At 40.5% G+C, this 274,768-nt stretch overlaps 5 protein-coding genes across 18 annotated transcripts; 2 read left to right on the forward strand and 3 right to left on the reverse strand.

The window, feature by feature from the left end:
* The first annotated feature begins 1,336 nt into the window (after positions 1–1,336).
* On the forward strand, positions 1,337–32,993 carry ETFA (electron transfer flavoprotein subunit alpha). 2 transcript variants are annotated; one of them, XM_080351421.1, is made up of 13 exons: positions 1,337–1,389; positions 8,541–8,690; positions 10,563–10,644; positions 10,745–10,827; positions 12,282–12,381; positions 13,609–13,719; positions 15,589–15,690; positions 16,466–16,534; positions 17,536–17,618; positions 27,953–28,018; positions 31,493–31,573; positions 32,472–32,549; positions 32,939–32,993. In XM_080351421.1, exons 1-12 carry the CDS (start codon positions 1,351–1,353, stop codon positions 32,508–32,510), a joined length of 1,005 nt encoding a protein of 334 aa, XP_080207547.1. In that variant the 5' UTR covers positions 1,337–1,350; the 3' UTR covers positions 32,511–32,549; positions 32,939–32,993. The 2 variants fall into 2 exon arrangements, with proteins under 2 accessions (XP_080207547.1, XP_080207546.1); XM_080351420.1 differs by lacking the exon at positions 32,939–32,993 and having other exon boundaries at positions 32,472–32,696.
* Positions 32,994–33,043: 50 nt separating this feature from the next.
* Positions 33,044–128,971, reverse strand: TMEM266 (transmembrane protein 266). Its single transcript, XM_080351339.1, has 14 exons — positions 128,865–128,971; positions 120,115–120,243; positions 96,017–96,224; positions 94,784–94,883; positions 93,631–93,736; positions 91,256–91,444; positions 79,855–80,009; positions 74,406–74,479; positions 66,447–66,503; positions 64,539–64,677; positions 62,882–62,997; positions 54,389–54,575; positions 43,642–43,692; positions 33,044–33,807 (listed from the first exon to the last, which is right to left on the reverse strand). Exons 5-14 carry the CDS (start codon positions 93,642–93,644, stop codon positions 33,215–33,217), a joined length of 1,575 nt encoding a protein of 524 aa, XP_080207465.1. The 5' UTR covers positions 93,645–93,736; positions 94,784–94,883; positions 96,017–96,224; positions 120,115–120,243; positions 128,865–128,971; the 3' UTR covers positions 33,044–33,214.
* NRG4 (neuregulin 4) lies at positions 118,292–142,111 on the forward strand. 3 transcript variants are annotated; one of them, XM_080351344.1, is made up of 8 exons: positions 118,292–118,359; positions 118,654–118,797; positions 120,153–120,247; positions 124,048–124,113; positions 128,280–128,373; positions 136,956–137,105; positions 141,796–141,875; positions 141,971–142,111. In XM_080351344.1, the coding sequence occupies exons 4-8, from the start codon at positions 124,104–124,106 to the stop codon at positions 141,985–141,987; spliced, it is 351 nt and encodes a 116-aa protein (XP_080207470.1). In that variant the 5' UTR covers positions 118,292–118,359; positions 118,654–118,797; positions 120,153–120,247; positions 124,048–124,103; the 3' UTR covers positions 141,988–142,111. The 3 variants fall into 3 exon arrangements, with proteins under 3 accessions (XP_080207470.1, XP_080207469.1, XP_080207471.1); XM_080351343.1 differs by lacking the exon at positions 118,292–118,359 and adding an exon at positions 118,361–118,499; XM_080351345.1 differs by lacking the exon at positions 118,292–118,359 and having other exon boundaries at positions 118,538–118,797.
* Positions 141,320–154,660, reverse strand: FBXO22 (F-box protein 22). 9 transcript variants are annotated; one of them, XR_013922626.1, is made up of 11 exons: positions 154,510–154,660; positions 154,248–154,380; positions 153,950–154,037; positions 153,473–153,568; positions 152,302–152,466; positions 151,165–151,330; positions 149,865–150,383; positions 148,038–148,213; positions 147,392–147,536; positions 146,101–146,222; positions 141,320–141,375 (listed from the first exon to the last, which is right to left on the reverse strand). XR_013922626.1 is itself a non-coding variant. In XM_080351340.1 (7 exons), exons 1-7 carry the CDS (start codon positions 154,611–154,613, stop codon positions 149,954–149,956), a joined length of 1,182 nt encoding a protein of 393 aa, XP_080207466.1. In that variant the 5' UTR covers positions 154,614–154,660; the 3' UTR covers positions 147,611–149,953. The 9 variants fall into 9 exon arrangements, 1 of the variants encoding a protein (XP_080207466.1); XR_013922627.1 differs by having other exon boundaries at positions 148,038–148,216; XR_013922628.1 differs by having other exon boundaries at positions 148,038–149,758.
* A 798-nt stretch (positions 154,661–155,458) lies between these two features.
* On the reverse strand, positions 155,459–201,316 carry UBE2Q2 (ubiquitin conjugating enzyme E2 Q2). Of its 3 annotated transcripts, XM_080350988.1 has the most exons (14): positions 200,836–201,303; positions 184,669–184,773; positions 178,167–178,271; positions 176,447–176,503; positions 176,156–176,242; positions 174,235–174,375; positions 169,399–169,483; positions 164,464–164,524; positions 162,294–162,384; positions 161,927–161,985; positions 160,380–160,428; positions 159,387–159,482; positions 158,326–158,392; positions 155,459–156,519 (listed from the first exon to the last, which is right to left on the reverse strand). In XM_080350988.1, the coding sequence occupies exons 1-14, from the start codon at positions 201,019–201,021 to the stop codon at positions 156,488–156,490; spliced, it is 1,221 nt and encodes a 406-aa protein (XP_080207114.1). In that variant the 5' UTR covers positions 201,022–201,303; the 3' UTR covers positions 155,459–156,487. The 3 variants fall into 3 exon arrangements, with proteins under 3 accessions (XP_080207114.1, XP_080207113.1, XP_080207112.1); XM_080350987.1 differs by lacking the exon at positions 184,669–184,773 and having other exon boundaries at positions 200,836–201,316; XM_080350986.1 differs by lacking the exon at positions 176,156–176,242 and having other exon boundaries at positions 200,836–201,309.
* Positions 201,317–274,768: the final 73,452 nt, after the last annotated feature.

Genomic DNA, 274,768 nt, shown 5'->3' on the forward strand with positions numbered 1-274,768 from the left:
GTTTGTTTTTTTTCTTTTTCCTAAACTACTTCAGGATGGGAAGGAGGAAATTGCATTAGTGGCTTGCTATCCAGCAATTGCTGGGATGGAAAGTTGGTCAGGAATGTCCCAGATCCATGTTACTCAGGGCTCCTGAGCTGGAGGACTGATCACTCCAGCATGGCAACTCCTGCCAGCTTCTCCAGGACACCAGGTTTTCAGAAAGCCACAGCACATACTTTATCAGTGAATTTGGCCTGAAACATTTAGCTTCATTGATTTATTTTTAAATCCTTCTCCTTGCCACCTGGAAAAAAAATCCAGAGGTATGGAAAAAACAGTGAGCACTAATAATTTAAAAAGATCAATAAATTATTCAGAGCACATGAGCTATTCTCCAATGCTGTTGAGGGGCCGAGCACAGGGATGCTGGTGAGACAGCTGTAAATCTGTCCTGGTGAGGGGATGCTGTCCTGGGCTGCTCTTTGAAGCTGTCAGACCTCCTGGACAACTGGTGGCTTGGGATGTTTGGCACATGCTGTGACGGCTGGCTTCTCCAGCGTGCCACACGCTGCGTCACCACGTTATCTCCTTTGCTTTTGCTGTGCATTCAGTGCTGTGGGGAGTGTGGCTGGGGAGACCTGGCAGTGCCTGGCCGTGCCCCCAGGGTCGGGGCTGGAAGCCTGCCCACGGCCTCCCAGGCTTCTGCTGGCTCCACACCCACAAATGAAGACTTTTCACTTCTTTTTCTTCACAAACCACGTTTTTATTGGCTTGGGATAGGATCTGGTGTGGAGCATAGGCATTTGCACGCATAACTCTGCTTCCCGTTGTTTTCCTCTCTTTAAAGGGCTTTAACTCTTTGCAGAAACAGCGCAGGGGCAAACGGTAAAAGGCAGCTGAGGACGGCTGGTGTTGGTAACAAATCAGTTTAGGCAGGAAGGTGCACATGCTGCGAGATGGACTGGTGCCCGCTTCCTTCCGAGGTGCTCTGCGGGCGCTGTACATGCACCTTGACACCTGCAGCAACTTTGCTCAGCCTTGTGGCACCGCCCGAGCGCCGAGGGGAGGCGCCGGCTATGGGCCAGCCGGGTGTGCGCGGGGGTGCATTGAGGGGGAGTTGCAGCGGCGGGTTTTGTTGTTGCTGCGGCTCCGTTCTCTGCTGCTTGCAATAAAGAACCGGCCCGCGCACCCCCGCCACACTCCCGCACGAGCCGCTCCAACCGCCGCGGCGCGCGGCCCCCGGGCAGGGGGGGCACTCTCTACCGCCGCTCATTGGCCAGCCTCTCATTGGCCCGCCTTTCCGGCCAATGAGGCGGAGGGGTGGTGCGCGCTTCTCGCGAGAGCGGCGCCGGGCCGGGCGGTGGAACCATGTTGCGGGCGGTCGCGGCGCAGCGCCTGCGGCGGGCGGTGAGTGAGGGCGGGGGGCGGCAGGGGGCGGCGGGGGGGAGAGCGGGAAAAGCGAGCGTCCTTTCGGCCGCGGGGCGGCCCGCTCCGCCGCGGCGCCCGGTGCGGGGTGTCGAGGGGCCGGTCGCCATCCCTCCGCCCCGGCCGTGTGGACGCGTGCCCAGTGGGGCAGAGGTGCTGAGGGGCGGCGCGCGGGGCCGAGCTCCGCCGCCCGCGGTGGCTGAGGGTGGCTTGGCTGCGCGAACAACAGGCGCCGCCGGGGCCGGGCGGCTGCGCTTCTCTTCCGCACTGTGGCTGTGAAAAATAAAGTTTCTGAGCGGACGGCGGGTGTTTAAGAGGCTTTTGTGGTGCTCACTGCAGGCAAGAGTTGAGGATGGTTGTCCTATGTGAAGAGCTAATGAAGTCGTAAGGGAAGTCTTAAATGTCTCAGTGCTCGCTCTCATCCACCTTCGTACGGGACTAGCTCAGGAGCAGGAGTACTTCAATTACAGCTGGAAAAGACTCTTCGAGTTTGTTATTGCAAACTCTTAGTAAATAAATTTGTGTCTTGAGCAGTTTTCTGGGCTTTTGAGATGTTAATAGAGTGTTTCTCAGTCCCATGAACTCAGCTGTGTAGAAATGTTATTGCTTAACCATCACCATCTGTGAATGAAGCTAATGTGAAACACTTGTTGCTTTTCCATATTGACCTTCATACTGGTCAGCTGTGAGGAGTGCTGGGCTTTTGGAGGCCATTTGCTACTTAATGTGTCACAGTGGCTGTTGCCAAATTTAACGAGTAGGTGAACTCAAGGTTAGTTGGAGTAGATGATTCATGAAATGTCCCTGAATATCTATCTGGTCAGTCTCATAGCACTACTACACACTTCCTCCACTAGAACAGCGTGTAAATAGCCCTTCTAAAAGAGCTTTAAGTCTCACAGATTTCTTTTTGAGCTTCCCAAAGCTTTTACAGGTATTACAGTTCTGTACGGCTCTAAAATAGGAATTATGGATATACTGATCATTTTCAGGTACCAAGAATGGCTCAAGAGTAAAGGTAGACCAAGACATACATGACTTAGTTAATAAAAAAAAAAATTATAGCTGTTGTAAACATGGACGTCTTTCAGTTATTGTTAGGCTGTAGACTTTCCAGAGCCAAAGGTCTTGTGATCTCTGGAGCTCCTGGAACATATGGTACTGCTGTGTAAATACTACTTTACTCTTATGATTACTGCACAATTCAGTTTCATGTCCTGGAAACATGAGGGCAGCTTCCATGTTCAGCCATATTAATTTAAAATAATAAATATGTTAAAATAAAGCAAATAAAACATCGTGTGCGTCTTCAGCATGTGGGTGACAATGTAGTCTGCAAGAGAAATGAAACAAAGTCCAGTTAAGCACTGCTAATGCTCATGCAGTTCAAGAGTGAATAGAGTCTAGAGAAAAACAGAATGTCAGAGACTTGTAAAGTATGAGAAACTGGGAAAAGTTGGAGTTGCATGACTTAAAGATGGGAGGACTGAGGAGGAATATGAGGCAGCAAGTAAAAAAATTGGTGACGAGGTTGGAATAAGACATTTCACTGGTCCATGGATAATAAAATTATACACTTGGCTTAAATTGCAAGAAAGCTATTTAAGATAGTTACGAAGAGTTAAGATAGGCATTAAGAAATCTTTTCTAGTTGAAGCAATTGTAAGTTTCTGGAATAGGTTGCCTGGGAGTCTTCATTATTGGAACACACAATAAACTCTGTGTTGGAAATAACATAGATATGGTTGCTTAGCATCTGATGGAGAATAGCTTTATATGAGCTTTTGAGGTGCCTTCCAAACCTGTAATGATGACGTTGTGATCATCAGGATTATCTTGCAGACTTTTAGTTAAGGAGTGTTTTGATGTCACACATTCCTACCTTTATAAAACAAACGGATAATATATTCCCTTAACATTCTCTGTCGTTTTTATCAAACAAGCGTCTGCCTTTTTGCCTGTTCACAGTACTGGTGTTTTTTTCTTCTTATATGGCATTACACAGCTGTTTGGGACCAAGTTGATTGTAGGTGGATATAATACCAATGCCTTTAATTCTGTATCCAGTTGTTATTCAACCGGTGTTGAAGTTAGAATTTATCCTAAGGATATTCATGAAGGGCAAGCAGTGCTAGTCTTAACTGTTCCAAGTCAAAATGAATGTCTTGGTCACCCTCACTTCTACCTCCATGCTCCTTCAAAAACCCCCAGCAATAGAGAATAGAGCTGTTTTGCTTTGTGTAATATTTCAGGATTCTGCTGTTGTTTTAAAGGTCCAGACAGAATAAAAGTTGCATTTGTTTCTGCAATATGTTTTTTGAGGGGACAGGAGTTGCTTTAGAGTTGGCTTGAACAAAATATAGACATGATCTTGTGAAGCTGTTGGCGATCTTTGGGTGGTGGTGGTCCTAACTGTTGGATTTAGTTTCTCACTTTTTAGTATAGTATTTTACCATATGATAGCTTTGGAATAAAGTGAAATGTCACTGCTTAATTTTTAGTGATATTGAGCAGGTATTCTTATTTTGTCTTTACAGTGTTAAGGTGGGCAGTTTTCACAGCTGTTGAGTCTTCAAGTTCCTGTTGATTCATTCAGAGCTTTTAATTTCCTGGTGTTTTGGGAAATAGAGGATTATTATTTCGGTCATGTGTGCATCTCATGTTGCACGTGTGGGTTTCTTTTTTTAGACCAAGATAATTCAGATAAATAGATTTAATAGCCTGAAATACATCTTACCGAGAAAGTACTGGGCTACATTTGTAGTCTTAGGGAATACTTTTAATATATCCTTCAGTTGTCATTGATAAGCTCAGACTATTAACTTTTGAATGTATTCACTTATCTTGAATTCACTCTCAGTTATTTTGTCTGTATTTCAGAACAGTTTCTTTTGCTTTGATTTTTATTAATGGTTTGTGTGGATTATATCTGGAAAAGTTTCTTCTTTATTACATCTTTTATTGCTGTTTCAATTCCTTGTAATTTTAAGTCTTTGTTGTATTAACTAAATCCTTTTCGTAAGTATTTTGTGTATTTCTTTGGTTGTTCTTTGCAGCAGTTAACAGCTCCTTTGTAGTTCAGGTGCCTTTAGTGTTGTCTTTCTAGTTAGTGTTTCCTGGAGTTAAATAGCTGTTGCTTGCACCTCTTCTGCAGCCAGATATGTATAATTTTTTTTTTTTTTTTTTTTTTAAAAGCTTTGCAGCTACAAGACTACCTATTAATAGAATTAGGCATTGTTTTGTTGTAAGGAAGGTAGCCGTTATCTTTAGTAATACCCCAATTCCTAGTTCCTGGAGTTAGTTGAGAATTTTGCCCGGTGGTAATAGGTCTCTATAAGAGACATGATTAATATTAAGCAGTTTTAAAATTTTAATTTATGGCCAGTTTGCTTTTACAGCTAAGCAGTGCGGCTCTAGACCTTTGTGGGTACAGCTGTTGGGTGCTTTTGCCTTGTGAATTTCTATTTTGGCTTAGTTCCTAAAACTTCTAGCGGTTCCTCTGAAGACACTGGGAGGCAAAATTCAGTTTCTTGGGTGAAGTTTCTAACAACCTATTTTATATTTATGCATATTTGGAATGTGCATCCATGTAGAATACCCCTGCTGAAGCTCTCACAGTCTTTCTGGGAAGACTTTTTGGCTGTCCTGTCTTTTGTTCCTTTGGTTGTCACGTGTTACTTGCAGAGCTGATTTCATGATTCATGTGTTACAAGGAGCATCCTGGAGCAGGCTGCAGGCAGTTAGCTCTTGATTTGTGACTGTAAAGGCCATTGATACCTACCTGTCTGCTCACCAAGCAAAGATATATAACACTTTTGTCTGGGATTTTCCAGCTGTTAATACATATGTTTTGTAGCATATACGTGGCAAATCTGTATTTAAGAAGTGCTGGGCCTGCTTCTTGCTGTTCAGGTGACTGAAAGTGCAACGTAAGTTCAGTTTGCCTTGGCATTGCTGTGAAGAGCAGATCACCAGCACAAATTGAATGAGTACTTTGGATGTCTGGGATGCTGGCCTCGTGTGTGGGTTTATCTGTGCACGTGTACTGGGCATATCCAGATTTCTAACAATTGGCAGGGACAGTGGCAGTGAGTAGTCTAAGTTATTTTGTCCGAAGTCTAGAAATGTGGATATTGTGCTTAAATTTTTCACATTCTGCTCAGAAAACATTGCTGAGTTTCTCACACGGGGAGCAAAAAGAGGCTCTGGGGAAGCTTGAGAAGATAGATTAAATTCATCAAATCCTTTGGTACTTTGTGAGTGACTTAATTGGTGTATACTGCACATTTGAGTTAATCTTACCAACTTTTAGACATCTGGAAGTCAGAGGCCAGGTTTGCTCTACAGTAAATGCTGGGGAGGGGAGGACAGGGAGTTGGAAACTCCAGATGATTTTCTTTCATAAATGTTTATTTTAGTATAAATTGAATCACTGTCTGGAGTTTCCACCAGAGAGGAAATGTAGATGTTTCTGCTGTAGAGGGAACATAGGTGTCTAGCTTTGATTTGTATCTAAACCTAGGTGAAATAAATTTCCAGTTGTACTGCCTGTTGGCAGATGTGTTCATAATCTACTGACATACTTGAGAAGCCACTCAATTGTCCAGATTTGTAGGATGTTTAACTGTAATTGATTTCTTTGGATGACCTGATTTTTCCAGAGCCTAGTTTTCACCAGGAGCCTTCTGTGGCACAAGCACCAAGTGCTGTTCCCTCTCAAGGCTTTGTTTTCAATAGTTCATTTGGCCTGTGTGTCTTATTTCTTGTATTTTTTTCCCCTCCTGCCAGCTATTTAGGTTTATACTCAACCTTCCGAATTTATCTGGGTTTGAAACTAGACATCCTGACCAAGTACAGGTGGAGAAATGATGTCAGTGAAATAATGAGCTATTCTTGCACATGTGCAACTGGATAAGTTACTTAATTGAAATAACTACCTGCAAAATATTTTAACAAAGAAAAGTCAGTTTGGTGTTGGTTTGGTTTTATTAAAAGACTTTACCTGTGTTAGTGTATTAGAATTCAGACTCATGTAGGAATCTTACTTGTCATCCAGGATTTTTACTCAAGATCTAGAATGTGACTTCTAGTTTATTTTAAATCTAGTCTTTTCTTTGTGTTCAGAAATGTCACACATGTAGGCATAAGGTGACCTTCCGGTGTGCAGTTCCCACAAATATAAAGTGTGGGTTTGTCAGTTAAAAAATAATACCCAGGTAATGCTGTAATATCTGTTCTCCTCAAGCAACAGCCATTGCTCTTACTTTTTCTGGCTAAAGAAAATATTTCTCAGTTTATTCTAGAATTGTCTGACAGAATGATAAAGAGCTTTTCTGGTGGTGCAGTACTTTTCTGGTACTTATTTAGGGAAAAAACTATAATATAGTCAGAATTAAGTGTGTGTTTGATATGCATGCTTCTTAGAGCCAAGCTAGGCTCTTGTTAAAGAAATCTTTAAAGAGTCTGTGGCTCCCTCTGGAAATTTAAAAATTTCAGAAACTTTCAGGAGCATGGTCCATATTACCCTGCAACACAAATATAAATCATTGGAGAAGTGGGATTTTTGCCACAAAAGCATGGATTTATTCTTCAAATGGAGACTAAAATCTTGTAACTTTTATTGCAAATGATGTATGAAACATAATCAAAAATATGGTGTCTGATCTGTATTAGCAATAAATATTTTGTTACTGGCAATAGGCTTCAAATGACCTTAGAATCTTTAATCATAACAAGTAACCTTAAGCATAAAAGATGAAATGCAGAGCACTTTTACAATAATCTGTATTGTTTTAATCAAAATGACAAATTACAGTCCTGATTCTGCAAAAACTTATCTTTGTATTTATATTTTTACACTGTGATTAGCTTCAGGGAAGTCCTTGGGATTTGCTTTCTCTGTGTGAAGTTGAGCATGTTGGTAGGCTTTGTGTGGTTGAAGTCCAAATCAAAATTTTAACCTCTCAGATTTCCAGAGGCTTTTTTAAATTTTAATTTAAGTGCCAATTTGGTGTGAGGGGAGATGGGGGCAGAATATATGTTTAAAAAAGTAGTACTTGGCTGTGCAGTCTTAGCAATGTGTTAGTGTTTGTGCCTTGGTCACAATAGTGGGTATGTTTTGCATTACATTGATGATAACTCAAGTCTTGATTTAAGCTTGATGTAGGATGAACTTGAAGGATAATATTCCCTTTCCCATCCTGAAACCTTTCACTACCCTACTGTTGGTCTTGGAGGAATAATGCTTTTTGCAGGTTCACCTGAAAATTAGAGAGCAGAGTCTCAGACCTTAGACTGGTTTGGTTTGGTTTCATGGCAAATCCCTTTTTTTCCTTTGCCTTTTTTTTTCCTTTGCCTTTCTTTTCTTTGCTTTTTTTTTTTTCCTTTGCTTTTTCTTTGCCTTTTTTTTCTTTCATTTTTGCTTTAGAGGTTGAAGTCTATGTCAACAGTAAATTGGTCAAAATTATTATCCAAGGATCATTAAATTGTGGTTGTAAACTAAGTGGTCATGTCAAATGTTTTAAAGGAAAATAGAAAAAAAAAAGAACCTGATGGTATTTAACAGTTTTATTAGTGTGTTTTCAGGCTGTAGAAGCTTTCTGCTTAATTGTCATCCTGCCACTGCATACAGTTTTGACTTTATACGTAACCACTTGAAAAAGTGAGTTCTGTTGCTAGATTTCGTGGGAAAGAAAAAAAAAAAAGCAACCAAAACCACCAGAAACCAAAGAACAAAAAACCCAAACCAATCAAAAGTAAATATTTATTTGCTGCCCTTGATTTATTTGTATTGTATTTGTATTTGTCTTACTGGTCTAATCTTCACCCTTTGAGGTACTTGGTCAAATTGATTGGCTGAGCTCAAATGTAATGTATTAAAATGTTTTTCTTAGTATTGTTCAGTATTTTCCTGTGGAGGTTTTAGCTTAAGCATAGCATGTTATAGATATGATGAGGTCAAATGTATTCCTACAAAATAAAAATTATCTAGATTTAGCATATTTTGTTTGACAACAGTGGTTTACAGTTTGTATAATTGATAAGTTTCTGTAAAACATTGGATGCTCTTAGGAGCAGGTTTTTTTACTTAAATGCTCTGTATCAAACTCCTCTGTCTCTCTCTTTCTTCAAAGGCATCGCTGCTCCGGAGGTTTCAGAGTACATTAGTCATAGCAGAACACAACAATGAGACTCTTACACCCATTACCCTAAACACTATCACTGCGGCAAAACGTCTTGGAGGTGAAGTTTCTTGTTTAGTAGCTGGTACCAGCTGTGACAAGGTAGGAAATGCTGTTTTCTTAAGAGTGAAATGAATGCAGTGAAGCAATACTTGGTAGCGTCTTGGTCAGCCTGAAAAACACTCTGTAGTGAAGAGGAACTGTACCAGGAATTGCTAATCTGCTGGAAATGTCCTGCACTTGAACACTACTCTTCTGAAGTTAAAATACGGGTATAGATTTGATTTCACAAGGGAGAATATCCACATCATTTGTTGTAAGCTTAAGCAAGCACATTTTTATAGGACTAAAGGCCAATTAACTTTTAAAACAATATTGCCCTGTAAAGTTTTCAAGACAAATATTGCAGTGCTAAGAACCTGGAAAGAGCCTTGCACTGTTCAGATGGAAACCAGCAGAAATGAAACAGCACAGTGACAAATAGGGCTTCCGAGCATCTTGCTGTTACTAGTCAACTACTAGTGGCATAGTGAGTGTGTTTGCAACCTAAAATTCTGAAATTAGTGCTTCTTGACTTTATAATTTAGCTCACATTTTAAAAAAGTTTATTGTCGTTAGCTGTTGTATTGTTAGTCATATTTTTATGTGCAAAATCTAGAAACAATAATAGTACATTACTGATGTTCTTATTCCAGCATGATGTGGTCTTGTGTGAACAATAAAAGTACAAATAAATATGCATAGTATTTTTCACACTTGACTATTTTTTATGAATTGTTATACTCAAAGCAATATGTGCTATTTCATTTAGGAGGCATAGTTATGGCACCGAATTCACAAAGAGTTGGAAAAACCTCACTGGCTATTTAAGACTGATTTTAACTGAGACCCAGGTGTTCAAGGTGGAGACCTAGAAGCAAATATTTATCTAGATCAAGAAAATGAAAACAAATTTTTGCCTGATATGTCTGTATTTGAGTTTCCCTATGCTTTGGCACTTGTGTAGTAGAAAAAATATTGAGAATGTTTTGTTTGTTTGTTTTTTGATACTGAGTATATGGTGTCTATTTGGCAATGTATGTCATGCTCGAGAAATGTACTTTACAGAAAATGAAGGTGTTTTTGTTTGGTTTTGTTTGCGTTTTGTTGGGTTTTTTAAGCTTCTTTCTAAGAATCTGTGTTGGTAGGACAAAAGAGTGAATTACTCAAACAGATATTCTGTAGCAGCTATTATGGAATTTTTATTTATTTCCTCTTGTTCATTTTTGAGGGTAAACTGATACTCAGTAAAACTATGCTAGTTCTGGGACAGTGCATGTGGTCTCCAGACACTGCTGTCAGTCCTCTTCTCTCTGATCTGCAGCAACCCTTTTATCATTTAAACTTCACTTCTGCAAATTTAATGGAAAAATGGCTAAATATAGGATTGAAAATATACATCACATCAGTAGGCAAAGAGTCAGCTGCAAACAAGAGATTTCTCCTAAAATTTGGACACAGATCATAACATTTCTGTACGTTTGTATTTGTGTTGTGTGCTTGTGCAGTAGATATTGACCGATTTAAAAGAAAGCAGGATTGGTTTCTTGATGATTGTATATATGTATACTGAGCAATGATCCTCAAGTATTATTGTTATGAGATCATTGTGAAATCCTGGATACAGGAGGCAATCTGTCCTATGTTTGATTTGCTTTGTGGTTTTCTTATTCATAAAATTAATTTGCATTATCATGTAAGGCACGATGGTGTGAGTCAGAAGATCTGTATTTCGTTCCATCAGGTTTGTTCTGATTTTGAAATACACATGCTTTTGTGTTCCAGTTTTAACTAATCTATAGTCTGTAAGCTCTTTTCACTAGGGACTCTCTTATTGTTTATGGTGTTTGCCATCATGGAACTCTGTCTAGGTTTAGTTGGAGCTTTCATGTGCTGTCATGATGCAAACTAATAAAAATTCATTTGTAATCATAGGTAGCAGAAGAAGTCAGCAAAGTGCAGGGTGTTGCAAAAGTGCTAGTCGCTCAGCATGATATGTACAAAGGATTTCTAGCAGGTGAGAGTTGTTCTTATACATTGACAAAAGTAACTGTATTTGAATTTGTAACTGAAAATAAAATAGTTGTAAATTTTGAGCAATATATTTTTATCCTCAGAGGAGCTGACTCCCTTGATTGTGGAAACTCATAAAAAATGTAATTATACCCACATTTGTGCTGGAGCATCTGCCTTTGGGAAGGTAAGTAAATCAAAAATTTCTTATAGAAGAGAGATGGAGACACTATTGTATGTAAGGATGTGGATCAAATGCCTGAGACAGGTCAGCCATGGACAGTTTAGAGTTCTAAAAAAGTGTTACAGTAGTTTGCTTAAGAAGTTAGAAACACTGATTTTGTGTCTGGGTTTTATTATAGGCTGACTTGGGCAAAGGAACTGTGTAGAAATATTTAGCGGTAACCAGTTAGTTCTGTGTACACAAGGCAAAATGTACAATAACACAAAATAGATTAAGTGATCTGAGAGCGTCATGAAAATTATAAGGAAAAGTAGAGTAAATTGAGATGAAAAATTTTGAAATGAGAATGTGCAGACGTGTTGGAAGCACATTGCGGGGGATGGATTGCATGTAAATTGAAATGTCTGTAAATGTATATAAATAACACAGATCCGAGTCCTAGCCAAGATGTTTTTAAAAGAAAATACATTTTTTCAGAACTTTTTTTTTAAGCAATGTGTTTTTAAGTATGCAGAGAGGCTCAGTACTAACAATCTGGTCAGTGTGGCACAGCTAAATTAGAGAAAAAGGATACTTCAGAAATCTTGCTGCTATGGGATGAATAGTGACATCAGCCTTTCAGCTGACTACTTTCACTCCCGATCAGTATCAGTTCGTATACTTGTAATTTTGCTAAGAGAAATCTTTACATACAATGCCTTAGGGGTTTTTTGTGATTTTTTTTTTTTCCTTTCCTTTTCTTATTTTGACCTGCTGTGTTTTAGTAAAGGTTGATAACTTTTACTTTAAAGCTTATGCTTCCAGATTTTAATGCTTAAAATTTCAGAACTGAGCCCTTTGCATTATACCAGATTTGGAGGGGGAACAAAAAGCAAACAAAGCTCTTGCTATCATTAATTTCTTCATGATTTATGTTACCCTTTTTATCCTCCTTCCCATTTGTAGAGGTTCTGTGTAGTTTTCTAGAGTTAGTTTCAGAGCAGGAGAATATATATTTTAATAATAATTTTTAAATAATGTTGTTTTTTTTTACTTTTGCGGGAAGAGTGCAGGGTTTTTTCCCTATTGTTTCCGGTAACTAGCTTACCAAAATGTGTTTTTTTTCCCTTGAAGTGCTAAGAACTCATCAATCCATAATTGTCACATTTCTGAGTAAATTGCATCTATATTCAGTTTTAAACTATAGAAGCAAATAAGCCTTCTTATTTAAGATATCAAATGTTTACTTACTGTAAGACTCCTAAAATTTCTAATGTTATTCCAATAATGGGATTTTATTTGGCTGCTGAAGCTACATTAGTAGCCCTAAAAGAAAAAAAAATCTTGCAGTCGTATGTGCCTTTTTACTTACAGACAGCATTATACAAAGTTAAAATTGGGACAGCAGATGTTCTTTTAGTGACCATGTAGATTTTATGTAGCATTTACTTTGCTAACTTTTCATCTTGGACTTCTAGAATCTTATCCCCAGAGTGGCTGGCAAACTTGATGTTGCCCCTGTGTCTGACATTATTGAAATTAAGTCACCAGACACTTTTGTGAGAACCATCTATGCAGGTGGGTAATCACAAAAGGTATGTGGTATTCATGCAACAAAAGACCCAATACTGATAACTTTTCTACATAATGCTCTTGTTAAAATCTTGGAATATGGTAGGAGTTTGCACTTTAACAATCTGAATTGCTGTGGTTCATGAAAATGAAACCTGGGGATGGACAATGATGTTTCGTGTGTGAGAAAGCAAGTAATCCAACAACTTTGGTACTGTCAGTTAGAAACCAGGTCTGTCACTTCAATTAATAGAATTTGGTAATCTCCTTTATACATTTCTTTCTCCTTTTATACTTTTCTTTGTTAATGTTCTTCTGATCAGATTTTGTAAAATATAAGACATTAAGGTAATTGTCCAGCTTTATTTAATATGACTAGCATTAGTTCTGATTTAGAGATACCACAGGGTTATTTTTCTTAGTTATGAAGACATTGAACTAATTATTCATAATATTTAATTGATTTAATTTACAATTATTTTCCAGTCTTGTTTCTCTGATGCTTATCTGACCTTGTGTTTTAATTTAGATATGAGCTCAGTGGCTTGGTTTTTTTTAATTTTATGGTACAAAATTGTACCACATGTACCAACTTGGTATTACGTTTCGAGTTATGTCGCCAAAATGTGGTTTTGTGTTGCACTTTTGAGTTGCTTTCCAATAATTCAGTTTCTATATGACTTCATTATGAATAGCTGCTGTTGCGGCAGTTTTCTCTTTATGTGTTCCCTGCAGTCTCCAGTGTGAAGTAAATACCTCATTATATCTTATTGAGAGAAACACAGTCCCACAAATACTTGGGCCTCTTTGTCATCTGTTCTGATGAATTCATGCAACAGTGTAAAAGATCTACTTTGAATTATAGATGTTCTTTATGTTAAAGAATGACACTTTCAAAGTTGAGGTTTTTTCCCCTCTCTTCTGAAACTTAAATGCTCATTCATAAGATATTATTTGAATGCTATGTATCCTTTAAAATCGAGGATTTGTTACCATACTTCAGAAATATCGAGCTAAAAAATAATCAATGTAGATTGCACACATTTTAATTTAAGTGCCTAGGTTTCAAATTTAGTAATCTAAAACTGCAAATTTGGGAAGTAACTGAATGTTGTCTATTCTAGAAGAACTGCTCATGTGTTTCTGATATTAATTTTCCTTGGTTTTGTTTTTTAAAGCACAGTATGTCTGATATTATGTTATTTAAAAATATAATGTGACTCTTTCTTTTAGGAAATATTCTTTGTACTGTGCAATGTGAGGAAGCGATTAAAATATTTACCGTACGAGGAACTTCTTTTGAGGCTGCACCAACAAGTGGTGGTAGTGCCAGTATAGAAAAGTGTGAGTATCTCTTCTGGTATTCTGTCATTGTATGTAATACACTTAATGTTATACTCACTGCATGGTGGTGTTTTGTGGAAGTGTTTGTCAAAGCAAACTAATAGTCTTTATGCTTTTAATATGGGTACTTGCACTTTTTAGTGATATCTGGTAAGGGAAAATTTGGATTATCTGCTCACTTGCTGCTTTCTCTTTGAACAGAAATGGAGATTATCTGTGCCTGTTTCACTTGCTGCTTAAACTTCTGCCACTGCCATTTTGAAACCTTTCCTCATTTAAAGTTACAGCTGTTTGAATAATCAGATTGGTTTTCAAAGAAAGATTGGGCAAAAATAAAAGTGGCTGGCTATTCAGAGTTTTGGTTTAAATGGTTGTAGTTCATTTGAGATAGGTCATTACAGTGTCTAGCTAAATTAGTAGCAATTTAAATTGGTTTGAGAATCACAGAATGTTAGGGATTGGAAGGGGCCTCAAAAGATCATCTAGTCCAATCCCCCTGTTCCAGTTTGAACCCATTACCCCTTGTTCTGTCATTGATTGTCACCGAGAAGAGCCTGGCCCCATCCTTGTGACGCTCACCCTTTATATCTCTGTAAACATTAGTGATGTCACCCCTCAGTCTCCTCTTCTCCAAACTAAAGAGCCCCAGCTCCCTCAGCCTTTCCTCACACGGGAGATGTTCCACTCCCTTGATCATCTTTATTGCCCTGCGCTGGACTCTCTCCAGCAGTTCCCTGTCCTTCTGGAACTGAGGGACCCAGAACTGGACACAATATTCCAGATGTGGTCTCACCAGGGCAGAGTAGAGGGGAAGGAGAACCTCTCTGACCTACTAACCAACCCTCTTCTAATCCACCCCAGGATGCCATTGACCTTCCTAGCCACAAGGTGCTGGCTCATGGTCATCCTGCTGTCCCCAGGACCCCCAGGTCCCTTTCCCCTATGCTGCTCTCTAATAGGTCATTCCCCAACTTACACTGGCACCTGGGGTTGTTCCTACCCAGATTCAAGACTCTGCACTTGCCTGTGTTGTAATTCATTAGTTTTTTCCCTGGCCAACTCTCCAGCCTGTCCAGGTCTTGCTGGAAGGTCAAACCATTGTTTTATCTCAGTTTTAACTAAATCAGTTTAAATTGCTATTTTAATGAAGCCAGTGTAGCTTTGAAAATAGAGAAATCCAGTCACAGAATCACAAAGTTGTTGCAGTTGGAAGGGACCTCTTGAGATCATCCAGTCCAGCCTTCCTGCTCAAGCAGGGTCAGCTGGAGCAGGTTGCTCAGGACTCTGTCGAGTCAGGCTTTGAGTAGCTCCAAGACGAAGGCTTAAAACCACGCTGGGCAACCTGCTCCAGTGCTTGATCACCTCCACTGCCTTTTGCTGGGGGCCTTTTTATGACAGTGCTGGAAATTCGGCAGAGGCAGGCATTAGTAACGTGCTGTGTGTGCGTGTCCCGGTCCCCATATTTTTCTGGGTGGCTTTGTACCTGCCCATGAACCATCCTGTATTTCTCAATGTCTGTGTATGTTAGGGAGCAAATGCTACATGATACTTAAGATTAGTGTATTACACTACACTGTTGGCTTGATTGCCTGCCTTAAGAAGCATACTTATCCTGGGTTAATATCAATATATTACTTACACAAGAGACCTTCACTTTAGTGCAGCTTGTACTATAGGTTATTTAAACACAGCTAATGAGAGAGGCTTGTAACTCAGAGCCGTGGAGCAATTACTGATAGGTAAAAGCTTATGGTAGAGTTGGTTATAGAATGAACTTTTGCATTATGTGTAAAGTCAGGTTTAAAAGGTTGAAAATTACATGCTTTATCCTTTCTCTTGTGGATGTTTTTCTTCATCTGATGAATACAGTAACCCCTCCACCGCCAGTTGGTCTTTCTGAATGGATTGAGCAGCAGTTGACAAAAAGCGATCGACCAGAACTTACTAGTGCGAAAGTGGTTGTATCAGGTGGTAAGTAGATAATACCAAAACAATGTCATGTTGCATTTAAGTAATGATTAATTTGTATCTGTAGCAGAACACTATAATGTGATACATTAAACAAATATGATGTAATTCTGAAATATGGCATAGGGGCCAGTGGGAGTGCACCCAACGTGTATGTTTTGTGAAGAGATAAAACACGAGTTTAACATATGCTAGTAGGCCTTTTATGAATATTGTCATATTTGGGGAATCCCGTTAAAATTGTACTAATATGAACTGTTCTTAGATCCAAATCTGTCGTATTTAACATTATTGCTAATCATTGCAGGCAGTCTAAACATTATTATATAATGGCTTTAATGATTTTTTAAAATAATTATATTTGTATTCTGCCCTTCTTATATGAAGTGATGGACTGTGATTTTACTGTGTGCCTACGGCTAAGAAATTATTCCTTAGTTATCTCACTGCAGAGTTTTGTACCTAAAGCCAGCAGAGGGAGCACAAATTAGTACAACAGTCCTCTTCATCTGATTTGAGAGAATGATCTTGATGGTGCTGTAGGCAGAAGTGGTTTATACATACATACATATGAAATAATAATATTAATCACAAAGACAAAAGCTGTATCTCCAAATATTAAATTCAGTTTAGTAATATATCGAAAAACACCCTATGCAAGTGTATATTTGTGCTTTTGCAAATGCAGATAGTCATATGGAAAGTTTATGCAGGCAATAAAAAAATCTTACAGCATATTATGTTTTTTATTCATTTTTTTTCATTCTTAACTTTTAAGGAAGAGGCTTGAAGAGTGGTGAAAATTTTAAGTTGTTATATGATCTTGCAGACCAATTGCATGCTGCAGGTAAACTTGTTTTCGTCCTTTTTTTAAGCCTGGTTATTGTATTTTAAAAGGTCATATTAAAAACTGTGTTCATCTGAAGTCTTATATTTTCATGTCTCTATCAAATAAATTCTTAAAATCCTGTTAGTCTAGCCATAGATAAAGTTTTGTCTAGTCCTTGTGGTCAGCTGTGCATTTAAATGCCTGTGTATGAAGCAAAATATGAAACTGTAGCATTCCCTATTCTTATCAAATCTCCAGAACACAAGCTCACGAACAAAAAGCGAAGTTGTATAAATTTAAAAAAATGGTCTTAGCTCACTTTGAAGAGCTGATATTTCCTTCATATGTCCTTATATACTACTCTTTTACAGAATGCCTTGCACAGTGCTTGGCGTTTGAACAGCTGTCTTTTTGCTATGTTCCTGTATTAATGAGAGAAAACTGACCATGTACAGTGTTTCAGCACAATGCATTAACATCTTAACTAGTTTAGATGTCACATGTAATAATAAATTTATAGTTTTAAATAAATGGCTTTGTTTTCAAATTGGTGGCTTCACTAACTGTCCATGTGGCGTTTTCAAATTTCCTTTGATATTTTTCTTTACTATGCCTGACTTTTGAGCTCTACAGCAATACAAGATGGCACATGTGTTCTGTTCAAACTTGGAGGAACATTATGGGAAGGCATTTATGGGAAAGTCCTGTTTTGACAAAGCAACAAGAGAAAATAATGGAAATATGCCAGACTGAAATCCTCGGTTTTAAATATATGGCCCTTTGGTGCTTGGGAGTAAGGATTTCCTGTTGCTTATGAAGTGCATTAGCACTTAGTATTTGGAAGTTTCAGCCAGTGGTATAGAGAGGGATTACTATAAGAGCTCTTAAGAGGGAAGTTTCGAAATATGTGCCCTTAGAGTGTGGGACTTCTCAGTAACATACGTGTGCTTTTATGGTGATATAAATTTGGCTTGCTAATATTTTAAAAGAAAACACTGGAAATATTTTCTTTCAACTAGTTGGAGCTTCCCGTGCAGCTGTTGATGCTGGCTTTGTTCCTAATGACTTGCAAGTTGGACAGACGGGTAAAATAGTAGCACCAGTAAGTATGGAAATATCTTTCATGAAAGAGCTGTGATGTTTTCTAGCATGCATTTTCCTTCAAAGCAAATGCTAAGAGGTGAGGTAAGTTTTAATACTGAGCCTAACAGGAAAAATCTTAGTGTGCCCAGTGTGATATTGTCATTTGACCATGCATTTATAAAACCAGAGCAGCAAGCTGTGATATAAATCTGCAGTTTTGTCAGAGGATTTGCGTGCTGGATTTTTTTCCGTATTGCCTGTGCTGCATGTGTTTTAGTTTTCTAACAGCTATCATTGATATGCTAAAAGATGTCACTCCCAACATGCACTTGAAATTATATTGATTTGTGGCTTGAACTCTAGGAAGTGTTTTCTTGATTTTGGGGATTTTTTTTTTACAGGTGGTGGGTTTTTTTTCAAGTTTTGGTAACTGTAACGGGATTATTGCATTTACATTCTAAGCAAAATTTTTGTAAGGGATGAAAGTGCAAGAAAATTCAGAGAGAAATCATGTACCGGTTGGCTGCTGTAGAGTGAAGTACCAAGAAGGTCATATTCTGATGAGTTGCTTAATGTTGGGAAACAACCTGCTGCACATCTTTTCTGCTATGTCTCTTGATATCGCAGGGGACTGATTTCTGTCCTTTTATCATTCTGGATCTAGGGGGTCCTTTCTGTCATTGTTCCTTGTGACCTGGGGAAAGTGGTAGGCGGAGAAAACATAAGTGAGCATTTGTAAATGAGAAGGTACAAATGTAGGCCATTTGAGTGTGGGGTAGAATGTGTGCTAGCACGGACTGAGATGTGATGGTCATGCATGTGAGTAGAAATTGTGATTAGGAACACAGGCAGGTATGGAAATCTGTTGGATGTGCGTATAAAGTAAACATATAGCCTTTCAGAAAGTAGTTCTTTTTGAGTGTGTATGGTAACAGAAGACATCAAAGAACAACTTTTAACTTGTTTAATGAGACCAGAAAGGAATTGTGAGCTGGAACTCAGAAACTTGTTGTATTTCAACTGCTGCAATTACCAAATCTCGGAGTTGCTGACTGGTGGAATTAATTTTTCAGTGTGCTGCATAGGTGTCTTACATATGAGGCAGTTTAAAGCTGCAAATTCTTGACTTCACCTTCCTAATTCTACTTCACTATCTTTTTGGTACTTAAGCTGGAAAATTCTGTGCAGTAGAAAATAGAGTTCACTTAAAGAAGCAATAGAGCTGAAAACTTTCTTGATCAAGTCAAGATTGTACTCACTGTTTTTAACCGTCCCTAGAAGGTGACTGCTTTCTCTGCCCATGAGGTATGCTTGGTATCACTAGTTCAGGGAGAGCTCATGATGTTGTATCTGGAAAACTACAAAGCAGATTTGTACGTGGGTCAGTATGTTAGCTGAGACCTGAGTTCTGTGTTTAGTTTTGAACTCTGATTGACACAGTGCCTGCCCTCCTGGGCGTGTGGGTTTTAAGCAGGGGAAGAATCTTGGACACAAGAAGCTGCTGGACTTTGAGACACACTTGCTCTCCTGTGCAGCTGTTAGTTTCTGATGGGAAAGAATCTTAGTGTATGCTCTTACTCTTCTATTAATAGTCTCTTCCCTGGTCTCAGTGGAGGATTGGAATGCATTGTTTTTAAGGGAAGCTGGAATTGGGTCACTTTTGAGACTACAGAGGGAGCAGAGTTAGCTACAAGCTCAGGAAGAGGGGTGGTGCTTCTGCTGCTATTTCTGTGTATGAATGGGCAGTGTTTCTGTGCTGATCATTGCGTAAGAAGGTAATAATCTAAAACATCTGCTTATTTCTTCCCTTGTGCCTTTGTGGATTTGGTGAAGGAAGGGTAATTTTGGTCATTGGTCCTTTAGTAATTCCATGGCTGGCTTCAGTTTTCAGGAGTGCAGCCCAGACAGTGCATCACAGGACATGAGAAGCTCAGAGCCACAGCAGCTCTCCTGAAATGCCAATGTATTAATACATGAAAAAACTGCCAACCAAGAAATAATTGTAGTTCGTTTTAAGTAATGAAAGAATGCAGTTAATCAGGGAGTACAAATGTCACCTTCTTTCTGTTTGAGAATTAGTTCTCTACAGTACATCTACACTTATAAAATAGCCTTGGATCTCTCAACTTCAAGATTTTGTCCATGATGGAATTTATGCATTTTGTTATTTTGATATTTGGTAATTTTTCTTTTGTATAATTGTACTGGTTTTGTTTCTCTCAGTAGCTTTTTTTAACCTGTTGATTTCAGGTGATTGCAGCTCCTGTTTGAACATTCTCTCTTATGAAAGAGAAGGCTAATTGGTACTATTTGATGAGATAGAAGGAAGGAAATTGTTAGGCATAGTTGGATATATTAAAATATAAATGTTAACCTTCCTAATTAAAAAAGTAATTTAGTATATTCAATATCTTTAATCAGTGGCAAGCATTTTAGGAGGTTTTTTTTTTGTTGTTGTTGTTTTTTAAATTTTTCTTTTTAATTAGAGGCCAGTTGTTTTCCAGGATTTCTTATATGCAGGTGTTCTGCAGAAAAACAAAATGCAGTTCTCAGATTAAGCTCTATACGTAGTTTTAAGAAAAAAGCCCTTGTAATAATACCCAAATTAGTTGGTTTTGGATAAAATTATCCTTCCCATGAGTGCCTACTGTTAAGTATTAGTTAAGTATATCCAGTTAGAAAATACTAAATTCCCTGCACAAATCAAGCCTCCCACCACCACCCAGAGTAACTGCTATTGTTAGATAAGAAATTTCAAATAGTTGGGATGTTAGTTTTCACAGTAAAAATCCTCCCAGTTCTTTCTCTCTTGTTCACAAAACAAAATAAAGAAACAAGAACAAAAGGAATGATTAGGAGAAAGAGGTAAATTATGTTTTTCAGTTACTTAAAACTTTTATAAATCAGTCATGAGTGCATCATTTATTAGTTCAGTATTAACTTTCCTTTCCCAAGGTATGGTTAGCCACTTTTCTAACGTACAAAGAAGTGTGTGATCTTCCTCATTAACTTCCATGATTTATGTAATATTTAGACAAAAAAAACTTCTGACTTGCGAGAAGAGGAAGGCAACTGCCATAAGCCTCAAGGAGCTTCTGTTAGAACCGTGACCTTTGCAGTGCAGATTTGCGAGGAAAGGACATGTAGGAGATGAGTAAATGCCTACAAATAGGTGTCTAATGCTATTTTAGCTGTCTGGGGTATAAAAAGCACATGCCCAGGGCTGGTAGTTTACTGTGGGGGACCCAGAGACTTCCTTCTGGAACAGCATCTATGATTCAGGTAGGAAATCCTACACTGTCTCCAGTGCCACCAGGCACCTATGCTTGAACACCCAAATTTTTCCCTTGGCGTCTCCCAAGTTTTCCGTTGTGTCCTATTCTAATTATATTCTCCCTTTAGCATTTTGAAGGAAGGTTGGGTTGCACTAGGATTATCTCACTCGCAATTTATTTAACTCAGAAAACAAACTAAACGTCAGTGGCAATGTGAGTTGCTTTTTTTCAGGAAGAATATGTCATTTCACGTTGTTTATTTTGTTACCCTCTGACCTTGTGAAGGATCTGCTGCTGCCTGAAATGTATCCTTCTTGTTTAATTTCTTCAGGGTTTAAATGCTGACTTGATCATCTTTTAATTTATTTTATTTTCCTCTGTTGAAGTCTGTGTTCTTTCAGAGTCCAGTTCTATAAATGCTTTAGCATTCTTTGTAGGTTTTCCTACCTGCAATAGGGAAGATGTGGCCAGACCAGTATTTCCCAACTGTGGGACTCGAGGTGTCCATCTGGGGTTAACCATCTGTGGGCCAGGGCCTCATCTTCACCATCTCGGACTTTATTGCAATGTTTTCTTCTTGAAGGGTGTACAGCACAGAGGGTGTATCCAGCAGGAAAAGCACAGCCAGAACTCCTTTTTGGTTTTTTGTTGGTTTTTTTTTTTTCAGGTGTACAATTGCTGTTGTCTTGTTACTTCTAATATTGGGCACAAAATACTGTTCTAACAGGCGACAAGAAACTCAGATGGAAAACTCAGGAAGGTGGGAGTTAGGAAATGCATGATGTAGTAATAATTGACACTGGATTAGATGATTGTGCTAGAAATGTGATATGATTGCACAGAAGGCAGATGTGTTTGGATATTGCATGTGCTGAGAAACCTCATGTGGGGAAGGCAGATGGGAATTGAGTGTAGTTCTAATATGATCGCTAGGAGTAAACTTGCTGAGCTGCTCAGCTTCAGTGCTTAAGCTTCGATTTCATACTGTAGGGTCTCCATGAGTGTAATGAATTGCAGGACCAAGAGGCATGTTGCAGAGGTGCAGCCTCAGATGAGATGCTGAAGAGTGAGATGTTGGTTCAAATAGTGGAAATGCACCAAAGCTGTGGAAGCACAGCAACAACGTGAGGTGTTACATTAGGTAGAAAATGCAGGAGTGGGATTAAATTAGAAGCCAGAAAAGGAAAGCTGAATAGCAAGGAAGCAATTCCTGGCAGAGAGATACATGAAGGTGCAGAACCGTTGTGTACAGAGCAGAGGAAGTCCTGTTGCTCTGCTTCTTTTACAAGAGGATGGGATGCTTTCTGAGCTCATGTTTTACTAAACAGTCCTTTTCACTGCAGTGAGTGGCTTTTTAGCACTTAGTAGTCATTTTCTTGCTTCAGGGCTAGCAGGAAGGGAGAAAGGCAGTATCACATTATTTACATTATTCTATTATTTCTTTGTATTTGGTGCCAAAGCAAGTCCTTAAGCTAGCCTGGTTTTGTTCCCTCTAAAATGCCTGAGTGACTCATGGTATTATTGTGTAATTAGCGGATACTAACTCTGTGTTACTCGCCATTGCTCTCTTAGGGATCATTTGCTTGCTCCGGTTAGCATAGCAGTTTTGTTTTCCTTTGCTCTTTTCTGGGGAAGTGTAAGGAAAGTGAAACAAGGTGTATTTTATTCCAGTATTTCTGTTGCTTTTTATTCTCTGGCCCTTATCTTAAAATTACAACAGAATTAACCAATTAATTCAGTTAGCTTAATGAGAAGTATCGCTTCTCTCATCTTGATTGTACTCATTTTATAAATTTTCTACTCTGTGTTTATCAATGATAAGGTCGTCTTCCTGATTAATTACAAATACAAGAGAATATTGAGACACTAAAGATTCTGTATTCAGACACACGGTATATTACTTAATTTCTCCTACATCCAGCTAGCTTCTTTGTAGGAATGTGTTATTTGTACATTACATTTGTGGGTTTTATTAACAGATGAGCAAGTGCACTTTTCATTGTATAAATGGCTGAGGCTGTTAGGTAGCTAGCAGATGGGAGTAGCGGTGGGAAAACTGACCGTGCTTGGGAAAGTGTTTTTGGAATATATCTCCTCTGATAATTCACTATTGTTGAAAAGTAGCTTTGTAGTGGCAAACTTCAGAGAGCTGTTTGTATGCAGCTGGGACTGAATTTACAGACTACCTTTCTCTGGCTTGCTAAAATGCTAAGGATTGACAACCCCTTTCATCCTGCATTATCCAGTGTAGCTTTTAACTCCAAGAAAACTATGTTCACAAATTGATGCTCTGCTCCTTTGGGGTTGGTGCAGAAACATTAAATTGTACTAAAATATTCATATGTGAGTGCATTTAGCTGAAAGCAATTGATGTGCTTTTCCCTAGAGAGAGGAAAAAAAAAATGCTGTATGGCCCTGCACTCCAGCAGACACCCTAACCACGCTTGAGAGTAATTACATAGCTTGGCTGATCAAAGGTTTTTAAAGGGAAGAAGAAACTGTAGTTGGGATATAGTTTAGTAATGTGTGCTTCTTGAATGGAACATAGTCAACTGCATCATAGCAATTGTTTGATATACAGTGTAACATATGTGAACTAGTGTCAAGCCAGAAAATATTTTATTGGGTTGATGGCTTGTAATTGGAAGGAATCTCTTGTATGAAGCAATTTCATTGCAAAGATTTCTTTCTAATTTCATTGTCCTTTCACTCTTCTGGAAAAAAATAAAACATCTGAGGTGCCTTTAAAAAGAGTACGTGTGCCAGAGGGGTTTATCAAACTAGCCTGTTTAAAAGCATGCCACTGGTAGGATGATAGATTGATGTACAGTGAAGGTTTTTAGCGTAATTCAAAAGTCAGCATAGAAATCAATAGTAGCTGACGGCATGCTTGCAAAGTAACTACCTCATCTTGTGTTGCACCTGTGGCACATGCACAGTGGTCTCTTCCAGCAGCATTCACAGTCAGTGTTGAGTTGCAGCTAAAAACTGTTCTTGTGGTTCTTTTAAGCAAATGTACCTTAACTGCGCCAAGGCAGCCTAAGGTATTTTAAAATATTCTCAGAAGTAAAAATGAAGTCATATTATATGCCACGAATTATTCTGTAAATAATTGGAAGAAACAATATGCACAGGAATATAACTGCATTGTTATATTGGCAATGATAATCATGCACATATATAGCACTCTTGTGACATTTATCCAAACAGTGTGTAACTGGCTGTGTGGATTCTGGAGCCAGTTGTGCAAACTCATGCATGTGAAGTCTGATGGACTTGCTCTAGATGCTAATGTGTAAGTTTGGTACAGTTAAAGCAGAAAATAGGAGTTTAGGGGATGGCTAAGGGGGACTTGCTCATTTTGATGATTAGCAGGCAATGACTTTCTCTACAAGACATACTGGGGTCATGTTTGTAGAAAAAACAATGTAAGGCTAGATTAACACTTTAGATAGCAAATGAGATGTTGGATTCTTGATCTGGAACCTTGCCTTTAAATAGGATAAACTCAAGACTCGGAATTTTGTTTCTTTTTAGGGTGGTTGTGATGCAAGCGTGCTTCCAGATTTTGAAGTCTCTGTCAGGGCTCTAGCTCCCACTGGAGTCTTGCGGGATATTGCGTGGCAGGAGAAATTAAAACACATTTGGCCTTTGTGCTGATTTGCTGTCAGAATCAGCTTTGGCTGCTCCTGTAGCCCTTGTGAGCAGCCTAATGGGGCTCCCACCTTTACGTGTTCCCATTACTGACATACCAAACCCTTTCTGCAATAGCACATGTTTAATGTAAATTCTCTGATCGTGCCTCCCTTCCCTCTGGTTCATCCATCTTAGGCTGTTTGGTCCATTCTGCTTCCTGTGCTGCATGTTTCCTCTGTGCTCTTTCTTACCATTAACTCTCTTCTCTGGTGTCCCTTCCCCTGTGCTAATGTCTGCTATCCGCTTCATAAATAAAAATTTGTGGCGTGGCTGTGGCATATGTACAGTAATTATTTCCTGTGTGAAATTAAGTGACTGTGAGGCAAGACAGTTGTCTAATTTGATGCCATGCCCTTACAGCACCAAAACTTTAACTTCATTTGACTTTTACTTTAATTGCTTTTAGGACTTCATCTTGTATCAGACAGTGCAGCGAGCCTCTTGGTACAGAATATGTGTGCTGTTTTGTTATGCCATTCTCATGTGGCACAGTGCTGGCAGCAGCCCTTCAGTGAAAACCTGCCTGCGCACAAGCACCAGGGAGTTGCTAAATGCCACTCTGTGTCCTGGACTTTGCCGTAAGTGCCTGTAATTGTAGGCTGTGGATCAGCCACCTGACAGCAGTAACTAGAGCAGCTTCCAGGGGTCCAGAAAGCGGGAACTTGAAGTTGCTGTAAATCCGTCTTTGTTGGCATCTGAGAGGTGAGATCCAGACCCTGATTCAGGCTGTTTTGTGCGTTTGCATGGGTCTCTTGTGTCATTGAGCTCTGAAGAACTGAGATCTGAGGTCTCCTTCCAGACATTTATGTGCTCTCTGCTGCAATGGCAGGCATGTCGCATAACACAGGGGGAAGCAACACTGTGCTGTAGTACCAAGATGCTTTTCATTTTCCATCCTCTCTTGATAGTGCTTGGGGCTACAGAGCTGGCTTGGGACTTTGAACGCTAACATGATAGAAATGTTAGGACTCAGCAAAATCCATGATAGAAGTTAATGATTGCAGGGAGAACATCAAAACAAGGGTATTACCCTGAAAATACCTTAGACATCTGAATATCTGAGTCTTTTATGACCTCTCTGGATGACCAGTTGAATTCTCTCTGTGGAGGGCACTGAACAGTCCTGAGTCTGTCATTCGGACCTTGTGGGTCCTTTGCTTCCTTCCTACTAAATTTTTGAATAGATTTAAACTGAGATTTAAGCAGTCAAGTCTGTTGTGCAGAATGGAACTATTGATAAGAAACATGCTGTCCTACGTGTTCTTTGTATGAAAACGTTACTGAGGTGAAGTCTTACAGCCTGTAGAATGGATCAGATACATGAGGCAGAAAGCCAAAAGCACAGAACCTAGAAGGGCATGGCTTAGATGGATAACAAAGGCTTTTTAGACAAGCCTGGTGATTTACAAATGTCCTTTTAATGGAACATCCTTGTCTTTCCTAGGTATTGTAATAGAATATATACATAGAAATCTGGCTTCTGGTTAGCTGGATTCTTTCCAAAGGCTGAACTTCACAGACTGAGTATCTGGTAATCTAGATGACTGGCACTTAATGAATGGCTCTAAAAAAAATCAAATTACCGTAATGTGTTTTTGAAAAGAGCTTGTGTTAAAGACTATATGATGTTAGAATAATTTCTCCTGTAACATCTGTTCTTTTATTTGGTATAATTAAAATATTGCATTCTTACCATGACTTCTCATATGCATCACGTATTATATTACATTGCAGCTGTGGTTAAAATGAATTGACCTCCAATAGTAATCTACTCAGTAAAAAGCTGTTGAGGCTAAGAGATTTCCGAGTGTCTTCAACAGCTGTGTGTTTTTATGGAAATACGTAGACTAGATTCTGTGCTTCAATTTCAAAGCAAGCCTTTTTAATAGGAAATACTTTGTTCATGCTTTGGTTTCCCTCCCTTTCAATTTTTACAGGAGATGGCTTTTGTAGAAAATCTTCATAAATTCCTATTCCTATGTAAAAACCAGTGTAATAGGTGAAATCTGTAGGTGTGGAAACATGAGAAAGCAATCATATCTTTTTCTTTTACTGATACGATGCCTATCAGGCCTGTCTGATTAGACCTGCATGGTCCCTGCATTTGAACACCGTTGATTGCCAGCCTCCTCTGTAGGTCTGCGCCTGTTCTACAGCTGTGCTTTGTTCTGTCTTGTTAAAAGCCACTTAACTGTAATGCACATCTCCCATTGCACAGGGGTAAGATTTTTTTTTTGAGCCTCTTACCCTCTCCCCCCAAATAATTTCTTGAATTAGATTTGTACGTTCTCAAATATAGACTAACCTTGGTATTTTTAAAAGAGAAATTCTGTTAGTATTTGAGGTTGTGTCTTTTCTAAGCATGTATAAATACCCCTTTTTAATTGGTTTTGACAGATGATACCCTGACTAGTTTTGTGTATTACAGTTTCCTCTTATTGAATGAGTGGTACTTTCTTATTGAATGAAAAGGACTTTCTTTTTCTTCTGTAAAATTAGGTAGCTAAACAGTATAGGTTTGACTGCTACTTGGACTCGTGGTGGTGGGAAAACTGTCACAGAACTGCAAATATTTTGGATAGATGATAGCCTGGATGACTTTCAGCCCGAGGGAAAAACCTGTTTTTCTGCTGTGAATTACAACTGTTGATATAGATCTATTTCTCTATAAACTTTCATCTGTTTTGAATGTAAGTCTCTTTGGAGATGCTAGAAAGGAAGCCATGAAGTGTAAAGATCATGTTGGCATGTACCTGGGAAGCACTTCTGTACTCATCCTGTATAGGAGTTGATAGGGAATGGGAGAAGAAAAGCTTTAGGGCATATAGATATTAAGGGGTGGGGTAAATAGGAACTATTGCTAGAAGTGTATAGTGCACTAGCCCGCTTGAGTATCTGAGATGTTTTATCCTGCCATATAGGAAGCTTTTTAAAGGTTTGAACACCTGAATGTCAGCTTTGTGCACCCTGTCTTACTTAAAGGATCCTTCAAACAAAAAAGCCTGGCTTTTCTCTTCATGTGCTGCATTACCCATCAGTAGGTTATCTTGCTTAATATTTGCATTGGGAATCTCCAGGGTCATGGGTAACACTCATTGCCCCATGCTCTAGCTGAACAGTCTCTTTATGTTTGCTGCAGATCTCTGTTTTGTATTTTTTTTCCCCTCATCTGTCTTTGCCAGATGCTCCTTTGGGACTCTCCTTTTACAGTTACATTGCAGCCCCAAGTGGGGAAAGGAACCAATTGTCAGCTGCCTTTAATGTTGAAAATGACTGTAATGTAAAAACTACTGCATGTAACCGATTTTGAGTGAGGTTTGTGAGAGCTTACTGAAATTATGTCCTGAGTACCAAAAATGTCTCCCTTTTTGTTTTCTTCTAGGAACTTTATATTGCCGTGGGAATATCGGGAGCAATCCAGCACTTGGCTGGGATGAAAGACAGCAAGGTATATAAAGATAAATGTGCTAGAAAATACTTTTGAGGAAGGAAATGAGTTGACTTGCTTGCTTTTACATCAGCCAGCTTTCCAGGGTTTATTTTAATGTTAAAATTGCCAGATTGTCTGCTTCTTTAAAACATGCTAGACCTCTAAGCCTTGCAAAAAAACCCATCTAACATAGTAGAAAAACCATGGCACTACAACCCAAAGTGGTAAGTAGAAGCAGCTAATTGACTTTGTTTATCAAAAAAACCCACACACACCACGTATGCCTGAGTTCTATACAATAGTTCCATTTGCATTTATTTCAAAGTATGACATTAATTCATGCATAACAATGTGCAGTTTGAATTATGAACTTAGTATTCCATAAAGTAAAAGATGTCTGACATTCCTGCATTTAGCCATTCAAATGGAAACCTATTATAAAATGGCAGTAAAACTTTAAAAGGTTTAACTCATTAGTTGCCAAAGCAAATAATCTGAAATTGGCCTTGCCAGTTTGATCCACAGTGCATTGTTTGGAATGAGGAGCAGAGTTATCTCCTGAATCATACTATCAAATGCCAAGCATCAGAACTGTATGTTGTCCTGCCTCCCCACAAGTCATATTAGAAGAAGGAAATAGATATCTATATTTTTTTTTTTCCGGGGAATGAATTTACGCTTCCTGGAAGAAACCAAAGCCAGAACTCTGAATAGCTTATAAAACCAGGGAAAAAGTTTGCAAAACTTTACAGGCAGATCATTGTGTTTAACCAATGACAGACTCGTAAGTTTAGGTGACTGGTAGCTGTCCTCACAATCCAGCCTGTGTGGTGGGATGATCTGTGCTTTCTTACAGTTCAGCTCTTTTTGCGTTTTGTTGTGTTTTTTGGAATAACATACAAGCTGGATTTTGAGATACATCACCGTTTTTGGGGTCTCAGTCTTCTCAAATTGGGGAGGTGGAGGATGAATGCTAGACAGGGGTGAAGGTCGCTATTGAGTGGTGTGTATAACAGTGTCGGTAGCCATGTATTTTCACTGGTTTGGGTGGAGCAACGTTGCCACAGTGTCTTCTGCTCGCAGCGCAGCAACAGCGAGAGTCAGACAGCAGGAGAGTCCCTGAGAGCAGCGCAGATGCGGAGCCGCCCTGGCTGTCCTCAGCTCTCTCTGGAGTCTGCTAGTAGCTGATGGGCCACAGTATTAAGAGTGTCTTTGTTTTGAGGCGTTTAGTCTTCAACTGTGCTTTTTGGGTGGGGGGAAGATGGGCGGCAGGGATTAGTATCAGCCATTGACTGACAACTGTGTATTCAAAGCTGTTTAAAACTTGATCTGACCCTGTTTGTATTTATTTTGTGCCTTATCTCAGTTAAGACCACCAGCAGTACTGGGAACCTATTACTTGATATAAAAATACCAAGCAGCAATATTACCCTGTGCTGTAGCAGCAAAACCTCTGTTTTTTTGATGTTTTCAATGCTGTGTTTGATATTTTGATGTTCTTTATAGGAAATAAGGGAAGATGAAATTTGTCTATATGAGATGCGTTCTTAGCAGTTTAATTTATCCCACCTATCTTAGTTTTGGTAGTGTAAATGCATGTGTGTATTGTAAAATTGAGTTTTACTTATTCGTATTTGAAATGTGTTCTGCTCTCCTTTTAGCCAAAGCATGTAGATGTTGTAGTTACTGAAGAGATCCAGTTTTTACAAACAGAAAGAATTATGCAGCCATGGGAACTCTCTGGAGTGTCCCCTGTCTTCCCTCAGCACTGTGAATTATCTGGCATTGTGAACTTGCACGCTTCAGGATACGTTTTCTGAAGTAGTAAGATGCTTTCTACCAAGTGAAATGTATAATTTATTTGTCCTTTTACAGCAAGGTAGAAAATGTAGCTTTTGAGGAGACCTGGAGAATCATCATTGCTTGTTTTCCTTATTTTTAATTCCCTCATGAGGTAGTTACAGTATCTTTTCTTTCTAAGAGATTTTAACTTGCAACGGGTCTGTTGCGAGCAAGGTGATGCTTTTGCTTCTTACAATGGAAAATCTGATTTAACGATGAGGTAGAGAACTGGATTTTATTAAAAAGTTATTCCAGCTAATGTGGAGACAAAGGAAGGACTAGGCTGCTGGACTAAAGGTTAAGACAATTTTGCAAGCAACTGGTGTTAACTATTTTTGTGATAAGGACAGAGCCAGCAGCTGTGAAGTGTCGCCAGCCTTCAGTGTTAGCCCCTGGGAATGGTTCTGGAAAACCTGATAGGGCCTCAGAGCATGAAGTTTTTGTGAAGATAGTGTCCTCAGCTATCACAGCCTGGATTTTGCTTCCTGCACTGTAGAATTACCAGTGGAGGTCTGCATTCGCAAATGAGGCAACTGAAATAAAAACAATACAGCTTGGGGAAGCACTGCTGGAATACTTGCAGGTCTCTGCTTATGAGCTGGTGAGAGGGCAGCAGCAGCGCTCTGCTGTAGGTATTTCCTTGTTGCATATACGCTGTGGTCCTTCTTTATAGTGAGTCACAGGGTACGAATGACCTGTGAAGAAAAACATGTCTGTGGGCCTAAAACCACAGGATTTGCAAACTTGTATCTGTGGGTTACTGCCACTAGGTGTATGCTACTGAGCCATTAATTTTGTTGGACAAGTACATTCAGCAGAGGGAGTAAAACAGACACATGAAGTGTGGCTACCTGGCAGTGGCAGGTGGGTGCATTGAATAACTGCTGGGTTAGAACTGTCCTGAGGACTCTGGTTGCCTCGAATCACAGTTTGCATTGGCAGCATTTAGGTGGAAAGGCAGTACGGGACTGCTGTGGTTTAGACCCTGCTTGGTGTACAGCTCATTGTATGAGCTGTCTTTTTGTTCTTTAATTCCTCGTCCTTTATGGAGTGTTCCCTACCCTCTTGTAGATTTTGATGTGGACATCCACATTCATTTTGCTGGAAGCTGTCACAGCCATTTACAGAATAATTTACATGTATGAAAGAGTTTAAACCAGGAAAAACATTTTTCTGGACCATTGTGTTGGGATTTTGATCATGTGCATTTTTCTATTGTGTGACAAAGTAAATAAGATATCCCATAGTAAGTACAGAGGCCTTTAGGCATGGCTTTGTTGTACTTTTTTAAATTTAAAAGCTATCTCTGAGTTATTTCTGTAATGGTATGGCTTAGCTCTTGCAGATAATAGTTTGTAGTAATTTTTTTCTAGACGTTTCAATGGGGAAGGATAGTCCAATGTATGCAATGAGCAGGGAAGGGAGAGTTTTTTGGAAGAAGTGTTTGGTTTGGTTTTGAGGTGGAAAGAAAAAACTTTGTTAAATGTTGCAATTTGTATCTTTGGCTTCAAGTATCTTGGAGATAATTTAGCCCGTGTTTCCTGGATAAGGCCTGTCACTGTAATCTAGGAGGAGATTATATATACGTATCTGTATACATATGTATCTATATACATATATATTCACATGGTGGTTTACTGTTGCTTGCAGACCATTGTTGCTATTAACAAGGATCCAGAAGCTCCAATTTTCCAAGTGGCAGACTACGGATTGGTGGCAGACTTATTTCAGGTATGGCTAAGTTGGCGATGCACAGGATAATGTTTTCAGGGCTCTAATGATAGCTTAGAGACAGGTAGATAAGATAATAAATGTTAAAGATGTCTGTTTGAGGCTGTTTGCTTTGGGTTGTTTTGTTAAATAATTGGCGTTATGATTTAATTATTTTCAGTCTCAAAATGTAATCCTTGCAAGTAGAAGGCAGTGTGTGTGTGTGTTGTGTTTGGGGCAGGGAATCACAGCCAATCCTGCCTCTATTCTGGTTTCCTGAACATGAACCATTTTGAGAAAAAACTGCACATATGTGCTTACATGTATTTTTAAGCTTCATAAAGTATGAAACTAGAGAGTTGGCACTGCATTTAGATTGCAGCAGGAGTCCTTATTTTTGCCTGGGCTTGCTGCCTTACTTGCAGGAACTTGCAGTTCTCGCTGGGAAAACTGAGCTGTGAGCTAGCCCATGTCCAGGCGGCTGTGGCTCGTGTGCGCATGTCCGCATGGGTGACTGGCGGGAGCTTGGAGTGGCTCTGTAGAGAGGCGTGGGCAGAAACTCTGCCAGCACTTAATGCCATTCCTGAACTGGTGCCCGCTGGCTCAGCGGTGAGCACGGGCCTTTTTGTAAGCCAGAGACAGTCACATTCTGAACAAACACCATGTAGACAATTTCCTTAATAAATTTTGTACGAATGCATTATTTCCACCTAATGGAAATGTAGCTCTCTTAAATAATTAAGAGGCTTTATTCAGCAGGAGTGAAGTGGGGAGTGCTGTGAGCTGGGGTGACCCACAGCCCCTGGAGTGGTGTGCTGAGCGGGAGGGTGGGGAGTGTAACTGGGGGTGTGGTTGCTGCACGGGGAGAGTTTGGGGGTCAGAGCGAGAGCAGGCACTACCCCAGCTCTGTTTTTTGCAGGCCGTGCCTGAGATGACAGAAATCCTGAAGAAGAAGTGAGTGATGGTGATGGACCCTGCACTGCAGTTGTAGTGTGAGGTGGGGAAAAGGGGCAAATAAAGGATTGTACTGGAAAGAGGTGGGGTCACTGTGGTCTTGGGATTGTTTTGTTTTGTTTTGTTTATGGGTTGTTTTTTTTGGGGGGGGGCAATGGGGTGTCACATAGAGTGGTAGGGAAGGAAGGGAAGGCAGGTGAGAAAGGAAGGGAAGGGTGCAAAGGAAATGAAAGAGGGATACAAGGCAGGAGGCTGCATGTGTTTGTCAGTGTTTATTCCCCTTCCCACTCCCTTTCCAGCTGCACTCGGCTTCAAGGTAGGCTCAGGCTGGGCGGAGAGAGGCCAGGCTGGACTTAGGCTGTCCAGCAGCTTCGTAGTGCTCCTGGGCACTGTTGGGCCGGCAGCAGGACAGGTTCATAGTCTGTTCCACAGGCACTGTGGGTCCATGTTGGCTGAAGACTGCTGGAAGGTCCATTTTCTGCAGAGGACACCGCAGGTCCCACCTGGCCCAGAGCTGGTGGCAAGGTCAGGTCTGTCATGCCTCATGGGCACTGGTGGCCAGAGGTGATGCTGGCTTGGTCCCAGGCTGGTGGCCATTGCAAGAGATACCACAAGGTGCTACCAGCACTGCGGGTTTGCTGGCAGCAGTCTTGTGATGCAACACAGTGAGTATTTTCCTACAGCTGTCCCTGTGGCCCCAGGCTCTCCCTATGCCTTGGGAACCCTGCCCAGACGTGGCTCTGGGGTCCCCAGCGCCCCGTAGTTCTCATCGATCACTGGGGCACCCTGTGGGCAGTCAAGGAGTGGCTTGAGCTGGAAGACATCAAGGCTCTCCTGGTTTTTGCAGTTGTAGACACTGAGCCGATGGCCCAGGTCAGGACTTGCCCCCATTGATCCCGCTGGGCTGGGCAGCTTCAGGTTGACAGGATCCAGCCCCTTCTGTGCCAGGCAGGCCTCCTCTGACAGGGAGGACAGCAGCTCCTGCACCATGGCCTGGGCCACCTGCTGCTGGGTAGGCGCAAGGTCAGCCCGTGGGCCAGCACCAGCCTCTGCAGCATCCTCACAGGCCGTGCTGCAGTCCGGGGATGAGCCCAGTGTCTGGCTGCTCTCGCTGCAGGCCTGGGTGCCTGAGCTAACGGTCGACCGTGAGGCACTGCCCGATGTGATGCTGGCGGACGTCCCGGTGCTGCCCAGCCGCATCGGCACCTCCACCGTGAAGAGGTCAGAAGAGATGTTGGGGCGATGGACATCGATGGCAGCAGTGGTGACCACACAGATGGCTGCCTCAGGGATGCCGCTATCTGCAGGAAGAAAGCAGAGAGAGGCAGCTTGAGAGACCCGCTTGGCAGCAGGGCCCAACCAGCTAGCGGTACCTGGGACAGGGGGGCAGCTGAGGTGGTGGGATCAAAATCATCATGTTACAAAATAGCTTTTATTTATATAGTTTTATTAATATACACATGTATAGATACATATTTATAGAGAGATAGAGCTTGCTCTCTAGGTAAAATAGGCATACAGCTACAGAAATAATGCAATATACCTCCAGCTGTGTGTACATGATATAAAATACATACCCCCCCCTGCTTGTGTCTAGATATACATTTTTTTGTGTGTGTGAGTGAATGTCTTTGTGTGTGCATGTGTCTGTCTGTGCCTGGCTGCATGTTTGCCTATGCATCTGTGTGTGTCTTTGTGTACATGACTGTGTCTGCACGTCTGTATGCCTCTGATCATGTGCACCTGCCTGTATGCCTGTGTATTAGTCTTTGAGTGTGTCTGGGTGTGCATGTTTGTCTGTATGCATGTCTTATATGTGTGCTTATCTGTGTGTGTAGCTGTGTGCATGCATCAGTCTGTGTCTGCATGTGCCAGTACGGGCATCTGTGTGCGTAGGTTTGTGTGTGTTTGTGCCTGCATGCAAGTCTGTGTACATACATGTGTGCACGTCTGTGGCTTTCTGTGTCTGTGTGTCTGCACATCCATGTGGCGAGTGTGTGAGTGCATTTCTATGTGTGTGCATATCTGTGTTCATGTGTTTGTGTGTATATGCGTGCCTGCACATCTCTGTCTGCATGGTTGTCTGTGTGTGTGTGTCTGCATGTGAGTCTCTGCCTGTGCATGTCTCTGCACATGTGTTTCTGTCTGCATGTTCATCTGTGTGTTTATGTATTTCTGTGCATGTCTGTACATGCATGTTTGTGTCTGTATGTATCTCTCTGTGCCTGTGGGTGTCAGTGCACATGTGTGTGCGCCTGTGTGTCTGTGTATGAATCTGTGTGCCTGTCTGCATGAGTATGTGTGTCTGTTTGCATGTGTGTGCTAGTCTGCATGTGTGTGTCTGAGTGCGTCTATGTGTGTGCACAAGTCTGCATGTGTATGTCCGAGTGCGAGTGTCTGTTGTTTCTGTCTGCGTGTGTGCACCTGTGTGTGTCTCTGTACATCTGAGTGTCTCTGCAAGTCTGCATGTGTGTGTGAATCTGCGTGTATGTGTTGGTCTGTGTGCATGCAAGTGTGTGCATAATGTGCGTTTGCGAGTCTCTGCATGTGTGTTTCTGCACATCTGTGTGTATCTGTGAGTCTGTACATGTGTGAGTTTGCATGTATGTGTCTGTGCACGCCTGAGTGTCTGTGTGTGTGCGTGCGTCCATGCATGCATGTGTGTGTGCAAGTGTGTCTGACTGTGTCTGTGTGTGCAAGTGTTGGCATGCCAGCATGTGTCTGTTTCTGTGTGTGTCTGAGTATCTGTATTTGTGTTGATGTGTGTGAGCGTGTCTGCATGTGCTTATGTGTATGTGTGTATTTCTGTCTGCAAGTGTGTGTGTTTGTGTGAGTGGTGTGCATATATGAATGCACCTGTGCAAGTGTGTCTGACTCTGCATGTGTGTGTGCATTTCTGTCAGCATCTCTGCTAATCTGTGTGTCTGAGTACGCGTCTGTGTGTGAATCTGCACGCATCTGTCTGTGCATGTACAAGTATGTCTGTGCATATGCACGTGTGTGCATCTGTATGTGTCTATACATGAGTGTCCCTGTGTGTCTGCATGTGTCTGCGTGCATATATATGCCTGTGTGTTTCTTTGCGCATCTGTGTATGTCTGAGTGTGAGTCTGTATGTGTTGGTGCATGCAAGTGTGTCTGTGTGTGTGTGTCTGCATTTATGTGTGCATGTGCCTGTGTGTGTCTCTGCATGCTGTTGTGTCTGTGTGTGCAAGTGTGTCACACTCTGCCTCTCAGTGTGTGCGTGCTCATATGTGAATGGGTGCGTTTGAGTGCTTCTATGTAAGTATGTCTGCGCATCTGAGTGTGAGTCTGTGTGTGCAGGTGTGTCTCAGTGTGTGTGTCTGCATGTGTGAGTCTGTGCATGTGTGTAAGTGTCTGAGTGTGTGTGAGACTGCACATCTGTGTGTCAGTGTGTGAGTGTATCTGCACATCTGTGTGCTTCTGTACATGTGTGTGTGTCTAGGTACCTTTGTGTGTCCAAGTGCAAGCGTATATCTGTGTGTGTCTCTTTGTGTCTGAGTGTGTGTGTTTGAGTGTGTGTGCATCTGTCTGTGGACGTGTGCAAGCGTGCCTGAGTGTGCGTGCATGTGTTTCTGCCTGCATGTCCCTGTGTGTGTGCACATCTGTGTGTCTGAGTGTATCTGAGAGTCTGTGTGTGTGTGTCAATCTGTATGTGTGTGCAAGTATGCGTGTGTCTGTGCTCATCTGTGTAAGTCTGTGTATCTGTGAGTCTGTGTTGGTGTGTGCGAGTGTGTCTGTGCAAGTATTTCTGAGTGTACAAGTGTGTCTGAGTGTTTATCTGTGAGTTGGTGCAGGTGTGTGTGTGAATCTGCGTGTATGTATTGGTGTGTGCAAGTGTGTCTATGTGTATAAGTGTTTCTTTGTGTGTGCATCTGTATGTACATGTATGTGTGTGTGTGTCTATGTATGTATGTGGTGTGTGTGTGTGCATGTGGTATGCATCTATATATGAATGCTTGTGTGCGTCTGTATGCATGTGTGTGTGTTTCTGTGCCTGCATGTCTACATGGGTATCTATGTGTGTGTCTCCATGTGCGTGGTCTGTGTGTGCACGTGTCTGAGTGTGTGTCTATGAGTGTCTGGGGAGTGCATGTGCATGTGTGTGCCTGTGCCTATGTGTTTCTGGGTGTGAATGTGCGTGCATGTCTGTGATACTTACCTGTAATTATCTAGTGTAGAAACAGAATGCAAACATGCACAAACCTGTCCTGTTTATTATATATATATATCTGTGTGTATATGTAGGGATATACAAATATAATACATCATTCCTATACATACATTAACAGACCCCCTCATTAGTTATACTGCTTTTAAATTCTACACACACACACCTTTTTGTAGATCTCCATATGTTTATAGAGGGATATACAGATATAAATAATACCTTTTGCCTACGCACACACATTATATAAAATACACATGTGTATATACACAGTCTCTCTAACCCCCCACCCCTTTTATATACATGTAATCTTTATCTATAGCTTTATCCATATAGAGATGGGGAATGTGTGTGTGTATGAGCCTCATAACAAATATACACATACATTATATAGTACATAGTCCTCTCTTTAAATACATATAATTATCTATTGGTAAACAGAATCTCCATCTTTATAAATGAATATATTTCTGTGTATGTATATATTTTTATATATAAATATTACATTATACATGAACATGACCCCCTTTATAAAGATAGACACACAATCTTCATATATGTCACCAATTGGCTAATGGGGATTAATACAGAGGGATATACATCTATAAGTAATACCCTATACATATATATATATATGTGTGTGTGTGTGTGTGCCCCTCTATTCAGTACTATATATATATATGTGTGTGTGTGTGTGTGTGTCTCTCTATACAGTCTCACACACTTGTTTTATATACACATAAAATTTACATATAGATTTATCCACATAGATATGAGTGGGAAGTTGGGGGGGGGACATGTGTGTTTGTATCCGTCCCATATATGGTACAGTATACATACATACACACAGACATTTGATACATATACTATATAATATAGTCTGCTCTTAAAATACCTATAATTATCTGTCTTCTTTACATAGAAAACATATGCTCAGTCAGTGATACACATATTGTATACATTACACCTATACACAAACACATCCATATTATATTTAATACTTATTATGAAATATATGTTATACACATGCAATTATATATGGATTTACACATACACATATTATATGTAATACTAGGGGTGTGTATATGTATATATATATATATATATACACATATATACATATATATATATATGCACACACACACAGAGTCTCTCACACATTCCCATTGCCCATTTTACATACAGATAACCTTTACAGATAGATTTATCCAGATAGATACATGGAGTGTGTGTGTGTGTGTGTGTATAAGGAGTCTCATACATAATACAGCATACATACTCATATACACATAGACATTTGATACATATACTCTGTAATACGTAGTCCCCGCTTTAAATATATAAAATTCTCTATGTTTAAATAGAGCAGATATGCACATATACTTACCTTTATATATAAACCTATATCTGTATCAGTGTATGTATATATCTGGGGAATGCATATAGGGATATACATATATAATACATTATACATATACATGAACACTCCCCCCTTCCCCTTTATTTATACAGCTTTAAAATTATATACACAAACATATAGATAAAGATACACTTTTTTTTACAGTCTCCAAATATATTATGGGGGAATGTATACAGAGGAATATACATCTATATGCAATACTATATACCTATATATATGTGTACATATTCTATAAAGAACAAGTGCATATACACATTCTCACACACACCGCTCCCATTTTATATACACAATCTTGATATAGAGATTTATCCATATAGATATGGGAAATATATTTCTGTATATGAGCACAATGTATAATATATTATAGTTATAATTGTACAAACACTTCATAAATACACACACATAGTACATAGTCCCCCCACATTAAATACATATAATTATCTTTAAATAGAATACACACGAATTCTTGCTCTCACACACAGCCGTATATTTACCTTTAACATAAATACAACTAAATAAATAAATATATATATATATCTCGCACTGTGTGTATATATCTGGGGAATGTCTAGCAGCCCCTATTTAAACAGCTCTTGCATTGTATGGACACACACAACTTTTTATAAATCTCCAAATATATTGTGGGGCTGTATATACAGGGGTTGTATATACATCTATATGTAATGCCATATACCTTTTTATATGTGCACACAGACATTGTATATAATACCTAGGTATACAGACACACAGTCTCTCACACACCCCACAGCCCCCCCTTTTTACATACACTTAATCTTTATATGAAGATTTAGCCATACAGATATGGGGAATATGTGTGTGTGTGTATCTACCTATGAAACCCATGTATTATTATAGGTATATAAAGTGTAGGTCTGTACATATATACACAAACAATAGTACATGGTCCCCCATGTATACATTATATGTATAAATGTACAGACATTATATATATATATACACACATATACACATACACCCTATAGTACATAGTCCCTCCTTCAAATACATATAATTATCTGTCAGTAAACAGAATACACACCCCTCCTATCTTTTTATATGTCTGTATATATTTGTATGTGTATACTTATTTATGGGCTATACAGTAAAAATCCGTTATATCCATACAGGATTGCCCCCCCTTTATTTACATAGCTGTATATGCACATATATAGATACACATATCTTCATACATATTGCCATGTCTATAATGGGGATGAATATAGAAATATACAGAGCTACAAATAATGCCATATACCTATACGTATATATGTGTGCATACACATATTCTATACAATATATATGTATGTGCCTATACACAGTCTCACACACATGTTTTATGTGCACATAATATTTATAGATTTAGATTTATCCATACAGATATGGGGAGAGTGTGTGTGTTAGGAGCCGCCTATATAATACAGTATACATATGTATGTACACACAGACAATACATATAGTATATAATATACAGTCCCTCTCTTAAATACATATCATTCTCTGTCTGTAAAGGGAGCACAGGTGTGCTATCTCTCACATATACGCACGTTTACCGCTAACTCCCTGCTCGCTCGCTCTCTCCTTGCGCCGCCTCCCGCGAGGTCGTGTTGGGTCGGGTCAGGTCGGGTCGGGTCAGGTCAGGTCGGTGGGAGCTGTTGGAGACGGTCCAGCCAAGGCGTCTCCTGGGAAACCCCTGCCTGGGCCCTGGCCCAACCCCAGCGCCGCTGGTATGTACGTGGGGAAGGTGGGTATAGGGACATACATATACAATACATTATACATGGAAACACACACTGATCTATCCACGTCATATGATACCTCTCAAACAATATATGCGTGTGCACGTATATATGTATGCACACAAACACACAGAGATACACTGTTTTAAACATCTCCCAAATAAACGATGAGGATGTATACAGCAGGATATACATCAACATATACATCTACGAATAATACCATATACAGACATGTGTGCGGACACAGACATATTGTATAGAATACTTAGGCATATATTTGCAGTCTCTCTCAACCCCCACCCCCTATTTTATACACAAATAATCTTTATATATAGATTTATCCATCTAGATATGGAGAATACGTGTGTGTGTATATCTGCCCCATGTATAATTCGTAATACATACAGTGCTTACCTTTATATATCTCATTGTCTGTGTATAAACATGAAGAACATATATATAGGAACATATGTAAAAAAATATACCTATACGTGAACACACACACATACAAAATTATATGTATATACAGAGACAAGGTCACCCACATCTCCCCCTCCTTTTCATCTATCTATCTAAACATACATACACATATTCATATATACGCCTATTCATACATATTTATATATAGCCATGTATATAATGGGAATGTATATAAAGGGATATACACAGTGTATACCTAAATGTGTACACACATACCTTTAAAAATAGAAATATATATAATTTATGTGTATGGATACACAGTCTTCAACACACATATATACAGATTTTATATAAACATATACATATCTTTATATAGACATTTATCCAAATTTATAGAGAATGTCTGTGTGTAAGTATCCCCATTCATAATGTATTATACCTATATATGTATACACATTTTATATATATTCTACATAATGCATATACGTCTATATATACACTCTCATGTATTTTCAAATATATAATATATATACACAAGCTCTCACATACCCAAGGTCCCTTCCAAACCAAACTATTCCATGACATCCACCCACATAGATATATCTTCGTATATATTTACACATATATAAAATACCTATGTAGCTACACACATACCTGTCTTTATATCTGTCTGCATACACACATACACATAAATAGCTTTATATGTACAGACATTAATGGGGGATGTATAGGGATATATATATATATATATATATATATATATATATATATATATATAAATACCATATACCTACGTGAGTATATATACATAAACAGTTTATCTATAAAATCTATACATTATACAGATTAAATAATACATTACACAGATAAAAGAGAGATGTATATATACAGACACAGGCTCTCTCTCACACCCACTTTGAAAATGTATACAATTATCTATTTTTAGATCAAATATATACAGACACACTCTCACATCTCCTCTTTTTTTCTCTGTGTGTATGTATATATGGGCAATTTACATATAGGAGTATAGATAGAACACATTATACTATTCCATGATACACATACATTCAGGGATATATCAAAATTATATGTAATACATATTATACATAATAAAAATATATGTATTTCCAGTCACTCACACACACACTTTATATATATATATATATTACATAATTAATACAAATATGTATATGCAGTTTCTAGGGATAGACATGTACATTATATTTATATCTGTATACATACACACACTATAAACATAGTATAGAATACATATAAAATCTGTAAGTATATAGTCACACACCTTTTAATATATATTTACTATATATTATATATCTATGTATATGTGGTTATACACATGTACACATAAGCCTTTATGTATCTTTACATAGACTTACATATGTGTACACAGACAGATGTATATTTTTATATAAATATCTATATGCATATCTACGGATATAGATAAATTATACCTTTTATCTACATATGCACACACATTCGTATTTTATACACAAACACCTTTGTAGATATTTACATATATAGAAACATACACATAGACTTATATTCATATAGAATCACTTTGGTTGGAAGAGACCCTCAGGATCACGGAGTCCACCCATAACCCAGCCCTGGCACTGCCCCATGTCCCTGAGAACCTCGTCTCTGCATCTGTTCAACCCCTCCAGGGCTGGTGACTCCAGCACTGCCCTGGGCAGCCTGTTCAATGCCCCACAGCCCTTTGGGGAAGAAATTGTTCCCCAGATCCAACCTCAACCTCCCCTGGCACAACTTGAGGCCGTTTCCTCTGCTCCTGGCGCTTGTTCCTGGGGAGCAGAGCCCGACCCCCCTGGCTCCAAGCTCCTTTCAGGCAGTTCAGAGATCAGAAGGTCTCTCCTCAGCTCCTGTTCTCCAGCTGAACCCCCCAGGTCCCTCAGCCGCTCCCAGCACACTTGTAATGTGTATACATGCACATATCCATACCTGAACATATAAATACATAACTCCATGTATTATATGGGGATATATATGGGGATATACATAAATAAGACTCTCTGTCTCTATATATATTTATATATATATATACACACATGCACATATACATAGATTCATTTTGTGTATAATACAGAATACATTAAAAATCTGTATGTATATATACAGACTGTCACACACACATCTTTATATATCTCTGTGTGTATACATATGTAAGGACATAAATATATAGCACATTATACATGTACATAGATACATTTTTAGTGTTCATAATATATACACATATATTCTGAGAGCATCTCTCCTTCTCACACAGCCCTCACCCTGCTGCATCTATCTTTATATATGTTTAGATATTTATGTATTTATATACAATTTCTATGTATATGCACAGACACAGCCTCTCACACATCTTTATATGTATAGAGACACGTTCATATATCTTTATATATATACACAGTCACACATATACCATAATATGTATATAAATCTCCTCATATATATATGGGCATGTATGTATGTTTGGGGATATATATCTGATACATTACATACATACATGCACAATCTTATGTCTATATTTTTACTTATGTCCTTTAATATATATGTGTGTATATCTGAGTTTGTGTGTGTATACGTGGGACGTACACATACATTACATGTGCACACACACATCAGTATTTTCTCTACATTATACTTATGTGCATATGCAGACGCACCCATAATTTTTTTATATATCCCTGTGTATATATGGGGAGGTGTATATAGGAATATACATATTTAATAATAATATATTATGCCTATACACACATTTTTAAAAAATATATATCTATCATATGCAACGTTATATAGATAAGGAAGGGGCGTGTGCACCCCCGCCCAGCCCTGCTGAGCACGACCCCTCCCAGGGTGCCCCCCGTCCGGTGCACAGAGCATGCCGCGGCAGCAGGACACCCGCCAGGCCCCCCTCGGCACCCAGCCTGGGGCCTCTCCTCACCACCGTGCCCCTTCCCGGCTGGTTCCCCACACAGCGCTGGGCTCGGCCACCTCCCCACTTCCATCCCCACTCTTCCTTCTCGGGCCCATTTGGCCCGCGCTGCAGCCTGGGCAGCCCAGCCAGGGGAACTAACTCCTCCCAGACTTCCAGACTATTCTGAGTGCCCTCCGCAGGGGCAAACTGGGGGCCCTGCAACCTTTAGGGAATTACTATTTGTGTACATACTTCCACAGAGCAAACCAAGAGAAGCCATGGAGGGTTTCATTTCCAGGACAGGCCGACATCATTGGTCAGTGTCACCTGGTTTACAGCACACAGCACAATGCAAAAATGCCGTTCACATTTACACTTTCAAGAAAAACTTACCACTGCTAGGCTCACTGTAGTATCGACTGATGTAATTATTCATGTCGTCCTCTGAAAAAAAAAGGCAGCCATTAGAAGCCTATTTGATTAAATTGTTGAAATTCCACCCCATGACTTTAAAAGAGAAGAAACAATATCCAGGATGCTTCCAGAAGAACAGCTAGAACTTCCCCTGTTCCACCTCGGATGACGTGGCCAATAAGAGCCACACAACAAGTTTACCAAAACAAGTAGAAATGCCCCTGCAGCTCAGCATAAGCACTGCTGTGGGAAACCAAAACCAGAGCCAGGCAAGCCAGCTCGCTAGCAGTTGTAAATCCCTGTAGTTTTAATGAGTAAATCACTACTTCTAACATAATGTGGGGTTTTTTTCATTCAAAAGGAATAAAGAGAGGGTTTTTATTGTATATTCCATATACATTCATAATATATAGCATAATATTAACATTACATTATCTGTTGGCTTATAATGTGCTATAAAGATTTTTTATAAGTCAAGGGTGTAGTATTACACTTGTAAAACATACATGAGAGCTACACCTGAACTTCAATAATGGTAAGATAGAAATGAGGAAACAAACATAAAAGGGAAAGCAGCAGCTATACTGCATATACAGATTTTAGAAGCTGCAGGTGATAGTGGGATTTCCTGTTCTCTAACAGAGAACATTTTACAGTCACTGAAAAAGAAAACAACAAACTCTTCTTGCACAATTCTGAGCAGAATGCAAGTATTGCTGCTAAGTAAATGGCATTGGCAATCCAGGAAGAATTTCAAGCTTCCAAGCAACCTGACCGGCCCAATTTGCAGCGTACGGTGCACTCTAAAAGCATTGTCTCCTTTTAAGTGCTCTTTTTGATACCATGTTCAGAAAACCACGCTCATCCCTTTGAGCCAGATTTCCTTCGGCCCCCTGGGTCTCTGTGGCTACAGTCCTGCCTTTTCACAGCACATTGCGGTTTGCAGGTGAAAGAAACAGATGTTTTCTGGGGAACACTTTCTCCACACAACAAGACCCAAACCACTAAGCACTCTGTACCTGAAATAGCTGCACTCATAAGAAGGCAATCTAACCTGACACTGAAAGGCAACATGGTTGTTTTCCTGGTTTCATTGGATCTTAAAAGCTTTTTTGGCCCTTGTTGATCTTTAAATGCCTGCAGTCAGAGGTGTGCTTTGTGCTAATGTCTGAGTTTAAAAAAGAGGCCTCAGAGTAGCTCAAGGCAATGCCGCTGAATTAGGAGTACATTGCAAGGCTTTTCAGCTATCTGCTACTAAAATACACTTCATTTCAATCATGCATAATTTATACTCTAAATGCCACCAAACCTGCCAGCCCATATAGATACAGGTTCTTGTTCAGGCATGGAACTTCAGTAACAGTCAGAAAATACCTACGTATCTGTATTTCCAGTAATGCACTTTCCTCATATTTCGCCTAGAGCCTAATTCTAAGCCGAGCAATGAGGAAACCAGAACTCCAGTTTGGCCTGGGTAAGGACATGTTCTGTGCATGGGGCTGCCCCTCCTCAGCACCTGCCAGAAGCACAGCGCCACGCTCAGTGCTCCCGTTCTCTTTGGCTCTCATTAAAGTCTGCCCCAAATGCCAACATGCTTTGCACTGAAAATAAAACAATCAGCCTTGGAAAAGTTAATCACCTGCTGTTCATGTCTTATGGCAAGGCTCAAATCAAGTCTATAGGATTGTATACGTTTTCTGCCCTGGCCACTCGTCTATCAACTAACATAACGTACCAGGGCACTATTTTCAAACTGCTTTCAAACCAATTTAGCAAAGAGACACAGACTATACAGCTGAACCCCTGAAAAGAAGATCCCGTAAAGCACCCACTGAGCTGCCTTTGAGTGGCAAGGAAGGTCACGGGCTGTGCCGGCTGGCGTGTGAGCACCCGCTCACAGCGCTGGGAGAGCTGCCTCACTGCCTACCTGCCTGCTACCGTGGGATGGCCTTATTCATCACATTGCTTTACACTGCCCAGCTATTTATCTAGAAAGAATATGTATCTATAAATATATACACACATGCATGTGTATATAAAATACACACATATATATATCTTTACCTTGAATATTTTCTTACAAATAAAAAACAATAAGAGTAATGGAATAACAACAACGAAATAAATATTTCAACATAATTACATTAAAGCAAACTGACAATTAACAAACTCATCTTAGTCATATGAGAGTCTCGGGTGCTTTGGGCATAAAAGGCTATAAACAATTCCAGTTATCTCTCATTATATTCTACACAGCTGAAAGAAGAGAGTTTAAACAAAATGCCACAAATATACAACTCAAAGCAACTATTTGTGCATATAAAATGTATACACAAATAGAAAGCACAGCACATTACCGTGGAACACCGCTCAAGTACTTCATGGTGATTTACAACGAGATGAGGTCCCCACTGTTCGGTATGTGCAGTCAAATGGCATCAGGAGTACAGATACATTTGCAGCTGGTGGCACATAGAAAGTCTGTACAACTAAGTAGGGGAGTCCAGCTTTTTCAAGAAAGCAGATGGCTTGTATTATTTAAATTCTCCCTAGTGTTATCTGCTGTCAGTGTCTTTTAGTTTCAGCTCCAGAAAGGGATTTGTCTTAAGAAATACTATATTCTTCATAGTTTCCCTGTTTATTTCAAACATATTTTTCCTTATTTCTGCCGCCTTGGAATTTTTAGGATCCAGAAGATTTCATTTTCCTCCTTTTCTAGACATAAATTCATGTCTTCAAATAGACAGCAATGCTACCTGCACTTCCTTTTCCAGAAGAGAAACTTTCCATTTAAAAGTCCTTAGCCATAAAGATGCCCAAATAGTATTTATAGAAAACTAAGGAACCAGCAGTAAGCAGAAAGGAAAAGCATTTCCCTCTTATTTCTGCTGGAAACGGCAGTCTTAAGAAATGGTCTACAGATGGTGATCGGGATCCTCTTGCTAGATACCCCAGGAAATCTGGTGACAAATCTGGTGATGCAGATTCAATAGCTGTGGGTTGAGAAAGAAAATGGGAAGAGCGAGGCAGCTCTTGCCCACGTGAAAGCCCATCCTAAATCTGTGGTGAATGAGGATGGTTCTACAACCTTCCCTGGAAAGTGGTTCTTGGTCAGGATCTGTCTGACAGCTACTGGATTTTGTCTGATGAAGGTTTTTCAAATGATCTGCCTGTTCTTTTCCTGCAAGATTCAGAATACATGCTACAATGGCTCAGGGTGTAATAAACTATTTAGAGTACAGTGCCATATAATCTCATTTGACCCAAGAGACAATGTTGTAATCTCTCTCTCCTGGCCCTATAAAAACCTAATAAATTTGGTGAAACACACAAATGACTTTCCACTCAAGGCAGATCTCTCTTTCAGTTCTATAATCCCTCAATGGTGACCTTTAATTGTTTCATCAATGACTTCAGTCAATGAGTCTGCAACATCCCTGCATAAAATAAATACCATTTGCACATCTTCTAGATTAGAGACCTCACAAAACTGATTTCTTTTGAAATATTTCATTATTAAAGGAGTTTACTTCATATTTTTATTGCCATTGATTGTACTGTCTTTTGTCTCTCAAAGATGAATTTTCTCAACTAGAACGTTATTTTTTCTGCTGTGTAGCCTCCCACTGAGGATGGGAGTCCTCAGAGTAGGTAATGTCTTACCCTGATTTCTTCCAGAAAGCACTCTTTACTAGGAGGTTTCTAAAGAAGCAGATCTTTCATCTCCATCACTGCTGACACTGGTGTCTTCTCCTTAAAGTACTACTAACACTTTGAAGCATTTGGGAAAGAAAAATAGGATAAAATACACTTTGCAATAAAAACCACTAAGATACACTGAGCAGGGAGATTTTTCAAGGCACAAATTATAAGATCAGGTTATTGCCCCCTAAACGCTTCTAGAAGTAAGAAACAGTGATGACAGCTCTGCTGCTCTGACACTAGCCAATAACACTGCCACAGCCTGACTTTGCATGGAAAGAATACAGCTTTAGTATGACACTGTAGTGCAGTAGGAAAGGAAGACAACGTACATAAACCAGGATGTCTATAGGTGTTTCTGGGAGCAGACTGACAATCCACGGGTGAAAATTCCCCAATGAAACTGTAACCTTCCCAGGGAGTTTTCCCCTGCAGATTGCCATGCAATCCCTGGCATTCCAGATCCATCTGACCATGGCCATCTGAACTTCACCATCACCAAATTCTCAGCCAGACGTAACCTCCTCTTCTCAGCAGTCCAAGTGTAGCTCACTGCTCACCTGTAAGTTCATTTATCAAGGCATATGCATGCTCCCTAGGCCGTGCTGGACTGTCTAGTTCACCTTTCTGGTCTTATGCAAGATGACCTGAGCAGAGTTTTCCCCTCTGCTTTGCTGGCCCTAGAAGGTCTCTCTTCTTTTCCCTCTAGCAACACAGAACGTTTGTACCAACAGGAAACATCAACAGCCAGCTGGCACTTTCTGGCAGAAAGGGAAAGGCAGAAGGCAGATTGCCACCTGAGTGCAAGCTGCAGTACTCACACAACTGCTCCATTCACAGGGATATCCAGACCTAGCAGACATTGCACAGATGCCTGAGCACACGAATAATCCCCACCTTGAGAGGAACTGTCAAAGTAAGAGTGCACAGAAAACAAAGCAACAGATTCAGCCTGGCTCTAATTAAGAAATCAACCTGAGATGGAAGTCATTGTGCAGAAAGAAATCCTGGGATATGGAACAGGCTCCATTATCAGCAAATACTGCTGGGACAGAAAACCAAAATCCTTAAGTGACAACAAACTGGGTGGTTTTGGCCCTCACTTCAGCAGCTCATGCAGCAAGAGCACTTTGTGCTGAGTTGAGCATGGCTGAGATGCAAGACATCTGAGGGCCAGCATGGCTGGTGGCTTTGGGTAGAGGATGGCCTGGGGGACCTTTCAGTGCTCTTTCCAGCCTTGTTCTCTGTGAATACGGATCGGCAGCTTCACATCTGAGTTGGCTTGTTACAGTCAGCCTGAAGCAAGCACAGAGGAACTTGGGTCTGTCTCTGCAAAACAGCCACATTCCTTGAGCCTAGAAAAACAAAGGCTGAGAAAGACTATGGCTACCAACAAAACAATAATTTGCTGGGTAAACATCAGGGCAGGAGAAGAAATTATTTAAACAAAAGATTAAAATAAAAAAAATTTAAGAACATATTGTTATAAACTGGCAACAAATAAATGTAGACTGGGAATTAGAAAAAGATTTCTAATAATTTAGAAAAGTGAGATACTAGAACAATGTTATAATGGCAGCAGAGGGCACAATACATCACTGCTGTCATATGGAGCACGATCTCTTTATGAAAGGGGTTATTATGAAAGCGGTTGCATGCTTGGACAGTGGAAAAGAATGCAGTTCTGTGTTCCTTTACCTCTCAGCAATGTCTTCACACCTCTGCACATTAGTGATGGGAGACAACTTCAGCCTTATATCCGTGACTGTACGCTCACCGCTTCTGGAAGTGAAAAGTTTCTACCCCACCCATTTGGTGAATATGAAATTCAAGAGCCTAACTCCACTAACTACACACACATTTATGTAAGTGTTTCTTAAGGTTTAACTGCTTTGATTGCTGCCTGGATGATCAGTGCACAGAGAACCACAAAGCCTGAAAGAGGCACCTACAGAGAAGCCAAATCCTCCCTCTTCCACAGATCCATGGAGGCTAACCAGGAAGCGGAGTGTGCTTAAGATAAAAGCATGTCCAGGAGCAGGCTTCAAAGTAGATACATTTCAACATTTGAAAATAACCATAAACTATTTTTTATCTATTGTTTTGAGTAACAGGGCCCTCTTAGAGCACTAACAGATGATTACCAAAGGAATTGGCTTAGAGTTTAGAAGTGTTCAACCAGCTCAGACTGCCTTGCAAGGAACAACTGACAAAATCCCTTCCAGTGCCCTGCTTTGCCTTCTCAGACAGCTTATGAATAACCTTAAGGGAAAAACTCTGAAGCTCCAGATTTTTTCATGTTCCCCTCCTAATATCCTACTCTCTTCACTTACAAAACAGTGAGTATCTATTGGGAGAGCAAGCTTTACTTTTCCCCAAGAACAATAATAAATTGTAGCAGTCCCCCAAAGCAAAAGACTTACTACTAACCCCATAAAAATGGAAATTTGACTCAGAATAGGTAAAATAAGCTTTCTGCAATGCGAAGTAACTGAGCTTGGATCGGGTTCTTGCTCAAAGGAATAGAAGGGTAGCATATTAAACTATGGCAGTACCGTAAAATTTCAAAACCTAAAATGATATATGCAGGAAAATATGGAATTTCCACTAGGGATTGTAATTCATATATTATGGGAGAGATTAAAGAATAATAAATTTTGGAAGGAAGTATTAATGGCTATATGGGGCACTGTGAACCTGGCATTCCCTGAAGCCTGGAACTTTGTATACCAAACACTAAAAATGATTTGTGCACGAACAGAAAACATTAGATATTACTCTGACCATGACCAGTTAAATATTCTACGAGGTAAGAACTCAGAAAGGGAAAAAATTTCATTTGTAATGAACAGATAGGATAATATTTGCCGTTATGTCAAACGGTAACCATCTCTAGGAAGAAGAAAGGAGATGACAGCACTTAGGATATTTCTCTCACTCATAGAGAAAGGCTGACCACAGTGGTCCTGAGAATCATTAGCGATGCTGCTGTGCATTCACATGCAACAGCTTTCACCCTAAGCTCTTACCAACTGAGGCACAGAAGCCAAGTAAAGTGCTCACAGTGCAGCACATGTCCCAGCTTTGCACTGGGTTTATAGCTCCTGGAGTCCTGCCCTTCCCATGAGTCCATCATCTTTCCCGTTGATGATAGCACCCTGTGACTTGCATGCTGAACCTGTGCTTCAGCCTTCACGTTTGTCCACTCTGGAGATCAATTTTTTTGGCAAGACAACTAAAACTTCTATTCCAAGTAAACTAAAGGTGAAAAATTTCCTACACCTTAGCCAAATTAATTAGAAAATACCATACAGCCATACATTTTGCACAGCGTTATTCCTGATATGTTCGGAGGTCTCTTGGTGAACTACTCTGGGGAGAAAGAAGCGTGTGAGGCAGCAATCATTTCATTATTCAGAGAATGAGCACAGGAATGACCAGCTTACAGCTGTACTGCCTCAAGAAGTGGTCCTTCAAGAAGAAGCATGGAATATTAGCTGAGGAGTTATGGGGCACTTTCAGAGCCCAACCAACATCCGAGTGGAACTTTTGCCTCTCCCAGTCTTGTACTAGCAATTAACACATTTCAGATACAAAGAGATCTGCAGAGAGAAAAACGGGGTGAAAACACGTACTGAAAGCCACCAACTCAGCCAGCACACACAGCACTCTTCAGGTGCGGGCCACACAAATTCCCTGAGGTGCTGCGTGCACCATGTGATGCTGGGGTTACCTGACTGACTTTACTGAACAGCGTAGTAAATGGTTGCACAAAATCCAGACTAAATACCAGAGTACAAGCTACAGCTGCCCCTGAGGAGCTTTAACTTATGCACTATCCCATAAAACTCCCAGGTAGAGAAATGAGTAAAAAGTCTGAATGCTTTCTTATTCCATAACCCTTTCGTGGTAAAGTATTCTGTACTCAATGTTTCCATTGTTCAATCTAGATGGGGGAAATAAGATTAGCTTGAGATGGAATATCCCATTTCTCATGCAGTATGTTCTCTAGCCAACTCAAGCTTGCTGGTTTGGCAGAACTCAGACGGTGATTTTTTGAAGGTGGACAAATTTTGGCACAAACATGTATTCTATGCCATACCCTACCCTCAGGTGACATATGCAGGGTTAATGTTCTGCCCGAGCATAAGAGAACAGCACATGAGAGCCTGTTTTGCCCAACAGTTGAATTGTGGCTTTGAACTGTAGCTTTTTTTTAAACACGAGTAGCAACCTGGTCCCTTATTTCTCCCCTTCTAACTACTCGATATAATAGGCAACTGCAGACATTTTTCAAAGCTAGCAAATGCCATGTGGCACACAGAATGATTAACTACAGTCATTGCCTTGGAATCTTCAAGGAGCAAAAACACAGCTTGGAAAAAATTGATGCAAAGCAATTCCTAACATGATCTGACACAGAGGGCAACTTGCAAAACACAACCCTTGACCCAAAAGTCCCGAGTTAAAACACTGGTGGCTTACAGTTCCAGGCACAGCAAGTGGTGTGGAAAGCCCTGAAGAAAGCACAGCCAGTGTAACCACAGCATGTGAGAAGCGGGAGGATACAGAAATGACCTGCGGGAAACATCTCAATCATCTGCTTTGCAGAGTCAGGTCTCAGGCATATTTCATGTGCCTGAGCAGGTGGGGAGATGTGAGATCCTACAGCATCTAGATATAACCCTTCCACACTGTGCAGATGGAGACACCTTCAGCTAAAGGCATGCTCTTCTTCCATCCGACATCCAACATTCAGGCTTTGCTGATATATGCATTGGACAGAATGGCTGTGGTATAGATGAAGAAAATGCTGACAGCATGCCAAAGTGATCGTGGTGAAAGGTGCTGCAGCAAGGGCCAGCATAGTGCTGGGAGTGCAAGCTGGTGCTGGGAAGAGCTGGAGAAGAAAGACACAGTTGAGGTGGGGAGGGAGAAGAACCAGGCAGGGCTGGCTCGTGGTCTTTCTTCCCCAGGGGTAACTGCCTTCTCAAACTGTTAGTTGAGGGTTTGAAAGTCCTGTAGCTTACACAGAAGCAATATCTAAGTCAACATTGTTAGTACATGATTCAAAGCCTTGGTAGCTTATTACTTCATTGCTTTGCAAAATAATCCAGAAAACTACATGCAAAATCCTCTGCCTCAACTGACTGCTACCTGGATTGTGAACTAAAGCACTCAGTGTTATGGCTGGGCTCTAGTTTCTCATGCAATGTTAAGGGTGTCCCTTGTCAGGGTACCACAGAGGGGTACTCCTTGCTATTAGACCACAAGAATTTTTTTTTCTCCAACTCCTGCCTCATTCAATATGAAGGACAATTGTTAAAATAGATTCACTTGAATTTATCTTCTGAAGACAAGCACTCAATGCATCTACAAAAGCTTTGTATGTAATATATGATACAATGCACCTGCTCAGGCACATGAAATATGCCTGAGACCAAAAAAATTTCCTCCTATATCTTTAGATGACCTCTGGAAATTAACTCTGTGTATTCAGTATGAATGTTTAAATATAGCATAACTGCATCTTAACTGATACATAAAGTAATGCATGTTTTCTTATTTGCTGAATGTCTTTTCTCAGTGAAAACATGAATCTCTCTAATAATGTAATCTATCTGAGTGTAGAAATCAATCCTGAAGATTGTGTACCTACTTCGTTGCATGTGTGGCCAGCATTTCACAGGAAGACACAAATAATGAGTTATTGTGTTAACCTGGATGTTGGAATGAATACCTTGGATAGAAGAATTTTCAGATGAATCTCCACAGCACTAAAATTTCAGCAAGCCTCCTTCTAATGTGCACAACACTCTCCAGTTCCAAATGTAACCCTCAAGGAACACATGCATAAATTATAATATATCCACTGGGAACCTCTGAAATCCTACAAAAAAGGGGGAAATGCATTTTAGGGGGCAGTCTGCTCAACTGTCTGCTTTTAAATACAATTTCAAATCAGGAATAATTAATGGTTGAATTGCGGTTAGAGCTCAGATATTATTAAAGAGGAAAAAAACAAAAACAATTTCTACATGCTTCCATTACTGTGTAGAGAATGAAAAGGATTATCATTTGAAAATGTCTGGATGAGCTTTTTTCTCTTAAACCTTTTGAATTAAGTACTTCTGTGCCTTGAATTCTAAGGAGTCTGACCAAAACATGCAAACCTCTAATTCAAATACATTTATATAGTCCTAATCTACTAAAATATTCAAGGTAAGATGCCCAAAACTAACATATCACTAAGGTTGTCTCCTCTGGAATATTATGGTAAATGTTACTGAGATCAGGACACATTCTGCACTCCATTGTAAGGGTTGGGAGTTCACAGGAAAAAACATGTCTTTTCCAAAAATACTTCTGGTCTAGCACTTGTGTGAAAAAAATACATCCAGGTAAACATAACTGTCGATATTGCCCTGAACTACACACCTGCCCAACAGGCAACTCACAGGCCACGCACAGGATTGCTCTTCATCACAGTCGGGTGACACTTAGACATGCAAGCAGAGCTGCCTATGCTGCGCATGGCTCCTTTTCTGGCACCAGAGCCGCCCTGGCCAGGCACAGCGGGCTGTCTAGCATCAGCAGCTTTAAGCAGCCTGGTGAGAGCACAGCCTCCAGGCCAGGCAGGCTTCGCAGCTGATGAATGGGTCCTCTCCAAATCACAGAAATGCAAGTGGCCAAAGACTGAAACTGTTTTTCAATATTCTTGTCACTTTCCCCCCTTCTACCTCTGAGTGATTATTGTTTTGCCATATAATCGTGGGGATACCAGTAAGTACACTATAGTAATTTTCTTCCAGAAATATTGTATTGGCTCTGTTCAGGATCTGTTTGCAAGTACAACAGCTCCTGTCACTTTGAAGCAGATGCAGCCTCTTCGCAATAATGGGAAAATGCCATCTCCAGGGAATGTCATCAATTCACCGGTAGAGTGAAAGTATTTAGTGGTTTCAATAACCCCATGTAAGGGACCAGCTGTGCCAGCGGGTAGCAGCACGCAGGCAGCACTCACCTTGTGGAGGTCGCAGCTCGGTGATGTTCTCGGTGGCTTCATCATCCGAATCTTCAGTTGCTACCACCTTGTACCTGTTGCTGTTCTGTTTGTTCAGTACATGTGGGACCTGCAACGCAGCCTCTCTCTCTGCAGCCAGATCCAAATCCTGCTGAGCAAGGTGGGCCCTCAGCTGCCTGATTTCAAACTAGAGGAAAAAACAACATCACATACTGATGTCATACAAGCATGGCCAGAAGTCTGTATTCTCTAGCTGGAGACCTATTACTCAGTTTCTCACTAAACCACTACAAACTGATGGAAGTAAATAAAATGCAGTTGAGCCAGGATACATGTTCAAGCTGCTGATGCTCTCCCCCAGAGCCCATGGGAGCTGGACCACTGTTTACATAATCTAAAAATGATAACGACCTCAAGCTGGTCTTCTGTTTTGTTGATCTCTGAATCCCGAATATATGATTTTTGACAATTTTAACAGATCTCACTACCAAATCAGACGAAATTTTTATGGAAGACCACTCTTAACAGGCATCTAGGGATTTAGGTTCATGACTAACATTGCTCATCTGCTAGAGTTTGTAATGAGGATTTCTATGGAGGAAGGTTCTCTAAGCAGTACCCGGAATGGTCCTCCCCCACTAAGTGGCAAGGGGAAGGGACACTACAGTCCTCTTCCAGCTTGAAACCTTCTGTACTCCACAGTGTGCAGAAAACCCTGCAGAAGGCAGACACTCACCTCAAATGTATGAGCCACAGCAGTTAACGACTTTCTGCAGTCCGGAGATTTGCCTAATGACTGGTGTTATAAAAAGACAGCTGACAAAAAGACAGAAGCTACCAGATACAACCTGATTGATGGACACAGAATATTTCTGTTGTGTTTGACAGCCATGGATCTTCCACAATGCAAGAAGGAGAGTATTTTTTTCTGGAAGGGCTGCAAACACCCTTTAAACCTTTATATAAGCACTACAAAATCCCCCTGTCCTTCCCCTCTGTCATCACGCACTGCTATGGGGCTGTGTGGAAGAGTTTCTCTTTTTTAAACACTTTTAAAGATCAGTAGTAGAGCAGTGACCAAGTCATGTCTAACTATAGAAAGTCTGAGAGGGAAAAGCAAATGAGGCGAGTAATAGGCTAAGGCATTTAAAATTTAGCATTGCTGGGCCTCCCATAGTTCCAGACCCGAAAAGCCATCAGGGAGCACGGTGCTACGCGAGCCACACTGCACCTGTCACTCCGCATTTACAACCCAGATTCAATTAGCACCTCAACGCTTGAAAACTGGTGTGTAACAGCATGTAGGCTAAATGAATCTGGTTCTGGCTCTTGCCTCTCAGATGCTGACTCAAATTTGCTGTCAGATTTTGGAATCTGTCAGTGGACAGTTTGTTCCACCACAGTCCACATCAGACACGGCGCAAAGCCCAGGCACACTGCAGAGCACCAGCAGCTCCTCCAAGCTGTGTGACTGGCTGGAGGGGAAACAACACAGAGTTTCTGCAGATTTTAGAAAGAAAAAAAAAAAAAAAAAGGAAAGAAAAAGGGATTCTAGTTCGCCACATCTGGAGACTATCTGCTATCCAGAGCATAATGGAAGGAACTACAATAACTGGAAAGCCCACTGCAAGATTTAAATCTGGAGAGGAAAAGGGTGGTTTAAGCTTTCCAGATGAAATTCAAATCACCTAATACAGGGATCTAACAAAGCCCATGGCTTTTTCTCTCTCTTGAAATCAGTGGACTGAGGTCTGGCAGCTGCCGACAGCTGGCTGCATGAAACGCTCACTGCTTCTAGCCAAAGGTGACAGTCAGAGGAGTCAGGTCAAATCAGCAAATGTCCAAATACAGCCCTTGTCCCTGATTCCTTCAATGAAACCTCCATGGCACATCCCAGATGGTGCGTTTTGTGTTAACTTCTCTCAGCTAAAGAAAACTACCTAAAAGTCAGCTGAACAATCGGATTTCTGCATCATAACCAATTTAACCAGCTTAAGCACTTACAAAGACTGACTGAACCTTGTAACAATCAAAATCTTGAAGGGAACCACCGCATTTTAGAGATGTGAAAAAAGGAAGCACACTAGGTGATCTGTCCTGCTACAGTGAACCTAGAGCAAAAATGGGGGAAGAGGCCAGACTTCCCAATGCCCACTCACATGTTCAAATCGATAAAGCAAGCATTTCCAAATATCCACTGATTACTGTCAATCTTTAACATTTCTATGTCCAGTCACCATCCAGTTTTTAATAGATGAGTTCATACATTTTATTGTTTAATACAGCTCTGCCAACAAGCTATGAACTACTCGGCCCAGCATGCTGGACCGAGCAGCAGTCTGCAACCACTGCTGGGATCACCAGGCTGGGCAACTACACTGTGTCCAAACAATCCTTTATGTCCCATTCATATGGGAAAAATTATTACTTTGGTTGAATCCCAACCACACAGAAACCGGAATCCGCAGAGAACATGACTACCACAGTTACTCAGGTGAACAGCTACTACTTGTGTGAATATCAAAAGCAGAAGGGGCTTTGCTGCCATCTCACGTTTGAAAGACAGAAATACATCGAAGCTTGTGCCTACAAGCAGCAGAGGAAGCACCTGCTCCCAAAGATGGCACAAACCTCACATTCTAGCAGAAACTGAAACTCAGACCTGATGTTTTGGCTCCTGCAACACTTCCTTCATGCCTGAGGATGAGAAGTGTATGCTGGACTTGCAACCTTTAAAGTGATATGTGAACCCTCTTTTATTGCTAGCTGCAAACACAATCCACATGCTTGTCTTATTTTCAGCTTGTAACACCAAACTAGTTCAGTTGGTCTAAAATCCAGAACTGAACGCAAGACTGTCAAGAACAGATAGGAGGATTGAATTCCTATGGCACAGTAAAGCAGCACAGTGCTCTGGACTTAAACATCATGAACAAGGCGAATAATAGCGCACAGAGATTTTCAGAAAGATAACAGCAGAAACTGATGTTATTGCCTACAAAACCAGGCAACTGCAGCTGGCTATCACCGGCTCTCCCTTCCGCTTTCCCATTACCTCAGATGCTCAGCTTCCAGGTCCCACTCGCATTTGCCCTGAAGTCTATCTAGTCATTAAAACAGGGGAAAGGTAGAATTAAATACTGTTGTGTGTGTAACTGTCATTTTTTTATTGACAGAGGGTATTCATTGTAATCATGGTAACATCCACTGTTACTAATGCAAAGTGATCCATATAACATGTTCCACAGAGATGCTGAACTGTAACTGTTACACAAAGCATAAGACAGAGCCAACCCCCAACTCAATATACTCCTTCCAAATGCAAATCCAAACTCTCCAAGTCTCTAGTATGTTCAAAAAGGGACTGGGTGGGATGAGAAAAATCACCATTTATCATAAGCATTAACGTAAGGAAATTAAACAAGACACAGAGGTTTTTTTTCTCACAAAAGGCATGCATCTGCTCAAGGGATCCATTCATTTATAATTGTTTCCAAATATTACTTGAAAATTGTCCCAAGATACTGTAGAAGCTGGAATACAGTTTTGGCCACCAAAGTAACCTACTAAAAACAAAGGCTAAACCTAAGAGAAGTGAGTGTTCCTCATGGGCGTAATTCAATGAGACACTGCGTGAGCAAATTATGTTGCAGGTGCTTATATCTACTCAACATTATTATTATATTGAACACAATTACATTATTATATTGAACACTGATCTCAGGCAGTTCTAATGTGTAAAAGAGTTAATGAGATTGCTCTGATTGCATGTCATGCAGTCCAGGACAGGTTAAATAAATCATTAAAAGGTATAAAATATAACAGTCATTTTAAGTAAAAAGTCTGGGCCAAGTTAAACACATGAAATTTCTATGTGCAGTAGGAGCTGATGTAGCTATCTGAATGTAGGCCTGGGCCTCTCTAACACAGAGTACCGCAGAAGGGCTGTACTGAGAAAACCAGTTCATATTCTTAGGTAGACCATCTTTCCTTCAGCCTGTAAGGAAAGATGCATATTACGCGTATAATGAGGAAATAAAGAAAAAAAAAAAGCATACAGACTTGTACAGATGCTTTGATTTGTTTAAACTAAGACTTACAGCTATCAGCTCTGTGTTAAGAACCATGTAAATCTTAGCAATATACAAATAAATTTAGCAATATTTTGGCAGGAATCAAATCCAAAAGAACTATGTGGCACACCTGTGGCCGACACTTCCTCACTCAAAGGATGCATTAAGTGATTATTTATAAGCAGGTAAAATGACAGAGACCTAGCCAGAGCTCTCAATAAGAACTCAGTTTACAGACCTGGTTTTATGAAATGTGCCACCCATTCTATCTGATATTATACACAACATGCATATAAGACTCAAGAAGGAACTTATCAGTCAATCATACAGTACTTCCGTCTAATGGTCTAGCAACAGACTATGACTGACATAGTTTCATAGAGATCAATGAACATTTTATCCAGAAGCTTACCCATGTCTAATGCAGGAGAAATAACTTTGCTCAATTCTATTAGTGCTGTCTGTACAGAATGCTCTGCCCTAAAACTCATCTGCCACTGGGATACAATCCAATGTTTATTTCCATTAGTTTAGCCATTGTTGGTAACAATAAAAATCAGGAGACAGTTGCAAACTAATGATTTATGGGCAGAATGAAACACGGGATGACCTTGGCTGCCTTCCATTTACCAAGAAATTGACTGGTAGTTAGAAATAAATTAAAATTATTGCAAAAGGATAACATAAGTTATTCCTCCGATAGGTAATTTTACCAGCTAAATAGCCCTGTCATTAAACTAGCAGCTGTTGTACAAATTATATTCCAAGATAAAAAAGAAATTATAGCTTTCATAGTTGTTGCAGCTTTGAGAATGATGAAAAACCCAGTTCTATAGGAGCTGACAGAAAAGGAGCTCTTGTAATAAGGCTGAATACATAGTCTTGGCTGGCCTGTACTCAGCTGAATGACTCTTACAAAAGTTAAGCAGAAAAGATCATGTAAGTAGATCTACTAACAGAAATGGAAATTCCTTTATGGGCGATTTTGAGGAAAAAAGTAATCTTCCCTGATTGGAATTTGCGTTGCTAATGAAACTTTGGAACTTTGCTTTGCAATTTGTTATTCTGATAAAACAATACTATCAGCAATAAACTCTGCTCATATTTTTGATAGTAATTGCAGTGAGACTTTTCTACCTTTTACTTCTACCCATTTTTAGAAATTCCTGTTACTGTGATTGCCCACGTTCCTCATGTTTTGCACAGTCCTGTACAGCTATCTCAGCCTTTTCAGTATTTTCTGCCTTGACTGCCCTCATGCTCCACTCCTTTTTAATGACTTATTTCTTGGCCAATGGAGAACAAATAAAACAGTAAACTATTCAAACAGTTTCAGTGGGGTACTATAGAGAACAAAGCGGTGGTCCGTGCAACTATAATTTATAAAATATATTCTGGTTTTCAGATGTATGGCTAGCCAAAAGCCAACATCTGGAAAAGGTTTGCATGTTTGCAAAAGTGTGTCTCCAATGTCATTCAGGAATGGAAATGTACTTTATAGACGTGATACCCTATCACTGGCCAAAAAAAAATACAACTGACAAAGGAAACAGAATTCAAAAAGTAAGATGAATGGAGGTTCCATCTTTCCTGCTTTCAGTTTTTTAAAGCAAGAACTCAATTTTTGCCTGTCAAGTATTAAGTACCAGCTTCAAAACAGAAAGGCATGGGACTTCTCAGAGAATTGGCCACCAATTATTTTTGGTTTAAATTCTGAACAAAACAGACTATTTTTTTCCCCAATTCCTCTTCAGAAATAATGGAAATTTTGTCTGAAACTTTCAAAATTTCATCTGCAGAAGATGCCAGACCTTAAGAATTTCAATCCAAATTGTATGACAAGTGGCAAAGCAGTAAGAAACTGAACATAGGATCTCAGAAAAGGAAGTGCTGGGAAATCTTGGTAATAGGAGTCTTTTCGGTCTCGCCTATAATTATTAAATCAATGCAAATCATCAGTGTGGTCATGAAGATGCAGCCACAGGATCAATCAGTATCTACATCCAGCGCTGGGATGAGACAAGCATGGTGGCTTGCCCACTCCTCCTCCTGTGTCTGGCACTGGTGTGCCCCAGCATGTCTCTGCAGCTCCCAGCCACCCCACCTCACCACACAGACAAGGCAAATTGGAATCCCTCCCTGTTGGCACTCCAGATTTGAGAACAGCCAGATTACAGCAGGCTACCCCTCACTAAAAAACACAGAGGTGCAGTCTTAAACTCCACAAACGAGTAATCCTTTAAAAAGGTCAGGAAAGATAATCAAATGAAAAAGCAAAAACCTGGCAGAATTTTAGACATTAAAAACCATTAAGAGACATTTTTCCCACCAGATACTGTACACAATGTTAATGTGAATATTATAATGCTGACAACTTGTTCTTGGCTGAATTATGAAGCTAATAATTTACAAAGGAAAGATGCAGTACTTGTGTGTTATGTTGCTAACTGTAGCAAATTAGTACATTTACCTCATATTATACAGCTGAGACATTTGTTTGGCAGGAAGTCAGGACAGTAAAATAAGGGGGATTAGCATGCTGTCATTTTTCTATAGTCCATATTTTTCCATAGCTGATGACACTTGAAAGCTAGGAGAGAACCTGCCCTGTTTGCACAGATTTACTCACCAATGCAGTATTTCTTTGTGCTTGATGGACAGCTATGCTGTAACCATCCGAGCTCAAATTAGGGCTACTATGCTCAGACATTTTGCAAGCCATGTCTGCAGATAAGGAGCACATGGACCAGAATGGGGAGTGGCAGAAGATGTTCCTGAACCCCACTTGGGATAATGAGCCCACTATTACTCAAGGAATAACACCATGAAAAATCGTTTAGAGATTGAGAGTGTTATCTGGCTGCATAATACATCTAAAAATGAATGTTTTCAAATTTACGATTGTCAAGAACTTTAGCCTAATAGCACAGTCTGACAGACAAGATACTACAATGGCACTCAAGAAATCATGGATTTGCCTAGTGCACTTGGTCAAAGGACAATCTCACCCCTGTAAAGTGGAGTACACACCATGTCCCTACTCGTTTCACAACCAGGACAGAAGCATGAATCATTTAATATCATTGTGTGAAGCTGTGATGAAGAGGACTGCAGTTTTGCCACTGAATATACTTAAATAGTTGGAAGCAACAAATTTTTAGCAAAAGTCAAGCCTAAGGTTTCAAAATTTGATATGGTTAACATGAGAGAGTCAAAAACAGTGTTATGAAATGACACACACTGTCAACAGGTCTTCCAAATTCATCACACAGACAAGGCAACCTAACACCACCAAGGGTTAAGTGCAGAATCCTAGGCTGAGATCCAGGAGAACTGGAACTAAATCTAAAAAGACATTTGGGGACCTAAGTCCTGATGGTTTCACAAATATTTTAGGTTTCACAGTAAAAGATGAGCACCTAAATCTCGGCTTCAGTTTATGCAGCTTTTGGGCAGTTGGTCTGTTCTGACACAAGTTGCCTCTCCTCCTGTCTGCTCAGGCTCTTCACCATTTTGACTGACTGAGCTGTTCAGACTTACAGGTCCCCCCATTTTGTATTTGAAAAGCACCTACCAGAAGTGGGGAGTGGGAGCTGAAGCCAGAAAATTCCAGGCTTTATTTGGACACCTCATAGTTACCCTTACAACTGAAACAAGAAGTCACCTGAGGGATCATTCTGTCATGGTTTGATGATCACATGAATACCCCACTTAGTCTGGGCCCCAACATACACCTCTGGTTTCTACTTTAAAGCAGGTTATTCAAGAACTCATTTGTATGGGACAAACTGCAGATACTGCTGGCTCATTGCCGGAACAGTGGTTTTACACCTTTTGCATGTAAATATATTAGTTTGAGATATTTTAAGCTTCACTTTCCCTTACCTCAACACTGAGTCACTGAACATTTGGGGGTCTGGGAAGAATCTCAAATCTTGACTTGCTTCCAGCAACTAGAAGCTTCTATTGCAACAATCTGAGTCTGCCAAAAGGGTCTCTGACTGACCTACAGGGAAGCCACCTTCTGCATTTAAAGCAGGGCGGTTCATTAGCTTTTCCTGGGAATACAGCTGCAGTCTCCAACAATGGCAATGACTTTTGCACGTTCTTAATATTATTTCAAGCTATCTGTACTCAGTCAATAAATTACATACTGGAAGCTTTCTTTTTCTATTACCCACATTCATATTCCTCACCTTAAAAAACACAAGCACAGCAGCAGAGGGAGACAAGCGCTGTTTGACAAAGAGCATGCTGACAATATCCCAGCTGCAGCTAATACGTCCTTAACACTGAGACCTGTCACCTTACAACAGAAGTCCTAGTGACACTTCTCAAACCTTAGCTTGCAGCAAAGTACATGAACTGTTTGATTTGCCATGACCAGCTATGCATAGATAAAGACATAACTGAACTTTACCCCTTGTTCTTGGCAGATCTGGGTTAGTCTTTCCAGCTGCTCATCTTGAATAACCTTTGCCTTCTCATATTGCTGAATCATCATCTCCATCTCCAGTTTCACGGGGAGGACATAGGCTGGAAAACACAAATAAGCACTTAGAGTAACTCAACTGTGATTTGGGTTTATTTGGGGTGTGTTGTTTTTGTTTTTTAAATCAGAGGGAAAACCTTTACAGGCCAAAGAATGCCACCCCTTTCACTTGCATATAGAGAACTAGAGTATGTCTTATAGAAATAGCACTAGAGTATTTCTTCTGGGGGAGGATTTCTAATGTGAAGTGCACACCATCAGCAGGGTCTAGATCTTGTTTGGTCAGATCTGCATTTGCCTGGCTGAGCAGAAATGCATCCTGCATGCTCTTCCTTCCTTCTCCTGCACTCATGCAGATCTTTTCCAGTGTTTACCACAGATTTCCTGAATCGCTGGGTAGGAGGATTTTTTGCTTAGAGTCAGGCCCATCCCCTCTAAACCTGAACAGCAGGACTCTCTTAGGAAAAAAACTATTACAGAGCCCTAGGCATTTAATTCCTAGACTTGTGGTAAGAAGTAAGTCCTTAATGGAAATAGCAGACTATGAAGGATATTTTAAAAAACAAAAAGGCATTTATCTTCTTTTGCTTTTCAAGCCATATCCCAGTTTTCAATAGGTCTTCTGAATGCCTTTGGATTTTGTTCCTGTCATAACTACGGCAAACTCAGACGGATCATCAAAGCTGTTCAATGCATACTGCATTTCTTAGTGTTTCCTGAGGCTACACAAGATCCTGAACTTTTCTTGTACACTACAACCTTTCCTCAAGTCCAAAAAGTTTCAAGGCTCCTGGGCATCTAAACACAAAATAAGAACTCGACTCTGATCTTTCACTTGTGAGCAAAGTGACTCTTCATTTATTCCTTTTCCACTTCTTTTCCCTGTAACCTGAAATCCCTGAAACCACTGAACACAAAGTAGCCTACACTAAAGTCTTTACTTCCAGGCACAGTCACAAGTTCTGCTCTCTGCAACCTTAACTTGCTGGGCCTTTCTTATCTCCCCCGGTGCTTCCTCACAGAGGGCTGTGCAAAACCGTACCGAGACACACTTCATTATTATGCTGCACAGCACACCAGCATTGCAGAGAGCACCTTCAGCACAGAACGCCCATGGTAAGAAAAGGCTCCTGGAATCTGACATAAAAATTGTATTACAGAGAAGAACTTGGAAAAGAAAGCTCCAAGACAGAGGTAGCTGTATGGGAATAGGAAGGATGCAGCACATATCAGAAAAGGCAATTGGAAGCAATTAGTTTGCAGAATCAAGAATTACATCTGGTGGCAAAAGACAGGAAGCAGGTCAGAGCACTTACTTTACCGGATAGGGCATGTGGAGGTGCCTAACAGAAAAACAAACCAATTAATTATAAAGGCTTATAGACAACAAAAGATGGAGCCATGAACTTGAGACCTACTCCTCCAGGGTACTCATAACCCTCTTCCGTTTGGTGCTTTTAAGATGTAAGTGGAAGGAGAAAAAATATAAGCAGTGGTGGCAAGCAATATTTTAATTTTTTTTTAAATCTCTTTTTTTCCCAGCCTGTCAGTTAATTCTTGAGTCACAAACTGAATCACCACTCACCATCAATGATCCTCTTCACTCTCCATATTCGTAGTGTGATAATAAGGCTGATAGCATCCCATGGGCTGCTGGGGCCATTAGCCACTGTTGAGGCCACCATTGGTGCCAAGGACAAGATTATGACAGCACCATCAAACACCTAGAGAGAAAGCAGTTTTTTCAAACCTTTCCGAAAGATCATAACCCTGACATTCCTGCTTGAAGTCTTGAAGGGCTCCCACTTTGCTCAAAAAAATGCTATTATGATACATATTTGAAAGGGATATGAGGTGGCCAAACCCCAGAAAGGCTGCATCCTTTTTAGCTAGTACAACAGAATTCCTTAGTGCATTTTATGAGGTGAGGGGAGATAAGCTGTGGTGAGAGGGCAGGGAGACAGAAAGGTATTTGGAAATACTGGCCAAAATCCCCAAGTAGAGTGACAGCTTAAATGCTGTTATAGCCAAAGACTTTTATTATCATTGGTATTTATTACTTCTTACTTGGCATAATGTCATTCCAAAAAAGCATACAGTCCCTGCCCATAGATCTTACTGTCTAAATGAAGAGATCAAGAAGATAAGTAGAAAAAGACGGAGGAAAGAGGCTTGATGGCTCTTGGCCACATCCTGACTACACAACCTGTGTGGCAACGTCTGAGCAGCAGGACAGAAAGACCCTCTGCTCTCACCTTTATTGCACAGCTGGGTTTTCAAGGATTTTGACAACCGGGACTCCTCAGAATGATTTGTATGACATTAGTTGCATTGGGATTAGGTTAGAAAAGGCAATTGTGCCAAGTATTAGCCAGAAATGCATGAGTAAATACATTTCAGATCAAACCGGTAATAATGTTACGCCCATCCTATACTCGCCTAGCAGGGTAGAAGAGAATACCACGTTCTCATTCCTACTGAGACCCTTCCCAGCTGCCAAAGACCACTGATTAATGGCTTGCAGAAGGAGGGAGGACATAGATTTCATAAGCAGCACACATTCAGAATTGTGCATAACAATTCAGTGTATTGAAAAGAAACACTTCTTACTGCAACCATTTGACGGACAGTGAACAATATCACTCCATTCCAAACGACCAAAATAAATTATCAGAAACTGCACCTAGCCTCAATAATAAGAGTCTCTAGAACAACAATTTAAGTTTCATTTCAGTTTTTTTAGCAAAACAAGTGAAAACGTTTCAAACTTACAAAAATGTGCAAGCATCTAGACTCATTTAAACTCTGAGAAAAGCCAGATTTTCTACTGGTACATCCTATGTAGTATTAGTTTATCAGACAGTATCAAGAAAAAGCTTTTAATATTCTTGATCTCCAGATTTCCACTTAAACTGAGAGTACGTGTTACTTATAACATATGCATTTCCTTATCTGCCTCTGCAACAGCACACACTTCCCACTTCATTTGTGATTTAAGGTACAAATTACAGCATTTATCATAATTTAACTTAATTTAAAATAATTTCACAATAAAATTGGGGGCTTTGCCAAACCAGTATTTTCTATCAGAAAACTACACACAATTTTCCAACCAGTTCTAATTTCAGCTTGATTATGGGAATGGGGTTACGCACGTCACATGACAGTTTTCACTCATATTGCTCACTATCTCAGGGTAGCAGTTTAAACAGTTAGATTAGCACAGCTCTAACGACAAAATAAATAGACACATACCCCACAATGTCTCCCTTAATAAAATATTTCCAAATATCACAGTCTTCTGAGTCTCTCCCAGAAAAAGGGACTGTTTCATACAGGTATGCATACATGCATCTAATGAGAATAATGTGCATATTTATCTAAGTTAAAAGACATTGTATTGCATCAGGTCTATAACAAACCCACCCAAAGCAGTTCTTAATATTCTTACTGTGGCTGCCTGGAAAACAGTACAGAGAGTAATAGTGCTTACCTCTATTTTGTTTTCAATGTAATCCCATATGCCCAGGACCACAATCCTCAAAATAGTCTAGTAAAACAGATTAGGGAAAAAAAGAGAAGGTGGATGTTACTGTAATTTTAGATAAATATTTAGTCCTTTATCTATTCAGGGGATCATTTTTTGTTTTATTTAAAGCATTATGCATTTCTTCTGAAATATGAGGATCTATAAATAGCTACATTTCTGTATTATGAAAGCAGGTATTACTTTCCAGCCACTATATTGACTCAGTGAAACTTCCATAAACATGTTCCTAGTTCAAATGTTCATCAGTCTTTCCATCCTTCTGAAATTTCTCTTTTAGACTTGTGAGATTTAGATTGCCAGTCCTCACCACCCCTGTGACCCAAGCCTATGTAAGATCCACCATGGGGATCTCAGTTGCAATGAGGGAAGAATCTCTTTTGTCACCATCTTTGACACGCTAGTGCTTACTATTTTCTAAGGAAAGAAGCACTGATCTCTCTTGGTGCCTAAAGATACTGACATCTCATCAATATTAAGAGCAGAGATTCTTATTCTCCGTGTCTGGAGTACAAGGGTGTTGTTTTATTATAAAATCCCAGGAAATTACAGGGTAAGGTAGAAAAATATCTTTGTGATCCTCTTCTACTAAGCAAAACGGCTATAAGTAGCATCGGTAGCTAGAAAAGAGGAATAAAGAAAGAACACAGAATGAACCAATGGTGAATTCCCATTAAAAAAAATCCAATGGTATCTTTCCTAATTGTTAACCTGGGTTTCGGAAGATGCAATTAAAAAAAAAAAAAAATCAATCAGGCAACTAATGATTAAAACTGAATTCACATAAAAGCATAACTGGTAGGGATGTTTTCTGTCAGTAGCAACATCAAAGTCAGATTTTCACAGACTACAAACATGAAGAGTCTAACTGCCGCTGTGTGACTTGCAAAGAAGGTAAAAATGCTACTTTCTCCATTAAAGAACAGCACTAATGACAGAGCTCAGCAGGCCTGTGTGTGAGGGGTGACCATGCCAAGAACTGTGCAGAAAAAAAGTGACTCTGATGAATAGATGTATCTCCTCTTCATTACAAATACAAATATATATGAAATCCCAACCAGCTCTGAATTTATGCCAAACATACCAGCACTAGTTGCAGAACAACATTGGATTTTCCAATACTGTTCCTATGCATGGTTCTGCCAAACTCCATGAGCCCAATTGCCTCACTTGGCCCAGGATGACTGTGCTGATCCCTATTTTGGCACTCCAAACCTGGATAACAGCACTTAATCCTGTTTTGCAGAGGGAGACATTGCTGTGGGAGATACGGTACTTTCAGAACCCAGCCTCAAACCATCAATGAGCAGAAATGTGAAGCAGCCAATGTCTCCTCAGAAATGGCATGTGTGAAGCACTGGTCAAGTCTGGCTGGCAAAGGGAGTTGCTAGCCAGAACACAAAAAGACACCGAGAACATCTAATGCTGCTTGTCTGCACTCCTAAAAAGAACATTTTACTTTCAAACCATTTTACAGATGCAGCACAGGAATGTGGTTATTCACAGCAATTTCCTTATTAACCTATATGCCTGAAGTTGATATGTGGAGGAAAACATGGACAACAGCAGCTCCTTACATCCCTTATCGACTCCAAATTCACCAGCATAATGTGATGTGATCTAAGTGCTAGGTGTAAGTACACACATGCTGTACAACCAAGGCACTCCTGCAGCCCCAACTCAGGCCCTGAGCAGATCCTTCCAGACAAAAGCATCCCAGCTCCTCCGCAAGCACCTCCTTCCCTCCTCATTCAGAAGCTGCAAAATGCTAAGCACAAGTTACTCACAAGCCCATAGGTTCAGCTACATAAGTTAAACTGAGGTCTACCACAGCAAGTTCCACAGCAGGCAGCCAGAGAGAAATATCTGAGGAAAAGCAAGTGCCTTCTTTAAAGCCTGGGATGCTATCCCTTCCTACAGCAACCCTGCTGACAGCAGAGAGAAACCTGCTTCATTCTCTTCTGTGCTTAGGCAGCATTCATGAAGTGCTAGGTCAATGAGCAACTAACTAAAGGACAGTTGAACACTCAACACATTTACAGTAACTGATGGTGAAAATCTTCCTTTGGACAGGTGTGTACAAGGGTATTTTTGCTGAAATAATAAGGTATATCTGCACAAAGAAAACAGAAACACTGTCTCACAACCCTAAATATAGTTTAATATGGCGTTGTTGAGGGAACATTTAAAAGGATTTTCCTTTCTGCCTTTTTAATTTCTCACTGCAGTGTTTAAATCAGAATGTGCTACTGTCACATTAATGGGTTTGAGCAGTTCCAAGGGCTGGAAGCTAGCACAAATGTTTTTATTTTCAGTCTGCTGGTGTGAATCAGCACAAGTCAGCAGTGACTGGAAGTCTACTCAGCAGACACTCAATGCAGCAATGGTTGGGGGTGCTACATCTACAGGATAGGTCTCCTCACAAAACACACATTGACGATCAGTACCTTTCTCTCAGCTAATGCAGACATACTATAAGAAGGGACAGCGTGAGGGCGGGACAAACCCAGTTCCCCATCTGAGAGACGCACTCTTCAGAACAAACTGGGCACAACTGAGGGTGAAGCTTTAAGAACATGTATTCTGTAAGGAAGATCCTACAGCTATGCACCCGCATTATCCATCACTCTTAACAAACAACCCCACATCACCACTGAAGTGACAAAGCCATGGAAGGCCGCTTCTCCTTGGTGCCCTGGGGCACCTCAAGAAAGCACCATGGGTGAGACACAGGTGCCACACACGTACTGCCTGCCGGCCAGTCTTCACTGGCGGCAACTCCAAACTCAGGTTGGCTTCCTCTGCTTTCCCTGCATTTGTACAAAGCACGAGATGACATCCACTGCTGCTGCCATAACTCTTACCCAGCCAAGTCAGAACCAAGCACATTTGGACTTCACTGGGCAAATCTCCCTGACTGTTCAATATAATAAATACTTCGACTGAAATGAAAGCATTGGTGTTACTTATAAACAACATTTTAGTACTTTTCCTAAGCAATCAAAAATATCTTTCAAACATAGAATCACAGAATAGTTTGGGTTGGAAGGGACAAATACATATTGCATTTGATTGTGTACTTTCTCTGTACAGAACTTAAAAAATGAGAATCTGTAGCAGAATCTGAAAAACAGCCAGACAAACTAATAATACAGGAAGCTTCCTATAAACTGTACATGGACCAAACTGAAAAATGCATATGAATTAAAACAGTATTTCAACTGTACAATTCATCACAGACAAAGCATAAATATTAGTCATGACTGCCACTGATAGACACAAGAATCTACAAGAAATAGGGAAAAAATGCAGCAGCACTGCTGTTTCCTACTGATGTGCAGGCATCTTTCAGCACTGTAGCAAATGCACACACACAGTTCTGCATTACACTATAGGCATTCTGCATTTTTGGACACATAGATTTGAAAGCAAACAGTAAATATCAGTGTGAGTATTTTTCTGTTAAAGGCCACTTTGTACTTGAAAAAGAATGCTTTAACATTTCTTGATTATCAATCTTTCTAATTAGAAAGTCCTTTACAACAATTTTTTTCCTAGTTATATCAGAAATACATTTTTTGTTTTCTGAGAAAAGCTAAATTATTATGTGAAAGTCTGTCTGGTGCACCAATAAAAGGTAAATGACTGAACACTTCTGTTAACTTCTGTTAACTTACTTCTGTTAATTTGGAGTAAATCCAGATAAAAGTAAAATTTTAAACCGTTTTTTCAGACAGAAATGTAATTTTGAAGTTGACAGTGTTCCTTGGTGAGACACAGTTGTTTGTACAACATTAACTGTCTGCAGTGAAGTTTATGAAGAACTGTGTGATGCAGCAGGTTTCTGTCTAATTGTGCAGGGAAACCTGGCCAAGTCCTTAGCTGAGCCAGCCCTGTGGATTCCTACAATCTGCATGAGCTAGCTACATTAGTCAGCTGGCTGCAATGGACATTACGGAATTTTAAATACTTTTTTGCTTGCACAGTTACTAGACAATTTACTACTCAGTGACTCACTGTGTCAAATTCATCTGGAGCCTAAAGAAATCAAAAGGAGGCAGCACAGGAGGTAAAACTGGTGCCACACGTTTAGCGAACAGCAAAGGAGAGCAACCCTGCATTTCAAGATGGGGTCTTTTGGATATATCTCGTAAGACTAAACAACTGTCATTTATAACCTCTCTGGTTTGAGTCACTCCACAGAGGCCTTAGCTCATTCACTGCTTACCGGAAATTTTTTTTGGCATCTTCTGGTGTGCCTGTCCTGAGATACTGCATTAGCTGTTCTAGTGCCTACTGTCCCCAGGTCACCAGACAGAGAAGGAACATGTCAGCATCTCTGAACTGAGATGTTCTACTGTTTCCAGTGCAGAGACATCTTCCTCACATGGGTTCTCATCAATCAAGGCTCTGAAAGGAAACTGCCAGACTTACTCTACTTGAGAACTCATTTCTTGGACATGGATGCAGGAGAAAGTTGCAATTCCATGACTGTCTAACTTTAAGCACACCAGAAGACTTGGTTACTCTGAGGGAAACAAGAGCTGAAAGCTAGCAGAATGCCTGAGTGTTTGGCTGACTGAAGCATATACAGCACAATCCAAATAACTAATATCAAAGAACTCTATTCTTGCACGCAGTCTCATCAATCTTGGTTGAAAAGTGGAACTGAACAGCCACAGAATCAAATGTGATAAGCCTATTAAAATAGAAGCAGACTCCAATCCACTTACCAAACCACTGTGACATTCCCCATCTTCCTTTACTCAGACAGTTATTACCAAGGCTGAATTTGCCCTCTTGACGGGGTGTAACCCCAGCCTTGCCTTGCTGTTGGTACTGGTGTTTCACCCCCAGTGTCTTTCTCTTCTGTCTTAACATCTGGGTAACACTTGGTGCACAGACAAATCACAGTTATGTTTGTAAACAGAGACAAACACACACTATCATCACCGCTAGTAAATCCTGCTCAAATACTTGGAAAAAAGCAAAAAGAGCTGATGTGCACTTGACTTGAATAAGGATATTTTAGTGTTGGAAAGTCACAGGCAGTGACAAACACTATAAAATTAACAGAGTGCAATAAATTCCTTTAAGGCTTGTGGCTATAGCATAAGCATAGAGGGAGCAAGAATATGCTGTGAGAGTCTCTATTTAATTTTGTTGGCAGCTGTTCTACTGGCATTTGCCAGCTGCTGGCATGTTTGTGCCCTTCATTTTAGCCAAGCAGAAAACCAGTGCCTGTTTAACTCCAACATGATAGGACTGTAATTACTTGCAATGCCTTTATAGCACCAGCTTTTAATCAATCATATTTTTCCAAAACACTCAGGTTTTGTGCTGAAAGTTTTCTGGTTTTTAACAAGTCTTTTACAACTTGGTATTATTTGTTCCCTAAGTCTAAGTTGAGGCCTTTCTGAAGAATTGTGTAAATTGCGTATCCACACTTACAACTAAAGGGAACCAAACTACAGAATAAACAATAAACATCCAAAGTGAGGACATGGTACCTGTTGTGGAAACAACCCTTTCTGAATACCAGAAACTCCGAATCCTTGCTTTGAGGACAAAGGCGCTGACTCAAGGACTAATCAACTCCCAGCAGTTGCCTATTATATCCAAGAAAAGTAATTAAACCTGCTCATCTCTGGAAAATCATCCTGGCATGAATAGTCACAGACAGCAAAATCTCACTGTAACATACTATCTTCTCAACAAATAATTCCAAACAAAGACAGCTGACTGGTATTGTGAATCAAAGCGCAAAAAAGTCTCCTGAAAGCACCAAAAGAATAAATAAAATTAAGATAGATGGAAAAAAATAACATGATCTGCAACTTCTTCAGTATTTCATAACCTCTGAAAAAAATCAAAGTTTTTTATTTGGATAACAAAAAATGAGACCCTCTGTTTTTCCTCTCACGAGACACATTTCAACACAAGCAGATGTGCTGTTGCTCATTAAACCAACTCGTCACGAGGACAACCTCAGCAAATCCAGTAGGAAAGGTCCTCCTGCATTCCCCTCCAGATCCGTGGTCTTTGAAGCACATCCAGTTGCTCTGTGGAACCACTTCTGTTGCTTTAATCCAGTCAAGGGGTCTGAGCTGCCAAATGAACCAAAATCCAAAAATTTACCCTCCTTGGTACACCTTACATGGGTGACTTGTGGCCTTGTTTTTCTTTGGTGCAGATTCAAACCATAATCAAATAGGTGAAGGAAGATACTTCAGAAGACAGAAACAATGTGAGTGGTAAGAGGTTTGTAATAAAAGAGAACAGCAAGGAGATAAAGAAAAGTAGTTCCAAATACCTAATACAAAGAGGAGGAAAAAAGCCAACACAGATCCAACATGAGGACAGTTGAGTCAACACAACCAGTTTTGCTTCTCTGAACTATTTCTGCTGTTGTTTTCCTGCAAAACAACAATGACTTTCCAATGACTTCTGAACCAGCTCATCTACTTACGTGGGCACTCTGTCTCCGCAGAACTGCAACAAGTAATTTCTTCCTTGAGACAGATGAGTACCAGCCTTGAGGATCTGTATGCACTGCCACAACAAACTACCCAACAACTGCCTGTGCAAGAACTGAACTTGAGACCACACCCCAGCGGAAGAGAACTAAGGACCACAGGAGAAGTTTTTTGTGAAACAAGCTCCACAAAGTGATGAAGATCAGGCGAGGGTGCAAGTGCAGCCATGTCACAGCATCAGAGTAACAAGCTGATCCTGTTGAGAAGCTCCAGGGTACTAATCCCCACTGAAGAAAGATTCTGGGGGAGAGGGGAAAGTATTTCTTTACAGGGAATGGACTCCATCTAGCAAACCCAAGTCTTCAAAAATTAGGATGTGCAATTCACAAAGGAAAGACTCTGAAAATTTTTTAATTGTTTAGAGATATTTTTCAGTCAGTTTACATGTATCCTACAACCCACAATCACCGTCAAAGGATGAGGATAGTAATCGTATCTCTTTGTGCAAGTGCAGCACCAGGAGGCTAAGATGTAAAAGCAGTCTTGAGACCCCTGCCTGTTCTCAAGGAATCCTTTCGGAAAGTAAACACTGACAGCCTGGCAACACCAGACTGCTACGCATACAAATACAAAATAGAAATACAAAGTATTATACATAAATAAGTGTATTTCATTAATAGAACCATGGAAATAAGCAGTGGTATCATATAGTAAATATGACTTCAACACAAATATAGCCTTAAAAATATTTTGGGGTATTTCAAGAGTAGCCTAGATGTCTCAATACCAATGACTTCTTTTTGGAATAAAGTTCAAAACTGTAACAGATTATCCCAATTTGGTCATTTGTTTTATCATGACTACAGCTTTTTCCAATGCATACATTCATACCAAGTTTTGCAAAGAAATTCACCATTTGTTTCATTCTCTTAGTATGTCTATATGCAGCAACTTAGAACATCTAAACTACCTACCTAAATTGTGAGATAAGGTATTCTTGAAACAGATCTTTTTGCAAAAAACCTCTGTGGACCTTTATTCCTGAATATTATATCTTATTCTTATACCCAGTGGCACTGATAAGGTTTCTGTGAAAACAAATGGACAAAACTAGTCCTGCCCTGTGCCTGTAGTGATTCAGAGATGAGTATTTCTTTTTGTAGTTTCCCAGTTATAATTTGTTAGACAGTATCTTCCATGTTTCCTTGCCAATTATAGGCAGTTGGCAAACAGCACTAATCTAAAGAAGATTTTTTGGTTTGCTGAGTAGGAATGGCAATTATTAATCTTTTTCCTTTTTACTTACTTTTTTTTTTTTTTAAAGTACACTGTCCTATATTTATTCACTGTCAAATTCTTGCTAATCCCAGTGAAAGTTTAAAAATACTTTGCAGTTCTGTATGTGGTGAGAGACTTTGATTATACATACCTCTGAAAAGAAAACAGACAGGATGACTAGGCTGATCCAGTGAATTACTCCTGCAAACTGTGAAGCACTTGAAACTGCAATTAACACAATACAATGAAACATCATTACAGTAGCAGAATGCAACTTATATTTAATATAATTAGTACTGCTACAACTTACATATGGGTAAAGCTTGCTTTCTTAAATTTTGTGATGAAACTACCAGAAAGAGGATGACTGCAATGGGAGATGGAAGCCCAAGGCCTGTGAGCTGCTCACCCTAATTCAGGCCAGCGTGTCTGCAGCCACAGCAGCTGCTCACTGGTGCTGGTACAGGTCAGGCTGCTGGGAAGCAATGACATGCACTGTTCAGGGTTTTGATGCTTCATGCTCCCACTCCACACACTGCTTTAATACAAGATGTGTGATTAAATCCTGTATACCTAAAAATCCAGAGTTAGAATTCTGTAAGGAAACGGAATGCTCTACTATGCCCACATCATTCCTTGTATTTGGTCTGTGACAATTCAGCTCAGAAGATCATAATAGTCTTGAACAGGTACTTAAAAACTAGTGCTAAAACTGGACCTCCAAATGTATTTCTATCATCTAAAGAAATAACTTATGTAGGCAGACTTTTGTATAGCTCTCTGGATGTGGCATGACTAGTCATGACTGGCTCAGGATCCCATTCCTCTCAGAGCCAAGTTTAACTCTAGGAAAACCACAGTGAGAGAAGCAACAGAAAGAACCAATGTCATTGTTAATAAGATAATATCTTAATATATTAATTTTAAGCAGTTTGTGAAATATCAACAATTCTAATCTGTACGACAAATATAATGTGACTATTTTTGTACAGTCTGTTTCAGGAAACGTGGCTGTCATATGGACAGCTTTGTCTTTAAGCAAGTTTCTATGAAAACACTCAATAAAGTTACAGTAAATGAAATAAAATTCCAGTTTAAAGTAATTGCTTAAGACACAATCTCATTTGTAAGCTCTCTTTTTCAGAAAGTGACCAATAAAATCACTAACATTCACTTCATTTCAAACTCCTCCATGAAAAGAAGTCTGTAAAGAGTAAGTTATAATGGTAATTTATCAAAATTCAGGATTCTGCACACATATAGGTATTCCTTATGCATGCGGATTGTTGAGGTAGTTATTTCATTTTCAAAGTGAACAAAAGTCCTTTCAGGAACCAACTAGCAGGAACACTCAGGAAAACCTATCTGGATTCATTAGAAGCATGATTCTCCAGAGTCCTGAAGCCTTGCACGGACACTTGCTGGCATTAAATCAGGCTTTCATTTGATTCAATTTACTTTGCTTGTAAGTAAAATGAAATAAACTCAGACAATGAGCATGCTGCAAGACTACAGACGAAGCTCTATGATATGGGTTGTCTGTATGGGCTTAAATTAATCTCTTGAAATCTGGAGGATTCTTTAATAAGTAACTTCAACTGAAATTCTGTGATCAAAGTTCCCTTCATTGCTGACAAAACAAGGCAGAAAGCTGAAAGGGTCCAGCACCTGACAACTACTCTGATGGTCACATGCTCTCAAATTTGGAATAAAGGAATGAAGAGAAAGAAATCTCTCTCTACTTCAGGGTATTTTCAAGTTAACTGTCCTCAGAGCAGACAGATTAAAATAGTCTGTGCGGTCTCGCAGTTTCAAAGAATTACTGTGTAATAACAAAGTTTAAGGCAATCAATGACTGTGTGCATAGAGATGCAAGACTGTAGTGGAATTAACTAAGTCCTAAGAACATAGATAACATGCACTAAATGAAGTATCTTATTTTAAAATTAAAACTGATTAAAATGGGAAGGGGAGAGAAGTAATGAAGTATATAAAGCAAGCTGTTAGTGTGGGTGCCACTGGAACAGTGTCTCACAGCTGAGGCTCACCTGGGGCAGAGGAACTGCTTAACGATGAAACAACTGGGCAAAATATATTCATCTTTCTCAAGATACTCTCTTTTTAGGGTCGCATAGAGCACACGGAATGGGATCTATTTGTAAGCTATTTTTCCAACAGCTGTCGATTGACACACAAGGCTCCAGCTGCCCCTTAGTGGACAAAAAAGAGATAGCAGCCACGAATCTGGGAAGAAAATCAATTTCTGACGCTGCACCAACTGCAGCAGAGTGCTGGACACGCTGCCAGACAGCATGCTATTCAATTGCCAGTAAAACAGGAAATTTGAAAAAGCCTTCCAAGCAAGAAGCTTTTGTATGAGAGCTGAATCACTAGCCTACACACTGAATCTGGGTATTTGCCTCTTCACGACACTTCCATTCAAAAATGCAGCGTAAAGCTATAAAAACAAGAGAAGGATCTTCTCCAAGACGTGCTCATCCCTGCTCTGTGGTGGTTCGGCTACATCACTGGCATTCAGTTTGAGGCAAAGCACTTAAGCTACTCAGCTTCTACTTTTAGCTGGAACAGAATTTCACATTTGTTTTACTCATAACATTTTTTTTTTCCCCAAAATTGTAGCTAAAAGCAAGAAAGTTCTGCTTTATTTCACAGTTTGCTTGTCTGGTGCTACGGGGAAGAAGTGAATGCAAATCTGGGATGCTTTTTAGTCATAAAGGTAGCTCAGTATAAAATGTAGAGTATGGCCCAACTTAGTCTACCTCCTCCCCCCTCTCCAGCCCTTTGACATCTCAAAATGTCCATCCAGGAGAGGAGGAATGAAGGATACGTCCTGATAAACCCTGAGTGGCCACTAGAGAAGCTTGTACCACCAGCGCTTGCTTTTTGTTGATGGTGTTGTTGCTGATGATTTCCTGGCAGATACAAACCAGACTGCTGCTGCAAGGAGCAGCCGCAGATGCTCACTGCGTGCTTTGGGCAAACCCCGAGCCCGTCCTTGCCCAGGCCCTGCTGCACCGCAATGGGCATTTTCTTTGCTCAGCCGTGCATGTGCTCCGGCAGGGCCCTGCTCCAGCAGCCACATGGACAGGAGTGCAGCTTCACAGCTCTCAGGAAAGCCTGAAGCCTTTTGCAGACACAACTGCTGCAGCTTTTTGCAGGAGGGCAATACTAAGAAGATTTCCTGGGTTGCTTTCCACCAAAGCTACCAAAGACATGGAAGAGACTGCATGGTCTGTATTTCTGAGGAGTGGGGGTTGGAACTTGCCATGACCCTCTTTTTTTGAAATGGCATGCAAGTGACTTAATACACATCTATTTCTGCATTTGCAAAACATCACAAGGTATTGAGATGTTATTTTGTTAATGCATGTGAAGAGCTTTGAATATAGGACTAAAAAAGCTGATTATAGGGCAGAGGCCTATAATAGAAGACCTATCATATGTCCCCTGCTTTCTGGTGTTTCTAATTCTGGCATGAATACGCTTTGTGCTAAAATACTCTAAAAGGTCTGTCCTTTTCACATGTGTGACCTACATATTTGCAAATGTGGCCTCCATTACTGACACTGACAGTTTTATGTATGGGAGGGAAAAAAAAAAGAGGCTTCCTAAGTAATTATAGTCTATAATGTGGATTAGCAGTTATTATTATGAACAAAATTGGCAGTGATGTGCTGCAACATATCCTAATGCACTGGTTGATTTCATACTGAATAAGGAATCATTGAAAACTGTAATTACATTTTTGAAAAATATAATTATAGCCTAATGGCTTTTTAAAACCTTAAGGTAAGTGACACATATTCCTCATATGATACAGCTGCAATACTTATATCAGCCCCACCGAGATAGCCCTTGTCTGATTTAAAACAAAATAGAAGGTATTCAACTTCACAAAGTCAAGAAGCCTGATGGGTTTATGCATTAGTGAAAATGCAAAGTAGCGACACAGAGCAGAATGGGTCCCTTCTCGGCTGCTGACAAAATCCATCCAGGCAGGGATGGCTTCTGAACAGTGATTACCCAGTTCAACCACACACCTATAGGTGACACACAAGGTGATAGCTGCAGAGCTTTCAAGAGTATCACATGCACTAGACATGAAGAGGAGGAATGATCCCGAAAATAAAGCTATCTTTAGAAGATTCTTCAGAAAGTAAATGTAAAGAAAGCAGGTGCTTCCAGAGGAGAGTCTCCAAAACTGCATTAAAATTCTGAGATAAATCAACAGAAACAGTTTTAAAACTCTTTGGCTCTAAAGAAAGTGACATTTCTGTACATAAACAGAAAGATGTGGCACCTCAATAAATAATGTTGAAAGCTTCTTCCTAATTCAATTTTTAAGGTCTTATAATTAGCATTCCTGACTCTTTTTGAAGGCATCAGACTTGTCCGAATTCTGAGCTTCCTTATCCAAAATGATGAATCACCAGAGACTGCAGAAAATAACAACTGTAACTGAGCGGCCACGTTCAGAACAATGTGCGAAGCACAGACAGCCAGGGGTGTAAAAGGTGAGCAACAGTGTGGAAAGACAGCAATTAGCAATAATGTTCCCTAAAGTAATCTTAATACAGTTGCAATACACTTAAATTTTTACAGCGAAAACTAACTCCACTTATACAAATTGATTAATCACAAAAATAAAAGGACTTCAACAGAATAAAAAGTTTGTTTACTCAGTTTAAAGTTGCCATAGAGGATACCAGACCATGACTCTTTTATGCTACGTATTCTTGCATTCACGGGATTGTCTGAACCCCATCACTGCCATTTCAACATATCTAAGATGCTACAGAGATGCTAGAGGCTGCTTTTCAACAGTTATCACAGGGGAGAATGCAGGGGGCACTTGTGTTCATATCAGCTTTGTTGCATAAAAGCAATAAAAGGATTTTTTAAAAAAAAAAAAAGGAATGGAGGAAAAGTTCAATAGGGGAAGAAAAAAAAAGGATTCATTAAGAAGTAAAATGACAGCATTAAAATTTCCACTGTGGAACCTGTGTAGAGTGAATTCAGATAAAACAAAACTCCATTTAACCTATTGTTTGACTCCCAGTGTATTAGCAAAGTAGAATGAAAATATCTACCATCATTACAAGATAAAAAATCATCATTCCAATTCCTACCCACTTCAGTAGAATAATAGAGACAGCATCAAATACTCTAGGAATTTCATAACTTCTATCTATTCACGTGCATGTGAAAAGTATAAAAGATTAATGATGAACAAAAGATCTTTTTTCTGTGTTTACAGAATGTATCTGTAAAGGACAAACCATTTCAAGCACTAATGGCAGTATGTGTGGATCTCTGCATGTACGCTCAGCTTTTGTCCTTTGAAAATTTGTCCTATACTGAATTTGGTCAGCAAAATACGGAAGAGACTGACTTCACTATACCAGGGTTCCACAATAACACATTTCTTAGCTAGCCTAGTAATCATTTAAATGATTGGGAAAAAAAAAAGAGCCCCACCATCCTCCCCCTTTCAAAAACCTCCCAGCAAGTTAAGCCTTTATTTCATAAAAATTAAAACAAAACAAAACAAAACAAAACAAAAAATTCCTCCTACTCACACTGGAGAAGCTTTATATCTATTAGGAGTTCCAGAGTCAGAAGAATCACCACCAATACTACACAGGCTACCAGGAAACTGTTGAGACTTGCACTGAGCAAAAATACCTGCCACACAGCTGCTCGTCTCCCACAGCACGGTTTTAGCCAGTTAGATCTAAGGAAATAAAATTAAGAGGAAAAACAAGAAAAGAAAAGAAGAAGAAGTGAAAATGAAAGAGAGCTAAAGAGCAGTGAACTCAAAATGACAAGTTCTGCTGTTAAGGACACACTCAGCAATAAAGTACAAAGCCTTTGCAAAACTCACTGTTATTGGTTTCTTTACCAAGAAAAACACTTCACAAAAAACTTCCCTGTGGGCATCTTGTGTGTGTCTCCAACCCTCTGGAGCATACTGGTGTTCAAGTGCCTTCCAATGCAATAAGAAAGGCAAACCTAGTTATCATACATACTTTCCTAATTTCTTCCTGTCTTACCATTTTTCATGTGTTTTTATTTTGACAAGCATGCTATTCACTTATCTGTGAGTACTGAGGCATATCAGGACTCTGTTATTAGGTCAGAAACTAATGATTTTTTAAAGAATTTATCTGCTATTGAATTTCACGGTCATGCACCTTTATCCCTCTTCTATTATGAGACAAATCAGACAAGAGCTGCCAATTTGGTTTGCAACAAGCAGTCCATGACATAACGGAAAAAAGCAGTAGGAATCTGGAAAACACCAACGAATAAGCTCAGTGACTGCACAGCTACATCTACACTAGCAAAGTGTCAAGCAACTGGCCCAGGCTGTCTAGCTTGTCTGTCTGACTCCCACCAATCTGTGTGTGGATCAGGCCAACATGGACTTTCCCAGAGTCTGGGGTAGCACAGATTTGGGGAGACCATACACCAGGGACCGCTCCCAAACCTAGTTGAGATGAGGTCACCTTTTCATCAATGAAAAAGAAGGTTCAGGCAAGATGAAGGAAGCTGTGCTGTGAGTAGATTACAAGAAGTCTGGAGGGAAGTTGACGAAGCAGTAAATGTTGTACTAGTACCCTGCTAATGCAGATACACATTGTCAAGTGGGTTGTTAAAAAAAAAATAAATTTGAAAATATTTGTAATAAGAATATCAGTAGCATAGATTTCAGAAGCATAAAGCCCATCCTGATACTTTTTTTCTCCTACAATCCCCCCATAATTTCACTTCGATACAGTACTGTATCATTTCTCATCATAGTGTTTTGTAATGTTCTTGCACCGGCCCACCTCTGACAGTTCTGATGCTTTGCCTGACACTTCATACTTTCAAACCACTGTAAATAAACATTAGCTAATAAAGAGCTGACATGACTTATTAAATAGGGTTTAAGAAGCTGCAAGCATACAGAAGTGTGGTGCAGTAATTGCACTGTCTGAACCAAAATATCAATAGACAAAAATCAATGGTATACAAAAAGATATGATGATACTGATCAATTCCAAATAAACGGCTCTAGACTCAGTAACGCATGTTATAATCAAATACTTGGAAAAATATAGCAAAACATTCCTTGACATATCCACATTTAAAAATGACAGAGTGCTAAGCAATGCTCTGAGACTTGACACTTTCAAGCATCTTCTCAAAATTAAGCATATCAACTAAATACTTGTACTCAGATTTCCTGATTACCTGGCTGTAAAAGATCTCCTCAATTGACTCTTAAAACTTCAAAGAAGATTGGATAAGCATTAATATCACGAACTTGCCCTTGGTTTAACTTTGTTATGGTTCTAGTCTGAGTACAGGATGCACTAGATTTTAAATCGGTATTTTTAAAACATAAGGGAAAAAAGGCATTGAGATAGGGCCTTTTTGAAAACTTGATCTTTTAATGGATTTTATTTTACATTATCTCAAAACTGGATAACTTGTCTTTACTGTGTTATTTTGTTGTGGGTTTTGGTGGTGGTGGTCGTCATAGTTGTTTCGTTTTCTTAGAGTTTTCTAAAAATAATGCTAGGGAATAGTCCTCTTTAAATAAGACAGTTCTTAGTTCCAGTCTCTCTACATTTATCTTTTCCAAGAAGACCCGTTTTGCCAGCATTTTAATACTGCAGGGCAGCGTTCACTCTTCTGCATTCCCAGAATGATCAGTAGAGGGCCTAAGAACATTGCTTTAAAAGCTCTACGTAGTCAACATTTTAAAATCTACCTAATGTACCACTAAGAATAAATCAACTGTGATACTTGGCACACATTACATACAACCACAATAATCATTGCTCAAGCTAATCATTACTTACAGAATGCTAAAGAACGCGGAGTTATTCTGTCTGTGCAATACTAATATTCCACTGATTCCAAAAAGCTTGTGAATGAAACTAACAGCTTACAATTGGAAAAGCAATCAACTTAACAGGTCAAGTGCAGATCACCAGATTCACACCTAGATATCACTCATAAAATATATAAATTGATTTCAAAGACACAAAAGTGTGTGAAATTTAAGCACTAAAAAAACCACCTCCAGCTTCACATCTTAATTGATTACACCAAGGGGCATTTGTTCAACAGGTGTCCTGTGAAAGGACAGTGGCTGGGCTCTCTGCCTCACTGTCTAGCAGACCTCTTCCTAGAGCTCCTCCAAGTCCTCCGAATCCACCAGCCTTAACGATCATGCTGTGCTCTGACAGGAGCACTGGATGTTTGCTTTCCTGGGTGCTGTTCAGCTACATCACTCATTCCCTGCTACTTCTACACTCCTGTAGAGTCCTGATCTTGCCTTTGGTTGCTGCTTTTTGGTTTGCTGGGGTTATTTTTGCTGTTGTTATTATTTTGGTCTTTTTTGTTACTGTTTTGTTTTTCACTTCTTACCTCTTGTAAAAGATAAATAATAAAAGGAACTATAATCCAACTAGAAATACATTTTAGATAAAACTGTTGACATGCTAACCATACTGATTCCTAAGACACAAATCCTTCATCTTCTTCAACCCTGTAACATGTTTTAGTAGAGTAGTATCTCTCCTTGCTGATGTGTAAGGGCTCATGCATTCAACAGATGAGAAAAACAAATCCCTACCGGAATTAGTGTGGGTTTCAATTTACCTTCCAAGTCCTGGCCATTTCCCCTGCAATACTGCAAAGCTACACTAAGTTTAAAGCTCAGATTAGAAACTCAGCTACAAAGACCTTTCAAAACAATAGAAGTTAACTTATACAGCTTGTAAACTTATGAAGAGATTACATACTAACCATATACAAGTAAAACACTTTTTCCCTCACTCCAGACAAAACGTGTCCTATTTTGTTCAGAGAACAGTACGACTTCTTTTGGTGTCCTGACCATGTTCTCTGTGGATGTCATGCACGATATAGATACAAATTACACTGAGGGTGGTGAGAGCCTGGTCCAGGTTGCCCAGAGAGGTGGTGGATGAACCATCCCTGGAGACATCCCAGGCCAGGCTGGACAGGGCTCTGGGTGAAGATGTCCCTGCTCATGGCAGGGGTTAAACTAGATGAGCTTTGAAGGTCCTTTCCAACCCAAACTGTTCTATGATTCTACGAAGTAAAGTATAACCAAGGACAACTTTACTGCGAGACTTCAGACAGACTCATTAGGTACCTCAGTTACTCTGTTGCTACAACAGGAATACTATTTACCTTTCTTACAATGCCTGGATGATGTAAATACATGTACTAGTATGGGAATTTCTTGGCTGATGGTGATACAGGGATGTAAAGTTTTGTTATGACGCATTAAAATATATTTAGTGGAATTTTACCAGGGGTAATTCTTTTTAAAGATACTTTCACACATGGCTTTGCGGAAAACCAATCTGTCATCATCACTGCTAGTTTTGTTAATAAACAGCTTGGAAAAGAGAACATAAGGCAAAACTGGGAAAGGTTTAACATTTATTTGGTAAGGAACCACTACAAACAATTTTTTTCAAGCTGTTAACAGCTGTCACTGTTTCTATTTTCTGGTCTTGCAAACAAACACCCCAAAATCTGCATCATACCTTACCCTGCCTTTTTTTTTGGCTAATAAGCAAGTGTTTGCATCTCACAAGATGGCTATGATCAGAAAACAGAAGGATGGATGAGATCCAAATCACTATCTGAAGGAGCAGGAAGGGCATGGTCAGGAAGTGCCAGGAACACTGAAAGGCCAAGTAACAGCACAAAATCTGGCTGAGACAAACCAGACAGCAGAGCCTCGCAGCAGGCGACAGGGCGCAGCTGGAGGCCTTGAGCAGCTCCAAGGAGCAGATGAGTTCCGCACCCCTTGCCTGGACTTCTCCTACAAGCTTCATTTAACTACAGAAGTTTAAATATTGAGAGAATCCCCATCCTTTTTTCCCCTAAAAGTTTCACTATTTCTAAGCCCATTACACTTGGAAGACTGCTGCAAATCTCTGGTGCTCAAATGGCAAGAAAGATTCCCTCAGTTTTCTGCCTAAACTCACACATGGCCAGTTTATAAATATTTGCTCTTGTGCCAATATTGTTCTTTAGCTTGATTAGTTCTTTTCCCTTGCTGGCATTTTGTCCATGATGCATTTATACACAGCAATGGCATCCCCTCCTTTAACTGAATTAATGTCCATGCTTTATGTAAAACAGACACTCAGTTTCTATAACTGTCCTGGTAGTCCCTTCTGCGTGTGAATTCAGACAACTGGAGCGGTACATAATATTTTGGATATTTATTTAATTGCATGAATGCTTCTGGGCTCTACTTGAAGTACCTTATGCTTTCTGGATCACTTGTGCTCTCTTTATAAGTGTATATCACACTGCTTGCTCACAGACATCCTGTGATTACCGGGTATATTACTCCTCACATTAGAAAATTGCTTATTGGGCTTTTCCTTTTTATGCTAAGGTCTTCAGCAAAATATTAATATCATGCTCCAAAGCAACCCTTAAGAAACATAAGAACAGCCACACTAGGTCAGAACAAAGGCTTAGTATCTTGTCTCCAATAGTGGCTGTAAGCAGATGTCTCAAGATGAGTAAAAACACAGCAAACATATAATACTTCGCCTTAAAACTCTCACAGCATCCGACTATTTTCAACTTGGTGACTTCCTGAGAGATGTGGTTTCTCAGATTCTACTTAGTAACCCTCAGTGAATTTGTCTTCCACAAACTTGTCCCACCTCCCTCTAAGGCTAGATAAGCTATCAGCAGCCACACATCCTTTAGGAAGTAGTTCCATGCATCTACTGTCCTCTGTGCAAAGAGCAACAACCTCTTTTTGTTTGTTTTGAACTTGATCTTAATCTCTTAATGTACCCTAGCACCTGTATTGGTGGTTGTGTGGGGGTGCCAAACCTTTTTTTAACCTCTGTCTCCCATGTTTTGTAATCTCAAAGCTCCCATCAGCCTCCTCTTCTCAGGCAGAAGGACCATACCTTACAAAGGAATCTCCAATGGAAGTTGTATCACTTCCTTAATCACTGCTTTCCTTTGAATATTTTTCAGTTCCATTATATCTGCCATATCTTTTTTGAGAGAGAGCAGAACTACACTCACGTTCAAGACATGGGAAAAGCTTGGATATATGGACAGGCACAACAATGCCTTCTCTTTTATCCTCTGCTCCTTTCCTAATGAATCCTAACATCTGATTTGCATTTAGACTGCTGCTCAGTATTTAGCTGACCTTTTCAGGGACACTCCTTCCAGACTAATATTGCCTTTTTCCAAACTTCTCCTTTGTCTTATTGCTTATCCATCTTTCAATTTTTGCACCAAGCCTTATCTTCTCCAACTTCAACAATTAATTCCAGCCTTAAGCCAGATAAATTAGACACTTCCACTCTCCAATAAAGAGCTTTGCAAACAGTGGACTGTGGGCTACATCTACTACAGTTCCACCCACAAAAAGTGCCCAGGAAAAGCAAGTTCTGTTGGAAAAATAGAGAAATATCTACAAGCCAAAGAAGTCTGAAAAATCACTGAGCTAAAAAGATTAATTTTTTTTTCTTTTTACTTATACTAGCACTCCCTCTGCCAATTGGTGCTACTGATAAAAAACATTAGAGGGACATGCTCAGAGTACTTCGGTACTAGCATAAACACAGTAATGAGCTATTCCAGAAAACAATATTTACAAAGATAAATACTTAAAAGGATCTGTACAGAAAAAAAAGTTTCTAAAGCACTGAACATCCCTGTAACATAGCCCAAAATTTCATGTATTCACCCCATAGGTTCTGTCGTGCTGAATGCTCATTTTCTGCTGCAGTGCAGTTCTTAGTTTTGGACCAGAGCACTGCGAGTAGCAGTGATACAGTACTGCACAAAGAACAAATCAGCTCCACAGTCTCATTCACTGTATTTTGCTATTAAGATTTTCACCATCTTTCTTGATTCAGACTGTGGTTGGCAGCTAAAAATAAAGTAACTTTTGTAAATACAAGGAGTTTGTTCCCTACATGAAATAGTCCTGTCCTCCAAAACCTTTGCACTTCATCTGGAGCTTGGACCTCATTATTCACCATGTATCAACATGATATGCTCCAGGATCTGCATGAGGTGCACAGAACTTTTCAGAAATGGGAGGGTTCCTTAATTATGCTGCCAGATAAAGACAAGAAAAGCAGAAAACAAGAGAAATAGAAGAACCTCATCCATTTGAGTTCTTTTAGTTAAAGCACCTTTGAGCTTTGTAGAAAACACAAGTAAAATACCTCAAAGAGATCAAAATAAAAAGTGAAAGATGAATAAAAAAAATCAGAAATAATGGCATCCACTCGATGCAATTTCAGAAGACAGACTGAAGGAACAGACATCCTTTTCTCCCAGGATGGGTGAATACATTCATCAGTGAAGGCTTGCAACCAATTTAAAATGAAAAGCTCATGGCTCTGTACCTCTCTGTTCTCTGTTCAGTTTTGGTTTTCCTCCCTTATAATTTCTCTCTATCCCTTCCTACGCTTTAATTTTTCAGATATTCCTACTGTTTAATGCACTGCCTAGCTGTGACCAAACAAATCTAAGGCTACGAACAGATGATCATAAATGATTAAATTACAACGGCATGACTATTTACAGCTAATGTCAAGTGAGTCACATTAACCGCATGAACTCCCAACCTTTACAGCTCTCGATGTAAAACACAGTATTTGAAAGCACCTTCATGTTCCATATTTAACATATGAAAATTCAAGAGCTGCAATCTAAAACAAACACAACAAACAATTTAAAGTTGCTGTATCTCTCTCCCTGTGTTCCCACCCCCATTAAACACAGATCTTTACCTAACCGCATATCCAAAAAAAGAAAAAACAATCCAACCTGTTGTGCAACTGCCTGTAAATTCTTTTATAACTCATTACAAACAATACGTCCTAACTGGAACTTAAGGTAGACACAGGAAGGAGGGCTTTTCCCTACTCCTGCTTGTCTTTAACACACATGTACCACTTCCTGCATGTTGTTAATTTTCCAACTATTCCACCTCATTTTTATTGGTCACTGATGCAAAAACAGAAGAGAAAAAGTCATTTTTGGAAAACAGAATACTTGATTAGAAAAAAAGAAGTTAAGAGTGGCTCTTAAAGCTAATATTAACATTTAAAAATCTCCTTAGCTTTCTGGGTGATTAGTCTCCTTAAAGAAATGTTTACATATTCTTTTCATGCAAACCTAGTTCAATGCAGACACAGCCTCTCCAATAAATTCACAGACATGAAGAAAATCAGCAACTTCGCGGCTGCTTTTTGTACACAAGTATTACCTAACCTGTTACAGATATGTTAGAAGTGTACACCACATCATCTCCTTTGTATCCAAGGTACATTTTTTGATTAAATTTATTTCTCATATACTGGTCTCCAGCCTATGTCTCAATCATTTCTGCAATGTTTGAGTACAGCGCACAGCAGCGATATCTAAGGGTGATTCTAACAAGCGAACTGCAAGGCAGATCAGCAGCACTAATAAGCAATGAACATCACACTCATGTCATCATCACTCACGTGATTTATGAGTGAGAATATTTGCAATGCAGATTCCATCCAACTTAACCAATTTCCATCATGTAAATCTTTGTACTTTCCCTGTTTGAGAAGTCTACAGAGGGAAGTTTTGCTCAACCAGCATTAGAAGACAACACATTTTGTGCTTTGTTTGAAGGTGTCTGGGAGAGCAGAAAGGTTTTTCTTGCCTGATTACCCTTTCACTACTCACAGGTGTACTTCAGGGACAGGCTTAATGCACCGGCTAATCTGCAGTCCTTTCTTTGTTGCTTAGCACAGCAATCAGCATTGTAAACTGAATTTCTGACAAAAAACGCTCAAACTGTCCACAAAATTCCTTCAACACTGACGGATAGGAACTGATTACCCTGAGCATTTTATATGATAGAGCAAAGACCTATCAAACACCATAAAATAATATTTATTTTCCAGTATCTTTAAAGCCATGTGAATGTCAGTTCACATATGGTTTGTCTAACAAAAGACAGACCATAATTTTCCTTTCTCTTTGCTTTTCCTTTTATTGTTTTTCATTTCTCATGGGAGAGATAGCTAGTCTGTTGCCATCTGAGAGCTTCCAGGCACAAAAAGAGGGCTGAGCTATGACCCACCTAGTGCTGGTTGCCTATTAATATCAGGTTTATTGAGAGAAACATTATCTCAGACAAAACAAAAAGCTCCCCTAGTTAGCAAACAGGTTAAATTTGTGCTTGTGCTCGGACCCTGAACATCTTCTGGCCTTAATGAAGGAAGTAAGAGGAAAGCCTGGGGGTGCACACAGCCAGGCCATTAAATCATTCATCTCTAGTCTGATGTCTTTCTTGTTGCTCTGTGCATAGAGATGGAGATGTCCTAGTGATGAAGTGTGACAACCCACATCAGGAACTAGGAACTGTGGACAATTGCATTCAAAACCAAGGTCATGGACAGATGCAGCTTTTAACAACCCAGTGTTTTCCAAGCAAAGCGCTGTGCCAGACCTTCCTGCTGCAGAGCCTTGCACTAAGAACGACTACAACTCGCCTAGATCAGCTACAGATCTGGTACAAAGCAGCCATACAGAATATATGCAGGTCATACAGGTTGGCACCTTCCTTGAAATTCTCAGGGAAAAGTATACAAACAGTAACACTTGCAGTCTGTGGCAAAGGGAGACTGCCATAGAGAGGAAAATGAGTCCCACATCTCCTTCTAGTATGCTCTGGTATCAGCAGTGTCTTCTGGTATCTCCACCTGCAACCTATATGGAAGCACTGGGTTAACAGAGCTTCACAGTTACGAACATGGATGCTGGCAGAAACTACAGGACTTTGACATTTTCTGCCACCTCCTGTGTTGCCCTTCCCACATCAATCTCTTCATACATGAGGGAGATATAACTAGCAGTTCCTGTACCAAACTGATCTGACCCATCCTATCTCCTTCACATTCTATCAAGGCCATGAGAAAGAAATTACATCACATTCATAAAACCAGACATATTCCAAAACAAGGCATGAGGTGGTATGGGGACCCCATTTCACTCTCGCTGCTGGGTTTCTTGAGCTCATCTCTGCTACTAAATATCAGCGAGCATTGGTTGAGATCATTGATTCTGAAAGGCAGAAGCTGCCATTCTCACAAGTCAGATGTAGTCCTGGGACTCAGCTGAACATCCTCAGACAGAATGCACTGAGACGTACAAACTAAAGCTCTGAATTTTCTTCAGAGAATCCACTCTAGAGCTGGGAGGTCTGGATGGCATCTGCTTATTTGTATTCAGACTGATAAAGCCACAAAAGAAGTCTGTGAAGCAACAGATCTCTGCTGAGGAAAATAATGACAAGTCTATTTCCATGTTTAAAACTGCAAAGCTGCTCAAATGGTTACAATGAGAGGTCTGTGCACTTTGGCACAGTGAAGAATTGTTTCAGATCACAAAAATCTAAAAAATGTGTATTTTAACTAAACCAGTATCTACTTGGCATCAAAATAGCCTGAGGGTTACACCTGCACACTCAAATTAATTTTCAAGTGCCTCTTTCACTATGCAGGGTGTTTTATGTTACAGTTGTACCATACTTATATAACCTACTTGAAACATGTTTCCCCTTGTTTGGAGTAAAAACTTTCTGGAGATGTCTCATAAAGTCCAATTTGGAAAGAAATTAAAGCCAAGAGCCTTCCTCACATACTGCTTCCTGACTACCATACAGAATACCTGCTGAGCAGAGATCAAGCAGGTTTCTCTGCTGATTCCTGAGCACAGGTTAATACACGTTCAGCTGTTAATATACGAAGGCTTATATAATGCTTTTTAATGTCTTCATCAATGAGAGGTCTATATGACTTACTGTGAAGTGCTTCTAGATGGATCTTACTGACAGTGGAGTATAGATGTGTTCAGTGCAACAGTAATCACAGAATCAGAGGGTCTAGGCACAAACACTCAACTAATCTCTGTTCCAAGGGATGTTAAACTACAGTGTTGCCATTCCTGACAAATGCATCTTCTTAAAGACATCTAGTGATTGCTACTCTGTTCTCCTCCCCCCCATACACACCAGAAATTCACTATCCTATCATTATTCTCTTCTTTGCTGCAATTCAAGCTTTTTACTTCCTGTCCTAACAGTCACGGAGACGGATAACAGGCTGTCCTCTTCCTTACTGAAGTCTCTTATAAGCTCCTCTGAAAGTCTCTTCCTCACGTGAAACACAAACAGTTTTTTCAATCAGTACTCCATGGCAGGTTTTGTGAGTCTCTGACCATTCTCACTGCCTTCCCTTCAGATTCTCTCCAGTTGACCCAAATCTTTCATAAAAAATTTACTACTGCTGTCCACCTACTGTCACTTCAAGCCCACCAGGCATAAGGATGACTTCTAATGTCCTGTAGGACAACAGTGCTATGTAATCTGATTCTGGCTTATGTTTGGGCAAATGTTATAAACAGATTAAGATATTCTATTCCAATAAAACTGGAACAGTTTTTCTATGAAAACAGTAGTAATATGCATACACATTACCAAAGCCAATGTTCTCACATAAGGAAACTACTCCATTCAAATTATTCTGTGAAAAGTACACTACCTGTCTAGGAATCAGCAGCACAAGTCATTATCTCTGTCAGGATATATACAACTATGTACAAGAATCACAGTAGCCATTCCTCTGTTATCCTGAAATACCTTTCACAAAGAGGTTTCAGCAGGGCTATTCTGCTTGTCTGACAGGCCAGATGCTTGGGCCAGTTATCCCTGAGTGTAAAGAGCCCCAAACCAGCACAGATTAGTTATACTAGAAAAGGTCACTTCCATCTTGTGACAATGGTTTTAACCAAGAGTCTGAGGACAACTGGCTGCACTTTTTGAACTTGGGGTTTTCTTTTTTACAGGCCATGAAATTCCTATAACCTAAAACCATAAAACAAAATTCTGCCCTTTGTACTTACCCTTCTCTTTGGTACTCCTCATCCAAATTTGACAAAAGCTGGGACCCAGCCACAGACAGATCAAGGGCAGCTAAAGGTAGATCTCGATAAGCAAAATTAACAAGCTGTACAGGAGCAATGCTTTTGGTCTCTTCTTCCACTTGTTGTGAAATTATCTCAACTTCTGAAACACCGCCCTCTATTGTAGGCCTGAAAACATAATAAGCAAAATGAAAACCCCTCTCTCTCTACACACACATGACATATAAACAAATACAAATAAGTTAAAAAGCAACAAAGTAAAAATAAGCTACAGACAAGAATTTCACAGAGTCCTAAAAAGACAGCAACTTCAAAGGCCTTTGCAAGGTCATTGAGGGAGCTGTCCTCATTCAGGGGACAGACCAAATCTCGCCAAACTTGTCTTTTGTAAATCCCACTGTAATCAACAGAAACCTCACAGACAAGGAAGAACAGCATTTCACTCTATTGAGTCTGTTTCAAAAGTACTAAATATAATGAGATGTGTTATAAACAAACAAACAACTATGGAAACAATATATGAACCCCAAAGCAAAATATTGGTGCAAACCCAAAGATGGCATGTAACTATGACAACTAAAACCTCACTGCTTTGTAAATTAGATCAGTGAGCAATCAACAGCTAAGCTTATTAATCATTATAGACAGATCAATTGTTAATTAATGGATGCAGTTTGACCTCTCTTCCACTGTGAGCCAATATTCAAACAGTCTTGATGGGTGGTGACTTTGTTTCATTCAACTAGAAAGGATTATTCTGTTACAAGTTATTTCAACATAATATTGAAAGGAGAAAAAGGATGCAGAAGAATTATGGACTCTTCTGTAAAGATTACCTTACCTATATTTTGTACAGCTTCTAAATCTGAACATGTATTCTTCTACCACCTCACTAACATTAACGGGAACTCCATGCAGGTAAAAGCAGAGGTTGTCTATGTATATGTTTTCCACATTTACAAGAAGATACTTATCTAGAAACCCAAACTTTGTCGGTTAGCATATTATCTAGTGCACGTGAAGGATGAATTCATTGTAAGAGAGAGCTTGTGTGCCAACCCCCAGCAGGGACTGATCCTTCACAGTACCCAGTTAAAGCTGCTTGCTCCATTTTGTTCAGAGTAACTGCACACATAAACTTCTTTAGCTTTTATCCAGGGGAGCTTGTTAACTTCTGAAGAAATCTCAGGCTACTTGTCAGAGGTTTTCAACAGTGGGTGTGAAGATATACTTTTTCCTCAGGGATATAGTTAAGAAGTGCTTAGCACCCAAACTTCCTCTGGTATTTGACTGTAAAAGCTGCATTGGTGATTTTGTTTTAAAGAAGCTTATTAAAATCTTCCAGCTATTCAAGCAACCTGAATAACAGTTGATTATTTTTCCAGAAAAAGAAGAATAACTTGGAAGAGTTCTTAACTCAGATAACTTGTAAGTCCAAGGATGTGGGTGAAGGAACTAAATATCTATGTGGTAGCGAAAGATTCTGTTGGTAAAAGCCTGACCGTTAGACTAATTCTTTCAGACAGAAAACATTATTCCTAAATTAAAAGAAGCTAACTGCTGCCAGTGTTACACAAGAAAGGAACTTATAAACTGGAAAATGTTATATCTCAAGTATTTAGCAGGGAAATGCAACTGTGTCATGCTATGGCAGAAAGCAGAGGTAAAAGGAAGTACTATCTGAACAACCTAAAGGATTATTTTATTCTTTGTCTAACTAATAATGGAAAGTAATGAGATTCCTTCATTTCAACAGAACTGTATTCCTCTGTAAACAATCTGAAACCAGAAGCCCAGAGGGAGGAGTTAATTTTAGCAAGAAATGTCTTTCTTTGATTTTCACCTTTAGTTGCATCCTGTGGACATTTACAAGTCCAAGCTGGCTCAGTTTTGCATGAAAGGGCATACAACGATCCAATTTCCAGTATTATAAAGGAAAAAGGATATAGGTTAGTGCAGCCTTCCCTCTCCCAAAATTATTTACCTTCTGTATTCTTAGACAGACTAAATGACAGACATTGTCTGACTTGGCTGAAAAGAAAACCAGACAAACCAACAGACTAGTGTTTGCAAAGAGCTTTGGGACAGGTTTGGTGGAAGGAAAGAAAAAAGAAAAGAAAGAGAAAAGGCAAATGTTAGTAACACATCAGATATGCTTACAGCATTCATGATTTTTCTGCTAATTCACACTCTTCAGGCAACTCACTAAATCCTACGACTTACTCTTCAAAATACCAACTTTTCCTTCCAGTAATGCTGAAAAAACCCTCTTGCTGTCACATCATTCTCCTAAAGGTCACAACCTGTTTCCTTCTATTTAAAATAAGTTACAGCTATGCTCACAAGTTACTTACTGAGAATTGGTCATGTTGGAGGATGCAACTGAATCCGCAATGGTTCCAGTATTTAACTAATTGCAGCTGCTCTGCACAGGAGTTCTAGCCTTCCAAGATTAGGTCTCTGTGAGAAACAAAACAAAGTTATCAAAAAAACAGCTGAAAGAACTTCAAAGGGCTGCACTGATGTTTGATGTTATGTTGTGAGTTTGTCTAATAATTTTATTTCTCCCCATGACTCCTTTTCAAAGTAGTTTTATTCCAGGCTAATTCCTCTGTATTATGGAAGCTGTAAAGTTACAGTGCACTTACTTATACACATGGGCACCTGCTCATATACACACTTCTATAAGAACACAGGTCTTGCTTGAAACCACTAGATTCTTGACAAAGATAACCAAGATCAGAGCAGGGAGCTCAGAGCTTCAGGAGTGCAAATTCTATTGGAAGACAACCATGGGTTTTTGTTTGTTTGTTTTACAATTTAATATACTTAATAGAGATGAATATTAGCTTTGTCAACACAGTTTTGTTCTCCATTTTCCAATGTGAATTGTGTTCCTGACTTCCTTTGCTACTTTAGAAACTTTCTTCCAAGCATTAATTCATGTTGTCAAATATTCTGCATGGGCTGTTATCAAGATGATATTTTGATCAACAAAACCCATTAACACATTTGGAAACTGTACCACATTCGTTTGTAGCAAAACACTTCATTTGTGTTGTACCCGGACCAACACATGGCAACCAGAATGGAAGAGGACAAGCTTGTGAGAATGAAACCTAGTGATACACTGGTTTTGGTAGCTGGAAAAATACAATATGAAGTGGAGAATGCCATAAAAGAAACAAAAATTCTTAGAAAAAGCTATCATGAGAGACTTTGTAAAGCCACTATCAAGATTACATGCTAAATAATTTTTTAAAGTAACATAAAAATATACTCTTATTTTAACTAAACAGAAATAGGAATTTGTAAAGCAGAATATTACTGACAATAACACACAAAAAATTCATTATAAGAAAAAATGCTTCTTATACCAGACTTTATACTAGAGTCTACAGGCTGAATTGCTACTATCAGTTAAGTATTTACAGCGGAGACATATAAATGTGGCAACAGTATGACCCTTAAGAATCACTTGATACCAAATAATAAAATTGAACTTACATCTTTTGTAGAGCCATTTCCAAGGCTTTATTTCATGTCTTGTAACCTATTATAACATAAAATGTAGTCAACGCATTCTCAGACTTTCCAGATAATGTGCCTGGGTATGCAAAAAGAAAGGGTCTACACTGTGATCAACCTCCTCAGGTAGATAAGTCAGCCAAAAGCAATTTAATTACTCATATGAAGAAAAGAAAAATTACTGACTTTAAAACAGACAAATACACATATTTCAGAATACACACTCCATTTATCTATAACCTTGCAATACTTCTCAAGTCAGAGTAAGAAGCCAACTTTTATCAGATAAACCTTCCTTTGATACAGCAGAGACTTGATTCCAACATCCATTCAATATCAATGGGAGTCTCTTCCCTGGCTTTCCTAGTCCTTGAATTATTTTATTTATTATAGCCATAAGTTATCAAAATACTGAAACATTTGCCTAAAATTTTGCATGTTTAAATCACATACTGAAGAGATTTGGTGAATCTGTACCTATGATAGCAATTGTTGCACCTATCAGCACAACAAAACTAAAATACAACTACGAGCCTCGTTAGCTCCATAACATCTTGCTTGGGGTTGACATTTTACCACATTTTGCAAAAAAAAAAAAAAAAGAAAATGAAAAATTTTACCCAAATCACTTGTGCTAAGCACTTAGTCTAAGAAAACAGTAAAAGCATGAGGCACACTGCATCTGCCTTGTGAGACTGAGGAAACGAATAATCCTGCTATACCTGCATTTGCAGGCCTAGAGAATAAAAGGTAAATGGGGATACAGCTCATTTAGGAAATGGAAGTAAAAGTGATGGAAACTGTCCTCAGAGGGCAGCCAGAGGCAGATATGGGAGTTTCTTACCATAATAAAAAAACCTCATCATTTATTTGGGAGAGAGCACAGTGTTAATACCTCCAAAGGGGGTACAGCTAGATCTCTAAAAGTTCTCATTTTTAGACTTAGATTAATCTCAAGATTTTGAGGGAACTTAAGTCATAACAGGGGGGCAAGAAACACTGCAGTTCTTCCACACAGGAAATGAACATGAAATATTTGCCCCTCCAGAATACAGACCCAGGTTGTTTTTTTGCTTTTAAGGTGGAAATATGTTCACATTCCTACAGAATTCTGTTTTACAACTCAACCAGATCTAACCAGTGGCAACACCAATAAGCCAGATCTGCTCCCTCCTACTGGAGTTGGCAGCTCTACAACCAAAGTTCGCTCACCACCAGGACTGAAGGAGCAGCTGACGGCCAGGCAGCAAGTAAGCTCTTCTGATAGCTCCTGTGGCTCCACAGGGAGCAGAGTCCAACTCGCCTTAGCTGGAGGGATTGTTACCATGACATACGGCGCTCAGGAAGGCGAGACGAGTAACGTGGAAAGAGACCTGAGCGGAGATAGAGTCAAGTCTCCAGAGGACTCAGTGGAGCCTTCCTAAGAGAAAAAGTGGCAAAAAGTGAGTAATTTCCAGTGCAGATAACTAATGTATTCGTTGATTTAATGGATTAAAAAGACAAGTAGTTAATATGTACAATAAGAGGGCAGCACAACTGAAGCCTTCAAAATTGATGTAATAGGTTGTGTATATCTATATCCTAAAGAGATTACTGTGATTCATTCATGCTTCTTTCCAGGCTTTATGAAAGCAACAGAAGTGTCTTAACATACACTGATATTTTCCAGAAACTTATGCTTTCCATCCACTCTACCCCATCGATCGTTATGTTCGAAAGTTCCTCAAAAAGAAAAAAAACTTTTATAGCAGCATAAACCACTTCCAACTTCCACAGGAAATTTCTGTGCAACTGAGCAGTGTTTAAAGGCAACAAATAACAGCAGGGAGATTCCGTTTTTGTGCAATTATCTCTCGCTTGCATTCCTATAGGATATAGTGTAGGCAAAGGGCAATGATGTGGCTCTCCTCTCTACCATCAGGGATGGGCAAGGGGCAGAGGGCAACCTCTGCCTATTCCATCCACCACCCTGAGTAGAATTTTTTCCATATAGTCCTTTCCTCATCTATCTCACTCAATGTTCACTAGACAAAAAAGCTTCATCTCTCACAGTCTTATCAGAGGGAATTAGTTAACAGATCCAAGAGTTGATTGTTTCTGGGTTTTTTCACTTCTTGGAACGGAGACCAGAGAGCACATGGTGCCTGCTGAGATGCCATGTGAGTATGAGCAATGCGCATTTTGTTACAGTTCAGCAATTCTATTTGTTCTGTGGTGTGTTTTCAAGGTGAGATGGCCACAGAAGGAGCACAATTTCCCAAGCTGAGCAGTGTTAGTTCAAAAATGAGATATGGCAGAAAGGAAAGAATTGTCCCAAAAAGTTTCTAGTGCAAGCTTTAAGTGGTGTAAAAACCAGAAACATTCACAGGACTAAATGACTGACATACTGTCTTGCATCTCTTGTATGGACAGTGTAATGTGATGGGAAGCGTATTTCTGCATGTAGTTTTCTATATAGAGTTAAGTTTGGAGACTAGTAACCCAGCTTAAAATATGCAGGATCACAATTCAAATCTCAGCAAAGCTGACTCAGCTCCTCACCCCCCTGCAGTAGGTAAAGAAGCTGCTCCCCAATCACTGAGCTCTTTCTGAGGCAAGACTATCAAAGTGCTTAAGAAGCGCTATACTTGACTTCCAAGCCCTTCAGCTTTGCTCTGTGTTTTGCACAGGTCTTACATATGCCAGTGCTCCTCAAGGCTTTTGCAAAGTACCCTTTGCTTATGATTTCTTTCACCCCCTCCTCTAGTGGAGGCACAAGCAGGCAACTGTTTCCATGGGTTCTGCTCAGAATCATACATGTTGGGAAGAGGGGTCAAGTGCTACAGTTGAGCAAAGGTTCATGCTGCTGCCCTTGCGCAGCACACATCCTGCCCAAGCTAATTTGTTAATGTTTAGATCAACCATCTATTGTCAGTCACCACAACTTGGCTGTAGCTTGCTAATAAGGAGATAAAGTCCAGCTTAAAAACCACAAAGCAAAAATACAGTTTGGAAACCATATGTTAAAGTATAGCATGTGTGAGATTGTGTTTGTTATTTGTACATACACCCTAAACTAAAAGAAGAAGAAGAAAAAAACCTGTACTCCACTTGTGCAGGAAAACCATGACTTTTAGCATCAGTTTAAGCAGCATCTTTCAAAATACATGCCACAACGTAGTGTGCCAAATTTTAGGGAGGGAGGAGGAAGATCATTTAATTTAAGCCTATAGCACCAAAGCCTCTACTAACTTGCATCCTATTTAGCTGAGCTGAAGTCAATACCACATGGTTCAGAGCCATTTGTTGTATTTGCTCACATTCTGAGGAATCTTATCATGAAGTTGTATGCTCGTGTACAAAAGACAGACGTGAACTGAAACATCAGAGTTTATGTGCCAGATTCTGGCACGTTCTTCTAACTAAAGATTCTTCCACACAGCTCCCCAGCAGCTGCTCAGACATGTGGACAGGTTCACAGTTTGCATTCAAAGCAAATGCAGCAGGCGACACTTTGAGGGGATGCTGCTGTTGGCTGCAATGCACATTTTAGGTATTCGTGCCCAGCTTCTGCTCCCTCCTCTGCCCACGCCACAGCCATACACTGCACACGGGCCATTATTGGGAGCTGGGCCAGGACACTGATTTGGCATTTCAATCAACAATGACATGATTTTACTTTTCCTGTACTTTTTTTTTTTTTTAAAGGAGGATGGCTTTCCTGATACAGGTCAGAATACAGATGCGAAAATAGTCATGTTGGCAAAACTGAGAGGGTAAGGCAGTGGACTGGGGGCACAGCCATAGAAACAGCACAGTGGAGAAATACTTTAGATCAGAAATACTCCAAACAAAGATGAGGTATTGAGCCCTTGCCATTTGCAATATTCAACTGGAGTAAACATCCCACCTGAAAATGCCTAACAAATTGGGGAAGGGGGGAAAACAAAAAGGGTTTCTGTGTTTTTCTTCTCCTTCTGTGTCATACTGGAGCTTTTCATTCTGAATCTAGTACACATCAAGAAACAGAACCTTGTTTCCTTTGTGTAGAGAAGTTATGTTCTTATTTCAGCATATAAATTAAAAATCTTATACAGTCTAAAGCTCAAATGATGCTTATTAAGGTTCTTGCTACGCAGTCCTAAGGAGGCCACAGAGCCATGCAGAAAAAACAAGAGAAAGGCAAAGTGGGAGTAAGTTGAAATAGAAGTAGGGGAAACACCTAACCAGACATTACCCCAGGAGCTTTCAAAGAGAAAGGGGAAGTGTGATTTAACAGTAGCTACATTTAGCTCTTGTGAATTAGACTAGCCAAATTGCTTTTGTGATTAACACCATTGATGTCACCCTGAGAATCAGCATGAACATGATGTGATCACTCATCTCTACTCGTGCAAGTCACATTTCTCCAGGAACTGAAACCCTGGGATCACAAACTGAGAATTCTGGCAGCTGTTTTTCTTTTAACCTCTGTGAGAATTTTAACCAGCTCCATACATCTGCATTAAGAAAGTTTTATTAGTCATATATGTCAAAACTGCTTCCTTCAGAAATCCAGCAACCCACACTTCTGAAAATCTCCCGCAGGAGAGGTCCCAGGACGTGCTTGCTTCCCTTCAGCTCGAACAAAACAGCTTTTTCCTTTTTCCCCTAGTGAGTGAACAGGTTCGTTGTGATTAAAGAAAAGTAAAATCTATTTTGATTGAATGACCCTCCCTAATCTCACTGTCATCTAAGACAAGAGTTCGATAAGTATTTGTTTATATAGCTCTGTATAGGTGGATAAGGAATACTTCCTTTATTTGTCAAAAGATTGTGAATGCAGAGATGCCACATGGAAAACAAACAGCAAATTAACTTCCTTAACAACTCAAGTACATTTGATACATACTATTTTAATGCTGCAGATTCTCAATTCCATTCATATCTTTAACATTCCCATGCAGTATCCAGCAAATTAAAGAGGTACAAGAGACAGAGTTTTTTATTTCAAAGAAGGGACATTGAATTTTGCATCTTTTTTATGGAGGGATCTACAGTAAAGTTTTTAAATACACCACATTAACAAAAAAGACAAAAACTCTCAAGGGCAGGAAAGTTATTTAGATTGGAAAAAATTAGACATTCAGAAATTAGGAAACAGCAGATTTGACCTTGCTCACGCAGCCATAATTCTATCCCCTTGTGGGATGATCCTACATGCTGAAACTAGGCAGAACGTTGTCTCGGGAAAAAAGAGCATGTAATCATGTAATAAACAGTCTCATTATTCATAAATATAGCTCATACTTCCTAGACAGAAGTTTAGATGAGCCAAAAAAGATAAAAATTATCTTGTGGAAATCATAATAATCTCTGTGCAAATGCATCATGATCATTGGTCGAATCTTGAACTTTTCAGTACTGCCAATTTGGACTACAGGACAAATAACACTATCTGAAAGAAAGCCTTTAGAGGAGGACTAGCCCAGTACAAATTCCCAGGAGAGCGCAGTCCAGCCCACCATCTTCCAAGGAGCTTGCAGATGTGCGGCATGTGGTGCTTCCAAACATTAAGAAACAGGAGGAGTTGCTCTGTTTGGGATGGCTCTAAAAAGACTTCATTCATGCTCCTTCCCTCTGCCATCTCTTCCCCTAGAAACTGGGGAGAGAGGGCAGGGGCTATGCAGCAAGTCGACAGAGTTCTGTGTCATAAATATGTTCTCAACACATACCACTGCTGCCCTGACAGCTCCTTCGGGCTCTCATTCCAGTTCACATACTGGCACTCTTGAAATTCAGTTGTTCCAATACACTACCAACATTTTCCAGAAAAGGCGCAAGTCCAGCAGGTGCTGTAGCAATCCACGATGTAGCTAATCCTGAAGAAAAGTCTGCTCTTAGCTCCTTAATAAAGAACACGCATTCATTCAGCGAGAAGATTACTCATTTGATCTCTTACTCTGGAGTAACTCTCCAAGCTTGTCATCTACCTTACTGTTTCACAAACTGCCCCCATTTAGCTGCTGGAAATTGGTGATCCCAACAGCTGTTCTCCAAGCTTCCCCATGTGGTTAAGGTGGAAGAAAAAAACCCACAGACAGTGTAGGGCTCTCAAGTCCAGAGAACAAACAAAAGAGAGCAATCGGATATTTAAAAGGTCCCTTTAAAGATTTGTCTAGTCTTTGAAGCCTGGTGTTTCACACAACCATTAGGCACAAGGCTGCCAGCTGTTTATTTTGCTGCATATCTCAACATCTCCTGCTCTACTTATAGCTCCAGCTGCTGGAGACGGGACTTCCATTTGAGAAAGAGTGAGGTCATACCTACACATACAAAGCAGCATCACTTAGAGCAGACATGGCTCTGAATGAGATGATCTCTCTTCACAGCCCAGCACAAGGATCCCAGAAGGGACCATGGGCTTGGCTAAAAACTGGGGCAAGATGCTACGCTGATAGTGCTGCTGGGCTCACGGATGGAAAGCCCAGTATTAGTTCACTCTTGTGATGTGCCACTGCACATGCTTATAGGAACAAGCAGGCATCAACAGCCCCACTGGACTGAAAACACCTGTTTGCTTCTGGTCTGGGGAACTAAATGACTCTGAGCTCAAAAGAAAAAAAAAAAAAATAGTAAGTCCAAGAAGAAAATTCTTCAGACCAATTCTGTGTCTCACATAATCAGCAGCACAAACCTAAGTAGACTGGTACTAAAGCCAGGCAAGCTATTAGGCAAGTCAAAAACAGCATCTGCAAGTAAAGATTTCATTCTAAGAACCAACTATACTGCAAATATATTTTTGAGAAATACTCTCAGACAAAATGAAATTGATTTATATGAATGTATGTTTTTCCTATGTATCTTAAAAGTAAGTATATAATAATTATCCCATTGATGTGAAATACTTTGCTCTTCTCCCAAACAGCACTATGCTTTGTAGTTTAGCTTTTGGAAACAAATAGCCGGGCTGCTTTAATTGCAAATTTACGAATAGTTGTAGTATTTAATCCTAGTGATGCCTACAGAGCAAACCTCACTCTGCAAGAGCAGACAGCTAATAAAATTCTTGAATTCTCACCCTGTCTGGTACTTCAGAGGAAGATTATCTCACACAGAGTATGCAGACAAAACAGTTGTACTGTTCGTGAATGAGAACATTTTTCCTGACTACTGGGAGTCTAAAAATGCAAGATTTAACTGCCTTATAGCATGCAGCATACTGATAGTCATTATTTTAATACAGAGCTAGTGCATTTAACTGTATAACTCTGATAGAATGCACTTGCTACATATTATAGGCCAGGTTTCTGCCACAGACACGGACCTGGCTTCAGCTTCTCCAACACCTCCAAAAGTAAACTTTTAGTAATTGTTCTGTTCAATACTTACCAAATCATAGCAAAAGTGGGAAGAAATCAGTAACATATAAAAATATCACATGCATTTTCAACTTAAAATAATGAATGTTAATTCCTAGGCTGCTCTTTAAATACAGAACTGTAGTTTATTTACAGATGAAAAAAGTTGGTGAGATGAACTGATTAAGAAAAGTTATTCCTATGTAAAATGCCTGGCACTAACTCTGGATCAGACCACAGTAGTTTTTGCCTCTGTATTAAATAATTATAGCAAACATTTATTAAAGGAGAGACAATAACTTCCTGTTGACACTTATATCACATATAACAGTGTCTGATGGAGAAATGTTGTACAACAACAAGTTTACGCAACAGATTCTGCTACCCCAGAGTTTAGCCTGTGGAAGGAGAATGTGAAGGAGATGCACATGAAAAAGCTTTGTTTGCTCACTATTTTATTTAAAATAGAAAATCATAAAGAAAACAGGACGACCCAAACACACTGGCCTACAGAAAAAAAAAAAAAAAATCATTATCCTTCAATGTTCTGTGCTATTGTTCCCAAACCAGAGCAAGTCCATGGAATTCTGCCTTTTCTGGCACCAGACAGAGAAAAGCTTTGGCCACTAGTGTGTGACCCAACACAGCAGTCATCCTGCCACCCTTCACAGCGCTATTTTAGCAGTATCTTATTTAGTACATCAAGTCCCATGACCCATATCCAATAAGGAGGTTCTGTATAATACACTGATCAGATAAAAGGATGCTTTTCAAGCAGGGGTTATGCAAGAGATCCATACTACAGTGCAAGCCCTGAAACACTAAATGAATATTAAGTTATAAATAAAATGAATTCTTGCTCTTTAACCCATAACAGATACCAGCCACCTGCTTGAAATAAAATTGTGTCTACTACATCTGCAAACAGAGACTTTTGTTAAGATTTATCAATTCACCTTCACTAAAATTAAAAAAAAAAAAAAAAAATCACCAAGATAGAGTCACTAACATTTCTAGGAAGTAGGAAACTCAGTAAAATGTGTCTTAAGACAGACGAGAGCAAGGAAGCTATATCTGCATGAGCTTCTGGATTAAAAACATGAAGACCTGTTCAACATGAAGAACCGTTCAACATTTTTCAGAAATATTTTAATATCAACATTGCATTAACCCCTACAAATCAATCACCTTCTGCTACATAATTCATCAATCTCCAGCCAAAGACTCACTAGGACTTTCAATAAAATGTAAGTAATGAGTATGTACTCTCTAACTAACCCAAAGTCCAAGACAACAAAGCAAATAGGTGCCAGAGTCCTGATTAGAACTCATGTTTCTGACTTTTGGTCTGGCACTAATCAGTGAAAAATGCCACTTCGCAGTAGGAAGAAAAGTAAGTGCAGGTTTTGGGTTTTGTTGTTTGGGATTTTTTTGGTTTTGTTTTGTTGTTTTGTTTGGGGTTTTTTTAATACACATATAAAATCTTCCAAAAAGAAAATTAATTCCGTTTTAAAGACTCGCTTGAATCAGAAAGATAAAAGAATGCAAAATCAGTACAAATTCTCCTATAAAATAAGGAGAAATTTCTGCAAGAAATTGAGATTATACTGGCCTCAGGTCAGGGATTTATTGGACTTGAGGCTGTAAAAACAAGTAGCAGAAATGAGACAGACTGCTTGCTGCAAAGACCAATAAGGGGTTTAAAGAGGCAATACCTTGTGCTCATTCAGTTATCATCTTCATAGCTCCAAAACACTGGTCCTTAAAACTGTTATTCTCAACATACTGATTTCAAAAATGAGATTGACAATTGACAGTTCCTGACCTGTTGAGTTTACAACATCTAAAAAACACAGGACAGAAAGCTTTCAGATGATATCAAGTACCTGTTCTCAGTGAGAGCTGTCAAAGGCATCCACTGCAAAATTCACTGCAAAACTGAGACAGGAAAGATACCAAGATGACAATCAGAATTCTATGATTTTTAAGGTCCTAGACATGAACAGTCTTTCAGGGCAAAAAAAGCTGGCCCACTGTTATTCACGTACTACTTAGAGACACATTAGGTACTTCAAAAGGTGTTTTTTAAAGTGACATAAACCTTGCTCCAAAGTACTTAATCTAATTTGGGACAACAGTTACTGTAATAAGATCAAACAGTTTTGAACAAGTGTATACTAAATAGCTTATAAATATAGGTTGGTTTAACAGACCTGTTATATTGAGATACTGAAGACAGGATCTTTTAGGAAAAAATTGAAGGATAGATAGCATGAGAAACAGGGAATGCTTCAGGACAGGAAAACTTCTTTCTTGAATCAAAGATGAACAAGTTTTTGAAAAAATATTCCATTAACAAGTTTTTGTTCGTTTTTTTTCTTTTTTTTTTTTTTAAAAAAATGCACATTATGCTTCTTTAACAACTGGGAATAAAGGAACACTTTCCTGCAATTCACAAAACAGACGTGTGCAAACCAAGCATAATCAACTTCAGAGAATACTCAGAGAGAAGTGTTAGGCAGCATCCAAAGGCTAGAAAAATAGCTGCCAAGTGCAGGCAGGCCAAAACACAGTGCACTCTCATCCAAGAGCAGAGCACTTCTGACTCCTACGGGACCAAGACTAGCAGTGAGTTTAGATCAGTTCAGGCAGCTATACACTTTTAACGCGTTTTACCACTAAGTTGTGCAGCGCTGCAGATGGCAGGCAGAGCACACATTTTATAGGGCAGAACTAATTTCTCCTGTTTTCAACAAGAGCATGGCCCATTTCAAAGTCCCAAGGAATACCCATGCTACAGTGTGGTACGTAAATGTAGCACACAAACTTCCACCCATGTAAGGAATCAATCTATTCATTTGCCATTAAATTACTATGCTTCTCTTGTAAAAAAATACAGTAAAACATGAGCCATAAAAATTAAAGACACAAACTTCTTTCCCTTCTCTGCTTTTCGAGGAAACGTCTTACTGAAAGAAAAGATTGTTTTTCTGTGTCCAGGCTAATAGTTTCCCTCTTCGGATTAGAGAGATGGATTATAGCAGCTCATGCTGAGCTAGCACTGGTGCAGCTGGACTTTGATACTAGTTGCCAGGCTGGCTAGTTTACAGCTAACTCAGGTATAGCTGGACAAGCGGCAGTCTGCAATGCAGCAGCAAATTAACTATTTAACTCAAACCAAAATCCTTTTTCCCTACTTACTGAGAAACAGCAGCTGACAAACTATGGATTTGGCATTCTATCACATGCAATAAGATTTGCTGCAAGTATCTAAAAATATACTTCATGGCTGACAGCCCAAGGAACTGATCAATTAAAGTTCAAGAGGTGCATTTTACAGTCCAGATGTTCTCAAACTGGGCTCCATCGACAACTTACAGAGATGGTTGTTCACATTATACTGATTTTTTTCCCCTTTGCTGTACCAGCATGTGTCCAAAAAATAAAAAGTACATCTACAATTCTTAAAAAAAAAATCTCCTTAAACATTTTCTCCTTTTGTTACAGTTAGCATAAAAATATCACAGCAAATCAATAAGGATGAGAAGCTGACCCACAGACAACTTGGTGTACAGTATGAATCAAACTTGAACCTCTGCTGTAGTATGACCTTAATAAGAGCTCTGAAAGCATGAAAATTACAGGATCCACATGTACATGCATAAACTCTAGATAATAACAAAAATTCCACAGGGCAAACACTCTTTTCCTAACATGACCCACATACTTCTTCAGTAGAACTGGTATCAAAACTTGGGCAAAGACAGGGAAGAGCAAGAGATCTTACTTGCTTATTTAAGGAAAAACCTGGTAGGATTTTGTAGGCAAGTGGATTGCAACAGTGTTACTCCATCTTAATTTATTAAATACTTGTGCCTGAAAGGTTTCCTCCAACACTCCAGTTATAAATGATCATAAAAATGCAAAACTATACCTTGGGGAAGAGATGAGAACTAATTTAAACACGCATTTATCTATGCACTGAAACAAACACAAAGCTATCTCAAAACTGACAAGAATCTAAGCTTGGATACAACACTATCATGCGTCTTGTATAGGGGATACCTGGACATGGACGTACCTGTATCTTCATCCATCTTTGCATTTGGATGTTAAATTAAAAATTGGCAGCTTGACTGCCACTAACACCAAACGCCATCACAGGCGAGAAGGGAAGCAGCTAGGTCCAGCATGTTGAATCAGTAGCTGTTGCTACATATATCTTCCCTTGCTTAAATCACAAGAATCCTTCTAGTTCAGTCCTTTGGGGGTGAGAGGAAGAAAGTGCTTAGACTGATATAAGGAAAGTAATTATAAATTAAGTACCATGTAGCTTCATTGCTTATAGCAGAGAAGTGAAAAACAGGTCATGTACAAAACCTTGATATATCATTTTTTATTTTGATCTTTTGGCTTTCAAGTCCTTCCTTTCTCCTTCCCTTGCAAAGGCACACACTTCTCATAGGAGTGCAAATCTGTAAGCATCCCAACATAGTCTCTGAGGCTGTTTTGTTGCATTTCCCGGAAAGCAGCCTTAATTTTGCCAAGTCAGAAAAATCACTGATCCATCATCTTTGCTACATGCTGTAAAGCAGAGGACTAAAGCAAAGTTCAAGTGTTCATTGTTCTTCCTTGGAAAAGTGCTCTGCTGCTTCAGCGTGTTCCATCTCTCCTTCCCTAAACTGGAGAACTTTTACCCTTGGTTTCACATCTCTGCTTCAGTCACAGCGCTGCTTGGTGGCAGCAGAACATGCATTACCTTCTGGGCTTCTTTCAACCCTTAATAATCCAGACAAACTCCTTGCTCTTATTGAAATACTGGTATGCATTTGGATTCTTTCCTTGAACACCAACAAGTCAGACTCTTGCCCACCATTTCACTTCATTCTCAAGTAACCATTTTTAACGTAAGCCACAACATTCTATCAATTTCTGCAGCGAACATGAATTTGTTTTCACCTAGAATTTCATGACTTTGTAACACGGATCAACAGCTTCATGCATTGCCCACTACACCAGCATTTCAGACAATACTCTGCTAGCAGATTCTTTTACAGACATGCTACCAAATCATCCCAACTCACAACTATTGCTGTGGCTAAAGATGGGGTTCGGTTGAGAAGTTGAGAAGCTATTTCCATGAGTTTTGATGTTGTCTGAAGGGCTATAGAGATCATGGTCACTGTCTTCTTTGTCCCTATTTTTCACGTCTTTTGGCAGCTACACAGAGCAGACAGATTCCTTTATGTATGATAAATGCTACAATCACTGCCATCTCCTTAGGGAAGGCAAAGAGTGCTGATCACAGCTAAAAGGGTATATGGCTCACACTGCAAACACAACTTCTCTACTGCAAGACAGGCTGATGTACTGCACGCTAGACAGCTGCAGATACAGAACACACATTTTGATTAACTGAGTATGCTGCACTTGCTACAATGAAACTATTACTTTGAGTGAGTTTGATCACTTTTGTTGTCCTTTAAGGACATTTTATCACCCTATTGTTTTTCTTTTTAACTTCAGCTTGGGAGACAGAAAACGAGATGCTTGTCTTAAGCAGGATGAAATCTAGAGTAAAATGGTCCTTTCATGATCACCTGTTCCCCAGCCCTTCTAAGCAGAGTACTGAAGTAATTTTACCAAGCTGATAGTTACCTTCAAGCACAAGCTTACATGAGGACCCAGAGGAACATGCAAGCTTACCTTAGACCATACTCTGACATACCTGCAAAAATTACCAGCTATTGACACTGCAGTCAATAATTTCCTATTCCACCTTGGGATCTCAAAGCATTAAAAAGCCTATGTAATTATTCATAAGGTAAAAATACTTTCTCTTCTACACATAAGTAAAATAAGGTACAGCGTGTAACAAAGACATGTCATTTCTCTCGGTAACTCTTACTTGCATGTCTTAATCACACACTTGTTCTTCTTCTCTTTTTTGTTTCTCCCTTTCTGCCCACAAGCACTTTGGGAAGCTTTTAAACGGTTTTATTCTTCAGGGCATTTTTTTGTTTGTTTTGGTTTTTAACACAGTCTATGTTTAAACAGCGTGTATGGTCCTAAGTGTTGCCACAGACAAACACCCACCCAAAATTAAATTCTATAAACAAACAAAAAAATCTCTTGAACACTTTCAGAACTGCTGGTAGCATACAGTAACTAAAAGTGTGACATGCACAGTAGAATAGGCAGTCTTTGCTGATGTAAAAGCTTTTATGGAATGCTGTTCTATTTAGTTCTCACATCAGCTGGATAACAGATGATTTAAAATACAAATATTCTATATCATATACTTCAAACCTGGGCTCTGAATGGAAACAATGCCATTATCTGCTTAACAAAGCCCAATTATTCAATGAATAATCAAGCTACTGTGCAACGTCTGAATGCCCACAATATGTTATTTGATAATATGGTATCTTCTGACCTAGACAGAGCTGCCTATAGCATGTAATTAAAGCTTTCAGATATATTATGTTCCTCTCCTGCCAAATGCTGTTCATGCAGTATGCTTTATATACCCAATGAAAATAACAGAGAAACAGTCTGTTTCAAGCTGATGTGCTGTGTTATCTCTTTAAACAAAACTAGTATACAGCCCCAATATCAGATGTTCTTCTAGGGAGGTACCACCACTACCACCTGTTTTTCCTCTAATACCAAATTCTCCATTTTATAATTTAATATTCTGAAAACTGGCCTTCCCTTTTTCTATCTTCATTCTATGGTAAAAGCGCTCTGCATTGCTTTATGATAGCATCATAATCAAGATAAGTATTTCATTACATTAGACATCACCTGGAGAGAAAGCTCATGTCCCATGTTTTAAAGTCCTTTTTAAAGCTTGTGAAACACAGACACTAGGGCATGAAGTACTCTCTCTCTTGACAAAATGAACTGTGCAAGTCTGTACTTCCCAGTCAATTTATCCAATGTACCTTAGTCCTTATGTAAAGGTATGAAGCAGAAGAAAGCTTGCTTCACCTGTTCACTCTGTCTATTAAATCTCTTCACCAACGTAGTCTGTGAAAGTGCTAGTTATAAACAACAGTGTTTTTAGATAGGGACATGGATCATTTCTCACTAGATGATACACTTACTTCACTTAACCCAGCAAATATCAACCTGATACTAGCTGACACCAGTCACCTAGACACTTCAGTAACTGGCTGCATTTCCAAGTGTGTCAAAGAAATAACCAATTAGTCTATGTCTGCTAGTTCACTGCATCCAACGCTTTTGTATTCAGGCCTTGGTAGGTTACCAGCTACTTTGACTGCAGTCCTTCCCTTCCCCCCCAAAAAGGGAAATCATCTCAGACTGAAAGGAGTTCTTCAAAAGCAACGAGTCTATCTAATCTTCAGAATGAAACAGTGCATTCAGATTGGGAGCAACATTCACCCACTAAACGAAAAAGGATCGAGTCTCTTTCCATAGTTCACAAATTTCAGAAGGGTACAAGGGAGTTGTACTGATGAGCATTTTTAACGAAGAGAGAATGTAATAAAAGAAACAAACAAATAGGCAACAAAAACACCGTTACAACTGGACACTATGTAGCACAATATTCAAAGGGTTATGAGAGTCTCTGAGCTCCTATTACTCCAGCTTTTGAGGGAATCCTTTGCCTGGCACTCCAGGCCTTCCCAGCGTTTCAAAGAATACCTTCATTTACACATCAAAACTCCTCTGCTTTCTGGTAGGATAGGAAGTCTGGGTACCAGCCTAAAAGCAGCACTTCAGGATAACTGTTACAGTCTGTTGCTTAGCCAGAATCATGTTTTACCTGCACAACAATTACCTTTTCTACAGCAGAATAATAGATGCAAGAAAATGGTCGGTTTCTTCAAACTAAAGATTTTTTTAGTATCTTTAACTAAATCTTACCTTTTCCTAATGTTAGTCTCAAGAGTCTACGGTGACCTGACCCTGACTTCTAAGACTGTGGAGAAACTGCCTTATCAGTTATTTCTGTCTCACAAGCAGCAGACTACTAAAGGAATTCTTCCTCATTTTCACATTAGAAAACAATAGCAAGGAGCCAAGTTTTGTAAAGATATCCATGAACCTGAGTGTGTCACAGTTACATCCATCACAGATTTATCCTTCCACAAACTCCTGAATATTTAAATACAATATTTCAAAAGACTTCAGTACAAGTCACACAACTCTGTGCATTTGAAAAAAACCAACCACTACACACTAACTAGTCTCTAAAGTTCTTTGATTTGGGAGCCAAAAGCAAATCTTTATGTTTTTCTGTGCCTTTGTTGTGTGGGTTTTATTTTTTGGTTGGTTGAGGTTTTGTTTGTTTTTTCTCCTTTTGAATTGAAAAAAAAATTCCACAAGTCTTTCAACATTTCACATAAGAATTATCTCCATGCAGCTCAGCAGTGATTGAACAGACGCTACCATTGAGGTGCAGACAGCAGAGCTGGCTGTCCTCAATGATACTGCTACTGCAGAACATCCAGCTATAGATCACCAATAGATAGGCCACCAATAAATATTTCCTTCTCCCAAAAACTACTCAGTATTCCCACTGTCAGCCTAGCTTCACAGCTGTGTACTGAGGGTTAGATTTCCATTTTTAAATACTCAGAAGATCTATTATTGCACAGAATATCTCTTCAAAAACAGTTCAGAGCAAGTCTCAGACTCAGGTTTTCTTGAAAAACTTACAATGAACCTATTTCTCATTGCCTGTTTCAGTACAGGGCAAAAGCTTTCTAGAAAGCAATCTACAGTCTTAAAAAATCGACTCTTAAAAAAAAAAAGACAAGAAATCCCAATGCTATGTTAAAAACTTGACTGCGCTTCCATTCAAAATAACATAAGCACTTTAAAGAACACAGTGAACAAACTCTAGCCACTCTCCTACCCAAAGCCAAAACTACTCTCACCAGCACACAAGCACATCCATTTCACAGTGCACTGCAGCACTGTCCTACATAATAAATATGCACGTAGCAATCAAAAGTGTGGATCCCTGAACTAAGCAGGAAGAAAGATGGTTTCAGCTAAATTACTTGCTTCTGACTCTCTGGTTTTATTAGTACCTCTTCCAGTTTACAAAACTACAGAAATTTCCACGTGGCTATATGAGAAACAAACTGTTGACTGACAAAGCAGACAATGTATTTTATATATATGACAGCTAACTTTCATAAATTTAAAAATTACTTTCAGAGGTACTTTTATCTTCAGGTAAGATCTCAGCATATTATATATACAGACTAATTGCTTTTTCAGTGGTACTCCTTTAGATAACTACAAGAAAGTTATTAAGATTTCAATGTTAGCAATGTGAAATCTGATGACAACAAAAATGTACAATGCTCATGCTGCCAAAGGCAATAAGACTTCTCTTTACCAGTGTTGATCCTTGCTACACAGATAAGCAGGAGTATCTGAATAAACTCAAATGTGCAAGACCTAAATTAACAAAGATTCTTAAAAGTGTCACACTTAGTCACTTAACCTACTACTGACCAATGCATTTAGTATCTGCCATGCATTTAAAGAGACTGCTGTGCTAGGATGCAAAAAGTCAACAGAATTTTTAATGACACATATACAGTACTACCTACATAACTAAGGTTTTCCTAAGCATCTATCACCATTCACAATGTTCTCATTAAAATGTATTTAGATTGCAAATCCCCTGGGACAGGATGTGTCTTTTATCTGTAATTTAACAGTCTACACCACAATGAGAATCCTGGTCATTTTTGCTTTAAATACTAGCACAGCAGCACAAGTACTTTTTAAGGTAGAAGAAGATTACAAATATTCAGAAAACACCCTTTGTGTTCACTCTCTGTGCTTAATTCCCATTTACAGTTCAGAATAAACACTTCAGCTGTCATTTTATTAGCAGTTTTACCTACATAAGAAATTCAAGATGGGGCCAAATTTCCCTGCATAACAATTTCACAGTAAGTGGCAGCCAGATGGACAGCACGCTGCCATATGCTCTCCTTTGCTGAAAGGTAGAAAAGTGAGCAAATATGAATCAGAAAAAAAAAAAGGAAAGAGTGTGGGGAGACAAATATCTCTGCAGTATGCCCATTAATTCATGCACACAGAACCATACACAAACTTCACTGTGCCTTGTACCTTAGGATCTGAACTGCAGGGAAGCAATGGCAATGATTAGGGGGCAGCTAGGCAACAGCTGTTGTCTCCAGCATAATCCTTGCTATATAGGTATGTGTTATTCCTTAATATAGGGAAGGGATGAGAAAAAAAGACATCACTCCATAGGGTCAGCCTCTGGAAGCTGACACTTCTTCCAAGGCAGTGCCAAGAGGCTCAAAAGCTGTACCTACTCTGCAGCCTCCTCTGAATTTCTTTTTGCCCAGAGACAACGTGTCAAAAACTTTTAAGTAAAGCTTGATGTTACCCAAGTCTTGCATTGCTCTTTCAGTTGGAGCAGACGAGCTGGTCATATTATAATGTCTCCAAGCGGTACCTGCCCTTTTGAGCTAGTCCTAAAAATAACACCTTTCAAAGTTAAACTTATCTATTTAATTACACTACTGCTCAGAAAGTCCTTCTTCTTAAGACCAAACAGGGGGGAGAAAAAAAACAAAACAAAAACAACAACAAACAAACAAAAAACCAACAAAAAGAGCATTCAGATTTCTGGAGGTGGCAGCTGGTAATGGAAGTAGAAAAACAGTAAATATGTGCAAGAAAAACCTTTGAGGTTGCTTTTGTTTGAGACACTTGTGCAAGTTAACATATGAACCTTGACCCATTTTTCACTTTACTGTTAAAAAGATGTTTTCAAAGCAGCCAAATTTTATCAATCCAGATAAGAATGTAATTATTTACTAGATGTAGGTTGTAAAATCCAGGCAGCTATTATATACAGAGAAAAATTATGGTCTGCTTGCTGAGACACACCACATGCCTCATGTTTGCAACCTGGATGTTTGTTAACTTTAATTATTAGAGACAGGAGCTCCTTAGTTCACTTTAGAGAACAGCTTTTTAAAAAATTTGTGCCACTGGCTAAATTGACTGGTAGTCCAAACAGTGTACTTTTCAACAAGAAATTATTTGATACACTTGAACAAAAGTATTTAAGGCAAAATACTAAAATAATTCAACAGCAAATGTCTCGCCAACTTCAATAAAATTTGTATTTTGCTATTTTTATACCTAAATTTTCATTTTCTATTAGTGGAAAAAGCTGGTAGGCACACTTCAATATCAGACAAGAAATACTTTCCACTACAAAGACTTTTGCAACTTTGAGAAGCTCTGACAGTTGCCTCATTTGCAGGCAGCCTTTGATGTTGCCTGGAATAGCAGAGATGCTCTTTGTCTTATGGCAATCCATTCAAGTTAAACCGAACTGTTTTCTTACACCTACCTGCTTTTTTTAATCAAGTATTTGGTGGCCTCTCAAAAAAAGAAAATCAAACGGACACGAAGTCCATGTACACAATGGCTGGGCAGCTTGTCCCTCTGACAGAACAGCGGCAGACAGCGTGCTATGGAGCACTGACAGGTTGCTGAAGTAAAAAAGCAGAGTGGCAGGACAGACAGCAGAAAGGAGGATGAAACAGGTCAAATTTCACCCACTGTTTCCCTAGATAAAGCACAGACCCTGTAGGTCCTTCCTCATTCACAAAATAACAACCTTACCAAGCAAGGCAATTACCTGAATTAGAAATCACTACTGAAGGCTCAAATCCCACTTAGGGATTTCTTAAGGTCAACAAGGGAAGTTTATACCTTGATAAAATGTTGTTTTACAAAAAGAAAAATAAAAAAGTCACTAAAAAACCCACAATACTAAGAGGTTGTGTGTTAGGAGCTAATTTGCAAGGTGGTTATTTGGTTTGAAAGTTAAGCTACCGAAAATTAGGAAGCATATTTAAAAGAGCCTATAACTTAAGCTCCATTTGCACTGATCCTCTTTTTAACTGTTAAGATCACACACTATTTTTCCTGTAAATCGTTGGCTCATTCAATGAACAGCATAGCTCACAACACAGAACTACATTTACACAACCTTAAACTAGGCATTTTCCCACTTACAGGTCTGACATTGCAACCAAAATATTTGAACATATATCTTTAAATTTAGCTTTGTTTGTGTATAACGCTATAGATGCACATGGTGCTCTACATGACACAAGGAAATATATAGCGATCACGATGAAAAATTTTACAGTTGAAATATATCAAAGCAACATTGAGCCTTAGACAAGATAAAATGGTAGGGAGACAGAGGGACAATCTCTTTATGCTTTAAGTATTATGATTTTGAATAAAGCAAGAAATAAGCCAACATTACATGTTATAATGCTTAGCTAATGACAAAAGCATCATTAGAAAGTCTCCATTGCTACTTGAGTTTACTAGAAGGCCTATCTTTCATTATACTCACGCAAAACCAGTGATTTCAACAGGATTACATGGATGTAACACAGCTCATTGTGACCTTATAACTAAATTAAGAATTAAACCCTAATACATCACTCTTGTCAAGCCAAATCCTAAGCCCAGCAAATAGGGGGACTGAAATATGACAGAGAGACTGAAGCAAACCTACTGCTAGCTTTCACCTAGCCTCTGCCCCCAATGTAACATCTAAGAATTTGGTGGAAAAAAAAAAAAATCTTTCTTTCACCTTGGGAAAGGACCCTCTAGAGTAAAAAAATTCACAACAGTCAAGTTTCATCCCACAGTGACAACAAAATAATATTTCCCATTTTTCTCTTGAAGATGGAATTTCACCAACTATCCTCATGTCCACCTACACTACAAAAATACTTCTAAAAACATTTTCAGAGTTCAGGATTTTTTGCAAACTCCCCATTTTCCAACACTGCACATTCCAGACTTGCCCTTCATACTGTTCAACCTAATGAGGGCATGGCAAATGAGTGTCCACAGCACACAGTATCAGGCTAGAACCAGTGAGGACAAGAAAAGGAGGAATCAAATAATGGTCTTCTTCTCACATACCAACTAGCACTGAAAATTCTGCAAACAGCACTTGGCTGACACTTTTGATGATAACACACAAGGCAGAAGGGACTCCAGCTCACTCTCCTATGTTAATATTGGTTCTGCAGTATCCACGAGGACAAAGTATTTTCCCTTGTTAAGTAACCCCCATTGTCCAGGAAGCAGATGAGTTGAGCACCACTACACCAACACAACACCCTATTTGTCGCTCACGGAGAGTTTTATACCACGTAACACAATTCAGTTAACTGTTGTTCTCTTGGCAGATAATACAACTAATTTACATGAATACCGATGATATATTATAGGTAAATTTTAGTCACATCAGGATTTCATAGGGCAATGCAGTTTCTCCTAATTTAGATGTAATCACATGTAATAACACCAAAACCACACTCCTGATAGTGCTTGAGGTTTTGCTAGTTCTGTGCCTCTGTGCTAATAGTAATCTGTGATGCAATATTACTGCAGAGTCAGAACCTGCAGTGTATAGACCATAAGAGATGAAACATCAAGCTGCCAGGTAGGCAGGTTTCAGGGAGTCACCACTGAACCCAAGTTGGAATAAGAGCACAGGAGTACCTGGGGCAGGGAAAGGGGATGTATAATTAGCTGTACGCATCTTTTACAAGGCACTTTCAGAATTATAATCATGTATACACAAAACTAACCTTTGGGAACAGACACAGTGATAGGGAAAACAGCTATACCGTGCATTATGCTCTGCGTTTATGCTGTCAGTCACAACCTGAAAATATTTCAGCTGAGTAGCCTGCTTGCACTAGCTCCTGCACTGCAAGCACACATAGCTCACATCTTAATTTTCCTACTGACCTTTTCATAAACTGGTTGGAATTAAGATCTCCACCTCACTCGCTGCTCTAGTTCTGAAGCTGGAATAGCTGCTACGTACTCTTGCTACATGTAGTCTTTGCCTACTTTTTTCTTTAGCATAGTCACTACCTGCTAATCACACCTAACTTTTTGTACAACTTATACCTCTTTTCACCTTCCAGGTAAAAACCTCACCTTGCACTGAACAAAGGCAAGTCAATTTTACAATTCAATGGGTAGCATCAAGACAGACCTGCAAAACTCCACTTTGTTCAGAAATTGACAGGAAAGAGTATGTGTGTGCATTGCTTCAGGAATGTGGACTCTTTACTTATATAGTCACTTCACTGACTGCAAGCATACTTTTAACAGCATTTAGGAACCATAACACGTTTGAAGCAGTACACGCTTGCTTCTTACTCTGCATCCTCTGTACATGAGACGTATTCCTTCTCTGCACAGAGTATACTGCCTTACAATAGAGATACTGTTTGCTAGATCAAGTAACAGCTTCTCCCATACAAGATAATAGTTGCAAAATGTTAATCACAATACCTTGTTGCAAAGCACTTACATGCTACTACTGTACAGTCTAATTTATAATCCTCCTCTAAGATGACCATGCTACTAACAACCCATTTACAAGTGTCCTGCAGGAACTTGCAGCATCTTTACAAGAACCACCAGAAACCACTGAGTATCATCTCACTTGATCCATATTGGGGAAATAATGTTTTACAGCACATTAAAAATAGACAGGTAGATTACCATTCTTCATTTATGCAAATTCAGTATTAACACTTGCAAAACACATAGGAATTCCGACTGACACATCAAAACCCAGCAATTTCTGACTCCATATTCCTATTACATGACAGGTGCCCTGTGTTCAGACAAATGAGGCTTTTCTGCCGATTGCATTCACAGCTGTAAATATCCCTACATCATTACCCATTTTACTTCTTTTACCTATACAATCTTTTGCAGCTGTTACAATGGTATCAGGTGCATGCCCCATTTAATACAGAGCTTGTAGGTTGGTTTGCTCTCAAACACACCTAGAAGAACAATGATATTCTGCTTGAGACATATTTAGCAGATCATTTTCCTAAATTCATAATACTAACAAACTTTGAAACCATGCACATTCATGTACTATTTTCCTTAAGTAAAGTTACCGTAATATGCGATCCTCTTATAGCACACAAATCCTGACAGGTTATAGATTTCACTTCTATAGATATAACAAAAAAAGGCCTACTAAGTTTCTCACATTTTTACAAAAGGCAAACCAAAAATTGCCTGGTTAAGAGCAGCCTAAAAGGATTTCAACTTCCAAAAAGACACTACTGTTCCTTTTCTCATTGTGGCAAGCAATGATGCTAGTCTAGTACAGAAGGTTTCCAACAAGAGCTGCAGCATCTTGTAGACTTATAGCACTCTCAATGAAGAAATCGTTCAAGCGGCCGTCTCGCAGAGGTATTACGCGTCAGGTGGGATTTCACACAAAGAATAAAGGCGACTTTCACGCTAAGGTATTATCGGGGTTATTTGTATTCCAGAACCGCACGCCAGAAGTTGGCAGCCCGCGCCCGTCCTGAGGCGCAGGATCCGTGGGGGTCTGGCTGTGGGGGGTGACCGCGGGGCGGGGGGCGCCCGGCGACCCCCCAGGCGCCCTCCTGAGGGAGCAACGCCTCCCCGGCGCGCGCCGAGGCGGCCGCGGCCCCGCACCACAGGCGGGCACAGCCCGGAGACCTCCCACCCCCGGCCCGCGCCGCCCCGTCCGCATCCCGGCTGACCCGGTAGAAGGGTGCTCCGGCCCCGCCGCAGGCCGGCCCGCGGCTGGGCGCCTCAAAACGCCCCCCCCCCCCCCGGCCCCGCCGCCGGGAAGTTGGTGGAAGGCGGCGCCCGCTATCAAACTTTCTCCACCGCGGAGCGGCTCCCCGCGCTCCGTCCGCCAGCGCGGCCCCGCCAGAGTGGCGCTGGGACCCCGCCGGGCCGCTCTGCCCGCCCCCGGGGGCGGCCCGCCGCGGCGGCAGGGCGTACGGCGGCACCGGGAGGCGGAGGGGGGTCCCCAGCGCCGCGCACGGCCGCGCCGGGGCACGGCACATACCTGCTGCCCGCAGCGGCGGCACCCGCGCAGCCCTGCTCCGCCAACGGTCCGGCGCGCGCCCCGCGGGGGAGGGGGACTGCCTGCGCGCGAGCCCGTGCGCGCGCGCCCGCCCTCCCCTCGCGGGTCGCCTAGGAAACAACGGGCCGTCGCTCAGGCCGGTGAGCAGAAGGGGAAGGGGGGGAGGCGGTTTAAAGGGGGCGCGCGCGCGTGCTCGCCCCGCATCACGTGGGCGCCGCCAGGCCAATGGCGGCGGCGCGGGGCGGGAGCTGTAGTACTACGGGCTGGGGAAGGTGAGGCCCCGGGGGGCGGAGCGCCCGCCACAGCCACCGCCCCCCACAACGGGAGGACCCACGGCAGGAGCCGCCGTGTCGCGATCGCCGACCCCCGAGACAGGGCCGGCAGGGGGGACCCCAGTGTGCGGGGCCGCGGGGTGAGAGGACCCCGGAGTGAGCGGCCGCTGCAGCCCGGGGGCGGCGGGGGCCGGTTTCGGTCGGGGCGGCCGCCCTGCAAGGCGCGCCGGGGCTTTAACAACGTTTTTCTTAAAGTTCTGCCTGTTCTTTATGTGTTTTGTTCTGTTTTTATAGACACCAGGATTACATAACTGCGTACGGAGAGAGCAGCTGCAAGATTACACGATGCAGATTAGAGATTACGTTGATTCAGCAGATTGTCCTGTGCATGTCTGAGAAAGATTACACCAGCAGAGTTAAGAATACCCATTTGCTGTGGTAAGCCGCCGCTTAAGTAGGACAAATTAACTCAATAGAAAATTAAACGCAGAAAAAAGGGAAATAAAAAAATCCTCAAGGTCAAGCACATGCTTTAAATGGACAAAATAAAAATAATAATTAAAAAAGAGATTGTAATTCAAGTTTTAACAGTTCTCTTTCCTATGCTGAGCTGCTATGCAATAGCTGGCATTGGCAGCAATCAGTTATTACTGTCTGGATGATGTTTAGATTAAAAAATCAAAATCACTGTTATGAAGACTATTTACATTGGCTTCCTGATCACGACTGAGTAAATGATATATATTTTTTTAGTATTTGACAATTATTTAAGTGATATTGGTCTATTTTATAAAATGTCCATGTGCTAAACTGTCTCCTTGTACAGCAGTTTGTAATATGGATTTTTTGAGTTCTGATTTTTGGCTCTGAGATTACTGACATTTGAGAGCTGACATTCTCATGTCAGCTATCTACTTCATCTACCACTGAGAGAAAATTAATCACACAATAAGAACCTTTAAGTTCTGTTGAATTTCAGTTGATTTCTTAGGCACTTTAGAGATGAAACTTGGCATCAAATGTGCCATAGATGAAATCAGTAAACCCACTGAATGAAAGAATGGTGTTGCAGGTTTTCTTTCCAGCCTTGAGAGTGCTGGGGTTTTTTAATGCAAATGTGTTCTAAAATGTATTATTCACATACACAGAAGCAGGCAGAAGCTCAAGACTAGAATCTCTATCTCAAAATTACAAATATGTAGTATGACTACAAGCAGACACATTTGACAGAAGCATCAACTGAAATGTAGCTTTGCCAACTTCTGTATGAATCTCATACAGCAGAACTGGGATTTCAATGGGAATGTGCAGTTGGTGGCAAACTACTTAGGAAATTTTAGGAATGGAAGGTTTTCCCTTAAATTTACTGTAATGTCTCACATTGTGATTTCAATGTCATGATAACATTTTACCAGCTGTTTTAGTATATAATTAATCCTAGACATACTTCAGTGGATAAAATCAAAATGTAAACTTATTTTTTTGCTGTAGGCAGTCCTAAGACAAGAGGACTTGGTCACTTGTTGTCATTTCAGAAAACAGTAATGAAAATAATTTTGAACAACTGTATTCAAAAAAGGTACCTGACCTGTTAATTACAAGTCTGTTGAGATTTTTAAGCTATTGAGCATCTGCCTTTACTTCTGTCTTTTGTTAGAGTTCCTTTACATTGTGGCTATCCCATCTTAAAAGGAACTCAGTGTGTAAATTTGAGTAATACATTATCCTTAGGACAAATTTGTTGTAATACCTCACCTTGAATTCTTCCTTATTGAGATCCCTGTTTGTTCCAGGCAGCTTGATGGATATTTTCTGATGCCTGATGATTTTCTGTGCTAAAATCGGTTATAAGCTTCATATGGTAAGAGTCCTGGAAGTTATCACCTAGGTAAGAAATAAACAGACTCCTTTTAACAACACTTCACGACAGTTTCTGGGTCTTGGAGAAAATAAAAGGCTACTAACTGCTTGATAGATATCAAGGACACATCTCAGGAGGAAATTTATGTTTAATTAGCCTACTAAGCAGATAGTGCAATTTTAAATTCTTTTTTCACAATGCAAATATTTGAGCTCAGTATTGGGGCAGAGATTTTACTTCTTTTGGATTTTAAAAAAGAATACATAGTGCAGTAAAAATCCCACTCTTGAAGACAGCTGTAAGGTGCAACTTAATCTAAATGAACAAACAAGGTATATTTGAAATAGCCATGTCACTGAACTGATCTGCTTTAATTTGAAGGAGAGTTTATATTGAGATTAATTTTAAGAATGTTTGGATAGCAAAGAACCATAAAACAAACCCCAAATCATTATGCAGTGCTTTCTTTTTATCTGCCTGTACTCATTAAGACTTCCAGTTATCATCTTTTGGGGATACTGCATCTCATGGATGCTTAAGGTAGTTAGCCGTTAAAAGTACACAAAAATAAGCGGCAGTATGGGTTCTGTTTTAAGTTTATAGGGAGTGAGACACACAGGTTCATTTAAAGACAAATCTAATGAGTTCAAAAGACTTGTTCCAGCCAGCCTCCAATATGGCCAGATATTAGCACATATTTTTGCTAAAGAGCTGAACCCATTGCAGTTTTGTGTCTGAGTCCTCAGTTTGCCCAGAAATCCAATAACAGTTCTTCCCCTGCCCTCCCCCCAAAAAAAGAAAACCCAAACAACAAAGTATTCTTTCCCTTAGTGTTTTAGTGCCCAAAGAAGTGTGACAGTGTATGAATTGTGTGTCTCAATCTGTGCTTTCTCTGCTACAGAATAGTAGACCAGTATTTCCATGACATTTGCAGCATTCAGTGTGACACACATGCACACAGAGTTCATGCTTCATTTGGCAAAGTACTTGAACATGCTTTAACTTAGTGATTCAAGCTACAGCTAACTCTAAACATGTTATTTTAATCCTTTCCTAAAATGAAGCCTTTGTTAATGCATTCAGACTACAAAAATAAACATGCACAGGACTTTCAAGTAACTGAAGAGGCTGAAATAATATCAGTGTATATCAGTATACGCATGTGTCCTAATGTTAATGTATAAACTGCAATCTTTCAAACAATGTATTATTATTATTAATACCATTTTGAGATGACAAGGTTGTGGGGAAAAGAGTAGAACTGATCTGAAGTTTTTCAACAAGCTAGCACAGAGCAAAATAGTCTATATTTTAAATTTCAGATTAAAATACTCTAACTTGATACACAAAGTCATCTTTCACAGACTCCAAAGATGCATGCAAGGTAAACATTTGAGCGCTCACAGAATTGGATGGTTTGTTTCTGTGAGAATAGGCTACAGCTGAGTCTTAAAAGAAGACTTGTTAGGTAGATGCACAGATGATCTCTTGTGTTTTAGTATCAGTTCAGTGCACAGATGGATGTGAGTGAGAACCGAGTTTAGCAACAATTTCTGCTATAGCATTTCATTTTCTTTACAATGTATCAGCTTACTTTTCTAATGAGATACAGAGTCAAATTTATTCTTTTTAGGACACCAATACATACTTCTGTTCAGAATGCAACAAACACCCCAGAAGAAAACATTTACATATAAATACGTGACTTCCTAATGATTTACTTTTCAATCCTTAAAAAAAAAAAAAGCCACAACCGAGAATGATGTCAGCAACATCTCTTTTGAAAGTGGTCTTTAGACCCAAATTGTGATTATCAGAGCTTAAAAACCAGAATTATACATATACATCCTCTTGGATTGTTTGCAGTCAGCTTATAAACAGTTTGTATTACATGTACCTGTTAGTGCTACTCCAAACAGTTGATGAGGTGCACAGCACATCCACTCAACACACTGATGCGACAGAAAATTGTCAGCTTCCTCTAAGGAATTTTCTGCTGGATCATTGCATTTAAGCATCTCCTGAAGAAGTTCAACTTATACCAGTAGCAGCACCAGCCAGACAGTGAGATGCAGACTGACAATAAGATGCAGTAGCAACATCAAGTTATTTTGTTTGTTTGAGGACCCATCTCCTAATTGAATCTGGAAAAGGAGCTAGTCTGAAATTTATGTTATATATCCTATTTATATTTTCTGTTATGAGAGCTATTGGATATTATACAATTTTGTGGCACATTCTGAGAAAAAGGAAAGTAAATTAAAAAAACACTGTTTGCTCCAATAAAATAAAAATTTAAATCAGATTTTTGACTGCTGCATATTATATTTTTATGGTGCAATTTGCAGATACTACATTATATGAATATTTTGAATTCAGCAATAAATGGTACCACTGGTAACCCCTGAAAAAAAATGCAAGTGATTCTTTGAGCATAATGGGGTGTTACCCTATTCTGTACGTGGCCTCTGTATGCATGTTTGTCTTTGTTGTAATCTCACCCACACTGCACTATATTTAAATTTTAAGCCTTTTTAACAGCACACATAGAATCCAGATCTTCACTGCTAAAAATAACCATCTCCAGGATGATTTATTTCTTTTAAAAATCAGGATTTAAATTCTGAAGTGAATCATGTTGATTTGTTTCTTTGTGTCACAGGCTATGTTAGTTGTACTTGGTTGTGTACACAAAGTAAACCAAATGGCGTATCTGGGAGCCAGCCCCAGCGAACAACAGCCTTTGGGTGGGGACCGTGCTGTTCCAGCCCCGTGTCACAGGGAACTGCCATTTCAGATATTTGAGTATGCACAGGACACTTAAAGAGCTAGAGAAGCCTTTTGAGGTCCCATGGAAAACAGAACTGTCTGCTCATACAGTCAGTACAAATGCCTTTTGAAATGGGCCAGCGCAGACAGCTACCTGTTCTAGTACTAAAAGGCAATTATTTCTGGTAAAGCTGATTATTTTATTTGATCATTTAATGGGGAAAAATTATCTTTCTTCCAATATAGGAAAGTTTGCTTAAATATTTACTTTATGTACACTTTGAAGTATAATTAAGAAAAAAAGAGCCAATATTAAAATAAGATCTATCATGTTAAGCTTCTTCAGTAACCTATTTGGTACAATCAAACTTGACAAACTTTACAAGAGAACAGAATATAGCAACGTTAGATATTTATAGCATTGCCATATCTACAGAATAAGTTTTTTAGCAATGTCAAGTGACGATTGGTTTCTGTCCAGGCAGAGAGTTTCTATTCCATATTTTAAAAATAATTGTACACGTCTTGACCTTGCTGAGTTCTGCTAAATTCACAGGCTATATTACTAATTTCACCTGACATCCAGCCATGAGAAAGACTCAAGTGAAACATACACATTCTCTCAAAGAAATTACAAACTGGTACTTTCTTGTTTGTGAAATGCAAGAATTCCACCACCAAGATCTTACCTGACTGAATAATTATCAGTCTGAGGACTGGTTAAATTGTATGCACTGACTTTCAAGGTACAAAAGTCAATTTAATTTGCCAGCCAGAAAAAGTAATTTAGATTCTGGAATTTGAAAAAGGTATTCATGCTTTAGTGTGAATTTGGTTTTGCTCTGTATAACTGCCCTTAGTTCACCAAACTTGACAGTACCCTTGAATGGTTATCATTAATTAAAGGAAATTGCATATAATATAACAGTACATTGCTGTCCAAGTACAACAAATGTCATAGCAGCAACACTGAAAGATGCATTCCAATAACTATTCCTTCAGGGAAAAAAGTCAGTGGGATTAAAAATGACATGCTAAATGTACATGTTTGTCCATAGGTGCTGTTTTAGAAGAATAGCCTCTGACCAAGAATAAAAATTGTTGTTGGAATAATATGCGAACAGGTAATTTCTTCCAAGTATTTACTTGGATGTGTACACATGTATCATTAGAGTTCATTAAAGTTGCATTGATTTTGACAGCTGCCATTAGGATTGTCACAACCACTCCATAGGGCTATCTTCACTTACATGTCAGCAAACTAGAGTCCACCAGTCAGTGGTACAAATTCTCCTAAGGAGATGTTTGCGTTGATCAGTCCTAACATTTCACAGTTTGTGGCCGATTAGCATACAGTCCAAAGTCGCTTGTAAGTGAGGAAGCACACATCAGGCCTTTCATCCTCTGTCAATGTTTCCCATTCCTCCCCCTTCCGTTTTTTGTTTTACCAGACTTCAGGATTAGACAGTCTGTAGTATTTTGGCCTCTAGACTAGGCAAGACATCTGAGTCAACGTGGATTATCAAGGCTGGCTTGGTTCTTTGGGGGTTAAGGTGGTGTTGGGCCTTTATTTGTTTTTCTTTTGAACAGATAGGATGGTCAATTTACAAAAGTTTAAATGCAAACAGATAGTTTAGGGACATGTTTAGGGATAAACTGTTGCTTTCATACATTCCTGTCCATAAATATAGAGCTGTAGCTTTCAAATTTACTGCATTTCAGTAAAGTGGGTATGGAGTATTTCTGAATTGTAGCAAACCCCACTACTACTAGTCATTAATTTTTCTTTTAGTGTTAGAGCATCCTGAATTTTCTTTTATTCTCTTTCATAGTTCTGTCACCTACTTCATACTGTATTACTCTCGTTCTTTCAATAAGTAGTAGCAAAGTATTAATACATGAAATAGAACTAATGAGAAGCATAATTGGATGGAAAATGAGGCACCTGATCTGCATGAGCACAGAGGTTTCATCACATATCTCATTACTGGTAAAATTGAGGTTACCATTTTTCCCTTAGTACTGGAAGGAAGTCTAGCTCTGGAAAGAAATAGCCTAGAGAGAAATTGTCTGTAATTACAATCAAAATGGTTTTGAAGGCTTCCTAGGTACTTTTTGTTCTCTCTCTCCACCTCTCTCACTTTTCTCTAATAGGCCTAAGACGGAGTGCCTGAGGTATATTGCCAGAACAGAAATGTCTAGTTGGGCTGCAGAGCTTGGTCCTTAATACGCAGATCACACCATAACAGTGAAAGAATCATTCTCCTAAATGTTCTGAGACCTGAATGACTTGAGGCATTTCATTTTCTTCAGTACTCTACCACTATGTCAGTGTGAGACAGGCCTACTTCTGCATAAAGATGAAGAAAAGAAATAGTAGCATAAGGCAGGAATTCAAGGAGGTTAAAAAGTTTTCATTAATTCTCATGAGAATTTCTCTGAAGGCTTTCCACAAGCTGTCTAAAGGGATTTTTCTGTGGGGCCTACATTATACCATCTCACTTTTCCATCTGGTAGAATTTCAACAACCCTTCACTCCTTCAGATGCTTAATAGAGTTGAAAGCCAGGCAAAGTTGAGAGTTTTGCTTTTCCTCTCTTGAGTCACAGAATCACAGAATGGACTGGGTTGGAAAAGACCTCAGAGATCATCCAGTCCAACCCTTGGTCCAACTCCAGTCCACTGACTAGATCATGGCACTAAGTGCCATGGCCAATCTCAGTTTAAAAACCTCCAGGGCCGGTGAGTCCAGCACCTCCCTGGGCGGCCATTCCAGTGCCTGACCATTCTCTCTGTAAAGAATTTCTTTCTAATCTCCAGCCTAAATTTCCCCTAGCAGAGTTGAAGCCCCTGCCCCCTTGTCCTATTGCTGAGTGCCTGGGAGAAGAGACCAATCCCCACCTGGCTAGAACTGCCCTTCAGGTAGTTCTAGAGAGTGCTGAGCTCAGCTCTAAGCCTCCTCTTCTCCAGACTAAACAAGCCCAGCTCGCTCACCCTCTCCCCATAGGGCTTGTGTTCAAGTCCCTTCACCAGTCTTGTTGCTCTTCTCTGAACCTGCTCCAGCACTTCAATGTCTTTCCTGAGCTGAGGGGCCCAGAACTGAACACAATACTCCAGATGTGGCCTCCCCAGTGCGGAGTACAGGGGAAGGATCACTGCCCTTGTCCTGCTGACCACGCTATTTTTGATACAATTCTTATAATTGTATAGATATTCTGATACGCTGTTCATATATTCAATGTCCTCTCTTCATTTAAGGAAGGCTGCAGCTTCAATTTAATTACACTGTCATAGAGGTTCCACTGTTATGTTTGAATAGACTAAAATAAAATAATTTATAGTTCTTTTTTAAAAAACCTCCTTGTTTTTTTTTCTGTTACCATTTTATTCCTATTGCAATGATACTGTTACCCATGCAAAATAATTTAAAAATTCTTTTAACAGTGAACTTGCAGTAAATTAATTGCCAGTAGACAAGCATAGAAAGCTTCAGAGTTGAAATTTCCATTTGACCTCTAGCAAGGTGGGCCAGAATACACGTTTCTGTTCTGCCACATCCTGAGCCAATGCAACAGGTCAAATATGAACAATCTTTCCAGCCTTACCTTCCCCCTCCTCCAGCTCCCTAATTTATCTGCACATATGCAAAAAGGTCCAGTTACCATTTGAATGGTAGCACTTTGCTAACCTGATCATCAAAGTGAATTCCTGTTGAGCTCTGTGGTATAACTGCCTTAATCTTAAAATAAGGACTTTTACCCACATTCTCATGTCAATGTGCCATCATAGAAATGGAAGAAGGTATGAAAAGATGGGAGAGTGGAATTACTAGAGATGGTCTAGTGGATAGCAGGATGCGTTATATTTTTGTTGCATAGGGTTAGCAGTAGCTAAGCATTTCTACCACCCTTAGAAAACTTAGGTTTATTTTACATACAGAGCTGTAGAATCTCTCTCTAAGGTAGAATGTCTTATGGCCACACTTTTCACTTTGTTCTGCAGGAATAAAGGGGAACCCCAACTCTTTTTTTTTCTGAAGGACAAATAAGAAAACTAAAATCTTGATTCCTCTTAAACAGCACTATATATTGTGTAGAAAATCTCTGCTATACATAAATAGTGAGATAGCAGAGTTCTTATTTTCAGAACTTCTGGGAGAAATAACAGCAAAAACAACACCTAAAGTGTGAGGTAACACATGATTCTCATGCTTGTGATGTCAGAAGACTGCTCTATTTTTCTTTTGATTGAGATATTGTGGTTTCCTAAGATTGAAGAAATATATTAAAATATATATGCATATATATAAAATGAGTTGCAGATGCATTAAATGTATCATGAATATATGCAGTCCAACTTCCAAATTTAGACTGCTTTCATAAAGAGTGAAATGGTACAGTTAGATATTCTATTTAAGCATAAAATGGACAACTGCTGCTATGACTGCCAACATTAGCATCCTGCATTTGAGGTTTTATTAGAATGCCTAATTGTGTTTAAAACACTAACAATTCATATAAGTGGCCTATTGAATTAAGAAAAAGCTTTTTTGAGGTCTGTGGAAATGACACTGTAACAGGCAGTCTTCTACATAAGTGACACTTCATAGGCTGGCGCCTTCATTGGGTGTTAAAAATGGGGGTGGAAAAACCTTGTGGTGTCCAACTATGCTATGATTCAGCTCTTAATATCGCCTGAAGCAGTCTCAGAATGTCCTTGTCCACACCTGAGACTATTCTGAGTTTCTCTGTGCTGACTGCAATTCTCTCACGGAAGCTAGTTAAGTTAAAGATAGTTTGTGCCACTGGAACAGGACAAACCAAACTTCGTATAGGTCGTCATGTGAATCACTGTACTCAGTTTGGTTTGTGGTTATGAAAGGCAAGTTAAGTAACAGAGAATTTAGAAGTTCCTCTCACTGAAAGAGAAATATTGCATTTTTTCATATAATCTAGGTGTTTTACTTCTGATATGGTGATAGATTAGTGATCTCTTTCACATATTGCTACATGAAACAATTCTACAAGACAGATAGTGCTATGTGTTACTGGCCTGGCAGGCAAGACTGACACCTTATTTGTTCATAGGGTGGTTTTGTTTGTGTGTGGTGGTTTTGGCATTTTGGTTTGGTTTGTGGTTTTGTTTGTTGATTGGGTTTTTTTGTTTGGTTGGTTTCGGGTTTTTTTTAAGGAAGCCACCCCACTCCCAAAAAGTATAATTAAGATCTGCTTTTATTGATAAAAATACAGAAGTCTCTATTTTTCTCTGGTGTTTTTTTTTTGGTCTTCAAGATCATGAAGAACTCTGTGGCACCAGTTATGGATCTTTTTGTCTAAACGGAGGGATTTGTTATATGATTCCTACTGTATCCAGTCCATTCTGCAGGTCAGTGAAATTAAAGCTGTGTGTAGCTGTCTACAGATTACTTCTCCATTTTGCTTCTTTAAGAAATTACTGTTAAAACATTATTTAAAAGAAAATCTCTATTACCTATGGCTGCTCCAAAATCAGTAATTCATTCTCAGATCCAGTTTGCAGAGACATGACAATGACAATAAGAGAGACATAAATGTGTGTACTTGTTTGACAGGTGCAGCAGTGCTCAGTTACGTATGCATTCAGAATAATATCTATATTTAGAACCATATTTCCTACCCTCATTACAATACAGAAAGGAACGAAACACCCTTTGTCTCATGGAGTACAGACTGTAGAAAAGGCATTCAGAAAGGCAAAGTACATTCACAGGTTTTCTTCCTGATGATTATATTGCAAATATTCTTATAACATAAAATGGCCTGACCTGAACAAAATGAGGAGGCGCAAAAAGGAATATAATCTTTTAAGGGAAAAAAATAACTTAATTCAAGACTTACTGTGTTCTCTGAATCTCAAAGCACAGCTTTACAGTAACAGCCAAAGATCACTTGATAAAGAAACACCAAGGCTGCGAATATCAATACTTCTTACACCATTCGTTTAAGGGACCAGTCTTCTTTTTGAAGCCCAGGTAGCACACTGGAAAAGAAGCATTTCCTGGGTTTGCATGTGGATACATTTCTTGCATAAATACAGCCCTACCCTTTTATTTTCTCATTTACCAAGACATAAGAAGATGACAAATTAAATTCTAATTTTTCATGGTTCTGCATTTACTGATTCTGAGTTATCATTCATCAAAATAAATTACGCTTAATTGAATGGGCTTACTTAATATAATAATAGACATTCAGACACCTACTACATACACTTAAGGATATTACCTTTATTTCTTACATGGCAAGTTCTGCTCCCTCTTCAATCTTAGGCTATAACTAAGGACAACTAGATAAAACAGTTTGAAAAAGAAACAAAATATTTTCTGAGACGCCTAATTAAGCATTTCTTCCTTTTGTTTGGGACAGTTCAATTTAGACATTTAAACTCAAGCACATAAACTCATCTAGTAGATGAGAAGAGGCAATTTTGTGGGAAATGCTCATTGAAAAATATACACAGCATATCACTGTCATTAAGCATATTGTCCAATGTCATACACTGAATCAGATCCCAAAGCGAGGATAAAGCTCAGAAGTGCTGGATGATGATAATTCATTCTAACTGCTAAACCTTGCAAGCTAATGCAATGTAAAATAAATGCTAGACATGCAAGAAACAAAACATATTAAAATATGCCTTTTTTTTTTTTTCCTGGAAGGAATCCCATATTATTGATATGAAAATACTTAAATGAAAAAAGAATGGTTAGACTAAATGGCATCAGTTACACAATTTCTAAGCACTCTTTCAACTATTGCTAGGCTGTTTAAAGAGGAAGGGTATTTGATGCAATACCTGTAAATATGAATTAACAAATATTTAGAAGAATTCATTTTCAGGAGCACAAGCTAGTCAGATAATATCCACTTTAAAGGGGCTCCAAATAAAGTCATTTGTAATTCAGGTACTAGAGGATTTTATAATCTGCTGAAGCAGAAAAGTAACATCTTAAGAGCATTTCTGTTATACTTGGGCAATCTTGTTGCATTTAAATGATCAAGTATTTTTCTTCTGTATCTAGTGGTTGATTATGAAGCTATATGGATTTAAATAGCAGCATTCTATTTAAGCATGTCCTCATTCTAAGCATGTTCCTTAATCAGTCAGAGAAGGCTAATTATAGATGAGAAAGGTTTTGTTTACACACAGATATCTTAGTAATCAGCAGTGATGTGAATAGAAACAACAGAAAAAATGCATCACTATTCAGCAGAATTCAGAAAAATATTTGGTGCTTTGGAACTTCAAGACTGGCATCATCACACAGTTGCGCAAAGCTTCGTTGATGCAGGTTTCTGCAAAATCCCACATAAAGCTTCCAGGTGTTCTCAAAATTATCATCTCCCACCAACAGAAAAATTGAATTGGTTTTAGAATCAAAGGCTGAATGATCATTAGTACAGCACTGATTAAAAGAGGGAAATGGAGCAAAAACAGACTAACGAACTGTGAAAATACCTGAAGACACATTTGCCTTGACATTGTACTTATTTACACAAACGTGTTGTGCTAAATGTACTTAGTCCAGATTACCTGATAATTGCAGGTAATTTCACAATGTAACTGGGAAAATTGCATCATTCTTTGAAAATATGTTATTTTGTAGTAGGATAACAAATTAAGATCCACTGTTTACTTTTGATATTTCAGTTATTTTTACCATTCAGAAATGGAGAGAGAGATATATATACACACACGAGGTAGAGATGTAATAGAAACAAACCATCATTTGACCCCCCTACCCTGTGTAACATTAGCAGATTTTAAATACAGACGATGTGTGTCAAAACATGAAGTTGCTCAGCTGCCATCTTCCTTCATTCCTTTCCTAACAGTGAGTTAATGTTCTCAGCCCCAAAAGGCACACCTGTTACCACAAACAAGATGAGCATCAAATCCAGGAATGCTCAAATGTAATAAATAAACATGCAGCAGAATGGAGAAGGGTGGACAATCACAGAATGTTAGGGATTGGAAGAGACCTCAAAAGATCATCCAGTCCAGTTCCCCCACCAGAGCAGGAACACCCAGATGAGGTTACACAGGAAGGCATCCAGGTGGGTTTGAATGTCTCCAGAGTAGGAGACTCCACAACCTTCCTGGGCAGCCTGGTCCAGTGTCTGTCACCTTTACTGAGAAGAAGTTTCTTCTCAAATTTAAGTGGAACCTCTTGTGTTCCAATCTGAACCCATTACCCCTTGTCCTATCATTGGTTGTCACCTTGAAGAGCCTGGCTTCATCCTCATGACACTCACCCTTTATATCTCTGTAAACATCAAGGGGGTCACCCCTCAGTCTCCTCTTCTCCAGGCTCAAGAGCCCCAGCTCCCTCAGCCTTTCCTCATAAGGGAGATGCTCCACTCCCTTCATCATCTTTGTTGCCCTGCACTGGACTCTCTCCAGCAGTTCCCTGTCCTGCTGGAACTGAGGCCCAGAACTCGACACAATATTCCAGATGTGGTCTCACCAGGGCAGAGTAGAGGGGCAGGAGAACCTCTCTGACCTACTAACCACCCCCCTTCTAATACACCCCAGGATGCCATTGGCCTTCCTGGCCACAAGGGCCCAGTGCTGGCTCATGGTCACCCTGCTGTCCCCAGGACCCCCAGGTCCCTTTCCCCTACGCTGCTCTCTAATAGGTCATTCCCCAACTTATGCTGGAACCTGACAAGCGGCTGCTTCAGGTGTATCATAAGACATGAGGCTAAAGTTGTTTGCCTCATCATCTGATGTGCAGCAGTCCCATAATTATTAATTAATGCAGTGCAGAATTACCTTAAGGTTTTGTTGTCTGAGGGGAAGCTCTGGTATTTCCATTTTGTCTTACACATGAGGCATTCTGAGAGTCTTCTTTCTGTATTTCAGACAGAATACAGATGGTATAAGACCATAAAAACAGAGCTCCTCTGCTTCTGAGGGCATTACACTCAAACTAATAGTGAATGTGCTCCTTTTGTAGAAGGGATCATATTCTGCAGAGGGCAGTGCGTTCAGGCTAAGCACCGCAAGGGACAGAGGCAGACCTTAGAAACCTCCTCCCTGAAATTCCTGTGTATGGTTAAAGGCTACTTCTACTTCACATTTCCTTTGCTTCTATCCTAAGCCAATCTCTCCTCTACCTTTTCTATACTGATCCAACAACTCCCATGCAAATTCTTTCTATCCCTTTCTGTACACCCCATCCTTGACCCGCTCTTCCTCCAAGATGGGTCCTTCATTCTCTTTTTCAAATATCCCCATGAGTGATATACTTGCTGTGCCGTAAGTCTTCAGAACGTACACACCACAAGTTGCCAGTGGCGGGCTTCCCACTCGTGGGCTTTTCTTCTTCCTCTGCTTCCAAAACTTTGCTTTCACATATCCTGGGCTCTCCTGAAAACACAAAGTGTTTTTCAATTCCAAATTTGGCTTGAAAGGTAGGAACAAAAGTTAGAATACACACCAAAAGTATAGCCAAAGAAAGTCAGCAACTAAGATTTATTTTTAACGGGACATAAAATATAAAATACAACATTTTCTTATGTGTTAGAAAAGTATTAGTGATCCAAATTAATATCATTGCCAGACATGGTAAAGCTTGCTATATAAACCTATAACTAAGAGAGTTCTAGGGGAAAATATCCCATTCTTTCAACTTCTCCACAGTAGTACTGTAAGATTTATTTTAATTTCTATGTATACGAGTACAGCTTCAGAGTAACAGTTTTGCAACTCATCTTAGCACAAAACTCTTGTAAAAGCTGCTTAGGGCTTCCAATTAATTTTGACATTGCTTATTCACTTTGGTTTTAAATTATTTTTCATACTTACTAGATGACCTTATATTGTATGGATTAGGACAACTTTTAGTAGCCTGCTACAGACTGAAGATTATGGTGATTTTGAAGCTGTCAGCCATGTAATCTGAATTGCATTCACAAGCAGATAATTTTTCAGCTGTCTTTTTCTGCATGCAAGTAATTTTTATACCAAGAAGCATCCAGGTTTTTCCTGACTAAGGAAAACTAAGTCAAGACTCTTACAGTAGAATACTAGGCAGTGGGACTCTGTGTGCATAATTAACTCAAATGCTACTTGCATTTTTAAAGTCTGTCAGATACTTGCTCATGACACCCACCTTAGAGTCTGGAAAAGAAAGGAATCTTACCTTCTTACCTAAATCAGGCAAGCAGTAGATCACTTGCACTGGCTCAAGAACTGCATCTGCAAACAAGACAGCAGTAATGCCTGGTGTTACTGGAGGCCTGATATGCTTGTATTTTAGTTATCAATGAGATTTTAAAGGATCAATGCAATTGCAGACATGCTGGTCATATTGTGATATTTCATCCAATACAGTAATTTCCTTCCACCTTATATTGATGCTGATACGGGTAGTTTTGATTAATACCGTATGTTGAAAGATTCTGTGGATTTCTTTAGATATGGTAATGTTTTGTCTCCAGCACAGCTCCTATAAGTAAGTTTGTATACAACAGTTAAGGCTGGCTTATCTTATCTGAAAAAAAGGTGTTGGCACTTGTGTATGGGTGTGCAGGCATCTATAAAAGCAGAAATCTGGATGCCATCTGAAAATGGGAGTTTCTAGATGCACAGCTTTTCCTCAAACATTTGAAGACTGCTGTCTTTCAACTCTGATTGAATAAGAAAGTGTAATTTCTTAGAGGAGGAAAGACCTTTTTTCCATCTTAAACATCAACTTCGGAATGCTACACAGTAGGACCATTTAAAGCCAACAGACAGCATGTGCCGAAACAGCAGGCTAGCGGCATGCAGATGTGATGTGCAACAGCAACACCTGCCTTAGTGGCCACAAGACTTAATTAAAGTCCCTCTTACTACAGCCTAGAAGCAGGCTGCTCTGTCTTTTGCCCTCATTCATTTACGTGCAGAAGCACAGTTGCTTGCTGTATTAACAACTGCAAGCGTGTCATGCTTCACTTGCACTCTACTTTTAAGGATCCACTATAAACAAGATAAAGTATGAGTTGCTACTGACTTTTAAGGCTGTGTATAGTAAGACTGACTACCTCTAGGAGACACTACATAGATACCATCAGTCTGGATTATGTTCATAGCCCACATGCTTGTTAGAGATTACTTTTCTGTCTTGCTTGTAGTCACTGTGTGTGTAGCTCCACTGACATTCTGAGAATTCTGCTAATGCAACAGGATAAGCAGATCTTCTGAGCAAGTTCCAGTGCTAATTACTGAAAACTGCTTCATTTCTTTCACACCATTTTTAGGAAGGGACTTACAGTAGAAACCTTTCCCTTCTTTTGGTTGTCTTAAAGCATCCGTTGCTTCTGTATTTAGCATAGTCCTTCACCTATTTGTACATCAGCACTGATGACTTCAGAAAAGCTGTGCAAGCCAATGTTTGAACATCTGAATTTTCAGAAATCCCCTAACTGTAGCAGAGCTTGTTGGTAGGGTCACATTAGGTATAACTTAGTTTACTTAAATGTAAACAAGAGATACCTCATCTCCATTTTCCTGTTTCTATTAAAACCTCCATCATTTTTAGGTTATATGACAGTATTTTCTACATAGCATGGAGTCACTTTCAGCAAGTGTGTCAACAGGTCAGCACAGAGAAAGTGCATGTGTGGTTTTGTAATCCCTAATCCATTGCACACAGTCAAACAGATCAAACTGGCAAGTCACGGAAAACATATTTCTAAAACTTGGTTTTGTTGCATCCAGAGAACTAATAGGTTTAGCCTCCAGGCTGTTTAATTTTTGTCTGTGCTTTTTTAGTGTAGGTCTTTTTCCCTTTGCTACGGCCTTAGGTTCATATTGGCTATAGTTTTCCCCTTAGGCTTTCTGGCTCCTTTCCCTCTTGAAGACTTAAGAACACCTTACGCATCTGGCTGTTTTCTATTTAGTAGAAAGTGGCTACAGTCTCAGTGACCTTTTTACTACACCGTCATGACAGTCCCAATTTTTTTCCCACAGTCTTTTGCAGAATATGGTTACGCCTCCCATGCACTGTTCATGCCAACTCACTCCACTGTATCACAACAGTTCTCTAACCTGCACCTTTTACCTAATCCTATATGCAACTCTCTTCAACTAGGAGGACTATCTTCTCTTCCTCCTGCTTCATTTTTCTCTTTGGGCTACTGGCTTACTCTCTTTGCACTCATTCTCTCAAACTTTCCCATGAGCCTTAATTTGATACTACAACCTATTTATTTTTTCTTCCTGTATCATTTTAGCCTTGCATTATTCTCCAGTTTTCACTGGTATTCAAGAATAGTTCTATGAATTTTATATTCCATTTTCTATCCCTGTTATTCTATTCAGCTCTCCAAAGCATTTATCTCCCACTTGCTGAAGAACAATACCCCACTCAAACTACTCTTCTATTCTTAAAGTATTCTACAGTATTTCAGAAATAGGCCACTGAAATGCCACTATACTTAGGATAAATATCTGGAACATTATCTGAAGCAATCAGAGCAGTCTGCCTACCCTTCCTTCTCCCAGCAGCCAAACATAGTAACTTTGAAAAGTTTCACATTGCCCTTAGTAAAGCCTGGCTCTTTGATCACTTGCACATCTTTAATATCTGATGATAATTAAATCTTTTTTCTAGTGTCTAAATCTGCCATTACATTTCCAAAAGCAAAGAATTAGAAGAAATTGGAGTAATTATTTGTGCAATAGCTTAAACCAGTAATACTGAAACAGTGGTGCATAATGTACAGAAGGCGGTGCTGGGAGTTCCATCAAGCACACATGGTGGTATGCTTACAGTGACCCATTTGTCTTCTTTAGATATGCTAGACATCTTTCTTTTTTGGCAGTTCCTCCCCACTCTGCCTTCTTATCCCTCATCTGAAATTATACCTTGCAGCTGCCAATGGCAGTTGAGAATTTCAAGTATGTTACAGAGTTCAGCCCATTTTTCTCAGCTGGAGTCTGAAATTGCTTATGTCACAGGCTATTATGACTTCAGTGCCAGAAATAGCAAGAAGGAGCGAGATCTTCAGTAATACAAATAAGAGAGAAGCAAATTTACATACATAAAAGGGTACATGCTGAATGTAGTTATTGAATGAAGTGTTTTCCATTTTCTGTAACACAATAAATACCTCAAGAAAACTTAGCAGAATAAGTGCAAAATATAAGACAAATGAAGATTAGTTTAGCTTCAACCTATCTGTTTTTGACTCAATATGAATTACTAAGCCATTAATTTTATTTGTTTTCAGTAATATATCATACCAGTTTACCATGGTAAAATACCATTTTAATCCTTTCATCAGAAGAAGTTTTCAGAAGCTCAATATGTAAAATAAGCATAGTAGAGAATACATTTAGCTACATCTATCTAAGAGAGGGTCATTCACCAAGCACATAAGATGTTCTGGCATGAATTCTTACACTGTGTAAAACGCTTTTGCAATCTAAGGTGTACTGTGTCTAAGTTAATTCCCTTGTCCTTGATCCATTTAGCTGACAGTACCAGCTCTTCAAGAAAGCAAGCTAGAAAGTTACATGAAAGGGGGAAAAGAAAGCATGATCACTGTGTATAAAATGAGAACCAGTGGGATGACACAGTTAACACTAAAGACTTGGATTTAATTAATTAAATCTGCCAGTGGAGGAGGCAGAATTAACTGTGAATTACACCATTATGAAGTATATTGCTAACCCAGTGAATGTATTAAGAAAGATATGGTTTAATATATAAAAGCAATACGGATCGGAATACAAGCTTGATGCCTAATGTGTCCAATTCCCTTTGCTCCAGAAATACAAGGTGAGTGGAAATTCCATAAAATTTGCTGTGAAGCAAATATAAATCTTGAATTATGCCACAACAAGTTCTCTCCCCACTTAAGACTGAAAGAAGCCTTGGTGCTTTTCATGCTAGATGACATGTCACCACCTAATCTGAATAAAACTTGGTTTCCCAGATGTATTGAGAATTACACAGGAGCCCGTTGTGAGGAAGTTTTGCTGCCCAGCATCAAGTCCCAAACCAAAGGTGACCTGTCTGCAGCTTTCTTGGCCTCACTTCTTCTTCTAGGAGTTCTTATAATTGGAGCATTCTACTTCCTTTGCAGGTAAAAGTGCTTCAGAGTGCTGAAGGTATTTAATCAAGTAGAAATTTCTTCTGGTAATCATGTACTAATTATTTGAATGTAAAAGTATGTAATGAATTATCCATAAGGTTTGTATGGTTTTTCAGCATAATTAATGTGGATGTCTCAACTTGTTGCTTGTAATATTTTACTTCCTGGCTTGTTGTTTTCTCAGTATCTTTTCTAAGCTATTACTTGTAGTTGCTTTGTAAAAAATACATGTAGTACACCCATTTCTGAGAGATTTTACAGTCTACCTAGAGTTAGTACTAACATTTTAAAACATTAATCAACTCTTATGTTGCCCAAAGACTGAGAAGTAGAAGCAAATTACCAAAGTGCTGAGGGATCAGAAACTGTTCCACTGCATTGAATTGGCAGCCAAATTGGTGCTATCAGCTCCCAATTCCTTTACAGCTCCTGGTTAAAAAAAAAGGAAAACTAAGGCAAGAATCAAATTCAAGAACAATCCCAGGTAGATTTTTGTTAAGTAACTAACATCTAGAACAAATCAGGGGGCTAACTTATTTATCTGGAATGATCCGTATTTGAATAGTATGAAGATGTCAATGCTAGACAGCAAGTGCTGCTGGTTTGGTTTCAGTAGTATTTCAGGCATATTAGGACCTCGCATGAAAACACGTAAGCAGTTGCTGGGATTAAGTCAACCAATCGATGTGACTCTGTTACACCAAATGCATTTATCAGTACACTTACACTAAGCCCAAACACACTTACTGTCTTCAATTACTCTATACATTTATGTATGCAAGCCAACCTCCTATGTCCCCTCGTTTTTCGAGTACAGTGCTTTTTGTAAGAGCTCATTTTGCCACATACTGTTAATATGTATTTATGCCTTGATGAGGCAACTTACTAGTCCCTGTAATTCTTAGCCATCACAGACTTGCAGCCTCGTCCTGTTACTCCTGTGCTGCATTTCTCCTTGGTTATGATAACCTAAGGTTCTTGCAGTTCTGTTCTTTGCTCTCCCATAATCACATTGCCAAATCAACTTCTCTGATCAGGGCCTTTCAATGAGTGACCTTTGGAATAGCTGGTCTAGTTTTACCTCAGCTGCTGTCATGGAAACCCATTGAATGCCAGTTTTTCCCACAGCTGAATATATTTAGAAGAGATAGAGAGCATTTGATAAAACAGAGTTTGTATTAAAAAAAACCCTTGTTGTAGTAATTTTAGTAATATTAATCCTGTCTTAGCAGTGGAATGTCACAGCAGTTGTTCACTAAAGAACACTTGCAGATTAAAGTTATTAGACTAGAATACAGCTTTAACTAACTAAAGAAAAAATAATTCAAGTCCCATAGAGGTATGGAGAGCATTTCTTTAGAAGTAAAGCTTGTCCATGTGGAGACAAAAAAAAGTCTTCAGAGAGCAGAGAATTCAGAGAGTAATCTGTTAAAGGATCCCTTTCCTCTTGCATACAGTAAAATTAGGAGAAGACTAGAGACACAATCTACTGAGTTTTATGGTCAAAGAGCCTTGCACTGCAAAGTACAGAAGCTGAGAATAACAGCAGTGACAGGTCTGTGCAAGTCTTCTATTAGACAGTTCAACTACTCTATTTATAGGAAATCAATTTACTTAAGCTTTACCTAACTGGTAGAACAAGTAGTAGGGCCTCTTTATTGGAAAAATAATAACTCAGTCTTAACATAGTTGCCCTTGAACCTATTTTATATACCAGACTAGCTTAGGAAATCTCATAAAATCATGATTAGCTTCTTTAGTACAAATAAAGCAACATAGTTGGCTAAAAATTGTCTTGTCTTACACCTTTACACTTCAGTGGCTGATGTAGCATAACTACCTTCTGCTAGAGAACTCGCCTATAAAAGAAACACTTCACATCTAAAAGTCCTTATCTCTTGACTGAAAGGACCAACACAGGAGTCTTGAGTGGATACTTTAATCTGCTCCTCTCTTTCTGGCTGTATAAACAAGGATTATTGCTTCCAGGTTTGATCTGCCACCTGTACCATAACATTCTGGAAGAGGGCAGAACTGAGGCTTGTAAGAGCTAGCTGAGAGTTTGCGTCATCCTTGACATGTCCTCTTGAGAGAACAGATTAAATTTAAAATGTTAAGAGAAGTATTGTGCTATCAAGTTTCCACTACTACTCTTTATTAACAAATCTGTTTGATCCAGAATCAGAAAGCAGAGTTTTTCCACCATATTGTGTGTTAGTAAGCATTTCTGTGGCTCTTTCAGCAGAGGATTCTAGTGTGGTTTTAGTATAAACAGTAATGCAAGCTGGAGGGATGCAGAAGAAGAGATATTAATTGAAATTTAGCATACAGAAACTGAATCCCTAAAATTATACACCAAATCTTTAGAATTTAGGAACTCAGTGCTCTATTTTCTTGTCCCTGCCATCACTTGTACCCCATTTCCTTTCCAAGTTTTCTTCCTCTCAGGCTGCTTGGCACAGATTTCAGGACCAGGCATGTGCAAGTGCATTTAATGCTCCCTACCAACAAATCTATTCAGCACACAGGGGCGGAGAGAAAATATTTCATTGCTCTGCTTATAAAACCAAATCATCAGTAAGGGTAAATGTAACCCATAAAAGAGGGCTGCATAAGAAAAGCTCCGGGTCAACAGTGGGAAATAATTCTCCCTTTATATTTAGCTGAGTCGTCACATTTTTATCAGTTTAGGATTTATTTATTCCAATCTCTCAACAATCTGCTGTTAAGCTGATTTCACTCTGTATTTGATTATGTACTAGGATTCATCAAGATGGTATGGTTTGGGAAAGCAAACCTGCAAGGGCAAGGAGGAGAGAGTATCAAAGATAATGACAAAACAGGCAGTATTTGAAATAGCTAAAGGTGAGAATGATAGAATGTAGAACAAAATAAAGACAGAGGAAAGGAACTGAATGTCTGAGTGAAACGAACAATGAAGAACTGAGGGAGGGGAGAGGGAGAAGCCATCAAGGACTGGTGATGAAGAAAAGCTGACTAGAACTGGAAAAGACAGAGAGTAGTCTAGGGTTAAACCTGCCCTGTTTCTGGCACTTGCTGAAGAAAAGCCTACTGCAGAGCTATCTTAGTGAGTCTCCGACTGATACAATATAACTATTTAGGTAGTAAAGTGAGTAGCTTTAATTTACTTTCTGAAAAAATTATGGGGAATGTCATTGCAAAGAAGAGACTATGCTTTTTATGTCTCCTCAAAGATTAGTATTCTAAGATAATTTTATATCATGTTGTAGGGATTAATAAGAATAATACTGTCTACATCCCAAATTTATCTGCAAAACAGTTCAGTACATTAGCTTCCTACATTATTTTATCAAGTTTTCTCTAGGAATGTGTTGTTTCATAGGCAATAAACATCCCAAACTTTAAAGAACATGCTCAGTTCAATTTGCTACAGTCCTGTAAAAGCTCAGCACATAAACCTATTCCTATTTTTGAACTATTGGGATTCACTAGAAGACATGGCATCGTGCCAACAATTGTGTTTTAGCAAAGATAGTGAAATATTTACATTGTGAATGTAAAACTTATCCATATATATCTCTATATCTAGATACAATTAATTTTTTTAACACCGAAAAATGTCTCTGATTGGTGTAGGCTTCTGTGCAAACTTTAGGCCCAGGAGCTGCACAACCTGTTAGCAGAGTGTATGGAGGTATCCAGATCTAGCCGCTCTCTATCTTGAAACAAACACACACCCCCTGGCAACAAATAGGTACTGATAAAGCCTGGGGCTAAGAGGAAAGTATGCAAAAATCCTTGATATTACATTGCTACTGACATAACAAATGGCACCTATTACTACAAGCAATTCACCTGCCAGTACAGGTCCACCTGGCCTTCTTTCTCCAGAAACATACTGTTCAAGGGCTATGGGAAGAAAAAATGTAGCCAGTTAGTATAGATTACACATAAAGCAGCTTTTACTTAGAAACAATATAGAAGCCTGAATGCAACCACACACAGCATAGAGGAACAGAGAAAACCCTAGGGAAAACTAAAATAAAACTGCATTCAATTTCTATACTTTAAGTTCATATTGAAATGCCAAAGTACCTGTAAAATAAGCGTATATTGATGGAAGGAACTCAGCCAGCCAAAACAACAGGGAGTAGGAATAAAGCCATTTAAGCCGTCCAAGACAACAGACTTCGTGGAGGAGTTATATCACCACAGGACACAAACTGGACAGAAGGGAGAATAGCTCATGACTCTTCTCAAGAGAGCAGATGTCTAATTACTATTAAAGAAAGGGAAAGAAACAGCAAGAGATCAGCTTCATTTAAAAGATCTGTTTCTCCTCAAGAAAGTGTGGAAAATATCACATCATTGATATTTTACTCCCAAATGCTTAAAGAGTTAACGATAGGTAAAATAATTTTGTGCTATATACTAATTGCTTAAGTAGAGACCTGAGAAATTGGACAAACAGGAACATTAACTTCAGGAGAGATTCTGAGTTCCTACCTCTAATCTCTGGTCTCCCTCAAATACATGTTTCTCAAAAATATTATTAAAGTAACTGCAAAAGATCCATGTCACTTTTTTTCACTGGATGCATCATTCAATTAACTTGTCTCTTATAACTTTTTTATTTTGTGGGTTTTTTTGGTGTTGTTTGTTTGTTTTGTTTCCTTCCTGTTGTGTCTCTTATGGTCAGGAAAGCTTCCATTCCAAGGACAGGTTCTTCAGAGTGTGGTGTCACCTTGGTTGAAACTACAAGCAGCAATGGCTGCAACAGTGAGTACATTTAAAGTTAAAAGATTTGACTCTATCAGGAAGGCAGGGGAGGAAGTTGTCGTTAATTAAAAGCATGTGTTTTGTTTATTTTTCAGAAATAATAACAGAGTAAAGCATTAGAGCGGAAGAATGGTGGGAAAACAACATGCAGAGCAACCCTAAGAATACAAGAGCTGCAGAGGATGATGTGGTAAGCGAGATGAGAGAAGAAAACAGACTGAAATAGGCATCTTACTTAGTGTTGGAGAAGACTGCAACTAAGACATAACCAGAGTTTCTACATATTTTTAAGGGTGTATCAAATTACACAGAAATCACTATAACCACTCTAATTTCTTTTTGAATTTTATGAGATGTTTTCATGACAAGTTACTGTGTTCAGTAATGCACAGGTAGAACCATGAGATAATTTTCGTTTTTTACTGCATAGGAAATAATCTTTTATTCACTGCCCAGAGAATATGAGATAATCAGAGTTTTCAGCATGAGGTGGTACTATGAAAAATACATCACCTTCTGAGGACTCATGTCAGAGAAACCAGAGTCCACATTAAAGCTCAGCATCTGAAGGTAGAATCTGAGGGCACCAAATCAAGTACAGCACCTGATCCAGAGAACCTCCTGATTAAGTTATATAAAGCACTAAAAGATCACTTTCTCCCCCAACTAACCAATCTTACATGTTATTTTCTGGCCTTCAGACATTTAGCAGATACTCTGAAGGAAGCTGATAATATTATTTTAAAGACTAAGAAAGATAAAAGTGATTTTTCATCAGATAGGGACATGCCACTATTAAATACAGAGTTTAGGAGATTTGAAGCAGTACCGACAGCTCCATTAGAATCAGTATTACCTGAAGTACTTTGCATAGCCTCAGTGAAAGTTAGTCAGAGACAACTGCTGTTAGATAACTTCCTTCTGTTATTGATCAGGAGATATTTGGACTTAATAATGTTAAAGTTTGGTATACTATTTTCATTGAAGAAGGAAAAGGCTTGTGGTCATCTTAAGTGGAAATTCAGGAAGGAGGTATTAATAGATGTAAGAAATAAATGCACTGAAGTTGTACTCTACAAACTCTTAGAACCCTCTCAGCTTTCTAGACAGACATGGAATAGTTATTCACTGTTACCAGTCTTGTATGTGTTATTCAGGAAACAATTTGTACAAAAAGTGAGGATGAATAAACCAAAACCATGTTTAAATGCAAACAAGTTGATTTTTGAAGCAATGTTATCCTCAAATGAAATCCTATTAGCGATTCAGACTGCTTCAAACCCATTCCATTGGAGAACATTTCAGCTTCTAAAATTAATTATTTCAGTTCACAAGTGGTGTGAACTTGATGTTCAGGTCAAAATGAGATCAGGTTACAAATTCATTTTAAGGTGGTCAAATGCCACCGAATGTACAGGGTAGCCAATGTTACATATAATTTAATAAAGCAGTACAATGCTCTCTAGCAATACTTGCTTAAAAAATTAAGCAAGTAGTTCTGTGAGCAATAAAGCTAAGGAAACGCTGGTTCCAATGGATCAGATCTTGCGACTGGAGCCACTGGAGTCTAAAAGAGGATTGTATGTATATGCAGGGAGGAGAAATAAAGTGTCTCTCGTCTGACTCCTGTTTTCATGAAACATGAGAGCTCGTGTCTTTAAAATTATCCCTCCACCAGCTGAAAGGTTATGGAGGCAAGAGGAAAACAGTAATTTCCTAGGAACCTCCACTAATAAGATTACACAACGATCTATTATAGTGTTATGGCAAAAATTCTTTTATACTTGAAGATCATTATTTTCCTTCCAGAATCATGTAACTAAAGGTCTCTTCATGTGTTGCAAAACACTTTTGATCATTTGCAGAAAGAAATGCCAGCCATTAGCAGGAAATCTCTTTATAGACCTACATAAGGTTTCCTACATGTTACTCTGTATATAATTTTTTTTAATTAGTAGCCCAAACACTGGAGCGAAGTGCAACAAAAAGAGGAAAAATGGCTATTCAAACAAAGCAAGAGGGTTTCTCTGTGCTGTGTAGTTTTTTGATTTATATTGTTAAATACCAAGCAGGAAGACCAATGGGAAGTCCATTTGGTAGTACTTCCCATTTTAAAGGTACTCTTAATGTTGTGTGACCCCTTGATAATTTACTGTGCTAAAAAAAAAAATGGTTTTCCTCCTGGCCCTGCATTTTAAAGAGCAGTAGAGGGGCTCTCATAGTATGACTGAGCTATTTGAAAATGGAAAGCAGAGAAGAAATGGAGGAGAGAACTTACCAAAATTGAAATGGAGTCTGGGTCATTGCTTTCTGTTGTGAGTGTTCTGACTAGGAGCTACCAAACTGACCGGAGTCCAGGCAGAAAGGGAAAGCAGTGAGCTTACCTAAAAGGCTAAAAATTCCTGCCACATGTTCAGCAAATTTTGTATCAGGAGATAGGTACATAGAAGGGTCTACTCAGGGAAAGGGAGAGCTGTAGCCAAAGGTGGTTATGGATTTAACATGGGACACCCAACTCTTCTACATTAAAAAACAAAACAAACCCCTCAATTATGTTCCTTTGGTATTTAGGATCCTTTCAGATTTAAAGGACATCAAGCTATTTCTGGTAAAAACTGAGGAGACTGTGGTTTAGTTTGGAGAAGAGTTTTCACTTGTACTATGACCATATGCAAACCCAGGTCTATGAATGAAGACTTAACTGTTTAAGTTTGGGAAAAAAAATAGAACTAAAATGTGTTATGATTCCCTGGTAATGTTATTTAGATTAACAGGATGCGTTTGTTCACTGTGCCTCTTTCAGATATAATGCCTTTTGTTGACATCTATGTACTTAAATAAAGAGATGGAATATTCCTATATCTCAGATTATAAGGAATAATCAACAGAATGCTGGCATAAATGATTTGCTTTCTGTGGTCAAGATGAGTGAAAGAAGTGCTTCTTTCAAGGAAGTACTGCAATATTTCCTGCACTTTGGGGGAAAATGAGCTAACAAAATACTCCAAATATGTGCACACCTAAAGACATTTAAAAAAAACCTAAAAGCTTTTTCATTATTGTATATAACGCTACCTGCTTGTGCTTATCCAAAGTCTGTTCTTGCTTTTCTTGTGAATGTAACCTGTTCCAAATAATCTGTACGTAATGTGCCACTCAGTTCCATGTTTGGGACTGTGACTCCACAAAACCTTTCCCCAGGAATGATTTCTGTAGCTGGCTAAGGGCATGTAAACAGAACCTGCAGCTGTAGAACCTGAAATAACAGGAAGATATTGTTGTTTTCATCCCCCAAATTAAAACTACAACCAATTTCTGATACTTCTAAATGCACCTCTGTCAATTTGTGTAACATTTGAACATTCTTTTTCAGCCTACATTAAAAGAGACTGTTTTCAAATTATCCTCTTGAAGTAATGATACTTTGATTACAGCTTTTGTACAGGAAAATGATGGGCTGTAAAAATGTAGCTGAGCATCCACTGGTGGCACTTTTTAACAGGGCTCTGTAATTTGAATCAATGTTGTGCATTCTCCATCACAGAATTTCCCGCTGTTTCAAACTATTCAGTCATTTTCACCAGTTCTGGAGATTTTAGGAGAGTTCCTGTTTTGAGGGGATTAATGTTTGCTCTCGCTGTTGCCATACTGACAACTCAGTTAAGACAAGCTTATTCTAAAAAAACTGTTTCTAACTCTTAGAGCTGTGAAAATTTATCTTGAAAAGGTGACGACTGCCACTGATCCAGTGATGTGAATCGCTCTGAAATATTTGAGAAGTTTGTCCTACCTGCTGACGTCAGTGAGGATCTAGCTGTAAAACTTAATGATGGCAATTTAGAAATTGTTTCTTAAAAGCATTTAGAAGAACAAATCTCATTCATTCAGGAATAAAACTTCTTGCTCCCAATTTATCAGAGCTCTTAAAAAAATTCCAATTAGCTATTTCTCTCCTAATAATTCTAACATAACTATCCAGAAAATATAATTTCTAAATAATCCAAACCTATCTTATGCTTTTCTTTTAAAAAAAGTTTCCAGTTTTTCACTGTAGCTGTATGTTGTCTGTTTAGAAAAATACCCTACATTGGTATGAAGTGCTGGCAGGCATAAAATCAGTACAAGGGTCCTACAATGTTTGAACTTGTATTTATTTGACCTAACGCTGTTGTACCACGACCAAAGCACACCGCCGCCACCACCACCACAAGTGAGCTCAGTTTACCTCGCTGCACACCTTTGAGCCTGTAGTTTGGGAGACAAAGTGCTAGACAGAACATACTCCCAGCTAATCCAAAGCGGCTCTGAAACAACAGCCTCTTCTGGAGCCTGTGGCCGGCTGAGAAACTGGTTAAGGAACAGGAAAAATTGCAAGAAATGTGATCATTAGAGTCTAACGTTATTCTTATCTGCTTTTGTGTGCACAAAATACAACTGCTGTATTAAGACGGAATGTATTTTAGAGATCCACCACAGATTCATACCATAAAAATAAAATCTTCCCCACAAAATAATCATGAAAAATAATCAAAGAGGAAAAAATTATTTTCTTAATGTTTGCAGAGCACTGAGAAATTATAATATAAAAAATGCTATAAAAAACAAAACAAAAAACAACCAAGCATTTAAATGCACATTTACTATCGTTGTAACTTCTAACTATGCAAACTTCCACACCTCCAACTTTTCTTTTCCTGTATCATTCCACCAAGTAAAACAGAAGGAAGCATCTGAATGGCAATGGAGATTTAGAAAACTAAGGCCAATACCAAAGTTAGTGTCCCATATGAAAGCTTATGAACACCACTACAGAGTTACTTCTAGTAGAAAGAAGTTCTCAATTTCTAGAAAAACAAAAATTAACTAAGAGGGGGTAATGACACTGAGTTTTGAGGTAGACTTTTAACTAAAAATTAATTAAGAATCATATGTAAACACTTTTTTTTTGCAAAATTCAGTCTGAGGTTTAACATTCTTATCAGCCTCCTCTGCTGCACCCTCAAAGTCAAAGTTTGGCTGCATCATTTCCATATCTTGGTTTACTGTTCCCTGCCAAGGGGGCAGGATTCAGTCTGACTCATTCATCTGTTAAAATAAGGCTTGTTCCAGTGTTAACTTGGGCCAAAACAAATCTGACACCAAGCAACAAAATCCAAGTTCACTATCTTTGCAGTTTTCTACACTTTTTAACTGAAATTACTTCCTGGCAGTACAGTTGTGACAATTTAGCATAATTTGGCTTCTCTTTATCCAATTACTCTCACTTTCTTACAACTGTATGTTACAGAAACATCCTATAATGAGGAGATTTTTGGATTAGTAATTTTTAAATAAAAATAATAGTAGTTTTGTTTGGTAATTGCTGTTTTGGTTGTGCAAGTGCAAGGTTATACAGCACCTGCCTATGATTTTTTGTACTTTTTAAGCCTACAGTTGAATTGAAAAATGCATTAAGAAAAAATGTAAAATGAAATATTATTCTTATTCAAAATATGTGGAAAAAGCATGTTCTTTACCTTTTGTCAGCAAAACCACCACTCCTCCCTGCAGGTCTTGTGACTTTGAAGGTTTTCTTTTTTTCTTAACAAAACCAAAATCCAGTGGTGGTCACTTAGGGACTATAGTCTCTTGCTGTAATCATATCTTCCATCAGCACTGTAACTGCAGATAATTATCTTTAGAGCAGTCCTGCTATTCACATTTGCCTCAATTCTTGAACATTCATTTAACTAACTTTGTCCACTTTAAAACCTCATGGTTATCTTTTGAGTGACAGAGGTACAAATTATTGCACTGCAAAACTTCCTATCAATTAAGAACAAGCGCTGCCTTTTTGGTATGTGCACCTTTTAAGTAAATATATTTTGGTTTCACTCAGGGGTTGTTGTGGTTGAAGAGCAAATGACAGTGTGGAGGCAAAATGAATTTGGGTAGCAAAACACTTTAATCACGGACGTTGCAGTTTTATCAATACACCACTTCCCTGTAACTTGAAAGACGTGACACGCTCCAGGAGAGACAGCGTAGCAGTTCCAGCCATGCAGTGCGTGGTTCTGTGCTCCCCTGTGCTCATCCCCACACCCTGAGGCTGGAAAAATGATCCTGGACTCTTGTGCAGGCTCTCAGGGTTCCCACCCAGCATCTTCTCTGCACTATGTTTACCTTTTAAGTGTCCACAGCTACAGGACCTTGCTGATGATTAGCCCCTTCAAACCACACTCTCATTTCCCGTTTTGCTGCGCCATCACTGGAAATCACCAGCTGCTTCTTTGGACACTTCTGGACATGTCTGCACTGTAGTTCAGGACACGTGGTTGATCGTTCTTCATCTACTTCTACTACTGCAAAAAGTTAGTTAAAGTTCATGGACTTAGGCTAGCAGCGATCCAACAAGCCCTAACTCACACTAACAGCTCCAGTAATCCTGTCTGTGTTACAGAAATGCAACATTTTCTTTGCCTCCTGTTAAACATGTATCTCATGCAGACAGAAGAGGCCAAACGTGACATTCCAGTTATGCTGAAAAGAGAAAACATGTATCCACCTCCCACACAGAGGCTTCTCTTAAAATTCAAGCATACTTCATTTCCAAATACTTTTCCGTCTGAATGCAGCCACTAAACGTTTTCCAGGTCACACCCACACTTACTACACCCTTATCCCTAAAGGCCACTGGGAGTTCACAGCTCATCCCTCTGTCTTCAAATCAAAAACATCAACACAGGCCGGGCAAGTGCTGTCTGTGCTCAGCACCCACTGAAACCCACAGTTCACTCTAAGGACAGATATACTTCTACCTTAGCTCATCAGGCCAAGTTCAGGAAAAGTTTTAACGGCAAAAAGTTGCCAACCGTAGTCTTCATTTATACATTTAAAGCAACATACCGTTATTTTTGTTGTACAACATACAGCTAAGTATTTTCTCTTTACTACACTGAAAACGGGCCAGCTGCCTCATTTGACAGTTAGAAGTGTGGTAAAATGGTGCAAAATTAATCTTATTTTCTTGTCATTCTATTACTAAGTGAAAATAAAAGGGAGAAAATAATTTCAAAGTAAGAAAATATATTATTAGCTATACTGAGACTATGCTGAATTTACTTAGTTGGAACTTTGCAATACTGCCTGCCAGCTGCAGCAATCAAAACAGGTGACTGATGTAAAAGCATGGGAGAAATATGCTTTAAAAGTTTAAAGGTTCTATATAAATAGAATATAACTGGGTCTTGTGTTCCCCACAATTTCAAATTAAAAAAGCAAAAAGCTTTTTAAAGGAACATAAAGATACCAGGTGGTTCTCATTTTCAGTACTCTGGATTTAAAGGTTTATAATAGAGAGCATCATGCCACAAGAGAATCTAAAAGAAAAGGCAACCAGTGCATTTTGATTGGGTAAACCAAAATACACAAAGACTGAAACTGCTGGTACACACAAAGTATCAGATATTATTCTAAAACAGATATTTAAGACAATTGAAATTCAGTTCAAGATGGTGAGACGAGTTTATAACTGGACAACATCTCTTTAAATTAGAGCTTTTTCTCTAAGAATAGAAGGCAAGGTACTTTTTCTGTATTTGCATCTTTATTTAATGAGCACTTTCCTATTTTTCTCTGAAGACTTATGTAAATAGAACTCTGGGCAGGTTGTGCACCTCTCTTGAAGTAAAACCCAGAAAATGGTGGATTTTAAGTATCAGCATTTCAGTATGCATCAGTAGTTTTTCTAGACTGTTTTACATACCTAAATAGAGCACATGAAAGTACTGCTCCTTTCTACATGTTGATATCTGGACTCCAACTGCCATTTGTGCAACTATTCTCAATCTGGAAGAGGCTTTCTTCAATTGGAAAAATCCATCAAATCTCATTTACCTGCAATTCTGATGTATACAGGAGATTACACAAAATGCAAAGCTTTCTTGCAGCTATCATAAGGAACTCTATTCCAACTACAAGATTCAATTATATTACCAAAATTATGTTTACATTTTGCAAAGGGCTTTGATTGCAAGATGTCCACTCTTCCGGACTTCTCAGCTTTCTGGAATGAAACCAACAGCTCACTGAAAACATATTTAAACTTGGTTTGCTTTAGTTGAACCAAGATGAATAAGAGTCATAACGGTGGTATAACCGTGAAGCAGGTCATCCTTTATGTCATTACATTCTCTCAATACGAAATTCCCAGTAACTATTCGATCACATCCTATTTCCCCATGTCCAAAAAAGCCGAAGAGGGGAACATTTGGAAAAAACTTCCTGAACGCATCCGCTTCCATATTCCTTTTGGTTTTATAATGCCGATATCCTCTGCCAACACATGCAAACATGAAGCCAATGGTGTTATGCTCGGGGATGTTTGCGGCTTTGAGACGCTGCATGGCGGCTTCTGCTGTCCTCTCGTCAGCTACGTCCTGGTCTAACAAGACAGTGGCACTCTGGATCTGGGGACCACTGAAAGCCAGCCCCACCACACCGCACGCGTCGCCAGGCTGGACGCTGTTACTGAAAGGCAACAGCAAACCAGTTAGAGAGTGCTCCAGAGAGATTGCTTCCCAGCTGAATAAAATTCTGCTGTGGCAGAAGCAGGTTTCAAAGCAGACTATCATCCTAGTGATTTTGAAAGTCAAACAGCTAAATAACAGTTAAAAATTAAAAAGACCAAACAAAACAGTTAAAAATATATTAACAAATAGTTAAAAAGCAAATCAAAGCCTTCAAACTTCAGCAACCTTTTTGTTTAGCAACCTTTCACAAGGAAAAACTTTCACATCCATTATCAGAGATTAAGTGTAAGCCTACCTATGAAACGTGCCAAATTCAGCAGTTTGTGTATGTTACAACTCTGTAATTCCAATTAAGCTATTAGTTAAACTTCAGATAAACAAAAATACTCAGCATTTACATATCAATCCAGGACCACAGTCAGTTATGGCTTCAGAGTCACGTTTCTTTATGACTTGAGGTTGGCCAGGACACACTGGCTTCAGCAGTTACCTACATGTGCTTTATTAGCAATAATTTAATATATGGTCAGCTCTCTAATCTGGAATAACAGTCCAGCTGGCTTTCCAGAATCCACTTTGTAACAGTCATATGAAGCCTCCAGCTTTTCTGGCTAGATCACAGTGTAGCAGTTAGAGTTTATTCTCTTAAAAAAAGAAAAAATACTACTTTTACTACTGTTAATGGGCATTTCTAATATGAACTAACTAAAAATGCTATGGCTTCTGCAGCTTTTCTCCTATTTTAACTCTTTACAATTTACCTTGAAAAAGGTACTTACTTCTCAGAGATGAGTGATGTAAAGCTCTCCACTTGTCCCCCAGCCAGGATGATACTTTTTTCATTCAAAGGATTGACTATTTGATGAAGAAATCGAGTTGCACCAGACTTCCAGGAGTTGTAGCCAAACAGAAGAACCACCCGGAGATCTGGGTTATTCTTCAGCCCTTTAAACAAAAACACAAACACCAACCCTCTTATTTTTAAATCCTGACCCTTACGCCCAACCATCCCAGCCTCTCCTCAAATAATACATCACACTTTTAGTAATGGCTTTCTGTTGCTGCAATGGGGTAAACGAGGCACAAGCTGCCCAGGTATCCAGGAGCTGGACTGTATTCCTCACATAAGTAAGAATTTCTGGAAAGAGTCTAGGAAGGAAAAGATGACTCCATCTGCTTCCTCCACCTTTCCACTTCTTTAGCAGAGCATTTGTGTTTTACCACAGCCTCTGAAGGCACAGCTCTCCAGTTTTACTTGGCAGCCTTAACTGTCCCTTTACAGATAAAAACTGAGTGTAGAGGCTATTCAACAAGAACCGCAACACAATAAATAGCTTTACCTGAAAATTAAATACATTACATATATCAGCCAGTTGCTTATCCCAAGGCAGAAACTTGCAGGTTCCTAGAAGACTCAAGAAACCCTCATTATTCTTCATAAGTGATCTGCCCTGCTGAGGACACAGCATGAAGAGCATAAACTGTATTTATTGAAACGTGCTGTCTTCAGTTCTACCCTTCCTTGCTACAACACCCAACTTAATATCTAAATGCAAAGTTATTTCAGAGGAGAAACAGCTCCTCCCCACTGGTTTCTAAACTGTAGCGATGGGAATAATGCCCAATGGCACAAACTCATTTATCGTTATTTTTCAACCAATTAGAGGTTGCTCAAAATCTAACAGCTGCCTCCAAACAGCTCCACTTGGAACCTGAGATAATCTGAGATCAATACTCAGGATAACTGAATCTTAATACTCCATGGAATGGGAAGAACAGTGATGTGTAATTACCCACTGCAGCACTAGGGAGCCACAGTATGCTCTGTGCATTAGCACAGCAGCTGTTGGTTCCACACTGGAGCCTAAAAGAGCAACACCACCAAAGCCCAAGTAAAGGGGAGAACAAGGACATACCTGCTTCAGCAAATTTACTTTCATCAAAGACCCTGTTCTTCACATCTTTTGAAAAATGGAAGGTATGTATTTTCACCCCATCGATTTTGGGAAACAGCAGAGCAAACCCAGCTTCACCCTCTTCGATTTCTAGAGGTTGATTGCTGCTTGAACCCATCGGGGTAACTACAAAGATACAAAATGAGACATCTTGCATTCAGCGATTCTAAGACTCTCATCTACACTGTAACGCAGATGAAAACATGTAGAACGACTTTGACAATGCAAAACACGATAGTTCATTTCCATAACAACATATTTGATAACTGGTGTGACTTTTTAATCAATGCTTTAGTAAGAAGCAGCACGTAGGAGTCCTGCTGGCTAAAGATCATGCTGAAGTCACATTAGACAAGGAAACATAGATATATTTGGACACTTCCCCCCAGCCACACCAAATATAAACCAGCTGGAAAACAAGCACTGTGCAATACAGCTGTCTAAAGCCTTCCTGGCAACTTCTGCAGGCACACAAACATATTCAGATTTTAAGGCGTTACAAAAGTGTGTAATGACAGTATAAAACTGATGTAAATATTAGGAGCGTATTACTGAATTATGCTAGTGATAACAAATACCCTACTTAGGTTACGGGAAGATAATTTAAGGCAAAAAAATATGAAAAAACTTTGTAATGATAAAAAAGTGAAGCACCAGAACAAGACTGCCAGGGGAGGCTGTGAGTTTTCCATAGCTGTTGCATATGCCTCCTGCTAAACCATAACAAACAGGTATATACCGAGGATGGCCTGTACAATCAATCACAACGTGACTCTGAAAAATACAGATAAACCCAAGATTCAATAATTACAGTAAGGTGCCAGAAAAAAAACCAAACAAAACAAAAAAGCCCCAAACAATAAGCTGCCTCCTCAATTAAATCAACGCTTTTCATTATTACTGCACCACATGAGGAAAGAATTTAAGTTGCACGTGACTTAGCAGCGACTTTGTGAACTCCTTAAAGTAATAACCAAATGCTGAACAAGGTAATCACCGTGACAACTCTGCCGCCAGTCTGCAGGTCTGTGTTTTCAAAATGAAATTGTGATAAACGAGAACCAAAATAGACAAGCGATACATTGGACACCTTCAAGCTGATCTCTCACAAAATCGGACATTTTCCTCCTACCTACAACCCCTGGGGTGACCAGTCCAAGAACCTGACATCGCTTTGGCAATAGTTTTTCAAGCGCGATTGCTGTTTCTCTACTGTTTCTTTTCCTGGCTGTTAAAAACATAAAAAAGAGAAGGAAAAGAAAAAAAAGAGAGAAGTGAGTTGTTCTGAACTGTTTAGGAACAAACCCTGCAATCAGTCCCGTCCTATTTAACCAACACTGCCCATTGGTGGCTGCCCTGGCAACCAGTACTAACTGGTAAGAGCACAGGCAAACAGAATCAATATCCTCCAGAGAACGAGATAGGAACTCGTCCGTGTAAAACAATGGACAAGTGTTTCATATCACAAATACAAAACCATGTGGTCACGGTTTCATGCAAAAGATTTACTTTCCCTTACAATTCAGAGAATCCCCTTTCAGCTGACTTCCCTCTATGTGCGGTACCTACATCCCAAGCACTTCAAGGGGCGAAGTTACTTCAGCGTTACCTTTCTTCTGCTCGTGCCACTCCTCGTGCCCGCTGAACGTCTCCGCGTCAGCGATGTAGAGCACGGTTTGGGGCAGGACGTGCACCTGCTGCAGGAAGAGGGGAGGAAAGGCTGGGCCGGGCTGCTGACCCGCCGGCCCCGGCGCCGCTCCCCGGGGCGGCCCCTGAGGTAAAACCGCTTTCCCGCCCGCTGCGCCGGCGCGAGCCCCACCTGAGGCGCGAGGGCACCGATCCCCCTTCCGCGCCTCGCGCCGGACCGTCCCTCCCGCCCGCGCCGCGAGGCCCCCGCGCGCACCCACCTCCAGCTCGCGGGCCAGCGCGTGGACCAGCGCGTGTCCCCCGGCGGGGCCCGGCTCCAGCGCCGACACCCAGGAGACGCGCTGCCGCGCCCGCAGGATGCGCCGGGCGCACTCCCTCCACAGCCGGCACACGCTGCAACACACCACGGACACGCCGCGTCGGCGGGGCTGCCCCAGCAGCGGCCCGCCCCGGCCCCGCTACCTCCGGGGTGGCGGAGACACCCCCACGGCGGCGCCCGCCCCCGGCGGCCCCGCCGCTTACCAGGCGGCGCGCAGCAGCGCTTTGGTGGGCAGGAAGCCGAAGACGCGTTCCACCACCTCCGCCAGGTTACCGAGAACGAAGCCACCCTTGGCCGCGGGCTCCATCGCGTCGCCGCCCCGGCCGAGCCGCTCCCGCCGCCGTCACGGCGCTCTGCGCCACCCGCGCGCCGACGTCCCCGGGGCGGACTTCCGGTCACGCGGCGGCACGGACAGCCCCGGCAGTCACAGGTGCGCCGCCTGGCGGCCGGGAGGACCCGCCCCGCCCCCGGGTGCCCGCCTCGCCCCCTCGCGGCCCGGGACCCAGCAGGGACACAGCGCACTTCGTAAAATGGTTTTTATTCATAAACTTGATGCAAGTTTACAAATTCCTGTACATTGCCAAGTAAGTCTGCAATGAGCAATGGAACCCAAACCGAAGCATGCGCCGGAGTGCGGGGCTGCCCGGGGCGGGCGGCGGCGGCGGCGCCCCCAGCGGCCGCTGCAACGCCCGGGGGTGCGGACACCGGCACAACCGCAAAGCAGAAAGGCTGGGGAGTCACCCACCGGACACCAGAGACAGCGGGGATGGGAGTGGTGCCACACCTCGCCCATCACCTCTTTCGAGCTAAAAACTGGATCTAGAAGCAACTGCACAAGGACCTGCGGGTGCCTGATAAAGAAAAGCGCACAAATGTGATAGTCAACTGAAAATCCGTAACAAAAACATGCTCCTGCGCTTCTAAAAGTGCTTATCCAAGGTCCACACCCTTACCTCAGCCCCAGAGGGGTGCAAAGGCCTAATGACTAGTACTACAACCAAAACAGAATCGATTTAGGTAAGGCCATGACATATGGTGTAATTACACAGACCCAGATTCATTTCCTAAGAAAGAAAGAAAACAGTTCCCCTTAGTCTCTCAATAACAAATCCGTCATGACTATGGCAACATTTCTTAAACCTCTAAATCAGATGATGGTTTTTGTAGTTTATTGTAGCTTTTATATAAAAATTTTTCATTCAAGGACTTTCATCTCGATTTGTGCCAATCACTCTATAAGTTCATTAGTTTACAAATGATTGCAACAACCCGGTTAATAAAATGGAACACCTAAAAAGGTTTTTAGTATTTTAAATAACTTCAAGCTTCATACTGTGGCTCTTCTTGTTAAGGAGGTTGAGCCAACAAGTAGCAGGAACAGCCCAGCAAGTTCTGATGCCCCAGTGGAAGTGACTAATTACAAGGTTTTATTGGCACAGCCTTGCTCTTGCTAAAAAAAAAACAACAAACCAAACCAACCAAAAAAAAAAAAATCAAAAAAGAAAATAACAAAAAAACCCAACAACATCAACATAATCTAAACAAAGAGCATCTTTTCCAATAAACAGTTCATATTCTCATACAGCCATGAAAAATGTTTAATGACTTAACATACATGTGTTTTTCCTATATCATTAATTTGGAAATACTACAAATGCTGTCATTTTAGACCAGAAAAACTACTGTGATTTGCTAGACCTGACATCTCCTAAAACAGTATTAAACAATGTATTAAACTTCTTGGCTTTAAATGAAACGATACAACGCAAGTCTCGGCAGTCTGCATTTTGCAAAAGGTAAGAAATACACAGAAATGTGTGAACAACTCACTCCTATTGAATGATCTGTAGTAACTCAATAGCCTGCTGTAGGGCGCTTACACTTCCAAATTAAAAAACAAAAGGGGAGAAGGGAGGGCATGGCCCAAATATGCTTAATCCATAAGAACGAATACGGCAAAGGCCCAAACTGCTCAGTCCAGATGCCTAAGGAGAGCGGAATGGTAAGGCTGTAACTTATACTTTATGTGTCAGTCGACAGATTATCCACTAACTTATCTAATAGCTAAAGTCTTCAGTACGGCTGTTATAGGGGCACTCATAGCTTGAGTCTGTGTGTTGGAAAACATAAAAAAGAGCTTGTTTTCTTGACATTGGTCCAAGTATACACCAGTCCTCAATATTAGCCATCTTCCTTCGGAGGAGTGTACCAGCCTGTGGAGAACAGACAAACACGTTAGGAACCAACACTGCTACGTCAAGACAATCTTATAATCTTCCTCTGAATTTGTGGGAGATGGAAGCCTCGTCTGGCTCCTCCCTTCCCTCTTAAAGTAGCTCAGCCCAGTGAGACCAAGTGCCCTAAACACTAGTGGTCAGCAGTGGGAGATAAAGCATGTGGCATATTCCAGGATCAGACCCTGTGTATTTGGGTGTGAAAATTAAAGACTTCCAAGTTTGAGGTTTTTGTGGCAGCAGGTATCCTGAGCTGGACACCGACAGAGGATGCTACTGAAGGAGGAACATCACTGTAACAAAAGCAAATGGAATAGAGGCAAAATACCCAAGTCCTCAAGCCACTTAGAGCACAGATGTACAAACATGACTACGCTGGGATACTTATATATAAATCCCATCCTGTGTACTGCACAGTTAGGCAAGCACAGGCATTTGAACATTTCATCCTACTTCTGCAAATCTGGCTGTAGGAATGGGCTCAGAAATGTCAGTTGAATAACTTGCCTCCTGATAGGATCTGGCATGTTTAGCAGCTGAATCAGACCCGATTAAGTGTACATAGTTTTTTTTTCTAGCCACCTCCAGATCTCCAATCTTAATTCTCCCAGACACTGTTGTAAAAAAGACCTCTAAATTTTTGTACAGTGAGTACAGGGCCTGTATATGTTGTCCCAGAGAGCAGGCAGCAGCTATATGTTAGAGATACCTTTCGCAGTAGCAGTCCCCACAGCCAAGGCTGGCACTTCACTACAAGTAAACAGCCAGACAGCTGGCTTTGGTAGCAAACTCAAAAGCAGAAGACTCAGTTAATAGCAAGATCAAAGTATTATAAAATTGTAAAGCATTTTAAAGTCGTTATCTTTGACCTTCCTTCCAGTAGCAGAGAAGTCCTTACGTTCAATTTTAGAGGTAGGGAAACTGAGGGGCTCCTTACGTTCAATTTTAGAGGTAGGGAAACTGAGGGGCTCACTACAGACTCACTGAAATACGCTCACGTGTTCACAGCAACACGAATTCACAGAGGAGACTGTGTCCAACCTGGACCAAAGAACATCACGAAGTGGTAACTGGGACTAACTCCCTCCTCACGAGACCAAGGCACCAACCCTGCTGACTATTTTTACATAACATGTAAGTCACTTAAATCTTTTAAAGCCTCAGGTCATTTGTTGTCTTCTCATTCTGGCACAAAGAATGCAATTATACCTGAAGCACTTGAAGACTTGTTTTATGCAGCTGAGAGACCATTAACTGGCTTTAAATAGGGTTTAAAAAAAAAAAAAAAGCATCTCCCATTTCTATTGCAGAGTTTTCCAGCCAGTGCACTTCTGCTGGGCTTTTTGTATTTTTTAGTTTCTGGCCTTTCTTTCCACTTTCTCTCTGATTACTCCTGCTGGGGTCTTGCCACATTAAAACAAAGCCTTTTAGGGAAAGAGGGAAACTTCCAGCAATCACTTCACTAACAAACATGACACTTAGAAAGCTACAGTAACAAAAATGTTCCTAGATCAGCTGGCTGAAAATGAAAATAAACCTTCCAAAAACCAGTAGGGACACACGGAACATGCTATATTCACGTAAGCTGGGAACATTGCAATGATTGTTAGTCAAGGTATTTTAAGCACCATTGTCTCCCTGGTGCAAGATGAAAAAAAAGGAACCACCCTTTATGGTCTTCCCAAGCCAACGTAAGATTCTCTGGCACCTCAAGTTTTACTGTGGCCAAATACCAATTCCCAGGCTGCTCTGCAGACAAGAACAAAGTCGCACGAATATACATACCATTTTTCTCATGTATTTGTACTAGTGACTTATAGGACTGCTGTGCTCTTGCTAGATTATATTGATTCTGAAAGGAGAAAAACAAACAAACATACATAAACCCCCTGCATTGAGACACACAGAACCTAAAAACAATTTTACAAAGAAAATCCAGAAATGTTTTTACATAATTTAGGCTACAAGACTTTAAAGACACATTCCCTTATTTTCTAATTTTGACTCCACCATAACAACACTAATTTGTAAACCCCTGCTGCTGGAAAGGCCCCTCTATTGGAGGGTTCTGAACATGCGGTGGGTCACAAGTGTGCGCAACCGGAACCAGCAGCTTCAGGCAACCCCCACCAGAACCGTCCGGCTCAGCGGAACAGTGACCAGGCTGGACAGAATTGTGACCACAAACTTCTACATCTTACCTAGTTCACCATCTTCAAACCAATACTTAGAAATTGGCATCGAAGTGACAACTTCATTGATTTAAATATTTAAACGTCATTTGAAAACAAGATTTAGTACTTCAAAGTCATCTAAGTTATGGTGCGTTACCAGCATGCACACTTGAACTGAATTATCATTTCCATTTATGCTGAATGGCTAACTTGAAAAATAATACAGTGCAAATACTTTCAAGCCCTCATGAAACTTTGCAGGTTTATAGCCCAGCAAAAGGAGAACCTCTTAACATCAGCTTACGTGATGCTGACAGTCAGCCTGTCATCTGCAGCCCTTCTCAGAGCCTGAATTTCCAAATCCTCATGGTTCCAAATTCTGAATCCTCTTTACCTCCTCCCTTTGCCAGTACGGGGGCAGTACAGGGTATAAGCCCAACTACTTACTCACCCTGCCCATCCCAAGGTTTTATCCTGCTCATACATTCATCATTTCCTAAAACATACAGCTAACTGCCAATAAAATATTCATACATGAACCAAACACCAAGAAAAATCAAAATGCTAATATATTTGCAAGGACAATTCTGTCATTATGCATTTTGATGCAAGTCAGCAAAGAAATGGAAGCTTAACAGTAATTTGTGTAATAGCTATACACAGCGCATTTACCTTATTGGCTCCAAACTGTACTCTGGCTTTTCCTTTGACTAACGTGGCATTGATCTGCATTATGACGGATTCTATTGAATAGGCACTGCTCCAGCCCTGGAGGAAGAAGGAAATGTTTCTATATAACATGTACTTGCCGCTTCTGCTCACCTTGCAAATCTGTTTTGGAATGTGTGTGCTTTGGGCTTTTTTTTTCCTGCACTCCAGTTTTAGTTTTAACTAAAGGTTTTCAGCTGACAACTTTTATTTTCCAGAGAAAATACGGAAAGTGATTTGCAGTATTAGAACTAAGAACTCCAATGAGAAGGTGGAATCGCACATTTCCAAAATACACCAAGACAGACACAAGAAGAGCTCCATTATTGCAGCATTTACACATTTTCAGCAACATCACAACTTCTTGTAAAAAGCAGAAAAGACTGCCATCTAATGAAGCCATTGAGTGAGTCGCGACAATTTAGTTCCCATGAAAATTCCTGCTCCTCTCTGGCATTGCTTTACCTTCCAGGGTTCACAAAAGTTTCTGCCAAAGCCTACAAATAGTTACTTCATTCATTTACTTGCTTTAAAGAGATAACCAATCACACCATCTACACCAGAACCATATATGCCTAGAATCTTCTGCATTCCTCACTTCTCCAGAGCTGACTTCGTGCAGAAGCAGAGGCTTCTGGAAAAGGAAACAAGGTGTCTTGCTCCTTAGAACTCACTCTTTACATTGGCTTCCTCCCAGAAATTCTGAGGATGCAAAGCTGATGTGCTCTCACTTCTTGTCTCTTCCTCAGACCTCTTGTAAGCCACCCAAGGCAGAAATAAAGCACCTCACACAAGATCAGCAAGGCAAATCTTGTGGAACTGAGGTTTATTCCATCATGTTCCCTTCAGAGTGTGTAATTTATTCCACGCAGGGATTCTTCACCTCAGGGGAAATACCTATTTTCATTATTTTAAAGCATGCTTTGTTATTATCCAGATAACAGAACCCATGTTCACCTGTTTAGTAAGAAGTTCCATGCATAATGCACCTCCACCTAGGACATACCTAGAAACAAATATGAAAGAAAATATTTGACGTCAGCAGTTAGTAAAAAGATGAATCTCTTCATGGCACTTTAAGCTCTTGCTGGCTAGTTTGTTAAATTTTTTGTTCACATAAAGCTGAAATGCACTTTAACTAGTAATATATGGTTACTAGTTAGCCATATTATACAAAGCCATATATACTTATGCAAAGAAGATTAGCACTGTCAGACCAAAAAAAAGATCCTTTGCTAACTATTTATTTAGAATCAGTGACCAAGCTACACAACTGCTTACACAACTGTACACGCACCAGGAAAAAAGGAAAGGTCGCTTTATGTCTATACTATGTATGAGTAGTATTGATGTGTAGTTCTAATTAAAAACCCCAAAAACCAAAAACCACCACCAAAACAAAAAAAAACCCAGATAAATTCACTTCTGTAAAGAAATGTAACACAACTCCAAACAATGTAGGTGCACCTATAAATCAAAGATGTAGACAAATAAGATAAAGTAGGTCTTCACTTGCTCTTTTCCTATAAGCCACTTTCTAGTTTCAGCAACACTTCATCAGGTGTTGTGCTGGCTGGGACCCTGCGGTCAGCACACGTGGGCATCACAAAACCTGGACTGAGGGAATAGAAATTACTACTCCAAAAATGTAGTCTCCCCTATGATCAAGACGTTCAAACGGCATAGATCTGCAGGACATTGATGTGGAAACGATCACCAAAATCCAGACCTTCTGGGCCATTCTTCCTTTTGTTTCTACAAAGTCGTCCAAGTGCAACAAAACCAGAATCCAAATAAGTTTTCTGGTGTCTGGCACTCCCTGTTTACTTTTTTTCATGAACACTACTTAACTGCACTAACCATTTTTGAATGCCAAAGAGACACACAGCATTTTAAATCAAATCTGAATCAGCACCAGCCATCACAGACTGCATTTCCAAACGTACAGCTGTAACTTCCTGTCAGTAGGAGATGCATAAAAGCCTTGGAAGGTGAATTCCATCTCTCCATGGACAAAGATAAGATTCTGTGCCACAGATAGCACTTCAAACGCATTTTAGATTACTTTTAGAGCACGGTGCCGATTAAATTTAGTATTTCTGGATTAGCATTTGAGGAGTTTTTAGACAAAAACTTTATGGCAGTGTTACCAATACGAGAGTCAGTTAAGACTATACAGCAAGTTTAAGGCAACATAGGGTTCAAGACCCCTTAAAAGCACCAATTTAACACACTCGACAGCAGGGGAACTAATGGTGACGTTCACCATGACGGCAGACACAGATTCTTTCAGAGCTAGTCACAAACACCCAGGTGTTTGCCCACAGTTAGTTCATAATGCTAGAGAAGCAAGTCTCCCTATCACACGTTGAGCTCTTCACAAACTCAAGGTTGGCAGCAGTTCATGTATATATTTAGGGGAAATTTCTTAGCCTCAAAATGGTCCCTGCAACCCCAATCAACCAATTTCAGAGTAAAATTTCTGTAAGGCAACTCAAACCTACCCTCCTGTGAGCACAGGAGACACCACTCGCACAAAGGGAGGATCGAAAGGGAAGTTATCCTGAAAAGCAAAACAAAAAACAAGTTAAGAGATATACTGTGACATCGTTTTCCTAACCAAGAAGTATCCCAATGGCCGCCTCCTTTAGCAAATCAGACTGAAAGCAGCAAATTTTTTCAGTATTGTAAAAATCACTTTTCCACAGTGCTGGCTAAAAACCTTCTGGGAAGGCTTAGTGCCAAACCTCAAGTTACATTTTTATGCTACAGCTCCATCTTTACCCAACTAACAACTGAGGGTAATTCCAGTCACTTTCTACTGTAAGCTACAAATGTAACCCCAGCATTTCTTTCCATGGACACACATACCTTAAAAGAGAAGTTGAGTAAGATGTATTCTACACCTTCTTTTTCTTTTAAGACCTGAAGATCACTATGCAGTGGGCTATCAGGATCAACCCTATAAAAGAAGCAGGGGGGAGAGCCTAGATTAATTTAGTATTTTCACTACCTATGAAAAGGAATTACTCTTAAAGAGTTCCTTTATGTATTTATAATTTGCAAACTGTAATTTGAAGTGAACTGTAGAAAAGTCTTGCTCCCTTTACAAAGCAAACACTTTGTCATGAGATCAGCACGAACACTTGCCTCAACACACACTGACACTATCAAGTGTTATTTGAACACAGCACGAAATGACCTGTTCATTTGAAAACAGCAATTTTGATTCTCTTCAGTTCACTGAAAATGTATGTCCCAAGAGGGGAGGGGGGCGGAAATAGCACAACACACTAAACAAGACAGGAAGACTGTAGCGATCTAGTTTTCAGCACACAGTCAGTGAATCCTTTATGGAATACATGATCACAGTTCTGTATCAGCTGTTAAAAGTAACGTGCATCAGCAGAAGTACTAAAGCCAGCAGCTTCTGCTCAGCAGAATTCCAACAATTGCTAGTTGCAAAAGCCTGGTGGTGATCAGCCCCAACATTAATTCAGACGCTACTGAGTCAATCCCACCCGGGCTCTGACACCCCAGCAGCTTTTAAAAATGACTAGTTGAAAAACGCTTGTGGCAAGCCAAAAGCAGATGTTAGACAAAATGATGGGCTGCTAAACCCAACCCTCTGCTACAGGTGAAACCACAAACTTATTAGATCCCATTTCAGAATTACTTGGGTAGTTCTTCCCCATCCTACCAACAGGAAGCTGATGGGCAGAAAATCTCCCAACGCTTCAAAACCTATCATTTCCAGCCAAACTTGTACTGGGCCAGTTCAGAATTACTTGTTGTAGTAACAATACTGTTCCTTAGGCACACAGACTCTTTTCTCTGATGTTTACCCCCTCAACCAGTCTGTGCACACAGTTCGTGTGTTTTCAGGCACTTTTTGCTGGGATAAACAAACACAATAGTTTTTGTCTTCTCTCAGTCACTCTGTAGCCATTTGCTGCATGCACTCCATTTTCTCTTTCTGGAAGGCAGAAAATCAGACCTGTTCACAGTACTTGAAAAGAGGTTTAAAATTGCTGCACAGTGAATTGAGCACTTTGTTATACAAGCGCTCGATAGACAAGGCCTCCCGTAACGCGGCACAGATTTTTCTGACATACGTCGTTCCTGCCATTTTCAGCTTGAAAACGTTCACATGGCACAGTCTACACTAAGGCAACAAAACTGTGTTTCAGCAGTTGCTGACATGGTTGTATAAGTCTTAACCACTAGGACAAAGCAACAATTCCTACCAGCAAGTCAACTGTTGTGCTGAAACAGCTGATGTCCTATGACATATTTGAACTGATGGAAGTTGTTTCATCCATTGCCATCCTTTGCAGCCACCCAACCCAGCTTGGACAGGCTTTTCCTTCCTACAGGTTGTCTCATAAGATGATGGCAGATGGTCCCATTACCAGGAACGATTTCAATATAACACCTCTAGAATTAAAATTTTTGGGCTATGGGCACACCAAGATGAGTTACCATCTTGTACACACAGTGAAAAGCAGTGCGTAAGAGAAGACAAGTTATACAATTATATAAATCATAATTAGGTTATACCTAAAACTTTCAGTTCCGTGTGTCTTGCTCAACTGTAGGAATAAAGAACTAGTGACACTAAGACAGTTCTGTTCCTTCTTATACCTTGAATGAAACTAGAAGTAGCATTTTATTGAAATTAAAAACGCAAAAAATAACAACAACAACCCACACAACCAAAAAACCCACTAAACTAAAACCATCCAGACAAAAAGTCTACACAAAAAAATGTCATCATTTAAAGTTTCATATTTTGGAGAAGTTTTGGAAAGAGAACTGAATGGTAATGGAAGTTATGGTAATAGGCACTGTGTTGGCTGTGCAAAGAGGGGTTTTTTTGCCAGTTCAATTCCAACAGTTCAATGTCTATATGCATTACCAGAATTGTAGCCGCTACACCTTACTGCATATGCTCTGGCTAGAGATTCTCATTTAACAAAAGTAATTATTTCTGCAGCAGTAATAAATCAGATTCTTCAGAACATAAACTTTAATAACTTACTTTAGAAGCTTAACGTGCCATTCATACAAGCTGTCATTTACCAGTTCCACTGAATATATCCCTGTAGAAATATTAGATAGAATTAATTATGCACTAAAGGTTTAACAAGGTAAAATTTAGCAAAAACATTCTTTGCTTTTAAGTACAAACACTGTCAGGAGATGTAAGCAATAGGTAAGATACTGAGGCACATCCTTGCTCCCATAGCAGAAGCACTTTGAGCAACTACAGGGAAAAAAGTTCTTTCATTTCTACAAAAATATCCCACATTAATTAAAAATGTTCTTCTGACACCGAACCATTTCCTCCCCTCCCAGTTCAAACTTCCCACAGCTACAACTCCAGCGTGCCTAGTGCTCGGTGTATTTTATACCCCATACATGACCAACATGCTTTTAAAACACCTGACACACAGTGTGAGTATGCAGCACTGTATTTCACAGGTTCTCATCAGTACTGGCAGACCAGGACAGTGGATGGAATAGAAAACCAAAAATTAAGATACTGCGTTGGATGATGTGAGTTCCCAACAGCTGACCAAAAGATGCATCCAAAGAGCAGCCGTCTCTGGGAGCCAGCTGGTCATTTTCAGTGGTCCATTTGTTTTCATCATGTTAAACAATAGTTGTGTGTTTCACTCAAAGGGAAGGGTGAAACGTTTCCTGCCATTTTCTTGTACATTCAAGCTTCCTCTCTGCTGCAGTTCACAAGCAGCCCAGGAAGAGGCAATAATTCTTGAACCTTCAGACAAGGTTTAGTAAATGGCATCACTAATGTTGAAAAGCCTGATCTCTTCCCCACACGCTACTCATGCATATACACTGAACAACTACGATTAAACTTCTTACCTGGGCTAGTATTTAACAGCACGTCTGTTGCTGACGTAATTAATTGGAAGACATATACAAATCAGGAATCTGCCTAGGATTTCTGAAAGCTACACAACCAGACTACAGTCACCACGTTCTCTCCAAGCAATTACAGAATTCATTTCTGAGCTTTATTATTCTAGAATACGTTATCTTGCAGTTGAAACTTTTAAGCATTAGTACTTGGAGTACAGATAACATTTCAGGCTGTCCAGACACCTTTATTTCTAAATAGCAAGGTAAAGAACCCATATGTCTTTTTCTCCTGACTGCAGTGCCACAAACAGAAGTTCTGCAGGCAAGATCAAGGACAAAGTAGGTCTGAAAAATCACTCACTGTGCTCTCAACGTCCCTTTTAACCAGCAGCTAGTTCTGTGACATCACACTTCTCTGTTCAAGGATGAACAGAACAAACTAATAAGGACCTTTTCCAGTTTCCCAGATCCAAGGACACTATTTTCTGACTAACGTCATGAAGTATAAGATTTTCAATTTGTACTGCAGCGACGTAACAATGAAAGAGTTGACATTTAGAACTCTGCTCGTTGTCAGCTCCCATTAATGATTAATCTATTCCACTGTTGTATCTGGAATATTTTCTTCCATCTACATCCAAAAGGGAGGGAAGACTGGAAGAAGCAGCATCTCAGTATTACTGCTTTGGCACCTGGCACAAGTATAAAATACTTGTTACAGACAGCAGAATAAGTTGCCATAAGGATTCTGACAATATCCTAAATAAAGGTAGATCACAAGAGACCTTCCATCAGCTTGTTCATTCACTAAGCCTCTAGCCCTGTTCCTTCACTAAGTCTCTAGCCCTGTTCCTTCCCGCACCCCTAGAAGTCCTGCTCTCACCCAGAATTCACGGACCAGTCTGTCAGTTCCACGGGTTACCAAGCTCCATGTGTTTTGCTACTTTCCCAAAGGAATAACTTCTGCTGGTCTTAAGCGCTGTGCTATACCTAAACCAGAAGCTGTAAAAGGGTTCTTCAGAGATGTGCACAGCTCAGGACTGACATGAACGCACCTTAACAGAACAGCAAGCTACATAATCAACCTTTCAAGCACCCAGATTTTGAGCTGAATATTATCTGTGTCCTCATGAACAGAAGCAGCATCAGGGTTTCTTGCTGTCTTGATACAGAAGCTTCTTAACAACAGTATCCAAAGTTGAGAAGGGAGGTGTTTAGTTTTTTTTTTTAATAGTCAAGTGGTGTTATGGGGAATCAGATGCATATGCTTTTTTCTTAATTTGGGCAGTAAAAGAAAAAAAGTTATTGTCAAGAAGAATTTATCTGATTAGTACCAGTTTCTGAAAGGTCTTTCAGGTAGGGAAGGGAATCAAGGCACAGGAGGTGTTGTGTTTTATCCCTCTAAGCGGCCATCCATAGAAGTGATGAAGCAAACACAAGCACACAGCAGGACCATGAAGTAAGCAAAAAATCAAGAGATGAAAACACAGCACGAGAAACAACTCCTTCCACAATGAGGGTGACGCTTACTTATAGCAACTCTACTATAGCTAGAAGTAAATCTCATATTTTCTTCAGATAAAGGCAGTGAGTTAAGTCACTGTATATGAACAACACAACTGCTAAAAATACAAACAGAAAAAATTTCATTTAAAAATCCCCAAATTCTTTGTTCCTTCTCCTTCCTCCCTAGCCCCCCAATTATGTTAAGACCTTTGTAAATTCTTCCATATAAACTAACCATACCTCCAACCTCATATTTGGAAATGAGATCATCTTAGTTTGGAGGACTTGTAACTCCTGTGATCAAAACAGCTTAATGAAACACTGTCTCATTTATAGCAGAATATCTTAATTTCTTGAAGTGTTTTTTGCTTCTGTTAGTTCATAAGAAAATGATGCTCTGTTCATTTTTAAGGGTAGTTCTTCAGCTAGATTTTCCAGGTAGATAAGCAACTTCCCTGTTGACAGCACGCTGGTACTACACGTACTAGTCACTTCAGAAGTCCCAGTGTTGTCCTGAAAACATGTAACCTCACCTGCACTAATTAAAGTGATCCTTATGCAACTAAAAAGCTGCCTTAGATTTTCTGGCTTATATTACAAAAAATGAAAGCAGTGTTAAATTACTTTGCAACAGTTACCAGAATCTTGAAGTTTAACAATCATTCCCTTTGTGTGTTAACAGTAAGAAATTAAGTGGGATATGGACCATAGAGTGCATACTCAGAACAAATATTACTTTAAAAGAGTCAATTATCTATCATGACCCTGGTCACATGGTGACAGTTATCTAACAACAGAAAACAGAACTAGGCTATAAAAGCAGGAGTTCTGTGCAAGGAAGAGGAACTGATATTTAAAGTCACTCAAGTCCTAAGACTGAACGAATTCATAAGGAATGAATCTAGATAAGTTTTATAACAAACAGCATCTTTTACTAGCAAACTTTAATAAATGTATCAGTCAGACTGTTTCAAAGCAGGCCTGCTATCAGTTTTATACTGTCAATCTCCACTTGACACTTCACTTCATTAACATGTTTTAGAGATTGACACGAGGCATCCAGTTGCAGTCTTTTTACATATTCCTGAGTCATAAGCTACTATACTACTTAAGTATCTTGACTTTATTTACAGTTTGGCAAGATTTACTTTTCCTCATCATTTAAAGTATGCTTTCCTACATCAGTTCAGTCTTCTGCAAGTACTTAAGACTTGTTATTAATCTATATCCAATTAATGGCATTATTAAGCAACCCAAACCCCCACCTCAAACTACTCCTAATACAGGGGCTCCTGGTCGTGCCTCCAGCGGTACCGCTATTGATTAAGCACCATACAGCACTTATAGTCAAGGGGATGTTACACCCAATCTTTGTTCTAACCACAAAAACAAACCCTGAAGATCACACACGGGCAGTAAAGCATCTCTCGTGACATAATACAGATCTATTTCTAGGCTCTTCCTTAGACCCACTAATCTGTTCTTTACTGGATAGGTAGCGATTTAGGGCATGCTGGCAAGCACTCTGTTGCAATAGAGCCTAAAAGAAGTAGGCTACATTAGATCGCCACTAGGTTACCTAATCAAATTTATACCTCAGATATTCACCACTGCCCACAATACTTCAGCACACAAGACTATTTACCTAAAAGGTAAATAAGGCAAATCAGAGCAAAAGGCTATCCTGTCTCCAGTTCTGTCCTTTTACACACAAAATGCCACAGCCAGCAAGTGAGATTTAAGCCCACTAGAAATAAACTAGAGAAGTTCAGAAAATTAAAAGACAGAGGATTAAAGTTTAGACTGACTTTCTAACCAGGCATCCCTCCTGTTCCCACCCTGGCCTGCACTACGGTCTCATCCCTGGCTGCAGTGACGGAGCTGTCTGCTCAGCTGACCTACAGTAATTCCATCTGTCCGAAATACAGTTCAATATACTGATTCCTTTGCTGAGCTAGTTTAGATACAGCCCTTATGTGGGGTAAATGGAACAAGCAACCACCTATCTTACCTAGAACTAATCAGTGTTTGGTATTCAAATGGATCAGATTAACACCATCACAAAATAATAAAAGTAACAGCAGTGTATTTAAGGTTAAATCCTGTATGATAACCAAACCTTCTACTGTTGAACACAAAGCCTCTCCAGCAAGCCTATTCTTGTGAGCAGAACTACCCACTGGCAGTGGTTAAAGCTTTCACCCTATATACGTGGAGAGCTGCATTTCAGGTAGTTCTGAAAGCTCAAGAAGCCCAACAGGGGTAAATCTTGAGCTGTTCTTTATAATCAGTCATCCACTCCAAGAGATTCTCATAGTTACAACAATCCTGTTAATTCTTGTATGAATCTTTGCATAACAAAAAGGAAGAACATTTTAGAGAATATGTATCCCACCTCTCTTATTCTCCACAAATACGCTATTTTCTATCAGTATGTATACATTTTTTTAATATACATGCACACATATATACACATATATGTATATACCTGCATATGACAACAAAACACAGAAAGATTAGCAGGAAGTATTTGCCAAGAGAATTCTTTCAAAGTGTATTTTAAGGGAAATCTGAAGCGTTTTACCTGTTTTATAACTCTGTGATCTATATATATCCCTGAGTTCTTTCATAAGTCGATCTGAAGCCTGAACTGACCCAGAGACTGCACCCTGAAACAAACAAAAAAGACTCCAAATAAGTGAAAAGTAATATTTACATCAACCAGCTTTATTTCCATTCAATTTACACAAACAAGAAAGTATGAAGAACATATAAATTTCTGTACTAGGATTAAGTTTTTGAAAAGTTACATATTCTAGTGAGCAAAGACCACTATGCCTCTAAAGCAGCCACTAATGTATACTCTTACATGGCATAGGTGATACAATTTTTTATTCCAGGTACAGACATTTTTCTGTAAAGGAATTTAATCTCTCTGGTATTTTGATTTCCAAGATTCTGTGATTGCGTGATACAGCAGAGTGGCATCTTCAGTTTTGACTATAATGGTACTGAAATTAAAAACTTTCAGTAACTTGTTATATCCGGGTTATAATTCTAAAACTGAATTAAGATATAAATATCCAAGTATTCTTCCGAAGAAGTGGGACTTGTCACTCCAAGCAAGATAAAGCTCCTATTATTGCTACATTTGTGAGATAAAGACTTACAGTTGCAACTGTCTTAGAGATAACTGGCCAGTCATGGGATCAGACAGGTATCTGTCAGGTGGGGCTGATGCCAGGAAAAGAAAGGCATAGCCATTTGATCTGGAAACTGAAGTTAAAGGAGCTGCCAGAAAAGCCCCAAGTGACTTTTCTCCTACTAAGTAATCAAATAGGCACAAAACATCCCATCCTCTCCTGTTGAATGTACCTGTGGTTCTCTAGGACAAGCAGCGGGCAAGCTGGGGAAATCTCTGCTATGGGAGGTAAACACTTATGTGGACCATGTGCCATTTGCTCAGAGTTGCAAGTAACAGAAACACCTGCTATGTGAATTCCCAGAGCCAAAACTCGTGGACATGTAAAATATTCAAGAGATGTATCACTACAAGCTTGTCCTGTTCTCAAGTTCTTCCCCCTAAAGATGTGCTTCTACCAGCGTCAGAAACGGGAAACTTTTGTCCAAGTCATTATAAGCATTGTATTTTTCAGCATTTCAGGCTAAAAATTACCTGCTAAAACAAAACACAAACAATGGAAACTCCTCCAAGATAATAAAATTAAATCTATATATGACCCAAAAAGAGCTAAAGAATACAAGTTTGCTCTCTTGTCACTGAACTTTCTCAGTATTTGTGCAGAAGTACTTTCATTCTCAGAAGCTCAAGTAGGTCCATGCTTCAAGGATTAGACTGAAAATGGAAATGACACCTTAGACTTCATAAAATCTGAAGATGAAAGTGGAGACATTTGAGACTTCTAAAGGAAAGTGCATAAACTCCTCAGCAGGAAATGGAAAAAGCTAATAGCATTATCTACATAAGAAAAGCATTAATCTCTCCAACGACTGTGGGGAGAGACCTCTGCAGAGCAAGCAGCAGCAAGTTGTTAAATGTTTGAAGTTAATGATTCCAGTTCAAAGACCTTTTCTTATTCCCAGTAAGCAAGTGGTTCTTTAAAGTTATTACAATGTTAAGAGGATGATTAATTGTTGCTCCAAGTTATGTACTGTACCGCAAGCCAAAGTTTATTTCCTGATGCCAGCAAGAAGAACAAGATTAGAGATACTGCTGAGGAAGAAAATAGTTTACAAAGTTAGTAGGTACATATTCTTAACTTGTATAAAACACACGAACCTTAAAAACTCCTATGACGAAAGCCTTGAGCAGCAGAAAAGTGTCTGTAGTCAGCTAAGAATATATGAGAACAGGACTGCACACAGTCCTTCCCTATGGAAAAACCTTCAGCATGATCTGTAACTTCAACCTGCATTTCAGCCAACGGGAGAGAGGATGACCCATGGGTTTGGAACAAAGAACATGTCAAGGAATTGAAAAGTCTTCTGGCTGCGTTGTGTGCTGGTCAAAGCCTGACACAGGGCTCCACATCGCCTCTTCCAACGAGCAGCACGTAAACAGCTTTGTTTTAAAAGAGCTGCGTAGTTTATGTGAAAACCAGACTATGTTTAGCCATCACATTCAAGTTTGTAAAACTCATACTGTCCTTTAAGAAAAGCCACTGTGAAGGGCTGTACAGACTCAAAATTTGCTTTATGTTAGGATGTGAGCAAACTTCTGCTATCTTAGAGCATGCTTAACATGTTCTGTTAAAAGTCCCATGTTTTGGCAGCATAAAGGGGCATTGAAGTGCTACTAGGTCAACTCTTTCCTGGGTCAGTAGTGCAGCTCTAGTTCTTAAGCACTTAAGAGTAAACCCTCACAAGTCCTTTGAGAAATTATTTAAGCAGAGCAGCTATTTCTGGTGACCCACAAAAATACCACGGTTCCTGGGCAGCAGCTGAATACCCTGTTCCCTGTACTCAGCTGACCTTGTTTATGCACCAGCATCCACCGGAGCGGCCTGGCATGAGAAACAGCTATTATGTAAGTTGAGTCTGCTGTTGTCAAACAAAGCACCAGCAGCGGTCATTGCAGCTCTGCTAGATGTGGAAGGACAAGGCAAAAGGAAAGGCAAAATTTGCCAAACGGGAAAGAACAGATAGCTGAAGAAAACCTGCAGTTTCAAGAGGCTTTCCACATCAAGAAAGAATGCTGACACTACAAAACCTTTTTTCAGTTGTACTAAATTTCTAGATGACAGTAAAGCAGAACATGCCTTTCAGGCTGAGGGAGGATTTATTTTATTTAATAATTAAGGCATCTTTACCATTAGGTCTGAGTTATAAATACAGAAATATATAGAATTTCAATACGCATCTTCTCAAACTGTGAACATTTAAGTTAAATCAAAACTAATAAGAAACCGTTGTGTTTATTTAGTCAAGTCTTAAAACAGACTTCATTATATAGCAAAAGCAGTTTGGCATATTATGTTTAACTGCTTTTAAATACTGAAATGCTGATCAGGAATTGAAACACTGATAAAAGTGTTTCTATTTTATTTCCTTTGCAAAGCAGATGGCTACAAACAGAATCTCTTTTCCATGCTAAAGGGTCAGTAACTAAAAGGAAGGTGGTGTTTTGTTTCAGCTTTGTTTGTTTGTTGTTTTTTTTTCCCAAACTAGATGAAGTTATTTAGGGCCAGTAATTAATGACAGAAATAGTAAAGATTCAGCTACATAAAGGAGCCTTTTCCCTAAATTCTTATGATAACTAGATATATCAGGAGCGCACCCCATATCAAAAGCGGATTGGTTTGGCTAGGGCCAAGCACTTTGAACATATATAGTTCTCTCTACAAAAAGAAGCTTACAATAAAAATATATTAGATTCAAGAGAATTGTTAAGTGCAATTTGTGCTTTTTAGAAAATACTTCCCAGAAAAAAAATTATCAAGCATAAGAAAGAGAACAAAGCTGGTTTCTTGGGAAAAAATCCAGGTGTTCCCTACACACCGATCCTAAATCTTATTCCTTCCCTAGATACTTAGAGATCCCTGCCCTGTACCTAACCACTGCTCACATCCTCCACTATCAGCACATTTTTGTCTGGGTAGGATCTACATGTCTGCAGACTTACCAAACAGCACAAAAACTTAGGAGCTGACACAGTAGAGGGCACCAATTTAAACACCTTCCTTCTGTACAGATGACCTAGGAAAATTTTAGAACCCTTACCTTTGGTTGAAATTGGTCATGAACAGAATATTGAATTTCCTGCACTGCACATTTTAAGCCTCTAAGAAACAAAAGTTTTGATTTCTTTGGAAGCCAAGCTAAAGAAAATTAAGGTTGTATGACAGCAGCCCTCCTATGTGTACCTTTGAGAAGGTTCTCTGGAACCTGGCACTTGTGACACGACTTTTCTAAGCCTCTGGAGAACACACAAGTTTTTTCACAACTGCCTGCTGATGGGATGACTCAAAACTGTGATGACAAACCTGCAGAGCTGCTGATGGCCCCTTGCTTTATGTATTAAAAAAAACAAACACACAGCTCCTCCCTCCCCCAAACACACAATCAACAGCAACAAAACCAACCACAAAATAAAAGAAACACACACAAACCCAAACAACACCACCACCACCACCACAAACACACAACTTCAGTAATCTCCAAGTGGCATAGATACTACTGAAAGAGAAACTCATGCATAACATGGATTTAAAGTACAAATTCCTGGGTTTACAGAGAATATTAAGTCATAGATGACTTTTTATGCAGTCAGTTTTATATATGGCTTTATTTACTGTTTCAATAAGGGCTCAGCAACAAAAGTCATGCTTACAAGCTAGATGCTTTCTGCTGATTCTAGAAGGATGATTATTGTTCGTAACAAAGGCATCAAGCAAGAGACAGAGAGACAACCAAATAGATAGCTCTGGGAATCAGATGACCAGTTAAATATCATTAACAAGTGTGAAACCTGGATTTACATGTAAGAGTTGAGTCTAGTGAAAAGCTAAAAGATGCTTCTCCATCCAAAATGCCAAGAATAACCCAATTTCTTTGACAAAAGAAATTACGATAGGATTCTCCCAGGCTGAGGTAGAGTGCTTTGAAGTAGTTTTTGTGCCTCTGTGGGATGTAGACTGACAAGTAACTTCCCGTGCCAAAAGATTCAATGAAATATGAGTCCACTTACTAAATGACCTTGGAATTTCAGCTAGCCTATTCAAACTTCTCCAAAAATAGCTATTTAGGTCCCATAACTTGAGTTATTTGTCCTATATATTCTGGAAGTCAACTACAGGTTAATTTATGTCTAGGTGCATAGCGGTAGGCTTTATTTGCCAGAAACCATTTCTATTTTAAAGCCGTAAGTATGGTAAAGAAAAAACATAAATCATTCACTTACATTTAAGTGATCTTGCCTTTGATTTTTTCTGATTTTTTCTAAGATTGCGAGGTTCTCTTTTTCAATGCCTTCATCCTCAGATTTCTTCCCATCAACCGGTTCCTCCTCCTTCATATCATAGTGATCCAGATCTTCAATGTCCTACAGGACAGAGTAAAATTCACTGTCAATAACTATGCTCTTCATTCAACAAAACTCTCCCCAAATGCATTTAAGGATACAGTCACACACTGCACAGGACTATGTAGAATGCCATTTCTATTTTGTTTCAACTTCACTCTCTCAGCCAACAGTATTCACTGAAGTGTAGGGGGCCTTCAAAATACAAACAAGACCAAATTCATAAAATATTTCTGGTTACAGAAACAATCACAATAAAACCTCTGCAAGAACTTAAGGCTGTAGTGAATTAGCCATTAAGGCAAGAAGAAAACAGGAAGATAAGGCATTTTGAACAGGGCTTGAGAATCCACAAATACCCAAATTTAGGGTGTCTTCAAGGCGTTTCTAGAAGTAGACTCCTTTTTAATTAGAATCTTAGCTATATTACACTTCTGGCAAACAACAATTAACATACCTGGCAGGGCTACAGCAACCCTTCAAGAAAGTGAAATATTAGAAAGCTACATGTACTTTATTCAAGGTGAACATTTCAGCTGGCGATTAGACGCAGCATTAGGATGGCAGACAAAATTATGTGGTCAAATGTCCTGAAGACACGAACCAACATTTCAGTTCTGAGCTCTAGAGTAAGACACTAAAAAAATCTTCAAGTCTATTCTGGGACAGCGTTATTCTGTTGCAGAGGAGCACTCTGAACTTAAGACAACTGCCTGTACAGTGATTCAAGTGCTATTTGTGGAGAGGAGGGGAGGATGTAAACACCGTGAGATGAGAAAGGGAGCACTACAGCAGCCACACCAGCAAGCTGAGCACACAGCTATCAAACACATTCCAATACACAGCGCTCCACCACAGCCAGGGCTACTCGTTATGCACCATCTGTTGGCATGGCAGGAAAACCAGGCCAAAAATGCAAACTCAAGCATGTCTTAGTAAGAAACACCTAGCTGCTGCCTTTGACAACACTTTTCATTCCAGCCAGAACACAGTTTAGACTGAATATTCTTTAAAATGCTCAAGTTTCTCAAAATAATGGTATAGCCCTAGGAACTTTATGCTGCTTTTCAATTGAGAAATTGGACTAGGTTACAAGTTGAAGTGCCACACACAATGCCACCTGACACCTTATAAATAACGACGTGACAATTTGTTTGACCAAAATAACCCAAACAGAGTGCAAAAAGTTATTTACAAGCCTGAAAGGAAAAATAACCTTGTGGCACCAGGATATGGCAGTGTACATACTAGCTCTATAGAAACTCTGGCTCCAACAAGTGTGGTCTGCATCAGGCTACATGCCATGTAATAGATACTGTTTCAAATTAATTCCAGAACATGGGTAACATTTAGGTCTTTTCTAAAGGAAGATCCTCTACTCAAAGAATGAGTTATTCATTCTTACTACACACCTTCTTCATTAAAAGTCTAAATCTGAAGTGGTCAGAACAGTTTTCCTATAATAAGGCTATTTATAGTGGTTTAAAAAGGAGGCAACCTGGAGCTATTCTAACACGCTGTAGAAATAATTGAAAGGGGTTGTTCTCACACAGTAAAAAGCTCATTAAAAGGAGCACTGTGTTGCCAGACAGTGATATAAACCCATTAAAGTTTAGCATGGCTGCTTTGGATGTCCTTCCATTTCCTTCAATGTATTATAGTTAAAAACTATCTCACCTGTTTAATAAATCAGCAAACTGATTTACTCTTAGCCAGTCTGCTTCAATTTGGGAGGCACTCTCAACTCTACCAGAGCCAGTTCATGTGCTGCTTGAAATAGGAGTTAACAAAGCAAACTTACTGATTTGGCACACAGTGTTATGTATTGTTTGACTAAAGCACAAACAGATGTCCAACTCTCTGTATCCAAGTACCTCACAGCTGCGATCTAGGTTTAAGAAGAAAATTTCACTAGTTTTGTGGTTGAAGTGAAAGCTGACATTAAGGTAAACATCTAAATTTCAAATTATCTTTTCTGTTGAACTCTAGGGAGATTACATTTTACAGTTTGGTTTAATAATTAGCCAGTCACTGAAGAGCAAAATGCCAGAACTCTACTCAATTAGGATAACAATCTCGTATACACACATACTTCACCCATATCTTCTTCTTCCTCCTCCTCTGATGTAACTTCTTCTGTTGTTCCATTCTGCAATACAACAATGAGGTTTCTGCATAAATTGTGCGTTACGTTCCTTTCTTTCAAAACCAGGAAGTCTACTATCGAAGAGAAAGCCGTATATACAAAAGTTACACTTGTCGAGATTTGCAAAGGACTGAAGTCTAATGTGAAAGACACACAACGATGCTTTCCTGCAGCATGACAGCAAAGAGATTTTTGCACAAAGTAAAGATAAACTATGTCACAATTAAATTCACATTCTGTTCTAAGTGGAAATTTAAGATTCAGATAAGGGTATCCTATTCTGAGACGGTGACAAATGCAATAAGTCAAGTGGGTTATAACGCAAGATCTCTTAACCATGAAATCAGATCATGGCTCCAACTAGAATCCATATACATGATAGATCTCTGAAAAGAAAACAAAAGCCACACTACAAACTTTAGATCTCTAAAACTTATTGGGTTTTGTCTCACCACCCAAAACTTCAATGCAACGTCTACTACCATCATATAGCCATTGTTACTAGATTGTTGGAGAAAATACCAAAACAATACATGGAGTTCATTTTCCACGGCTTTCCATTTCAGGATACCGCTTCAAGCTCAGCAAGTCTGAGCTGCAGAAATACTCAGGAACATTCTGATACACTTGTGCTCTGCGTACTCTTCTTTGGCAAGCAAGGAATGCCACTGTTGCAGACAATGCAGGGGACTAGATGGATCTTTGGTCTGACTTACTAAGACCACTTTCATTTAACTTGCAAATTATCTGACATTTCTGGCTAAGAAACCTTCCACAGGTCTGTTTTTGAGTTTCAGAGCACAAGACAGACTGTTCAATGAAGCTTCTTCCTGATACTACAGGCCTATTGCCTTACAGTTGCACTGCTATGTGGGTGGCTGAGAGAAAAGACCTATAGGATTACAATTTGGCACATGACCAAAATAAAGAGAGTTATTTGTCATTACTATAGTACTGTCACCACAGGGAAACCATCTGCTAAGCTACAGGAGTTTTTAGAAATCATGTCATCTTAACACGTATAAGCAAAAGAAGGTAACAATCTTATTAAAAATACAAAAAGAACAGTTAGGATCAGTTACCAGTTCTGTTTTCAGCACAATACAAAACATTTTGGTTAAGCAGAACATTTCCCAGCCCTTCATAACTTCTCATTTGTCAACTGCACAAAAAGTAAACAAGGCACCTCAGCTACTCCCTACCCAAAGCAGCATATAGTCTTGCTGTCCCATGTCTCCGCAAGGGACTGAAGAGGAAGGAAAACACCAATAGCAGCTCAGCCAAGTGCACACTGTAAAACATACACTCTTCAAGAAAAAGCAAACAGTGTTTAATCCCACTTACATTTCAGAACAAAGTACCTTTGGGAAGCACTGAATGCACAGCGATTGGCTTGAACAATATTTAGGATGGAATTAAACTGACAGCACTGGTATTGCCTGCACACCTTTCAATGACACAAACTCCAAAGGCAATTGTGTAATATTATCACAACATTATTAAATTGATTCTGCAAATGAAATTCAGATTGAGGACACCATGAAGCAACAGTGCTTCCTATCTCCAATCTGGCTTACAGAGGTGCAATCACTCCCACCATCTTTTTTCTTGGAGCTGAAACACAATTCCTTCATTACCACAAGGTGTCCACAGCTTTTTAATTTACCTGTCCAGCTGGTAAAGGTTGATCTAACATTTCAACATCTGGATGCTGAGGAAGATTATATAATCTGCAGAGGTCACATATTAATCGCTTCAGCTGTTGAAGAAGCTATAAGAAAAAACAAAACACAGAAACATCTAAGAAAACATGGAAATATCTATTTAAACCACAGCACAGAACAATATATTTTGAGTTTTCTTCATATGTTGGTACTGAACTTTCAGTCAGTGTTCACCATTTAAATCTGCACACACTGGAACCAAGTCTGAAGGCCCTTTTTCTCTGTAGTCATTGTAATAAAATTCCCAATATGGGAAACCAAAGATGTTGGCAAGTTAAAGATAACTCCAATTCATCTCCTCATGTCAAGCGAACAAAGTCATGAGCAAAATAATGACCTGGCCTGGCAGCATCATTCATTCTAGGCATAGGTCACTCAGCCACAAATTGCTAGGGAATAACCTAATGGTCATATTCTGTGAGACAAGATGGTCCATTCTGGTTCCCTAGGTTAAAGAACCATGTCTTTGAAAAAACAAGGAGGAACAGTTTGATTTCCCACATCCTGAATCCCTTTCTAGGGCACACCAGTGAGGCACCAGAAGCAAGTCGGACACTGTACAAGGCACAGAAACCAGCTCAACCTCTCTTGTCAGGCTGAGCCCAATCTGTTACCATCATTGATTTCTGTTTCCAACTTTCACCATTACACTGGCCGTATTCTGCTAACTGCAAAACATGGGACACCTTTCACTCACTGGAATGCTATCCAGAAAATAAGTTTAGTTCTGCAGAAATAGGGAAACACTGTTTGCCTCTTGATCACCTCACTAAGTGGAGTTCCCCAGCTGTCAGCTTTCTCCAGGCAGGCTCAGATTCTCAGTTAAGGTCAAGACCACAAGACTGTCCTACTGCATTCCCTAACTTTTCAAGGTCTATGTCAGGAAAAGAAAGGACTGCACAATACATTTGCAAAATAGTTAACACTTCACTATTAGCAGAATTATACCCTAGATGAAGCCTGCAAACATTATACATCCATTTACGGACTTTTTTTGCAGATCATAAAGGGACTTTTTCTTGCCACTGGCAGAAGGCAGTGTGTGAGAGCCATTTCTGCACACGTACCCTTCAGCTGCACTAGTAGGTACACTGAGGGCAGCAACCCCCACTGCCCTTTGGGACCTCTCTGGAAAGGAGGGAGACTCAATGTGCCCTCACCCAAAGAACAGCACAGACTGCATACCCTGAAGGAATGATACCTCTACACCGCTATTTTGTGTTTGTATACTGTATTCCTTAAATATACAATAAACTAAGATATCTAAGAAAAATCCAGTCACTCCCAAACATTCTACGTGTCTAAAGCCTTGCTATTGGGCAGTTTAAATGCTCTTACCTTACCCTATTGCAAGCAAAAATGCAGCCTCTCTGGGGTTAAGAACTCATTTCCCAGCCCAAATCACTCACAGTGAAAAGCAAATGTTGCTGCTATGCTACCTGGAAGCTTCAGTGCTTTTCCCTTTTCCAGTAGAATTCAATGCTCCTGTTTGATCAGAATGTTATTTATTCATCGAAGGCCATGAACTGACATACCAGCTGGTGTTACAAGAATTATGTTCTCTATCACACCAAGTTTGCTGTTTCTGCATCATTCAGGACAGTCATCCTTAACTCAAAAATAAAGCAGATGACACCAAAAGAACCGGCGTATCAGCAACGCATTTCTTGTGAATATATACACGAGATGTGACAGTTTGTGTTGCCAGAAGCTTTCTGTAACAATCAAATTTCTCAACAGTGTTAAGACTCTTAGACCTGTTTGAAACATCCTGGGTGTCTGAAACATCAGGAAATCTTTTAGGAGGCAGAAATCAGGTTAATAAATAAAAAAAAAAAAAAAAAGTTGACGGATAGAATCACGGATCTTAGAATTATTCTCAAGATGTTTAAGATGCATAAAGATGCACTACTATACATTTTATTGAGAAAAGTTTTCTCTGCACAAACAACACTGCCCCATGGAGAGCTGGAGCATAAACGATAACATTTCAGGAACTGAGTATTTCCTCACGTAGCTATGTAAAGCTAGGCAAGCCATTCACTTGTTTACATCTGTCGAGAAGCAAACAAAAAAAATCTAAAGAGTGGTGGAAGAGTATCACCACTGGTGTATGGCTCCAGCAGCACGTTTTCACCTTGGCATTTGCACTGGCACCAGAGATGACACAACCACGAAGCAGCTTACGAGCTGAGGCAGATCAGTTCCTGATGTGCTCCAGCACATGAGCACCGGCTTCACCGCAGCGCGGGCAGCAGGAACGTGCAGCTGGGAGCGGGGACCCCCTTCCAGCACAGCAGCCTGCACTTCAGGCTTGAATATTGCACCTGTCAAACTGCACTTTCATTCTTATAGCTGAGTTGTTTTGCTCAACATCAGTTTCTAAGATCTGCAAAGGTGGTGGCAGAGCAAGAAGCTGATCCCACCTCTACAACCCTTCTTCCTTATAATTACATTTTTCCTCCACAGAAATTCATTTCATACCCTCGATCCTTCCGCCACGGATCACCATCTCTGTTATCCCTTATGCTCTGCTCATACGTATCAAAAAAATCACAGGACAATCTGGACCAAAAGGCACGTCTGGATGTCACCTGCTCTAAGCAGGGCCTAGCATGATTTGGGGTGTCTTAATGGCACAAGAACAGACTGTTTCAAATGGGATAGCACATTTCTGCCATGTATTAATAACTTAAATGTATTTCCAGACTAACTTCACATGCTCAGCTAATGTGAAATGAATGCTTCACACACAGACTTTGATGCTACTGAGAAAAGTGGGCTGTCAGCATACCAAAAGTTACCCTGGAGCACAAACTGCCTAAAGCAGAAACTAAACAGCAGCTATAATGCAGAATCCACAGGGTATTAAAGGAGCAATGTAAATAGCTAGTAGAAGGTAAATGCTCAAGAGACTAAATACAACGACAAATTTATAAATGAATTATTTTGACTATAATTAATATAAAAATAATAAAAATATAGACACATATCATATACACATCTATAACATAAATTCTAATACTTCAGGAGTTCTAAGAAGTTGGTTGTTCTTAGGGACACCATAATGTTGTTTTAGAACACAAAACCACCTCTTAGAATTTTTTCTTTCCTGTATTATCTTAGACATCTGAAAACAGTTTAGAACATGTTTTCTGAAATCTACCCTACATTAGGAGGCCTTTTTATGCATGAAGAGATCTTTCCAATGCAGTATGAAAGCATTAGCCAGTTTTAGGGCACCGCTAATGATATTAATATACTGCTGGGTTCACTAAAAACCACCTTGTTTTCTGATAACCACGAAACATGGACTCAAGAAGTATAGTGTAAGTCAACATGTGTTCTACATGTTATCTATATCTATCTATATATACACACACTATATCGGTATGAACATAAATGAATCAATACATCTTAGCCTGCCACAGAAGGAAAGTGCTGAAGAAGGATAAAAGAGGGAACAGAGGGAAGCGATACCTGTCATTGGGAGCGCGATTGCTACTGAGCCAGCGGGTAGGCTGTGGCAGTAGCCGGCCTTGCACACTCAGCAGTTTTGGGCAGTTTCAGAGAACAAAGCAAAGCTGCTTCCTGCGTTTCGTCTCTATGATCCACAATACGCAATCAGTTGCTGCCACATCAGTAGTTTGCAAGAGCCAGCGTTCTCTCCTGAAATGCCATCATGCGGGACTAAATCCAAATTCTGAACACAGCAGCAGCGTGCTTATGCACAGCGGCTTATCCAAATTGTACATACTTATGCTGGGATGCTTTTGTTGTCTTCCACGTAAGTTTAAGCTCTCAAGGTGTGGACGGTGTGAGAATTAAAGCTACCCATATAAATCCATTTCACTATTGGCTTTAAAAAGCAAACCTCCAAATCATGTAGAGTTATATTTAATAACCCATGAGGTTTGAGACTTTAGACTTGCAACTATAACTTCTGATATTTTACACAGAAGAACAAAAATGAAGTAGGATGTATCTTTTGCGTGGCACAACCACTAGAAGGCAAGTGTCAGTTCCAGCTCCCTACCAAATCTAATATCACACTGATTTTCAGAATCTGAAAAGGAGTTCAGGAGACATCAGGGGTCAGAGAGAATTCTGTAGCCCCTTCATCTGCTGATTATAACTCGTCCAAAATGTACTGTCAAGCCGCTAGAGCCTCCAAACCTAATGCTCTCTATGCTGATCATGTTCTTAACAACCTTTCAACATCTGTAGTGTCTTGACAAATTTTCATAGCAAAAAGCACCATGCTGATGCCAAGGTAAGGAACACCCACAGAAGATCTTCCAGGGAATGCGTGCATTTTAACAAACTAAACCAGTTTTCCTTCTACCATGTCAAACAAGGCCTCCATATATACAACCTTGTCAAAATTTTACACCTGAAGAGCACATTCTTCAGTTTCCCAAACAGCTGATACCTGTCAAAAGTTACAAAGGAAGAAGAAAGGGAAACGTAATACCAGAGAATGCTAAATCCAGGTATATGTGCTGGAAGTGCTTTTAGCACATGTTCACCGTGCTCCGTTGAGCTCCTGGAAGAGTTCAACATAGTTTCCCATTCAAAATTTGACTGTTCCAATGATTTTATGAATTTAGAGAAACACAGCCCAAGTGATCCTTTAGCTTCAATAAATTAAATGAAAACTGGTTTGAAACAGTCTCAAAGTCTAAATTGAATGGAGTTGTTGGGAGATTGTATGATAAAAGAGAAGCCTCTGGATATCTACAAGTAGCTCCTTAGCCCTTCCTACCCTACTTGAAGAAGTTGTGTGCGAGTTGCTCCAGCGTCCCTGAAGGGGATGGATGGAGTTGCATGAGCAAAAGTTGCAGGGCAAAAAAACCAAACCCAAAGCCCAGAAAGCCAAGCCTTTCGAGCAAAACAAAGGAAGATTTTGTAGTTTAAGTATTTGTCTCTTCAACCACTCCCATCTGTATTCGTCTTGGCATAACATGATGTGGGGTGGATTCCTGAGGAGCCAATGGGCCATCCGCAGGTGTCTCTGACATCAGCCCACCAGCTTGTACACAGGCAAGTACAATCTTGATATCAGAAGCTGTTTTCTCACAACATACATGAGCAGCCTGTGTGCATATGCAAGTCAGCACAGCAGGTTCTATGCAGGTGTGCGATAAAGCTTCCCGGCCTATGGCAAGCAAACCTGTAGGTAGCTAAACATAGCAAACACCTTGTTTAAAATCTTCAAGTCTAAAGCTACTAGTCATACCAGCTTCAAGCTGGAGAATCTCCCAAAAAGGGCATTTAAGGCAAAAGTTGATTTGGCCACATTTTCTGCTACTATACTATGCTGTATGTCTTTCTAGGCAGAAGTCACAAACACTAAGAGAACTATAACATTCTTCTAAACATAATTTACTATGAAGTTTAGGTTGTAAGAAGAAAATACACAAGTAATACGGTCTGTATCCTGTAACCAGATCAAACATAATACACTGAAACACTGATGCTTCCCTGCAGTGTCCCTTTGTTTTTAACTATGGCAAAGCCCACTGAGACTCTCACTTGCATCAGAAATAATTAGAAAACTAACAAGTCAAATGCTTTCTAAATTCTTTAGAAAAAGAAATTAACACATCCTTATTTAAGGTAGAGTATGCTTGATTAATATTATCCCAGTAAACACCACAGGCAAGTGATTTCACGAGAAAGAACATTCCAAATTTTTCCCAAACCAGGCATATACCAAGGTCAGCACATAATCCATGTTCTTTGTGGAACAAATTGCATGCGTACTGAAATTGTTCTTGAAGTAATATTCAAGGACACTTTCCTGCATAGAGTATGATGTTAATTTTTTATATATATATATATATATATGCATATATACACACACACCTCCTATCACTACATCAAAAGGGTTCTCAAGTAAGATATAATGCCAGACAGTTTTCTGAAATACAAAACTACCATTAGAATCTGTGCAAAGATTTGCTTTAAATAGCAATCGTCCAAAGTCACAGCACTGTTCAAAGTTATCACTGTCTAAGGAACATCCAGATGAACCAGAAGCTATCAAGTCAAGTTGTCTTTACTGAAACCAGGAATCCTTTGTATTAGTTACCATAACAGCCATGTTTTGGAGAATATACATTCTCAAGAACACAAAGCTCTTGCCTCCATAATTGATCTACGTGCAACCAGAAGAGCTGTTTCATTTAGTAGTTTTAAGTTCTCATGCATTTCACTAATTAATTATTTTCAGAAAACCTTAAACAGTGTAATTATTGGGGCCGAAACTCAACATCTTTCAATGAACAAGCATTTAAGCCATTTTCTCCTCACCCCAAATCTTTCGTATTACTTTTTGTTTTACTTGTGTTTACAAAAACCCCCAAACAATCCCCAAACTTAACTGATTTAATTGCTTGTTAATGTGACAAATCTAAATAAACACCCAAAACACTTGCTCACCAGAGTATTGCTCTTCTTAATATCTTCTAAACGCTCTAAGACTGAAGTCAGGTTTGGGTCATCTGATTCTACAAACCATATTGGTGATGAAGAGGGGTAAGACTCCTGTTAAAACAAACAAACAAACACAAAAGACCCAACAAATAAATAAACAAAAAACCCATAAAGCTTTTAAAACTCATTCACCCCCAAAAATTTCACCACGCAGTATTGACACCACCTTTTATCTTACTCTAAGTCAAGCAACATAGTATTTTTTAACACAGCATTTTTAGCAACACCAGAGAAGTTGAAAGTCATCAAACCAACCCGTTCTTCTAGTATTTCAGCCTATTTTCATCTTGATCAGATGATGGACAAAGGGAGAAATTTAGAAATCAAATACAGGTGATTATTACCAAAAAATGGAATCACAAGTAGTATGTGTGAAAGAATGAAACCATATCAACGCGAATTTTTCATCAAAGTATAGATTCTTCCAAACAAAAGCTGTGAAAGGAACAACACCTGGAGTCTTCAGATTTCCTCCTTAAACAGGATTATTCAAACAGTCCTAGCACTGGCCCTCAGACTGAAGCACCAGAGTTCACATGTCCCGCTTTAGAGGACAAATTAACAGGTAGAACACAATGGTAAAAAATCTGCAATTTTATGTTTGTACCATCAAGGCTCATAGAGGACTTTCCACAGTCGAAAGGTTTCTCAAACCATATACTGCATACAGCCCTATCAAGAAAGCTTACAGGATAATTTTCTTTCATCAATAGAGTCCTACGTTTGTCATGCAGGTGACAAAACACATTGAGATCAAATGGGCTCAAAAAGCGTACTGAATTTTCCAGAACAAGCCATGGTTAGGGCGTGTACAAAATACGGACCTGATGTGGCCCACAAGTGCTCATACAATCTATGCCAAGTGATTTTTCTGTCACAAGTGCCAACGCAGGCAGCCCCTGAAAAGGTGCCAGAAAGCCCCTTCCATAGAAAGGTCAGCAGAAGCCCTTTGCCTCTTGTTTAGATGTTCCAAAAAGCAATTCCAATTTTTTCCTATCACGGGTTTGGTAACACTGTGAGGATGGAGGAAATCATGTAGCTTCCAACTCAACAGTTTCATATCATTAACGTGTTTTGATTTTTTTTTGTTTTGTTTTAGTTACTTAGAGCATTCTCCACTTCTCATCCATTTAATTACGTTTTAGTAGCTGAAGACTAATTGCTGAACCTGTTTTATCACTCAGATATTATCTTCATATCCACAGGTCTTACAAAATAAAGAGGGAATTTTCATTCATTTTCCTCACTGCAGTTTAAAAGGAAAAGTTCCACTCAGTCCAGAGATGACAAATTGCTTCATTCTTTAACACTTAGAGCCAAGGTTCCTACTGCTACCCTAACAGGTGACTCCAAAACAGGCACTATGCTTACAAATTTGCACTCTTTCTTGATTGCCTGCTATGTTTTCTGCCTCCCTATCTTAAACTGGCTTCTGTCCTTTCAAAGATACTGAGTTTATCAGAATGCAGAATGCTACCCATTTGAAAACTGGAGAAAAACACGAGCACATTAGAATTGGCTTTTAACGTTAAGAATCTTACTTCCTAACTGACCTTTCAGCTGAAGTGCTGAATCTCATAAAAGAAACCATGAGACTAGTTAAGGGACATCAGCTTTGGCAAAACAGACTATCACAGCAAAGTCCTCACCTGGCAGTGTGCTCCAGTGGCCTAGAATTCCTACCCCTAAACTAGAAGCCTTTGCATGAAATTCTTTTTAGATGAGCTCAGACCTCCCCTCCAAGTTTATATTTACTTTTTAAAATCACAGCTAAAAATACCTTAGAAGAACACCTGATATTCCTAGTATCTTTATGAAAAGACAAACTGTTTACATCTTTCAGCTTCACTTTGAAGTGTATCATACCTGAATCAGAGACCTTAGAATACCTGTTCTTGATTAACTAAGGCCTCATCTCAAAAGTCTGTCAAGAAAGTCCAGTGCTCAGCTTGCCAAGATTTTAAAGCTAAGGAAGGCAAACAGATGGGTAGTTACATGTGGTTTAATCACTTTCTTCCTTCACCAAATACAGTATCTTGGAAAAGTCTCTTTTCTCCTCAGTTTTACTTAAGACACTCTTGAAAGACTAACCACTGTCATCGCTGGAGAAACAAGACTGGGTTCCCAAACTATTATTTCTTGGAGCTACACCTAATTCCAGATATTGCAGGCTTTGTACTGGTAACATCTCACTCATTTTTAATAACACATAACCTACCTGTAAACTCTCCTGCAACAGTGCAATATTTTTACCTCTGACTGTCATACTGCATGCTAGACCTTCATGCACATTGGGGAACATGAGAAGGGAGACTCTGCAAACTGTGGCCCTGCTGCCTGAACACTTGTCTGAAACAGCTGGTTTTGAGACCTGAATTTCTGTGGCCAGCTCATTCAGTTAAGAGAAAGACAACAGGGTAAACACGACTACTGTAACTTTAGATTATACCAACGTTGCCATCACAAAATACAAAGACCAAGTAAAAACCCATCCCAAGATCCATTGAGTCATCTGCTTCTTAAAACCCCTGACTCATTAGAATAAAAATATTGTCCAGATACAGTCAACATTTGAACTGTGTATGTGCATTCTCCTAGCAGTTGCTGGGGGCGGGAGTTGTGTTTTTGTTTTTTGTTGTTTGGTTGGTTGGTTGGTTGGCTGTTGTTTGTTTGTTTGTTTTTTGTTGTTGTTGGTTGGTTGGTTTTTAATCAGGTATTTGTTAATGATGTTCGGTCAAGCCTAAACAAGTCTATTAACTGCACTGATTTAGAGAAGATAAACATCTGTCAGTCCACTCTTCTGAACTGTAGTATCTGGAATCTGAAGACAGAATGAAGCTCAGCTGGTCACTGGCCATGTTCTTCTTTTCTAACCGTTGTGTTGCTCCTTTCTCCTAACCCACAGTATGGCATTTGTTTGTTGGAGTCAGTATGTATCCCAGTCTGCGGGGCCTATACAAAAATCTCCACCAAACGCATGCAGCAAACCCTCGTCAGCCAGGGCTGCAGCCGATAGCGCTGATGCCATGATCACACAATCCCACCACGTGTTCAAATACATCCCAGCGGCTCCCTGAATGTGCTGCTGCCTCCCGCACTCAATGACAGCCCTTCCTCCTCCTCTGCGCTCTTTCCAACTCATTCCATTTTTTGCAATGAAAGCAGGTCCTGCTGTATGTGAGAAAAAACACTAAGATTTTATACTCCCTGCATTAGTGTATAACACATATGAATTACTATACCCTAAATATGATTAAATATTCAAATCTTTAGTCTGCTTTAGCTTTTGAAACATGAATGGGAAAAACTAATTTATCAGAAAGGCTTTTTTTAAACACTATGTGAGCACATTCACTTATCTGTACCAGAAGATACTTCAAATTTTAGACTTCAGGAATACAGCTATTTAATTGCGTGTTCCAATTTTTTGACAACAGATGCTTAATATTAAAATACACATTCAATCAAACTTCCTGTTTGTTGCAACACATCTTAGTTCTTTAGACTTACCAATAAATACATTCATTTCACCTAAAACATAAGTGGCACTAAATTTCTCTAGATGTCTAAGTAATCCATATTTTTGGAACAGCTGAGTTTCATGTGGATATGAGTCACCCTATCTTGAAATACAGAATTCACACACAAACTTCAAGCATTCTGATCTTGAGATACAAACAGGCTCATGAGTTTGTAACACCATCGCATGCAATGGGAAACTAAGCTTGTGGTTGGTAAGGTCAAACGACTGAACTTCACACAAGCTAATTCTGTCGAGAGAATTAAGTTGGGTTTTATTTCTATAACTGCATCCTATAGAGAGAATAGATGGGTTTGGGTTGTTACACAAGCTTCCCCGATACAAAGACAACATTTAATGAGCAGAACCCCAGAAGAGCAGTCATTCTACTATTAATTTTCAGTGGCTTAAAAAAAGAAGCCCAAAACCAAACCAAACCACACACACAAGCCAACCACATTATTTTGGGCCTTTCACTACCCAGCTGACATACAGTCATTTTGCATCATCTAGTTCAGCTGCACAGGTATCATCCACATTAAGTGTTTGAGATCTTTTCTGTAACCGCTGTAAGACAACATTTTCCTGCTCTCTACACAGAAAAGCACAAGTTCCGGAGGAGGCAGAGGCTCCAAGGCTCAGGTTTGGGCAGCGCTGGCCGCGCGAGGGCTCGGGAAGATGTGACACGCTGAGATGACATCACACCTCGCAGGACCGAGGACAAAGGCTGCGTGTTCACCGCCGACCCACACACAGTCCCAATTCATGGGGTCATCGCTTCTAGAGAGTCTTTGTATTAACACCAGGACAGATTGGGAGCTTTGTCAACACAAACACTTCTATAGCAGAATGCAGCAAAAGAATTTAGCCTACTCATAAACATACAGAATACAAAGAGATAAAGCCCCACAGCTCCTGACACTGGAACAATTTCAAAACCTATCAAATCATTTAGGGAAAGCACAGTGTATGAGAAGAATACACACAGGATCTCACTGTTCAGACATCCCGTTGCATCCTCTAACGGTGTCTGCTAACATTTTACTCATAATTTTGCTTACCAAAAAAACAAAAGAGAAAGCAAAAAGTGACAGAAGATAACCAGGAGCATTAAAACAGCTTTTCCTGAGTGGAGATCTGTCATCTACGTATATCCTAGCTCAGCTTTCTCATCCTCAACAATAAGACCGTTTTACTTGCAATGTTATATAATCTTTATCCTGCTCTATAAAGCTGGAGTGACACAATTTTGATGGGAGTAGGAGACTTTTAAATGAGCCATTTCTAAATTACTACAATACTTTCGAAATTGCAGAGTTGCTGAACTAAACCAACACACCTTGCTCGCATTCCTGAGATCAGAACAACCTGTGCAAACAGTTTGCTGGGAGGTAACAGAGTAACCACTTCCTGTACACAACGGAGCCACTTTATCATGGCCAAATGGTAAGAAAACACATTTAAACACGTATCTTCACCATTATGACTTCAAAATCACAATTATATGCTGACAAATTCTTAATCTTCTTTAATTTCCAGATCATCTTAGATTGAAAATGTGTTTGGTTGGTTTAGTTTGTGGGTTTTGTTTGTTTGTGGTGGTTTCAGCCTCCTTAGCACACAGGCTGAACAATATCCAGCCAGTTTCATGTCTAAGTTTTTGCAAAATCTCCATCACTGACAGAACCTTGTTCTGTTCTTTTTACACCAGCTACAACTAAAAGCCAGGTGATTTTCATAACAGCACTTCTAACTTTTATCTTCCCAGTCCAACTTTTGTTGTCCACCCCCTTTTACTTCCAAATAACAGAACATCAAACCCCCAAATCTTTTAAACCGCTTAATTGCCTTGAGAAGGTTAGCAAGAGACCATTCTAGCTCCCACAAATCTTGGGAATGAAGTAAGTAAATCCTAATGTAAGAAGACATTTCAGAGGGCTAATGCCATCTCTGCAAGGTGAACACACCTGCAGCTATAAACACATATCAAGGAATTGATCTCAAACCATAGACAGCTTCCCCTCAGCAGACACTTGATGCTACCAAGTTTGTTTGAATTAAAGAGAAGAATTAAGATTTTAAAAATCAAATCAAATCCCACTGGTTAGGGATCGTGTACATTTCCTACACAAACATTCGGAAAAAAAATTGAACTATACAATAAGCTACAATTCAATATATATTATTTGAAATCGTTAGTCAATTCACTACTTATGAATTTTTCACCTGTGCCAACCTTAGAAAAGCCACAAAGCCAAACAACACAGAATTAATATTAACAAAAATACCAGGGCTTGAGAAGATATTATTCAAGCTAAAGTTCCAAAGTTTAGCTTGACGAGCATAAAACACTCGTACTTAGAGCTTCTTAAAAGAGCATGCGTTGTGATTACACAACTGCCAGACCGCTTCCCATTATTAGAGGCCGAGCTTTCCAAAGGCAGCTTAAGATGTAGGTAACGCATTTTCTACCACTAGATACTTGACTCCCCATGAAATCTACAGGCTGAGAACCTTTAGAAGTCAGCAGATTGTTGTCTGCCCTTCCAACCCTTTCTTAATAACTAAAAAATAAAATAACAAAGCATGAAGAGTCACTTTCAACTCAAGTTTTTTGATCTTCATTGGAAATAATCCAAATAAAACTACTTCCCAGAAACCTCAAGCTACTAAAACTCCCAAAATTTGTATTTTCAAGCATCCAGACATCACCATTTGCTCTGTTTTACAGGCTGAGTTATTGAACATACTACAATATTCTAACGTTTAATTCCCAAGTCCAAGTAAAAATTTGCACTTTTACATATGAAAGAATTGTCATTTCTTTAAGAATCTAACAGTTCAGTGACCCAGAGTTCTAAAAGACAACTTTATGCTGGGGCAGGGGGGGTAAAAATAAAATGTTGGGAACAGGGAAGAAGTAAAGTGAATTTTACTCACCTCTAATGAATAAGGGGAAAACTTCAACCTGCTTTTCCTTTTGAATGTTAAGATCATATACAACATACCATTAACTTGCCCAATGCATATAAACAGAAGGACATTTTTTACTCACTAGAGCCCAGTTAAACAGAGATCTTTAACTGTCTCTATCCCACAGAAAGCAAGTTTGTATTAGCTTTAATTTTCTTACACTCTTCCCTAAGTTAAAGCCTGACTTGTACTTGTTAAAACTCACACGTTTGGTAAGGCACCGGGTTCAACTAAACTACATGTATCTCTTGTAAACATATAAAAGTACTGCAATTCTACCCTCAAGTTTAATGACTGTACAAGACAGGCCCAGCTGAAGAGGTTTTAGTCAGAGCCCTGGAGACTGCAGAGCTGCATCATGTTGCACCTTTCCAGGGGGCAGCTGAAGGAATCCCCAACCCCGTTCTGCGCTGTTCTGTGACCGTGCTCGTCGCTGCAGAACCCAACACCTTCAGCAGCACGTGAACACAACACAGCTAACACAGCTAACAGGGCCGTGGGGTTCCTCTCCCACACCCTCCCCAGGGAATGATGCGAGTGTAGCAGAGTATCTTCGGCTAGAATTGTTGATGTTGTTAAATACAGCCATGTTAGAGAAGGCAGGGTCAACAACACGCGCCTCAAGAACAGAAAGACCACAACAAATCACAACTCTATAGGTGCCTGTAAAACTCACTCTACAACCACAAGTTGTCCCAAACAAAAATCAAGTTTTCTGTACAAATAAGCTCTACTGATTGTAGAAGGCTCCCCCAAAAGTCACCGCAGGGCAATGCTCCTGTTCAGAGCACACAAAACAGTTACGGACGTGACTTTTGCCTTCACGCCAGACACGCTCTTGGCCAGAGCAATGCAGCTGTTTCTCCAGCCAGATGAGCCACGGTGTGCCCCTCTGCACCTTCTACAGTCACCGTCTATATGAGGGCACAAGCACCACAGCATGTTTGTAAATGCACTTAAAGCCCAGATTATGGCACACTTCTTGCAATATACAGATTCAGCAGCATCTGCAAGTGCCAATATTCATAAGCTGGTAAGCACAGCATAGCTAAATTAGAGTGAACAGGGACAGTATTTCAACAGCATTTCACTTGTGCAAAAATTATTCCAAAACCCAAGAAGCTTGTAATTTACAGCTTCATCTGCACAAATTCTTTTGTCCAACCCATAGAATTCTTTTGAAATTTTATGGAATCTTTAACTTTTTTACTTTGGATACACTTAAGACAGGAAACAACAGTTTAAGGGGGAAAAAAACAAACAAAAAAACTAGAGAAGCAGCAAATGGTGCTTTCAAACAGGCATATACAATAGGCCAATAATTCCAAAGTTTGTGAAATAATCTAAACTACTTCTGTGTTTTACTTCCATGTCTCTATCCAGGTACACACATCTAAACCTCTCTATACTCAAACATCATTATCTTAGAAGAAGCCAAAACACATACAACCAAAGTAGCAAAGGCACAAACACCACTTTCAAACAGTCAGAAACATGAATGCAGATGCAGCATCACAGTTCTTACACTTCTTATGGTCAAGTTCTTTTGGTCAACTTTTTACAGCCACTTTTTGAACTACTTAATCTACACAAAATGTCCCAGCTGCCCACTCTGCTCTGTGAAATCACTCTTGGAAAAAACAGGTTTATCGGACTCTCTTATCTGTTGTTACAACCTCATCCACTCCCCTTACCAAACAAAAGGCAGCAGGCTACTTGTTATCCAGTATAGCATAACTACACAAAATTAAAATGTGAACTTTGACCATAAAAGCAAAAAATCCTTCTCAGATAACAGTTATCTTCACTGTGAAAAAACATTTTCTTCTCCAGGTCACCATCATAATGCAGCATGCCATCTATCTGTTCAAAGAAATTCACAGAATATACAAACACTCATTACAATTTTGCAGGGACCCATAGTAAAATCCACTCAGTGTTAACATACTGCTGCTCAAACACAACTCTTAGGTTAATACTAAGCAAGATTAGGTAACAGCACAGCAGGTGCCAGCTGTTCAGGAGCAGTGCGCAGGGTTTGAAAATGAAAACTGGGGTTGAGGGCCAACCCAGCTGAGGAGCTAAGGAACATTCCTTTGCCAATACCACCAACAGCAACAAATCAAGTCACAGATCATCCACACTGGAACCTGAGCAAAGAACACAGCAGTGCTGAAGACTAAGTGACTCGCTTATCATGAAGAAGGTTGTAGAGCTGAGACTAGAACCCAAATTTCTACCATAGCACCTCACAGCAGGTTGATGAACCACTCCTGCTCCTCACACACCAAAAACCCACTGTGTGCTTGCACTCTCATCTTGACAGTATTCAGAGGACGGTTGTTTCAGAACCCTCAGCCACAAGGGTTTCTCTTCAATGCATGCATTATACATGCACTCCAGCTGACAGTGTTTTACCACTTAAGCAGCTAGACACGTGCTAAAAAGAAAAGTATTTTGCAAATTTGGTTCTCTGATATTCTTTCATTACCAGCAGTACAGTATCTTATGTGTCCAAATTCCTGAGGGAAGACTGGTTACTTGAAACAAATTATCAACTTGTTCCAGTCATCAAGAGTTATTAATTACCTACTTCTGCAACTATACTAACAAGTACATTCAGAAAAGGTATCATCTACATCAGTGTCACAAAGCCAGGGTAGCAAGTAAATGGCTTCTAATACGGCTAGAACTGAAGAAGTGGGTATAACTAAGTTGCAACATGTCACTCTTTCCCTGACTTGAAAAGGTTTCCTAGCAGACGTGCTCTTGCCTTTATCTCCTAGACAGTTACTCCTCAGCATGCAAAGTCTGATGCCACTTCTGCTGCCACCCAAAAATCCCGACTTCCCCTTCCTCCTCTTCTTTCTCTTTACTTTCAGGAATTCATGTCTTTCAAGTGTAGCCTTCACATTAGAGCCTTTGACACGGAACTTTGTCCCCCATACACAAAATTTCAGTACCGTGGAGCTCAACCCATGTTTACCATGACTAAGTTAAATACCACACTCTTACCACAGTTATTTCCTACTTCAAAAATTCAAGGAAGCCTGTGGTGTCTTGAATTTGTTTCTAATGCCACCATACAAGTTCTGACAGAGCTTACGTTTCTGCCTTTCTGAATACACAGGAAGAAGCTATTGCAAGATCTATGACTGTATTGGAGTCTTTCTCTCAGAGAGGTTTAAAAAAAAAATCAGAGATCTGGGAGAAACTAGTCCAAACTACATCTCATGAAATGACACACTAACTGCTCTATAGCCCTTAATACACTGGGATGCCTTGTATGAATAAGGTAACAAAAAAGAAACAGAACACAAAAGATCATTATTTTAATGCCACACTTAAAAGATTACAGCTGGAAGCAAGAAATCAGTAAGACATATACTAACTGGTATGCTTGTTTCCAGCAAAGATCAACTGAAAACTATCCTGATCATATTAGCTTCAACAGTACTGAACGCAGGTAGGCTGATATAAGATCTAAATGTTAAATAGCCTCTCCTTATTAGCACCAGCCATTTAATTTTCCAGTTGTCTTCTATGAGCTGGTGACAGGTCATTTTCACCACTTCTACAAAGCTCGCAGCTTAAGAGATATCCTGGAACACTCACTAAAGCAGACAGCGGTGCAGGCACCGGGGTGTCCCCACAGGAGCCACCCCAAGCACCGCTGGGGACCAGGCCAGCGCTTGGCAAGCGGCAGCGTGGGCAGCGCTCACCCGGTCCTGTGCCCTCCGCTGCAGTACAGCTGGTTGTGCAGCCACACAGTGACCCAGACTGGGAAGTGATCCAGATTAACAATAACCCAGTAAAGAACTTCTAGGTGACAGCCAGGTCCTTAATCCAGTAAACTCAGTTTTGGCCACCTCACAAGGCACGTAGCCTTTGCTGGGCTGCAGGCAACAGCAGCGTTACAGAGCGCACAGGACACAACCATACTTTGTTCTTCCTTGCAATCATAACTTTTAATTAATGTTGAAAATATCAACATGTCTTCAATGTACAATATCCTCTGGCCTAGCACAGAAAAAACACCTGCTAATTCATTCCAGTCCATGTAAGCCTGACTGAATGAAGTTACTCTTTTTTGGGAATGCACCTGATCAACTCCATTAATAACTTCTGATTTTACAGTGTTCCATTGCAGACAGACTGCCACGATGAATTTGGAAGTGTAACAGAATTTTCTATAACAGAATGCACTTTCTTCACTACTCCCATAATTTTTCTCATTGATAAAAAGCTTTGACTGAGAAGCCAAAATCTTAGCGCACCCTGCCTTACTCACCACCCCCCAAGAAAAAAATCTAGAGTAGCAGCACATACACTCTCTTCTGTAGCATAAGGTCAGTCTCCTGGGTAACAACAACTAAGAGCACTCCAATTTTGACACAAAATAAATATCATTTGCAACACAAATCAAAGGCAACCATCATCTCATCAAATGCCTGTTACAAAGTAGCCCTACTCTAAGTTAGTCTCTTTAAAAAAACCAGCAACTATGAAGAAACATACAAAAATTACCTGCTATCTTTCAGGTTTTTTACAAAAACCTCCCGAACAGTTAAGACGAAAAAGCATGCTAAGTAAAAAATAATAGAATTATTTTAATAAAGCTTCTTTTAAGTATCAAAGTGCAAGGAGAGCGCTTTTGAGGACCACAAGAGTTCCAGTTCTGAGATTATTATATCATTAACTCACGTGAGTAACCCATTTGAAATAAGTGCAATTTCCTGTACCTTAAAACCTCACCGTAAGTCAGCAATTAGATCTGAAGCCCACCACTGTGGCTCTTCGGGGTGCTTTAGGAGCACTCTACGCTTTATAGGGGCCACAGCCCAATGGACTTGCAAACCCTGCAGTGCTGCTTACAGCCCTCCACACACAGCACAACCACTGTCCTGGGGCTTCCAGACACAAAAGATTCCTCCCACTCCTTTTTTTTGCAATATTCCATTTCCAATTACAATCTTGGCATACAAAGAGAAGTTAAAATCCTCACTCTTTTTGTATTCTTGTTTGCTTAATTTTGGTTTGCTAAATAAAGCAAGACTAAACTTCTAAATTTCTATTGCAAAAGTTATGTTTGATAAGTTGAGTTCCTTTTTTAAAGTTCCAAGTATATTTAATTGTAGCTAAAAAATACATATTATCTAGATAAAGGTGTGCCTGCTTTTATTTAGCCGTGTTATCTATATGCTGTGAGACAAGAGTCTCAACCTCACTACAAAATGTCTAGTGATCTAAAAAAAAAAAATTACTATCTATGGTTTGAACTGAAAGCCTCATTCATCATGTGGTTAGTTCTGTGTACAAATAAATAGCCTTTTTAATAGGTTATCAGCTGATTAGACATTAGCTACAAGTACTTCTAATACTAAAAATCTCATGCCTTTGAAGAACTCTCTCATGTTCTAATGCACTCTCTGTACATGCCCAACTTGTCAAAAGCTTCACAGGTAGTATCGTTCCAGTCCTTCTGGTTTAAAAGGGAAAATAAAGTCTTCTCCCATCAATTGTAGTTATCTACAGACAGCAACCTTTTCAAGTCTTTCATAGTAGTTTCTAACTCGGATTTAGCAGCAGGGTATTTTTCAGTAAAAGCAGAAGATACTTCTTTCCAGCAGGGAAGCAAGAGTACACTGGAGTCATCCATATCATCTGCATTGAATTGTTAACAAATGCAGGATATCCCTGCACGTGAGAGCCCAGCATCTGTCTGGGACAAAATCTGCTCCCACACAGAGCTGGAGCAAACCACATTCTACCTGCAAGCACTATTGAGGACACAGAATTTCAAAAGTTGCTTTGTGTACGGGTGGAAAGATGCTAACATCCAGTTTCTCTCTGAAGAGATTATAAAAAAAATACAAGTAGTTTTATAGCAGCCCAGATCAGTCCTTCTTCTTGCAATAACAATGAAAACATTGAATAATTCTAGCACACCCGTTGGAATACTATGTCATAAGTCTGACAAGGTACCAAACAAACTACAGATTGCATCCAAAGACACTCACCTAAAGTCATGATCAATAAACATGCTCCTCTAGCCAAGGCCACTGTTTTGATACTATTTCAAAAACCATGCAAAACAGGACCAGGATAAATACACCAACTTTGTAAAGGACACCAGTTTATTGAACTTGATTAATTGGAAGACCGCTGTTAAAAATGAAATAAAACTCCAGACGCTGCTCTTGGCATAACAGAATGGGAATGTGAAGGTACACAGCCTGGACAAGTTCAATAATTAGACAGTTCTTGGGAATAAGCAGCAACCCTTCTGACAGGGATGACTCCACCCTGAAGTGCCTCTTTTAAAGTCATCTGATTAACCATTTAAGTTCCAATACGGGTCACTACCAGAAATCACGAAGGCCACAGACTCGGATAAAGTTTGCCTGTTACTTTATGAAACAGAAGAGCTATTGAATAAATATATCTTGTTTTTATTTCAAGCATTGTGCAGTATCACAGGTAGACTATTCCTAGGACGCTGCAGCAAATGCTTCACTTTGACGGTTCTCCAAACTCACACTACAGACAATAAGAAAAACATCTCTCTGAGAAATTCCAGGGCAGACTTCTAATTAAACTGTAGAATTTAGTTTAGGAGACTTGTGGAGATCCATGCAGTTCCTAAGCAGACATTCTCCCTCACCTCTCCAGGAGAATGTTTCCTCTTTCCTCTGCCTTCTTTCTCTGGACTGGAGAAAAGAAAGAGATCCATTGTGAAGATCAGAACAACTTAGATATCAAGTCTCTTTTCAGACTAAGTGCAGAAGCTACTGGAAGCTTCCTTCCCTACCAGATTTTTCTCCATCCGGTACCTTCAGCAACTACATGCACTGCTAGACAGCTTCCATGTCAGGTGAAATATTGAGGTACCCAAAGAAAACCACAAAGGAAAAAAAGTAATTATCAAGCTTTGTGCTAACTCCTCCCCTTCAGAGAATTCTTTAGCATCCACACACACACAAAATCTACCGTAAGCTTTCATTGAGTAAGGGAAATATCATGGCTTGATCAGTGTGGCAGAGGTTAAAGTGGTGAGAAGAAGCAAACAGCTGAAGTTACATATTTGCACTGCAAATCCAGAGGACCAAGATCACAGCTTCTGATGCAGAGGGTGAGTCTCTCTGAGAAAACATATTTACCAAAAACTTTGTAGCCTTACCATCTTTTGCATGCTACTAATACCACTGGAAGATCTAGTTCCCACAGTGCCTAGAGATGCACGGTAAACAAGACTTATGCTTTTCTAGTTTACTTTACGTACAGAAAAAAAAACCACAGAGGCAATTAGGAGTCAGAGCCAAGAGACTCAGTTCTGCTGGGGCAGTGGGGAAATCACTTTTGTCACACGTAGAGTTCTAACACTTGTGTCAAAAAAACAGGACAGAAGTCCAGAGGTCAGCTGTCTATGTTGGCTCTGTCATCTGCTACCCACTTGTTTCAAGAGAGCCACCTCTCTATCTCATGTTGCCCTCTCCTATTTATTTTTAACAGATAGGGAAAATAGCCACCTACCTCAAAGGGCCAAAAATTAGTCAATATCAGAAAGCACCAAGCTGCTTGCAAACAAATGTGAGACAAAAGTTTCAAGAAGCTTGGACATGGACTTTTTTCAAAGTAGAAGTCTCAGTTCTAGGGCTGGAAACAGCTCTTTTCCTGTTCTTTTTGCAAGTTCATATGCCATGATTCTAATGGCATGCTAAAGACCTCTTGACCCTTAGGGCAAGTGACTGTAATAGCAGATTGCAGACACTGTTTCCTCATTAACACATAAAAATGCCAAGAGTGACCTAAGCCTGTTTCTTGCTTGCTCAGACACAGCTCAACCTACAAGTAAGTGGGCAGCTCTTTGCAAGTTAAGAAAGAACAGCTATCAAAAGTAACTACAACAGAAGCAAGTAAACATCACAGCACAAATCCAAGGCACCAAAAACTTCAGGCCTTACTACTGGCTTCCCTGTTACCTGTCACTTGACAACAAAGAAATAACCCATCAAATTCAACTGACAATTGAAGGTGCACAATCACCAGACCTTTTATTTTACTCTTTAGAGAGGGACTTATAAAATGCTTCATGTTGTGTGGAAAGAAACAGTCAGACTTCTCAGCAATTAAATACTCTCTACTACATTAAAAATATTTAAAAGAAGTCACACAATCTGATAGGTCATGTGTAAAACCATCTTGCTTATTTTACCTCCCAAAACATCTTATGTCTTACAAATACCTGTACCATAACTATAAAACTGACTTCTCATGAAAATTGACTGTAACGATCTGATCAAGGTTATTAGATTTGCCTGGTTTGCATGCAGAGCATCTTTAACTACTCTAATATTTACACTTACATTTGTGTTTCTATCTCCACTGTTTAAAACTTTTATCCTTTTACAGGCAAAAGACAAAAAAGCTCTAGAGCTAATTTTCCTCAAACCCAAATGTACTAAACACTATTTTCACCCAATCAAAAATTTTCAATACTCTTAAGTTGAATCTAGATAAAGCATTTAAATTCACTTATAACTACAGCTAATCCAATAAAAATGAACCTCCAGCACTCCCCTGTACTTGAGTCACAGATGCCAACATATTCAAATCCTTAGGCAAGTTTAGGGCCCAAACTTTTGAAAATGCAGAGGATTTTTACCACTGCAATCAATACTGAACATTTTATTCTGCTTCCCTCCCACTCACTTAAACGAACCAAATCCCAACGAACTGGGGAGAAGGGGAGGAGGAAGAGGAACAAAAAAAAAAACACCCCAGAAATGAGAAATCCCCAAAGAAGCTGCAGGTAGGAGTCCCTCAGAGCCGACAAGGCGGCTTATACCCCCTTCACAAGTCTAACCGCCACCATTATGATAAAAACTCTTCAGCAGAAGACCAGAGGCACTATTTTACCCCCCCACGACGGCGAGAACGAAAAGTTTCCCCGTCCTTCCGAGCGCAGCGGCCCCCGAAGCCGCCACCCCCGCCGCGGCTCAGGGCTGACCCCCGGGCCCGCCCGCCCGGCCTCCCCTCTCCCCGCCCGGGGCAGGGCGGCCCGCCCGGCTCAGGCCCCGCCGGTGTGGCGCACTCAGTAAAGCGCTCGCCCCGCACCTCCCTCCCGGGCTCCCACCTCTGCGGACGGGAGGAAAGCGCTCCCCTTGCCCCGCCGAGTCGCCGCAGGGACGGGGGAGGCCGGAAGGGCCTCCCGCTGCCCCAGGGGCCGGCCCCGCGGCGGGGAGGCGGCCCGGGGACTCTCTCCCCACTGCCCCGGGCCCGGCCGCCCTTTGTTCCGGCTCCTGGCCCCGAAGCGGGCGACGCGGCCGCATCCTTCCCCCCATAAGAGCCCCCCGGAGGGGCAGCCGGGCCCCCGCCTCGGCGGGGCGGAGAGGCCGGGGGCGCCCGCTCCCGAACTTTTGTTATGGTGGCGGCGGGGAGGACACGCAGAGCCCGGGGAGAAGCGGGCCCAGGCGCCGCGGCAGCCCCCCGGAGGCCCCGGTCCCCCCCCGGTGCTGAGTCACCCCGCGGCGGGGCTGCGCCCCCTCCCCGCGCCCCGCAGACAATGGCGAGGGCGGGCCGTGCCCCGGCCCTCCCCCGGCCCCGCTCGGCCCCCGCACCGTGATGTTGCAGTGGATGGTGAGCGGCGGCGGCGGCTGCGGGCTGGAGCCCGGCGGCGGCGGCAGGAGCACGAACTGGCAGTGGAGCTCGTCCAGCTTCCAGGAGACGATGCGGAAGCGCTCGTGGTCCTTGTCGAAGATGGACTCGAGGAACTTCAGCTCGGCCTTGAGCCCTGACACCGACATCCTGGCCTCATCTCCGGGCCCGGGCCTGCGCCACCTCGCCCGCTCTGCCGCCGCCTCCCTCCGCCTCAGCCCGGCCCGACCCTGGCCCCGGCCGCGCCTGCGGGGCGGAAGATGGCGGGAGGGCGGGGGGCCGGGGCAGCCCCAGCCGGCGGGGGGACGGCGAGCGCGGCGGCAGCTCCCTTTGTACCAGCCTCCTGCACCCACTCGCTCGCTTAAAAGGGCAACAGCGTAGCCCGCTCCCCCTTCCCTTCCCTTCCCCTTCCTCTCCGGCGGGCTGGGCCAGCCCCGCCAGCCGCCCCGCCCTCACCCTGCCCGCCTCCCGCTAGCCCGGCCCCGCTCCCGGGACACACGCAGCAAGGCCAGGCCGGCCCCCCGCTCCTCCCCCGGCGCCACCGCCCGCCTCCCCGCGCCCGCCCCCGCGGCCCGGGCCGGGCTGCCTGCCCGCTCCGGCCCCGCCAGGCTGGCCCCGGCACCCCGGGGCTCTGCCCGCCTGGCCCAGCCCCTGCCCGGGCACTGCCGCCTGCTCCCCGCTGCCGGCAGCGCGGTGCCGCGCCGCGGTGACCGCTCACCCGTATCATCCTCCTTGTGCAGCTCAGCCCCGGGCAGGGAGCGCGGTCTTCTCTTCTTCGTCGCACTTTTATTTTGCTGAGAAAAACGGAAGCGTGGGTTTGCAATTGTCAGCTCCGAGTCCTGTCAGTCCTCCATTTCTCCTAGAGGTCATCCAATAAACCAAGAACTCCTGTCCCGACACTTCTGATGGATAAATATCAATAAATCCCCGTGTCGATCTTCACAGGCTGAAAGAAGCAATACAGAGGCCAAGAAAAACTGTTAGTGTTGCATTTAAGTTCTCTGTAATTGTTTGTACAACGTTGTATCTACAGAAAAAGCACCATGAATCCTGAAAGGAGAGTAAAGTGAATACTTGCTACATTCAGGGATCAAGAGATGCTGCCTCTATTTCTATCGCTTCCTGGTGCTGTAAAAATGCACCTTTATTTGTCCCTTTCCAGCTTGGTTTTCTCTACGGACAGTTCACAGCTCTTTGGGAACAAGTATCAGCTCTCACATGGCATAAAGAGATTACTGTGATACAAGTAGCAATACTGTTGCAGAGCATCCTTCTGGCTACCCTATCAGCTTTTAATCAATGCAGTACACACATGCACACACGCAAACCTGGAAAAGGGAATTGCCCTTTTTTTTTTTTTTAAACATGGATATTTTATATAAATCTTTAATTCTGAAGAAACTGGCAGCACTCCACAAGTCACAAGCTCAATCTTGTCAAGTGATGAGAACTCTCATCTTGATCCAGGAAAACAGTTACGCACATGCTCAACTCCAAGCATATTGAAGACTTACTGATCTGTGGGTGTGAAATCTCCCATCCTTCCAGCAAAGAGAGCTGCAAAGAACACACTTTTCCACAAAAGAAGCCAAGGAAGGATCAACACTGGTTAAATACTCTGACTGAAAGATAGCAGAAAGTCCGTAGAGTTGAAAGACCTGTTTTTTACAGGTACCATTTGAAAGACTGCTGTTACACGGGTGTGTGCAACTCTGCTTTCCTAGAAGGGCTGAACTGTCTGTTGGCTCAGACTGTACAACCTGCAAAGTGAAGACAGAGCGGACACTACTGGTGCCTGTTAATGTGTCATCAGGCAGGGTAAAGACCTTTGAGAGACATGGGAAGATTTAAGTATAAAGGTAAATTAGCCATAAATAAACAGCAGAAAATGATTGCTCTGTCTATTAGAAACAGAAGGCCTGGAAGAGCCTTTCTATGGGAACACCAGAGACAAAACTAAACAAATCAGACTTTGTCAGGCATTACGTGATGTGACGCATGAAGCAGCAAAGGAATGAATTTGGTGACTCAGCTCTATTTCCCTCATATGACAGGATTTTGGCCTACAACGCCTCACTGCAGCAGAAAGGTGGGCAAGCTTAGCAAGTTCAAGCTACACCTTTCGTCACACCTCACCAGAACTGCCTCTTCCTCTGGTCTTCCATCCCCCTTGTCTTCTCATCTGCCTTCCCTCTCCCATTGACTGTGACACCCCATTTTTTTGGCAGCTGCTTCAAGAAGCAACATGCAGCTGCACAGCCACCACTCCCCTAAGTTCTGTTGCCCTTCCCTGCGTTTAGTAGACATTGTGCAAGCTGTGACATTGCCTGTGAATTCATTTCTATGATAAGACCTTGAGAATGCATTGGGGTTGCCTTGCTCTCTGGAACACAGAGGCTGCTTCAGAGGTGTAAAGAGTTTTTTGCCATGTCTGACTCATTTCTGTTTCTTCCTTCAGGGACTTGCCATGGGGCGTGACATGAATCTCAGGTTGGTCACAAGGTGACTCAGGAAATCTTGAGTCTCCCAAAGACCAAAATGAATGCACACAGGGGAAAACCTGACATCTCTGCATAATAAAAGAAATTAATTCTGGTAAAGACCCTCAGGAGCACTGTATCAGATTCTAGTAATTAAAAATATTCTTAAGTTCCTTTGATCTATATTGCCTGTAAGCACTATTATTTTTTCTACCCTTCTTCCTCTATGCACACATTCAACATCATGGGAATCTCTCTCTATCATACAGCTAAACTTCCTCTTCCATGGATCTGAACTTTGGCCAAACCTCTCTGTTATGAAGATAATAATAACATACCTTCATAACCTTCTTTGTTTCTTTTCCCTCCCTTTAATTTAAATATAACAAGTCTTGTAAGAGTCCTCAACTGAAAAAACAGCAGATTACTCACTGCTCTCTTGGGTAGAATTGGCAAGAAAAAAGAAGGCAAACAGTTCAGACCACAATTTTCTTACCCATGAGCATTTACTACCAGTCCTGTCTCCAACAGTTCCGCTGGGCATGGCCCTGGTGAGAAGGAAGGTCAACAGCAAGGGCTGAGGAAACTGGACAGAAGATGAGTTCAGGACGAGCCATGAAGAAATAAACGAACAATGACGTAGGATGGATGCTCTGATGAAAGCAAGAGTTGTTTGGGGCTTAAAGAAAGCACGTTCCAGAGCACAGATGAATTTCGGTTTATATTAATCCTTTTCTTCCCCTGTGAATGCCTTTTCCAGGTCTGCTGTATTTCCCGCTTTTTGGTTGAGCGTTTGTGCCTATCACAGGATTGATTTGTTTCTCTGAGAGTAGTTTATGGTTTTGTTTTTTGACCTCACTTCTCTCATTTACAGCCTAGCTCTTGGAAAGGGCCTTTCTGTTTAATTCTGGTGTCACTTTCCTGAGAGAAATGGCAGGCACCAAAGAAGGAACTGCCACTTCAGAAATACGGAAGGCCCAGATCTTCTGTAACCCTGACCCTCAGCAGAAGGAGAAAGAAAAGGATGAAGTTAATGAGATGAGAAGAAGTGTAAATTGGTTTTAGTGATGGATGCTGCAGTTTGGTAATAGCTGATCCTAGGGTAGAACAGGCAAACTTTTACACAGGTAGCAGCAGAACTTGAGACTAGAAAAGGCAAATAATACCAGATACTCATAAAGAGAAGGATAAGGCAGAAACCTTACCTGAAACCTTAGGCAAAGGCAGAGAGATTCAAGAGGATCCTGCTTTTCCAAGATACAATCCAAGCTGTCTTACTCCCCAAAGTCAGGCTTTCACATCAACTTCCGAGCTCACAGCATCAAAGTTGTTGCTTCAATAATGAAGTAACTTTCAAAGCATTTTAGAAAAAACAGACATCAGTGCATATAAGCTGATGAAATGGCTGAACAATGCAGTTTCAAGAAGTATGGCATGCAGCAGCCTCTTAAATACCTATTTTACTTTTAAAGGCTTTAACCGTTAAGGAATGGCATTTCAAAACCAACCTGTCCTGGAACAGCTTGGATAGATGGTGATACCATTGCCCAGGTGTTCCAGGGATAGGGGTCAAGGATGTGTCCCCAGGCACTCAAATACTATGGCCATGAGTTTAACATTAAAAAAAGACAGTAGCGTACCTTTAACCAGGATGGTCAGAGAGCAGTTTTCAGTGACAATTCTTCTGTGTCCATCTCTGTGGCTGTCAACAACTGGGTCAAATAGGTCCCTTCTTCATGGTGTTTCGCTCAGCCACCGAAAAGTGTTTGTAATCCTATACAGGAAATAGCAATAATATTTTGGTGAATATTTCATTACTGTTTGTGGATTTGTAGTTGAGGCTACATTTATATATATTACTGAACAGTGTACACTTCAGAACAGTCAAAAGCTGAACAGTGTCTGCAAAGCAAGGTTAATGATATGTTTTTGTTCCAAACAAAATTTGTGGGAATTAATTTGTTAGCAGAAAGGTGCCACAGGAAAGCAAAGCCATGTTAATCACAGCCTTGCAATGCTGCAGATGGGGATTAGAATCCACTGTACAAACACATCAGAAACAAAACTCCTTGCACATACTTTATAACGCACAGTGAGAGAATACACCTGGTGTTCTCCTTTATGGTTCACATAGCTTCTTAAAAACAGAAGAAAAACACACCTATGAAAGCAATAAGGAACCATGCAGGCACATCTGAAGCACACCATTTAATAAAATAACAGAGCAAGCTAGACAAAAAAGGAAAATGTGGTTTCGTTTCTTCAAACCCAGCTGGGTGAGGGCAGAGGCAGCTGCATGGAGCACTGTTCAGAGCGTGGTAACGCACCTTCCCCGGATTCCCTGGGATTTGCACCCTTTCCTCGGGATCCACACCAAGTCATAAGCCGTGAAGGGCTCAGCAAGCTTATCTTTCCTTGACATCACAGAAGCTTAAAAGGGATGTACAGGAGCAGAGGTCAGATGCCAGGCTCAGTCCTGCTAAATACACCTCTGGCTGGAGGCGGAGGCAATATTCATCACAGCTGAATATGCAGCTCCTTCACCCCTTTTATTTTTTCTTATTTTTATTGGCAGTGAAATAGTTAACTTTGTTTATATTAAAATATCAGCACAGGGCATCTGAGTTGGCAGGCACTGAGACAAACTGGGCAGGTCAGAGTTATTGTTTCAGATTCTGCAAGCACAGCCAGACAGACATCACCACATCACTTAGCCTGGAAAACACAAATCAAATGCACCTCAGTAACCTCACCATCCGGGGCTTCTCATTTACTCATCACTTTTCGTGGAGAAATTTAGACTTTGGGGAACAAAGTGGTGCCTGTGACAGTACTCCCCCCAATCAAAACCCCCAACAGAATGCCTGAAGTGCTGCACAAACACTAACCCTACCGGCATCACTCCAAAACAGGCATAGGATGCGGCTTCATTTTATAGGTGAGGAAAGTTTGAAACATTGAGTCTGGGGCCAGTTCTACAGTGACTCCACTCACAGCCTTGCTGTAGACTGAAACAGTCACAATCTGGAAATTTAACCCATCTATCTTTACGGATGAAAGAAGGACAGACATTTTTTTCTGTTACAAAGGTGACTTGAAATATGAAGAGTTGCCTGAGAAAAAGCCACAGCAAGAAGCAGTCTCAGAGAATCAAATGAAAGACTAAACCTCAGAAAAGAATGATCCCAGCAACTATCATTCTGTAAATCTGTTTCTTTTCCTGCTAGAAACAAATTCTAAGCACAAAAAGGCTCTAAAACAGATGAAGGCTAGCAGACTCACAGGCAGATGCACTTGCCATGGAGTTATAAGAAAGGGAACCTCCTATGGATTTACAATATTGGTGAGTAAAAGGGAAGTAGCAGAATCAACATACTTGTCTTTAAACAAACGTTTGAAATACTGAATCACAAAAGTCTGAATGTAACGTTAATTCGCTCTCTTTTGACATAACAGCACCCACATAGCTTGAGAACTGGCTTAAGAACTGTGAACAAAGAACTAAAATAGCAAATCACTGAGCAGGGAAAGGCACTTAGGCTGTTTAAAATGAATCGTGGTAGTGCTGTGTTATGATCTAGAAGAGACTATCATTGGCGAAATTATCAGATGACACAGAGAGGCATTTTGAATAACAATGAGGACAAGGAAATAATTCCAAGAGATGTAGAAAAATCAGAAACTAAAAAAAAAGTCACCCCTTGATCTATAAGCCACAAACCTAGTGAATCCTGGTCTCCTATAGATTATGTTTTTATATCACATCACACTGCATCTCACTTGGTCTCATGCTATAAATCTCCTCACCCTTTCCCAGTTCCTTCCCATATCTCCACACTTCTTACTTTCCATAGGATTCTCCATATTTCCCCACATTCACCACCTGTTTTGGCTAGAAGACACAGAGCAGATGCAGTGGCTGCTTTCAGAATCTACCCTGCCTGCTATATTCTATTGTATGCTTTACTTCAATCTGCCTAATTAAGAAAATGTTTTTGTAGATAAGATGCCATTTTTTTGTCCAGTATATTCTATGCTTGTGGACATGATAAGACCAGAGGTCTCATCAGTATTTCCAAAAGGGGGAAACACTTTTCATTAGTCACTTATTTTTTTAGAAAGTTTGTGCAACATAGTATTTTACCCTATGTTTCCATCAAATTAAAGAGTCCAGCTAGTTCAAGAACCAGTTAAGAGCAAGGTCAGTATAACAATAGGTGGTGTTTGCCAGTATCATTGCCTAAAGAAAGGAAAGCTCCTTGATAAACACAGGTGGCAAGACTGCATGTAGAACACTGCAACTGTGACCTTGCTAGAAAATTAGCAAAAATCAGAGCAAAGTATGGAGCTAGCTTCTCAAAGGCAGCCGATGTCCACTAGGATCCTCCTTTACACCCCTCAATCCTAGATCCGACCTGCACTCAACTTTAGCTCTAGGCAAAACACAGAGCAAGCTCAGAACAACACAGCATCTATGTGACACCTACAAGAATTCAAAGTGTGGCAATGTGCTCACCAGCATGATTTTTTTCTCCAGACAAAAGTCTTAACTTGTCCCCTACCTGGCTGAGGAAGATTCATCAGGCTTGAAGAGCCAGTCTCATGTAAACACTTTAACTAAAGGATAGTTAAACAGGGCAACAACACTAGCTTCCCACAGGGACAGGAGGAAAAGAACAAGGCTGGAAGAAAGGAGTTAAAGGATTTTTATCATCCCTTCCTTGCATTAGCACATGGTTGTATCAGACAACATGGTATAGGTAGTTGCAAACCTCTGCATTTGTCTTCTGGCTCCCAATATCTGCACACTGTGAATACTAAGTAAAAAGAGGGATTATTTACCATTGATACACAGAGGAAGCTGGAGATTTAAGAAAGAAAAATGAAATTAAACCAGGAAGAAAATGACACAACCTTAATGTTGTCACCATGACCTAAGAGACTCTAGAAACTTCTGAGGAAGCAATGCTGTAGTGCAGAAGAGCTGCCAAGAGTGGCCACCAAGGAGGGAAAAAGGTGACCCAAAGTGAGCACGACGGTGAACACCAAGAGAAAATGCTGTGATTTCATTATGGCATTGCAAGCTGAATAACATGAGCTGCAGGAAAAATGTTGATTAGAGACTGTTTAGAAACATCCTCTAGCCAGACGTTTCAAGGAGCAAAGTCTTGCCACCCAGCTTTCATTTCTGCTGCACTCCTGAGAGCACTAACAGCCCCGCCAAGGCTGGGCTCAGTGCAGATTTCTGCCAGGTCCCGTTAGCAGCCTCGGCACTTTTCAGACAGCACACACCACCACCTAGCGCCGAGTGATCCTGCTGCAGGAAAAGGATTGGAAACCTCTGCTCCCCAGAGGGGCTTTGGTCCCTGCAGCCCCAGGGCTCTCCTGGGCCAGGTGATACAGCTGGGTGCAGCTGGCCCCCTGCATGGACATCAGAGGAGAAGCAGGTACAGGCTCTCCGGGGCTGGAGAGTTTTAATAGTTTGGGTGCTTGAGAGGAGAAAAAAAGCCCCTTGTAATGTTGACAACCTTGAAGATAAGACATACTGACAAAAGAAGGCATTCAGGACAGTCAACCCTATTTCATCCATTGCATACAATGGACTGCAAAGAACACACCGAAACAGTGCACGTTCTGAGACTCAGATGAGCTATGTCATAACTGAACAGGAGTCTTGTAAGCGTAAGAGAGAGAAGCGGTTTACTGTCCACTTTCACTGTCTCATACTCAGCGTCTTGACAGCTGATCTGGTCTTAAATTAAATTCATACAGTAATATTAGCCCAAACAGCTAACCTCTGTGTGGCTGTTGGCCTTACGAGTGAATATAGTTCATGATAAATTCTTAATCATTCTTCACATCAATCATGCTGTTTAATAAAATGTTTTTACATATGAGATTCTGTTTTTCTGTCCAGGTACTCCAGAATCAGCACAAATCAACAGCATACTCATTGATTCATATTTGTAGTTATAAAAAGGCTTACAGTTTCCTCTCCAGCCAAGGAGATTAGCCAGTATCATTTTCAAACCCTTTTTTCATCCACAACCCTTTTTTCAAGAGCTTTCAGAAACACTCAGTGAGTTACCAGCTGGTGGAGCTCAGTAAATAGCAGGAAGATTTGTCCACAAGCTTTCTCTGAATTGGAAGTGAATTGTGACTCAGCCACATTCATTAACCTTCTGCTTCCATTTCCACAAAAGCTTAGGCCTTCGGGATCTTATTGTTTTTCTGCTGGCAGAAAGTGTCACAAATGCACTGAATTCACTGTGGAGTTACTACAGCCTTCATCTACTGAAGATGTGCAGAACAGATCTCCTTGGCACAAATACAGACTAGAGACGTATGTGTGACTTTCTAAAACAGCTGTAACAGGTCCAGTAATCAACTGTTGAAAATAGTGAAAGGACCTGGTGTTGCTGAGTTCATGCTTCTCACTGTTTTGTTACCCAGACTAGCCTGCCAGAGCAACAGCAACATCTCAATAGAGCTCATGGGACCAACAAATAGGAATTATAAACCAGGAATATATAGACTAAACCACCTATCTAATTCTGATAAGCAGCCCATTGAGTGGCAGCCTGCCCAGCAAGTTCAGTGAGCCTTGAATGAGGCCCTACCCAAAAGGCAACATTTAATCATTGAAGAGGTACCCCAAGTATTTTGTTTGTAGTATTAATCTGGGAACAAAAGGCTATAGATAATGTAAATCAATAAAGTGTTACATTTAATCTTTCAAACATATTTACAACAGGAATTGAATATTCAACATTGACACCTACTAAAAGAACCATAAATCATGGGCCCCAACTAAAAGATGTTTTTAAAACCCACACACGTAGGGTTTTCCTAATTTGTCTACAGTTTTCATTTCTGTTTTTTTTGTTTTTGTGGGTTGGTTGGTTGGTTTTTGGGTTTGGGTTTGTTGTTTAATTTTTGAGAAAGAGCTTTTTCAGGTTGCAGAAGCAGAGACACTGACGTGATCTAATCAAGCATTTGATTCCCAACATATTCTCTTAGAAAACTTCTGTTTGGACTCTCTTTAGACCCCTCCTCATTCTGATGGCCATGAAACACGCACACTATTTTGGCTTAACTAAAGCAACCAGAAGGTTTTACTGGGCACAGCACTCTCATCTACGAAAAATTAAAGTGCAGGCTTTGTTCTGGGCACACAAGCAGTGCCCTAGAAATAACTGGGATTTAAGCACATACTTTATATTAAAAGGAAATGCTCAACTGTTTCAATGGATCAAGAGCTGTAAGTCTTAGTGATGCCATGGTTTCTATGACAACTAAGTGTGATATTACACGAAGGATTATGATTTAAAGGAGCACTATTACATCTGGCCTCTTCAACTGACGTGCTCCTAGTTCATCCTGTACATACCTTGTGTACAAATTTGCTTGTCTTTGCGGAATCACAGAGCCCACAACCAGGAGGGGAAGGCCTCAGCAGACCAGACTGAAAGCGAGATAAGGACACTGCTCTCCTCCCTATTCCTGCAGATTCCAAGGAGAAAAATTAAATTCACCCACGGGGCTGCACTACTCTTTCAGGCATAGCTGCAGCCCACAAGCTTCCTGGCAAGTGAGGGACACTGCAGCTGCAATGCAAGAAACACAGAGCCAGGCAGAGAGTGGCAGTGCAGGTGCTGTGAGGCCGCACCCCCTCCCTTCAGAGCCCCCATAGCCCTGGTGTTGCTCCCGGCACCCACAACCCATCCTTGGGGCTTGGCTCCACATCCTCTTGAAGACCTGAGTGCCCGTGAACTTGCTAACAAAGCTCTAGTACAAGCAGATCTCACCTCCGCCATCTCCCTCCTCCCGCCCAGCAGTGATCTCCGCTGGTTTGCTGCTCCTCTCAGCCCTGAAGACTGCAGAAACTCCACTCCATCTTGCTTTCTGATCAGCTCCTTCTCCTTTTGGCTCATGAGCATGTTTTTTCTCTCAGAGATGTCCTCCAGCCAGCTCCATGGTCTCAGTGATCTCTATAAACATAACAAGTATTTTCATCCCCTAGGAGCAGGTGCCAAAAGCCACTACATACTACTTGGTACTAAAAGCTACCCCAGACTAACTAGTTTGGAACAGGGTAGGAAATACCAGCGAAGAAGTAAACTCTCTCACTGTCCTGGGTGTAATAACAGCAGTCCGCTTTACAACTAACCCACACCTGCAGAGCTCTGGCAGCCACATGGCCACAGCACATTCTCAGCTGCTCCTGTGCTGTTGCCTTCACTCCTCTCAGGCAGTTACAGCCATTTTGGGCAGGAATACCATCTTCTCTGGGTCATTATCAGAGAGCAGCTTGGCTCTATGGCTCTGGCTGCTATGCATTCAGGACACACTGATTCACCCGCTGCTTTTACAGGCAAATGAGAGCCAGCACTGCTAATTTGTTCAATGGCCCTTTTAAGTACACGGCTGGCGTTGTAGGAAACAGCTCCCTTTAGATCAGGATAAATGCTTTACCAGGGAGATTAGTGCCACTGCACTTGTGAAGTCATGATATTCCTTACAAATAAAATCAGTGACTATAAATAGCCAGCACGTCTTCCATCCTATGAGATTATGAGTTTCTTCCTTGCAAAACAGATGAGCTCACTGAGAGATAATTTTGTGATGGCCAGATAGCTTCACCATAAGATTGAGCCCATCATCATTAGTCCAATTAAAGCTCCTTTTTATACCAGTAAAATAACTGATGCGCTGATAAACTGCCTCAGTTAATTGTTACTGCAATATCCACAGCTGCTCTGAACACATCCATGTAATCAATATGGCCCACTAAAAGGTTTCTAAACAAGTTAACTCTTCCAGGAACCAGCCAGATTTCTGAGAGACTGTTTGCTTATAAAATCTCATGCTTTTTGTTCTGTGTTTCTTTTATTTACAGAGACATTAAGTCCAATCAGGACCCGATCACACGCACTTGAGCAGAGCATAATATGAATGTCACATGCTATTATTGTAATGAAAGTTGAGCGAGGGAACCTGGCCTTGAGGCTACTTTTCCCATATAAAAAAAAATACTTCACCTAACCTGCATCATTCTGACAGAACTAGGTTAGGGAATGACTATATGTGCAGTTACATGGGCAGAGCACAACGTACCATGAGGGATGGGAGAAGGGCAGCCAAAGACAGAAAACACTTGCTACAGTTCAGCAGCAGCCAGAACAGCATCTCCCACAACAGCCTCAGTAACATGAGCAAAGTGCCTATTTTGCCACCACACCGAGCTGCAGGTTGTAGTTTAACACCAACTGGGTCTCTAGTGTCCTTGTTCTTTTTCGGTGGCATTGCCCCCGCTCACTCTGCTGCTGCTACAAACAACCATGCGGCTCCCAGGGCAGCTGAGAGCTGTTCTTGTTTGAAGGATAAGCGGCAGCTACACTCACCAGGTTCCTGCCCTGTTTTCTGGGACAGATTAGAAACATTCCCAGGAGCTGCACAAAATCTCTCTGAATGCCTAACTTTACTGCACATCCAGGAGAAACAAACCTCTTGGGTCGGCTTCTCCCTGCTTCAGGGGAAGGATTGTGTGGAAGACAAGTCCACACACAATTCTCAGGGGGTTTGGAGCTTTTCCTGTTGGCTCCAATTAGAAACCCCAACAAGAACTGCAAACCCTTTTAAAAGCTTTGTTAACCTTTCACGAGGCAAGTGATTACACTTCAGCTTACTCATCCACCCAATCTCCTTTTTGAATCCAACACTTTGGTTTTGTGAATTTGCTGCATTCTGGAGACAGAGGTTTTCCAGCAGCTGCAGATGCCCATGCAAAAGCCATCGCTCCTGCCCAATGCCTGCGGCGTTACCACAAGAACTTCACAAGGCAAAAATGCAACTGCCGAGTCCCCTCTGAAATTTAACTCCAAGCAGCCACATACCAAGCAATAACACTGAGTGCTGCATATGCATTAGAGGAGTGACACAGAGAGATTATTCCATACTAAAAGTAGTTATCACATGCTTATTGCCCCTTATGGGGACTAGGCAGTGAATTCTTCACCTAAACAAAGCTTTTCACCTGTTCATTGCCCTCTGCTGCTGCTGTCGCCACTAGAAATGCAAAAAGGCAAGTCTGCATTTCCATGCTGAAACACAAACCTCTAATGAGTGCATTTTAAGTTGTGCCTCAAAAAACAGACAGAAATGGTAGTAGGATGCATAGCTTTAAATAACTTGCCAAAATCCTTTTGGAAGAAAAAAATAGCATACATTTTTTGAGGGGTCCCCATCTGTCTGAATTTCTACTTTGTTTTTTGCAGCTAAGACGATGGGATTTAGCTGAGAACACATCTTCTGAAGCTGGGTTCCTGAAGTTTTCCTCACACTAGCATACCCGGATGGTACCTGGCCCAGTATGTCTTCTGCCGTCTTCAGATAATAAGGAGGGTCACCCAGGCCCAGAGTGCTCCGGATGGGACCTCCTTTGGAGGTTGTTTACGAAGGCTTTGCGGTCCATGAAAAGCACAAGAGCCACTTTGAAAGGGTGGTGGCCCCAGAGGCACTGAATCCTACAGGGCTTCAGCTGTAGAACTCTGCCTTACAGTCCCCACCCAGGGAAGTGAGCCAAAGACAGCTACACCTTCCAAATAAAGACTTCCTGGAGACTGAAGCACCCTCCAATGTTTTGAAATTCTAGTGGACCACATCAGTCATGGTGAAGTGAGAAGCAGCACCTAAACTCAACCTGTTACCAAGAAGTAGAACCTCACCTGTGATGGGGATAGCATCTTCGTCTTTAAAATAATAATAATTTAAAAAAACCAAACACACATCTGTCAAAATCATTTTGGCTCCTGTTACAACATACAATGCCTAAAAATAATTGCCTGTTTCCTGTCGTTTCAGTTAGTTTCCTCTGTGTGCCTGGCAGCTTTTTGCAGAGTTTCACTGTTTTCCCAAGACTGTCAATCAGTTTCCCCTGTTGTTTGTGTGGGGTTTTTCACATACCACACACAAGAGGAAAACGTTGGGGAGGGGAATGAAAACGTGATTATAATCAGCTTAATGTAGCCATAGGCAAGAAGATGTGTAGTACCAACAATTCCTTTAACTTTCTTAAAAAAGTGACTGCATATCAAATTTACTATCCCTATTTAGCTGTAGAAGACATAGCCTCTTTCTGTAATAAAAGAGCACAAGTTCTCAAACTACCATTTGTCTGTAGCAATTTCAAAATCAGCTGAGGAAACAATTTCATCTCTACTGATTAAGTGACGCACAGATACACTGATTAAACGAGCATAAGAAGCTGGTGATAAACATAACTTCTGCTTAATACTTACATTTTTAGAAACACAAAGTTAGGTAACATGTTATTCTTTTTAGGATGGAAAAAAAGCACATGTAGTTATCAAGACAGGAAACCCAGAACTTTGGGTTGGGGTTTCTGGGTTTGTTTTTGTGGGAGTTTTGTTTGTTTGTTTTCCTCCCAGTAATCAGCAATACTAATTACAGATCTTTAGTTCTACTTTTGTTGGTTTAATCATCTGTGGGCTTCAGTTCCCAAAGACAAGATCTGCACCGCTCCAAAGGGCACCTACTTTCAATTTGCTCTCCCAGCAACTCAAGATGCTCCTCTAGACCCCAGATAATCTGCCAGGCTGCATCTGAGAGCTGAGTGGCAGGCAGCTCCACTGCACGTCAGTGCGAGCAGCGATGGATAAATTACCTTGCTAAACTTGCTGCTAATATTTGTGACTGTTTACAGAAAAGCTTACCTCAAGAAAGAGACTATCCAGCATATGTAGAGCTGTTGTATAGATGGGGATGGAGCTCATAGTATTTTCTAGGACTTTTACATTTGTGAGCAGACTTGATGTTTAATACAAGCAGCTTTCTTCAACACACTGACTCATAACCAAGTGCCATCTGCATCACGTATTTGCTGTTCACCATAAGCCAGGGAAAAGGAACAAGAAGGAAGAAGCGTGGCAATACTTCCACCAAACAAGGACATCTTATCACCTGGATTCACCTCCTGCGGGCAGCAGAGCAGGGAAGGGTTAGGAGGAGCCTCTCGCAGGCCCAGGTTTAGTTAATCCCAAAGAGCTGACCAGGAGATGGCGTGAGAGGAGCAGTTATGGAAGCAAAGCACCAGCTGTGGCCTCTTGCCTGCAGCTGCGCCAGCACCGCCGGGGTCCTGTGTGCCCCTAGGGCGCTGAGCCTGGCCTGGAGAGCAGGGAGCCACGGGCACATACGGGGCTTAGCTGGCAACTAAAGGAACACTCCTGTTCTCAAAATCCTGTTTGCTCTGGAAATTCAACACCTTCTGAAAAATCTGTAAAACATAAATAGAAAAAAGGAAAAAAAACATCTGAAAAATCTTTTGGGGGAGAAAATAATTCTTTATACTCTTAACACATCCAGGTTGGTTCTCAGCAGGCTGTGCAAACATTATGCTCTTTGGCAGGTATCTCCAAACAAGAAGTCAGTGACAATCAAGTAAACCTGGAACATTCTTATTAAGTCACTGCAGCTACTATGAGTTGGTATTCATCTAGGAGACCAAAAATCTGGACCTTCAAGATAATTCCTCATGAGTTGCTACAGAAGGGTTCTTCTCCTACCAAGCTGATCTGTTAGTTCAGGTAATACACCTTGAATTAAACTGAACTATACAGTGAAGAGTGAAGAGTACTATTTCTAGACAACTGCTCTATTAATTTAAATCACACCAATTTTCCTATTCAATATGTTGGGAAAATCACACGGTATTTCCAGTATGGGATTAAAAGTCCTTGATCATTTCACTCTACTTCAAAAATCTACAACATGTTTTATATTCTGAAAAAGCATCTACAAATCTTTCTTTTTTGTTTTTCCTGAGGTTCATACAGCCTTCATCTGTTTGCCAATGTTTGCTTTGGCTCGGACTTGTGGACCAGGGAATTAATTTTGCATGATAGCCACACAGAGTTGTGGCGAAGAGATTTTACCATCTGAGTGCAGCACAGGACACATTTTGACATACAGCTTCCAGTGGAGATCCATTTGCAATGGTTATAATTTAATGTTGTAAAAGGAAAATATGGTCTCATTAACATTCCAAAGCTAATATATTCCATTTGATTAAACTGCCATTTTTTCACAGGGAAAAAAACAGCTTGGAGAAGCAGCAACACTTGATAATTATCCATGACTTCTTCCCTCTTTTAATATTCCATTTATTTCACTTTTCCCAACCTATTTTCAACTAGGAATCCTAGAAACTGTTCCAATCTGTCCTGGCCAACCCTATGTCCCTGTCTTACATATTCTAGTATATTAAACACTTAGAATAAAAAGAGCATTATAGGAATGCTCCACATTATCTGTTAAACTGGGATCTTCAATATCACCTCCTCCAGTTAGTTACACAACCTCCAATAGCACTTCTACTCATTCTGGGTCCTTTATCCATCCACCAAGATTCAAATGACCACAGCCCAGAGCCTTGAGCTCACTGACCCTGGGTTGTGCACATGAAAAAAGGTGAAAGGGTGACATGGAAGAACAGGTCCAACAAGCGCTGGCAGCTCCCTCCTCCGCACTGGCTGCATCGGATCATTCTTGAACCATCTGACACTTTGGGATGACACTCCCTGACTGCATAGCCCAGCAAGTCCTACTCTAACTTTGTAAGGGCAGCTTTGGGTCCCTTGGAAGCCAGGCAGAGCCACTCATCTTCAGAAGGAGATGATATGACAAGGCAAGCAGTGTTACAGACTGTGTTTTCTTCTGTACTTCAGATGTTGGCTTTGGTACCTGGGTCCATCTGTCACACCCATAATCAAACCAAGTGCTTGGCAGACTGTGACAACGCTCTTCACATTTGTTGGATATTAACCTTTTACATTACTGATTTAGCTGGCAATTGACTACTGCTTCTTTTGCAAAATGTGCTAAGAAATTTTTGGAAAAAACCCACCAATGATCTAACTATGTACCACTTCAAATGCCTTTTTTTTAGTACTACCTTACACAAACAATTTGCAAATATCCCTGTCTTCCTCTGCAAGGAAACTCTTGTAGCAGACATGTATTTGTAGCACATGGCCCCTAAATGGCAGAGATGAGATTGTAGACTCATGCTAAAGATTTTTCAATCACACACTAGCAAGCAGTCAAAAAGAACCTCTCTGAACACACGAGGTAGATAATCAGTGGGAGGAAAAAAATATAAAATCACAAGATCAACTGTGAGCTACAGAGGAGGAGCAAAGACCAAGAAAAAGTGACTGAAAACATTCTCCAGGTAGGTTCTCTGTGAAGGTTCAAAACACCATCCATATCAACAGCACCTTTAAAACACAGGCTCAGAGTCTCACCACAGTCAACCTGTTCTTGGCCAGTTCTCAGTCAGGAGGTTTCCCGCCCAGCTCTGATTTTGCTGCTCAGTGGTTAATATAAATACTTCATAGCTGTGTTGGCCACAAGCCATTTCCCCTGTGATCCTCTCCTGCCACTGTTGCCAATAAACCTTGAAGGTGTGGTAAGACAACAGTGGGAGACAATCCTGCACAGCCTCAGCTGGGGGTTTTCCTATTTTCTGCAGAGGAAAGGCAGCAGGGACAGAGGTTCACGGTTTGCAAGGTTCACCAGAGCACACAGCATGCCTGCGGAGACAGATGGCTATGTCTCCACCGATTTCTGCCCTTTGGCAGCTCCCCTCCTGTAAGTCACAGAGGGAAAGAGCTTGATGGGAGGCAACTAGGACTATTTGGCACATGGGGCAAACACCTGCCCCTCGGAAGTTTAGAAAAACCCTCCAGCAGAGCAAACAGAAGTTCCAGCAACCTGAGAACTAATACAATATATTGATGCTGCAGTAAGATTCTCTAGTGTAGCTGATAATCTCTTCAGCTTAGTTGAGAGTGAAAGCATTCAAGTTTCCTAACAAACAGGAGAGAATTTCACCACCTATTTCCTGTACAGCACCTCTTCACCACAAGAGCGCATCCTTGCAGTTTGCACTGGGCGCATCTCCCTCTTGCTGCACTATCAAGGTAACAATACCTTAAATCCAGAGTTGTCTTATGCCAACTGCCTTTTTCACAGCCTTTTATAAGCAGGTATTTGCAAATGCTCAGTTTGATATTTGATCTGATTTATAGCACACCAAATCAATGGGACAGTAACAAAATGCCTTTTAACTAGATTTAAGATAGGTATTGTGTCTTAGTGTACTAACAAAACCCTGCTGAATATCTAGAATAACTATCTCCAGAGCGATGTTGTAGTTCTCCCTGGCCAACTTACTTTGGTTTCCCTACCATAGTACCCTTTCCCTTATCATGCTAACAACAAAGGAAAAACCACTCGAGGAGTATAACTCATAATTCCTTACCAGCTGTTGGTTATGTCTTAGTCAATACTGTGTAAAAGTTATTTTGTAAATCAGTCTTTTCAGCAGACAATCTCAAAGCACGTCTCCAGTGGTAGGAACCTAGGTGAATATAAAGAACACAATATGTGAAGTACATACTTGAGACTAAGCAAACTCACATAAAATTAAGGCTTTGAGCCTTGTGTGTAAACTGGGCAAAAGGAAAGCTAATGGAAATAGAAACCTCCTCAGGTTCACCTTTCCAAAAGAAGCTGTTCCAACTTTTTGTGGGTTTTGCCTTTCCCAGCTGTGCTTGTTCACTCCTGCTCTTGCCCTGCATTGCTGGCTGCAGAGTTGGGGACCTAAGAGAACAATGATCTGAGCATTTTCTACTCCGGTCAAAGAACATTCTTGCTGAGACCCTATCAATTAACAAGAGCTGCGCGGCTGATCCCCAGACAGGCTGTTTCATTGCCACAGGCATCTTTCTGGAACTTTAATGCTGCCTTCCCAGAAACCGCTCCCTCTGGGAATGATCGTGTGCTTTACAGAAGTAAATGCATCACTGCTGGTATTTCCACAGTTTCTCAGTCACTGCTACCCTTGAAAGAAGCCAGTATAAACCCCTAGTAATCCCATTTAAGACACAAAGACTTGACAGGCTATACACTTATTCCTGATAATTTTTCATGGGCTGACAAATGTTTGCACTGTTTTGATTTACAGCAGCACGGCACTGTTAGACTATTTGTAAGGTCTGACTACCTGATACTTTGGGAGACTGTCTGTTTGAGAAGATGTGCCAAAGAGACAGGGACCCAGACAGCTGGATCATTTTCCCAGCTTTGTCGTGGGCCCTGCATGTGGAACCTTGCACCAGCCACATGAGGTCAAACAAGCCACACAGCCTGCGAGGGCCTCTGTTTCATTTCCACCTGGCATCTGTTTCATTTATTTAGATGGGCAGCTCTGCAGAACAAGGGCTTCTTTTCACAATTAATAGATTTAAGATCACAGGTGTGGTTTCTAGACACAACCGCAGTACAATAGAAAACGTGAAAGCAGAGCTGAGCTGTTCTGTAAGGTTGTCCACAGCATTAGGCTGGTGGGGCACAAGAAGTGCTTGTCAGAGGGACACGTCAAGGGCAGAATTCATGACAAGTAAGATTGCTTATCCAAATGTGCAAAAGCAAATGAGAGAGCACAATACAGTCATTAAATTCACTTGAGAAGAGACAGACAACTAACATTTGACACACACTGTTGTGGATGAAGGACAGACAGTGTAGTCGCTAAAATGATCTACTTAATAAACACCAGAGGCTGATCGGAACAATCCAGTTTCTCTATGGCCTCAAAGGATTTTTGTTTTCAGCTTCTAAAAAAAGAATGAAGGAAAATTTATTGCAGGAGAAAGGAGGACTAAACAGGGAGATAACTTATCAATGCCTTTGGTTAAGTGGATATATGTCAGAGAAAAATACTTATTGTGATGAGGAGTGGTTATAAATATGGAGCAGTCCGAGAGGTGAAAAGAGGCAGATGCTGGTGTGAAGCAGCGGCATCCTTACTAGCAAGCAGACAATCAAGAGCTTCTGGATACAAAAAAGAAAATAAGGCCATAGAGAATAGGACTTTAAAAAAAAACACTAAAAAAAAATATCCCCCTTCTCGTGTGCTGCAGAGGTCAATACTAGGAAATATAAACAAGAGTCTGATCCTCAAACAGACCAGTATAAATATGTCCTAAATCTCCCACAGGTAGCTGATTAGTAACAGTAACAGCCCAGGGTATGCAGGGACTAGTCACCAGAACAGAAAGTTAGAGCTGCGTATAAGGCTGGCCCTGGGCCAGAGAAGACAGCAGGGCAGCGAGCCTTGGGCAGGCCAGCAAAGACCCAGCTGCAGCAGGTTTCATTTTTGACCTAAATATCTCAGTTCAAAAACTACAAAACTGAGATATTTCATCCATCAGCTGCCAGATTCTCCAGCAGTAAAACAGCCAGGACAGCCAGTGGAGGATGATGAGGTACTTCACGTTTAGAACAGTCTGATTATCAGAAGGTATTATCACAAAAAAGGAGATATGTGATATGAATATTAATCAGTGTGTGTCAATGACTCAGACATCACTAATATAACCAAGCCTGACTACACAGGGCTCTACACTGCCTGTCAAACAGCCATGTACTCCTAAATACTGCTTTTCTGTTACACTGTAAAAGAACAGGCTGTCTCCCCAATTTGGTGCTCTTTTCAGTTTCACTCTTTACTGCAGAATAAACTCTGAGAGTTACTTATTTACACAGCAACTTCAGTGAATTAGAAAAATACCAAAGCACCTGTAGAACAAATAAAGTCACGTAGCTGTTGGGCTTCTGTTTGACTGTCCTGAGTCTGGTCTCTCAATGCTCTGACATCACAAATATTAGACTTATTATTCTTTACTTTTATCTCACATAACTAATAAAGCTTATATATGTGAGGTCAAAGTTACTCCAGAACAACTTCTGGGTTTAGGTCTGAATAAGCATCCTCAAAATGGAGAGGCAAGTTTGCAACAGCACTAAAATTGATCCTTTAGTTTTCAAGAAAGCTTCCCTACTACAAGCAAATGCGAAGCAGCACAGCTGTGTTCTCCCAGCATATTCCCAGGCATTTCTTGCAATCTCTTTTCAAGAATTTCAGGCAATAGGTCAAATCCTGCTTTCAGGCATATGTGATTAGCTGTGGATCAAATTCATCACAGGTGAAAAAACAGTTATGACAATCACATCAGTGAGTCTGTGTGCTTAAATCTGTATTTAGAAGTCCAAATATAGGCAAAATTGCTTGACAAGTACTGCCTTGGCTGTCCTATGCTTCTAATAAGCTGAAGCATAGTCTGCTATGCTATTTTCCACTATTTCTGGCTGAATCGCGTGTCAAATAAAGATATATTACCCATTCAACAGTGCTCTCCCTGTGGGAGAAAATGACATCCAGAGAAACATGTTTCATCTTTCTCAGGATCCTCTTTGCTGCTCCATACAGATCTGGTAAGAGGCTGAACAGTTCCACTCACCTCCTGCAATAGTGCTCTATGACATGATGCTTGCGTTGAAATCTCATTCAAGCCTCCCTCCAAGGAGCCGAGGACCTGCATTTGCTCACCGTGCTCATTTGTGAGCAAAGACAGACCCCCAGAAACAGACAAACAAAGGACACTGGTGCATGAGATGGACCACTACCACCTGTTCCTGGGTCTTGGCATCCTCCAACACTATGCTGTTGCGACAACAAAATTTGGTTTTATAGATGCTGCTAAGAAACGTTGAGCTGCCCCTAACACCGGACAATGGAAGCGGCATGGACTTTGACAGGGATGTTACCAGTGGAAATGTCACCTGGAAATGGCTCCTGGTTTTCCAAATGTCAGTGCTGGGGGAGTAAACTGAGGACTTCACTTTTGACTATTTTGGGTCTGCTCAAACATTCTGTGAAATTATGTGAAATGGACAGAATGAAGGGACAAAGCATCAGGTTTTAGGCAGTGCCAGTGCTGGATCCACAGGCAGCAGCGGGGTGTGTGGGGCAGGGATCCAGGGCTCTGTCACAGCTCTGTCCCAGCCACTCAGGGAAGTGGCACCTGCTGGCAGAAGCTGCGAGAGACAGGTCTGGAAAGCTTCATGTCAACTATTACCTTCCTGCTTTCCTGGTTTCTACTAGGAAAACCAAGGAAGACAACTTGAGGATCCAGGTCCTCCATTGCCAAAAACCACAGAAGGACAGCATTTGTCCTCCTTGCTCAGGCTGCCTCTACCAGCAACTGCTGTTGGTATCTTCTATATTCAGTTGGGTAAGGAGTGACCAGGCAGCAGTGAGAGCTCAAAACACAGCTGTTCTTTCTTTTTTTTGCCTTGCAACCCAGGTTTAAGAGACTGCCCGTTCCCCTCTGGCCCCTACAGCAGGTGGTTAAAACAGGCAGCAAGCAATGAGTCATAGCACTAACGGCAGAAGGATTGTATTCATTATTTACCAGTCTCTGGGGTCCCTGTGCTGCCTGGAGACAGCCTTCATCTCCCATCAATCATTTAACACGTACCATTTCAGTGCAGTTACATACAGCTCAGAGCACGGATATTGTCCAGAAGAGTCTCACTTAGTGCTCTTTTTGTGCAGCCTCCTCCCAAGCCTCATGTACCTCCCTCAGCCTCATAACTTCTTGGCAATGGTTCAGCTCTTTTTCACTTCACAAATTAATTTAGTGTTTATGAAAGATGCCAGACTGCCAGTGCTCCAAACTGCAGCCTCGTGTTTGCTCACAGAGTAGGAACTGCCCGAGCAACAGGAGATTATGTTGTGTGACACTGACCTGATGATACATCTCAGCCCTTTTTACAAGCAACAGTCCTTAGAGATCAGATAGTTACATTTACAAACTAATTAATTTATCACTTTCTAGCTGAGAACATGTTAGATCCAGCCACAGAGTCAGACTAAATATCCCTCTGGCCACAGTACCCTGCCTCTCACAGTGACCAAGCCAGATGCACTGGAAAGAAAGCAAAAGGGGCAAGTACAAGCCCCAAATACCTTTCTACAGATTGCAGCTCTGAGACCTCCCGTCTTTGAGGTATTAAGTGGTACCTACACAGTACAAATGTCTCTTCCACATATCTGCAGCATTCGCAACCCCACAGCTTATATGTTGCAATAACCCTCATATTCTTTTCCCAGTGTTGAACCTCCCGTATGCTGCTAGAGCAGAGAAGATACTGATTCTTGTTGCCTCAGTGGCCATTGACTGACCACAAGATATAGGGCAAAATCCAGCATCTCTGCAACTCACCTTTACCTGGTACAGAGGAGGAATAAAAACAAGTAAGTTTCTCCGAGAGATGTCTAGACACCTCTGGATGAAGAGCTCTGCAACATGTTTTGTTGCTAAGAGCAGGTGATGGTTACAGCCTAACAGATAGGCACATACACAGTCACTAATGTAACTTCTGTGTCACAGCTAATCTGGAAAAAATACAAACTGCATCTTTAGAAATAGGCCTAGAGTTCCATATTGATCCAAGAGTCACTGCTAATGCAAGTGTCACCGCACTATGATCCTCCCTCAGGGAAACAGCTATGACCCCTTGTGTCCCCACTCGGTGCTTCTGGAGGGAGGGACATTCACAGTGAAAGTTTAGAAAGCAGTGAAAGGTGGTAAAGATTTAGAAATATTCAAAATTAAAGTCAGCTGGAGAAAAAAGTCTATTGAATGTTTTACAAACAAAAGGTTTTCTGTGAAAAATGTTGAGTTTTTGTTGCAAGCCATAGCTGTTCAAAGCCAAATTGTAAACACATGAGATTTCAAAGTGTTTCCCCTCTCCATTTTGTACAGAAATGTGACTGCATTAATAGAAGGCGTTTTTTTTTCCTGAAAAACTTAAGTAAATCTTTGGCAAAACCAATCTTTGCTGAAACAACCAATCCTTTTAAAAAATCTTAATAAATGGAAATGCCAACAAGTAAAAAGAGACAGACATATAAAAATGAAATTTTGGCAGTAAGAAGACTTGGTGAGCTGAAAAGAAGATACAAAATGAACTATGGCAGAGAGGAATCTGAAGAATTTTTAAAGACAAAATCTTGTAAGAGAATCTACATCAGCCACTGGGCTTCAAAGGGACAGTTATGTCTGAGCACCTGAGTAGTGATTTATCTGTACATGCTAAATAGCTGTTGCTCTTTCTCCTGATGCAATTCCAAATTGCTTAAGTTCACTGAAAAGATTATTGGTTGGGTTTTATGTAGCCAGATTGGAGGAAGCCAACAATGAGTATATTTATACTTCAGGGCTTTAGGCAAAGTCAAAGTGCTTTATGAGAACCAGGGAATACATATTTTGTAGATGATGACTTCTGAAGAGTTGTCTCAGAAGTGACAAACATGGAAAACTCAGTATTCCATGACCACAGCAAGTCTGAAGAGCTATCTCCATAACTCATTTCTACAACAGAACACAGCAATGCGCTTGAGGCAATACCATGGAGAGGTATTTGCCTGGACTCAGTCTACGAAGCCTGGCTTAAGCACTAACAAGTGTTACTCCTTGAGCCAAATTTCTGTCCAAATAATTTAAAGGACTCCTGGGATTTTGGTCTATATCTTTTGGAATACATTATGAAAAGATCAAATTTTTCCGGTAGCTCTAGCTTATTTCTCCACACTACCAATCATGGCAGGAATTTTCAGTTATCTTCCAGACTTTTTCACAACTTACTTACATGCAGCTATTCCTAAGTCCATGCATTCCTCATAATTACACAGGAGACAGACTGGCAAATATACTATATGAAGTAATCAGTTACAGTAATTGTGCTCTTAATGCAACATGACAGCCCTTCGCTCAGCAACTTTGTGATAGAAGCCTTGGGGTTTAGAACTGTTATTTTTATTTTTATTTTGGGCTTACACAGTAAAAGATTAAAACTGAACTGTCCTCAGGCAAAATGAACGCAAAGTCTACGTATGTAAAACACTGTGTGGCTCTGTTCTCCTTTGGGTGAACTGGGAATGACACCTACCTAGCCATGGAGTCCAGCCTGGGCAAGATCATTCTTTAGACACATTAACTGTTTGTGAACATCCTTGCATGAAGAAAACACAGGAATACAATTTACTTTAAGAATCCCCTGGAACTTTTAATTTAGGCCGTCACCTTCATTTAAATCTGAACACTTAGATTCAAGTTCACATAGACGACAGAGGTGAAGGAGGTGGCATCATACCCATGCTACAGAGGGAGAACTGAGGTATAACAAATTGACAAAACTTCCCATGATCACACACAGCGACAAACTCAGGTACCAGTTTCAGCTTCCTGGTTCTCAATCCCCTGACTTAAGGAGAGTTTTTGGCTTTGTTTTGTTTTGTTTTTTAAACTATGAACACCGAAAAGCCTTACTGACTTGGATCCAAAGATATACCACCTTGCTCCACATGCAAAAATACTAATTATGACCTGTTCTTCAATTATGTAGAAAATACATAAGTAGATATTTTTTGCACAAAAAAAGGAGAGGAGATCAAATGGAATGAAAAAGAGCAAAATACTGAAGTAATTGAAAGAGAGGAATGAACTTCATTGCGCTAATACCTGTGATAAAGGCAAGATTGGAATGCAAAAGAAAACACCCTGCCACATATGGCTCAAACTGAGCTGCTTCTGCAGTTTGCTGAATGAGCTTCATGTTACCTCCAGGAAAATTCACACTGCGCTTTCATTCCACATCATTTCTTCAGGGCAAGAGCAGAGTGACAGAACCCATTACCGTCACTCTGCTTATTCATGGCTCTTCACATGCACCTGCCTGCTCTCACAGGACTGCCCTGAATCAGCACACTGTTAATTTTTACAGACAGAGGAATATATGGAAGGTTCTGAGCTGGGCACAGCAACCTCCCTTGCTGCTGGGTGAGTGTTGGTTTCCTGGGGTACACTCATCCTGCAGACCACGGTGCAGTGCAGTTTTCACAGGTAGCTTCCCGTGAGCTGGCTTTGGTGCCCACAGCAGTACAGAACCCTGTGCAAGCTGCAAACTACCCAAGGAGCTCGATGCTGCCAGACTACAGTCCTACCACAACCCACAGGAGCATTCAGATAGCCTTGGGACAGGCCTATGGGATAGGGCTGGTTTGGCATCCAGGACATGCCGTTCCCAAAGCTGGGAGAGAACTGAACTGGACCATGAAGCTTTGGCTGTACCTGAGCTGAAGCTTTGCTTCTCAGTGGGTTTTGCTGCCCCTTTGATATCTTAAAAGCTGCTCCCCAAAATGTGCCCCATTCAATACTGCTCCTGCTGGCTACTCACTTTGACACCCACCAGTCAACATTTACATCTGGTTTGACATTCCCCTGAGGAGAGACCCTTCTTTTTCCATGTCTTGCTCAGGCATCTCTGTGCTCCCCTGCAGACCTGTGTCACAGAGCAGTGTGCACTGCAAGCCCATCTGCAGCCACAGTCTAAGTGATCTAATGCACGCAGACTGTCACTCAGCTGCTCTAGCAAAAGAAGTGAAGGCAGCAGCCTTCAAAATTGCATTCCACATGTTTTGATATCTTACATGAGTCTATCATTACATCAGCATGAGAGTATTTGCTTGACTGATAGCTGAACTGAAATCCACGCATCTTCAATTTTTAGGCTGCAAGAATGTTAAGGAAACCATGAATAGTAATACACTTTATATAATCACAATGTTTGGACCAACTCACTTTTATGACTCATCTATGACACTATTCCAGTGTTCTAAAGAGTGGGATAATAGTATTACATTGAACAAGGCACAGATGGCTGACTTCATATAGGAAAGAAATTAGTATTTTCATACTTAGTGACAGTAGTTTGAAATTCAGTGAAGCACTGTAATAGATAAGCTAGAACTGCTGACATGTGCAAGCAGGTAAATGGTTTGGTATCTAGTGCTGCAGGCATGAGCTCAGGCTGAGAAAAGAGTTTCGAGTTTACTGGGAGGTTAATGCAGGATGGATAGTGATGATAATGGTTTTCAGGTGTAGCCCTTTATTGAACAATCACAGCCACAAGTACAAATATACTATAGACCCCATGCATCACCAGTGTCACTGCAATCTAGCAGCAATGGTAATTACGATTGTTCAACCCTTACAAGTGGAAGCAGAGGCCACAGGTAAGTAAAACAGTCTCTACTGAATTCCTGCTGAACATGTTATTTCTGTTCTTTCATAAGCCAGGCCTAAAACAAGAAGAGAATGCAGCGAGGCAAGTGTATACATAGTGCACAAGTGGACATTTTGTTTGGTTTTGTTTTTAAATAAAATGCACCTCAGAATGATTAGCTACAGGTATTATTCAAGACTTTGCCTACCTGAAGTATTGAGAAGAATGTTTCTCTGCTATACTTGGAAGAGAATCTCACAATAGCCAAGAGAAAGAAAATTGGGTTTTTTACTCCTCTCCAAAGAAAAGGAAAAAAAATCTTGTTCCAGTCACCAGGTAAATACATTTTCCTAATTCTCCCTCTTTCTTAACTTTCCCACTCAAGAATCTAATCAGTCAGCATTTGTTTTAATAAAGGTTATCTATATTGTACACGTAATTAACACCACATGGAGGTAAAGATATGTTTTTCCCATGGATTCTACTGATGCTGCTGGCACAGATCAGCAGAAAAGGGAAGGTGAGACCTGGGAAACTTGGAGCTTTGATTCTGAATCCTTTGATTCAGACAGATTCTGAAGTGTTGTACAACTTGCTACTGGCAGATCGCTCCCCTTCAGTCAGTTCTAACATGCATAACCAGGTTATAAGCTACACCACTTACACAGCAAGACAGTTTATCTGGCTATTACAACTTACTCAGATCATCGCTTTTATTTCAAAAGTAGTTGCTCAGACTGGGAATCTGGAAGAGAAATATTAAATATCTGCTCTAAAAAAACACTGTGTTCTTGAACCCAAACTTCCCATAGCTGAAAATTAATATCCTAATTATTCCTGGCTTTTACAATTTCCATCTTGTGCCTAAGAAATTATCTGACAAATTTTGACTAAACTGATATGTTTCCAGTAAGACGCAGACATAGTCAGTATTTTCCAATGAGAAAGTTTACATCAAAACATTCACAGCCAGCTCCTCGTTTAATGTGATTCGTTCAGTTAGTAATCCTAAGGTCAAGCTTCCCTTGTAACTCTACAAGCAAAGACTGGTAGAAAGGCCCCGCCATACTCAGACTGTGCTGCCACCATTGCTTTCCACCTGCAGCCCCAGTTTTGCAGCCGTGGCAACACCCACATCACAGCTGTACTCAGAGAACATCAGATTTCTTATTTCTCTCACAGGTGCTGCCTTGAAGAAACACAGAAATGAACAAGTCCATTCTCTTACCAACCCTCTGATGCAGGAAACCTTGATTCAGCTAGCAGCAGACACAGAAGGAAGAACAACAGCACAAAAGGAACACTGGGCAAACAATTATATCCCAACTACAAGACGGTACCGCATTGTCTTAGCACACAAAACTTACAGTCTCCAAGACACACATGATAAAAAGCCTCTAAGGAAAATGAGTGAGAATATTCCTGCTCATAACAGTGGTGTGTGGCTTCTGCCCAGGAACAGGGGAGAATTAACCTCGGTGAACTGCCCAGTTCAATTTGGGTACCCAGGTGCCCATGCAGCTGTGCACCTTCTTGGTAACATAAATAAGAAGGGAAGGGCGGACCCTTGAAGGCATCACACTCTCCAGCTCAGTTAAAGGTGCTTTCACTTAGTGATGTAATAACACCGGCAGAGAACTAAAACTGAAAAGAAAGACGTAAGGACCACAGGAACGCAGACTGCAAGGCAGGAGAGCTGGGAGAAGAGCCAAGCATATAGCCAAAGCAATAGCAAAAGTTTGTTGGGCCACTCATAAAGGTGGCCAGGAGTAATATTAATAGAACAAGTCTGATGTCCAAACTCAGAAGCCATTGCTCAGTCCTTTATAGTACCAATATCCTCTTACCAGGTCCCAATTGGAGTTTGCGTAAAAGCTGCCTATGAACCTGGAGTCTGGGCAGGTGACGCAGAACACCGCGTTTGGGACCGGGGGCAGCTTGCTCAGAGAGAAGTGATGGTGAAAATGCAAAGGGAAACCTCTGTGCAATTGTACAGAAAACACATAAATGAAGCATAAAGAATGGTTCATGATCTCCTGCCAAGAAAATGGAATTTGTAACTCTACAACACCCCGAGATCTGCATTTAATGAGCACACTTTAGGATATTTACAAGCCAGACTTCACCATGCCTCAGGCCCTGGGTCAGTATCGCTGGAGTCAGAAGGAAGTACTAGCCATTCTCTTATGGGTTTTAAGCACACAATAAACAGAAAAATTTGAGCCAAGAAAAAAATATCACCTCTTTAGTCCTTGGCACAGGGAGAAGCAGAAGAAACAATTCCTCTGGAAATCCTTGTAACTGTGGGAATGTCTAATGACACTGGAACTAAAGCAAGCACAGTTTCTTTCCCACCTAAATAGCCTTCCAAAGAACAGAGAGTATTGGCAGTTGCTGTTCTCAGCCACCAGCAGCCAAAGCTGAATAGGTAGAAGCAGAAGAGAGAAAAAAGAAAAACTTTCCAGCAGTAAGCATTGGACTTCCAAGGAGAATGAATGCACAGCTTTCGCACAGAAATGGGAATAGATAATTTCTGATCAAGTTTTAAGTCAAGAATCACTTAATGTTTGTGAGTGAGAGTTCCTTACAGGAATGACAAATTGGAGAAAGCATAAACTGGACTAGAGACAACCTATCTGACAGTATATAGGAGTAGCTGGCTCCTATACATGCCAGAAAAACATCATCTCTAGCTACACTTACAACCGTCCTGGTATTCTGGTATTCTAAAACTTGTATGCTACCACACTTGCCCTAGTCACTCCTGGTGGCCTCCAACCATTTTTATTGGTCTAACAGTTCTTCTATCTACACTGAGTTTCAACTCATGATCCTTGTATTTGCCAAAAAAACCCCATCTAGGGTCAATTCTGGATGATTGATCAGTATCAGATACATATCTTCCCCACGGGAAAATCTCTTTCATCAAATTTTAATGCTTTCTTGCAACTCTGCAAGTTCAACCACAGAGCAAAGAAGATAAAATAAAACTCCATCATCATTAAATGTATAATCTTGAAAGTTCATGAGTGACCACAATTCCATTTGCATTTCCATTTAGGATTAGACCACTGTTCCGCAAATTACACCACCTATCAAATGCACAGTTGTTTGTTTTGGTTTTTAAGTGACACTAAATCTAGTTTCCCAGGACTATCTTAGTGATCTCATACTATAAATACAAGCACACAGAGACTACATTACCAGAGGGGGGGAAAAAAAAAACCCAAACCCACAAAAAATAGGGAAGGAACTATTTGAAACCTTCTTGGTGATTCCATTATGTTGCTCCTTCTAAGAAAAATATCTTACAAAGTTGAAAAACAGTCATTTTGCATCCTGATTGTCCATTAGCAAAATCATTAGGATCCCATTATTAAACAAGATTAAAATGCAAAAACAACTTTAGTGCAATGAAGCACAGGCTCACTGATGATCTTTCAGCATGAAACTATCACAAGATCCATGTGACAGCCTCCTCCAAAGTTGGAGTCAGAAGGAAAAAAATGGGACAGTTTAAACACAACTTCTACAGCTTTTCAAAATAACATAAGGAATTGAAGACTAATACTGTATTACAGACAAAAAGGCCTACCAACAGGTGAGCTAAGTACTTTTGCAGTTCATTGGTTTTGGCCTGCACAAGTGTTACCATTTAAATGTCTATTATGTAGTAGATGAGAAGATCCGAACAAAGCAGATCTCATTTGTGTAAGGTGAACATATGGCTGGATGTAAACCACCTATGTCACGACATTCAGTCCAGACAGACAGGAGTGAATCACAGAAACACTGCAAAGCACTAACAAGCAGAGCCTGTGGTCAGTGACACAAAGCACTGGTATGGAAGGATGCTCTGCAATATGACATTTACAATTCCCCGTGAATCATCTAAAGGTTTAGACCACAACTCAACACACCTCCTAAACTGATGTTTTCTTCTAAGCATGTATCCAAACTTCAGTGCTTTTCAAAAAGTGGGTGGACATTTGTACCAGGTCCTAACACAAGTGGAACAAATGCTCTATTTACATATTACATCAATCTGAGAAGGCAAGTAATATTTGGGCGATTTAACCAAGGAAGGACTGTTCTTGATGAAATATTTTTCTTACCCCTTTTGAATTTCCATTTCCTCTCTGCTCCCCTGAACTGTAATAGCAAGATTATTTTTCCCCCCAATATTCATCCTAGTTTTCCATTTGCTTAACTGTACTTGACTAATATGTGAAATAATCTACTCTCCTCTTCAGCATTAGCACCCTCTGAAATGATTCTATGACAAAGCACACTACTTCTGTTACTTACATATTGTGATTGCATCTTTTTAAAAAAATGAACCCATGTTAAGGCCTGGATGTTGCCACTGCGGAGAGCAGCGCTAGATATGTAGAGCTCAAAACAAAACTAATTCTTATCCCTCTCTTTGGCCTCAGTCCAGCTTCTAATTAATGCAATAGGACCATCCGCTGGTCTCAAATACAGCAAAATCATGGCAGTTGCTATTTGAAATGCTATAAAGGGGCAGAGGTGGTGAACAAAAAGCAGTGACTGTAAAAGCCACATTCATTCCACCAATTACAGAGAGAGAAGATTAGTTTGAAATTAAAAATGCCCAGATAACTGTCTTTCATCCAGCCAGAAAAAAAAATAACTGATGTCCAGATGCAGCACCATCAATAAAGATGAAGAACATCAGTAAAAGTCTGAAAGGACAGCATCATGAAGGTTGCTCAGGAAATACTTATGTGTTTTTAGATAAAACATCTGCAGGCATATAAATAGAAAACACAACTGATGCTTGAATGATTATTCCAGAATTATGACTTGTTCTTCTAAACTATTTCCAGAAGGAATTGCTATATGAATATAACAGATATGCTTCAGATATAACCTAATAAGGTATACAAGGATGAATTCAGCTTCATATGGGTATCCAGACAGATGCCTCAAACAGACCAGACTTCAACTTACTGCATTGGGGCTTGTCAAGAAATCCCTTAACAATTATTTGGAAAGGTATTTCCATACCTGTGATTCTGTGACACCTGCAAAAGGCAGCACAGGACCACCGGTGGATCCATGGCAGGAAATCAAACCACTGAAGTCAGGGCAAGACTTGTAGCCTTAGATATGAGAGAATTTAATCCTGTACCACACCATGCAAGGTGCCTTAATACAAGGCATCTCCATCACGGTGCGCAGCAGTGGATCACCATGCAGGCCAGAGCTGCGTCTTGAGCCTTATGGATTTCCTGCCTAAAGCCCAGCAATGCCCAAGATTTATGCAGAGGTGTCTGTACAGTTAACACAGATGAATAAATAGTGCACTCCCTGGTTGCCCAGCTTACTCAAGAGCAGTCCTTATCACAAATCCTGCAAGTTGTCACACCTAGTGCTGTGTTCTGGACATCCCAGACAGCTTCGGACACAAGCTCTGAGCTTTCTGAACAGTTATTTCATTTCAACAAGGGAAAAAAGAACAAAACACAACAACCAACAAACAAAAAACCACACATGAAACCTAATGAAAAGCTTAAAACTGCAAATCATGTCACAGCTGAATATTTTACTGAGATGGTCAGCTGGAGTGCTCAAATCCAGTCCCAAATCATCATGCGCAAGTGCCAAAAATCACAAATGTGTCCCATTCAGCTGCCTACAGTTGCAGCCAGCACTACACATCTCTACCACAATACAGAGAAAAATCTGTGGCATGGGAAGCGCTGACAGTGCAGCACAGCCAAAATAACAACATCAGTATCACAGGTCTAGCAATCTACAGAGGGAGTGTGTTTCTTTTGCAATCCTTGTACTCAAGATCAGATTCTGATTATCAGAACCCAGTCCAGGAGAAGGTCAGGAAAAATATCCTTCAATGCAGAAGTACCTCCCGACAGTCCGGAGCTACAAGGAGTATCACAGATGTTTCATAATGTTTTATAAAGCACCCTGTACTCCAGAACACTGCCCAGATTGGATTGTGCTACGGTTGCAAATATCCTCATGCTCTGGTTCCAGTCCAGCATGATTTATTCCCATGCACACACTTATCTCTACGAATAGTCCAGGCAATTCAATAGACTTGTTTGCATCTGAACCCCAGTACACACAGGAATCTTTGCAGGACGAAGGGATGAGAAAGTGTATTCTGACACTCCCAAAATAGGTACTTTTATTGGTAAGCTGTATATTTTTTTTTAAACTGATCCTGGCCCAAAGCTACAGAAAAACGGAACAGGTTTGAGTAACATTTGCAGTGTCACACATCTGTCACTTCTCAGTGCATAACAACAAGTCATGTGGGAATCTATGGAGATTTAGAGACATATGGCTTGGCAGCCCTTAAGTAAATTTCTGTTACCACATGAAATTAATTGGCTTGGAAGAAGGAAAAATAATTATGAGAGAATTCACATAGTAGAAAAATATATGGCATTATCAAGCCTTACTATTTATTGCTCATACTCCTGCTAGTCTATTTTTGAGACACAAATGGTCTATTGTAGATTATCTGGAACTGCTAAATAAAAACGTAAAAATGAAAAACAATTTCCTTTTACTTCTATCAGACTATTCACAAGGGGACTAGAGAAGATAACAGCAACACACACCAGGAAAGAACAGGAAATAGCAGGATATGGGGAAGAACAAAACAGGGACAGGGTCATTTATCCAGCCATTTATCCAGTTAAAGAAGAGCCAGGTTAGAGCAGCTGGCAAAATGGGATATTTCAATGAGAGAAGCAAAACCCAGACTCAGCACAGAGTCTGCCTATGAGAAAGAAGTGCAATGACTCTTTCTGCATGTGACACTGCAGTTCCAGAAAGCAGCAGGTAAGCAGCATTATGGTCTGGATGAGTTCTGGCCATGTTGTCCTGGAGCAAACCTGATGACCTTACTGAGCTATTTCTGGTGCCACTGAGCTTGCTCTCCTCAAGTGAGGGCAGCGAGGACCAACTTCAGTGAAGTCAATGGAAACACTGCAGTACAGCAGTAGCAAGTTCAGAGCAGACCAACCATATGTTCAAGACCACAAACTCATGAGGGAAGGATCATGGAAACCTGGTTCTAGTTCAAGGAGAAGCTGCAGCCTTGACTTCAGGCACCACATGGCACTCGGCCGCTGCCTGGGAATGTGTGTGCAGGGAGTCAGAGAGGCCGAGAATAACCTCCGTTCTAACTTGATGGCAGAGACCTGACAAGTAAAACACAGCAGCTAATAGTATAATATTACTTTCCTTCATTCTGCATGGTACAGCCTGAGGGCGCTGTCACCACTGTTTATTTGATATATTGGAGGTCTCCCAGAAAACTCCTATCTCCCATATGGGACTCGCTGCTCTTGGACTAATGGGTCTTAAAAAAACCTGACCCATTTCTTAACACACAGAAGGTACAGGTTAAGTGCTTTGAAGCCTCCTATTTTGAAGCAAGAAAGAGAAGGAAAGCAGAACGAAGAAGAAAGAGTAATAGGAGTCACTGAGGCCATGGAGAAGCATATAAGGACACGTTCAGCTGATGTGGCCATGGATTACCCACAGAAAAATGCTGTCACAGTGCAGTTTTGCCTGATGGTCACGGCCAAGGGGAGGTTTGATAGAACGGAATGAGAGAGACTGTGGAAGAGATGACATAGACCATTCTTACCCTGTGTGCACAGTGAGGCCAACAGTAGTATTTTTGTAGACATTGGTAGAAGGGAGATGGTGGCATTGCAATTCAGATTAAGAAAAGTGGGGACCAAGGTGGAAGGGAGAACATGCACATGCTAAAAAATGTCCACTCAAGCACAAGACTAGACAAGAGTCTCCTCTCCCTTTCCTACCCAGTATAGAGCTTATGCAGTCAAACAGGAAAGAGTACAGTACATTCAACTGACAGACCAATAAAATATGTAATAATTACTGGAATTAATCAACGCACTTCTCTAGCAGGTCAGACAAAAATTGAATTCAGGATTATCTTTGTGTTACTGAACAAAATTTTAAAAGTAAAGTCTCACTGCAGATATGCAAACCCCATCATCTCCTGCTTACATGTCTACAGCAAAAACAGCAAAACGGAAAATTATTTTTGCAATTAAAAGCTCCCTAATGGAAGACACTGCTAAACCGAGCTGCTGTGGGCAGAACGCTCTCTTATTTAGAAGTATGGACGTGGAAACAATGACAATTAAAGGAATAAACTCAAAGAAGCTATAGACTGTTCCCTGTCCTCCCCCAACAACACAAGAGCAGCAGAAACTGCATTTCCCAGGAGACAGGTATCTAGCTACTTGCTACTCTGAAGTGTTTAAAAAGCAATATCTCATAGGACAACTTTATTTTCAAATGTCTAGAGCTGCTCTGCCTCTCCTCCCCCTCTTTCATGAGCAGCTGGCTGCCATTTGACTGCTCGTAGCTGCTATCCAAAGTTTGCTGAATGAAAGCAAACTACGGGTAGCGCCCAGTTCTCGCTCACAGACATACAGCACAGTCTCATTGAAGCCAGGACTTGCATGCTGTGAACCAGCGTCAGAAACATGATCCAGGAAAGTGTTGCACAGGCAGACGTGGCCTTACCAAGAACAAGCGCTCCCACTGCAAACACAGCCGCTGCGGGGAAGTTCACCAGCAAGACTGCACTCTGCAGCCATTACTGTGTCCTGGGCTTTTAAATGTTGCCAGAAAGAGAGTTGCAAATCCATGAGGCCACATTTTAACCTCACCCGTTCTCTTTCCATCCAACAGAAGTTATTCTGAATTTAAACCAGCAGCAGGGAGAGCCTAATCTGCCTGAGAACAACTATTTCCACTAGACAAGCCAACAGGAACCATTCGAGCCACTCCTGGCCTAGCTGGGGCATTCAGAGCTTTTTTGCCGCCAACAGTTTTGTTTTATTTTTTCCAAATGTACTAGGAAAGCTTCCTAGGACCTGTCATCTACCGAGCTAAAATCTTCCAGCACTCTGAAGCTCAATTAAACCAGGTACAGAACTGGACACAGATTTTTAGATGGCTCATAAAGGCTATAGATCTAAGTACTACTCTTCCCAGTGGATGGTTTTAAAACACGACCCAGGACCTCATGATGTTAGATGCAAGATGTTATTAGCATGCATCACAGCTGGAAACCTCCTTTTACTGAGCCTTTTTTTTTTATTACTTGGAGATTCTTCACTGTTGCTCTGTTTTCAAGAGAGCAGAGAGTTTCTGTGTAATCTTGGAAAATCTCGGTATTTGACAGGAAACAGATTTGTCCAGCATATTCTTCCCCCTCCAAAAAAAAAGTAGTAAAACACATAAATTCACTTCTCAATGTAAGGCTCCTTCTATTTCAGAAAAGTTGTAAAAAAAGCTACACAGGTATGCAAAAAACCAGCAACTTAAAGTACAATTCAGCACCATAAATCAGACATTGAGAAATCACTCTGACAGCTCTAAAAGCAATTAAACTTTCTCTTGGTAGAGGCAACCTTCATTGGCAAGGCAAACTGCTTTCCTACTAGTCTGTGGAGATAAAAGCGGTATGTAAAGACCTTTTCAAAATCCTCTTACACTGTTAACATACATTTTATAAGGCCAGCAAGGCAAAAAGAAAACCATAAAATGCCATTAGATTAGAGTATTACCAGAAGCTCTGCAGATACAAAATTTGCAAGCCTTGCATAGCCAGGCATAGCAGGATCAGCTCTGCAATAAGCAGCATGCACTCAGACACTGAACTCAGCTATCTGGGTGCTTTGCCCTCCGTAAGGACGTAGAAAGCAAACAGAGAGTCATCACTTCCTTTCTTCTGTTTACCGGGAAAAAAAAGAAGTAGACTCATATTGTTTCTGGATTATGAAGGCCCAAGCAAACAAAAATCCAAGACACCAAATAAAAACCCATCCATTTTCTGGACAGAGAAGTGGTTCAAAAATCAAAATGGGACCCATTCCAAGAGAGTGGTTAGACACACTGGTTAAATACACGCTTTTCTATTAGTGTTTTTCTTATGTCTTTGTTTCTGACAGCTCTGAAAGAAGGTTCCTCATCTAGACTGTCTTGGCAATGAAATTATTCCTTAAAGACAGTATAAATTTGATACTAAATTAAATATAAAGCAGTATAAAGAAATGCTGTTCAACCAACAACTGGGTTTGCAGTGTGCAGGTTGCAGTTGGCGTCACCAGCGCCGGTCCCTGCCAGCTTACGACATCTCTGCCGTGCTGCAGACACAGCAGTGACTGCAGACACGCACACTGCACAGCCTTGGAGTTAACTCACCATCTAGGTCTGGTCTGCAGATGCAAGTACTGGACTATCCCTGAATCTCACAGGTGGCTTTCCATGCTTGGTTTGGACTAGGAGCTGTTGTTTTGAGTATGTAAACTTAACCTTAAGTTTGGAAGGATCACTCGTTTTTCCTTCCAGAGTTAGGTTTGCCCACATGAATTTTCCTCCCTCTCAAACACAGTTGTGAAAAACCAATGTGTAAAGGGAATGCACCACCCTAAACAACCTGCAGAGCTGTTGTAGCCCTTCTTTGAATGGTGCCTTTAAAACCTGCTCAGTTCAATGCATATAGCTGCAGATTGCAAATGCACACTAGCAGCCTCCCTGAAGATTTAGCTTTCGCCTTTATTGTTCTCTTCTTTTTCTGAGTAAAAGGGAACCATATAAACCTCATTTTGCCCTGAAACTACATAAACTTTTGCATGCAGTCTCCTTCTCCTAATAAAAATATTCATGAAGTTCAGTTTCAGCACCTGTGGTTTTTTTCCTCTCGCTTTGTCACAGCTGACATGTTTTTTCTAAATCCATCCTTTTCTGCCTATTCATAAATGAAAAGAATAGGGTTCCTCTGAGAGCTGTGCATTGTACAAGATGCCAGTTTTCTGATTTATTATTATTATTCCAGCAGACAAGGTGGTTGGTTTGTTTGTTTTTAACTCAGTGCCTTTAGCTTACACCCCCGAGAGAAAGAGAGGCTGAGGGGATCTGAGCAAGATCTACCTCATTAGCTACACTGCCAGTAAAGGGAGAAGAAGCTTCCAAACAGAGCAGGAGCCCGTCTCACACATAGAAGCTTCGGCATTTTAGCTGTCCTGTAAATGTTAAGATAACAGGCAATTGTCCACAAGTATTGGTGTCTATATGTAGAATTAAATCAGAAAGGCTTATTCCTGCACAGGAATTTGATGAAAAGCAATCAGATGCTATTTTAATCAGATTAATTATGAATTGCACAACTATTCATTTAGCAGACAAAGGTATTTGTAAAAATATAAACCAACGCTTCTTTCCACTGATTTTGTTGTACTAGTACAAAAACCTACACATGCAGAGAGATCTAGAAGTGCTGATTCGAGAGGAATGATCTATTCTTCAGTTCCTAAATGATCCCCTACCCCTATCAGCTCTGAAGCTTGGACTTATCCACACTTTAAAATCACACCTGTCATCCTCATGAACACTCTTCTCGTTACAGGTGAGGATACACAATTGCAGAAGCTTCCAGTCGCTCTGGGATTGGCATGTGGTGTTATATGAACAGACTGGTCTAGGAACAGTGCCGTTTATGTGGCTATGGGACATCTCACAAGTGCTGCTGCCTTTGCAGCTGCAGAAGGTGACAGCATGGGGATCGTGCATAACTGTTTTCACAAAGTCCACGGAAGGAAAGAAGTAGAGCAGCCTTACTGAAATAAAAGCTGATGGTGACTTGTCCTCAATGTGCAAAAAGGAAAGTAATGCTAACTGGAGAGAACATTTCACTCAATGGTAAAGGCTGAGAAAAAAAGTAATCAATCTTTTCTCCCCTCCATCAAAAATTAAACTGCTAAGTGTTTTTGTGAGGAAAAGGCAGCAGTGGAAACCCTTCTGCTGTCTATTCGCTACTAAGGGTAACAAGAATCAGTTTCCCTTGCCCCAGGGCTCCCTCCCAATGCAAGGTGGGAGCAATCCTGTCTTTCAGCTTCATTCTTTGGCCCTAATGCTGATGTTATTAAAAGGACACAAACAGCCAGGTGTTCACCACAGGGCAGTGTTTGATGTGGACTGTGTACCACACCCTGATTACTTTCAGGCACTACTGAGCCCCGCAACCACTTCAAACGAGATTATAACCCAAGAGAAGTAAAACAAACCAGTACCAATTCAGTAGCTGAAGAAATTCTTGCCTTGACAGAGAACTATAACACATAGAATTGAAAAAAGAAAGCAGAAGTGTTTCGGTGTTTTTAATATCTGAAATGTTAGGAAGAAGCTTGCAGAAGTCAAAAATCAGGAGGCACCACCATTCTCCAGGAATGGTTATCTTGCAGCACCTTGATTTTATAACTGCTTCACCTATCCCTCCTTGGGGATCATCTCCCTACTTCCCACCTTCTCTATGCTCGTAACAGAATGAACATCATTATCTGTATTTGGATAGTTTCCAGGTTAATTTCTCTCATGCACACACTGACACGAACACCTTCTGCTCTGTACTACAAACATGAAGACACATTTTTGTGAGAACTTGTGAGGAGCATGAAAAAGATTTTATTATTGAGTTTTCCTCCAATTCAAGGAATCAAGAAATGGGACAGTGGAAGAAAGGCGAGTTCAGGGAGAAACATGAACTAAGTTTCTTTTTAACCCAAGGTAGAACACACAAAAGCCTTTTCTGCTCCTCAGTATCCCATTAAAAATGCATGCAAACTACAATTCTGCAAATGTCAATCAGGATAAAACAGCAATGGAAAGCATCTGTGCCCTTTACACAGCTTTTAAGTTCTTTAGTCTAAAGGCAACAAGAACATGTCACAAAAGAGTGCTTTAGGCTGTCGTCTGGACTAAAACATGGCCTATATCCTAGTGAATCCTTATCCTTTCATCGTGCTTCTACATTGCCAGTGTCAAGCCTACAACCTGGGCTATATCATACAAGCAGACGTGCTCAGTTTGCCTCCCAGCCCTGTCTGCCCCGTCTCAGGACTCCACAGAGGTGTTGTGCTGTTTGCGGAGCAGACTAAACCCACAGTGCTCAGCACACCTGGCATGACACACCTGTCCTGTTCACCGCTGCAGGCAGGTCAGCATTTTAGTCTGTGGTGCCTCCCAGAGTGGCCTCGAGTCTGGCCCAAACATGACAGCACGGAGCCTTGCGCGCCGGGGCTGAGGAATGGCTGTCACGGCTGGACTCTGCTCAGCCTTGGCTCCACACTTGCTATGCAGTCTGGATGTACCCTAATGACAGCCCTGAGCCACCCCTAGCATTGAGTCTTCATTTAATTTATACCAGCTTCATTATACTCTGCTGTAGGGTTGTCAATCAAAATGACAATTGGCCCATTAAGGCTGCCACCAGTCAAATGCAATTTTGGATAACCCAGAGGAGGTGAACTCACTCGCTGTATGAGTCCTGACAAATTGGCTATCACCTCCTTTTCTCCTTTTATTTTAAGTCACCATGTGAGCCATTTCTTGCATTTCTAGTAATCCTATTAAATTTCAAAGTGATGCAGCACAGGAGTCCAGTCAATCAGCCAGTCGGTGAGAATTAATGGCCAGCGGAAAGGTTGCTCATGATAGATTGAGCCTTCATGCAAAGAAAATTGGAAATGCAAGTGAAAGAGTCAATGGAGGGAGCTGCAGTAGCCTGGGGCCCTGCCAACAATTGGGTGAAAAATACCTGCAAAACCATCGTAGAACTCACTGCAATCAACCTGACCCGCAGATCACATGCCAAACAGATTGCTCAGGCCACAGAAAAATAAGGTCTGATGTCAGTGTATTTTTGCAGTGCCCACTAACCTCAGGTGGGGCTGCTAACTCATTAGTGGAATGAAGTAGGGAAAAGAAGACGATAAGCCATATGTTTTGGAGAAGATTCAAACCATCTCCAAGCTTTTTATATGAGTGGGCAAGGCTTGCGAAAGGCTGTATAACACAGAGTCCTTTGCCGCAACTCTGTCTGTGGCTGCTCACCTCTGCATCAGCTAATACGAACTGCTAGAAGCTTCCCTAGCAGAACACATTAGAGATAAATGCATTTTGTTTTCCTTCTTTTGGCAGTAAACCAGTGTTTCATCATCTAGGACTTGAGATGAGACTTCAAGGCCTCAGTCAGACTTAAAGGGCTCAAGACAGCTTGATTGCAACTCTCTGCTCCTCTGTATTTCACTTAAAAATCATCTAGTTTTGGCTGCTTGCTGCATACTGCTTCTATAAAAGCTTTTCCCATAGAAAAGCAAAAGTCTCCAAATTTGTCGGGTGGTTCTGAAAGATAATAATCCTTCCAACAGGAGTAATGGGAGTGAACCTAACCCATTCAGATCTACAAGGCCAGGCAGGAATACCCGAGCACCAAGATCACGTTGTCTGCAGCACCAGAGAAGAGGCTCTGTTGGTTTCCTTGGCTCTTATGCAGACAGACCACAGTCATAGAAAAGCTTTTACTGGCACAGAAAAGCAAATGGGAACTGGCCTCATTCTGAATCCTCAACACTGTTCTTATAGCTTCTGTGACACACTCTGTGCATTAAAGCACTACATATAGTACCAAGAGCACAGGGATGAAGTCTGTCACTTTCCCACGAATAAAATTTTCTTGGTCCTAGAGCTCAGAGAAACAGATAAAGATGGCTTTTGATGCCTTTTAGTCCTATATGCATTTTATATCACCTGCATTATCCAGGTGTCACACAAAGTGCATGCTTGTATCAAAAATATCTGGGAAAACTTTGTCATTGACATAGTCTGAGATGTTTGGATTCTGTAACCCAAGCACACAGGGGTGACTTCGCTTAATTACTTCTGGAGAGTTATGTCTGTATCAAAGGAAAAGTTTTCACTGAAGAACAAGCCAGTCAGCAATAAACATGCTCTTTTTTCCTACACATTCTGAGTTTGATCTCAAACAAGAGATATAAATATTCCATTTCTGGAGTCTAATTTCTGTAGGAATAAATCAAATTACCTTTTGGAAGAAGGGACATTAGGCTAGCACTCCATTTAATTCATTCTGTCAGTGGGTGCTTTAGTGCTCTGTGTGGGAGACTGTCCAAGGCTGATGCTCTCTGCTCTATAAATTGAATCCACTGATGCATAATTGAGCCCTTGACTATACCAAGTATTTGCTACACCAGACCCTCTTTTTGCTTACTTGCTATATTTGCTCTGTGAAAAATGTTTTTTCGTTCTGGGGAATAAAAAAAAAAGGAGAGACCTGAAACTAAGAGGTGCTGAGCATCCTTGGAGCCCTGCAGAAGTACATAACATTTGATGCATGTCAGGAAACACCTTTGATTTCCACTATTTTGCTGCCGCTTTTGTTTTTCACAACATGCTTTTAAACAAAACATATTGGAAGCAAAAAACAATTAGCATTTGTGTTGAAACAGTAATTGTTTCTGGTTTTGGAAAGACAAAACACAGGCTCACCTCATATCATCCTGCAAATCTGTGTATATTGGGAGACTTACAAGCCTGCTCTTGGGGAAGCAACCTAGCAGTTTGGAGCCCTTTGGCAGAGTCCACTCAGCATTCTGTTCTGTCAATTGATTGTACACCATCCATAACATGCACCGTGTCCCACTGCAAAATGACGTATCTCATTTTTAATTGATGAATAAATGTCTCACAAGGAGGCCAATTTCATTTTTTCCCTGTCAGTGCTAACAGCACATCAAGATTGGGTTTTAATCATTAAGACAGAAACACAAAACAGTGCGAGTGCCATTCTAAGCACCAATTTCTTCTCTGTTACCAGCCTTCCAGGTTTTGTTCCAAATGGATTTGGAAGATGTTAGCAAGCAACTGCTCACAGCAAAAGTTGTGTGACAGGCACCAGTGTCTGAGACCTTGAGCCACAGCCAGGTGTAAGCAGCCACAGCGCCGAGCCTACACCACACTGTGTTCTGCTCCTGCTGGCCTGGCCTGCGTTGTGTTGTGTTTGCGACTGTACCTGCAGCGTGAGAAAGCTTGCCTGCCTTTCTATGAAAGATGCGGTGAAATGTGAAAAGGTGCTATTAACACCGTGCAAAACAGCAGATAACAAGAAAGGAGAAAGCAATAAAATCAGGTTTTAGTCAACACATCTATTCAGGCAAGCATATCAGCAGCCAAGCATCACCAAACCTATTGACAGAACACCTTGAAGTGGTGGTACAGGAAAGCCATATGGTTAGAGCATTGGATGCTCATAACACTACTTTAACTCTTTTTGCTGCAACCTGGAACTATGTGATCACATTAGCCTGGAACAGAAAAGCTTATTCCACAAGCATAACATAATCACAACTCACTCAGAGATACTGGAAATTCTATTAAAACCTTTGACAATCTTGTTAGTCTTCACTGGCTTCATTTACAACCACCATGTAACACTCGGGAATTTCAAATCTGTTGTTTGAGAGGACAGTGCTGAGGTCACCAGCTGACGCAGTTCACCAGCTCTGGATGCTAAAGCATATTTGCACCAGACTTCCCGCATTAGTTGGCCAAGCTGCTCCCTGCCTGTCTTGCAGAGAGAAGAATGCTCTTCTCTCCACCATTTGGAGGTGGCTCACACAGGACAGCACAAACAGATGCTCTTTGGAGCAGGAATGATGTCACAGTGTGCAGAGCAGCACTCAGTGCAACAGGGCTCTGATTTTAATGCATTCCTGAGACCGAGTCTTAGCATAATTTGTTACAAAACAAGTATAGACAACAACTATAGCCTGTGAACACTGTGCCACAATGAACTGATTTTCTATTTGACAAATCATCATCGCCACTAATTCCCACCAGACGGCATGACCTAGAATCTTTGCATGGGAAATTAGACAAGTCATAAGAGAGAAAACTCAATAATAAGTAGAAATTATTTCAAGTAAACCCACAGCTAAACTTGTCAAATAACTCTGCTTCTATTGAATTCTACATTGCACAGAGAGAAGTTTGCCATCATTATACGTTTTTTAGGTTTCCTCTGCCAGGTTTTATTTATCAAGAATGTATCTGTGGTATTTTTACAACAGTGATGTCATTAGCACATGTAAGCATCTCATGATTGTCATCCAGTACCAAAATGGGGCCAGGCTGTTACAAGTCCAACTTTACGTGAAAGCCCTCGGGTGTCTTTGGGCCAGTCAGGCAGATTGGTTCTGACAGGTGGGCTGCGCTCGCAGGGACCAGCCCCCAGCTCTGCAGCAGCTTTTCTCAGCCCTCTGGCTGCAGAGGTCACTGCACAACCAGGATTACACTCAGGAGTGGCTCAGGAGCTGCTGGCTCAGCCACAGCTCCATCCTCAAGTTTTACAGGTTCTCCCTAGATGTATAATTAATATCGCATGCTGCACCTTGGTTTGTATTATTCATCAAATAAAGCATATTCAAATGGAATTCAAACAATAAAATCAAAAATATATTCATGGTACTACATGATAATACAAAGTTTAAAATTCTCTCCATGTTTTTTGAAAGTAATAGTATTTAAAACTTAATTTGAGAAACTTCCTACATTAAGTGTTCAGAATGCTATACCTTCATTCCAAGAAGGTATAAGTGCATAAACTGTTCTTCCTGGAATAACTAAAGGTCAGTATGTAGTAGAGCAGGACTCTAGGACATGACTTCCAAGTACTGGTATCACAAAGCAGTAAACTATTTACTAACATAACACGTAAAACTAAGTTACATGACACTGAAGAAAGCTCTTTCCCAAGCTCTTAAAAGCCCAGGAAAGATCCTTACAGTTCCACAATTTAAATCCATTCTTTGCTTACTCTGCTTTCACCTTACAGACTGCACAGGAATCAACACAGTAACTGTGGGTGGGTGGAATCAGATGAGACTTTTCCTAAGGCGGCTGAAACATAAGCAACTGCATTCTTCATATTCAAAAATACCAGTGAATGTGCTACTCTGTTTTAATGACTATGTGCACACAGAAAACCAAACAGGTCTCAGCAGGATTTGGAAAGATCCAGACAGAGAAAGAAATGCAAGCTTACAGTTTCCTCAAATATCTTTCCACTGTATCTGCAGTGATGAAGATGGACAATCCCAATACATTATTTACAGGGCTGTTGGAATGCCCCAGAGCCAGAAAGAAGCACATTGTAGGTAAAGCCTAATGCAAGAGAACTGCCTGGGCAGAGCTTGTCTTCTGGAGACACAGCACAGAGAAGAGCAGGCAGATTAGCTGTGGCTTCCCATGGCACCACAGCAAATGCAGACTGAGGACATAAATGAGGCTTTTGGGTGCTTCTGAAAGAAATTAGATATTCATCAAGCAAGATATTTTTCAAAGGCACCAAGAAGCATAAAGGCTCAGCACTCCCCATGAACTCTTCTAACTTTCAATACTCGGCTTTATTTTGTGAGCTGGCCTATAGGTTATTTGTTAATTATGACCCACTTTCTTCTGCAAAAGTGTCTCCTCTCAGCACCTGCGCTGACCAACCTTTCCCCTCCAGCTTTCTACCAAAGTTGTCCTCTTACCATCCATTTCCTTCCACACTCCATGCACCAGGTCTCATCTCTTTACTCAAATCCAGCATTACTCTCTCTTCCTTCAAATCCATCATGACAAATACATTACAAGAAAATGCTTTCACATCAGCCCTGAATAAAAAAAAACAAGCTAATATCATGCCCATAAATTACTTTTTCCTCAGAGTCTTCCAGCACATCAATATTCGGTTGCCCAGCAAGGATCAGATTCTGTAATGGTATTTGCTGTGAGTGCAACTTCAAAAAAAACAACTAAAAGCATCGGTTGTTTAGTAAAAGGTTGTACAGCTCCCAGAGGTGGCACTTAGATTTTAAACTGAGGAGAACAGGAAACATTCGCCTCCCACTGGCACAGTATCAAGAAATCTGCTGGCGCTTGACAAATCAAATGTAGTAACAACAACAGCAGCAACATCTCCATCAATAGGAACCTGCCTGGGCTTTTGTGCTGCTCCCTCCCCTGTGCCTGAGAACCTGGCAGGAGGGAAGCCCTTGACAGTTCTAAGGATAAAGCTGAAGAAAGAGTTCAGAGTTTTTATTTACAGGTGTGAACGCAGGCCCAGCACAGCAGCATCCTGTTCTTATCTGGGGCACGTCAGCGCTGCTGCCATCACAAACAGCGCAGCCAAGGCCACTGCTTCATGGGCAGTTTTCAGCCTTGGGCTACCCAGACAAGACTCCTTTCTGCCTCTGTGTTCCTCTACTTAATGAATTACTTATTTTCAGGTGGCTGTTTTGAGACATCATGCCTTTGTAAATGTAACAATATAAAATATTTCAATAAGACACTGCAAGGAATGAATGACAGAACGATAATTCATGGCTAGTACATAGTTACTTCTCAGCCACAGCCCCAACAGAAAAGCTAGTGTGAATCACAGCACTGTAACTCATGCTGTTAGACTGTTGCTGAATGACTATATATCAAAAGTAGTTGTTAACTATGGACAGATTATTAATGCTGGCAGCCAATGCAGATACATTTACTACCCAATTATTTGTGGTCTTTTCTGTGCAGGTCTGTGAGAAGCTGATGTTGAGCTGCAGTCTATTTTGAAACTGGAAATTTTATTAAGCCTATGTATTCAGTTTCTTAGGTTTTTAATTGGTATTTTGATATTAAAGAAATACTTAAAATTCTTAAAAACAAAACACCCCACCAAAAACAAACCCCCACACCAAAACACCCAACAAACAAGTACACGGGAAGAGCAGCACATTAGATGCTCTGTTCCTACTGGCTTAAAAGCAGAAGGATCCCAGGCTTACTGACATTTTACTCCTGGGGATCTCTCCCGGGGGTTACTCTCAAGCAATCTACATCAACAGAACTAGCTCATGATGAAAAGTCTGCCTCTTGGAAGCAGGTGCAACTTCACATCTGAAGGGTTCATGTCAAAGCTGAATGGGCATTTGAAAGCCTGCAGCTTCAGTGAAATGAAGCTTTAATGTTGCGATTTGCTCTTAGTAAGTAATTCTGGTGAAGTTTGCTAGAGCTATTTAAATGTTAAAGCATTTCTGCATGCTGATTAGCAGCCAAGAGCTATAAGCATGAAAAAGCCATTTGAAACACCCGTAGCATAATTTGCACATGCTTGTTGCAGAACCTAATCAGGATTGCAGTGCTTGAGACCATAAATTGAAGGCACGCCATAAACTTCTCCAAAGCGTTAAGATTCAGCATTTTGCAGAAGCTGTGCCAATGTTCGTGCTAAGATAAGAATACAGTCCAAGGCCAGTTCATGCATCCACAGAACTAGCCCGTTTATATTCAGAAAAAAGTACTGCACTCTGGGATTTACCTGTTATGTGCCATATGCAAATGCTGCCTAATGAGGACTGACCTAGCTTTAAGAATGGAGAGTGCACCCTCTGTTTGCTTCTCCTTTCATTGTACATTAGCAAGTCCTCTTTCCTCTGACAGCCCCTGACCCACCCCAGTACAGAACATACCTTTCCGCCACGGCTGATAATGTCATTTTGTCCACTATCCATCTAGGATTAGGGAAGAGTAACTTCAAAATGCCCAGGAAGAAAACAAACAGCCAAAAAAAAAAAAGACCAAAAGCCCATAATAAACACAAACCAACCAAAACACCCACCACCCAGCTACTGCCTGACTTAAGAGTCACGTTGGGGTAACTCATCACTTGACAAGCTCAGATGCATAGATCCTGCAAAGTATGGGGGCTCCTGCTACTAACACCCCAAAACTGGGGCAGGAGAGAGTTCGGAGCTCGTGGCTGGGGAACTCATTTGACTATTAGTTGCTCTAGCAATGCTAATGCACCATAAGGAGAAGATAACAGTGCAAAGCAAAGTAAAATATTTCTCTGATTGCATTGAAAATTCAGCTCCAATTAAAAATCACTGACACTAAAAAAAAAATAAAATAAAATAAAATAAAATAAAATAAAATAAAAAAAAAAAAAAGAGACCTGCTTGTCTTAAATGGCTCCTAAATTAGAAGAAGTCTCAGAGAGGCCCCTCACCCAGGCAGATTTAATGACAGAGTATTTCAGAAGTAGGGATCTTGACTGCATAGCACAAGCACTTCATCAGAGGGAACCTGAGTTGTAATACATCTTCACCCTAAACAGCCAAGGCACACCCAAGGTCAGAGGGGAAATGAAAGCTGGTGGGGTTGAGGCACTGTGCCCAAAATCATGCTGCCAACCTGAATCAGTTCTACAATAGGTGTCCTGACTCCCACTCTGAGTCCTGAAAGGATATTACTCACTGCATAATCTTCCTTCAGCCGGTCATATGTGTGGATTAAACTAAATACCTCATAAGCAATTTCTGAATTAAAAGCAGTCTTTCATCATAAAACTAATATCTCCCAAATGTATCCCAAAAACTTGTATTTGCTCTTGTAAAAATTCACTACTGTTTATGTGTGACACATCTTTGTGTCCTCAGTAAGTTTTAGAGAAAATAAATAGACCTAAAAAAACTATTTATACTTTTTTTAAACACCAATATGGTATAAAGAAAAAAAATAGTAAAAGCTAAAACCATTTCAAAAGGATAAAGTTACCAGGATTCAGCAAATGCTGAATTATCTGAAATTACCTTATGTTCTCTGTTCTGCATGTCTCAACTACCTGCCATCTCTTTACAGCACATACAAAGTAACCGTAGCTGAATCAGACTAAGGTACAACTAGCTGTATGAAAAGCTACTAGGCAAATGACCAGTATTCAGACCAATAACACAAAAAGGAACCTTACTGCATTTCTCACTGCTGCTTATCACACATGTAAAAAAAAATAAAAAATAAAAATCAAAGGATCCTGCTCTTTCCTAGAGTATTTTCCTATTTTCATGTCTGGGAAAATGGAAAATTGAGAGCGTCACTGCAGTACAAATAAAATAATCAAGCAGCACAGCTCTTTCATATTTAAAGGCAAAACTAGAAACAGAAAAGCACCTGTTTTGATCCTGTGTGCCACTGCTCTATAAAGCACAGCTCTGGATACCACAGTGAACAATCATGCAAAAACTTCTGCAACAGATTATGTGAATTAAATGTTCTCAAACTGCAGCTGGCTGAAAACCCTCAGCTCTTCTGCAGAAAGGAAGAAAAACTGGGGTTTATTCTCAGTTAAGCAACTCAATGCAAGTCTATATGCAAGAAACCACCTCCATTCCTGTTGAAACTCCCTGGCCTGCGCTATAAAATGGCAAGCAATTGGCAGTGGAGTTAACTGTCACTCTTGCTGTGTTTTCTGTCCCTGCTCTGCCCAAGGGGACTGCGGCTCCTCACAGAGAGCAGCACACAAGCTCACTCCCAAACCGCTGCCATCTTCAGCCTGGCACTTCAATGTAAACCCATGTACTTCAATTTTAGCTCACACTGATATTCCAGACTAAATATTAGAGCCTGTGCAGTGCTGATTTGTGGCCCATTGAGCTCTCTGGCACACAGAGAAGCCAGGCAAAGCCTCACAAGTGTTTTATCCCTTGCAACTTAATGCGCTGACAAGTGCATGTCAGTCCTGAGAGTTTGCTGACATGAAGCTGTGACTTAGCCCTGAAAATGAACTGTGGCCAGTGTCACGTCACAGCGATAATTTAATCCTGTTCTTATTTACGCTGACTACTAAAATCATGGCTGTGGATAAACACCAGCGAGGTGTCTCTGGCTCACTGCCACCCTCCGCCCTTGCTGCCAATGGCATCATCTACAAACCAGCCTCAGAGAAACACCTGCATCAAAAGGCCTCTGGAAAGGCAATGACTGTGGTTTGCACCAGACCTGGGAGGCAAAATCAAGTCTCACTTCATAAGGTAAAGTATTCAAAGGTTAAAAAAAATAACAACCGACTGAAACAAAAACTAAAATGAGCTGGCTAGTATCTTCCTCTCTTCTCTGCTTTTAAGTGGGCTCACCACAAAGGGAAGCAGACCAGCATTATAAAGCAGAGAATTAAGTCATTCTGCATTACTGCTGTGTATTATACTGACCATCCACAAACATAATTGGTAGCTAATGGTGAATTAGTGCTGTCAAGTCATCTTCTCTCTATTTCCCTCAAACCATTTTCCCTGGGGATGTACTGGAAACAAGATATTGAAAACTCTATTAAATAGCCACTGACTTTCAAATGAAGTAATTGAAAAGGACAAAGCAGAAACAGTGAGTTAGACAACCAACTTTATACCCTAGGAAATGGATTTGTTCTCACATCAAGTGAATAAGAACTCGACGGTCTCAAGCAATCCTTTCTGGTTTTGCTCAGGCCACAACCTCACCACATTTTCTGCCCTTGAAGCTCTCAGCACTGACGCACGATGTTGACAGACTCTATCAGGGAAGCTCCAGCACACTGCGTCTGCCCGTAAGAATTAGTCATGTACTTTTGCAAAGAGGTAGAAGAGGAGCAGGGTCAGCAGATGAATTTATAAGAAGACGGTATCAGCTTATCCAGGCCTGGTTTTGAGATGTTTCCAAATATTCTACAAGAATTTTGAAGTTTGTTTGGTAAAGCCACAGTTGTGATCACACTAGTTACCTGTGCAAAAGAGCAAACCATGGTAAAAGAAGTGTATAATTGCAATTCATTAAAAACACCTCACTCTTAAAATGCCAAAAGAAACCCCAGAGGTATTACATGCACGTGTCAGCTTCAGAGAACTCGCATCCTGGCACAAACTCATCTCTCCCAGCTATGAAGCAGCTCCACCACCGGCAGCCCCACAGCGGGCACACACCCTGCAAATGCAGCTGTCACCACACAGCAGGTTTTCATCAACATCAACAAGCTATTAAACATTCAGTAGGGTTCATTCATGGCAAGGCTAAGCACTCCTTGTCAAACCAACTCTGGAGTGTTTGGGGCAAAAGGTACAATGTCCTGAGTTAATTCTTCCACGTGAAAACACGGGCTCAATGGACGGCTGCTCCCATGGTAAACAGTCCAGTGCATCCAGAGCACCCACAGTTGGCTATACACCACAAGGGGCACCTTTCCATTCAATTTTCTTTCTGTTAAATCTGCTATTTTCTACTATTTCTAAGGGTAAGAACCTCTAGTTCCCGTTAAATAAATTAATCCTCCGAACAGTTTGCCTTTTTCATCCGATTTCTGTACTTACTGAAACTATTTTGAGCCAACAGTCCATAAGGAAATGGATATTATTAATGCTTTATTACTCTCTTATTTTATTGCATCTTTATGGAAAGGAGACATCACTTTCTTCATGATTTGATCAAGCCTTTTCTGTTCTTTAAAGTTCAAACAGGATTAAAAACTACTTTAAGATACCAAGCTCACCCTATGAGGTTCATTTGTGGTTGCTCTCCCAGCGCTGCCTTTTTTGGATCAATTTTACCAGTTCAAATAATTGTAGAGCAACTATATGATCAACTGTTACCAATTCTCCACTTACTGCCACAATATTTAGATTACTTCAGCATATTGACCTATAGTCACCTAAAGTTACAGATGTAAAAAGCAAGACTATACTTGAACTCCTGCCCATAAATATCTAAAATAAATGTGCCCTAGTATTGCTTCCTAATCTCCACAGGAAATACTGATTCTTCTCTAAATGCAAGAACTGTCTTAACTAACAAGAACAGGAATCCTGTGTTGTCCCTGTACATACATGTGAAATCTGACACCGGACACAGAAGGTTACCCTACCCATTACACACAGGTGTAACCTTATTCTTTAAAATCCTGGACTTTAGCCCTGGTCACGTTATTTAGATGTTTAAATCTTTAAAAAGTAGTAAGCAACGCTATACCGTCATCAGCAGAATAATATCAGCATGGAAGTCTATCTTTATATTCAAAACATACACACATTCCAAGTGTCTCTCTCAAAGTTAAATTGCCTTGCAGTCACACAGCTAAGTGACTTGAATAAGAAACTTGCTTGATTGGTTTGATAGTTATTTTGGGTAATTAAATCTAAATTTGACTGTAAGGAATTTCAGAAAGATCTCGCAACACTGAACAAGCATTCAAACACAATATTCTTGAAAGACAGTAATGCACACAAGGGTAAAACAATGTTAACTATACATATTTATCAACAGGTTACTTACTATGCCTAAAGAAAGTAATATGGGAGTCATTGCGAATGGGCTTATGAAAGGGTGAGTTTGACATTCAGAGGCAGTAAAAAGGCAGATATGTTTGGGATTATTGAAAAGAAAATGAAGCAAAACAGAAGACATGAGTTTTTCCTTGCAGAAATTCTCGCTACACCTGCATTTTGAGTACTACTGTGCTTCTTATATTCTTCCTTAAGCATCTTATGTATTACCAGCCATCAGAGATTAGACATTTGAATGTAAGTACCTTTGTTTGCTCCAGCATGATTGTTCTTACCCATGTACTAATTACTAGTTACCTTTTCCCGCCTACATTTTTGGGGAGTTAATGATTAACAAATATAAAACTGACTCTGTATTTATTTTTAAATCCCTGCATACAGTTGAGCTCTCATAACAGGAACTACTGAGCAGTTCTCAGTGTTTCTCACAAAACACACCTCAGCCAGCACTTGGCTGTCCCAAGGAACCCCTGCCCAGCTCTGCTCAAACACCCCGCAGCATCGCTGACCTCTCTGCCAACTGCTCTTCTGCTGCTCGAAAGCACATCAAATATGTCTGGAGGACAAAGATGTGCTAAGTGGGACTAATGCTGGTTCAGAGAGAACACCCTGAAGACTGTAATAAGAGAAAGAGGCCTCAGAAGAATTAATAAGGAAATCCAACTTTACTTTTTGATATTCGCAAGTCTGGCATTTAAAAAGGTGTCTGTAATCCCAAAGTTTAAGAAACCTGAATTAAATTCAGGATGAAGCAAATTAGTTTCTGTGCCTGGGTACAGCAGCAGATGAAGCAGCATTTGCCAAGCACTCCCTCGCAGCTGCTTCAGCCTCTCAACGCAGTCACGGTGTGAGCGCACAGCTGTGGCAGGAGGCAGCAGAGCACTCGTATCGGCCTCCTGAGAGCGCACATACAGACAAGGAGAGCCCAGGGTAGTGCCCCTGCCCTGCCTGGCACCAGCAGCAAACATTGTGCTGAAAAGGATTTCAGACACAATGCCAGCACCCAGGTCACCCCCACAATCCCTGCACAAAAGAAAACAACTGAAGACAAGTAAAATATTTACGGTGACTTCTGTGGTCTTTAGATCAGGTTTTAAATATACTCTCTTCAACCACTGCCCTCGGAGGCACTAAAAATGTTCCCAGCTTCTGCATGTGACAAGTCCATAGCAAGTCCTCCCTTGCAAAATGACTCATCTCCTGCTTCCACCCGACTGTTCCTGCTCTGCCTCGCAAGTCGGAGAAACTGCCAGTTCCTTAAGCACCTCTGTGCGCTTTCATCCCATACCACACAAAACTAAGGTGCTTACTCATAAGGTTTGTGATCCTTGGTGTGTGAATTAGCTATTGGAATTCACACATTTCAGAGGGTTTGGGGCAAGTCACTTGAATTTCTTCATCATTTTCTGCATTTACAAAGGGTAGTAAGATTTATATTATACAGATATTCCTCTCCATTTTTGAAGAGTACCTGCCACATATCACTATAAGCAAAAAGTGCACAGCATCCACAAGAGGACTCTTTGCTAACTGTATTATATTGCTGGTTACAAATGGGCTGCACTGATTTATCTACAGCCTGATGCACAAACCACTGCAGGGACCAGACGCCTTCCATTTTTGCAACACTTTCCACTATCTTTAAGAAGGACAGTGCCCCAAATCTAAATGCGTTTGTAGAGTGAGTGAATTTCACGGTTTCCATTACTCATTGACTTTTCATTCAATGTCCTTTAAGTCCTAAGCATCCTGAAAGCAGCAGTGACTGCCTAAACAATTCCATCATTAGAGCAAGGCAGGAGCCCAAAACCATGATACAATACTTTCAAAACTCCTTTGCTTTGATTCTGCAGTTGCTATGCAGAAATAAACTTTCCAGTCCAGACAGTGGGAAGCCCTGGCAAACAGGTGACAATCTGAGAGATGTCATTATCCAATATCAATTATTTTTCTGGTGTCAGTTCTTCCATCTCAGAATTTTTACAAGGACAGCCTGATAATTCTACCACAGCAAAAAGGTTTCTTGTTTGCTTGTTTTTAAAAAGAAGATATCAACATAACACTGTGTCCCTTTTTTTTTTTTAATGAGGGGGATAGCGTAATCTACACTAGCATGCCCTTCAGGAACAGTGAATTGGAAAAGGCATAAATACTTAATGTATTTTTTTTTTCTGCTCCAAAGCATTAGAAACAGCTACATACTAGAGAGCTGACCCCAGCACCAAAGGTGCAATCAACCATTATCCTCCTAATGTCAGCAACATATCTATTTTCGTTCCTTTTATTTATGCATCAAGGCTCCCAGGCTGTGCATGTGCACATATGTGTGTATTTGAGTGTGCGGGCTAAAGACTAGAGATGGATGATGTTCTCTGGAGATTTTGGTCCATGTCTTTGGGCAGAACAGCTTCTCCTACCCTTTACATTTCTCTGCTCATTCATATACGTGCAGTCGTTTCTGTACTCACCCTGCAGCTGTGTAATGAAAGTCAGTTTGCAAATGCTGTGCCTCAGCTGGGAGTAAACAGTGAAGTATGGTATAAACTGGACCTTCCAGCCTCTCTGAGGGCAAATACTTTGCTTTTACAACGCTTCCAGCCTCAGCTGAACTGAGGTTGAGAAGACAGACTCATTCCCAATCCTGCAGCTAGTACAGGATTATGTACAGCGCACACATCACATCTCAGCTGAAGTCTCCATTAACAAATCCAAATGTGCTGGAACTGTCTATAAAGGCAGATGAAAAGACTAGAGCTTAGCATCCTAACAAAGAAAATTCACAAGCCTGTATCTGCTATAACTCACTAACAGTAATTATTTCCGTAAAAAAAAAAAAAAAAAAAGTGTAGCAACAGTTGTAGTTCTCTTGGTATTTTATCAAGGTAAGAGGAGAGACTACCATGATACTGCTTCCTCCCTGTTAGAGTCACTAGCAGACCCTACATTTTACTGTAAACTCCTTTTTGCAAAGGTGGGTCAGACCTGGAGCCCCAGAGCACCTTTGGGACTCCAATGTGTCCTTGCAAAAGACCAGGATGTTTCCTAAGGGGAAAGGCAGAATCCCAGTTAAGTCAGTGTTTTGCCATTCAGCTGAGGCATTCATGTTGAGAGCTTGTCCAGCTAGAACCGCAAATTAGGGAAAGGAGAACAGAAAGCTAGAAGAAACATGAGAACTGAAGTTATTTCAAGGCATCTCTACAAACATTTTAGTTTTTCTGAAAACAATGAGGAATGAACGTACTTACTAGGGTCAAATGAGGTTTTGTCTGGACAGGTAATCATCTCTTCTCCAAACTCCAATCCCTCCCTTTCAAAGTCCCTGCAGCCTTGTCTCTGCTCCATTCACAAGACCCTCTTCCCAATGGCACAGAACATCTTCCTCCTGGGCCCCACCTCCCCCCACAATCTCAGGTCTGAATGTGTGAAAATAAACTTCCTTCTTACCTCTAAGAGTCACCAAACTATTTGAGAAGAATGAGCTCACTGCTGATCCTGTCTTCTCTCTAGTTCATTCTTCTCAGATAGTCCGGTGACTCTTAAAGGTAAAAATGAAGTTTATCTCCACACATTCAGCTTCTAAGACACATCTGTGGGATAATCCCACTCCACACTGTCACAACATTGTATTCAGCCATTTTATCCCCAGATCCTAACTATGACATTTGCTTGTAGAGGTCCTCCTTCCCCTCATTTGAGCTTAGCCCCAGTTTGCTCAATTCTCAAGCTCACCTCTCTTCTCACCGCTGCCTCCCTGGCCTCATCTTTCTCTCTCACAGCCTATACAGCCTGTTCTCTGATCCTGCATTCATGGCGCCTTCTTCTCACAGATATTATATTTCACAACAGACACTCTGCACAGCCCTCACAGGCAGATTTCTAATTTCTCTGCCTTCAGCCCCAATTTCCACCTCCTCCAGCTTCACAGCTCTCTCTCACTGTGCATCCACTTGCTTCATCTCTTATCTAATTCAAGACTGTTCTATTACCAAAAAAAAAGAAAAAGCCTGAAAAGGGATAGCACATACATTCCACCCTTACATTTTCAGAGACTTCGCATGCTTGAAACAACAGGTTTGAAGGGAAGAGCATCTTGAATTTTTTGGGCCTCACTCCCTTACTCCACTCTTATGCTAGCATAGGTGTAAGCTGTTTAATTCCATAATTTTTCTCACACTGATGTAAGATTCAGATATACAAGAGCCTGCATACAGCACAATGTAAAAAAAAGTATATTTGGACCACAAAAGGTATTTAGACCATCATTAACACAAAGGGGTAAGGCCCAGGTGTTCCAGATGCCTGGGTTTAGGAATGCCTAGGAATGTATATGAAGGAGATTGATGCTGTTACAGGACACACAACATGTGAACAGAAGCGTCAGGGCTCATGCGAGGTCTATCAGCAGACCCCAGCCAGGACTTAGGAAAGATAAGAAGAGATATAAATAACATGCAGCATGCTGGCAAGCAGAGCTGTGACAAAGTGCTGTGCTGACTGCTCAGTGCCATCCTGAAGGAATCAGCACTTTTTTTGGATGCTACTTCAAATCCTTATAATTGAAATAGATTGAAAAGCTCAAATGTGCCAAGCATGCTTATTCCAGTTCAGAGAAAATTTGTAAGTACACAAAAATCAGGGGCATGGAAAGATAATACCCTCTGGAAATAGTCTCTCTTCCTCTCACTTAAACTAATCCAAAAGGATTTAGCTCAGTACTTAACGTAACACTGGTTAGAGAAAACAATCCATCCAGTACTCTGCCCCTTCCATGGCATCTGCTGCACAAATCCAGTGTCCTAGAATACTCCCAACCTCACTGTCTGTTATACATGCTAAAGTATTTATCTTATCATACACCTCTATCAGATTCCAAAATAGAGAGAGTATACGATGACAAACCCAGCAAGGCAGATTTCAAAACTTCATTTAAAGTGATCTAGATGAACCAAATTATGGTCTTGCCCACTCCAAAGGAGACAGCTCAGGACCTAAGATACTAAATGCTGCTGCTGCTGTTACAGACCTGCAAGGAGATGTCGGGAGGAACAGCCCCTGCTGCACTCAGCTACACAAGCCTTTCAAGCACAGGAGAAAGAAGACTAGAACTTCCACCTTTTCCAGGCTTCCTAGGTCTGAAACCAATAAACATTTGCCAAAATGTTTGCATTTAGGTATTATTCAGAGGTCACAATGTTGAACGTGAGCTATACTGCTGCTCAGGCAGCCACAAGTAGAGAAACAGTCATCTTCTTCTGCAACATTATGAGCAGCACTGACAGAGAGCATTTTCCCCTCAATTTCTGTGTTTTTCTGTAGAGCAGCAGGAGGCTTTGAAAAAACACCAACAGTGCAGCGCAAAATCTTCTTTTCCCATCACAGCAGGAACAAACTCAGCCATACACAAAACACAGAACTTGCTTGTATGCTCCCCCTGTGAGGTGAGAAAGACAAGCAGGACGACACAGCGGTAACAGGAGCCAGGGCAGCACGTTCCTGGCTCCATCACTGCCTTGCTGCGCAGCTTTGGGCAAGTCATCTCACTCCTGCGTCTCTAGGCAAGTGGGCAAGATGGAAACCCTCAAGTCCTTTACCAGGCTGTGTGGGTAATGAACAGCTGAGTGTCTGATGAAACAGGTAAGTGTCTGAAGAAATGAACCTCACTTAAATCTCTGTAGAGGCCAGTTGATTATCGCAGCCCAGAGTAAGGTGCTAATTAATCTAATGAGGGGGTGACTGCACGAAGATTCAGACTCAGGAGCTACTATCTGTAGATGCACTTTGCCTGGTCTACATACTGTAAAAAAAAAATGGGTATTTTTACCTTACCACAATTCATTCTCCCTCTTTTCTGCTGGTTTGACTCAATCTCACATAGGAAAATAATTGGCCTTTACCAGATCAGGCATCTAAAAATATCATCATTGAAAGGTGTACTGTCCAGCATTCACATTTGTTTTCCTGTTCCTCTGCCTACATCTGTGAATTTTCTGTCAGGGACTGATCACACTCTGACAGAACAGATTCAGAAAGGATGGCAAAACCTTCTGCCCAACTTCCAATAAAACCAGTGGGTTTGGGGCTTGGAATTTCCATTCTCATCAAATACCAAATTATCTTAGTCTTTACCTCATTGGCTTGATATTCAAGCTGCTGTAAATAGCACCTTTCGGGCTAAGGAAAGCAACCTTTACATAAACCTAGCCTGAAGCAGACACCACTAAAGCAATTTTTAGAAGTACTCCTAAAGTAACCAAGTATCCCATCTCTAGTATCCTGAAACTCGGACTGGCACATGACTCTGTATAGCCAAAGCTCTCATTAATTTGTCAGGAAAAAAGGGCACCATATACTTGATCTGGGATCCATAATTAAACGCAAACTCTTAGTCGTCAGGGGCATACCTTGCTCATTAATTACTTGGCAATTCTGGCAGATTTACATTGTTATTTTCTAAATGTTCTCCTTTTTCCATTTGTCATATGAGACATTGACAAAGAACAAACAACAGGGGTAATTTAGCAACATAATACAGCAATGCCCTTGCTGCATTATCTGTGGGGACTTAATTTAGGACCTGTGCAAGCATCAGACTAGGATCAGGAAAAGGGAATAGGTAGGTGCAAGGAGCAGAGGGCGAAGAGGAAAAAACCCCCACAACAACAAACAAAAAAAAATGCTTCTATGATCTCCTTACTCTTCAGTTTTAGATCTGGATCTGCAATTTGTTGATCAGCTTTGACTTTTCACTAGCTAAGAAATGGAAGAAGTAACCACAGAACCCTTCGACCCACTCCTAAAAAACAGGTAAAATCAACTCGGTCACCTGAGCCAGGCTTTTAGTTTGGGATAGAAAAGCCAGCCCTGCTGAAGCGTCAGTCACCACTGCACCATAGCAGCCTTCCCAGACTGAAGTGACTGTGAGATGCCATGTCACTTCACGTTATTGTTCCCTATTAAGACACCATTTAACAGTTTTGCAGCTTTATAGGGCACTTAGCTTCTCTCTGCTTCCTTGCCGGGAAGTTGAGAAGATAGTGCCTTGTTCAAGCACACAGAGAAGAGTGTGCAGAAGAATGAGGAATAGATCCAACCTAGACAAACCCAATTGGATCGAGAGCTCTGTGTGCAGAACAAGCTCTGCTTGTGCCACAGAGTCAAACCACCTGCCAAACCAGCAATGCAAAAAGCCAAGTCATGAGGAGAATCATAAGGAAACATCACACAACAACCTAGATGTGGGGCAAACACAAGATTTCCTTCCATGGCTCCCTTTTGTCACTGCTGCTTGCTTGCTAACAAGCTCCAGGGATTTCAGCAAGGCTCGGGTTTACTCCAAATGCACTTAATGGAAGATGAAGGAACCAGCAGAACCAACACAATTCACTGTTGAATTCAGTTACAAGGAACAGCTTATTTTCCTGCTGCTAATGAAAAATATAATGAAAAATTAACAATAATAACTATCTCACCTTTTGGCTGTTGCCATCTTCCTGTTATTTAGATGACATATTGACTAAACTATCAGAAATAAAACCCAGCCCAGTAATCATCCTATATAATGGTAGATTAATTTGATTTTTCAAATGCTACAAGGTTAAAAAGCCCCTCCAAATTAAAGTGCGCAATTATGAGCCAAACAGGAGCAGCCCATGACATAACTCCCCCAGAAGCACATAACTCAAGGAGTCAGTTGCAATGCAAGCACCAGACCCATTCAATACTGTGTCTCCTGTGAGCTGTATGGTAAGAGCAATCTGACCAGCAGAACACACACTTGGCCCTGGAGCCACGGCTCAGGAACCGGGCTATTTATCTTTTGCCTTATAAAAGTAATCAACTGTCAGTATGCTGCATTCATCAGAAAATCTCCCCTTTAGCAACCTGATGATGGACCTAAATAATTTTCTAAATGGTGACAGAAGTAAAAATGAGACACAACTTTTTTTTTTCTTTAATTATTATTTAATCCAGTAATGCTTGCAATAAACATTAGGAAGGCAGTGGCCAGAAATCCTAATATCTTATTGCCAGGTTTACAGCACACATTTTTCACCCTACCTGACTAAGGCGACCCTGACATAAGACAATTGCACACTGGTTAGGACCCAAGTGTGCAGGATCAGCATAATTGACCTCTGAGGGGAAGGAAATCATTGGTATTTAAGTTGCAGTGAAATCCAGTCTTCTTCATGTGGTTCAGCTACCAGTTCCTGCACCTACTGCTTTCTGAACTCAGCCTCCCTCCTTAGAGCACATGGAAGTCTACAGGTAAGTAATAAAAGCTAAGAGCACTCTCCAAACATCTCCCTTGAGTTCTGTGCCAACATGGGGCCTGCTCAATGCTCTTCAGGATGGCTTGAACCATCTCCAGTCAGACTAGGGTAATGATGGTCTAAATACCTTTTCTGGTCCAAATTTTTATACATATATATACATATATGTGTGTATATATATATTTACATTGTGCTATATGCAGGTTTTTGCATATTTGAATCTTACCTCAGTATGAGAGCAATTGTGGAAGTCAAACAGATTATACCTACACCAGTGTAAGTGTGGAGTAAGGGAGTGAGGCCAGTCACTCACTTTCTACTGCCTCCCTGATCCTAGCGATGGTAGCCCAAAGCCAGAAAGAACCCTTCAGCTCAGACAAACACAAGACAATTGGATTATAAATTTCACATAACAAAAAAGAGCAAGAATTAAGCAAAAGCCAAAGGATTCATCTTAATGAGAAGTTTCTGAATCTCAGAAGGATATTCTTCATCAAGGCTGGCTTCCCTTGCCAGGACTACAGGCACTATGAAAGGCCTTTGTCACTTTCATTTGCCATTCTCACATCTTAAAATGAAGGGTGATGATGAATCTGTAACAAACACCACACTTATGCCTCCTCTCTCCAAAATACAAATCGTGGAGTTAAAATATGAAAAACAAGTGCAAAAAAATCCAAACCAGTTTTACATGAACAGAATTAAAGTCCTATGCCACCTTACTCCCAAGTCTTTGTAATAATCATCTCACTTCTACCCTGTTCCTTAGTCTTCCAGTCCACAAAGGAGTTGAATGTAGAAATAATGTATTACATTTAAATACTTTAATGTTTTAAACATAAATAGCAAGTCTCACCCTGTTTTAAAACCCTAGGTATTTTTCCTCACACTTTTCACCAACCTTTCCACAAAGTAGAAGCAAATCCACCTCAGGATGTCACCAGGATAGAGACGTTTGGGAAGGACTGAGCACTGAGTACTACTCATGCACAGACAAGTAATTTCCACTGATTAATAACCAAGAGCCACTTTGCTGATGGAGCATGACCTCTTCTGCAAAATGGGAAGTTTTTCAAAAGATATTTGATTCAGTCAAAAACACATTTGCTTTCTAACTGAGAAAAAAGAAAACCATTTATTTCCCCCAAATTTCAAAATCTAGTTTCAATAAAAAAAAATGTATTGATGTTTGCCATAACAGCAACAAAAAATAGTTTCTCCAACTTACCAGCACACTTTCATCTGCTTTACACATCTCTTTAGCATTAGCCTGCTAAGCAAAGCCTCACAGTGTGGGCTTTGGGAGCTTTATCCCTTCACGGGCCTATGGCATGACCATTTACCACCATGGGATGCAGCTGTGCAGAACAGCCTCTCTCCCTTCCCTCGTGCAAATGGCAGCTGCAAAAGCCACTGCTTGCACATCATATCCATCAGCCACTGTGTTGAAACTCACTGCACCTGATCTCTAATTACTGGAGATTTGTTTTCATCCTTCTCCATAAACCATAAAAATAAGAAAATAGTTAGTGTTAAATCAACAGTACAGTGCTGTCACTTTCTATGGTATGTAGGTCTTTGCTGACACAAAAGTATTCTTTAGGGGATGCTTAAAATTTCTGTACATAAAATGGCTGAGAAAATTCAGATTAAACTGCCTTTTGCTCCATTTTCTTTTTAAAACATTTATGTTGAAGCCATTTTAAATTCTCCATCCTGACATGTCTAGCTTTTATAAAGAAATCAAGCATTATAAGCTCTCTGTGAAGTTTCTCCCCCTTTCTCAGCCAGTGCAACTGATCCCTGGAGAAACTCTTTTCCAACATCTTGATTTCCAGCCCCTCTCATCTTGCATTCTAAGACTGCTTTAGCTCTGTGTTTCAGTGGCTGCAGCCCCAGCATACGACCTTCTAAAAGCACAAGGACTAAAGGAACTCAGGTCACCAAGAGAGCCAGAGGATGCGTGTGGTCCTTTGGACAAGCCTCACAGCTCTAATGACAAAGGATTTACCTTGCTCTCAGATGCTCACACCCAGCAGCTGTCTTCAGGTGAAAAATAACCTCTCATTGACAGTTATTACAAAAATTAATGGCACTTACAAGTAATTGAAATCTCAACAAAATGGTATTTAGGCAGAAAAAAAGAGTCATGTGAATTATAACAAGTCAGGGCATGTCTGTATGACACAGGGTATGGGCAGGCAGAAATACCCAGCCTAGCTCTGAATTTCCAATGACTGCGCACGCTTCCAACCAGGCAGGTGTCCTGCTCCCAGTGTCGCAAAGTGGCCGTTCAAAAGAGGAACTGGAAAGAGAGGAATATGAATTTTTTAAAAGCTCTGGAAAGGCAAAGCATTGGCAATCTGGGACTGGAAGCATCCCACTCCACAATATCGCCTGTTCGATGACTGCAATGTTTACAACCTATACAAAATCAAAGCATTTTGTCTGGAATGAAGACAAAACGATTTTTTTTTTTTTTTTTAATTTTCAGCAAGAAAATTCCTCAAGAAATCAGTTCAGCATTGATCTGGCCTGATCTAACTGGTTTTCTGCCAATCCCACTAAATCACTTACTCCTACTGCCCCAAATGGGACTGTACCAAGAAAACGACAGACACAGGTCTAGCCCAGTCAATACAGGATGGCTCTTGTTCTCACGCGCGCTGGCATGCTCCAGACTGCCACAAATAAGGAGCAGATGGAGGTGTAGATTGCACTGTGTAGAACTCAAAATAGATTTTTGGAGATCCAAAACACAGTAGTCCCTGGAGATTCCCAATTACATATAAGAAATTGTTAAGTTCCACTAAAATTCTAAAAATACGCCATCTTTACTGACAAGCAAACGTATTATAAGTTTATATTTAGCTCTTGTTCACATTCAGAGTGACTGCTGCTGTATTTTATGTGACAACAGGGAAACCATTGTGTTTGACCATGCACTGCGATAGACATCACAAAACTAATTCAACAGAGATTTTAGAGATAGCTAGGAAAAAAAGATTAAAAAAAGAACAGATTGTGTACAAAACCAAATACTTTGTTAATTACCATATATGTACTATTTACCAAGCAAATAAATGACCCAGCGAGTCAGATATAGGACTTGCTGAGTCAGATGTATTATCTACTGAATCAGAAACACCATCTCTTCAAACAGAAACACAGTTTCTTAAACTAGAGGCTAAATATTGCCTTTTATGTCATATATTATAACATGATGAACTATACTAGATCTATGCCAGCTGAAGACAACATCCCAGGACACAAAAGCTGCACTATGAGTCAGTAACTGAAAGAACCAAAGTGATGCTTTAATAAACAAGCAAAGATCAAATAATATTCAGAAAGAAGTAATCCATTGAACATGTAGGGGAACCACCACCCAAGATTATGGACTCCAGACCTATAAGCACCTTGACAAATTACACAAAGAGCTTCAAGAATGATTTATGGTCTGGAAAAGAACCTGCTTTATTAATGAGACACCAAGAAATCTAATCTATTTTGCTCATCTAAAACTTATCTAATAGGGGAGATTTCAGAGTGCGAATGGAACTTTGATAAGGACATAAAGATACAGAGTGGCTGAAAGTTAGAAATAAGGTACAAACTTCAAACGATTTATTTCACCATCAGAACCCTGCTACTTGAGGAAATGGTTATTCTTCATCAACTGAAGTCTTAAGAAGTTTAAAAATGTAGAGGTTTAAAAGTGTGGAAGCTTAAAAATTATGTTCTAGATTAACCTTAAGTCATGTGTGAGAGGTACGAATCCTGTGGTCTATAGTAGGGAAGACACTAGATGATGTGTTCTGGTTCTAGAGTCTACATATCTACAGATGCCACACAAGCACATAATTGTTAAATTCTTATGAAGTGGATCTTGCTGTGCCTACATTAACACATACAGGAACCAAGAACATAGATCATTCCATCTGCTGTATGTTAACATACTGAACCTTACAACACACACAGGGTAGTAAACCTGTCAACTATTTATTGGAAGACTATTCTGAAACTCCACACAGCCCCCTGCTATGATTGAGGAACAAGTCAAAGAAGCTCATCTCTCAAATAACTGGGAAGGTTTGGATTTGATATAAACCCATCCCATTCTCCAAGGAAGCTGCAGACATGGGACTGAACTTTTGAGAACTCAGGACTATATTCTAATCCTCATCCTATTACTGATTTCCTACACAATTGGCCTAAATTTCATTCTCTCATTGTATTTTGTTTCCTGGTCCATAAAACAGGACTAGTGGTACTTCGAGCACCTAACAAAATAAATTGGTATCTGTGACCCAAATGTGCTGTGTTAGTATTAAACAGGGAGTCATCACCTCTGGTAGAAAGAAAAGCCTTACAGTGCATGTTTCTGTGTTGGCCAACACAGCCAAGGCAGGTGGGTACCCTTAGCTCTGAATGGGATGAGGGAAGGTGGAGTCAGGAGCCTCACAACACGTTCCCAGAAACAGCCATCCTTGGCTGGCTCTGCTTTTCGGCACCAAAAAGCCTAATCAAAGAACGTTGTTACTCACTCAGCCTGCACAAGGCACCGGCAGCAGGGAAGAGGTGGCCTGTTCCCAAACACATATGGCTGTTTTGTAATCCAGCCTAAGCACAACATCCACCGTTCTACAGCACTTGGAAAAGCTGGTACTGCTGTTGTTGTATATAGCGTGGGAAAGCAAGTAATCGTATGTGCATGTGAAATGTACTACACACAAGGAACAGATCTACAATATAAAAAAAGAAAAAGCACGACCTATCCCAAATCTCACCATCTCCAACCTGAAAAATATCCTAAAATGGAGGGACACTGCACAGCTAGTGGAAAAAGCTGTCTGTCTGGCAGTGACTGAGAGAGGAAGCGCGGCTGCAGGACAGCACTCTCGGCAGTACACCAAGGAGACAGAATCCTCTGCTTTCCGTCTGGGCTTTCACAACCAGTGATCTGAACTCTGTGTTCTCTCAGAGCCACCTTTAGCTGATTCACATTGAGACCCAGCTCCAGCATCCTCCTCTGGATACACACGGCAGCTGTGCAGCGGCGTGAACACAAAAAAGGACCACGCGAACTGTCCACTGGGAAAAAAGGCAGATATAATAAGGTGCACATGGAAGACGAAGATAAGGTGACAGACCCTGCTGGATGGAGCTCCCCCGGTGAGCTCTGTGTGCAGCTCAGGGACGCTGCACAGGCCTGAACGTGGACGGCGAGTGGGTGTCCCGTGGCCATCGCAGCAGCCAGCAGTGGCACGGGGTTCTGCTGAAGGCAGGACCACCAGCACAGGCCCTGCAAAGTCAAGGAACTACAAATGACCACCAAAAGTCCACCAGCTCAACGCGGGCTGCCACCCTGGCTTGCTGCTGGAGAGGAGGGCCTTGCCTGGGGCTCAGCATCAGCACCTCACTGCAAACATTCCCCCAAAATGTCAATAATTTGTATGAGTTTTCTTGCTTGGAAAAACAAACAATTCCTGAGTTCTCATAAGAACAAGTGCCACAAAGGATAATAAACGCCAGAAGTGGTTACAAAACGGAGGCCCTCACAATGATTTCCTTTCAGTCAGAACTGATTATATCCACAGAACCGAATCCCAAGACATCGCTAATGATAGTAGACTCAGTCAGTATGTGAAATGCTATGAGACTTTGTGAATTAAACCCCATTATTGTCCTAAATTATAGATAAATTTCTCCCTTTCCTTGGTGATATGCAACATATTTTTTCTTCAGGGCAGTTAGATGATGTCAGCACAAATTACTGCTTTCCACACAGTGCAGATGATAGAACCGGAGGCATTAAAGGAGCTTACAAAAACCAAATCTGAAGAGACAGAAGGAACTGCTCCCTTTGATTTGGAAATAACAAATTTTGCTGTGGCATGCTGGGTAGGGCAAAAGAAAAAAACCCTAAATTTGGGACACTGATAAAGCTGCAAAAGCTTCACACACTTAAACATCAAAATTTGAGTTTGGATTCTTGCTCTAAATTACAAAAAAAACCTATGGAAGTGCCTGTCTTTAGATGCCCCCATTAAATATATATTGATGTGTAATACCAAGATAACAGGTTATTGTCTAACAAATTAGGAAGCTCTACTTTCAGCTTGGAAAAAAAATGAATATACAATGTCACCTAGGGTGTTTTTCTAAATGGTTTCCTATACTTTTAGTTTTTCCTTCAGACTAAAGCTGAAGGAATGGCAGAGGAAACTGTAGAGGTTACATGTTTGAGAAAGGTTCACAAGTTCTACACGAGGCAAATTTTGCAGGAGGCAGTAGTAACTTTTACTAGATCAGTGATATAAACAGGAAAAAAACCCAAACAGGTTGTCAGGCATATGGCTCTATAACATTTTTTGTTAATTGATATACAGATACTTAATTTGTAAATCCAAGAGCAGGGAATTACTTCATTATCCTGCATAATTTTCCTTTATTACCATTTTATTATTGCACTGTGTGCACCAGCAGTCAAGCTCTTGGTTGCCACCTGCTGTTTCTTGGTTTACATGTCACCACGTTTATTAAAGGCCAGACCGTGACAAGGAGTCTTAAAGAATAGTTAGAACAGGCACAAATGCTGCTTTCACACACAACCTGCCAGAGACAGGTGGCTGAAAAAATTCTGGAAGGCTTTCTGAGTGAAATGCTGCCCAGCTATTCATATGGCAAGTATGTGATGCCCTCTCAAACCCAAATGCAGAAAGTCTGGGTTTAGCAGTAGCAGATCCACTAGATTTGCTACGGATCATTTTGTGATGACAGCATTGGTATGAAAGCTTTCCTAAGTCTGTTTTTCTTGTTGCCAGTTCTGTGCTAGACATCATGGTGACTGGCAGCACTCCCTGCTGTCACTTACCCCTGTCCTGTACCTTGATGTGGCCATGACTATACACAGATACTGCTCAGATTTCCACTTCAGCCCTGGCACCACGACCTTCCCCACCCACGATGGGGTTCCTGCCTCCCAGCTCTCTGCTCTGGTACCATAGCCCTGGGCTCCAAGCCTCCCAATGCCTGCTGCTTCCCAAGCTAAGTGGGTATAAAGGCATCAAATTCAAATTATTAAGTTGGGTGCCTCTCTCTAGACAAAAGTTAAGGCTGTGCTGGCATCTCCACATGTGAGACCTTTTCCTCCAGTGTTTTCAGTTCCACTCCTCTCTGCACTGCATCAGGAACCAATCTGACATGTACCAAAACAGCGTTTAAGTGAACACAACGGGAGACAATCATATTGAAGATTTTACGCTTATTGCACTCTCATATCTACAAAATCACATATCCTGTACATCTGCCATGGCCACATTTCTCTATATTTAACATGGTTCAATTTTTAAGAGTTGAAAGAAGATCAGATACATCCACGTTATATGTTAAATACCTTCCAAGCAAGTGCAGTTGACATTAAAATCACGGCAAGCGTTCAGCTCAGTTCCACCAAAAACAGGACCAAAGATCTTCTACTTTGAACTCCCACGCTTCTGCAGCCAATCGTTCTGGGGCTGCCTGTTTGGTTCTTCTCAGAACCAGCCCACTGTCTGCACTCTCCCAGTTTCAGCATCTGCCAGGCAGCAGAAACAGCCGCCATTCCTGCTCTCTTATGTAAGTCTACACAGACTTCACCTTCATTCTCACTGCTCTGTGTAAACACCAGAAGGTTACAGCAATCCAAACAAATCCACACAGGAGAGACTTACAGGTGAGCCCTAACACTGGGCTTGCTGCTCCAAACAGGGATTCAGCTCCTACCCACAGCAGCCATTACAGAGTCAATCTCCAACAAACTTTGTTAAACCTGAAACTGGATTTTATTTTCCATTATGCGCCTTCAAAGCAATTAAAATAAAAAGGAATCTCACTAACAACCTCCTGTGCTGCACTGAGAGTCTGGGTATTTAAAAGTGCAGAAGCCTGAATACCAGAAGTCCAGCCAGTCCCCAACTCCTTAGCAGGCTTTTGCCAACCCTTGATGTGATTTTAATGATCTCACTTTGAGGTAGTGATGATGCGGGTTATTGCTCAAGACATATTCATCACTCTAGACATATCTGGATCTTTGTCTTTAAGGAGAAAAAAAAAAGGGGATTATGAAGATAAAAGAATGCTAATGATTGTTACTCCCGATGAAGCAGTGCTGCCAGGTCAGCTTCATGACAGAAAAACCCAGTATCCATTCCACTTGCTTGTTAAGGGCTTCCTGTGTTCTCATGATCCTTCTTCATTCCTTGCCATCCAAGCCCTTTACAAGCATTAGTTAATTCTTGGCAAACCCTTATCTTTGCTTTACACCTGGGGAAACTGGAGGACTGAGCAGACATGGCATTAATCTAAATGCAGCCCTGGACTATATCAGTAGAGCTGAAAACAATGCGCATGTCTTTAGGCTCCCAGTCTTGTATCCTAAAGCCCTCTTTTTTCTGCACTGCTCAAATTTGCTCATTTTGAAATGCTGCAGTCCCAAATAAAACAGTCAATCTCAAACAGTACAATTGTCATTCACCCTTCTTCTACTCCTCCATTGGAAGCGATGTGCAATACAGACCTTTATTGCCTCTGTCATGAGTGTGAGAGAGAAACCATTGGACTACTGCCATGAACAGTTTGGATTTGGATTTTTTTCTGGCACACAAGTTCTCTCTAATAACAGAAGAGTAAACCACACCTGCCAATGCCCTATCCTAAAGGCCCCAGTGTACAAAACAGCCATTACTATCCTGGCAGGGGCCCAACACAGCGACAGCAAGGAAGGGGGTAGCATTGCACAGGTCTGCCTCAGAGAAGAAGAGTGATGGTTAGAAATCAAGTAAAACTCTTCACAATTTTGCAGTGACACGTGCTCTGCACCACAGCACTCCTGGGTTTTCCAGATGACCGTGTATGCACCAGCAGCTTATCTATGCCTGTTAGGATCTTGCAGTATAGGGGGCATCCTGAGAAGAAAAATCATTTTACTGCCAAAAATTCAGTGATCCTTCTAATACAATTCTGTCGGGTGCAAAATTTGCCAACCTCGTAGATAAATCTCACATCACACTACAGCCTGAGCAAGATCTGCAGGTCTGGCGCTGCAACATTAGATTCCACACATAGTTTGAAAGTATTATTTGTGATTTATTCATAGCATCTACTTTTACTAGATGGTAGAGCTTTTCTCAATAGCTTACTGATTACTGCAGAAAACAAAGTAGTAGTAAATAGTAATAAAATTTCAATCTGTTGAATAGTTTAATAGCCTTAGCACAGGCTGCTTACTCTTTACGGTCTTTACTCTTGGGATAGTTATGTTTCATTTCACAGGAATTTGGCAACCAGAGAAAACAGTTGTTTGCTATTGGATTTTGCTATAGGACATTACACACGTTTCAGCAGAAAGGTATAAACACCAAAAAAAGCTGGAAACAACAAATTGACCCTTAGGCTCATCTTGATAAAACAGAATGAAGTGATTTGCATTAACAGGTGTAATTCTATTGAATCTAGAAAACATACCGTAAACACTAAAAACTTATAACTGGACCTTTACCAAAGGACGTAACACACACTGCCATTACATCAAAACTGGAAACTGGGCAAAAATCACAGTGATTTGGCAGGTAAGGAAGCACAGTTTCTTAATCAGAATAATGCAGCAAGGCAGACAAACATAAGATATAGAGCTTCCTACTCCTGGAATTTACATTTAGAGTTTTTACTATAAAAAGCAAGAGCACACAATACTGTTTACACTGTATATATGAGCACACCGGTATTGGCGGAGATGTGTTCTTAAACATTCACATATTTAGCCCCTTTTTATTAATTTCATACAAAATGCAGGCATTGCAAGAATGGTTACAGCTTCATTTACAATGTTTTCAAAGTATATATGATTGTCTGCCAGTCATACACTGGGCAGTCAATAGCTTACCCTACAATGAATCTCAAAGAATGTAAGAGGAAGCAAAGGAGACTGATCAAAATAAAAGCATCATCTCCAAAATAGCATAACCACCCTCAGCTGCTGCTTCTACTGTGCTTTCGAGAACTCTCTTGACTTGTTATGCTTATGCAGTTTGGAGCTTAAAGATGTTGCTGATAATCCATGAACATTAGAGGCTTTAATATTGCTGACTTAAATACTCTACAAACAAACCCCACCTGCTAGCTCAGAAAGAATATGGAGATAGCTTCTGAAAATTAAGAAAGGGAAAGTATTGTTTTTCCAGGAGTGATTTTGTTGCCATCAGACATATTCCAGAGCAGAAAAATGGCTTTTCATTGATCCATAATCATTCAAATTTTGGCAATGAAAGCTGGATCACATACGTTGCTACTGAGTCATTTGTATGCGTCATTTGTGTTATTAACATTGTCACAGTGCTATTAGTGGTGATGTTATGCAATGTTTTGTGGGTTTGGAGCAGATTCGAATGTGATGACATATCAGGCACCAACGTACAGTATCATAATTTGAAACCTTAAAGGAGTGTTATTTATCTGATAATTTGGTAGCATCCACAGCTCTGTTTCCCACTGTCATGTGCAAAAGCACAATGGTTATTATACCTTGCCTGAAGACAGCCTCTTACAAATACTTGTACTTATTGGTTAGAATCCATTTGGCAAGACACATGTAATTACAGAGGTGCTGTAGGAAATCGACTTTATGACATGATTTCACACACAAACATGATCCATCACTGTAAAGTAAGCCTCTGGATGAAAACCAGTTCTCCAGTATAAAGCACCTACTAATCCAAAAAATCTTTCTAAATTCCAAAGCTTTAGATTACAACAGACCAAATGTTCTATATATCCTTGCCCTTCCCACTGATTTCTACCAACGGTTTGTGTGAGGGCCTTGCTAGGCTTGCCCAGCTGACAGTTATCAGAACTACAGTAACACAGTTTTGTTTTGCCTTGCAGACTTTAAATCCAGACACACCACAGCACTGTTAAATGAAGCTGCAGCAGTACAACTTAACCCAAAAACATTACTGCCTGAATGGCTGAGGTACCAATTTGGTGTGATTTTGGTACCACATCCCTAACAGAACTGTAAGTGTATTTGGAAGGGAAAAAACTTCAGTAATGTAGAAATTTAGCTCCAGCACAGCTGTACTAATGAGCTCATTTGGACAGTGGTGAGTAGGGAAAACTATGACCTTACCTGCAGGGAGCCATGTTGGATATTCGCAGAAGTTACCTGTAAGAAGTTCCATTTTTCAGCTGGTCAGAGAGCAAAGTGTGCTTTGCTGCTGCTGAGATGAGTCAGGACCTTGGCAGCTACCATGAAAGTTCACTCAGACGTAAGGCACTAGAAAAATAAAATTTGCCATTAGTTGACATTTTCTGTGGCAATTTTCAAGCAGAAAGTAACAGCTGTTCTGCTGGTGTAACAGTAATTCAGTCCTATGGATTCTGTAAGGCCAGTATTTAACAAGTTGATCTGAAGTCCCTTATCGAATCGGTGTAGGCACCAGCTCAGCCCTGAACTTCATTTCAGTGCCACAACCACTGGAAACTAACTGTGGCTTTGCACCTGGAAGCACTTCTTTTTGCCACCATCTCCCTATACCTGTACATGTCTCATTAGGGAGATCAGCTGCACCCCAGGTTGCTTCCGCTTTGGACTGACTGGTTCTTTCCTAATGCAAGTGGCAGCTTGAAATCACCAGGATAAATCCACAAAAGGGGACTGCCAGTTTTCTTGGGTGCTTAGACAGCTCACATTCCTCATGCACCTAAGAGCTCTAACACCCTAAGGCACCCAAAGCGTTATAGTGCCAGGAACAAAGCCCCAGGCAGCTCAGCGGGTGGCTCTCTACCGCTATTCCCATGCTTGCACAGTGCATTAACATGCAAACCCAGAATAACACATATGCTAATGTCTATTAAAAAGATCTGTCTTTTCAGGATCTCAACTTAATGAACAAATGAAATCCTGCAGCATCACTGTGGGGAAAGTGCTTGCATAGCACAAGTGATCAAAAAAGACCTTCAGTGACCAGTCAGAATGAATGAACATAAATAAATGGTGAAGGAAGAATATGACCAGAGAGAAGAAAACCAGCTGTGGTAATTCTGCCTGTCCACCTCAGCTTCAGCAGTAAAAATAGCACAGTCAGTGAATGACTGGTGACCCTTTGTCTCTGGGATGGCTCAGTGCTTCGGTGAAGCAATCCCAGTCTGGTTTGTTATACCTTGAGCTGCTACTCAGCTCTCAGCATCAAGCAGCATAGATGGTCCAAGTGCAGTGACTTCACATGTCCGTCCATCTCTTACTCCTGCAACCACTGCAGAAGCACAGAGGCTGGGTTGGCAGATGGAAGACCTGCCTTTGAGGAGACATAGATGTCAGAAAGTGAAAACAGAGAAACAGGTGCAGTCTTTCTTCCCCAGCAGATGGGTACTTTGCTCAAACACACCCTTACTAACTGAAGGCACAGCTCCTTGAGAGCAACTCCCCTTACATTATGAAAGACAGCACTGCCCACCAGGCTTAAGTGAGAAGCAAGAAGGGGATGGCTCAGCATAAACATTTTGTTGGGACATACCTCCTGGGGCTTGTGACCACTACAAGAGGGTTATTTTCTGTGGGAAAGCTTCATTTCTGCGTGCTGCTCATTAAATGCTGGAGGAAAGCAGAAAAATAGTGTTATATTTTCATGCAGTTAGTCTATTCACACGTACTCACTAGATCTGCACTGGCTTTTTTTATCCAAGTAGATGTCCCCACAATGACTGTTCTCCTGGTTGTCTCACTGAAACCATTCTCCTCCCCCTCAGTTCTCACACTGGTTTGAGGTAAGAATTCTGACACCCATTTAGAATCACAGAATGGTTTGGGTTGGAAGGGACCTTTAAAGATCATCTAGTGCACCTCCCTTGCAACAAGCAGGGACATCTTCAACTAGATCAGGTTGCTCAGAGCCCCGTCCAGCCTGGTCTTGAATGTTTCCAGAGATGGGCCATCTACCACCGTTCTGGGCAACCTGGGCCAGTGTTTCACCACCCTCAGTGCAAAAGATTTCCTCTCTTTTGGTTTGAAATTATTATGCCTTGTCCTATCACTACAGGCCCTATTAAAAAGTCTGTCCCCATCTTACTTACAAGCTCCCTTTAAGTGTGGAAAGGCCACACTAAGGTCTCCTTGGAGCCTTCTCTTCTCCAGGCTAAACAACCCCAATTTAAATCAATTCCAGCAAACAGATACCAAATAAGAAGGAAAAGGAACGGATGAAAGCACAAAAAAAAGAGACTTCAAATAGCACACAGGAACTAACACAGAGGACCTCTGACACCAGGCTGGACCTGACCATTGAGATAAGCAACAAAACCAGTACATTTATGTTGCTATGGCTAGCAATAAGGAAATAGTGTGCTGTAAGAATTTTTGGAGTATACAGAAATCATTGACCATCAATTCCTACACAGTTAACAGAACTTTTTATCATCTGAGATGTTTGCATAGCATTAAGATGCAACAAATCCACCTCTAAAGAAAGTGATCACATGTATATATATATAAAAGTTTAGTAGTAATAAGAGATCAAAGTTTTCTATTTTTTGGAGTTGAAACCACTATAAAACCTGAGAGATTATATCTGACGGTGTTATATTAAAGGTCTATTACAGGAAATTGTTTGAAATTTCAGGTGAAAAAAGATGAGAATGAACAAGCCAAACTTCTCATGGTAAAAGGCTGTGAGCTTTTTAAAGAACTGCCAGGAATCCTCAGAGGAGCATATGGTATAGCTGACATACCTTGAGTTTCCAGAGTAAGGGAAGGTAACAGCTCAAGCCACTTCATGAAAGCTGACTTACAACTGTCTGTTTTATACAAGTAGAATTCTATGCAGTGAGTGCTTATCCATTTGTTTCACTGAATCCATCCTCCTACCCTAAAGAAATGAGCCAAAAATAATAAATAGGCTGTTCTGAGGAGTTGCATATATTATAGACAGTACAATTACCAAAATTTTGAATAGCTTCTTTATGTATCGTGCTACCTCTGATTGCAGCTCCTTTAAAGACAACAAAGATACCGGCCTATTTAGTGAAAAAAAGAAGGTGGCTAAAACATTCAGGGAAAAGCCAGTGAGTTGTTGAACACCACCCTGACAGCTT

The sequence above is a fragment of the Nesoenas mayeri genome (assembly GCF_963082525.1).
Source record: "Nesoenas mayeri genome assembly, chromosome: 11".
NCBI classification, from domain to species: Eukaryota; Metazoa; Chordata; class Aves; order Columbiformes; family Columbidae; genus Nesoenas; species Nesoenas mayeri.

Bases quoted from the DNA above. Each gene is read 5' to 3' on its own strand.
- ETFA (XM_080351421.1), top strand. From the start codon at position 1,351: ATGTTGCGGGCGGTCGCGGCGCAGCGCCTGCGGCGGGCG. The intron at 10,828-12,281 runs GTAAGTAAATCA...TTGGACTTCTAG, and splicing joins GAGCATCTGCCTTTGGGAAG to AATCTTATCCCCAGAGTGGC. The intron at 12,382-13,608 runs GTGGGTAATCAC...TCTTTCTTTTAG, and splicing joins TGTGAGAACCATCTATGCAG to GAAATATTCTTTGTACTGTG.
- TMEM266 (XM_080351339.1), bottom strand. The intron at 66,504-74,405 runs GTATGTATAATC...CTGTTTTACTAG, and splicing joins TGTCTGTTTTCTTTTCAGAG to ACTATTTTGAGGATTGTGGT. The intron at 64,678-66,446 runs GTAAGCACTATT...CTTTCTCTCTAG, and splicing joins ACATTGAAAACAAAATAGAG to GTGTTTGATGGTGCTGTCAT.
- NRG4 (XM_080351344.1), top strand. The intron at 128,374-136,955 runs GTCAGTGAAATT...TTGGTTTCCCAG, and splicing joins GTATCCAGTCCATTCTGCAG to ATGTATTGAGAATTACACAG. The intron at 137,106-141,795 runs GTAAAAGTGCTT...TCTTATGGTCAG, and splicing joins GCATTCTACTTCCTTTGCAG to GAAAGCTTCCATTCCAAGGA.
- FBXO22 (XM_080351340.1), bottom strand. From the start codon at position 154,613: ATGGAGCCCGCGGCCAAGGGTGGCTTCGTTCTCGGTAACCTGGCGGAG. The intron at 154,038-154,247 runs GTGGGTGCGCGC...CTCTTCCTGCAG, and splicing joins CGCTGGCCCGCGAGCTGGAG to CAGGTGCACGTCCTGCCCCA. The intron at 153,569-153,949 runs GTAACGCTGAAG...TGTTTTTAACAG, and splicing joins GTGGCACGAGCAGAAGAAAG to CCAGGAAAAGAAACAGTAGA.
- UBE2Q2 (XM_080350988.1), bottom strand. From the start codon at position 201,021: ATGTCGGTGTCAGGGCTCAAGGCCGAGCTGAAGTTCCTCGAGTCCATC. The intron at 176,243-176,446 runs GTATGTGTGTAT...TCTTAAACCTAG, and splicing joins AAGAAGAAGATATGGGTGAA to ATCGCAGCTGTGAGGTACTT. The intron at 174,376-176,155 runs GTAAGTTTGCTT...TCTGTCCTGTAG, and splicing joins TAACACTGTGTGCCAAATCA to GACATTGAAGATCTGGATCA.